This window comes from Mustelus asterias, chromosome 16 (assembly GCF_964213995.1).
Source record: "Mustelus asterias chromosome 16, sMusAst1.hap1.1, whole genome shotgun sequence".
Classification (NCBI taxonomy): domain Eukaryota; kingdom Metazoa; phylum Chordata; class Chondrichthyes; order Carcharhiniformes; family Triakidae; genus Mustelus; species Mustelus asterias.
In genome coordinates, this window is record NC_135816.1 from 37,399,836 (window position 1) to 37,675,070 (window position 275,235).

At 43.6% G+C, this 275,235-nt stretch overlaps 2 protein-coding genes and 2 pseudogenes across 9 annotated transcripts; all 4 read right to left on the bottom strand.

Moving 5' to 3' along the window:
- Nucleotides 1-43,776: 43,776 nt before the first annotated feature.
- Nucleotides 43,777-60,612, bottom strand: LOC144505103 (methylsterol monooxygenase 1-like). Its single transcript, XM_078230928.1, has 5 exons — nucleotides 60,269-60,612; nucleotides 56,738-56,886; nucleotides 55,685-55,811; nucleotides 54,816-54,970; nucleotides 43,777-44,836 (listed from the first exon to the last, which is right to left on the bottom strand). Exons 1-5 carry the CDS (start codon nucleotides 60,515-60,517, stop codon nucleotides 44,635-44,637), a joined length of 882 nt encoding a protein of 293 aa, XP_078087054.1. The 5' UTR covers nucleotides 60,518-60,612; the 3' UTR covers nucleotides 43,777-44,634.
- A 12,709-nt stretch (nucleotides 60,613-73,321) lies between these two features.
- Nucleotides 73,322-194,912, bottom strand: LOC144505104 (kelch-like protein 3). Of its 6 annotated transcripts, none has more exons than XM_078230931.1 (15): nucleotides 194,429-194,912; nucleotides 163,962-164,084; nucleotides 158,341-158,447; nucleotides 151,245-151,366; nucleotides 137,066-137,228; nucleotides 118,376-118,485; nucleotides 107,257-107,373; nucleotides 105,265-105,414; nucleotides 99,381-99,498; nucleotides 87,203-87,400; nucleotides 84,833-84,934; nucleotides 82,552-82,680; nucleotides 77,764-77,904; nucleotides 77,534-77,677; nucleotides 73,322-74,980 (listed from the first exon to the last, which is right to left on the bottom strand). In XM_078230931.1, the coding sequence occupies exons 1-15, from the start codon at nucleotides 194,515-194,517 to the stop codon at nucleotides 74,952-74,954; spliced, it is 1,842 nt and encodes a 613-aa protein (XP_078087057.1). In that variant the 5' UTR covers nucleotides 194,518-194,912; the 3' UTR covers nucleotides 73,322-74,951. The 6 variants fall into 6 exon arrangements, with proteins under 6 accessions (XP_078087057.1, XP_078087055.1, XP_078087058.1 ...); XM_078230929.1 differs by having other exon boundaries at nucleotides 84,833-84,937; XM_078230932.1 differs by lacking the exon at nucleotides 107,257-107,373 and having other exon boundaries at nucleotides 84,833-84,937.
- A 33,420-nt stretch (nucleotides 194,913-228,332) lies between these two features.
- LOC144505105 (heterogeneous nuclear ribonucleoproteins A2/B1 pseudogene) lies at nucleotides 228,333-229,562 on the bottom strand (annotated as a pseudogene). The gene has a single exon (XR_013499769.1). The product of XR_013499769.1 is annotated as a heterogeneous nuclear ribonucleoproteins A2/B1 pseudogene (transcript).
- A 29,432-nt stretch (nucleotides 229,563-258,994) lies between these two features.
- On the bottom strand, nucleotides 258,995-260,124 carry LOC144505106 (heterogeneous nuclear ribonucleoproteins A2/B1 pseudogene; annotated as a pseudogene). The gene has a single exon (XR_013499770.1). The product of XR_013499770.1 is annotated as a heterogeneous nuclear ribonucleoproteins A2/B1 pseudogene (transcript).
- Nucleotides 260,125-275,235: the final 15,111 nt, after the last annotated feature.

A 275,235-nucleotide genomic window follows, 5' to 3' on the forward strand; every position in this document is an offset into this window, starting at 1 on the left:
TGGTTTAAATGCATTTAAATCGTCGGGCCGCCCAGCCCGCGCCCGAATCGGGTGTCGGTAAAGCCGCGATCTGCTCGGAATCGGGTGCAGATCGCGGTATAGGCCCGACGCCCAACTTTACCGCGATTTCGCACCCAAAAACGGGCGTGAAGTTTTGGTAAAATCGGGCCCATCGTGTTCAATTAGGTGTACAAAGAACAAAGAACAAAGAACAATACAGCACAGGAACAGGCCCTTCGGCCCTCCAAGCCCGCGCCGCTCCCCAGTCCAGGATTGAATCCTGAATCCAGGATCCCCGCCCAATTTTCCAGCCTATCTACATACCAATATCCTATGCACCGAGCTGTCCCTCACAGCTACGATGCTTTGTTCATTACAACCTATTAACTCACCCCCACCCCCCCATTCCAGACCATGTGATCTCCAGGGAGAGGCGAAAACCCAGAGTGAAAAACCCCAGGGCCAATATGGGGAAAAAAAATCTGGGAAATTCCTCTCCGACCCCCTGAGGCGATCGAAACGAGTCCAGGAGATCACAATGGCCCCGATCGGAAAATGCTTCCCAACCCTAGTCATTTCCACTTCCACGAACACCATATGACTTCCCTGCCCCCGAGACAGGTTCCCAACTATCCGCAGTCTCGCACTGTACTGGCACCAGCAAGAATGACACCTCAGAGCCAAACGTACTTTGACAGTTTCCTATCAGTGTTTACACTGAGAGATATTTTTTTCACTATTTCAGTCAGATATCTCTTTTCCACCCAAATCATCTTGCTTGACAGATTCTTGTTAGAGAACCAGCTTCACTCTAGAGTGGTTTTTTTTTTGTAGTGTGAACAAAATGCTAAGATACTGCTGTGCTACGGTCTGCTCAAGTAAAACGGCATGGAAAATCCAGGGGCGAAGAATTTAACATGAGGGGAGTTATCTGTTCTTTGCAGTTGCAACAGGAAGATTGGTAGGTTACGGTAAATTGCAATGGCTGCATACCCTGTGCATTTTTTTTTATTACGCGTTAGTCTGAACTGTTGGTTATGTTCTGATTAAATTGAACTGAAGCAGTCTATCTGAAAATACTTGTACTTACATTTGGTGTTCACAAACTGTAAGAGGCCACGTTACTGGTCTGTGGCTGCGCAGATTTTATGTCACAGGGAAACATCGTGTTATTATATTTTTTGTATAAAATTATTATGGCTAATTAACTGTTGTGTGAGCAAAGAATCCAGATGGCAGAATTTTGAGTGTGGTGTGATTTATAGATAATGCAACAGAGTCTGTACAAATACAATTTGAATAAAGGACATCATTGATATACCGTAGAATCATCATTTTAAAATTATTGTTTCTATCCTGATCATTTGTCCTTTTTGCCAGTCCCATTTTCTCAATGCATATTTACATTTCAGCTTGCCAATGGCACTAACGTGACACTGTATTTGAAATGTTGCATTACTTCTTCATTTTTGTTCAGGTGTCTGATTGCTTTTTCTCTGCTTACGTGAATCTCTATGTATATGAGGAGCAAAAGCTAATGTGAGCAAGGGTGAAAGGATTGTGCCATCACTTGTCTAAGGTGGATGTCTGCATTAAAAAAGTCCTACATTTAGACATCGTTCACAAGAAGGAGCACTTTAGTAACACTGTGTCCTGCACAGCAATGACTGTTATTAAGCATCCCTTAGGAGGTAGTTATTGAATTGCCAAAGCATCCAATTTCTGTTCCAATCAAGCTGAGGAGACCTGAGGCGGCATGGTGGCACAGTGGTTAGCACTGCTGCCTCACAGCTCCAGGGACCTGGGTTTGATTCCTAGCTTGGGTCACTGTCTGTGTGGAGTTTGCACGTTCTCCCCGTGTCTGCGTGGGTTTCCTCCGGGTGCTCCGGTTTCCTCCCACAGTCCAAAGATGTGCGGGTTAGGTGCATTGGCCATGTTAAATTGCTCCGTAGTGTCCCGGGATGTGTAGATTAGAGGGATTAGTGGGATGAATTGGGATTGGGTGGGATAGACATCAGTGCAGACTCGATGGGCTGAATGTCCTCCTTCTGCACTGTAGGGATTCTATGATTCTATTCTAAAGGTGTACATAAAAAAGATTCCATTTATTCTCCTTTGCATGAGAAATTCCTTCTGGTACAAGAACGTAAGGAAAGTCTTGCCCCTCTGTGCTTGATGGATTGGCTTCAGTTGGAAAAATAGGAGAAAGATGAAGGGAAAAATATACAACAATAAATGAATTGGAATCAAGTTAATTATATTGAGATTTTTCTCACAACAATGAGATCACCCAGTTCTAAAGCAGTGATATATTATAGTTCCATTTGTGTGTATTTCTTTGGATAATGATAGATAATAACTGCTTTGTTCAACAAATGTAGCTGGTCATTTGGGTTTTGTTTCTGAGCTCCGTAATGAGATTGCTCATTGCATGTTCCTCAATCATAATCAAGGGTGGTAAAAAGAACTGCTTTTACCAGAGACTAACCAATCAATCTATGGGTATGTGTTTGGACTGGGCCGCTGATTGTTGGCTACTGTTTGGTAAGATGAATGGGAGGGAGTTATCTGTTAGGTTATGGAAGTTAGTTACAATGGATTTGTACCAAACCGTGTACATGAGTATTCAGAGGATGCCATCCAGCAAGTATGCAAGCACTCATGCAAATCATATCTGATCAAAAACCCTCAAATCGTAATGAATAACTCATTATTGCTTACTTAACAAGGAGAGGCAGCTACTAATCTCAGAACGAAATGTCAGTCCAAGTAGGATCAGAGATCGGAAGTGCCAGACCTTCCGATGTGAGGATTATTTTTCATTCTCTTATCAGCACTTGGCTGTGTCAAATCGCATTCTAAAGCCATTGGTTGCTAGTGCATAACTATGACAAGCACTGAGCATTTATTAGATCCATACCTTATAGCATTTACAATATGCCAAATGCATCAACACAGCCGATCACTTCTTCCAGAAACTCAGTTCATCGGGATACACTCACACTGCGTAAAGCTTGTGCTATTTTAGAAACATTACATTGACAAACATGGATAGCAAATACATTAAAAGGGCTTTACTAATTCAGAAGTTGGCTGTTATTTTGGTGTGTTTGCTGACCCTTGCAAGCAAACAACAAATTGAATTTTTTTCCTTTTTTCTTTAAATTCTGTCACGTTCACATCATATTAAGGACAAACTTAGATCATTTGCTGTGGGCGCTGGAAAATGTTCTTCCAGTGGCTATTAAATTCTGCACAGTAAGAACCCGGGGTTAATGATTTTTCTTATTGTTGCTTTCATAATTCTGTGGCCCCCAGTGAGGTTGGCACTCCCTGGGCTGAATTTTATGTGCCCCCAGCAGGCATGTTTCACGTGTGGGGCATGTAAATGACATAGACACCCATTCCCCCTCACCCCAAAACACATCCCCAAAGTATGGAGGGTGGGCAGGCATCAAAATAGGCAGCCTGTCCGCCAAATTAAAATAACCATTTAAGGGTCAACTAGACATGTTAGCAAGTCTATTGACCTGAATAATATGCTGCCCACGCCACAATACAGGAGCGAGAAACCCAATTTCTGACCTCAAATGGTTAAAAGGTGGAAGAAAAAGGAGGGTCACTGTCCCAGGGCTGTCCTGTGTTGATCACATGGTGCCACCCCCACCTCCTTAGACAGAACCCGCCCCCCTTCTTGCCCACCCACTCCATCTTTTAAACCCACCCGCTCACTGCTCCTTTCCGTAATGCTCCCGGCCTCATCTGCTCCAGAGATCCTGGGCCTAGGGCCCTCATTTCGGCTGCAGTCCCACAGATGTCACTAATACCGACCTTCCGCTGGCAAGACTGACGGAGCTGCTGCTTAATTGGATTGACTGGTATCTCCAGGGTACAGGATTTCGGCCCCAATCGGCCCTTGTTACCAATCCCCACAGCGCCTTATTGCCACAGGGCTGCTTGGCGTGAAGTCAGTTGGCGTTACGCCAACATGGTTTCCATGAGGGCATGTGCCAACTTCCCACCCCTTGGCTCCACACCTATATTATTCAGTGTGTGAAGGATCCGTATCCTCAGTAGTTATGAACTACAGTGTGTATACACTATATCAATGTCATAATGGTCATGAACAGTCCCTGCTCTAGTTAACTAATACCAAAGTGCTTTCCATAAAGAAGATTATAGAATATCTTTGTCGAAATAATCTAATCATTGCTCTTTGACATTGTTAATAGTTGTGATTTTATTAATTGTTCAACGTTTGGTTTACATTAATGCTCATTAAAGTATTTCATTACAATTTAAACTTACATAGGTTACAAGTGTTTATTTAGATAATAGATCAATTGTTTATCATAGATCATAGAATCCCTACAGTGCACAAGGAGGCCATTTGGCCCATTGGGTCTGCACCAACCACAATCCCACCCAGGCCCTATCCCCATAACCCCATGCACTTACCCTAGCTAGTTCTCCTGACACTAAGGGGCAATTTAGCATGGCCAATCCACCTAACCCGCACATCTTTGGACTGTGGGAGGAAACTGGAGCACCCGGAGGAAATCCACACAGACACGGGGACTGAAGGAGCCTTGGGTGGGTTGCTGCTGCTGGGTAGATGGTACACAGACAGTGACCCAAGCCAGGGATTGAACTCAGGTCCCTGGCGCTGTGAGGCAGCAGCGCTAACCACTGTGCCACCGTGACACCCACAACCTTTATGGAAAGGTTAGAATATATATTCCCACACCAGTCTTTTAGTTCTGTTTATTTCCACTGAAGGATTCAACATTTGTATTTTGCCAGTAGGTTATGTGTGTTTTAATGATAAAATGTATCTGATGGAGTTGTTTATTTCATACGCCTAAGATGGAACATTGCATACAAGCGGTGGAATAGATATTGCATGTGTGGTAATGTGCAATAAAGCAGGAATAAACAAATGTAGGAACCAACCTTTGGAGTTTGGATTAATAAATGCTGAATCTAATGAATTTTGAGAGCCTTGATTCTCCTAAAGGAATATTGTTTTTATCATTAACGTTTTCAGCAGGGAGTTTCACTACATTATTAACAAAATATAAAAATCTATCTCTGGAATGTTTCTGTACATGCAATAGCTCCTGAAACGAAGTGAAACCGTGCTTGTAATGCAAAAGGCACAAACACATTAAATGCATCACAACAGCAATGATTCTTCAAAAATATCTTCTCTGCAAATGAATGTAAATTAACATTCAGAAAGCGGCAATTATTAAGCATCCTTTTGCTTTATTACTGTGTAGAAATAATAAGCTTGTTGATATGTATAGTATTATGTAAAAACAAAATTTATGCAGGTTACTTTTGGAACTATGTGGATTGACTTAAACAAAAGGTCAGAAAAATTTGGAGCTGGAGTGGACAGATTTTCCCTTTGAGCCTTCTCCACCATTCGGCAAGATCACGACTAATCTTCAGCTCAACTCCACCTTCCCGCACCATCCTCATTTTGCTTATTTCCTTTCGTACAGCTCTCTGGGGGTAGACAGTTCCAAAGATTCACAACTACTTGAAGGGAGAAATTTCTCCCCATCTCAGTCCTAAACAGCTGACACCTTATTCCGAGACTGTGACCCAGGGAAACAATACCTCGGTGTCTACCCTAGAGAGAACACCATGGCTCATTTATACCTCCACATATTTTACCCGCTAATCCCTCTAACCTACGCAGCCCAGGACTCTAAGGGGCAATTTTTAACCTGGCCAATCAACCTAACCCGCACATCTTTGGACTGTGGGAGGAAACCGGAGCACCCGGAGGAAACCCACGCAGACACGAGGAGAATGTGCAAACTCCACACAGACAGTGACCCGAGCCGGGAATCGAACCCGGGACCTTGGAGCTGTGAAGCAGCAGTGCTAACCACTGTGCTACCGTGCCGCCCCTTACAATTCCTTTATATCTTTAGCAAGGTATCTGTTGTGGTGAATCACTCTATTTTTCTCCATCGTCTATTACACCCTACATCATTATTCTCCAATCAGAAACTGGTATTCTGTAGTAAGTGACTCACCTAACTCCTCAGAATCGACAAGACACAATTCAGGAGTGTGATAGAATACTCTCCACTTGCCTGGATGAAAGCTGCTCCAATAATACTCAAGGAACTCATCACCATCTGGGGCAAAGCAGTCCACTTGATGGGCGCTGCATTCATCACCTTAAACATGCACTTCCATCACAGACTCCCAGAGGCAGCAATGTGCACCATCTACCCAGCAGCAGCAACCCACCCAAGGCTCCTTCAGTAGCACCTGCGACCTCTACCACATAGAAGCACAAGAGGGACAGACGCATGGAAACAGCACCAATTGCAAGTTTTCTCCAATCCACACACCATCCTGACTGCATCGTCACTGGATCTATATCCTGGAATTCCCTCTCTTAGGGCACTATGGGAATGCCTCCACCACTTGGACTATAGTGATTCAAGAATGTGGCTCATCATCGCCCAACATCTTCTCAAGGGCAATTAGAGATGAACAATAAATTCTGGCCTTGCCAGCGACATCCCAGCCCGTGAATGAAAACAGACCATAATAACTTAGAAAAGCATAGAATAGCATTCCTGCTCCTGGGAAACCTTCAACATGCGTGGACGAGGAGCGACAGAACTCGCTGATGGTCTTAGAAACGCTCCAGGAAGTCATTCTCAGCTTGATCGATTCCCAAGTGTTTGGCAATCTCCAGGCTCATTTCCCCCTGTCTTAGCTGATCTGAGCAACAACTGTGCATCTTATTTCTCATTCCAGCTTATTTGTAAAACCAGGAGATGTGTGACTGCAGCGCCGCTCCAACATATTAACATATATTGTAAGGAGCTCCCTCGGGAATTGTTACGTGGGGAATGGATCACAGGGGTGAGGGGGGGCGGGGGGGAGGCCCACAACATCAATATGGGGCAGAAAACTTGCTCCAGCCTCTGCCTTGTTTTGATAGCACAAAGGCTAACCTGCTTCAACAGTGAAGGTAGCCGAGGATATTGAGGGATCGAGGATACTGACATGATTGTCCATTTTGCTTTTAATTTCACTGTATTTAATGGTGGAGGTAGTGCAGAAAATTAAGATCTTAGGTCAGGCAGGAGCTGAACAGATGCAGAGAGCCAGGGCTGAAACATGGGATAGTCCGCATTAGGGAATAAGCAGGGAAACTAAAACAGAAGAAAGATCATCCTTTGCATGAACTGCAGAAATAGGCAACAGATGCAGACATCTGACTGGGATAATTTCACAGAAATTGCAGAGATAAAGGGAAGGACGATAAAGAGAGCAGAGGAAATGGGGAGGAATAGAAGTGGCCACCCAAGGAACAAAATAGCAGAAACAGGCAATAGCTATGAAGAGAAATTAGAAATCACAAAAAAAATTTCAAGCAGGAGAGAGAATACAGAGAGAGAAGCAGAAATCATTTACTGCTCCTGGATCAGCACATAACCGTGTCTTACAAAGAATGGATTAGATTTATACGTATGAATGTACAAATTAGGAGCAGTAGTAGACCACTCGGCCCCTTGAGTCTGCTCCACTATTCAGTACACTCATGGCTGCTCCAGCTGGGGGGTTTGTATGGGCGGCATGGTGGCACAGTGGTTAGCACTGCTGCTTCACAGTACCAGGGACGCGGGTTCAATTCTCGGCCTTGAGTGACTGTCTGTGTGGAGTTTACACATTCTCCCTGTATCTGCATAAGTTTCCTCCGGGTGCTCTGGTTTCCTCCCACAGTCCAAAGGTATGCGGGTTAGGTTGATTCGCCTTGTGTTAGGAGGACTAGCTAGGGTAAATATATAGGGTTATGGGGATGGGGCTGGGTGGGATTGTAGTCAGTGGAAACTTGATGTGCCAAATGGCCTCCTTCTGCACTGTTGGGTTCTGTGACTGTCACCTCAACTCCACGTTCCTGCCAACCCATGACATTAATTAATGCAGTGTACATTTTTGGGCTAATTTAAATGAAAATGACTCTGCTACTTTTGGACTGGTTTTTAATGACCATTAAGATGCAGACATTCTGAAAATCTGATAACACTGATTCCAGCTGTCACAGGCTGTGGAACAGGGTGATCGGAGACCATGGGCGGGTTTTCCCGCATCTCCTGCGGCGTGTTTTGTGCTGGTGAAGGTGGCCTGCCATTGGCCAGCAGCGGGATCTTCCCAGTCCCGCCACTGTCAACGTTCGCACCCTCCACCGCTGGGGAACCTACAGTGGTGGGAGGGGAGGGGGTGGGGGGGGGGGGCGGGTGGCGGTGGGCAGGAGGGTCTCTGTCTGTGGAACCGGAAGTTCCCACAAGGGGGGAATGGCCAGAAAATCCCACCAAATGACAGGCATTGCTGGAGTGGAGTAATGCAAGTTCGAGGGTGAGAGAGAGTCAAACACTCCAATGGTTTGGACGCGTGAGAACAACAGTGAGCAATGGCAGAAGTGTGGGGGGGGACGAATGGAGATGCGGCGCTGGATTGTTATATTGGTGACAGGAGTCTCAGCTTCTGCCACGGCTGAAAACAGATGCTTCAGAAATCAGTGGGACCCGAGAACAGAAATCAATGAAGTGACTATATTCATTGGAATTCAGGAGAATGAGGGGAGATCTTATAGAAATATATAAGATTATGAAGGGAATAGATAAGATAGAAGCAGGGAAGTTGTTTCCACTGGCGGGTGAAACTGGAACTAGGGGGCAGAGCCTCAAAATAAGGGGAAGCAGATTTAGGACTGAGTTGAGGAGAAACTTCTTCACACAAAGGGTTGTGAATCTGTGGAATTCCCTGCCCAGTGAAGCAGTTGAGGCTACCTCATTGAATGTTTTTAAGGCAAGGATAGATAAATTTTTGAACAGTAAAGGAATTAAGGGTTATGGTGAGCGGTAAGTGGAGCTGAGTCCACAAAAAGATCAGCCATGATCTTATTGAATGGCAGAGCAGGCTCGAGAGGCCAGATGGCCTACTCCTGCTCCTAGTTCTTATGTTCTTATGACTGCTGTCCCTATGAAAGAGCCTATCAGAGGGTCAGCAGTACCATCAGGAGTGGCAGCCATTACTGATGCTACATCAGGAGGAGGGAGGAGGAGAGGAGGGTGCATCCTCAAATAACATACTTCCTGGGTCCTATTTCCAACCTTCCCACCTCCCTAGTCCATCCCCAAAGGCCTGGTAAAATCCAGCCCCCTCTGTTTGGGTTTTGAAATGCAATCCTTACCAAGTGTGCTAAGTGGTTTGCCATTGTCATGTGACCTCCACCATGATGGAATGTGCAGCCATGACTTTGGCAGTTCAACAAAGACTTACATGATGGAACACAAAAGAAGCACAGCAGTCCTCAAACATGAAACACCCTCTTTTTTTTGTGTGTGTTGTGGTGAACCATTGTTGGTTCCCACCAGGTAGTACTGAGCCAGGGTCTGGCCAGTACTATGAGTCTGTATATATGTTACTGTTGGGGTTAGGGTTGGGCTGTTCTACATGTTACTGTTGGGGTTAGGGTTGGGCTGTTCTACCTGTAATATAGTTATTATGGTACATCCCAGTCGGGCTCCGCCTCCTGGGAGAGGTATAAAGGTCACTGCTCTGTCTGGGACCCTTCAGTCTGGGATCGTGTATTATATATGGTAGCTCTATTGTAGTAGTCAATAAAAGCCTTTATTTCCTCGAGCATCTCTAGCCTTGTGAGTTATATCGCGCATCAATTTTATTGACTACTAATTGAACGCTCGTCGTTGAAAAAAAAAGAAAACGACACAGAGAACAAGGAGCAAATGCTTAAACCCGAACGGCTTACGCTGGACCCACGTGCGGCGGGCGCCTCGAACACCTTCGACCACTGGTTGAAATGTTTTCAGGATTACCTCGAAGCCTCCGCAGCGGTCACCACAGACGACAACAGACTCCGGGTCCTCCACGCGAGGGTAAGCGACGCTGTATATTTAGCGATCCGTGCGGCCACCGACTACAAAGGGGCCCTCGAGCTTCTTAAGAAGCACTACATTAAACCGCCAAACCAGATGCATGCTCGATATCTCGTAGCCACTCGACGACGGCAGCCCGGCGAAACGACGGAACAGTATGCGTGCGAGCTCCTACAGCTAGCCAGGGGCTGTAACTGCAAAGCAGTGTCGGCAGACCAGAACATGAACGACCTCGCTCGAGATGCGTTTGTGGCGGGAATCGGATCGTCTTATATCCGACTTCAGCTGTTGGAGCAAGGTAATCTCGATCTCACTAAGTCTATAGAGCTAGCGGATACGCTAGAAACGGCCTCCAAAAGCCTGGCGATGTATCCCGACGACCACGTGGAGACAGCGTGGCAGGGGCAGTCGCAGACCCCACTTCATCCAGCGGGTCCGAAAAGCTGCGTGATGGCGTTCCCACCCTCGGGCCTGACGACGGCAGCAGCTCCAGGCGGCCCGCGGTGTTACTTCTGTGGGGGAGTGAAGCACACTCGGCAGCGATGTCCCGCTAAAGCAGTGTTGTGCTCTGCCTGCGGCAAGAAGGGGCATTATTCGAAGGTATGTCGATCCAAACTTACATCCAGGAACAGCAGTGCGGCGTGTGACTCCCCGGAGCCGGTTTCCTCGTCGTCGGCATCGTCAAGGTTTTCTTCCACGTGCGAGGCCAGGATGTCGCCATTCCAGACGACGGAGTCGCAAGAGACGCACGACCACCAGGGGTCGCTGATTTTGGCACCATCGCCCACGTGCGACCTATGGGAGCAGCCATTTTGGTCGGCACCGACTGCGAATGACCTGCAGAGGTCGCCATCATCCATCTCAGCTGCCTGCAGTGGCGCTCACGAACCAACGGTGGCGTCGATCATCCTGGACCAGGCAAAGCCTCACAGACTCGACAAGTCCATGATGGACGTACAGGTAAACAAACGCATGATTTATTGTCTGTTTGACAGCGGGAGCACGGAGAGCTTTATTCACCCAGACGCCGTGAAGCGGTGTGGCCTCCAGATCCAGCCTGTCAAGCAGACAATTTCGATGGCGTCAAGGTCCCGGTCTGTCACCGTACTAGGGAGTTGCGTGGTAAATCTAACGGTGCAGGGCACGGTTTACGAGAGCTTCAAGCTCCTGGTGTTAACGCACCTTTGCGCGCCAATACTCCTCGGACTAAATTTCATGGTCCACTTGAGGAGTGTAACCCTACAGTATGGTGGGCCACTCCCTCCGCTTTCAGTGGGAGACTCGCAGCCTCCAAATCGCCCAACGTGCTCCACCTGTAGCCTCTCGACGCTTAAGATTACCACACCCTCCTTATTCCAGAATCTCGTGCCAGGCTGCAAGCCCATCGCGACTAAGAGTTGGCGTTACAGCGCTGAGGATCGGATCTTCATTCGATCTGAGGTTCAGCGGCTCCTCAAGGAAGGGATCATACAACCTAGCGCTACTCCTTGGAGAGCGCAGGTCGTGGTGGTCAAGAGTGGGAACAAACCCCGGATGGTCATAGACTATAGTCAGACCATTAACAGATACACGCAGCTGGATGCGTATCCCCTCCCGCGCATTTCTGACATGGTCAACCAGATTGCGCAGTACCGGGTGTTCTCCACCATCGACCTAAAGTCTGCCTACCACCAGCTCCCCATTCGCCCAGAGGACCGACAATACACGGCTTTTGAGGCGGATGGTCGCTTGTACCATTTTCTAAGGGTTCCTTTTGGTGTCACCAATGGGGTCTCGGTCTTCCAGCGTGCTATGGACCGAATGGTGGACCATACCGGACTGCGGGCTACCTTCCCGTACCTGGATAACATCACCATCTGCGGCCATGACCAGCAGGACCACGATACCAACCTCCTTAGATTCCTACGCACTGCATCTCGCCTGAATCTGACCTACAACAGGGAAAAGTGTGTATTTCGCACGCGCCGCCTAGCTATCCTCGGATACGTGGTGGAAAACGGGGTCATTGGCCCTGATCCAGACCGTATGCGTCCCCTCCTCGAACTCCCCCTGCCCACTAGCATCAAAGCACTGAGAAGATGCTTAGGCTTCTTCTCTTACTACGCACAGTGGGTTCCCAATTACGCGGACAAAGCCCGTCCGCTCATCAAGTCTACCTCTTTTCCCCTAGCACCAGAGGCTCGTTTGGCCTTTGAAAAACTAAAAGCTGACATCGCGAAAGCCATGATGCATGCTATCGATGAGTCCATCCCCTTCCAGGTGGAGAGCGATGCATCTGATTTCGCCCTGGCCGCCACACTTAACCAGGCGGGCAGGCCCATCGCCTTTTTCTCTCGCACCCTCCAAGGCCCCGAAATTCAACATTCAGCGGTGGAAAAGGAGGCCCAGGCCATTGTGGAGGCCGTCTGGCATTGGTGCCATTACTTGGCGGGAAAACGGTTCTCCCTGCTCACGGACCAACGGTCCGTGGCGTTCATGTTCAATAACACGGTACGGGGCAAGATCAAGAACGATAAGATCTTGAGGTGGAGAATCGAACTCTCCACCTATAATTATGACATCATGTATCGTCCAGGGAAACTCAACGAGCCCTCGGATGCCCTGTCGCGTGGAACATGCGCCAGTATGCAGGAGAATCGATTGCAGGCTCTCCACAATGACCTCTGCCATCCAGGGGTCACTCGGCTCTACCACGTCATAAAAGCCCGGAATCTACCCTACTCGGTGGAGGATGTCAGGTCCATAACCAGAAGCTGCCGGGTATGCGCGGAATGCAAACCGCACTTTTACCGACCTGACAGGGCACAACTCGTTAAGGCCACTCGTCCCTTCGAAAGACTGAGTGTGGATTTTAAGGGCCCCCTTCCCTCGACAGATCGGAATGTGTACTTCCTCAATGTGGTTGATGAGTACTCACGATTCCCTTTTGTCATTCCCTGCTCTGAAATGACCGCTGCCACGGTTATCAAGGCATTTCGTGATCTTTTCACCCTGTTCGGTTATCCCTGTTACATCCACAGCGATAGGGGCTCGTCGTTCATGAGCGATGACTTGAGGCAATACCTGCTCTCATACGGGATTGCCTCTAGTAGAACCACGAGCTACAACCCTAGGGGTAACGGACAGGTGGAACGTGAGAATGCTACAGTCTGGAAGGCTGTCTTACTGGCGTTGAAGTCAAAAGGCCTTCCAGTCTCCCGTTGGCAAGAGGTGCTCCCTGATGCGCTCCACTCCATACGCTCACTCCTGTGTACGGCAACCAACGCTACTCCCCATGAGAGACTGTTTTCATTCCCTCGGAAGTCTTCCTCTGGGACCTCATTACCGTCTTGGTTGACGTACTCAGGACCTGTCCTCCTGCGGCGACATGTTAGGACCCGCAAGTCCGACCCTTTGATTGAACAGGTCCATCTCCTCCACGCCAACCCTCAGTATGCCTATGTGGCATACCCTGACGGGCGAGAGGACACGGTCTCGATTCGAGACCTGGCGCCAGCAGGGGGCTTGGAAACCCCTGTCGCTCCCATACCTCCTGTTAGAGACCCCCCAACTATTGTTTCCCCTCCTGACACGGCGCGGGCAGCATCGGGACCATCACTTAACCCTTTTACTCCCGTGTACAGCTTGCCTGAGTCCAGGAGATGGTCGCCACTTCAAGGCGTGTCCAAGTTCAGCGGATTGTCACCACCTCGGGGTCAACTGGCCCGTGAGACATTGGAGGAGCCGTTGGACACCGCCTTGGGGAGAACGCCACCGCGAGTGCCTACACCGGTGTCATCGCCGGTGTTGAGGAGGTCACAACGACGGTGCGGTCCCCCTGACCGTCTGAACTTATAAACTGATGACCAATTGTTCTGTGTTTATTTGTACCCCGCCGGCCTTTGTCTTCAAAGGAGGGGTGAATGTGGTGAACCATCGTTGGTTCCCACCAGGTAGTACTGAGCCAGGGTCTGGCCAGTACTATGAGTCTGTATATATGTTACTGTTGGGGTTAGGGTTGGGCTGTTCTACATGTTACTGTTGGGGTTAGGGTTGGGCTGTTCTACCTGTAATATAGTTATTATGGTACATCCCAGTCGGGCTCCGCCTCCTGGGAGAGGTATAAAAGTCACTGCTCTGTCTGGGACCCTTCAGTCTGGGATCGTGTATGATATATGGTAGCTCTATTGTAGTAGTCAATAAAAGCCTTTATTTCCTCGAGCATCTCTAGCCTCGTGAGTTATATCGCGCATCATGTGTATACCTTCTTCCCAATCAAAAGTCCAATTCAAAACAGATCCAAGCTGACAAGATGAATGAGGCATTACACCCCCTCCCGGGCTTGATCTGAGCTTCTCTTAGTCAAAAGACTCAAATGGCTTTTAAAAAATTGCTTCGGGTGACGCCTCAGTGTAACCTCATTCGCCAAGACAATATGCAAGACCAGAGTTACACTTGATATTAGCCAAAAGGCGAGAAGTGATATGAAACACCCTCTTGGGTCAGTAGGAGAGAGAAAACCTTTTAAACTGCAAGAAAAAAGATGGGATGATACAACGTAAACATCCCTGACATTATGGAGTGGTGGGCCCATGAGTAACAGCAGACAGTCCATTACAATAGCTTCGGAAAGGGGTAAGAAAGTAGAGCCTGATTCTGAACGAAATGTTAACTTTCCATTGTTTGCCTGAAAAAGATAGTTTAATCAGTAAAGTTATTGAGTAGGAACACAACTCTCTGAAGGGAGGTCACATAGTAAGGGATTTACAATAAGTTATCATTTTATGTGAATTGTATTTCAATTGAGTACTGTGTTAAAAAGGTCAGGAGGAAAGTGCCTTTAGATGGGTCCATTTTAGATAAATGTGCTTTTTGCTGTAAGTTGAGTGGGTTTGATTGGGATTTATAAAATAGGCTGCAACTAGAGACAGGGCAGGCAGAAGATTACTGGAGATGAACTGGAGAAGGTTTGAAACCAGATGAAAGCTCACTGATCGAGTTGCAGAAAAAACTGCAAAGATAAGACTTTTCTTCAGGGCTGATGGTTTGAAGTGATACACTTGCTGAGCTGTCTTCCTCACACATAATGGTTTCATGCACCTTTTTGGTGATTGAAAGATCCTCCGGAATTGTTGTTTCAGTCAGTGTTTTATCACTGATAACTGCTGCCCTCTATTACTGAAACTCAATCGTTTAAAATGTTTACATGACACACAATCTTCAACTTGTAAATAAGTTGTGCAAAACGGGCATTGTTTAAACTATAATAGGATGTGGACCGGAATGCATAAAGTCAAAATTGTTTCCAACTGAAGGAATAAGCATATTTTTGTGATTTTTAACCACGATATACAGAAATATGGATAAAAAGTTAAAAGAGACTGGAATTGAGATCCATTTAGCCTCTTTTCTGTGGCATCTGATGTCTTTGTATCAGATAGACTTTATACATTACATTGAAAACTGGCAGTGGGGGGTCATGACATTTGTTAATAGTGTAAGACAGGGGTCCCCATTTCTCTTGATTCTTATTTCCCTCAAAGTTAAAAAGATATTTGTTTCCCTTTCAACAAAAATGTGCTTATACTTATCAGGGCTGATCCCATCCGATTCTGCTAAAATTTACTTACAGTCCAGTTGCGTTACCATGGATTTTTTTTTTCAATTCTTCCACTGCATGTGGACATCACTGGTAAGGTCAGCAATCATTGCCCATTCCTAATTGCCCCCGAACTGAGTGGCTTGCTGGGCAGTTAAGAGTCAACATTGCTGTGGATCTGGAGAAACATGTAGGCCAGACCAGGTAAGGATGGCAGATTTCCTTCCCTAAAGGGTATTAGTGAACCGAATGGGTTTTAATGACAATCAATGATAGTTTTTGTGGTAAGTCCTTGGAGGCAGAAGTCCCTTCACCAATTAGAATTAAAACATTGGGCACAGTAAGAAGTCTCACAACACCAGGTTAAAGTTCAGCAGGTTTATTTGGAATCATGAGCTTTTGGAGCGCTGTTCCTTCATCAGGTGAGTAGAGGTAGGTTCACAAACACGGCATATATAGGCAAAGACACAATTGCAAGATATGAACCGAAGTTTCCGGTTGGGGCCATCCTCATACGTGCGGGACTTGACTATCAAGTAAGTCTTGGGTTTATGCCACACTACTTGTAACCCCCACCATATTGCCTGGGTTTGCAAAATCCTACTAACTATCCTAGCTTGAGACAATTCACACCTCTTTAACCTGTGATTATCCCTCTCTCCTGTTGTACACTGTTTGTGCCTGTAAAGACTTGATTACCTGTAAAGACTCACATTCCAACCATTCTTCACATTCCAATCCTTAATTATCTTGCAATTGTGTCTTTGCCTATATATGCCATGTTTGTGAACCTACCTCAACTCACCTGATGAAGGAGCTGTGCTTATAAAGCTCGTGATTCCAAATAAACCTGTTGGACTTTAACCTGGTTTTGTGAGACTTATTACTGTGTCCATCCAACATTGGCATTGCCAGCTCATGGCCACCATTTTGAAGTGCCCTCTCTCTCACTTATCCTCAATGCAGCCTGCTGCCCCTGTTGAGCTGGAGTCTCTGGCTTTGAGAGTCTGCCCGCAATCCTTAATTGGAAAGTGAGTCTGCCCTCTGGCCATTAGATAGACTTTATACATTACATTGAAAACTGACAGTGGGATGTATTCATGTCCCCTGTTTTGAAGAAAATCACAATGAGCGACTGTTTCCATCCAGTGTAGGTTTCTGACCGAAATTTCAGCCTAATGCTACGGTTCCGACATCCACAGGAAAAATCTAACCCATTGTCTCGAGTGATTGTGTATGTTCACAGATAAATATGACTCCGTGCTAATCCTTCTGTGTTTCTTTTTATTCATTTGTGGGACATGGGCTTCGCTGGCTGGCCACCCATCCCTAGTTGAGAAGGTGGTGGTGAGCTGCCTTCTTGAATCGCTGCAGTCCATGTTTTGTGGGTTGACCCGCAATGCCGTTAGGGAGGGAATTCTCGGATTTTGACCCAGCGACTGGGAAGGAAAGGCAATATATTTCCATATCAGGATGGGGAGTGGCTTGAAGGGGAACTTGCAGGTGGTGGTGTTCCCATGTATCTACTGCTTTTGTCCTTCTAGATGGAAGTGGTCGTGGGTTTGGAAGGTGCTGTCTAAGAATTGCTGCAGTGCATCTTGTAGATAGTACATACTGCTGCTACTAAGCGTCGGTGGCAGAGGGAGTGGATGTTTGTAGATGTGATGCCAATCAAGCAGGCTGCTTTGTCCTGGATGGTGTCAAGCTTCTTGAGTGTTGTTGGAACTGCACAACAGGCAAGTGGGGAGTATTCCACCACACTCCTGACTTGTGCCTTGTGAATGGTGGATAGGCTTTGGGGAGTCAGGAGGTGAGTTACTTGCCACAGTATTCCTAGCCTCTGACCTGCTCTTGTAGCCATTGTGTTTATGTGGTGAGTCCAGTTGAGTTTCTGGTCAATGCTAACCCCAAGGATGTTGACAGTGGGGGATTCAGTGATGGTAACACCATTGAATGTCAAGGGGCGGTGGATAGAGTGTCTCTTATTGGTGATGGTCATTGCCTGGCATTTGTGTGGCGCGAATGTTACTTGCCACTTGTCAGCCCAAGCCTGGATATTGTCCAGATCTTGTTGCATTTGAACATGGGTTGCTTCAGAATCTGAGGAGTCGCAAATGGTGCTGGACATTGTGCAATCATCGACAAACATCCCCACTTCTGACCTTATGATGGAGGGAAGACCATTGAAGAAGCAGCTGAAGATTGTTGGGCCTAGGACACTACCCTGAGGGATTCAGATGTGGAGTGTAATGAACGAAGTAGTGTAGAATAAATACTGTGCATATGGATCAAATTAGCATCAGTTTTGTTATTTGCAGATTATATAAAAACAGCCACAAAGAATAGAATGCATATTCTTTAGAAACATAGAATATAGGAGCAGGAGGAGGCCATTTGATCCTTTGAGCCTGCTCTGCCATTCACAGGACCAACTGGTCTCCTCCTGCTCCTATCTTCTATGTTTCTATATTAAATATGTCGAATGATGAATAATTTTACTTAAAACCTGATTAGTTGGAATATAACTGTTAGTTTTATATGAAGTATCATTTTAGCAATGTCACTGTGCATTGACTTTAAAATTTCTAAACACAAGAGCAGCACAGGGAGCGTGGCGTTCTCTCTACCTCTCTACCACTCTGAGGGTTAATATGAAAATCCATGTTTTCTTTCATTTATTTGTATGAATTTCAGATCAGTTTAAACAAATCCAGATTCACAAAGCACTGTGATCATGAATTATTTGACTACCAAACGGAGCAGAGAAATCAATTATTTCAATAAAATTGATTGAATTAAATTTTAGATGGATCTAGTTTGGAAATATCAAACAATGGAGTAATTTTGAAATTGATTTTGATCTAGACTGTTAAAAAAAAACCTCGAAAGGGCCAGTGTAACTTTGACTGTTTGTTCTCTTTGCTGCCTTTGGCTAGCTGTCTTCTCTATTAAATTTAATTATTAACTTGAATCCATCATTTTTCATGTCTGTTCTATAAAGTCCAAAGGCATTTCTCTTTACTTCTATTGATGCTATTAAAATGCTTCATCTCCCTGAAGTCTTTTTGATCCTTTCAGGCTGACAGATGCTCAATAGAATTGCTTCGGCCGGCTACATTATAAAATGACTCTGACACTTGATAGCGATGTCCAAAAAGGTTTCTGAGGTGAACTTTAAGATGTAACAAAACACTCCACTATTAAACTCCAATATAGCTTAAATAACTGTAACATTCATTTGAGGATTTGATGATGGCAAATATGGAAATATTTCAAAGTTTAAATACTGGAATTAAATGCCTGGTAATCAGTAAATGCTGTATAATAAATTACAGTTCTCTGCTGCTAAGGGTCTAATTAACTTCCTGAGCTCCATACATTTATCACAATGTGTAAGCGTGCACTCAAAGCATGTTGTAGTTAAAAAAAAAAAATTTATCTAGAACATTGTCGTTTACAATTACTGTCAAAGCGTGATTGAGAATTTAATGAAATCACTTGTTACACTGTTAGATAAATGACAGATTAACAGGGTAAGAGGTGTAGGGGGCAATTCCCCTGGGTCGCTAGCTCCAACTGGGAATCCCGATTGTCCGTTGAATCGGACGAGAGGGCCAGATTGGAGTTCCCGCTCGGCGTCGATCCCGTTCCCAGTTTCCCAGCTCATTGCACCTGGAAAAATCAGGCTCTCGGTCAGAGCGGGCGATGTCAGCTGTTTGACGTAAATTTGAGCGTAGTTTGCAGAATGGACGCCTGGTTCGATTCCTGGGCACCAAGCAGTGCAGATCCTGATAAGCATGGACTTGGCACCTTAGACTCTGAGGGGGAAGCAGGAAGGTCAGTACTGTACCCGTGCACTCTTCTGCCACTGCCAGGCTGCAAAGAGAGGGTCCCACAAAGGATCTGGGGGTTGGGTGGGCTCAAGGCTGGGAGGTGAAGGGGTTGACCTCTGGACTCACCCCCGGGATGGGAGTCTCATGGCTGGACCTCCCCTTCTTGCCCTGCGAAACAAGTCGGTCACTCTTAGCATGGTGATTTCAGGCAACTTTCTGTTAAAAATCTTTATTATTGTTTGTGTTCTGTAAAACCTTTGCAGTGGCCTAGTCACATTAATATCCATGCCTCCCAAACATCTGGAAGACTTTGAAATCACAGCAGCACGCCATTCTACAGAAATGATTACCTTTGGTTGATTTTGGAAGCCTCAGGTGTGATCAGACCCTTTGAAGTACTCTGATTGACAGGAGTTGTCAGTTTCACTAGGGAGATCCTCCTTTCAAGCTTGAATAAGCTGTAGCTATTGGTTGGCCTCATTGAACTGCTTTGATTGACAGGAGATGTCAGTTTCATTTGTTCCATTAGTGTTTGTTTATATACTCACCTTCCGCTTCATTGAGTTTTACAAGGCTGTTTGAGACAAACCACATCAAAGAGGGGATTATGGGTTTGTTTAGATAAGCTAAAGTGAGTGGGCAAATGTGTGGCAGATGCAATATAATGTAGATAAATGTGAGGTTATCCACTGTTGCAGCAAAAAGAGGAAGACATTGTTATCTGAATGGCTATAAATTAAGAGATGGAAATGTGCAACCAGACTTGGGTGTCCTCGTACACCAGTCGCTGAAGATAAGTATGCAGGTGCAGCCGTCAGTAAAGAAGGCAAATGGTATGTTGTGCCACATCACTGACAGGGAGGGGGACAATCATGTCGCACCTTTACATCAGCGTGAACTGTGATCTGGGACTTCTCAAGATTTTCCACTCCTGCCGCATGGCACTTGCACCCGACAAAAATGGGAGTGGAAAATCCTGGCCATTGTCTTTGCCGAGGTTTCTGCAGCATGTTTGAACTGTTTAGTTGAGTCTTGTATGTCTGGGTTCTCCCACTGCCCTTCTCATGCTAAGTTCCTGCAGGAGACATGCTATAATTGCGAATGAGAATTATCCTTTGCACCATGTTCAGCGAAGCACTTTCCTATAGACATGAATGACATGTTATTTAAATTTTCCTGGCAAAATTATGAAGCGTATAACGAACAGGTATTCATCTATGTGAAGCAGGTTACTTTGAATCATTGCTGCCCTCAGCTGGTTCTGCAAGAGCATAGCACTGACAGCCAATCTATTCAAAGGCAAGGATACTGATTTGATACAAGAACTCATTAATTCAAACCCTGTATATAAGACAAGGAGCTAGGTCATGCAATAAGCTTCACTTTATTAGTCCCAGGGTTCTCAAATGTCCTTCATCCACTGCCTGAAGATACATTTTCAACGTGCGCCAGCAAATGATACATTTAAAGAGTCACAGATGTAATGTGTTCTGCAAATCAGTTTACATGAGACACAAACATGACCTTACTTTCTTTATAATCTGTCTACTTTTAGAATACAACACCCCAAGGAGATGAATCTTCCCACAGATATTAGTCATTACAAGCTTATAAATGAAAACCTCCATTTGAAACCCAATTTTTAAAACGCCATGAAACTTTTTTCACCCCTAACCAAGGCTGTGTACATGTTCGTTAGTGACTGGAAGTAATTGGTCCGATTTTCTCACTTTGTTTCCTTGTTATGACTCATCACCAATTGTAATGAGATCATCAAAATGAATTGGTAATCTTAAAAACGTGCATATTATTTTACTTCTCCAAGTAATATACCATGAATTCCAGTCGCTGCTGATTGTGGTACATTAACTTGATAGGCAGGAGGTAAGCAAGTCGACAGGTGGCTCAAAGATTATAGCCACAGATCCGGAATGAGCGCAAGCTGGAAGATCCTATGGTCTGTGCTGAAGCAAGTGGGTGGCACGGTGGCACCGTGGTTAGCACTGCTGCCTTGCAGCGCCAGGGACTTGGGTTCGATTCCCAGCTTTGGTCACTGTCCGTGCGGAGTCTGCACTTTCTCCCCCTGTCTGCGTGGGTTTCCTCTGGGTGCTCCGGTTTCCTCCCACAGTCCAAAGATGTGCTGATTGGGTGGATTGGCCATGCTAAATTGCCCCTTAGTGTCAGGGAGATTAGCTAAGGAAAATGCATGGGGTTATGGGGATAGTGGGGGGGATTGTGGTCGGTGCAGACTCGATGGGCCAAATGGCCTCCTTCTGCACTGTAGGATTCTATAGTGACTCTATGAAGTGATCAGAATGCAAGCAACAGAGCAGATATTACACGTGAAGATACATTAAACTTGTCATATTGTCTTATTTTACAAGGGTGTGCATCCTCAGCTTATTTATTTCTCTCATTATCATCGTACAAGATAGACCTTATTAACGAATCAAGTCAAGTGCATCAACTGGCTTGAAGAGTAAGTGCCAATAAGGAATTCAAATCTGAGAGACATGGGGCAAGTGTGATGAATAATCGAAAGAGCAGTAGGCTGTTTCTCCGATCCCACCGAGTTTGCAAGATGAAGTCCTGTCTGTTCTCAGCATCACTTCACAAGAGCCTGGCTTTGGCTTGCAGAGGTTCAGCTTGACTGATTCATCAGATTCGGAGCTCAGAGACTGTAACCTCACTGGCTGCATACAAATAGAGTTTGAAATGCGTGCATCAGTGTTCCTCGGGAACGTTTGAGAGTGTAACGAGCAGCCTGTTTGGAGTTGAATGTGGAGAAATCGACTTTCTGCAGCGTCTCAGCGCAGTGTAATCACCTGCGGTTTAAGCCATCGTCAGATGGTTCTCATCCGCCTCCAGAATCCGCAAGAACGGCGCCACACAAAATTGCACTCACTAAACCTTCACTGATAGAATCTCGGTTCTGACAAGAAATGACACGAATCAATGCAAAAAGCCAAAAAAAAAGAATAAACTAATTATATAAAGACAAAAAGATCTAATTCAGGATGAAAAACAAACCACCTTGCAGAGTGTTCTTTACAACAGCAATGCTGTGAGTGACTGAAGGTGCTTTTCTGCAAATGGTCATTGAAAATAGCAGTGCTGCCAAATGTTAAATATTGCTTCAATCCCAAATAAGGGGAGCAGATGCCATTTGCAGTGTTCTGTCCTGTTCCTGACTCAACCAGTTAGCCCTTAAGGCATACTAAAGATTGTGTGCCTGCTTTTCAGACCTCATACACAATTGATACTAAACATTACGAAATTGACACCAATAATCATTGGCAATCAAAGGATACCGGGAGTAGGCAGGAGAGTGGCATTGAGGCCACAATCAGATTAGCCATGATCTTATTGAATGGCACAGCAATTTTGAGGGGCCAGACGTCCTGTTCCTAATTCGTGTTTTCATGCATTCGCAATATTAATACATTTCTGATAATGTCCTGAATTTTACTGTGGGAGTGATGGCAAAGCTGTCAATGTTTGCTGTCATTACTGAATTGAAATGTCTGGAGCCTGCATATGTGCAGAATACAGTAAGAAGTCTCACAACACCAGGTTAAAGTGACTTCTTACTGTGTTTACCCCAGTCCAACGCCGGCATCTCCACATTATATGCAGAATAACATGGAAGTCCAGATGCTGTTAGTGATTCCATGCTTCTCCAGAGGGTGGCGCTACTGAGGAATGGCCATCACCCCATCATCCCACAAGACGGCAATTAATGGAAATCAAGCAAATTGGAGAAACTACGATTCATGTACAAATCTTTGAAAAGGTACGAGCCCTTGTTGAATGAAGCGTAAATGGATTTTCCTGGCGTACAAAATCCATAATTACTGCTTAGCATCCTTACTGGCCCTGTCAGCTAATTTTATATATGTTGAACATCACATTTCTCCATTAGAAAAAGATTTTTTTTTTCAAAAGTTTGTTTATCTTTAATCTAGCTTAAATCTTAACCCAATTATAATCATTTGTTGCATTAACTGAAAATGTATGCAAAAAGAGTGATATTTATGTAAAAGTGAAGAATGGGTGGCATGGTGGCACAGTGGTTAGCACTGCTGCCTCGCCAGGGACCTGAGTTCAATTCCTGGCTCGGGTCACTGTCTGTGCAGAGTCTGCACGTTCTTCCCGTGTCTGCGTGGGTTTCCTCCGCGTGCTCCGGTTTCCTCCCACAGTCCAAAGATGTGTGGATAAGGTTGATTGGGCCATGCTAAATTGATCCTAGTGTCAGGGGGATTAGCAGGTTAAATATGTGGGGTTACGGGGATAGGGCCTGGGTGGGATTGTGGTCGGCGCAGACTCGATGGGCCGAATGGCCTCCTTCTGCACTGTAGGGATTCTATGATTTATAATGTTTCATACTTTTAGCTTCTTAGTTAGCCGTGTGTGAATATTTTAATGTGACTGGCTGCCTAGCTGCTGCTGCACTCTGAGACGTCCCTTTGTGGTTTACATTGGGGTTGGAAAAGGGGGAAACCACCTACCTGGGACTGCTACATCTTTCTCTGGGGTCAACAATGAGTTCTCTTGCTTTGCTCATCCAGGCCAATGCTTTGTCCCATCACAATGTCTTGCAGCATTTCATACATTTAGTTCTTTTTGAAGTGCGTTGACTGGACATATTGCCTGGCTGAACGGACTACTTGGTGTGGGCCCAATCGCAGGAAAATATACTGGATATGTGAAATGGAATTGGCAGCGCTGGTATTTCCTTGGGGGTTTCTGCTGCTTGGACATTGTAACTTTAATGAAGTTTGGCAGAAACCATGGCAAAGTTACGACAATGGAGCAAGAGACGCCCTGAACTGATTGCCAAAAACACTCATTGCATTGCTTCCATTGTGTTCGAGGTCACTTAGTGAAGAGCAGACAAAAGGGTTTGTTTGTTCTGACATGGTTAACTCTGCAGCTTCAGTAAGCTCTTGTTTGAGATTGACAACTCATAGCATCGTACAGTGCAGAAAGAGACCATTCAGCCCATCGAGTCTGCACTGATTCTCTGACAGAGTATTTTATCCAAGCCCTCTCCCCATAACCCCACACATTTACAATGGGCAATCCACCTAACCAACATATCTTTGGACTGTGGAAGGAAACCAGAGTACCCAAACGAAACCCTCACAGACACAGGAAAAATGTGCAAACAGACAGTCACCCAAGCCAGGAATCAAACCTGGGTCCCTGGTGCTGTAAGGCAACAGTGCTAACTAGTGTGCCACCATGAGGCAACTTGATAAACAAGCAGAAAAGAACGGCCTTGTTAAATCATTCCTGTTGCTGACAAGTAAGATATAATTCTGTCACTCTGGTGGAATTAATTTCAGATGCTCAAATAATAGAATAATGTTATTAAAAGAGAGGAAAATAACACAGCCCAAGCCTGATAAGTTGATTAGTTATTATCCTCCCCAAACAGTAATAGTACAAACCATTACAGAATCTACTTACTGCTTTAAATGTATACATGCCTTGAGAATATGCACCTGTACTAGTATGGCAGTGCATCATCATTATCGGGACTTCTGACATTTTATTCATCCAGATTTGACTAATTTATCATGATTATGTATGTAGAATAACATTTGCGTTGAGGTAAGTTGTGAGTTATAGTCAAGGAATTCTCTTACATTAACAGAAATGTTAAAACTTTTATATTGTGACTTGATTTAATTTATTATTGTCACATGTATTAGTATACAGTGAAAAGTCTGCTATGCAGACAAAGCATACTATACGTAGAGAAGGAAAAGAGAGAGTGCAGAATGTAGTGTACAGTCATAGCTAGGGTGTAGAGAAAGACAAACTTAATGCGACGTAGGTCCATTCAAAAGTCTGACAGCAGCAGGGAAGAAGCTGTTCTTGAGTTGGTTGGTACGTGTCCTCAGACGCGTGGGGTCCTTGATTATGCTGGCTGCTTTGCTGAGGCAGTGGGAAGTGTAGACAAAGTCAATGGATGGGAGGTTGGTTTGCGTGATGGACTGGGCTTCATTCATGACTCTTTGTAGGTTTTTTGCGGTCTTGGACAGAGCAGGAGCCATTCCAAGCTGTGACACAACCAGAAAGAATGCTTTCTATGGTGCATCTGTAAAAGCTGGCGTGAGTTATAGTGGACATGTCAAATTTCCTTAGTCTTCTGAGAAAGTAGAGGCGTTGGTGGGCTTTCTTAACTATAGCATTGGCAAGGAGGGACCCGGACAGGTTGTTGGTGATCTGGACACCTAGATCCTTTAAGCTCTCAACCACATCCACTTCGTACCCATTGATATAGACAGGGGCATGTCCTCCTCTATGCTTCCTGAAGTCGATGACAATCTCCTTCATTTTGTTGACATTGAGGGAGAGATTATTGTCATTGCACCAGTTCACCAGATTCACTATCTCTTTCCTGTACTCCATTTCATCTTTGTTTGAGCTCTGACCCACTATGGTGCTGTCACCAGCAAACTTGAAAATCGAGTTGGAGGGGAATTTGGCTATACGATCAAAAGTGTATAAGGAGTATAGTAGGAGGCTGAGGACACAGCCTTGTGGGGCACCGGTGATGAGGATGATCATGGAGGAGATGTTGTTGTCTATCCTTACTGATTGCGGTCTGTGGGTTAGGAAGTCTGGGATCCAGTCGCAGAGGGAGGAACCGAGGCCCAGGCCATGGAGTTTGAAGATGAGTTTCGTCGGAATGATGGTGTTGAAGGCTGAGCTGTAGCCAATAAATAGGAGTCTGACATAGCTGTCTTTGTTATTTAGGTGTTCCAGAGTTGAGTGTAGGGAGAGGGAGATGGCGTCTGCTGTGGACCGGTTGCGGCAATAGGTGAACTGTAGTGGATCCAGGTAGTCTGGGAGGCTGGAATTGATTTGTGCCATAACTAACCTTTTGAAGTATTTCATGATGATGGATGTCAAAGCCACTGGACGATAGTCGTTAATGCACGCTGCCTGGCTTTTCTTTGGTACCAGGATGATGGTCGTCTTCTTGATGCAGATAGAGACCTCAGATTGCTGTAAAGAGAGGTTAAAGATGTCTGCGAATACCCCCGCCAGCTGATCCACGCAGGATCTGAGTGCTCATCTGGGTACCACTTTGTGTGGGTTGACCTTCAAGAAGGCTGCTCTGACATCTGCAATGGTGACCTCAGATACAGGTTCATCCGAGGTTTCCAGGGTGGAGGGCGTGCTCTCGCTGACCTCTTGCTCAAAACAGGCATAGAATGCATTGAGCTCATCAGGGAGGGTTATTTTGGAGCCGGCGATTTTACATACCTTCATCTTGCAGCCTGTTATGTCTTGCAGACCTTGCCATAGTCAGTGGAAGTCTGTGTCGCTAGCCTGGGACTCTAGCTTGGTTCGGTATTGTCTTTTGGCATCTTTGATGGATCTCCTTAGGTCATATCTGGCTTTCTTGTATAGGTCAGTGTCGCCTGACTTGAACGCCTCAGACCTGGACTTCAGCAAGCAGTGGATATCCCTGTTATCCCAGATAACCACTCCATCTGACGAAGGAGCTGTGCTTTATAAAGCACTGGTTAGGCCCCATTTGGAGTACTGTGAGCAATTTTGGGCCCCACACCTCAGGAAGGACATACTGGCACTGGAGCGGGTCCAGCGGAGATTCACACGGATGATCCCAGGAATGGTAGGCCTGACATACGATGAACGTCTGAGGATCGTGGGATTATATTCATTGGAGTTTAGGAGGTTGAGGGGAGATCTGATAGAAACTTACAAGATAATGAACGGCTTAGATAGGATGGACGTAGGGAAGTTGTTTCCATTAACAGGGGAGACTAGGACGCGGGGGCACAGCCTTAGAATAAAAGGGAGTCACTTTAGAACAGAGATGAGGAGAAATTTCTTCAGCCAGAGAGTGGTGGGTCTGTGGAATTCATTGCCACAGAGGGCTGTGGAGGCCGAGACGTTGAGCGTCTTCAAGACAGAAATTGATAAATTCTTGATTTCTCGAGGAATTAAGGGCTATGGGGAGAGAGCGGGTAAATGGAGTTGAAATCAACCATGATTGAATGGTGGAGTGGACTCGATGGGCCGAATGGCCTTACTTCCGCTCCTATGTCTTATGGTCTTATGGTCTTATGGTATTTGCTACCAAATAAACCTGTTGGACTTTAACCTGGTGTTGTGAGACTTCTTACTGTGCTTACCCCAGTCCAACGCCGGCATCTCCACATTATCCCTGTTCATCCATGGTTTCCGGTTGGGAAACACGGGCTTGTTTCCTTAGCACACAGTCTTCTGCACACTTACTAACAAAGTCAGTTACTGTAGTGGCGTACTGGTTCAGGCTGTTCGCAGAGTTTTTAAATACTGATCAGTCCACTGACTCTAAGCAGTCCCGTAGGAGATCATCCGATTCCTCAGACTAACATTGCACGACCTTCCTTAACAGATACTCCCATTTCAGTTTTTGCTTGAACAGCTAGCTCAATCCTGTGCCTGTTCTATTTTTACATTCTGCCACTGGAATATAGGAGCAGAATTACACCATTCAGTTCCTCAAGCCTGTTCCAATATTCCGTTTGATCATAGCTGATCCGTATTTTAATTCTATTTGCCCGTCTCTGCCCCAGCTTCCGTGATACCCAATCTAATAAAAATCTGACAATGTCAGCCTTGAAATTTCAATGAACCCAGTATTCACAGCCTTTGGGAGGGAGAATTCATCCTCTTCACTACCCTCTATGTGGAAAAAGTACTTCCTGAATTTACCCCTGAATGACCTTGCTTTAATTTTCAGATTGTTCTTCATGTTCTGGATCCCCCCCCCAACAGAGGAAGTGACTTTTCTAACTGAATTGACTCTATAAAATCAATCAGTCACCATGCTTCTTCTAAAGTCAAGGGGTGGCACGGTGGCACAGTGGTTAGCACTGCTGCCGCACAGATTGATTCGATTCCCGGCTTGGGTCACTGTCTGTGCGGAGCCTGCACGTACTCCCCATGTCTGCGTGGGTTTCCTCCAGATGCTCCGGTTTCCTCCCACAGTCCAAAGATCTGTGGGTTAGGTGGATTGGCCATGCTAAATTGCCCCTTACTGTCAGAGGGATTAGCTAGGGTAAATTCTTGGGATTATGGGGATAGGGGCTGGGTGGGATTGTGGTCGTTGCAGACTCGATGGACTGAATGGCCTCCTTCTGCACTGTAGGATTCTATAAATGCACCCGAGTTCATGCAACATGGCCTCATAATTAAATGGTACAATGCCAGTAATTCTATGCTATAATCCCTCTCAGGTCAATATATAAACCAGTTATCTAAATATTCTGACTACAAGAGCAGGCCAGAGGCTAGGAATTTTGCAGTGAGTAACTCACGTCCTGATTCCCCAAAGTCTGTCCACCATCTACAAGGCACAAGTCAGGAGTGTGATGGAACACTCCCCACTTGCCTGGATGAGTGTAGCTCCAACACCACTCAAGAGGCTCAACAACATCCAGAACAAAGCAGTTCACTTGATTGGAATCCCTTCCACCATTCGCTCCCTTCACCACCGACACACAGTGGCAGCAGTGTCTGCACCATCGACAAGATGCACTACAGTAACTCACCGAGGCTCTTTCAACAACATCTTCCACCTCCATCTCTACCATCCAGAAGGACAAGGCAGCATATACCTGGGAACACCACCAACTGGAAGTTCCCCTCCAAGTCACTCACCACCCTGACTTGGAAATATATCACCGTTCCTTCACCTTTGCTGGATCAAAATCCTGGAATTCCCTGAACAGCAGCACAGTGGGTGTTCTTGAAAAACACAGACTGCCGTGATTCAAGAAAACAGCTTACCACCATCTTCTGGAGGGCAATTAAGGGTGGGTCGTAAATGTCAGTGTTGCTAATATCCTGCAAATACATTTTTAAAAAATCTGTCCTGAGATTTGGGCCAGAATTCTCCGGTCTCGCACGCCCCGCTACTGCTGCCAGCGAGAATGGAGAATTTGGCCTCAGCCAAATCTCCAATCAGTGCAGCGGAACTGGAGAATCCCAACCTCTGACAAGATCGGAGAATTCTGACCACGTTAATTAGAATAATTGCGATACTCCAGATAAGATCTGACAAAGTGTCCAAACAGACTGAATAATTTCCTCCCCAGTGTATTCCTGAACCTTTGCGATAAAGACCAACATTTCATTAGCCTTTAGGATTTCTTCCTGAAATTTATGCACTAGTTTATAGTGATTTGTGTGCCTGACATCCCAAAACCCTTTGTTCCTCGAAAGGTTTCTAGTTTCTTTTGTCATTTGGGAAATATCCTGGTTTGCCTTACTCCAAAGATGTGCAGGTTAGGTTGATTGGCCATGCTAAATTGCCCCTTGGTGTCAGAGTTTTTAGCAGGGTAAATACACGGGGTTACAGGGATAGGGCCTGGGTGGGATTGTGGTCCGTACAGACTCGATGGGCCGAATGGCTTCCTTCTGTACTGTAGGGATTCTATGATTCTATCTCCTTCTGCATGCCCTGATCCCAATGCCCTGTGCTTGGTGAATCAGTCTCTCCACTTGCCCCATGCTATATTGCCCAGTTCATGTCACTGGATTGCTTCAGGCCACATTTTGAAATTGTGATGACCTGCTTACTACAGGCTCCGAACGGGGCCTAGCATTGCTGCTCGCTGTGTTTACACACAGAGAGTGACAGCAATAAAATCTTTGATCCTGGAGGAAGCACGGCTGGTTACACTGAGGCCAGGGGGCTAACACTCTCTATTTGGAGTTGCCTTGAACAGGACTTTCCATTGTGGGCCCATTTTTACCCAACCTGTCCAGCTCACAGGGTTCTGTGTGACGTTGTGCTTAGTGAGTGCCCAGTGTAATGCTGGCATGCAGAATGCATGTTTCAGGCCTTTTATTTGTCTTATGCACATCGATTAGGCACTCAACAGCTGGGCTATTGTTATTGCATTGCTTTGAGAATCATCATGCGACTCAGTCTACTTTCTTCTCCTCGTAGACAGTTTCCACTCAGAACAAGGGAAATACAACCTCCTTTCCAGAGGTGTATTCCCATTTTCTGTGGAGCCCCCTCGAGTGCAGGTCAAAAATGATACCAAAAAAATTAGATACTCCTCCCGTTTAGTTGTGAATCGGGTTTGAAACCTATGTGTCGAATTTTAATGAGGCCTCTGAGGGTTAAAATAGCCCACGCCTGAAAGGTAGCGCTCAAATCAGGGGTTAACCAAATCTGGGAAGTTGGCTTGGAAGTTACGCAAAGTAACAAATAGCAGAACTGATGGGACTCTCTGCAGATCCTCGAAAAGTTTCTAGTTTCTTTTGTCATTTGGGAAATATCCTGGTTTGCCTTACTCCAAAGATGTGCAGGTTAGGTTGATTGGCCATGCTAAATTGCCCCTTGGTGTCAGAGTTTTTAGCAGGGTAAATACACGGGGTTACAGGGATAGGGCCTGGGTGGGATTGTGGTCCGTACAGACTCGATGGGCCGAATGGCTTCCTTCTGTACTGTAGGGAGGAATTTCAGTGAGGAATCGCAGCTTCTTAAATATGAATCATTAAACTCTGAACAGGAAACAACCTGGCTGCTCAGTGTAACCTCAGAACAGAGACAAAATGAAGGGGATGGGTGAATTATATCAAAGTTATAAATATAACTGTTAATTTATAAATGTAAGTGTGACGTTCGGGTGCGATTGTTCTTTCAGAGGAATGACCAGGACTGGTGAAAAGATGAGAAGAGATCTCAAGGCTCCATTGCAGTGGGTGACATTTCCATTTTGCATACAAACACATATGACCAGAACACTGCCCATAAGATGTAGGAGCAGAAGGAGGCCATTCGGCCCCTCGAGCCTGCTCTGCCATTCAATGAGATCATGACTGATCTGATATGATGGCCGGAATTTTAACACTGCACCAGAATCGGGGCGGACGAGGCTCGCAGAACAGCATTCTCCCTTGGCCCCGGGTGGGATCTTACAAGCCTCAAGGTCATAAAATACTGGCCAATAATCCTCAACTCCACTTTCCCACCTTATCCCACCATAACCCTTGATTCCATTACTGATTAAAAATCTGTCTATCTCAGCCTTGAACGTACTTAATGACCCAACCTCTCTGCAATAAAGAATTCCACAGATTCACTACCCTCTGGGAGGAGAAATTCCTCCTCATCTCTGTCTTAAGTGGATGTCCCCTTATTCTGATATTATGCCCTCTGGTCTGAGACTCATTCGCAAGAGGAAACATCCTCTCAGCATCTACCCTGTCAAGCACACGGAGAATCCTATATTTCTCAATAAGATCACCACTCAATCTTCTAAACTCAAAAGAATACAGGCCCAAACTACTCTCCCCATAAGAAAACCCCTCCATACCTGGGATTAGCCTAGTGAACCTTCTCTGGACTGTCTACAGTGCCAGTATATTTTTCTTTCGATAAGAGGACCAAAACTGTTCACAGTTTTCCAAGAGTAGTCTAACTAGTGCTTTGTATAGTTTTAGCAAGACTTCCCCATTTTTATTCTCCATTCCCTTTGGAATAATGCCAACATTCTATTTGCCCTCCCAATTGCCTGTAAAACTTGTATGCTGGCTTTTTTGTATTTTAGGCACAAGGACCCCCAAATCCATATGTGCTCCAGTTTTTTGCAGTCTTTCTCAATTTAAATAATATTCTGCCCCTTTATTCTTCCCACCAAAGTGCATAACTTCACAATTTCCTCCATTGTGTGCCTGTGAGAAACGTGCTGTGATCTTGCCACACAGTGCAGATACACGGAAAAGACTTTCCCAGGGATACTTAGTGAAGGCAATTAGTAGAATGAACCAAATCATTGGTGCTCTCCTGAACTTCTTGGCGGCCAGAGAAGAGCTCATTGGTGAAGACTTGAGAACAATTCAGTTGCCAGACCTCTCACTCTGAGAATGATGTTTCAGAGTTGGCAAGGTAGTGTACAAGAGATGGTGAACAGACTGTGTGTGGTGGGAGGGTGGGGAACTATAAGACAATGTCAATTAAAATGGATTTACCATGGTTCCACTGAAAGTATAACTCTGTTCAGTTGGTAGGTCCCTGTTACTTTCAATGCAGGAAGAATTGTCTTCTTTAGGTTCCATCATCGTTACGGTTTGTGCCTTTCCAGTATAAAACAAAAAGTGTTTATTTTCTTGATTCTTAAAGTGGCTTCCATGGACCCTGGGGTTTGTACAGGTTTCCCAGGGGACCCATAAGGGCGGCACGGTGGCACAGTGGTTAGCACTGCTGCTTCACAGCTCCAGGGACTTGGGTTTGATTCCCGGCTTGGGTCACTGTCTGTGTGGAGTTTGCACGTTCTCCCTAAGTCAGTGTGTGTTTCCTCCGGGTGCTCCGGTTTCCTCCCACAGTCCAAAGATGTGTGGGTTAGGCTGATTGGCTATACTAAATTGCCCCTAAGTGTCCTGGGATGTGTAGGTTAGAGGGATTAGTGGGGTAAATATGTGGGGTTATGGGGTTAGAGCCTGGATGGGATTGCTTGTCAGTGCAGACTCGATGGGCCAAATGGCCTTCTTCTGCATTGTAGGGATTCTTTGAAATACAGTAAGTGGATGGAAGTGGCTGGGGGTGGGCTTGCTCTGAGCCAGGAGGTGGCTGGGGTTGGGCTTGGGGAGACGATAGCCTAGTGGTATTATTGCTAGATTATTGATGCAGAAACTCAGCTAGTGCTCTGGGGACCCGGGTTCGAACCCCGTCACAGCAAACTGTGGAATTTGAATTCAATAAAAATTATCTGGAATTAAGAATCTGTGCCCCTCATTATTTTATAGACCTCTATAAGATCACCCCTCAGCCTTCTATGACCATGAAACCATTGTCGATAGTTGGAAAAACCCATCTGGTTCACTAATGTCCTTTAGGGAAGGAAATTGAATCAGGAGTTGGGACATCTTGTTGAAGTTGTACAAGACATTGGTAAGGCCACACTTGGAATACTGTGTACAGTTCTGGTCACCCAATTATAGAAAGGATATTATTAAACTAGAAAGAGTGCCGAAGAGATTTACTAGGATGCTACCGGGACTTGATGGTTTGAGTTATAAGGAGAGGCTGGATAGACTGGGACTTTTTTCTCTGGAGCGTAGAAGGCTGAGGGGTGATCTTATAGAGGTCTATAAAATAATGAGGGGCACAGATCAACTGGATAGTCAATATCTTTTCCCAGAGGTAGGGGAGTCTAAAACTAGAGGACATAGGTTTAAGATGAGAGGGGAGAGATAAAAAAGGGTCCAGAGGGGTGATTTTTTCACACAGAGGGTGGTGAGTGTCTGGAACAAGCTGCCAGAAGTAGTAGTAGAGGCGGGTACAATTTTGTCTTTTAAAAAGCACTTAGACAGTTACATGGGTAAGATGGGTATAGAGGGATATGGGCCAAACGCGGGCAATTGGGACTAGCTTAGGGATTTTTAAAAAAAGGGTGGCATGGACAAGTTGGGCCGAAGGGCCTGTTTCCATGCTGTAAACCTCTATGACTCTATAACTCTAAATCTGCCATCCTTACCTGGTCTGGCCGACATGTGACTCCAGAGCCACAGCAATGTGGTTGATTCTCAGCTGCACTCTGAACAAGGGCATCTGGGGATGGGCAATAAATGCTGGCCAGCCAGCGATGCCCATGCCCCATGAATGAATCAAAAAAAAGGTTTGAGTAGTGGGACCATGTGTGCAGTGTCTCGTCTGATGGAGCAGCACGCATGGCGAAACACTGAGAGCCACACAGTGTTCACCAGTTAGATCCACAGATACGAAGGCTGGTGGTGGTTACCAGAATTAATTCAGCCTGGTTTAAGAAAGGGATGTTTGTGAAAAAGGAGGAGGCGGGGTGGGGGGGGGGGGGGGGGGGGGGGGCGGCATCAGCACTGGAACTGTAAGTAAATATCTGTTTTCTCGAAGGGATTATTAAAACATTCAAGATAGAGTGCATTCATAACATGAGCATTATATAGAATTAGAATTTAGACCGAGAACCATGATAATTAATCCATTTGAAAAAGTGATCTTTCAACAAAAAAGTTTTGAGGACAGGCAGAGCTGTGAATAGGAAAGGATTCAAAACTATTTAACTTGAGGTTGGGGCACTCTGTCACCAAGTGGAGAAACCCTGCTACTGCGATCTTGCCAACTTGTGGGATTTGTTTGCATTTCTGCTTAAATCAACTTGCATTTGTAAAAGTAAAAAACATCCCAGAGCATTTCATAGAAGTGTAATAGACAAAGAAAGATGCCAAGTCAAAGGAGGATATAAAGATGTACTGGTTAGGTTGATTGGCTATGATTGGCTATGCTAGTGTCAGTGGGATTAGCAGGATAAATATGTGGGGTAATGGGGATAGGACTTGGGTGGGATTGTTGTCTGTACAGGTTTGATGGGCCAAGTGGCCTCCTTCTGTACCATAGGGATTCTATGATTCTATGGATAAGGGATGCACAAAACCGTGGCCAAAGAGACAAATGTAAGGGAGGTTTCGAGTTGGAGGTGTAGAAAAAAGGATTCAGCAGAACTCCAAGGCATAGTGTCTAGATTGTCAAATGCATTGCCATTGATGGTGGGGAAAAGAAGGCTGTAGGGCTGGGAGAGATGAGGAGTGAAGGCAATGATTTATTTAGCAGGAAGACAAATTTAAATTGGGGACATTGGGAGATGGAAAGGAAGTGCAGGGATTAAGAGTGAATGGAATTTGGTGTGGGATGGAATATGGGCTCCAAAGTTTTGGAGGAGCAAAAGTTGACATAAGTTGTTGATGGACTAGTGGTGGATGGGAGGCTGATCAAATTAGCATAGGATAGTCAAAAAGCACATGAGTGTTCCAGTGGGAAATGGTCTGAGCAGGGAGGGAGGCAGGTGGTGCTATGGGAAGGGGAAGGGAAAGGGGGTGGCATGGTAGCACAGTGTTTAGCACTGCTGCCTCAAGGACCCAGGTTCAATTCCCAGCTTGGGTCATTGTCTGTGCGGAGTCTGCACATTTTCTCCCTGTCTGCGTGGGTTTCCTCCGGGTGCTCCGGTTTCCTCCCACAGTCTGAAAGACGTGCTGGTTAGGTGCGTTGGCCGTGCTAAATTCTCCTTCCGTGTACCCGAACAGGTGCCAGAATGTGACGACTAGGGGATTTTCACAGTAATTTCATTGCAGTGTTAATGTAAGCCAACTTGTGAAACTAATATATAAACTTTAAAAAACTTTAAACTAGAACAGCAGTAAAAGCAAACTACTGCGGATGCTTGAAATCTGAAATTAAAACAGAAAATGATGGAAAAAGGTCGCATATCTGGCAGCATCTGTGGAGAGAGAAACAGAGTTAGCAGGTGGAATTCTCCCAGTTGGGGACTAAGTCCCATGATGGGTGTAAGACGTAGAGTGCTTCCGGCTGCAGAAGCCAGCGGGGAAACACGCTGCATCTTCCAGCCCCAACTGCATTAATTATGCAGCTGGGTGTTTTGTGCCATATTCCGTGACGGAGCAGGCCTGATGGCGTGTAGTCCGCCATCCTATCCAGGTGCCATATTGGTGCCCAACATCATTGACCCACTCTTGAAGAAAGAAAGTGGGCCTCCTGAGGAAGAAGATGGATCTCCAGGAAAATTCTGAGCCTGGAAGATGGACCTCCTCCAGAACACCGAATCTGGAAAATCCAACTGCTGATGTGCCCCCTCCCCCCCCCCCCCCACCCCACCCCACCCCACCCCCACCCCACCCCACCCCACCCCACCCCCTTGCTGTGGTGTTCTAGGGTTCTAGCTTGCTGGCGGCCTCCATCCTGCATTCTGAAGGCAGCTCCAGGTATTTGTTCAGCTGAGTCCAAAATCTGCACGCTACGTTGTTCCAGACGTGTTTTGTTTTATTCACTTGTGGAATGTGGGCATGTCGCTGGCTGGACAGTATTTATTGCCCATCCGTAGTTGCCCTTGGAGGGCAGTTGAGAGTCAACCACATTGCTGTTGGCTCTGGAGTCACATGTGGGCCAGACCAAGTAAGGACAGCAGATTTCCTTCCCTAAAGGACATTAGTGAACCAGATGGGTTTTTCCGACAATCGACAATGGTTTCCTGGTCATCAGTAAATTCTTAATTCCAAATATTTTCATTGAATTCAAATTCCACCTTCTGCCGTGGTGGGATTCGAACCCAGGTCCCCAGAACATTAGCTGAGTTTCTGGATTAATAGTCGAGTGATAATACCACTAGGCCATCGCCTCCCCTTGTACCAGCGTGTTTTCCCGTTGGCATCGTGGAGGACCTGGCCTGGGTGGTTGGACCTTCATCTGCACCCCATTAGGTTTTATTCTTAATTTTCACTTCATCATAGAATCACAGAAACCCTACAGTGCAGAGAGAGGCCATTCGGCCCATCGAGTCTGCACTGACCACAATCCCACCCAGGCCCTACCCCCATATCCCTACATATTTACCCGCTAATCCCTCTAACCTACGCATCTCAGGACACTAAGGGGCAATTTTAGCATGGCCAATCAACCTAACCCGCACATCTTTGGACTGTGGGAGGAAACCGGAGCACCCGGAGGAAACCCACTTGTAACATAAATGGAGGTGATGTTGGCCCTGCAAGCATTGAATTGGAAATGATGAATTGTCAATATATTTGAATATCTAAAACTGACACAAATGTTAGTCAATTGAAGCAACTTATGTAAGTCAAACTGTAATGTAACAAAATGACCCCTTCTGGTCATTGCAAATTGGAAAGGATGGAAATTAAAATTATTTTGAGGGCCTTAATCTTTGTGCGCAATTAGACTGTGCAGAGCTCTTAATAGGATTATCCAATTATAGTCAATTACCTGAAGAACATTTTCTGAAGAACATGTAGCCATTAACTATTATAAAGAAAGAATGGTAATTATAATTCTTGCTGCTAAAATAATTTTATTGAAACCACATAAGGTGGAAATTTTTTAAGAACTCTGCATAATTTGTGGATGCAAATGTAATCACTAGCTTGGATTCCAAACTAATTATAAATCCCTGCATCCATATGAGAGGAGAGGCAGGCTTTCCTGTGATTACGACAGTATATTTACATTGATTCCTGTCGTAATGCAAGGCGCAAAGAAAAGAATTGCTGGTCCAAATGAACAAAGTGAGGCTGGAGTGCAGTTGGAATTGGTAATAGCTCACAGCTGCCAACAGATGTTCAAACATGCTGCTAAATTCAAACATCTTCCTTAATCCAGCACAGGGTGGCATGGTGGTGCAGTGGTTAGCGCTGCTGCCTCTCACTGCTAGGGACCCAGGTTCGATTCCCAGCTTGGGTCACTGTCTGTGCGGAGTCTGCAGGTTCTCCCTGTGTCTGCATGAGTTTCCTCCAGGTACTCCGGTTTCCTCCCACAATCCAAAGACGTGCCGGTTAGATGAATTGGCTATGCTAAATTCTCCCCGAGTGTACCCGAACAGATGCCAGAGTGTGGTGACTAGGGGATTTTCACAGTAACTTCATTGCAATGTTAATGTAAGCCTACTTCTGTCACTAATGTATTAACTTTAATGCAATCATTTTTCAGTTTCTGTACTTGCTTTGACAACAAATTCACCCCTTTTCATTCGTACTTTTTCTCTATCCATCCATTGTTAAGGAGGTCTCCTGTTCACTCAGGTTCCAGGGTGGCCTATTTCCCTATTTGCAGCATTATCAGCTCACACAACCTACAACTCAGTGGACGAAAATACCCGAGTTGAAATGTGCAGGCAGAAGTCGAAATAAAACAGACATTATTCAGCGCAAATTCTAGCCCACTATCTCGCTTGCTTGCTTGTCTACTGCACTTGTGCAGGAATATCAGCAACTTGCTGAGCTCTGGGAAACTTTTTCGATTGTTGATATTGTAGTTGCAAAGGGAATTCACTGGCAGGTGTTTGGTGTTTGCATTTATTTCAGCTCCTGTCCAGGTAGTTTCCAAGTTGTAGACCTTTCTGCTCATTATTTTTCATGATTATAGTCCAACTTACCATTTCCCTCTGACCTGTGTTACCTGATCTGCTCCGAAGGAAACATGTTGTCCAATCATTGGATAAGCAGATATGTGCTATTCCGAAAGGTTTTATTGATCTTATGACATAGTTCTTATTAACTGTTTGATCTCTAGCTAAAGGTGTTAACTAGCTGCTCAATGCCAGCCAAGGACTGCCGTCAAAAGCTGATGGAGTTCTTTCTAATGTATCAACTTTGGATCCTGATTCCCTTCATCCGCACTTGACAGCAGCTTTTGATAGGAGGCTGAGCGGTTCTTGACAGCGAAAGGTGGGCTTATGCAGCGCAGAAGTGAGTCGGGACTGGGAAATCTAGAAAGGTATGTGAAACATCTTAATTTCCTCATAGTGCCATGAAAAGCAGGGCTGTTCCTTTTGGAGTCGCAGAGGACATCTATGTGACACCCGGAAATTAAAATACTTCTGGCTTATTTTTCCAGTTATATATATTTACAGCCGGAGGTCTTTTGGTATTCTCAGAAAAACAGATTACGATACAAATCTGTTGGTACCCCCACTGTTTTCAAGGGCAACTAAGTGACTTGGCAATTTGAACTCCCCATCCTTCTGGTTTCTGCTGGGTAGCTAGGGATAACATTGCAGCCAATGGCTTTACCAGTGTTTTAACCCCAGCTATAAGAATACTGGGCAAACATGGTCCTTAGAAACACAAAATCTCTATAGTGCAGAAGGAGGCCATTCAGCCCATCAAGTCTGCACCGACCACAAACTCACTCAGGCCCTAATCCCGTAACCCCACATATTTACCCTGCTAATCCCCCTGACACTAAGGGGCAATTTAGCATGGCCAATCAATCTAACCAGCATATCTTTGGACTGTAGGAGGAAACTGGAGCACCTGGAGGAAACCCAATCAGACACAGGGAGAATGTGCAAACTCCACAAAGACAGTCATCCGAGGCTGGAATTGAACCCAGGTCTCTGGCACTATGAGGCAGCAGTGCTAACCACTGTGCCACCGTGCCGCCATTAGAATCTGGCTTGTTTAGACTATAATCATTTAAGAATATCATGTGTAGAAGAACCAATGATAAGGAAATAAGCAGCAGGACCTCAAGGCTAAATTAAAATGCTAAAAGAATCCTTACTGTACAAAATTGAATAAAACAAACGCGAGTAGTAATGGCTAAATAAGTACACTGGGGAATTAAGATAATGACTCTAAACTTAATCCAACAGACATAGCCCCGATACACTGAGGGAGAACGTTTTTCCTGTGCTTCTCACTCTGAAAAGTTTTTTTTAAATACTCATACTCTGAGAGGCCATTCCTTTTTCTGTGGGTCTGGCTGCATAGATTCTGGTTCAGGTCTCTCTGACATATATTCCTTCCAATACGAACCTCTGTTCCAAGTGTATGCATTATAGAGAATCATGATACTTGGTGTCTATTTTGTAGCTGGATTTCATGGCTCTTTACAGAGCAACTTGGTCCGACCCAATTTTCCACAACTCCCTCTGTTCTTCTTTAAACACACGGAACGGAGTTCTCCGGTTAAACACAAGACTTGACATCTGAAGCCTCCTAGTCAGCTTCTCCTACACTTACGATTTTCCAAAACAAAACCCCGCCAGTTTTCCTTTTAGAACATAGCTCCAACCTCAGCAGTTTTCTCCGTAGCAACCTCCGAGCTTTCTTGCTTCTAAAAACCTCTCAACAGGGTCTAAAATCCAAGCATTGTTTGTGAGCACACTCAGGCATATTAAACCAAACCAAAAGTAAATAACCCACAAATCAGTTTAAACTGAAATCAAAATTCCATCATTCTTAACCCTTAATATAATCCATAATCCAGATAGTTATAACACAGTAGAACAGCAAATTCCTAATCAAGTCTTGATTTTGAATAGGCTTTAGCTTTCAACTTGCTAATTCTTATGGGAAGACGAGGTCGTGGGTGCGATCTTTCCAGCCGTTCACGCCACGTTCCCGCTGCAGCGAGGTCGGAGAATTTGGTGCCCAACCAAATCTCCGTTCACTGCAGCAGGATGGGAAATTCCCGGCCTATGTCCTGAAGAAGCAGTTCTCTTTGCCAATTAAAATGCACTACAGATTTTCCATGGAGTTCCCCGTTGAAAGTACATAAGTGTGGGCCCTTGACAGAAAACGGCAGAACATTTTCCCTTCCACTAAATTGTGATCTATGGAGTGAAAATGTTCGGAAAATATGAGAATAACAAAAATAACCAAAGTTTTGGAGGTTTTCACTTTATCTATTAAATAGAATAAGAAATCTTACAATCATGAAATTATTACAGAAATTGGGCATCCATCACGGACAGCACTATATCAATCACAGTAACTTTAGCTAAAAGTGCTACATGTGCATGATTCATGATCAGCAAGACTGTTTTATCAGATATGAAGACCAAAACTTGCTTAATTACTCTGGAGTAATTTCACCGAGCACACATTTATTAATAAACCTTAACTCCTATAATTGATTTGATGGTTGACCATTAGTTCATTATGTATGTCATTAGGATTGATAATACATTGATATTTTCAAATCATAAGTTTAAATGAGTATATATATCTATACTTGGACTGTCGCTACCAAACTACCTTACAGTAGATATCAAATTCGCTGGCCTGAATTTTCATGGGCTGCAATCCCAGCACTTGCACAGGAATTACCTGGCTGTTTCCGCATGAATCCCGCAGGAAAATCCAAGATTTTCCAGTGGGCACCATTAAGGTCACAACTCCTACCTGCTGATGGAAATCTGATTTGGAGATGCCTGGCCTGTGGAAGGAATTATGCTAACATGAGCTATTATCTGTTTCTTTGTAATGGATCCAGTTCTCACCCGCTGAAGACTCCAATGGGCCATTTATTTTCCCTCAGAATGCTGGCATCTCTCTTCTCATTCAGAATACAAACCTTGTACTCAATCCTTGCAAGATGAATATGGAAGGTTCCAGCAAAGCTAGTCCCCATTCTTAGCCCCACACCCCGCCTTGTGAAGCTTGCCTTGTATTAGATTGCATGCAAATCCAAATATCTCTGTAAAGATTTAAATATAGCTGAAGTTTCACTCATTCTGAAGCGCCGTAAAGCCATTCTTTTTATTTTGTGACGGTTGGGGGGGGGGGGAATTGCCAACAAATTGCTACCACCTTTAATGTAGAGCATGTTCCAAGGCACATCAAAGAGAAATAATTCAGTTGTTGGAGAAATAATTGACAGCATGGTACAATAGGGGAGGATTTGGATGATATTTTTAAAATCATGAAAAGTAGGAAGGTGGAGATGTAGGAAAAGAATTTCCAGAAAATAATCCCGGAACAACCAAAAGCTTTGCCACCAATGGCATGGTTACACAGGAGAGCAAAAGAGCATCAACCATGGCGTGAGATGGAGGGGTGAAGAAATTTGCACAATAAGGTTTAAGTGAGGCCAGAGAGGGATTAGTAACTGAGGGTGATGATTATGAACTTGATACATTGGGGATGGGTGGCGGGAGGCAGATTGAACATTAGGAGTGATGGGGGTTAGAAGTGGAGTTTTGAACAGATTAGTCTTCGCATATGTGAGACGCAGTAGGCAAACAGGCAAAATATTACACAACCAAAAGAGAAAATGCTGGAAATTCTCAGCAGGTCTGAGAGCATCTGTACGGAGAGAAAAGAGCTGACGTTTCGAGTCCAGATGACCAGGTAAAAGGTATAGAAAGTGGGAGATAGTTAAACTGTAGGGTGAGAGAATGAAAGATGAGTCATAGCCACAAAATGAGGGGAAAGGCTAGGAGGTGCGAATCACAGTCCAGCATCTGCAGTAATTTGCTTTTATAAAATATTAGATAAGTTGAGTCTAAGCAACAGAACTTCAACAATGGTGATGAGCTAAGGGTGAAAGGAGAAATACAGCAGAGGAAGGCAGTTTTATTAATGAAAGAGGTGTGGGAGTTTGAAATTTTAGCTCAAAAATCACGGTGAAAATCCAAAAACAGCTGGGGTGTACTAGTTCCATTGGAATAAGTGGTGACATGTGTGAGGATAGACCACACGAGGAGGTTCAATGGAAAAGCGTGGACTAATTGACGATATGAAATATCAGAAGGTCAAGCAAGGATGGTGCACATTTACACCAACAAAGGATGTTGCTGATGACCGAACAGATTCTCACTGTACTGGCTGGTGAAAGGTAAGATGGAATGGAGGCATTCAAATAGAAAGATTTGGGCACGGTAAATATAAAGCTCGATAGCAGTAATTCATTCTGGACCTAAAGTAATTAGAGATGGAACAACAGTCGGAAAGGAAAATGGGATTGACTTGTTGAGGAGAGGGGATGACAGCAGCAAATTGAATGGGGGTGGGATTTACCCCAAATTCTTTTAAAATAAAGACCCTTCTGCAATATTGTGAGATGCTTTCTCATTTAAAATAACATTCTGTTATTGGGTACTTTTATGAAAATCTATATCCATACCTCATCACCACAAACATTTCAATCAATGCGAAATTTCAGTCAGTCACAAAAATACAAAATACGCCCAACATCCCTTTTACCTCTGCATTCCCAAACTGATTGCGCAGCAATGCTAAGAACTCAAGAGTATAGAGTTTTCCACAGGTCACACCAAGTATTTACAGCACATTATGAGTCATTCATATAGTTTAGTGCCACGAGCACAATTCAGGCACCGATCTTTCACTGAACCAGCAGTCTGGTTATTTTAATATTGGTCCCTATATCAGTTTTCAATCCTAGAACAGATCATTAAATGCCTACTCATTCCTCCAAGTCACTGAATTCTCTGATAACTGGAAAGAAAATGCTCCTCAAATTATATGCTGAAACCCTCTCTAACCTTCATCTATTATGTCATAGATTTCCACTGGACATCTTCAACCTTTAAGTTAATGCTATTAAATATAATCTCCATATTGATTTATCTTAAAACAATCTCAATACATGCAATCTTCTATTAGCAAAAGGGTGAATGTTGCAAACATTTTGCATCTCCTAATCACTGTAATTTCAGATTTAATTATTATAGCTTCCATTTTGAGAGTTTATTCCTCCTCTGGTCATTTTCGTTATGAGTGCCAAGTGCTCATCCAGATACATACAATCAATCAGCGCATCGAGTCCGCACTGACACATTAGAATCACCTCAACTCCCACCTATTCCCATCTGCCTGCACTTGGCCCATAGCCACATTATTGTTAATGAAAGGAACTATGTTCTCCACACTGGAGAAAGTTGACACTGCTCGTTGACGCGATGTATCCTTCATCATCTCACCGCAGTTCAGAAAGCATCAGCTGAAACGAACCGTAAACAAATGCAGTCATCTCAATGAAGTTTGATCCATTTTGCAAAAATAAATAGTATTACCCTGCCGTAATACTGAGTAAATCAGCTCAAATATATGCTAACAAGACATTGTGGTAAGTGTACCAGAGAGGTGTATTAATAGAAGAGAGCTCCAAGGACAATGATAAAGCACATTAGCTAGAGTTCTTAGTGCAGGCAATGTGAATCATATAATGTATCAGATGCCCAAATGGAACTATCACCCTACAAGGTACTAATAAAATCCAGTGTTATTTGACTGTAACCAAATATTAACGTGGACTAGTTGATCCTGTAGGGATTCCTTAGTTAAAAATGTTTGGATGTATTATCCTCTATGACAAAAATACTAGTGAGAACAAACAGGAACGAGTGCTTGGGTAGAAGACGGAATACTTGAGGCCATTGTTCCAGAACCACAACCCTTAAAAGGCAGTTACACTGTAGGGCATAACATAAGTAAGCAAAAACATGCTGTTGCAACTATTGATTCTAGAATATAACATGGAAATATTGTAGAGGAAATTACATCACAAAAATCACAGGGCCAATTCATATTAAATTTTCAATACCACAAATAATCACACAAAAATGTTTCCCCGTAACCCCTATTACAAAGAGAAAGAACTTCAAGATTATCCATTCAAAATTTTGGAATAAATGAGAAAATGAATGTGTGCATTTGGTACATGAAATACAAAAAGTCAGGAGAAACTTTGACGCGAGTCTGTACGAGTGTATATTAACACTGCTACTTTCTCAGTTGAACTCCTGGAGAAAGTTTAGAATATTTTATCTGTTAAAAGATGGTAGCTAAATAATGGTTCCTGCTGTTGAAGTTTAAGAGCATCAGTTTAGGAAAGAGTTCAGCTGTTGATTAGATTCCTCGATTTCCTGGTTATGGTAACTTGGTGTAAAACTTGTTAACTTTTTGTCTTGTTGGTTTTGTGCATTTATTCGTCTTTTTTCACTTCCTTGTCCATCTTCACTTTCTCATTGTATATCTGGAACTGCGAGTCCGTTCCAAACAGCTTGTCCCACCATGTGAAGGTTGAAGAGTAGTTTCCAACAAAGTTCATGTGATGAAAGTCATGGAAACGGGAGCCCCCATAAAACGGCATCAGGTGCAGAGGATTTAGGGGAACATCATAACCACTGAGAAAATATAATGCAAAATAATTAGCGGAGAGTGACGAACCTCAATCGTACACGTGCATTTCATTCCCGTTATGGAATGCAGGGTGGAATAATGCGGGGATGGGGTGGGGACACTGGACAGCACATCCCTCGGAAACCATGTTGGCATGGAGCCGATGGGCTCCCTGCTGATCCACCCTGTCACCCATAAAGCGTTGTAGGTGGGATTATGGGAGAGAGTGGGGTCGGAAGGATGGGGTGGTTCAGCCTAAGGAGAATTGCCCCATGATTGGCCGAGGAGCCCCGAAGAGCAACCCCACCCCACCCATACATTTAATGTTTAAAGCAAGTCTAGCTTCCCACTTCCACCCTGCCAAATGTATCATGGCGCTGGCAGCGTATAACATCCTTAATTGACCGTTACCCGTCTCCCCGCCTCAGTATTATGGGGACATGAGCTTGGGAGTAGGCGGGAAGATGGTGAGATGGGTGCCCACCCCCTTTTACATGCTGCCCCTCCCCCCAAGCAGGAAACACACCTGGTGGGGGTGCACATTTGTTATATTGCTTCTCTGTATTTAGCATTTGATTTTTCTGTATTATATTTCATTGTTCCCAGGAGCAGGCTGAGGGTAAGAGAGTGGGTTTGCTGACTGTAATTAATTATTTATTTTTTCAGTTAATTTTGGGTTTAAAATCGGAGGTTTTTTTCAAAACCGGAAGTCAGGCCAGGAGTGGCCAGGGGAAGTTTTTGGAGGGTTTAAAAAGGGCTTACCTTGGAGGTTCAGCTTCATTGTTCCCAGGAGCAGGCTGAGGGTAAGAGAGTGGGTTTGCTGACTGTAATTAATTATTTATTTTTTCAGTTAATTTTGGGTTTAAAATCGGAGGTTTTTTTCAAAACCGGAAGTCAGGCCAGGGGAAGTTTTTGGAGGGTTTAAAAAGGGCTTACCTTGGAGGTTCAGCTTCATTGTTCCCAGGAGCAGGCTGAGGGTAAGAGAGTGGGTTTGCTGACTGTAATTAATTATTTATTTTTTCAGTTAATTTTGGGTTTAAAATCGGAGGTTTTTTTCAAAACCGGAAGTCAGGCCAGGAGTGGCCAGGGGAAGTTTTTGGAGGGTTTAAAAGTGCACCAAAGTATACAGCGGGCAGCATAGTAGCAGGCAGCAGAGTGAGTGGGAAGTTGAGTGAGCTGTCAGGGCTTTGGCTCACAGGGCTTGGACGAGCAGGGGTGAGTTTTTGTTTCCTTACACTCTTATTAACTTTTCACTGTCTTACTTGACATAAAGTGTCCAGTATGAGTGTGAAACCAATGTGTTGTTCCCAGTGTAGGATGTGGGAGGTCCTGGAGGCATCTGGCCTCCCGGACATCCACATCTGTGAGGGGTGTGTCGAGCTGCGGTTCCTGAGAGACCGTGTTAGGGAGCTGGAACTACAACTCGAGGATCTTAGGCTGATGAGGGAGAATGAGGAGGTGATAGACAAGAGCTATCATCAGGTGGTCACACCAGGGCCACGGGAAGAGGCCAAGTGGGTGACGGCCAGGAAGGGTAAGGCTAGGGTGGTTGAGAGCACCCCAGTGGATTTGCCCCTGCACAACAAGTACTCCTGCTTGAGTACTGCTGGGGGGGACAGCCCGCCTGGGGGAAGCAGCAGTGGCCGTGTCTCCGCAGTGGAGTCCAGCCCTGTAACTCAGAGGGCTAAGGAAAAGAGGAGGAAGGCGGTATTAATCGGGGACTCGATGGTGAAGGGGACAGACAGGCGTTTCTGCGGAGGTAGGCGGGATTCTCGCATGGTGGTCTGCCTCCCTGGGGCCGGGATCCAGGATGTCGCTAGTCGCGTCCCGGAAATCCTGAGGTGGGAGGGAGAGGAGCCTGAGGTAGCGGTACATATTGGTACCGCTGATGTGGGTAGGAAGGGAGAAGGGGTCATGAAAAGGGAGTACAGGGAATTAGGGAGACAGCTGAGAAAGAGGAAAGCAAAGGTAGTAATCTCAGGATTACTGCCTGTGTCACGGGAAGGTGAGGGCAGGAATGGAGTGAGGTGGAGGATGAATGTGTGGCTGAGGGACTGGTGCAGGGGGCAGGGATTCAGGTTCCTGGACCATTGGGACCTCTTTAGGGGCAGGGGTGATCTGTATACAAAAAACGGGTGGAACTTGAATCACACGGGGACCAATATCCTGGCCGGTAGGTTGGCTAAGGCTACTGGGGAGAATTTAAACTAGATAGGTTGGGGGGAGGGGAGCTAGAAGAGTTGACTAGGATCAAGGAACTAATTGATGGGGGGGAGGATGCAGGGGTAAGGGGAATTACAAAATTAATGGTAGAGGAGAGGGTGCAAGTGAATGAAGGCGGTAATTTAGATAAGGGAGTAGAGGGAGACGGTGTTCGCGACTCATCAAAGCGGGTCCAGATAAAAGCTGGAATAAGGACACTTTGCCTGAATGCACGAAGCATTCGGAACAAGGTGAATGAGTTGATGGTGCAAATCAGCACAAGTGGGTACGATCTAGTGGCCATTACAGAAACGTGGCTGAAAGGTGACCAGGACTGGGAGATGAATATCCAGGGGTATCAGGCGTTTAGGAAGAATAGACAGGAAGGAAAAGGTGGTGGGGTCGCGCTATTAATAAGAGATAATATCAGGGTAGTACTGAGGGATGACATAGGCTCTGAGGAACAAAACGTGGAATCATTATGGGTAGAGATGAGGAATAGTAGAGGGAGAAAGACACTAGTAGGTGTGGTATATAGGCCCCCAAATAATAATGTTGAGGTAGGGAGGGCTGTAAACAAGCAGATAAGGGATGCGTGTAAAAACGGAATGGCAATAATCATGGGGGACTTCAACATGCACATTGACTGGCAGACTCAAGTCGGTAAGGGTGGAATGGAGGAAGAGTTCTTAGAATGCTGTCGGGATAGTTTCCTTGAACAGCATGTTACGGAACCGACGAGGGAACGAGCTATTTTGGATCTGGTATTGTGTAACGAGGTAGGTAGAATTAAGGATCTTATTGTGAAGGACCCTCTTGGGTCTAGTGACCACAATATGGTCGAATTTCTGATTCAGATGGAAGAGGAGAAAGTTTGGTCTCAAACCAGTGTCCTCTGTTTGAACAGAGGGAAATATGATAGGATGAGGGATGAATTGGCTAAGGTAGACTGGGAGAGCAGGCTGGCAGGTAGGATAGCTGAGGAACAGTGGAGGATTTTTAAGGAGATCCTTTTCAGTTCTCAGCAAAAATATATTCCAGCAAAAAACAAGGATTGTAAGAAAAGGGAGAACCAGCCGTGGATAACGAAGGAAATAAAGGAGAGTATTAAAATAAAAACAGCTGCGTACAGAGTGGCCAAAAATAGTGGAGAAACAAGTGATTGGGAAAAATTTAAGAAACAACAAAGAGAGACTAAGAAAGCGTTAAAGAAAGGAAGGATAGACTATGAAGCTAGGCTAGCAATTAATATAAAAAATGATAGTAAAAGTTTTTATAAATATATAAAAAGGAATAGAGTGGCTAGAGTGAATGTTGGACCCTTGGAGGACGAGAGGGGGGAATTAATAGTGGGAAATGAGGATATGGCTGAGTCTTTAAATAAGTTTTTTGTGTCGGTCTTCACGGTGGAGGACACAAATAGTTTGCCAAATATTAACGATAGAGGGTTGGCAGCAGGAGAAATACTTAATACGATTAATGTTACCAGAGAGGCAGTGCTGGGTAGACTAATGGGACTGAAGGTGGACAAGTCCCCGGGTCCGGATGGAATGCATCCCAGGGTATTGAAAGAAATGTCAGAGGTAATAGTGGATGCGTTAGTGATTATTTATCAAAACTCGTTGCATTCTGGGGTAGTGCCGGTTGATTGGAAAACGGCTAATGTTACGCCGCTGTTTAAAAAAGGAAGGAGACAAAAGGCGGGTAACTATAGGCCGGTCAGCTTAACGTCTGTAGTAGGGAAAATGCTGGAATCCATTATTAAAGAGGAGATAGCAGGGCATCTGGATAGAAATGGTTCGATCAATCAGACGCAGCATGGATTCATGAGGGGAAAGTCGTGCTTGACGAACATGTTGGATTTTTATGAAGATGTGACGAGGGCGGTTGATGGAGGAGAACCGGTGGATGCGGTGTTTTTGGATTTCCAAAAGGCGTTTGATAAGGTGCCCCATAAAAGGCTGCTGAAGAAGATTAGGGCACACGGAGTTGGGGGTAGTGTGTTAAAGTGGATTGGGGACTGGCTATCCGACAGGAAGCAAAGAGTCGGAATAAATGGGTGTTTTTCCGGTTGGAGGAAGGTAACTAGTGGCGTGCCGCAGGGATCGGTACTCGGGCCGCAACTGTTTACCATTTATATAGATGATCTGGAGGAGGGGACGGAGTGTAGGGTAACGAAGTTTGCAGACGACACAAAGATAAGTGGAAAAGTGAATCGTGTGGAGGACGGAGAAGATCTGCAGAGAGATTTGGACAGGCTGAGTGAGTGGGCGAGGATATGGCAAATGGAGTATAACGTTGATAAATGCGAGGTTATACACTTTGGAGGAAATAATAACAAATGGGATTACTATCTCAATGGAAACAAATTAAAACATGCTACCGTGCAAAGGGACCTGGGGGTCCTTGTGCATGAGACGCAAAAGCCCAGTCTGCAGGTACAACAGGTGATCAAGAAGGCAAATGGGATGTTGGCCTATATTGCGAGGGGGATAGAATATAAAAGCAGGGATGTCTTGATGCACCTGTACAGGGCATTGGTGAGGCCGCAGCTGGAATACTGTGTGCAGTATTGGTCCCCTTATATGAGGAAGGATATATTGGCATTGGAGGGAGTGCAGAGAAGGTTCACCAGGTTGATACCGGAGATGAGGGGTTTGGATTATGAGGAGAGGCTGAGGAGATTGGGTTTGTACTCGTTGGAGTTTAGAAGGATGAGGGGGGATCTTATGGAGACTTATAGGATAATGCGGGGGCTGGATAGGGTGGAGGCGGAGAGAGTCTTTCCACTTAGTAAGGAAGTTAAAACTAGAGGACACAGCCTCAAAATAAAGGGGGGTCGGTTTAGGACAGAGTTGAGGAGGAACTTCTTCTCCCAGAGGGTGGTGAATCTCTGGAATTCTCTGCCCACTGAGGTGGTGGAGGCTACCTCGCTGAATATGTTTAAAGCGCGGATGGATGAATTCCTGAGCGGTAAGGGAATTAAGGGTTATGGGGATCAGGCGGGTAAGTGGTACTGATCCACGTCAGATCAGCCATGATCTTATTGAATGGCGGGGCAGGCTCGAGGGGCTAGATGGCCTACTCCTGCTCCTATTTCTTATGTTCTTATGTTCTTATATTGTCTCATTAATAGAACTGCTGAATTCTGGTTGCAGGAGTGGGTGTTTAGCTCATCGTCTCTGTGCTAGCACCTCCACTGTAGCTGTTGGCGATGACCTGGCAGAGTGGATCGTCTGCCCAATTTTCAAGCTATTGAAGGATACGCAGGCACGTTCTCTAAATAACAGGTGACGTGCCTTGCCAGCTTATCACCCAGGCAGTGAAGTGGAAAGGTAACCCCAGCAACAGTATTCTCATTTCCTTGTTCTTTCCCCATAGCTTTTAATATTTTTCTTCTTCAATTATTAATTCCCCATTAAAACCTCCTGTGATTAACTCTGCTTCAGCAAACACCTGCAGTAAAACAGTTCATATACTTAACTTAAACTTGGTGTACCAGGCAACGGCCGGGTGCCAGTGATCCTGCTTAGCGCTGCTGCCTCACAGCGCCAGCAACCCGGGTTCAATTCCAGCCTGGGGTGACTGTCTGTGTGGAGTTTGCACATTCTCCCCTTGTCTGCGAGAGTTTCTCCTGGGTGCTCCGGTTTCCTCCCACAGTCCAAATATGTGCGGGTTAAGTTAATTGGCCGTGCTAAATTGCCTCTTAGTGTCGGGGGATTAGCAGGGTAAAGATATGGGGTTATGGGGATAGGACAGGACCTGGGTGGGATTGTTGTTGGTGCAGGCTCAATGGGCCAAATGGTCTCCTTCTGTACTGTACATTCTATGATTCTATAGGCTGTACTTATAGGCCCATTCTCGCTCTGATCCCCGTTGTCATCAACTTTCCCCAGGACTTGACACATCACAAAGGCTTCACAGCCAGAAGCCCTCGTGAACAGGCAAGGCGAGCAATCCATCCATGTTCACCTCATAAGTGATCCCACTACTGACTCCTGCAGGTCCACGCTGGATTTCCTGGCAGCTGTCAGGGGTGTTCCAGTTCACCATAATCACTATTTGACCCAGAGAGAGCAACAGGAGCTATGAACATTTCACTGTCCAATGCTTCAGCTAATGGACTACATCCGCTCACCCTAGCCCCAACCACTGTGTTAATACTCTTCAAAATCACCCGCTAACACTCTCTTCAACTTGTAATAAAGAACCTTTGCCCAATTTTCATATACAACACCTGAGCTAGCAGGTACTGAGCTGGCGATTGAACCACACTGCAAACAAAGTTGCAAAGTCAAAAGCATCAACTTGTTTTCAATGTCTAACATCGATTTTCAATAAGCTTGGATCTGAGGGGGCCCGGGTGGCTTTCTGCCACCACAGCAGGCATTGGCAAGGGACCAACGTACTGTCATCCTGAGGGGGTGATAGGCCAATCCGGTTGCATCCAGCCTCCAGTATTCTGTAACTTGATTTTGTGTCTCTGTGCCCTGTTTGAGAGCAGATTTCCACTCCATCTGACGAAGGAGCGGCGCTCCGAAAGCTAGTGGCGTTCGCTACCAAATAAACCTGTTGGACTTTAACCTGGTGTTGGTAGACTCCTTACTGTGTTTACCCCAGTCCAACGCCGGCATTTCCACATCACCATTACTGGGTTCAGAGCAGGAAGCACTTCAGTGTCTTGGCTCAGGCAATGCAAGTCTTTCCAATCTCCATTTCTTGCATTACAACCTGGGTATAGCACTCGGCACTCCAGGTTCCCCAGCACTCAGAATCAGCCTCCAGCAGTCACAAGGCATATTGTAGAAACTCTGTTCATTCCAATCACTTCCTCACTTGTCCTTACTGCAGGTACTCAGATTTCTGCTTTTACCTGCTGGCAACGGCTAAGCATTTTACTCTTTTTCTAACTACAGAGAATCTTACTGACTAGAATCTTACTGACAGAAAAATGAACGGGAGCTGAGATCATTTTGGAGGTCTGAGCCCTGCCTGTGTCAGCAATCTTCCCACTAATGCAATATTATAGGAGGTCACCTCAGTAAAGCGCAATAGGCGGCACACAGTTGAGTGAGGGCCAGCTGGCAGTCCCACTCAGACAGGTGAGCACGGCCCAGCTGCTGGGAGAGCGAAGAGGGCGCCCTCACAACAAAATGCAAATGGCACATGAACAATGAGCTGGGGCTATTGGGGGCATCAGTGTGGAGGGGATCACTTGCAGATGAATACATTCAATTGCAGATGTATTGCATGCAGCCTTTCTGATCTTTTATCTCTGCATATGTCTATGATGGCACTACAGCCTCCCATCATGAAGCCCGCTGCCAAACTGTTGCCTGGCTCTGGAGATGCGCAACATTGGAAAACCTGCCTCCCTTTCTGAAAATCGTCACTAATTGAGACTTTAAGAACCTTAATTGCCTGCCTGCCTCTGGTGAGTGGAATTCCCACTTCCACTGACAGCCCTCCCCTTGGGAAAGACCCCCGGAGGAGAGACCGTAGAATCCCTACAGTGCGGAAGGGGACCATTTGGCCCATCGAGTCTGACCCTTAGAACTCGGCCCATTGAGTTTGACCCTTAGAACTCTGCAGTATCCTAAAGCCAAATTCTGTAGCAAGCTCATCCATATTGTTACATAAAAATGTAGATTCTGTGATTAGATTGGTTAGAAATTAGGGACATCACTGTATCATAATATGGAATAGATACAAACAGGATGAGCCCATCCAGATGAAATGCCCCATCTTACGGCCTGATCAATGTCATTGCCATTTGAAATGGGGTGTCCACACTGCTATGAAGTTCTCAGCTAAATGCGGACATTGGATTTTTAAAAATATGGAAAATTATAATATCCGAGCAATGAACTACCCCTTAGCTTCATGAGCGCACACAGTTACCAGAACTATTTTAGGAAGGAACAAACAGGTAAATATTCTCAAATACAATCTATTGCAAATAACTGGGGCAAGCTTCTTTCAAACTGTGTAAAGATTCATCAGAAAATTGTACCAACTGGTTTATAGCTTCACTGGATTTAATGTTTCAATAATTTAATGTAGCACCTTCATACTATGGAAGAATGTATTATGAATCTGGCGCAACAATATATATTTAGTTAGAATGTTCAACATGCAGGTTAGAAATATCTCCTTTTTATTTCAATCATTAAATGTAAAATTCTTATATTTCTTGGCTACTCACCTTCTACCATACTTCCTTGTGCACTTTACACTATTTACAAATGACATCTAGCTCAATGAAATCTCACAGATATTAAGGTTCTTCAGACTTTTTTTTCACTTTTAAATTGCATAAACATTGACTTTGAGGGGTAACAACTGAACTTTACCTGTTAAGATGTCTATTGTCTCACTGTTTAGTTGTGCAGTTACATTGGTGATGTAATGTGGAGTCAAAATGAATTAGGAAATATATTATGTAGGTCAGAATCAATCATCTTTTCCCTCTGGCTGCTGCCTTTGGGATGCCCAGATTCCCTCATTCAGTTCCCCAAACTCCAAGATGAAATGATGTTACTTTTACATCTAAGCAGTTTTCATTTAAATTTTATAAAACGAGCATCTGACAGTTGGTTGCTTTCTCTTAGCCTGGTCCTAGAGTTATAGACCCTCCTATTCCTGAAGCCTGTATATCTGTTGCCAGAATGCAATTGAATAAGGTCACCTTAAAAGCGACTGAAGCTCACCTCTCAATCCTGTTACTGTAATGTTCTATATGGGCTGTTTCCTAATACAAAGATTCAACTAAACTCCATTGTGATGATACTGTGCCTTTAAGAAATGTATTTTATTAATGTTCCTTTGCAGGATTTTGTTGGCACCGTGTTGTCTGCAGCCAGTGTCCTCTAATTGTTACTGAAGCAATATAATGGACATCACCAGATCTTAATCTGATCTAATGCAGTGTTCTGTGCTTTAATGGTCCTTTGGGGTTTGCTGAGTGGAGCTTGATTGACAGTTTATGTCATGTGGTTAGGGACAGCTATGCTTCAGAGAAAGGTCCAGTTTTAGTTTATTTTCTTAGTTGTTGCTAGAAGCTGGTGGAAGAAGGCAGTGTCTCTATCTCTCTCTCTCCAGAGGCTTGCTGAAAGTTCCAGGATGGGAAGCCTCAAAGATTTGATCCAACATTCAAAGGACCAATTCACAGCAGGTGTTAAAAAGCTGAACATCCAGCATCACGTGAACATACTTGCTTTGTGTGCTAAGTCTGGAGAAGGGTGTGTGTCCATGGGATGCTATTTAACTTGGAACAGCAGAGATAGCTATTAGGAGTTACACTGTGTTGTGTTTAATTCTTGTAATTGGTAAAAGTTATGCTAAATCTTTTTGTTATATTTTAATTGTGTTCCTAAACAAACTTTATTTGATAAAAGCTTCCTAGTGGGTCGCTTGAATCATACCTGGAGTGAAACACCTTATGCTCACCAATGCCAAAATCAAATGTAAAACTTAGGGTCTAGGCTTACGTCATAAAACACATTGGAGCTTCTGGCCTGGGTCTTAACACCATCCATAAAGGAACAAGCACTTGGAATAAGTAGTTGTCTTAAAATATTTCATTCAAATCTGTGGAATCAAGCAGTATTCAATATCCTGATGTTTGGATGGTGATCCAGTCGAAGATCAGTGCAATCTTTTATTGCATGGGGCTTACATTGATCGGTGAAAGAAGAGACCTTTTCCCTGTAATTTCTGTCTAACTCATTCTCAAACACTAAACAAATAGGTCTTATGGTGCTACTTGAACAGTATATTTACCTGTGTACATCTATTGTTTCTAGGAGACGAAAGGTCACCCAAGCCCACAGGAGGATTACGTGATTACAGAAGATCATGATGCCAATGAAGAAACCCATTCCGAGGATGAGTGTCTCTGCTGGGTGGGCATATTCAGCCTGCATGCCAAATGGAGCCTAAATAAATACAGAAATTTGAAGAAAACTAAAACTGAGTGACGCTTGCACAAGGTAACGTTCGCTGAAAGTAAACACTGATAGAACGATGTAAAAAAGATAGCAAGGAGGGCCAGTGAAGGTGCAATGAAAAAGTTCTACTGTACTGTTAATAACAATAATTAATATGAAGCCTTTGAAAGAATTCAGAGGTGTGGAACAAACAGTTGCTGGAGACTGCAACTATTCAATAAGTGAGCTAACTCCAGACTTACTGGTTTTGTGGTCAGATCACAAATATATTTTGTATATTCACTTGGTCTCAATTCCTGCAGCAAAAATGGGTCAAGCAAATGCACACAGTTTACAATTTCATTTTTAAAAATGTGTATTAATGCGAGAACAATTCTAATTTGCATTGTCTAGAAAATCCGACCTAGATTCAGGGTGTGGCCCAAGTGCGGCAAGTGTTTCACATGCCTAAAGGGACCGGTCACAGGGCCACAAGAAGATGCTCAACTTGGGGCACAATGTATTATTGTCAAACTGCAGGACCTAAGGCAAGGTGGTGATGTAGGTCAGTGTGAACAGGGCCAATGGGTGAATGGAGCTTTGAGCAATCTGCAACATCGAAACCAATGGGAAGGTAAATGGGTGATTCACAACTGCCAAGTTTTCTCATCGTGCCCAAAAGGAAAACACCCTCTGTCAGTGCCTGTGAAATAGGTGACTCACCGTAAATTCATGATGAACTTTATGAATATATTTGTATATTCTCTTGTGATGCAGCAGTCGGTGTAGAAAGTAGTGCCAAGTGTCCTCCACAACAGCACAACCCAGGCATTGCATTGCAATGACCTGCCTGTGTCAGAAAGAGCAATAGAGCAGTATTTAGGATCGTTACATCAGTAAAGAAACTCCACCGGACTTCAACTGAAGGAATTCCATGTTTAAACCACAGCAATAAATTTTCTGACTTTGCACCGCTGTCAAGAGCCTTGTCCATCAGCAACACACATCAGAATTCCAGCTGCATTCTGCTCAGGAACTTCCAACCATTTTAACTAATGACCCATGCCTGAATTTCTGCTCTGCAAAGCCAGGAGGTGAACTTGCCCACCAGCAGCACCGTCAGAAAATTACCTCTCACTATTTTGCCCGTTGTTCCATTATTTCATTTTCTGTAACATGATCAAGATTATTTTCTATTAACAAGTAACATTAAAATATGTACTTATTATATACTGGCTACAATACAGCAAGCAGTGTCAAGGCACTGCAGGAGGCGTTGATCAGATAATAAGCCAACATTGGGAGATTAGGGAAGGCAACCGAAGCGCTGGCTAGTTAGGTTTTAATGAAGCTTCTAACAGAGGGGTGAGTGATTTAGAAGAGCATTGGGTGTGGAAAAGTAGATTGAAGATTGAATGGTGGAAGATGCAAGCTAAACACAGGATTGAAAGAGGTTGCAGATTGAGGTTGTAAATGAATACTCCAGAGTAGGAGAACCAGTTGAAGATTGATAAGGGCTGGGATGATAGACGGCACATGATTTAGCAACAGCAATATCCAGATAGAGCACGGTAATCATCTGCTGATATCAGATTCAAATCTGTAATATTCAGGATTTAATGTGGGGTAGGATGCAGGCAATTGAACTCAGTATGATTTGGAGTTTGTATTGGGTGCAGCTTGGGAGGCTGGCTAAGTTTAGAAAATTCAAGCCTCGAGATGAATAACTATGAACAAAGGCTTTATAGGTAGTGAGATGAGGCAAGGATATCTTACCACCGTGGCATGTTGTCCCAGTTGTAGGGAATGTTGAAGAATTCAGTGAAGTAATAAGTACCACAAATCAGTGGCAGCTGGATGCAGAAGTGGTTGAATAGCAGCACTTTGAAGCACTTCCATTGTTTCTCAATACTCTCTGGCTTGTCCTAGATTCAAAAAGGATGATGATAAAAGAACTGTCTCATTATATGAACAACCTACTTTACAAAAGCAAATGCAGGAAACAAATTAATAATTTTTCAACATCTTTTCTCCTCTTTTTTACAACACATTTTGCCCTGAATATCAGACGATCACAATCCTGGCAGTTATAGTGGAATTCGACCCACTGTCCTAAACTTAGACTCTGCTACAATTTGCACAGTGCGAGTGCTCTCCATTTGCACCTACCCCAGGTATTGAAAGCATTGATGCCTCCCACGCCACCTTTCTCATGGAGGTTCTAGGCCACTTTCTCCCAAACTCATGGTTTAGGGAATACTGGCCACTTGATCCATGGCTTTTGTTGTTGTTTGTGGACAGAAATTCCACCCTTTATAAGGCCAATCAATCATTCCTAGAAACCACAAAGACTTGGCATTTGATGATTCTAGTCTTTTCCTGGCTCATTCTGCTTCCCGGGGAAGTTCAAGGTTAGTTTTTGTTTAAACAGCAACTAATGATAACGTCATTAAGGGAGCTAACTTGGACAAGTTACGTTAGACAAACAGTGCTTAGTTTGTGTTCATATAATTGAAATTCTATCTGGTCTAATTTAGATCTCTCATTCTGTCCATTCATTTTTTCTTAAAATTATTCATTCACTGGATGTGGGGAAGGTGCTAATCCATCTTCTTAAATACAACTGAATGGCTTGCTAAGACATTTCAGATGGCAATTAAGAGTCAAGCACATTGCTGTGGGTCTAAAGTCATGAGTAGGCTGGACCCGGTGAGGATGGCAGATTTCTTTTCCTAAAGGGCACTCCTGAACCAGATGTTTGCTATTACTGTTTATTTAATCTAGAATTTATATTCCTGAGTTACTGTGGTGAAATTTAAAATCATGTGTCTGGATCATTTGTTCAGGTTTATAGATCACTGATCCAGTAGCATAACGACTATGCTACTGTGTGCAGTTTTTTAAAAATTCTTCAATTACTGGTATTATTTACATTCTCTAGTTAAACCACAAATAAACACGTTAAAGTTAATTCAAATGTTCAAACCATCACGCAAACCAGCCTCCCATCCATTGACTCTGTCTATACTTCCCACTGCTTGGCAAAGCAGCCAGCATAATTAAGGACCCCCACGCACCCTGGACATTCTCTCTTCTACCTTCTTCCGTCAGGAAAAAGATACAAAAATCCGAGGTCACGTACCAACCAACTCAAGAACAGCTTCTTCTCTGCTGCCATCAGATTTTTGAATGGACCTACCTCACATAGAACATAGAACAGTACAGCACAGAACAGGCCCTTCGGCCCACGATGTTGTGCCGAGCTTTATCTGAAACCAAGATCAAGCTATCCCACTCCCTATCATCCTGGTGTGCTCCATGTGCCTATCCAATAACCGCTTAAATGTTCCTAAAGTGTCTGACTCCACTATCACTGCAGGCAGTCCATTCCACACCCCAACCACTCTCTGCGTAAAGAACCTACCTCTGATATCCTTCCTGTATCTCCCACCACGAACCCTATAGTTATGCCCCCTTGTAATAGCTCCATCCACCCGAGGAAATAGTCTTTGAACGTTCACTCTATCTATCCCCTTCATCATGTTATAAACCTCTATTAAGTCTCCCCTCAGCCTCCTCCGCTCCAGAGAGAACAGCCCTAGCTCCCTCAACCTTTCCTCATAAGACCTACCCTCCAAACCAGGCAGCATCCTGGTAAATCTCCTCTGCACTCTTTCCAGCGCTTCCACATCCTTCTTATAGTGAGGTGACCAGAACTGCACACAATATTCCAAATGTGGTCTCACCAAGGTCCTGTACAGTTGCAGCATAACCCCACGGCTCTTAAACTCCAACCCCCTGTTAATAAAAGCTAACACACTATAGGCCTTCTTCACAGCTCTATCCACTTGAGTGGCAACCTTTAGAGATCTGTGGATACGAACCCCAAGATCTCTCTGTTCCTCCACAGTCTTCAGAACCCTACCTTTGACCCTGTAATCCACATTTAAATTAGTTGCTACCACATTAAGTTGATCTTGCTCTACACCCTAACAATGACTGTAACAATATATTCTGCACTCTCTCCTTTCCTTCTCAATGAACGGTATGCTTTGTCTGTATAGCACACAAGAAACAATACTTGGATACTAGTAAAGGAGTGGGTAATTTCTGCTCCAGAATGTTGGAGCACAACGAGGCGAGTGCTCATTCTCTGTTATATTTGTAATAATTATATTCTAGAAAGTATGTAATACACGTGACAATAATAATAAATTAAATCAAGTCAAAACATACAGCTGTGAAGGGAACTTTGCTCGAAGCACAGCAAGGAAGGCTGAGGTTTTCGCAATAATTGTCGCTACTCCTGTAAAATGCAGTTTTGCACTTTTACATTTAAAAAAACATATATCTCAGAATATTTCTTGCAATTATTTTTCTTTTCAGCTAATATTTATGTTGCAGTGAAATGTTAAGGTCACACTTGTACATTTACTGTGAGCAACTCTACCCAATATTTTCAGTAATAACTAGCATTTCCTGGGGTATATCTGACAAGGGTGGATGATAGAAATACAGCAAATTTAACCAGGACACCACTCTGGCCGTGGTTCTTAAGGTATACGATTACTGCTGCGTTAACATCCATGGGCATTGTAGTCAACCAAGTCCAGATCAAGAGTTTTATAAAACCAGGGACTGTAGGTATAATCCCCAGTGGGAGGGTCAGACTCACCTATATTTTTTTGGCATAAGTTACATTGCTTGCTCCTCCTCACAACTCCTTACTTGGCTTGGACATATATAACGAACGTTTACTGAAATATGCTAACAGGAAACTTGGGTATTAGTAAAGGAGGGGGTAATTTCTGCTCCAGAGTGTTGGACCACAGCTAGGCGAGTGCCCATTCTCTGTTATGTTTGTAATAATTACATTTCACAACGTTGAACATGTATTCAGCGAATACCAAAACAAAAGTTTTCTTTTTGGGATTCCAGATGCCTGTTACAATTTTTCCACTCATTCTACATTTGGCCAATGATGGGTCAAAATGTGTTACAATTTACGTTGTATCAATATGGAAGTAGCAAGAGGCTGAATGGGACATTACAAATACATACAGTACCTGCACTCGAAATTCCGCAAGTTTTTTCTTGCACATTGTTTACTTGTACGCTATCCTAAATATAAACCCGAATCCAGCAGAAAGCATTAACTATTTTCCATTTAAACTCACAGGAATATTGGATGGAATGAGTGGCTATTTGAGATACTTTCTAGAATTCAAAAGGTGCCCCGGTCCCACGGTAAATAATACACACCTTTCGCCCCCCAAAAAATAACTATTGGCTTCAAACAATCCTTACCTTTTGGATCTTATACTTCTGCATGGCTGGAATAAACTGAAAGATGAAACCAGGTAAACAGAACAGGAAATAAACGCCTTCGTGAACCAGGAGAGAGCCCCATGTAGCAATTTGAAACTTGGTGAAATTTTCCAGCATGTAATTCCATGCATTTTTAAAAGGCTCCTGTAAGGGATTCTGAGGGAGTAGAGAATCCATGTAGTCCATGGCTAGAATGGCAGAGGTGATGATGCTGCTGTTTGCATCCATTCTACAGGCTGAGTGTCTGATGTTGTGGGGAAGCAGCCGGGCTGCCAGAGCTGAAAGAACAGCGCCTCATCCCAACACTAACCCGCGATCTCACTGACAGCCCAGGCCACCAATTGAAGCAGGGGATCCCTCTGACTGACAGGCCTACCAGCCAATCGGCGTGCGGCCAGGAGGCGGGTCCCAGATCGCCTCCTCTCGACTCATGCGGATCGGCGGCCGCTGATTGGACGAGCCAGTGGACTGATGTTGCGCTGTGTGGACAATCCAATATGAGCAGGATACGTCACTGCAACCCAGACTGGCAGCAGAGGTAACAACAACACCCCTTACACCCATTCATATCATCCCTTCCACTCATTCATATCACCCCTTCCACTCACCCACTTGTATCACCCCTTCCACTCATTCATATCACCCCTTCCACTCACCCACTTGTAGCACCCCTTCCACTCATTCATATCACCCCTTCCACTCACCCACTTGTAGCACCCCTTCCACTCACCCACTTGTAGCACCCCTTCCACTCACCCACTTCTATCACCCCTTCTACTCACCCACTTGTATCACCCCTTCCACTCATTCATATCACCCCTTCCACTCACCCACTTATATCACCCCTTCCACTCAATCATATAATCCCTTCCACTCACCCACTTGTAGCACCCCTTCCACTCACCCACTTGTAGCACCCCTTCCACTCAATCATATAATCCCTTCCACTCACCCAATTGTATCACCCCTTCCACTCACCCACTTGTATCACCCCCTTCCACTCATTCATATCACCCCTTCCACTCACCCACTTGTATCACCCCCTTCCACTCATTCATATCACCCCTTCCACTCACCCACTTGTAGCACCCCTTCCACTCACCCACTTGTATCACCCCTTCCACTCACCCACTTTCATCACCCCTTCCACTTACCCACTTTCATCACTCCTTCCACTTACCCACTTTCATCATCCCTTCCACTTACCCACTTTCATCATCCCTTCCACTTATCCACTTTCATCATCTCTTCCACTTACCCAGTAACTCACCTCCTGACTCCCCAAAGCTTGTCCATCATCTACAGTAAGAAGTTTAACAACACCAGGTTAAAGTCCCACAGAATTCCCACTCACCTGAAGAAGGGGCTTGGAGCTCCGAAAGCTTGTGTGGCTTTTGCTACCAAATAAACCTGTTGGACTTTAACCTGGTGTTGTTAAACTTCTTACTGTGTTTACCCCAGTCCAACGCCGGCATCTCCACATCATCATCTACAAGGCACAAGTCAGGAGTGTGATGGAATACTCCCCACATCCCTGGACAGTTGCAGCTCCAACCACACTCAAGAAGCTTGACACCATCCAGGACAAAGCATCCCGCTTGATTGGCACCACATCCACAAACATCCATTCCCTCCACCACTGGCGCTGTGTAGCAGCAGTGTGTACTATCTACAAGATACACTGCAGCAATTCACCAAAGATCCTTAGACAGCACCTTCCAAACCCAAGACCACTTCCATCTAGAAAGACAAGGGCAGCACATATATTGGAACACCACCCCCTGCAAGTTTCCCTCCAAACCACTCACCATCCTGACTTGGAAATATATCATCATTCCTTTGCAGTCGCTAGGTCAAAATCCTGAAATTCCCTTCCTAATGGCATTGTGGGTCAACCCACAGCATGTGGACTGCAGCGATTCAAGAAGGTGGCTCACCACCATCTTCTCAAGGGCAACTAGGGATGGGCAATAAATGCTGGCCAGCTAGCGACACCCATGTCTCACGAATGAATAAAAAAAACTTATTCCTGTCTGGCATTAGCAAAGCTCCGAACAGGATTAGACAGGGTAGATACAGAAAGAATGTTCCAGATGGTGGGGGAGTCCAGAACTAGGGGTCATCGCTTGAGGATAAGGGGTAAACCTTTTAGGACTGAAGTGAGGAGAAATTTCTTCACCACGAGAATGGTGAATCTGTGGAATTCAGTAGTTGAGGCCAAAACATTGTGTGATTTCAAGAAGGAATTAGATATAGCTCTTGGGGCGAAAGGGATATGGGGGATGGGGAGGTGGGATCAGGGTATTGAATTTGTTGATCAGCCACGATCAAAATGAATGGTGGAGCAGACTCAAAGGGCCAAATGACCTACTCCTGCTTTTAGTTTCTGTGTTTCAAAATCCGCTGGAGTCATGTTCTGTGCCTGAGCCCTTGTTTTGCTCCTGATTCAACATTTCTAATCATAGATTCACGGACCTTCCCTCTTTTTTAGGGTTCTAGACATTCTAGTGCTGGCCAAGTGAAGACAATAACAGAGCAAGTGCTTCAGAAAGCTGGGGCACTCAAAACCTGTGGAGGGGAGGTCCATGGCATAGTGATATCCTTCAGAGGCAGTATGAGGATTTAAATTAAGATTGAAAAGCAAAGTTCAGGGATGATATTACCCTGTATCACATGCTGTGCAGGTTAGGCAAAGCCAGATTAAATTCAAAAACCTTCAAATCTTGATGCCTTCAAATCTAGATGCTCTCTCAATCCAGAACAAGAGGTCATAGGTATAGGTTGAGACACGGTGGCACAGTAGTTCGCACTGTTGCCTCACAGCGCCAGGGACGGGTTCGATTCCCAGCTTGGATCACTGTCTATGCGGAGTCTGCACATTCTCCCTGTGTCTGCATGGGTTGGTTACCTCTCCCACAGTCTGAAAGACATGCTGATTAGGTGCATTGGCCACGCTAAATTCTCCCTCAGTGTACCCAAACAGGCAGCGGGCGGAGCGTGGTGACTAGGGGATTTTCAGAGTAACTTAATTGCAGTGTTAATTAACGTAAGCCTACTTGTGACACTAATAAATAAACTTTGAAATTTAAAACTGAGATGAGGAGGAACTACTTCTCACAGAGGGTGATAAATTTGTGGAACTCGCTGCCCCATAGCGCGGTGGAGTCTGAATCATTAAATGGTTTAAAGGAAATATATTTCTGATTTTAAAAAAACAGGTTAAAGGGATATGGAGAACAGGTAGGGAGGTGGATTTCAGACCAGGGAGAGATCAGCCATGATCTGATTGAATGGTGGAGCAGGCTCGAAGGGCTGAATTTGCATACCCTGCTCCAAATTCCTATGTACCTATGTTCCCAAGACTGTTGGAAAAGAAAGGAAACAATATTGCTATGCATTCCCAAAGATATAACATTGCAGAGAAGCCATTTTAAAATGTATTTGTCTTTGGTAAGACCAGATCTAGAGGACTGCACGCTTTGTTGGTCTCCTGATTTCAGGAGAATGTTCAGTCATTGGAGGGGCTACAGTGAAAAGGCCATTCCCTCAGGTTCTGGGCCGATGAGAAAAGATTGCCTACCCTGAATCCTTTTTCTCTTGAAAAAAAAGACTGTGGAAACAAAGGCAGAAATTGCTGGAAAATCTCAGCAGGTCTGACAGCATGTGTAGAGAGAGAAAACAGAGGCATGACTCTTTATAATTGAAGTACGTAGAATTCTGATAGGTTTAGGCAATTTGAATCAGGTATTTCTGCTGTACACAGAGTACAAGAGGACAACAAAATAAAAGGCAAAACGAAGAACTTTTTTAAAAAGGCTGCAAGTTTGTGTAAAAAATTGTTTATATGGTTAACAGAACAAAAATGTTTCATGGTTTTAAAGAGGTATATGGATAGGTACCTGTTAACAAATAACATTTTGGATTTTTTAAAGTACACTGAGGGAATACTGTGGATAATGTGGGCAAAAATGAGATTGTCTTTTTAATGCCAGGGGGAAGGTGATGGCCTAGTGGTATTATCGCTAGACTATTAATCCAGAAACTCAGCTAATGTTCTGGGGACCTGGGTTCGAATCCCGCCACGGGGGCAGATGTTGGATTTAGAATTCAATTAAAAAATTTGGAATTAAGAATCTACTGATGACCATGAAACCATTGCTGATTGTCGGAAAAACCCATCTGGTTCACTAATGTCCTTTAGGGAAGGAAATCTGCCATCCTTACCCAGTCTGGCCTACATGTGACTCCAAAGCCACAGCAATGTGGTTGATTCTCAACTGCCCACAGGCAATTTAGGGATGAGCAATAAATGCCGGCCAGCCAGCGACGGCCATGTCCCACAAATTAATTTTTAAAAAGTTAATACAGAATTAGAGCTATACCCACTAGAGGCTAGGTTGAGACTTTCCAATTCAACAACAACTTTTTTGTAGCATCTTAATGTGAGCAGACCAATCAGTCTCAAGGGAATAAGAGCAGAAAAGTAGTTTAAAAAGTTGGGAAAGAAATGGAAACAATTGCCCGGATTTTGTGGTTTTCGGCGAATGAAGAACATTATTTGCTCATTGTGCTGCCCACTGACCTCTCTAAGGGGATGGTGTAGGTACACTCTCAGTGCTGTTAAGAGAGTGAGTTCTAACCATTGGCAATGAAGGAACAATGAGATATTTTGAAGTCAGAAGAGTAACGTGTAACTTGGAGGGGAACTTTCAGGTGGTAGTGTTCCAATGCACCCACAGTCCTTATTCGGCTCGATGATAGAAGTGGTGAATTGGAAGATTCAGCCAAAGAAATGCTGACGAATGGCTGTAATGCATCTTACAAATGGTTCAAACTGCAGCCATTGTATACCAGTGGTAGAGGGAGTGAATGTTTAGTGTGGTGGGTGGGGTGCCAATCAAATGGGCTGTTTTGTCTTGGATGGTGTTGGCCAATGGTAACCACCAAGATGTTGGTGGTGGGTGTTTCAGTCCTGGTAAAGGAAGGTGTTTGGAATCTTCCTGTTGGAGATGGTCATTACCTGACATTTGTGTGGCAGAGATGTTATACGCCACTTGTTAGCTAAGTCTAAATGTTGTCCTTGTTGCCTGCAAGGGAGGGTTGCTTCATTGTCTGAGGAGTTGGAATGGAACTGAAAATGTGTTACTGATGATTCCACATTCTTATGACGAACTAAGGTCATTGATGAGACAGCTGAAAATGGTTGGGCCTTGGACACTGAACTCCTGCAGCAATGTCCTGGGGCTGAAGATGATTAGTCTCAAACAACCACACACATTTTCTTTTGTACCATTTATGACCAGTTTATGGAATGTTTTCCCCCGATCCCTATTAACTTCAATTTTACGGTAACTCCCGGATTCTATATTTTGTCAAATGCTGCCTTGATATCAAGGACACTCTCACACCTCTGGAATTCAGCTCATTTGTCCATATTTGGACCCAGTTTGGAATGAGGTCTGGAGCTGAGTAGTCCACACAATCCAAACTGAACATCAGTGAGCAGGTTGTTGCTAAATAAGTGATGCCACCCACATCTTCTAACACTTTGATGATGATGATTGAGAATAAACCTATGAACTGGTTATCTACTGAATTGGATTTGTCCTGCTTTTTGGGAACAGGACATACATGGGCACGTTTCCAATTTGTTCAGGATAGTGTCGTATGTATTCTGGAACCGCTTGGCTAGTTCTACAGCACAAGTCTTCAACATCACAGCCAGGATGTTGTCAGGACCCATACCTTCTGCTGTATCCAGTGCGCTCTGTTGTTTCTTGATATCACGTGGATTGAATTTATATGACTAAGTTTGGTATCTGTGATGGCACAGTCTTCAGGCAGAGGCTAAAAAGAATCATCCACTCGGCACTTCTGGCTGACAGTGGTTGCAAACACCTCAGCGTTGCTAATTGGATTCATACTTTGAGGTCCACCATTATTAAGGGTGGAGATGTTCATGGAGACTCCTCCTCCCATTAGTATAATTGTCCAACTTTGTTCATGACTGGGTATGGCAAGACTGCAGAGTTTTGATCTGATTCATCGGTTGTGAACCGCTTATCTTTGAGAAGTGATCAGCTTCAACAGACTGGCACTTCATTTCTAGGTACGCCTACCGTTCTTGATACTCTCCATACTGTGCGATCAGGGTTGGTCCCCTAGCTTGATGGCAATGGTAGAGTAAGAGAACTGCTAGTACATGAGGTTAGGTTGTGGTGAAATAAAACTCTATTGCTGAGTCCATCAGCAATAGGCTCCTTACAGATGCCCAGTTTTGAGCTGCTAGATCTTATCTGAATCTGTCATATTTAGCATGGTGGTACTATCACATGACATGATGAGGGCTTCCACAAGGACTGTGCGGTGGTTAGTCATATCAATACTTGGATAGATGCATCTGCAACAGGTAGATTGGTAAGGGATGCAGTCAAGTAGGTTTTTCTGCTATGCAAGTTTCCTCACCTCCACCTACCGCAGGCCTAGTCTGGCAGCTATGTTCTTCAGTTCTCAGCCAGCTCTGTCAGTCAAGGTGCTATTGATCCACTCGTGGTGATGGGCATTGTCTACCACCCAGGGTACATCCATGCCCTTGCTACCCTCAAAGCTCCTTCCAGGTGGTGTTCAACATGGAAGAGTATGGATTCATCAGTTGAGGGCAGTGGGTGGTTATCTGTAGTTTTCCTTGCCCATATTTGGCCTAACACCACAAGACCTCATTAAACGCGGAGACAATGTTAAGGACTCCCAGGGCCACTCCCTCCTGGCAGTATAACTGTTGTCGTATCCATATTTTGGTTCACATGATCTGTCCAGTTTAATTCCCATTAGAACTTTTTTTTTTACAACGATCTGATACAACTATGTGGCTTGCTGGGGTATTGAAGAGTCACCTACATTGCTGGAGTTATAAACAGGTTGGATTGCCTAAGGACAGCAGGTTTCCTTCTCGAAAGGATATTAGTGAATTGGATGGGTTTTTATAACAATCTGGTAGTTTCACGGTTACCTTTACTGATACTAGGTTTTAATTTCAGATTTTTTTAATCAACTGAATTTAAATTTCCCAGCTGCCATGGTCATATTTAAACTTGTGTTTCTAAATCAATAATCCAGGCCTTTCAGGGTTACTCGTCCAGTAACATAACCACTGCAGGTACAAAGTAACTGTTTATAAAAAGCCGTGCACTGACTTACAGGAAAAATATGGCAGAGAAAAGGATATTTGCAGAGAGATATCATGGACAGAATTTAGCGGAGCAGTTCGCCACGGGGACAAATCCTGTCATGGCCGCAAAATATCACGAGGGGCCAACAATGGGATTTGTGTTGATAAGGTTTCGGAACAGGATATCTCTGGACCCGCCCCATTGATGCAATTAGCTCAATTCTAATGGTTAAAGTCAGACTTCACTAGGTGGGATGTCACCCAGATGTGAATTGCTACTGGGTTTTTAAAAACAGGAATCAGGTACCATGGCCTCGGCAAAGTTGGGTGGCTGGGCGTGGTTGTCAGTGGTCTCCAGGATGGGGTTGTGACTGGTGTGTGTCGCCCTGAAGCCTGTCTCATTTACAATTTTATAGCATTGTTAGTCTGCAGCCTGTGTGGTTCAACGAGGCTTACAGCGCCAACCAGTCTGTGATGGAGCGGTCAGGAGGAAGTCCAGGAGCGAGTGGAGGGAGAGGCCTGAGAGGAGCTGGGAGATGGAGGACAGGAGGGGGCAAGGGTTCCCATGGGTAGAAGGACCAGGGCTGCCCTCACCAGTTCCCGCTTCACACTAAAGGAACACCGTGTTGTCCGGCAGCTCAAGAAGCCCTCTTCTGTCAAGAAGATGCTAACCCCTCCGTGACCACGGAAGAAGGGTTGTGTTAAACTTTAGTCACCAGGGTGCTGGGCCTGGGTAGTCCTTGTGCCTGCTGATCAGAGAGAGCAAGAAGATAATGATCGCTCGCAGTGAGACAAGGTCTGTGATGCTCCTCAGCTATTGCTTACTTCTGACTCCTGTCTGTCTGTTAACAGTTGGCTGACTCCCTGATTCATGAGAGAGTTTTGGCCCGAGGTCCCTTTGTCACAGAGCACTGGAGGAGGATTGGGGGGGAGGGTCTGAGTGTCACCGTGTCCTCTCAGGAATTATGTTATTTTGAGTTTGTCTAATGTAGTTACATGTGCATTTATAACATTTGATAAAGACCCCCAACTATCTGTGCCTAACCTCACCCGTGCCCATACTGTGCCACCACAATTCCATATCCTTGTGTACCCTCAACTATGTCTAGATGCGTTCCAGGCTGCTTACCAGAAGTGGAGGCAGCCAGCCGCATTCCCTGCCCTGTTGCCTTTGACAGGCATCCTGCGGAGGGTCGGGGCCTGGAGGGGCCCTGGCCTACTGTCGGGTGGCACTGGTATTGCCACCTCACCCTATTCACCCCTGAGGTGCGCCAGTATCAGGAAGGGGGGAATTCACTCCCAGGCTCTCCTAGGTGGAAGGCCTTTGCAGGTGCTCCACCAGTTCCTCTTCCCTCCGGGTACTCGTGGGCTCTTGGGTTACTCAATGGGGCAAAGGGGTAGCTGGAGTGAGTTCTAGAAGCCTGGACATCATCTGGTACTACCAGCCCTGGAGGTCAGTCATTGTCTGGACCGTGGTGCTCAGGGACTGAGCTACGCAGCCATGGATCTAATGTCTTGACCCAGGCTTTCAACTGCGTTGCCACTCTTGCAGTGTTGGCCCGGGTGCCACACAAAGCCGACAACATATCTGCGACAGAAGGCTGTGGGCCTCCTCCATTTGGCCTTGCAGTCACCCTCCTGGTATTCCCAGCTCTGCCTTTGCATCTCAAGCAGCTGAAGCTCAAACATGTCTAGAGGCAAGGCACCTGGCTGGGGCACATCTGTGTCCTGGGATCCAGCAGACCTCTGACTCTCCGATCCCTGGGATGTTCCTGCTTCCACCTGATGCACGTCAGAAGCAGTGTGGTGCTCACCAGAAAGTGATCCAGAAGCCTGGCTACTCAGTTCACCCACCGAGGTGCCTCTCTCTGCGACGGTGAACGGTGCGGGTGATACCGTGACGCTTCATCCGTGTCCTCTCGGAGATGATCTCTGAGGTGCTTGCAAGGATGGGCAGTGGGGCACTGCTGGTGAACAGGCCAGGCTCTCTGGTTGATGTTCCTGCCAGGCAAAGGCCAGGGTTTTAGCATATGGCATGGTCAAGTGTTTGGACAACAAAATACTTACTTGAGACTGATGAAGGTGCAGTGACTCCTCACTTTTCTCCTCCACTCGGTGCAGGCCTCCTCCTGTTCCTCCCGTGCAAGCCCCATGGGCCCTCTCATTGAATGGAGTCAGGGTCCTCAGCTCGGGCATTCCACTGCCTGTTTTTTCTCTCTCTGCAGTTGCGGGCTATCTTCTCCTGCAGGGACACAAAAGAGGATAATGTGAGCTTGATGATAATTAGCATGTGTGGACACTGCACCCAAGCAGGAGGGTGTTCTGTTGAGGAGTGCCGTGGTGTTGAGGGGGAAGTTAAGGAAGCTAGTGAGAGGTCAGCGGCTGGAAACCTGCGAGGTGGCAGCTTGTGGGTTCCAGGTGACATTTGGGGGCATGACAGAATGGTCAAGTGACAAGGTAACAGTAGGTCATTCGTAATAGATCATTCACCTTCTTCCTACACTGTACTCCCCTCCCTCTTGGCCAGGCTGCTGGCATTGACCCGTGCTGCCAGGACTCCAGCAAACAGGTGAAGGCCCCTGCTGTGAAGAGGAGCTGGTGTCCTTACTCCCATCCTCCTGGCTTGGAATGAGACCAAGTGCTGTGGAACCGCTAAATGCAGTGCCCCCTGCTTGAAGTGCGCAGCTGACCCCCAAGAGCGGGGGATTAGAAACGTTGTGCCTCAGGCGCATAGGGGGAAAAAAAATCAAGATTGTGATCCGGATCTCACCAGAAATTACACTTTGTCATTTTTGGGGGAAAATCCCACCCCACAAATTTAGTGATTAAGATGTGAACACATTCCAACAAAGTGGAAGTGAAACATTGGCAGCTTCTGGAGAATGAGAAGTATGCAGTAAAAGTTAGTATGTTGGCATGGGAGGATGTGGCACAAGCCCTGAGCCAGACTTTTCAGTGGTGAAATTAGTAAACACTTCTACACACACAAAGCAAGTGTTAGAAGTTTGCGACTCTCTTCAGCAATTGATGCTCAATCAACCTTTGTTAAACAGACATGTTAAGAGATGTAGGCCTAGAGATATGGAATGTCGGGTTAGGTCGCAGATCAGCCATGTTCACACTTGTAGATGAATGGGTTAATAGTTATGGTAATGAGTCAGTGACCCACGTCACAGTGTAACAGTAGTCATGTGCTCGACACTGTAGAGCAGATAGAACAGACTGTACTCAGAGATGATGCAATGTCCCCACCTTGTATATGATGTTAATGAAGTAGTTTGAAGTAACCTACCTGAGTCAGACCAGAGTCACTCAAGATAAGATAGGCCACGTAACCAATAAATGAAACATCACTGATGGTGGAACAGGCTTGAGGGGCCAAAGCATCTAGTCCTGTTCCTACAAGTGCTGAGTGCAGCATGCAACAGAGCATGGAACAATGTTGGAAAAACTGAAAAAATGCGATTGGTTCAGTTATTTTGATATTTTAAAATGCTAGTGCTACAATGAATAACAAAGAACTTGTTTATGGGTGGGGTGGTCAGGTTCAATCTAAAGTCAATTGGCATAAAATTCAACTGGAGGTAAGCCTCACTAAGTGCTTGTAAAAATCCTTTATCCTTACTCCACAGACTTGCTGTGAAATTGCAATTAGCGAATTTCCCATTTTATATTCTTGAAATTGTGATGATATTGTTATGATTGTTTGCATTGCAATTTACTTTGATGCTACTATACTTAAGTCTTACTCAGAAATAATTTTAAAATATTTAACTTTTTTTATCAACCATTTTTATTTACAAAGTAGCAATTAGCGGGTTAACTCAATTTTAAGTAAAGTCTACCACCAAATGCCTCAATGTTTAGTAAAGTCTTTCATTGAGTGTGCTGCTTCAATAAAAAAAATCACCAAGCAACTGTTTTAAAAATATTCCTGAAATTCTAATGGTAAATTGCTCATTGACATGTCTGTAATATTTTATAGCATACAATTAAAACAGTTGACACAAGATCTGTATGCGTAAACTAAAGATGGCTTCAAACCTTTTTATCAATTTAATTCAAATGAGATTACACAATTCTGACAAATCTTAAAACAGTAGGAAACATAGGAGTTTAAATTTACTTGCGAATTTACTTGCAATTTAAATATTAATCTGATTATCTTTCAGGTGCAGAACTATCCGCTTTGTACTTACTATTGCTCGCCATTCTGAGTACTTGTCATTTTCTTCTTTCCTCTATAAATTCAATTCCTTTACGGAATGTAAGAAACATTACGCTAATAAAAACCTATATACTTTAAAATTAGAAATATAAAGAGAATTGACTCCAGTTGTCAGTGTTCTAAAGTAGCGAGAAAATGTCAAGTGCTACACATAAAAAGACAAATGTCCTGCATCCATCCAAGCTGAATAAACAATAAAATGTTCAAATTATTTCCGTCATTTTATTGACATTTTGAAAAATAAAATACAGTCAGGAGTGCTTCACAGTCTTGTGTTCCACAGATATGGCAGGAACGTTTAAAATAAATCATTACATAAAACCCAAAAAGATTTTAAACACTGTTTCAAATGACAGCAGAGTGCAATGGTACATTAATCCCTGACACCATACTCTGTCACTATATTATGACCTTTTTGGTCTGATTTGGTAGTCCAATACATAACAATGAAGACAGAGTTACAGAATTACAACTTAATTATGTTTTATGACACTCACTATTGTGGATGGAGAGTTATTTTGTAACACTGCTTAGAATGGAATAGTATATGTACTGAACGTAATAACTTCCATAAATTAAATTAGTAACTTGCGTTTGACATTAGAAGCGCAACCATTATCCAACTCAGTAACATTTAGTTGATAATCAATGGCAGGATCACATTGGCACCAAAATACTTGATTTTCATTGAACTATATTTGCATGTCATTAGGTTGCCAAAAATATTCAAATCAACCTATAATTATATAAATGAACAATCGAACCATAATCAAAAATTCTTGTGAAGGAAACTAAAAAAGCTTCTATAATTGTTGCACCTCCAGTAATTCGAACATACACATTAAATAGACTCATTGGAAAAGCAGGACATAAACATTTTTGCATTAGCTAATCTGACTCCAAGTCCCCTGTCAGGGCGGCACAGTGGCACTGTGGTTAGCACTGCTGCCTCACAGTGTCAGGGACCCAGGTTCAATTCCAGCCTTGGGTGACTGTCTGTGTGGGTTTCCTCCGGTTTCCAAAGATGTGTACGTTAGGTGGATTAGCCATGGTAAATGCGTGGGGATACGGGGATAGGTTGGGGTGGGCCTGGGTAAGATGCTCTTTCGGTGAGTTGGGTGCAGACTCAATGGGCCGAATGGCCTCCTTCTGCACTGTAGGGATCTAAGGTATGGCTCCCCAGAAGCCCCAAAATTGGTTGACACTTCATTCATTCATTCCCTAATGCATTTTATATTTTCCCTCATGCTGCACTAGACAATGCTCTTAAACCATGGGCAACACTTACCAGGTTATTGCAGTAGTGGAGCATTATCATCAATCTAATAAGCTCCAGTAGTAGTGGCTGTGTGGAAACAGCAGAGGTAAAATAGCATCTAAAAGAAAATCCACAGGAAACGACAGACAGGATCGTGAAATTAAGAGATGGAAGGAAAACACCAAAGTGGACGCAAGAAACATTGAGAAGCAAAATGACAAATGTATCCAAACCTCTCATACTGCACAAAACTATCTGCACAGAGACACAAAATAAAACAAATCAAGGTTCATATATTTCAATGCTCAGAGACTGGAGAATCATTAAAAACTGAAAGAAAATGGAAAGCCACAGAGGCAAATACAGTGAAAACAAAAAAAGTATAGGGATGATTTATTAAAGCAGAGAAATAAACAATCAAAATTATAAAGTAAAAGGAAAAACAGAAGAAAAATAGTAAAGGAAATGGAAATTAAAGAAAGTAAAAAAAAATAAAGCAAATAGTATGAAAATCTTGTGTTCTTTATGTTGATGTTTTACAGAGGAATGGATATACTAAAATGAATAAGGCTTTAGTGAATATCTATTAACCACATTTGCAATGTTATTGTACCTCACAAGTAAGAATTCTACTCACATCAGGAATACAAGTGCAATCTCAGAGCCTTGAAATGATACTGCTCCATGTATTATTAGACATAAAAACACACTATCTGTAGCCAGAATGAATTTGAATGCATTTAGTATTAAAACTGTATTTTGTTCTTCTAAAAAAAAACTGATTTTAGCATTTTGCTGGTCAGAATTTTCACTAGATGGCAGTATCCATTAAAAGTAGCCAAACAATTAGCTGCAAACTTTGGAAGGCTGGACAACGGAAACTTGAGGTTAAAGGCATTTTTAAAACAATTCTTCTACAAGATGGTTTAAAGTTCTCTCTTTCACTGAGTTAATTTGCCTAGTGTAAACCACCCAATCCCAAGTCCTCCAGATCAACTGGAGGGGCAGGTATGATGGTCGATCTTGTCTGTCACCATCTGCACATTACTTGTGATTACAGATGCCTGAAGTTTTTTTTTTATTTTAAAAAGATTTGAGTACTGCTAATACAATCTATGTAAGTTAATGAATATCATTACTCTTAACTGTGAGGCTGAAAAGTTCAATAACAATTCTGGTCCATTTTGGCTTGGACTACTAAGTGTGCTGCATGGCATCGGTGCAAAAGAGGTTTCAGTGTCCAAACAATTTCTATCCTGGCAATAGCAAACTCACAGAGAATTTGAAGGCTGCATTAAAGTTTTCTGGCTACCGAAGGAACTACTTTCAACAGGAACTTCATATCCTCTATTAGCTCACCTGTTAAAATAGGGGATCTAATCCTAAATCTGAGGGAGGAGAGAGGGGTGCACATTATTTGAAATAACAGTAGCAGCTCATCTCAACATGATCAAACCATTATGGCAAATATCCCTTCTGCTCCCCCGAGGTTAGAATGTTGGGTTTGTCTCCTTTAAAATGGTTGATATGGTAAATACAGTGCTTCATCTGATCCAAACAATTGTGCTTTAAAAGGCAGCAGCTTGATTTTTCAGCAACGATACTGTGTAGAACTCACATGTAACAGTAGAAAGTTCACATTCTCCAGTTAATAGGGCTCTGTTGAAGGCCGACACTTATCAACTCTGGACATCCCAGATCACTTGGCAAGAGCAAACCGATAGCACGTGCCCGCTAATTTGCACTTTCTTAGTTTCACTTGCAGTGCTAGTAGTGAAAGTGTTTCCATATCTTGCTATATCCTTAGATTCATAGTTGATTTTTCTTTTAAAAATGCATATTGCAGTGCTGGTATCTTTTTGACAGGGTAACTGTACTGAGCTGTTCCTCACACAGTATACCATGCATCCAAGTAGTATAAATAGTTTTTTTAAAAAACACCTAGGTCAGTCTTCAGCAGAATGCGAATCAGTTTTCACTTGAATCCCACTGTTGCTCAAGTGTAGAGTCATAGTGGTTTATCAATAACAGCAACACCTAATAGGAAAAGAAACCATTCAATGTTAAAAGATTCAAAGCCAGTTCTGAATAATGATAATATCAATAAGTGACCCACATGATATTTCTGCCTCATATAAACGTATTTTGGGTACTTTTAGCTTTTAATCAACAGCACGTTTCATACATGACCCAATTATCTTTTTCAGTTAAAATTGCCCCGTTTGTTTCTATTATTCATCTGGACAAATACATGAATAGGATGGGAAGAGAGGGATATGGTGCCCGGAAGGGTAAGGGGTTTTAGTTCACACGGGCAGCATGGTCGGTGCAGGCTTGTAGGGTCGAAGGGCCAGTTCCTGTGCTGTAATTTTCTTTGTTCAAAGTAAGGTTACATCACAACTAAATAATTTAAGTATAATTAATTTCAAGAGTATATATAGTTGACTATCCTTGTTTGTTTGGTAGTTGAGTGCTGGGCTGCCACTCGAGGATAGCGATTAAAAATAATGCCTTAACGAGACCCACTTTACCAATTCTTCACTGGTTTTAGTACGCCACTAGGTGGAGTGGCTCATGTTGATGCAACACTTTACTCTCCATGAGACAAACAGCACTAGCCAATTTAATCCACTCAAACAGACACATCTGCCAGCTGATTCATAGCGTAGTTGAGGATAACTACGTTTCATGCAGCTTAACATAGACACTCCCAAGAAAGAAAAGGCTGGGGAAGAACAACAAACCGCCCTATTTCAAATTAATTACAATTTTTGCCCTGTGTTGCCAGTGCAGAGTTCTGGTTTAAAATGTTTATTGGTTAACAGCCACCGATTTGCTAGTACATAGCAGTGATTAGCTTACACCAGACTACAGATAGCAAAAGGCAGTAAATTAACTCAGTGATATCAGAACTACATTATTTAAGTCACCATACTTTTGGGAAATGCGATTTCCTTGTGTGATTGTTGCCCCCGACGCTCAGCCAACAGGTGAATTCACTTATTGTCCTGCATGCCCAAACCTCCTAATACCCTTTAACGCTGCTCTCTTTATATACTTCGGAAATCTCACCTCTCCATATTCAATATGCAAATCCATCCCAGCAGTTACCCCTCTCAAACTGCTTTTCTTTCCCATTTATAACTTTATTGAAGCCTCTTGCTTTTCTATTTATCCTCGTCACAGCTTCCTGCTTTCTGATTGATGCCAATCATCGACTCCAATTGGTGCTCCAACCAGGCAGCAATGATGCCATGTGTCAAAGAGCGATTCACTTTGAAACATGGGCATCATTGATGCCTATGAATGCTCCGTTTAAACACTAATGTGGCGTGGATCAGAGAGTCTTCCAATGAAGCAAATTAATATCACTATCATTTTGCCTCTACACGAAAGATAAAATATGAAAATGATTGTAAACATTAGTAAGGATCAGTAAAGATAGCAACACCTCCTCCATGATTATCCTCGACACCGTTGCCCCACAAGGCTGTGTCCTCAGCCCCCTGCTATACTCCTTATACACCTATGACTGTGTGGCCAACTCAATTTTTAAGTTTGCTGATGACACCACTGTAATGGGTCAGACCCCGAACAATGAGACAGAGTACAGGAAAGAGACAGAATTTGGTGAACTGGTGTGATGACAATAATCTCTCCCTCAATGTCAGTAAAATGAAGGAGATAGTCATCGACTTCAGGAAGTGTAGCAGAGGACGTGCCCCTGTCTACATCAATGGGGATTAAGTGGGAATGGTCAAGAGCTTCACCTGTCCTGGTCTCTCTTCGCTGACGTTACAATTAAGAAAGCCCATCAACACCTCTGCTTTTTCAGAAGGCTCAGGAAATTGGGCATGTCTGCTATGACTCTCACAAACTTTTACAGATGCACCATAGAAAGCATACTTTCTGGTTGTATCTCAGCTTGGTATATCTCCTGCCCTGTCCAAGACTGAAAGAAACTACAAAGGGTCATGAACGAAGCCTAGTCCATCCCGCAAACCAGCCTCCCATCCATTGACTCTGTCTACACTTCCCTCTGCCTCGGAAAAGCACCCCACGTACCCCCGACATACTATCTTCCATCTTCTTCTGTCAGGAAAAAGATACAAAAGTCTGAGGTCACGTACCAAACGACTCAAGAACAGCTTCTTCCCTGCTGGCATCAGACTTTTGAATGGACCTACCTCATATTAAGTTGATTTTTCGCTACACCCTAGCTATGACTGTAACACTACATTTTGCACTCTCTCCTTTCCTTCTCTATGTACGGTATGCTTTGTCTGTATAGAGCACATGAAACAATACTTTTCACTGTATACTAATTTGTGACAATAAAAAATCAAATAGAATCAAATTAAAAATACAGATTTTAAAACTTAAGTAATTTTCTAGTGCATAATAGAATTAGAATAATGTATATGGATGTTTTATGTCCACCTGTGAACGGAAACCAACTCTAACATTACATAGGTCCAAAATAGTCCGGTGACAAGTGATCAAAAAAAATATAACTGCTTAGCTTGTGCATCATAGCTGTACACAACAACCTGGTTAGAAAATCTTAGCTACAACTTGCAACAGCTTTACCTGCATAGCTTCTTCCAGTGCTCATATTGCTTGGTAATAATGTCCACTTGTCAGTTATAGAGTTATAGAACTCCACAGAAGCTAGATTAGAAGAACCATCGTCCCCTCCAATTACATACAAAAATCCATTTACAGCACAAACTCCTACAAGACAGAAAATATTTGATTAGACTAAAACTTATTTTACCTTCAGAATCAAGATAAAACCCAAAGTTTAAATGGATCCCTACCTGCGTTCCTCCGGCACATATTCATGTCCGCCACTTGTCTCCAAGTGTTTGTGGATGGGTCGTACACCTCAACACTTTTCCTCACCAAAGGTCCATCATGACCTCCTGTTGCATATAATTGACCATTTAGAACCCCTACTCCTGTAACATAAGAATGAATAAAACATTCAGTTCCTCAATGCAAAATACATTTGCTCAAACTTGATTGTGGACCATCAGCCTGTACAAATATATCTCAGGTTAACAAGCAATGTTTCCTTTAACCTGGTGTTGTTAAACTTCTTACTATCCTTTCAGTTTGACAGGGATGAAGTTAGAGTCATAGAGGTCTACAGCACAGAAAAAGGCCTTTTGGCCCATCGCATCCACGCCAGTCAAAGACAAACTACTCAACTATTCTAATCCCATTATCCAGCACTTGGCCCATAGCTTTGTATGTCTTGACATTGCAAGTGCACATCTAAATATTTCTTAAATATTATGAGGGTCTCTGCCTCCACCACCCTTTCAGGCAGTACATTCCAGACACCCACCACCCTCTGGGTGAAAACATTGTTTGCTCATGTCCCCTCTAAACCCCCTGCCCCTTACCTTAAATCTATGCTCCCTGGTCACTGATCCCTCCACCAAAGGGAAAAGATTTCTCCTGTCTGCTCTATCTGTGCCCCTCATAACTTTATACATCTCAATCATGTTCCCACTGAATCTCCTCTGCTCCAAGGAAAACAACCCCAGTCTATCCAATCTCTCTTTCTAATTGAAATTCTCCAGCTCAAGCAACATCCTGGTAAATCTCCTCCGTACCTTTTCCAGTGCTATCACATCCCTCCTATAATGTAGATTCCAGAACTGTGCGCAATACTCTAGATGTGGCCTAACCAATGTTTCAAATAGTTCCAGCATAACCTCCCTGCTCTTAAACTCTATGCCTCAACTAATATAGGCAAGTATATCATATGCCTTATCTATCATATGGGTGGCACAGTGGTTAGCACTGTTGCCTCACAGCGTCAGGGACCTGGGTTTGATTCCCGGCTTGGGTCACTGTCTGTGTGGAGTTTGTATATTCTCCCCATGTCTGCGTGGTGCTCCGGCTTCCTCCCACACTCCAAAGATGTGCGGGTTAGGTTGATTGGCCTTTAAATTGCCCTTTAGTGTCAGAGGGTTAGTAGGGTAAAGAAGTAGGGTTATGGGGATGGAGCCTGGGTGGGATTGCGGTCGGTGCAGACTCAATGGGCCGAATGGCCTCCTTCTGCACTGTTGGGATTCTATGAATTGCTCTTTAGGTTGTGGGGTTCTTTTTCTTATCTCTCCAATTTTTCCCTTATTCCTCTGCTAAAGGTGGTAACTACTGCTGGGGTGCATTTGCATAGGCACCAGTAACCTTCCCATTCCTCATGGGCCAAGTAAACAAATCACAGTAGGTCATTTTTGAGGTGGGGGAATGTTATAGTCAGTTCCAATGTTGTTCTCTCGAACGTTCACATGTGAGACTTGCAGGGGACGGGGGGTTCTGAGGGGGATATCTAGTGAAGGAACTTGGTCAGTTTTTCCTTTTAAAATCCCTGCGTACTGAAGCCAATATTAGTACCCACCATCATCTCAGTTAAGACCAGTTAACTCAGCTTAGGTGAACAATTCAACCAGCAACTCTCCTGTTCTGTATCACAGAATCATAGAATCCCTACAGTGCAGAAGGAGGCCATTCAGCCCATCGAGTCTGCACCGACCACAATCCCACCCAAGCCCTATCCCCATAATCCCATGCATTTACCCTAGCTAGTCCCCCTGACACTAAGGGCAATTTAGCATGGCCAATCCACCTAACCCGCACATCTTTGGACTCAGTATCACGCCACATATTGCATTTACCCACTGAATTGTTAGGAGAGTTCAGGTCATAATCCTTCAAAAAATGAACAGGATTTTAAAAAAAACCTCTCTCTGGATTGCTGGAATGTTATTAAAATAGTAACCATGCATGAAGGTCAACACAGTTAGCAAGCTGAATGAAGGAAATATCGGGAGTTTTAGTTAAAAGCAAAATACTGCAGATGCTGAAATCTGAAACAAAAACAGTAAGTGCTGGAAAATCTCAGCAGGTCTGACGGCATCTGTGGAGAGAGAATAGAACCAATGTTTCGAGTCAGGGCTCCGATGAAGGGTCATCCAGACTCAAAACATTGGCTCGATTCTCTCTCCACAAATGCTTTCAGAACTGCTGAGATTTTCCAGCATTTTCTGTTTTTGTTGTGGAGTTTTAGTGTTTTAATCAATTTCCCAATATCAGTTCTGCTCATGCTGAGATGTCGTGACACCAGTTAGGAAAACTCAAGTCAAAGAATCAGAAAAAAAGCCAGACAACAAAATAAAATATCAAAAGACAAGGAGAAATTATATTCACACTAAAAATGTGTATTGACCCAAAGAAAATTAATGTTCAAGTATAATTCAGATTATTGGGGAGCAGAAATGAATATAGGTACATTATGATCATCGTAATAATGCATCTTTGAGAAGACAGACCAATATTTGATGCTCCTGCACTTCTCTAAGGAGTCAATCACCGAAATCTGTTAACTGTTGAAGCCACAAGACAAAGCAAGGACCGGACTAAGAGTGGCTGTGAATTTTTATGCATCTGGCTCCTTATCTACGAACATGAGTTAGGAGCAGGAGTAGGCCTTTCGTCCCCTTGAACCTGCTGATTGGAGTGTGGCTGATCTGTATGTGGCCTCAACTCCACATTTTGCCTACACCCATTAACCTTTGATCCCTTGTTAGTCAAGAATCTATCTACTTTTGCCTTTAAAAATACGCATTGATTCTGTCTTCACCACTCTCTGGGGAAACGAGTTCCAAAGAATCATGACCCTCTGAGGTCCATCGTAAATGGGACCCTTATTTGTGTCCCCTTGTTCTAGAGTTTCCCACAAGGAGAAACATATTTTCAGCACGCACCCTGTCAAGTCCCCTTGGGATCTTAGCTGTTTCAGTAAGATCGCCCCTCAATCTTTTGAACTCTGATGAATACAGGCTGAGCCTGTCCAACGTTTCCTCATAACATAACCGCCTCATCCCAGGTATCAGTCTAGTAACCTATTCTTAACTGCTAACATCCTTATATCGGGAGGCAATTGTTTTTAGTCTTAGAAGATTGGGATACCAATGTAGAAATAGATATGAGACTTTCAAAAGTGCCAGGTCACATTGTTGGTAGGTGGGGCGAATTGAGCAGTAGCTGAAGCTAGTATGGTGCAGCTGATAGGATGTGGCATGTGAAGATCATTTGCAGAATTTGACCACTCACGTGAGGTCATTAGATGTCTTTTGGCACTGCATTCAGGTCTTTGAGGTGACATTCCTGGTATTGGCCTACATGCCAACTGTTCCCACTGCCTTCTCATGGTGTGTCTGGAGAACATTCTGAGGATACAGCTCACCTCTCCTACCTTCCACCTCCTCCACCAAGATCTTCAAATTCAGCATCCGAAAAACCTGGGGACCCATGCTCTTCCATGGTCAACTATTCTTCTCTTTTTCCCAGGTCAGATTTGGTTGTAGAACCTGCTCCCGCCACAATGATCCTCCCCATTAAGAGGTGCAGGGTATCTTTAGTGCAAATTAGTAACAATATTAAGCACTGGCCAATGACTGGTGCAGTTGGTGCCCAATGTACGCAAAAATTCATAATAATTAGCACACAGCATGAAGTTGGTATGCTGCTCCCATTCCAATCAGTGGGTGTGGGCTAATCTTGCATTGGGATTCCTCCAACATTTTTCAAGGCTAACCAATTTAGCACCTTACTCCCTACCTGTGTCAGACAAGCGTTCAACATGAAGATGCCTCACCAGTGGCAGACTGACTGAACTCAATATGCTGTGTTTTCCTGGTCGCGTGAGGGTCAAGTACATTTCAACAACAACTTGCATTTATGAAGCACCTTTAATGTAGTAAAATGCAGCTCTCAAGCTTCACAGGAGCATTATCAAATTGAATCTGACACCGATCCACAAAAGGTGGTTTGAGGCAGATGATCAAAACCTTGATTAAAGAAGTAGATTTCATCTGATGTCTTAAAGGAGAAAAGCAAGGTAGTGAGACTCAACAGCTAAGACATGGCCACCAATGGTGGGGTGATTCAAATTGGGGATGCACAAGACGTCAGAATTGGAGAAGTGATGACATTTTGGAGGACTGTAAGGCTGGAGGAGGAGGAGAAGCCATTGCAAGTGGTTCCCTGGCTACAACTGAATAGATAACGATGGAACTAGGTACATGCAGTCCCACCCGACCAGACCACAGAGGGAAAGAGCTGGAGGAGGGTCATGTGGCCCACAATGTTAAAGGCTACAGACAGACCAAGAAAGCAGAGGAAGAATCGTTTTCCAAGGTCACAGTCACATAGGATGTTATTTAACGATTTCGCTACTGTGATTCAACAAAACATTCAACGAGTCTCACGGCTCAAGGAAAGAATTGAGAATAAAATAGTCTTTATCATTACACTCATTGAAAGAGAATCAATTGTGAAAACTGTTGTACACAACGTTGTGTAAATTAATCATTTATAATTTTCCATAATTAAATTCTTGAAACTATCCAGTAATTGTTAGAAAAGCAGGTCTTATCAACTCCGATCAAACTTACTACAGTGTCTTTCCATGTTATGCAAGATACATTAGTTCTAAAAATAAAAAAATTCAACCTAAATTTAAAAAGGTAAATTTGAAAAGACTGTAAAATGCTGTACATTATACAAAAAATATATTTTAAAAATCAAACCTGCACCACTACGACGTGTACTCATATCTGAAACATACGTCCATTCGTTGCTGACTGGATTATACGCTTCAACAGTACTAAGACACTGACGTGATGCTCCATCATAGCCACCTACTGCATACAACCTGCCTGAGGAAACAGAGCGTGCATTAACAATCAACACATGTATTTTATGGAAAACTGTTAAACAAAACAGTGTTTCTTGTTCAATACTGGCTGTCCAATAGAAGAGAGAGAGAAATGGGGTGAGGAGGGAGAGAGTGTGAACATCAGAAGCGATGAAAGGCATCAACCTGAAATGTTAACTCTTGTTTGTCTCTCCAAAGATGCTGCCAGACCTGCTGAGTATTTCCAGCAATTTTTGTCTTTAGTTCAGAATTTGCAGTATTTTGTTTTTCTACGAGTTAACATGAGTGTGAATTTTAGCTTAAATTCTTAGCACAAATTCAATTCCTCCCCTGTCCATCCAGGAACTTGTTACTTACTCCCAGGTAGCAAGGAGTGAGAAAGTCTGTGTAAAATAATCATGCAAGGATTAAGACCTAGATTTCACAGCTTCAAACACCAATGACATAGGGCAAAACAGCCGCAGAGAAAAATCCTCACATAATGAGAGTTATTCTCAGGACTCTCACACCAGTTTGTGTTTAGAATATTGATAATCATTCAGTTTAAATGATGTAGGCTGGGCACCTTCTCTCTGAAGATTAGCAGTTTGAGGCATTATTAAACATGAGTAGACAGAGACTATAAATCCTGCTTGAGATTTTGTTTTTGTGAAAAAAATAGCAATTAATGAAATTCTGTAATTGCTGTTTCTAGAAAGGTGACTTTGATATTTATATTTATCATATAAAACTTTGGAGATGATACAAGCTGCAGATAGCTGTAGAACTGTTGTTCTGAACCAACATTATGAACTGTATAATGTTGAGTGGTGAGAACAATATAACAGGTGAATTAAGGAGATCATGCAAGGAATGTTAAAGCACAAAACTTAAAAATTCCAATCTGTTCCCCAGCCAGCTTTAGGGTATTGCTATGAAATTGCCCATTCTACCTAATGAAACTGTCTCATTTTCTACAAAATATGGGCGGCACGGTAGCACAGTGGTTAGCACTGCTGCTTCACAGCTCCAGGGACCTGGTTTCGATTCCCGGCTTGGGTCACTGTCTGTGTGGAGTTTGCACATTCTCCTCGTGTCTGCGTGGGTTTCCTCCGGGTGCTCCGGTTTCCTCCCACAGTCCAAAGATGTGCGGGTTAGGTTGATTGGTCATGCTAAATTGCCCCTTAGTGTCCTGAGATGCGTAGGTCAGAGGGATTAGTGGATAAAATATGTAGTGATATGGGGGTAGGGCCTGGGTGGGATTGTGGTCGGTGCAGACTCGATGGGCCGAATGGCCTCTTTCTGTACTGTAGGGTTTCTATGATTTCTATGAAAACACAATCTTCAACTGAATGAATACTTGCATATGGAAAGTGTGGATACACATGGTAAATGAAAAGTTCCACACGCGCTCTATGTACTGGACATATTTGAAAGTGTTCTAAATATGAAAAAGATTGGCTTCCAGTAGTCTGTTCTCCAGCTAAAAGCTGAGATGTGTTACAGAAGAACAAACTAGAAGTGGCTCTGTTCTGAAACGTGGAAGGTACAAGGTGCTTTCACAAAAGGGAATATATTTTTTTTAAATTACGCAATCTTGAAGGGCCTCCGGATGAATGTGCTGTTTGAAATCACCAACACCGATCTTTGTGCAACTCAGTTTTATATTGTTCTGTCTAACAAAACATGCCGTAGGAGCAAGTGCCCAGTCTGCATTCCTCTCTGCTGTGCAGGTTTGAGTTTTTTGCATCATCATGCTGGTGAAAGAACACCCAGAAACACCTTCATTAAAGATAAATATGCATTTAACATGCAACAGGCTAGTGACTAGATAAAAGCCCACACGGTGACTTACAGTCTTCAGGAGACCTGGCCCTCTTTAAAAGACTGTGAAAAGAATATTCTTTAAATAAACCATTCGCTTTGATAAGCAATAAATTATGTATGATCAGATTTTTCACATAAATAAACTTTTGGGTCAGAGTCAATGCAAAAAATGAATTCATTTTTCTTTTACTCAAACTATAAGACAGCCCTTAAGCTTAGGACTCAAAGGTCAAGTAATTTATTACTTTTGTTTCTTACCTTTATTTCTTTACTGGATAATAGTTAGGAACAACAATTTGTTCGGAAAATATATAGAGCTACAAAACATCCGTCATCTTTTCTCTTACCTTCCACAACTCCAACACCAACGCTACTTCTTCTTGTGTTCATGGGTGCCACGAAAAACCATTCATTGATTTTATAATTATAAGCCTCCACTGATGATAGTCCTACTTAACAAGGGAAAAATTATATAATCACCTCATTTCCAGAACTAAGCGTAATACAAACATAAAAGCGAGGATATCTTTGTTATTGAATGAACCAACAGCTAAGGAATAAAGTGCATCAGGATTAAGAATCTTTCTTAGTGAATTGAAGCCAAGCCTCAGGAGATTAAATGGATTGGGAAGGGTATGTGACAGTGCTAATTGTACAGGGTCAGTTTGAAGAAACACTTTGATTCACACGTTTATTCTTGCTAAATCTAAGGCAGGACGCCTTGAGGTAAATAGACTTTTAGACCTTTGCTAATCACTAATAATAGCTGCCACCAATAATTTTTTATTTGTTACAAATCAGCAATAATAAACTTGGAAGGAATAGGATTAAAACATGATTTACATTTTGTAGGAATGCGTGCATCACTAAAGAAGTCAGCATTTGCCCTAATTACCCTCGAGTGGAATGGCTTGCTTGGACATTGCAGAGGGCAGTTAAAAACATAAACCATGAAGACCAGATGGGTCAGGAGAGAAGATTTCCTTCCCTTTAGGTAAAATCCAATCTGGTTCACTCATGATGAGTTTTTATGATAATTGATGATAGCTTCATGGTTTCAATTCCAGATTTTATTATTCTGCCTGTAAATTCCACCAGCTGCTATGGTGGGATTTGAACCCAGGCCCCACCCTTGGGAGTAGTCTGGGCAACTGGATTACTAATCCAGTGACATTACCACTACACCACCATCTCTACACCACCTCCTTCCCACCCCATATATATGTACATACATGTAATGCATTCCTTCCATATAGGATCATTGTAAATTGGTTACATTTAAAAATTATACCAACTGGAGGGGGGAGAAAATCAAATCAGAGGCACCTGCCACAGAATTGAGAAATGTATGTAAAATATGTGAATATCCAAAATGGTGCCAAAGGAAGTGTAATACAGCTACAGTTAGACTGCCCTTTAAGTACTGTGTCCAGTTATAGGCATCGGGACAAAGGAAACAGACAAGCAATGGAGGCAGTGCAATCAAACCCAATGGGTTGTTTCCGGCATTCGAGGATTGAGTTTTGAGGAAAGGCTATTATAACAAACACAAAATTATTAATGATGGACAGGCAACTGATGATAAAAGTCTTGTAGATTGGTAACTGAGGAGAACTTTTTGGAAGCATACACAATATTAAATGTGAGCACCACTTCAAGGTTCATACGGAATACAGTTAGAGGACATGATGGGGCAATAAGGTTTAGTTTGCAGGTTCCTTGAATAAGCCATGTAACTTCCCTAATCTTTTGATAACACAACATTCACTTTTGATGGAGTTTAATGATGCTCTTTTATACATCTCCACTGAAAGAAAAATGTAATTATGCTATCCTGATGCAGATTCTTGCCACTGCTGTCATATCCTGGCTAAGTGACATATCTCGCAAAAAAAAAGAATTTTAATATTTTTATTTTAACTAACAAGGAGGAACAAGATGGTGGTGAATTAAAATATGGAAATTAGGAGACAGAGGAAATGGAAGGTGGTAGTCGTGGAAAGGTAAGAAGCAAGACTACTTCTCAGTTTCCTGCAGATCATAGAAATGATCCCAGGAATGAAGAGTCTGTCATATGAGGAGCGGTTGAGGAGTCTGGGTCTGTACTTGATGGAGTTTAAAAGGACGAGAGGGGATCTAATTGAAATTTATAATACTGAGAGGCCTATTTAGACTGGACGTGAAGTGGATGTTTCCACTAGTGAAAGAGACTAGAACTCAAGGGCACAACCTCAGAGTGAAGGGATGCCCCTTTAAAACTGAGATGAGGAGGAATTTCTTCAGCCAGAGGGCGGTGAATCTGTGGAACTCAAAGCCACAGAGGGCTGTGGAGGTCAGGTCATTGAGTGTCATTAAGACAGAGATAGATAGGATCTTGAACAATAAGGGGATCAAAGGTTACGGGAAGAAGGCAGGAAAATAGGGATGAGAATCATATCAGCCATGATTGAATGGCGGAGCAGACTCGATGGGCCTAATGGCCTAATTCTGCTCCTATATCTTATGGTCTTACAGTATCAAGTTGCCTTTGAAAACAAGTGATGAGGAGCGATTGTGTGAAATAGGCAGCCCAATTAATTATTCGTGCTGACAAGGAGATGGATTTAAGAAATATCCAAACAAGATATAAAATGCTAATTTTCTCTAAACAATAACTACAAATGAGGGGGGACTTGGATGGGATAAGTGAAAAATATTTCAAGGATAACCCACTGTACCTGTACTCCCATCAAATCCACCAACAGCGTAAAGCAATTCATTTAACACTGCTGCCCCAAGAGTACTTCGTCTCTCCTGCATACTGGCAATGGATGTCCAATGGTCTTTAACTGCATCATACACATCCACAGTCCGGACTCTCAGGGATCCATTGAATCCTCCCACTGCATAAACACGGCCACTCATGTACACAACACCTGTGAGACAGATAATAAAACAGGGCAAGTGTGAGTGCATATTTACTGCAGTTACATTGTGCAATCTCCAGGTAGTGTCATTTATACAGTCCCCTCTGTTTGATCTGGTGTCTAAATTGCTTTCCTGTCACTTAGGGTCATGTACTCAGTGTTCATCTCAGCAGCCTCTTGCCTATGATGCACATGATGCAAAGTGCTTTGTTAAAGGAAGTTGATGAATAAACATACTCTGAATGCAAACAGTGAATTTAAAGCAGCATGCCTTCAAGATCCTTTGGTATACCAAAAGTTTTGGTGTTTAATCAGAACAAAATCATGGATGCATCCAACTCTGTAATTGCACATGACTGTCTATTGCTTTGGATCATATTCATAATAAACAATGTCTTCATATTTAGGAATATGTTTCTGATTAGTTAATGACAATGTACACCAGCAAAAACCTGCATTTCTACCCAGCTACTGCCAAGTATCCTCTTTAAACTGCGTCACAATGCAGCAGGTATCATACATTGTGATCATACATTGTTCTTGTTGAGCTGGCAGTAAAGGACACATTCAAACTTCATTGAATACAAGTAATCAATCAATCTGTGGTTCCCAGTCTGATTTTAAAACAAAACAGCAATATGGCAACCAATGGTAGTACACTTCATTGTCACCAGCATGGATCATGTACCAGACAATAGATGACAAACTACCTTGTTCTGCTAGCCAGATATATGATTTACATCAGGTAACAGCCTGATCTAAATATAGCTACAGTACAGGTACAGTATAAATTAATATACATGGTAAAGGATATCCATGGGATGCAGATACATAGTACAAATTGTAGCAGTTTCAGTACATTAGAGACATATTTAGAGTATATTTTAAGGAATGGGCAGTGTAATGGGCAGATGAACAGGAAGTATGAATACACTGGAAGGTGGACAAAGGGCATATCCCGGTACATCTGTTACAGTGTGATATTTCCCCACTTCATTCACAATGTACCTCTTACAATATGCCTGTACCCACTGTACATTATTTTACAAGCATCAGAGATTTACTTTGGCAAAAATATACTGTAATAGATGCATATTGCAGCAATTGGTGCACACTACCCAAGGAATATAGGGAGAGGGGAAAATGTGGTATTCTTGCTTTTGGTGGCAATGATCAACATCTTCAGGAAAGGGTGATGAATGGAAAACAAATGCACAGATTATTTTCCCAAATTACTCAACAAATGTTTGTAATGAATATAGAGTAATGGTTTCCATGTTGAGTTTTTTTGGGCAATAGGACAACACGAGAGGAAGTGCTGGTGTCAACAAACTAGAACAGGCCACACAGAGGTCACTGTTCCTAACTGAAGTGCATGTATGTACACATACTTGTGTGAATGTGGTGAGAACAGCGTCAACTTCAACACTGACACACTCCGATGTTGAAGGTCTTACAGTTAGCGCATAATTAATAGCAGTTAGACAAGATACGAGTAGTTGGAACTTGTCCAACAATATGCCACCAAGGAAGTCAATATTAGTATTGGTGGAAGCCAAAGGTGCCCAAAGGTACATGTCTGAGGTACTAAATGAATACTTTGCATTGGTGTTTACCAATCATAGAATTAGAACCCAGAATTGTTGTGACGCATAAGGAGGCACTCAATCTCTGAATGGGCAACTCAGCTTGTGCCATTCTCCCACCTTCTCCCCATAACCTTGCACATTCTCTCTTTTCAAATAACAGCGCGATTCCCTTTTGAATGCTTCATTTGAACCTGTCTCTCCACCACACTCTCAGCAGAGCATTCTAAACCCTAACTTCGTGCTGTGTGAAAAACATTTTCCTCATTTGCTTCTTTTACTAATCACTTTAACTCTGCCCTCTTGTTCTCGATCCTTTCATGAGTGGGAACAATTTTTCCCTATCTAGTCTGTCCAGGTCCCTCATGATTTTGAATACCTCTATCAAATCTCCTCTTAGCCTTCTTTTCCATAATGAAAACAATCCTAAATTCTCCAAGCTATCTCCATCTGAAGTTTCTCATCACAGGAATTATTCTTGTGCATCTTTTCTGCACCCTCTCCAATTACTTCATGTCGTTCCTGAAGTGCATGCCCAGAATAGGACGAACAAATGACTTCTATCAATTCAACATAAGCTCTCTGCTCTTGTACTCTATGCTCCTATTAATAAAGCCTTGTTTACTGAATGCTTTATTAACAACTCTCTTACCCTGTCCTGCCACCTTCAATGACTTTTGCACAAATACACCCAGGACCCTCTGCTCCCGCATTCCCGGTTTTATACTGTCTCTCCATGCTATTTCTACCAAAATGAATCACTTCACATTTCTCTGCATTAAACTTCATCTGCCGCCTGTCCGCCCATTCCACCAACTTGTCGTTGTCCTTTCGAAGTTCTACACTATCCTCCTCACAATTCACAATTCCTCCTACTTTTGTATCATTCGCAAACTTTGAAACAGTGCCCTGTACACCAACAGCCAGGTCATTTATATATCGGGAAAAGCAAGGGCTCCAACTCCTGGGGAACTCCACTACAAACTTTCCCCCAGCCCGAAAAATATCCATTAGCTACTCCTGTTTCCTTCCACTCAGCCAAGTCTGTAACCATGTTGCTACTGTTCCTTTTATTCCATGAGCTATAACTTTGCTCACAGGTTTGTTGTGTGGTACTGTATCAAACACCTTTTGGAAGTCCATACACACCACACCAACAGCATTGCCCTCATCAACCCTTTCTGTTACCTCTTCAAAAAACTCCAGCAAGTTAGTTAGACATGGGCTAGAATTCTCCGACCTTGCCCGCATCTGGGATTCTCTGGTCCTGCTGCAGTGAATGGAGATTTGTCTGAGCACCAAATTCTCCATTCTCACTGGCAGCGTTAGCGGGGCGTGAACGGATGGAGAATCCCCGTCATGATATTTTTCTTAAGAAATCCATGTTGGCTTTTGTTAATTAACACTTATCTACGTGACTATTAACTTTGTCCCAAATTATTGTTCCTCGAAGATTCCCCACCAACATCATTAAACTGATTGGCCTATATTTATTGGGCTTACCTTTGCACCCTATTCTGAACAAAGGTATAACATTTGCAATTCTCCAGTCCTCTGGTACCATCATCAGGAAGACTGAAAAATTATGATCAGTTCTTCCACAATTTCCACTCTCACTTCTCGCAGTACCCAGTCCAACTTTCGGCCTTGCCAACTTGAAGTGCAGATAACCTATCCAATATCACCTCCTTTTCAATTTTTAACCCTTCAAGTATCTGAATTACTTCTTCTATTACCATGGCCTGGGTAGCATCTTCTTCGTTCATTAAGGCAGATGCAAAGTATTCATTTAGCACCTCAGCTATGCCCTCTGCTTCCATGTGTAAATTCCCTTTTTGGTCCTAATCCTCAATAACCATCCTTTCACTATTTACATGCCTATAAAAGACTTTGGAATTCCCTTTTATGTGAGCTGCTAGTCTTTTTTCATGCTCCCTCTTTGGTTCTCTTATTTGCTTCTTCACTTTCCCTCTCATCCTTCTATACACAGTCTGGTTCTTAATTGTTTTTGCCCAGCATTACTTTATCTTAATTTCTGTCTCCTTTGTCATTCAGGGTGCTCTGGATTTGTTTGCTCTCCCTTTCCTTTTTCAAGATCTTGCCTGTGCCCAAATCATATTTTCTTTGAAGGTTGTTCACTGATTAGCTACCATTTTACCTGCCAACCTTGGACTCCAAATTATTCAGCCCAGATCTGTTCTTACCCCACTGAAGTTGGCTTTCCTCCAGTTATTTTATCTTACTCTGGGCTGTTTTTTAAGGATCACTGTCCCTTAAATGTTTGACCACTGACACTTGGGAGCGAATTTCCCATTCCGCCTGCCACGGGAATCGGAGCGGGCGAGGGGCGGAGCATGGAAAGGTCTGTTGACCTCGGGTGGGACTTTTCAGTTTCAGGGTAGAACGTGACCAGAAAATCCCGCCCTTGGTCTACTTGGCTCACCTCTTTTCCAAGAACAAAGTCTATCAGTGCTTCCTTCCTCATTGGATGGAAACATGCTGAAGAAAATTTTCCTGAACACACACTGTGAACTCTTGACCCTCTTTGCCCTTTACACAAATATTATCTCAGTCTATATTTGGATAATTAAAGTACCCCATTATAAGTACTCTATAATTTTTGTAACTCTCTTTAATTTCCTTGTATCCAGGAATATTTAATAGCCAATCCTGCTCTTCTTGGAGCCATGTCTCTGTCATCATCACAACATCATGTTTCCACATGGCATACTGCCTCTGTAACTCATCAATCTTATTAACCACTGTACATTCAAATACATGCACGTTAACTTTGATTTGGACTGTATTACTTTCTCTTTTACTCTGACCCCACCTATTAATTTACTATCCCCTACCCCCTACAAGGAAGAGTTTTCCAAATCAGGAAATGAGGAGATTGCTGAGATATAGGACGAGATAAAAATAGATAAAAAGAGCTTCTAGAAAGTCTAACAGTAGTTAAGGAGAATAAGTAATCCCGCCCGAAAAGTGTGATGAGTAAAAAGCAGCCCAGGTTTACAGAGAGTATGAATTTTATTTCTATTTTTTGCTAATAGGCTTCATTATCTAGTCCCATTTCCGTACAAAATTTCTTCAAAGCAATAACATTTCAAGCTGGAATAAATGGGATCTCAAAAGCGGTGCCAGGCTGATCTATGTTACTATTGTGGAAGCATCACACAATAACATCCCTCATCCCTACTCCTTCAATCATTTGGATCATGGCTGATCTGCATCTTAACATCATCCACCCACTTTGCTTTCATAACCCTTAACAACCAATGATATGGCCCAGGTTTCATTCTTTGAAACCAGATACACAAAAGCTATAACTAAATATTTGAAACAATTTGGTGTTTGTTAATGTTTTATTATCCTGCTGCACAGCTCTTTTTTTGTACTCTGCTGCATGCCTCCAGCACTTGATACAATTTGCCTGAAAATATTATACGAATGAACTGGAGAAACAGTTATAGTAATTCCCTAAATGCTAAAGGTATATGGTTGAACATGCTTAGAATGTTTTATGTTCTTCTCAGTTCTGGGAATATGGGTTGCATAGCAGGTTATAATGTTTCTTTTGCTCCTTTCTGAATCCAGGTTTGAATTCAAGCCTGGCTAATCGAATGTGACAGCTTCCTTTTGTGTCAGCTGTAAAGCTAATATGTGAAACAGGTTCATCACTCACCTGGCAGGGAACGCTACTCCAAGACTCACCCAGCTTGGAGTCCCGCTTGGAAACCTTGCTAACGGACTGGCTTGCCCTGCTAGTTGATTTTAATATATTGTGGAACAATAATTGAGTTTCCTGTGAGTATATCATAGAAAATAGTCAACACTACAAATTTTGGATACCTCTTGCCGTGGGTACAAAAGGCGTATCGAGTCACAGTGTTTGCAAAAATCTGAAAACAGATCTGGTCACCAACACTTTAGCTTATTTAATATAATAGGCTCTTCATTCAATGTATTTACTGACTGGCAATTTATCCTGGACGGTAATTGTATACTGGCCATAGAAATTCCAAATAATCAATTGCAAGCTAAGGTGAGATTTTCCTCCCCCTCTGCGGCGTGTTACATGGCGGCGGGAGGTGGCATGCCACCCGCTGCCGGCGGGATCTTATGGTCCTGCCATTGTCAACAGGATTTCCCGTTGAACGCATCCCTTGCCACCTGGAAACATGCAGCAGGGATGTGACGTCCACGGGACCATCAGATCCCGCCGGTGTGAACGGCAGCGTGATTTTGGCATTAAGTTTTCATAAATCTGTAGTAATAAATTCACGGATCAATGTGAACAAAAAACAAGAAGCTTGCTGAAAGCAGATGCTGATGTACATGAATAGGTAGAAATTATATCATCAACATTATGCTGGCATATACCAAAGAGTTACACTCACCTTACAAGAGTTCAGCTCCTTTGCTCACATTTAGACCAAGGTCAGGAGCCAAGTAACCCTTGCAAATCCCAAACTGAGTAGGTTATTGCTTTGTGAGTGCTGCTTGATAGTTGACACCTTCCATCACTTTGCTGATGATTGAGAGTAGGCCGATGGGGCAGTAATTGGCTGAATTTGACTTTTCCCATTTTTCTTTGCGGACGGGACATACCTAGGAAATTTTCCACATTGTCGGGTAGATGTCAGTTTTGTGGCTGTACTTGTACAGTTTGGCTGGGGTGCGGCAAGTTCTGGAGCACAAGTCTTCAGTACCATCGCTAGAATGTTGTCAGGGCCCACAGCCTTTGCAGTATCCAGTGCCTTCAGTCATTTCTTGATATGGTGTGGCATGAATCAATCTGTGATCTCAGGAAGAGGATGAGATGGATCGTCCACTCAGCATTTCTGGCTGAAGATGGTTGCAAATGCTTTATCACTGATGTGCTGGGCTCCTTCCATCATTTAGGCCGGGGATGTTAGTGGAGAGTCCTCACCCTGTTGGTTTTCGATTGTCCACCACCATTCACGACCAGATGTGGCAGGACTGGAAAGCTTTGATCTGATCCTTCGGTTGTGGGATCACTTAGCTCTCTCACATACTGCTTCTACTGTTTGGCATGCATGTAGCCCTGTTTTGCAGCTTTACCAGGTTGGCACCTCATTTTTAGGCATGCCAAGTACTGCTCCTGAACACTCCTCATTGAACCAAGGTTGATTCCCTGGCTTGGTGGTAATAGTAGAATGGGGGATATAAAGTTAATGTTTATTTATTAGTCACAAGAAGGCTTACATTAACACTGCAATGAAGTCACTGTGAAAATCCCCTACTCGCCACACTCTGGCGCCTGTTCAGTTACACTGAGGGAGAACTTAGCATGGCCAATGCACCAAGCCAGCATGTCTTTCGGACTGTGGGAGGAAACCAAAGAACCCGGAGGAAATGCACGCAGACACGGGGAGAACATGCAGACTCCATAGAGTGACCCAAGTTGGGAATCGAAGTCAGGTCCCTGGAGCTGAGAGGCAGCAGAGCTAGCCACCATGCCGCTATTACGGTGGCACCATGAGGTTACAGATGGTGGTTAAATACAATTCTGCTGCTGCCATTAGCCCACAGCGCCTCATGGGTGCCCATTTTTCAGCAGCTAGATCTGTTCTGAGTCTATCCTATTTAGAGTCTTCCGTAAATAAGGAAGGATGTGCAGGCCTTGGAAAGGGTCCAGAAGAGGTTCACAAGAATGATCTCTGAAATGAAGAGCTTGTCGTATGAGGAACTGTTGCGGATTCTGGGTCTGTACTCGTTGGAGTTTAGGAGGATGAGGGAGGATCTTATTGAAACCTACAGAGTACTGCGAGGCCTGGATAGAGTGGATGTGCAAAGAATGTTTCCACTCGTAGGAAAAACTAGAACCAGAGGGCACAGCCTCAGGCTAAAGGGATGATCCTTTAAAAGAGAGATGAGGAGGAATTTCTTCAGCCAGAGAGTGGTGAATCTGTGGAACTCTTTGCCGCAGAAAGCTGTGGAGGCCAGGTCATTGAGTGTCTTTAAGACAGAGATAGATAGGTTCTTGATTAATAAGGGGATCAGGGATTATGGGGAAAAGGCAGGAGAATGGGGATGAGAAAAATACCAGCCATGATTGAATGGCGGAGCAGACTCGATGGGCCGAGTGGCCTAATTCTGCTCCTATGTCTTATGATCGTAGCATGGTGGTAGTGCCGCACAGCATAAAGGAAGATATTTATGTCTCAGTTTATTCTATATTAACATTGTTTTTGTTTGCTCTGTCCTTTTACTTGCTTTGTATCTGATTATCTTCGGAGCAATAGATGTTTTTAAAAAAATCAAGAGATCCTTTCCTTTGCAGGTTTGTCTTGAAAAGAGCAGCTTAGTATGATATTTTCGGTAGATTAATATTCCGATATCAATCAATATCAATGTTTTAGACTCCTGAGGACACTGAAAAGAAATACAAAACTCCAGATAGGCCAAATAAATGAACACAGGCTGTTTCATACCCTGTCTCGTGAATGTAACCTCGTCCTAAGGAATTTTTGGAAACTGTCTCTCAAATTTTGTAATGTCCCAACTACATTAGGGGTTGTGGGTTTTAAACAAAAACAAAAAGACATGGTTTGCACACATAAATTCAAAGTAACACACAACAGATTTACTGAAAGAGATGTTCTCTGCACAGAAAATAAACGGAAATTAAAAGCAGCCTGTGAAACATTAATGACATCATCAAATCATGTGATCAGCTCTTAAAGCAATCATGCAACCAATTAAATATATAACAAATTTCGACAAAGAAAAGCCTAACACAAGAGTCTTTAACCAAACAGAAACAAAGCTGCTCCACTGTGAATAACCAGAGGCTTTATATACGTGGCACAGGGCTAGGGCATCAAATCTCCTCTCTGGAACATCATTACGGAACTTTTATGTACCCGTTCAGCAGAGTTTCCCCAAATTTTATCAAGAATGCCTGATAAGACATGTAAAATGAAGAGACCTAATGTTGGCAGTTCAGCCAGCTATTTCAATAACTAATTAATAGCATTATACAAGTGGTACACTGGCACAACATTAGCATAGAAAGAAAATAATTTGCACTTATATAATGCTTCATATTTCAGTGCTATCTCAGTGTCACATGCTACAAATTACTTTGAAATAGATCATTTATACACTGCAAGATAAAATGAACTGCAATGAAATGGATAATCAGGTAATATTGATTGAGGGAAAAATGTTGGAAGAGCAGCGGGAAAACTCTGTGCTCTTTTTTGAATAATGGCAGGAATTTCCAATCTCTACCTGAACCAGAACAGATGGAGATTTAACATCTCATCTGAGGGACAGCACTTCCTAGCGTTACTGTGGAGTGTCAGCCTTGATTATATGAAAGAACTTGCATTTATTTGATGCTTTTGATGTCCATAGGATGCACTAAAATGCTTCAAACCTAACCGGTTCTTTTTGAATTATATAGCCTAACACAGCACAGGAGCAAGCCCAACTAGCCAAAATGGCTATGAACCACTTGAGCCTCCTCCCATCTTTCCTCATCTAAATCCATTATCATAACTCTCTATTCGCATCTCCTTCATATGCTTATCTAGCCTCCCTTTAAATATTTGCCTCAACTACTCCCTGTGGTAGTCAGTTCCACATTCTCACCACTCCATGGGTAAAGAAGTTTCTTCTGAATTTCCTATCTGATTTCTTGGTGATCACCTTATATTGATAGCCTCTAGTTTTGCGCCTCTCAAGCGGAAACACTCTGACCGGAATTTCACCACCTCGCCTGCCCCGGAATTGGGGTGGGCGAGGCTTGGAGAACAGAATTCTCCGTTGGCCTCGGACGGGAGTTAATAAAATCCCACCATCTGTATCTACTCCACCTTTTATAATTTTAAAGACCTCAATTATATCACCTCTCGGCCTGCCTTCTTTCACGAGAAGGAAACCTAGCCTGTTCAGCAGTTTCTTATAAGTGTAACTTCACATTTTTGCTATCATCCTTGTAAATATTTTTGCGCCTTCTCCAGTTCTTCCATATTCCATTAACAACATGGCAACCAGAACTGTGTACAGTAATCCAAGTGCAATCTAACCAAGGGCGGTTGTAAACATTTAGCATAGTTTCACGTTTTTAATTCTATCCCTCTAGAAATAAACTCTTGGGGTTAGCTTGCTTTATGGTCTTACTAATCTATGTCGCTACTTTAAGTAATTTGTGCGTTGCACTCCCGGATCCACTACCTGCTCCACTACTCCATTCAGATTTTTAAATTTCCAATATGCAACTTCCTTATACTTCTTAACATAATGTAACGACTCACCCTTATTGATTTGAAATTTATTTGTCACTTATATATGATTTGATTTCATTTGATTTGATTTCATGCCAACTCTTTTAAACTCTCTAACAATGCTTTATATATGTCCATTCTACAAGTTTATTAACGTCTTCTTGCAATTTGTTGGGTTCTCCTCAGTGCTGACTGGCCTCCCACATCCATACTGGTGCCATCCACAAATTTAAAAATTGCGTTTTGATTCCAAAATCTAAATGATTAATATATATTGTCAACACCAATTCTTCCAACACTAATCCTTGTGGGGACCCCACTTCCACCTTCTGTCACTATTGTTGTCCTACCCCTGCTCTCTGTCTTGCAGCCAAGCCAGCCATAAGCCATTCATTCAATAATATAACCCCTGATTCTCCATTTGTCTATTGTATGGAGCCATGCTGGAAATCTAAATAAGTTCCATCAAATTCAGTCTAGATTCCTGGATTGAAGCTTCAACTCACAACTCATTGAATAAGTTGTGAAGAGACATTTCAAACACAAGTTGCATATGATCTAAGAGAATAGAAAACCATCTCCATAGATTTTTACATTTCCTAACATTAGCTCACTTATCAAATTATTTCAACCTCATAAGTGAATTCTTTGTTGGATTTTTTAAAAATTCATTCATGAGGTGTAAGCATCACTGGCATGACCAGCACTTGTTGCTCATCCTAGTTGCTCTAAGAAGTTAATAGTTAGCCAGCTTCTTGAACCGCCGCAGTTCATCTAGTGCAGGTACCCCCAGAGTGCTGTGAGGAAGGGAGTTCTGGGATTTTGACCCAGCAGTGAAGGAATGGTGAACTAGTTCCAAGTCAGGATGGTGTGCAGCTTGGAGGGAACTTGCAGGTGATGATGTTTCCACGCATCTGCTGCTCTTGTCTTTCTAGGTGGTAGAGATCACAGGTTTGGAAGGAACTGCCAAAGGAGGCTTGTCAAGTTGCTGCAGTGTATAATGCTGCCACGTGATACTGGTGGTGGAAGAGCATATTTAAGGTAATGGATGGGGTGCCTATGAAGTGGGCTGCTTTGTCCTGGATGGTGTTAAGTTTCTTAAGCGTTATTGGAGCTGCATTCATCCAGGAAAATAGACTGCGGTCCGCCATACTGCTGACTTGTGCCTTGTAGATAGTGAACAGATTTTAGGGAGTCAGGTGGCGAGTTACTCACTGTAGAACTCCCAACCTCGGGCCGGTTCTTGTCGTCACTGCATTTACATGTTGGTCCAGTTTAGTTTCTGGTCAATTATAACTTTATGGAAAATGGAAATCAATTTTTCTTGCATGCAGAAGTATCACATTTATAACTGCACTGATAGGCTTCAAATTAAGTTAACCTTTGTAATAATCACATCAAGTGACAAGGTATCATATAAATGAAGTACATTAAAATATAATTGACCATCTAAACTATGGCACCTCCGACAATACAACACTTCCTCAGTACTACAGGTAATTGTCAATAACAGCTAAAAATTCTGAACAACATTCTGGCCTTGAAGTAAGGCTGCTGCCAAGCTGACAATGTTTTGGGCACAGAAACAGGCCACTTCCCCCAAACAGTCCTTGTGGTTATTTTCTATAACATACTTAAATACGTATAATACATTTATATGAGGATAAGTAAATATACAACACTGAATAAAATTACTGGTTTATAGTCATAACATTGCACTCACTGTTCTCAATGGAACAGCACTGTTATGGGGAGGCGATAGTGGTATTATCACTAGACTACTAATCCAGAAACTCAGCTAATGTTCTGGGGACCTGAGTTCGAATCCCGCCACGGCAGATGGTGGAATTTGAATTCAATTTTTAAAAATCTGAAATTAAGAATTTACCGATGACCATTGTCGATTGTGGGGAAAACCCCATCTGGTTCACTGATGTCCTTTAGGGAGGGAAATCTGCCGTCCTTACCTGGTCTGGCCTACATGTGACTCCACAGCCACAACAATGTGGTTGGCTCTCCACTGCCCTCTGAAATAGCCCCGCAAGCCATTCAGTTCAAGGGCAACTAGGGAAGGGCAATAAATGCTGGCCAGCCAACGACGCCCGTGTCCCACAAATGAATAAAAGAATAAACTGTATTTACCGGCTCTGCACCTTCTGGATGGAAGCTCTGCTACTTGATTCCACCGATCTTCTTTAAAGTCGTAGCACTCCACACTTCGTATAGCTTTAGGTGCCTGACCACCAACCACAATCATAACCTGCAACCAAAAGCAGATCTGTGTAACAAATCAAATAGTAACAACACAGACTCTTGGATGTGGAAACAGTTCAATTTTTTCAATGTTGGTGTCTAAAGATGTCTCCAAAATATAGGTCTTAAAAGAAAACCTGATGCAATATCTGCTGCAATTCTGACCTCTTGATTTGTGGATTATGTGACCACACAAGCAGGACAAGCTCTCGCCCACCCCCACACCGCCCCCCCCCCAAAAGATTGTATCTAACTTCCTCCTTAAGTCAACAGGGATCTAACAGGTATGTTTTCCACTAAAGTTTAGTTATAATATGCCAAATCTGCAAAATTCAGATAAGCTGATCAACAGCTTCATAAAAGCTGACAAACTCAAAAAGTAACATTCTACTGAAAAATAGCCCTGACCAAACCAAAGAACAATGACCTCTACTTCAAGGCAAATGGTCAAGCTAAATTCCTCTCTTTCATCAGGTTGCAATACTTTTAACCGCATGTCCATCGTCCAATTGTTTAATATATAACAGTAGTTACATTGGAACATGAAACTATTATGCTGTAAAACTGCAGCTATGCCTAATATTCCATTAGTTGCATTAAGAAAAGAAAGAAACTCAAGTACGTAAATATACAATTTTTGAAGGAGCTCTGGCAGTATAAAGTTTCCATCTGGGGACAGAGTTTTCATAGAATCCCTACAGTACAGAAGGAGGCCATTCGGGCCATCGAGTCTGCACCGACCACAATCCCACCTGGGCCCTATCCCCATAACCCCATGCACTTACCCTAGCTAGTCACCCTGACACTAGGGTCAATTTAGCATGGCCAATCAATCACCTAACCCGCACATTTTTGGACTGTGGGAGGAAACCGGAGCACCCGGAGGAAACCCACGCAGACACGGGGAGAATGTGCAAACTCCACACAGACAGTGACCCAAGCCAGGTCCTTGGCGCTGTGAGGCAGCAGTGCTAACCACTGCGCCACCATGCCGCCCATTTTGCGGCTTGGATTTTATTTCTGACATTATGGTGCATTTTCCACCATTTTCAAATGCTTTGTGATATACATAAAGGAGAGTGAAGCGAGCAATGCTTGTCCATGGTGTCTAAATTGTATATTCTCTTTTTCCCAGAGTTTGCACTGTCTGGGCTGTATCACGCTTAGATAGATCTGTGTTCAATGACAGCAAATTCATATCCATTCATTCCAGACAAGTGGAAAATAATTGCACGTTTTGCGAAGAGAATACACTTCACAAAAGAGGCATTTCACTCAGGATTTGGGTGAAAATCGACTTCCCACCTGAGCTGACTCAGCGAGCAACTACAACCCACCCCACCTGAGCTCACTCGGAGGCAACTACAACCCATCCCACCTGAGCTCACTCGGGGGCAACTACAACCCACCCCACCTGAGCTCACTCGGAGGCAACTACAACCCATCCCACCTGAGCTCACTCGGGAGCAACTTCAACCCACCCCACCTGAGCTCACTCGGGGGCAACTACAACCCATCCCACCTGAGCTCACTCGGGAGCAACTACAACCCACCCCACCTGAGCTCACTCGGGGGCAACTACAACCTACCCCACCTGAGCTCACTCGGAGGCAACTACAACCCATCCCACCTGAGCTCACTCGGGGGCAACTTCAACCCACCCCACCTGAGCTCACTCGGGGGCAACTACAACCCATCCCACCTGAGCTCACTCGGGGGCAACTACAACCCACCCCACCTGAGCTCACTCGGGGGCAACTACAACCCATCCCACCTGAGCTGGCTCAGCGGGCCACTACACAGAGTCCTACAGTGCAGAAGGAGGCCATTCAGCCCATCCAGTCTGCACCGACCACAATCCCACCCAGACCCTATTCCTGTAACCCCACACATTTACCCTGCTAGTCCCGCTGACACTCGGGTCAATTTAGCATGGCCAATCCCCCTAACACACACCTCTTTGGAGTGTGGGAGGAAACCAGAGCATCTGGAGAAAACCTATGCAGACACGGGGAGAACGTACGAACTCCACACAGACAGTGACCCAAGCCGGAAATTGAACCCGGGTCCCTGGCGCTGTGAAGCAACAGTGCTAACCCTTGTGCCACCGTGCTGCCCCTCTACAACCCTAGTGACCCACTACTACAACCCATCAGAAGTAGGCAGCTGCTTATAAATCAATTTAAATCAAATCCTATGACATCATTAGCACTCAAAATGATTTTAATATGGCAGATCATGTGGCAAACCTGCCGAGTAAAACATAGCAGAGTTGCTTTCACAAGTCGCCTGAATAATCAATAGATCTAAATAAAAGCAAATTATTGCGGAAGCTGGAATCTGAAACATGAACAGAAAATGCTGGAAAATCTCAGCAAGTCTGACAGCATCTGTGGAGAGAGAACAGAGCTAATGTTTCAAACCGGGATGACCCTTCATCAAACCTCATTAGATCTGTTCACCATTATGAGCAATGCATTCCCAAGGCAATTCCATGATTACAGTTTGCTCTTTGATTCTAATCCCCCTAATTTGGCCTCACACTTAGCACTTTATTATGGCTACTGTTTAGAACATAGAACATAGAACATAGAACATTACAGCGCAGAACAGGCCCTTCGGCCCACGATGTTGCACCGACCAGTTAAAAAAAAAAACTGTGACCCTCCAACCTAAACCAATTTCTTTTCGTCCATGAACCTATCTACGGATCTCTTAAACGCCCCCAAACTAGGCGCATTTACTACTGATGCTGGCAGGGCATTCCAATCCCTCACCACCCTCTGGGTAAAGAACCTACCCCTGACATCGGTTCTATAACTACCCCCCCTCAATTTAAAGCCATGCCCCCTCGTGCTGGATTTCTCCATCAGAGGAAAAAGGCTATCACTATCCACCCTATCTAAACCTCTAATCATCTTATATGTTTCAATAAGATCCCCTCTTAGCCGCCGCCTTTCCAGCGAAAACAATCCCAAATCCCTCAGCCTCTCCTCATAGGATCTCCCCTCCATACCAGGCAACATCCTGGTAAACCTCCTCTGCACCCTCTCCAAAGCCTCCACATCCTTCCTGTAATGTGGGGACCAGAACTGCACACAGTACTCCAAGTGCGGCCGCACCAGAGTTGTGTACAGTTGCAACATAACGCTACGACTCCTAAATTCAATCCCCCTACCAATAAACGCCAAGACACCATATGCCTTCTTAACAACCTTATCTACTTGATTCCCAACTTTCAGGGATCTATGCACACATTATTTATACTTCTTTATTTTGAATAGGCAAAAAGAACAAGTAGTAGACAAATCTGTTTCTTGGATATCTGTGAAGTGCAGTGAATAAAGGGCTTTTACTTCACCTTGCCAGATCAAAGCAGCACGTTACATTTCCAATGGGAATAAACAGAAATGAGTGTTCTGGGATTTACAGCCATGACCTAGTTTCAGCACTGTAATACATTGACAATGCCACACAATGTACCACGATCTGATCTTCCAGCTTTTAAGACAGCATATTACTAAATCAAACAATGATAATAAAGGACTGAATAGCATAATCATTTGGAATGAGGGGCTCCCCAGCCTTGAGCATACTTTGAACAGATAGGACAAAGATGTGACGTCCAAGTGACATGCTATTTCCTAGAGATAAGGAATCACAGTTCTAAAGTTAACACTTAAATGAACCAGTAAAATTTAAGGTGGAGCTATTTTCACTGTGGATCTTCTGTTGATAAAAGATGTTTTCAGCATTCAGTTGGATTTTTTTTGGCAAACATATTGAAATTAAAGTGCTTCTTAAACAGTTCTTCCACCCATCCCCAAAAAGGTTCTGTAAAACAAATGACCAAGAAGCCAAAATTAAATTTCCAAATTGTTTTTATTATTCTGCTGGCCAAGCTTGTCCAACAGGTTGCCATGGAGAAGACCAAAGGATTGTTTTCACATGTCTACCAACACTGTTTAGAGGTGAAAACAACCAGTCTTTCCAGATTTCTCAGGTAAACCTGTACATTCTGAAATTTGCTCCGAAGTAAATTTGGCATTAAGTAAATCCGTGCGCAAATATCAAATACATAAATAATTCCCTGAAAGTGAGTGTAGATAAATAAAGTCACAACAAAGGCCATTAGAATGATTGCTTCATAAATGAGAGCATAGTGTAAGAAAGAATTTGTGTTGCGCCATTCCCAAACTCAGGACATCCCAAAGCGCTTCAAGTAATCAAATACTTTTCACGCATAATCACTATTATAGTCGTGAGACATAGTCGCCAATTTGCAGGCAGGAACAAAATATCCTACCAGATATTCCATTTTAATTATATTGTTTGTGGGACAAATTTTGATTCTCCTTATCAAATAGTGCCATGAGATCTTTTATTCCCACCTGGAAGGGCAGGTGGAGCTCTGGTTTAGCATTTCATCCACTAGATGGTACTTCTGATAAAGGCAGCACTCCCTTAGTGCTGCACTGAAGTGTCAGCCTAGATCTACAAGGTCATCAGGCATATAGGGAATTAAGATCACAGCACTGGCATTCTTGCCCTGTGCTCTGTGGCTGGAATTCAAAAGCTTCTAAGCATTGCAGTGAGGTCAATATGACCGATCACAAGACTGGCTCTTTGAGAGAATCTGGCATTAATAATATTGCTGACCTAGGAATGTGGTACTAGCTGGGCAAACCAAACTCTTTGTCTTGAAGGGACACAAATGAACAATTTCAATGTAAACAACCTCCAGACCTATCAATTAACATATCAATCCAAAGAGAAGTTGAATTTGAATCAGTCAGTGATATTATGGTCAATTGATTCCGTGTGAAGTATTGCTTTAAAGATGAGAAAAGTTAATTCCCTGGAAGGCTGCCTGTTGACCACCCCCTCCCCCTCTGGTGCTGCCTGCTGATCTCGCGGCACCCCAAGAGACCTGAGACACAGCAGCATGCCTACCAATCATCAGAATCGGGAAGCTGTTGCACAAGGTAGTGTCTAATCTGATCTATACTGTCACCAGAGCAGTGATTTGCGTGTCCATTGAGATGGAGTCAGTGACTTGCTTCTTGGGTACGAGGCTCTCATGAATGTGGCAGGAAAAAAAAATCAGCTGCTAGTTCCTTTCCACTGACTTGTGTATATACCGACATTTCTTTATTGCAACTCATCATGGTTTTCAAAATACCTTATCTGACACCACTGAGGAAGCTCCATTGAATTAGTGGTTCAAAAAGGTCCACTACAATCTTCTCAGAGCAACAAGGTGAGGGCTATAAATTAGACATTGTCAGCATCAACCACAGCCTGAGAGCAAATGAAAACAATTCCTCAGTATCACTGTTGCTGTCAGTGCTATACTATAAATGGTACAATGCCTCCAGTATCACTAATTCACAAGATTTTTATCCCTCCCAGTGTACGGTAATGGCCTGTTTTATTTCTGTCTATATTGGAAGGGTATTTTTCCAATTGCACATTCCATCATGAAGTGCCTGTTAGGTGCGCATAAACCTGAAACTATATACATGAAACCAAGGGGTTCTTGATAAACGCTGCCGGTCAGTGTGGCTCCGTGCCAAGAATGTGCCAGCAGAAAAGTTTCCGTAGTTACTTCTGACCAATCTTAGTTCAGCATTGGATGGCAGTTTTAGACTATGGTAGCAGCCTGACCAGTCTGCTCTCATACCTGTAGGAGACACATTAGCAAAGCTACTGGTCAGGAAAAGAAAACACACAGCTGCTTTCATTTCAAACTGTAAAACATTTTCTTTCCTACCTTGGGCAGGCTGATTGGGGTCCTCGGTCTCGTGCGCGCAGTCTTTATTGCAGCTCGTTGATCAAGAGGAAGTAAATGGTATTTCATTGCTTCAATTAGGAAATCTTTGCATGTATTATTATTCTTTATCAAAGCCTCTTCTTCTACAGTCTGCATGTAGCGGGGACACAGGCACATCAGCAAGAGTCATCAACAAATATGGCTTGACATACAATCACAAAAACTGCCTCATTAAGAAAGGTTGCACTGTGCCAGATCCAGGAAAGGAAAATCCTGTAACATGGCACACCACTAACCCCAAATGCTTTTCCAAATCTGAAAGAAAAAACAATCCTTGTGCAAACACGGCATAACATTATGTCCTGCGTGCACTTGGGATCAAATCAAATTTCATAATGCGAAAAGAGGTGTTTTATATTTGGAAGTGGACTTCAATTTTTAAAAAAAATTCATTTAAAGTTTATTTATTTGTCACAAGTAATCTCACATTAACACTGCAATGAAGTTACTGTGAAAATCCCCTAGTTGTCACACTCCTGCTCCTGTTCGGGTACACTGAGGGAGAACTTAGCATGGCCAATTCACCTAACCAGCACGTCTTTCAGACTGTGGGAGGAAACCGGAGCACCCGGAGGAAGCCCACGCAGACACGGGGAGAATGTGCAGACTCCCCACAGACAGTGACCCAAGCCGGGAATCGAACCCAGGTCCCTGGCGCTGTGAGGCAGCAGTGATAACCACTGTGCCACCCCAGTTACAAGATGTGGGCATCGCTAGCTAGGCCAGCAATTATTGCCCATCCCTAATTGCCCTTGAACAATTAGGGATTGGCCTTCTTGAACTGCTGCAGACCTTGAGGTGCAGGTGCACTCATAGTGCTGTTAGGGAGGGAGTTCCAGGATTTGGACCCAGTGATAAAGACAATGCAATGCCGATTCCAGACTGATTAGGTCTTTTTTAGTCGGCACAGATACAATGGGCTGAATTGTTACCTTCTGTGCTGTACATTTCCTATGGCTAGAATTTTAATTGGTGTAGCAGGAGTCCTGACAAATGGCTCAAAGCTGAGACCAGCCCCACCTCAGCCATTTCTGGGATCTCCGGCCACAACTTTTCATTGTCCAGCAATTAATTATTTGCCAATGGGGTTCCTTCCCTTTAAAGGATGGGCTCCTGCCCCCAAAAGCCACTGGGCAATCAGAGTACCAGCAGTCTGCAGCCGCCTGGTGCAGAGGACACCTGCTGGGGCTGCTCCTTGAAGACAAGGATGCCATTGAAGCTAGCTGCCCCCCCAACCATTATGCGTGGTCTGAGGACACAAGGGCCGATCGGGGAGGCCATGGCATGGGTGTGGTAATTGGAGTATTGTTGCCAGGGGCCCTCCAAATGTAACAGTGCCCGAATAGGAGGACACCACCTCTCCCACAGTCGCAGGGAGGCTGTTAGGTTTCATCAGGCAGTCTCTCGATGCAGCAGAAGGGCCCATCTATTGCTGGTAAATTGCCAGCAGCAGCAGAAAGGGATCCTTAATTGACCTCTGGTTCGGAGGACTATTCAGCAGCTTCCACACTGCTGGTAAAATGCACAACAGCAGTGAGGTGACAGGCACTGCACCACCATCTTCCCTCACCATTATACAAAGACTCCTCTGTGCCCCAATCCAGCCCCATGTTTCTTTCATATGTTATTTTAAATTACAAAAGATATTCCTGTTGGCTGCAAATTTGTTTTGCAAGATTTTTTAAAATAGCTTTTCTGGAAAATGATTTTATGCACATTGTAAAAGAGAGTCACCAATTATTTCATGTTTGGATGAAATTTTGTTCCTTTTCAACTTAAATGTAATATTTTTTGGTTACACTATTTCTGCTTAATCGCGTCAATATGCTTTTTATAAAGCCTGGCAATAAACCATGTTCCTGACCATAAAAAAGTACTCATGATGGGCTCTACCTAACATTAGATCCCTGCTCCATTTGCACTGCTGCTAACCTGTACAAGATAGTCCCGTGGAAGCAGAGGAAGACGAACATTTTCCATTAGTTTTGCCATGTGGTCCAGGCGGGCTTCTTTGTCATACTTTATCCAAGAGATAACGGCTTCAAATACCTGCCGATGAGAAAGAAGCACGTGGAAGTCTGAATGAACTAAAGTGAGCATTTATTTTTGTAATCTAATTCCAAAGTTACGCTCCAATCTCTATTCTTGCTCAAATCTTGTACTTGTGGCCCCTAGCCTAAATCAAAGTTAAACAGCCTTTTCCTTTCACTTGCATTTTGCCCAGAGATGTCCGAGCTGTTACACTAGCACTGAGCCCACCAGTGAACTCTGGCTGGCTCAAAGGAGATCAGAAGGGAGCAGGAGCAGTAAGCATTTGGGAGATGGAGGAACATCAGTATATGAACCTCACCCACACAAATCCTTACTCCAAATAGGCCAAAAACACTGGTTAAGGAGTGTTGATATGGAGGACGGATGCCCCTCAAAAGGTAAAAATGCTGCCATCAAATGCCCTTTAAAAATGAAAAATATATAATGAGACCATCATTTTCAGGAATCCAAGCGTTGATCGTAATGTTGCCCCCAAGAGTGAGCTCCGTTTCGGCTGTTGATGGTAAGGTATGATGGCAAGACCAGGTATACCTCCCTCAATGTCAAACCAGGTCCCAACTGAAGTGCTGCCAGTAGCTTTCCATCGCATGAGATGCTAGTTTGCGCTTTGGTGGTGCTTTGTTAAACATTGCCTTGTGTGGCTCACCAGAGGCACTCTGGCCTGGCAGTCTCTGCCACAATTACTGCAGATAAAGGCAGTTGGCTGAGAAGGCGCAGGATTCACTGGACTCTGTTTTCTCTCGGCCCCCTTCTTCGCCAACTAAGCTTTTCATTTCTGCTCACCTCTTCCAACACTCCTTCTGAACAGTCAGACTAAAGAAGTCCTGGTCATTGGCAACTGCCTCCCAGTTGTCTGTATCAACGCCTGCTATCTTCATATCTTGCTTGCAGATGTCCTTGTGGCGGAGGTACAATGTCCAGCAGGCCATGACCAAGTAGCCAATGAACATACAGAAGGTCTTCAGGTGTACAGCTGTCATGTCACCCATTCAGTGAACAAGCTGAGCCATCGAAGATATCATTGGATGTCAACTGGGCTGTTTTCTTTACTGATGGACCTGGTGTCCCAGTGTTTCCCCTAAGGACATGTCCACTTTCTGTAGATGGTAAAGTATGACTGGCATACCGTCAATGTCAAACTGGCTCCTGGTGGAGAGTAGCGAGTGTAACCTCCCAACTTCTGGAGACTCACCCGGTCCCTTCCCATCCACAAAATGAGAGACTCCAATTAAGAAACAGTATGATTAGATGTATGAACATCTCTCCCTAACCCAGACCCCCAAGTCATAAAATCATCCAACTCAACTTCCCTATCCAATGCATCAATATTTCTTTTTGGTAGGGAGACTAAAACTAATATCATATGTACCAAGGATCTGTTGCATGCTGGTAAAAAATTGTTCTTCAGCCCAATGCCTTCTAGATTCACCTTTGACTTATTAATATTTGCCTTTCACATTGACCAAATGCTTTAAAATTTGTGTTAAGGTCATAAGGTAGCGGAGCAGAATTAGGCCATTCAGCCCATTGATTCTTCTCCGTGTTTGTGAGATATCTCTTTAAATCCAAAGTGAAGGGAGAGGGAATTCTGGAAAAGGGTATAAATCATAATTCTTGGGTATAGCACCATTTCTGAGACCTTAAAAACTCTGACTGAGGCGGCTTTGGAGATGGGAGTTAGCTGACCAAAAAAGAGAAGCAGAAGCTAACTGGATATCAAGTTAAAGCTTGTGCTGTAGCACATACAGATACAGAATGCCTATTGGGGTTAGATACAAATGGAACTCCTGGGACAGAATTATACAAGCTGCCAAATTCCCCACCACTCCCCCAGCTAAAGATTTGTGGCAGGGGAAGTATATGGAGGGAAACACTGGCTGTTCCACAGCCATTTATGTGGCGGAGGTGGGATTTCTGCCCTTCTGGATCAGGAAGTCCTACCTCAGAGAGTTGCTGGCCAATCAGAGGTCAGCAACTCCTTCCATCACTTTAAGACAGAGGCATGTGGCACTGGATCAAGATTTGGTTAAGTGTTTGGGCATCTCATTGGATGCGAAGCTATCAGGCCCCAGAGAGAGAGGGGGGTGGTGGGGTTTCAGAAGCCATATGGGGAAGGAAACGAGGGGAGAGACTCCTCCCATCCACCATCAGCCCATACAGGGAAATGTGCCAGGGCGGCCACTTGGTCTCTCCCACTGCTGGTTAAATTGTGGTGGTGGTAGGGGCAAGTTGGATTTAATGGCTTCCCTTCCATCAAACCCACCAATGGGAGTATGTAAAATCCAACCCTAGTATGAGGAGAAGCATGGAAAGGTTAGTTTTCTGTTTGCCATTAAGAATAAAAATTGAACGTGGGGGTGTTCATGGATGCACGCCTTTTGGTGTTAACCATATCCAAGAACCTGGGATAGACTACGTCTGCAGGTGAAAGTGATCTAAGGGCCAAATCCATTGAGTGGGAAAAGTGAGGGATTCTATGTACTGAAGTCTGAGTTAAATAACTTTAAACACGTGTAGGAAGTGGTGCCAGTGCTTGTAATTTCATGAGAGATATCTTTGTGATGCTAACTATCTAAAGTGAAATTCATCTCTTTGAGTGAACCACCCATTTGTCTGTTAGCGCTTGCTTAATTTTATGTTGATTTTGGGTTTAAATAAAAGTACTCAGTATGCTGCAGGGCAGGTAGATAATGAACATTTTAAGATGTTAAATTTACGCTGTTCTAGTATAAAAATGCTCCATCAGCTATTTTCAAAACTGTCAACCCATTAAGTAATACACTATTTAGATATAATTGCACTTATGGTGGTGAAAGAGTAGAATTACCATCTGTAGATACCAACTTTTAGTATAGAGGCAGAATGCCTCAAATCAGGCAATCCGAGAACCAGCGTCGCCCATAAACAAGACATATTTTCCCTCATGCTCCAGTGAACCTTGGACCCACCCGACCCGGCTTGGAAAATTTGGAGAGTTGCTGAGGACTGATCAGCTTTGCGTGCTTGACGTTTTCCATGCTCCAGCAGATCTCACCCGGCGAAGCGCAGATGTGGCAGTGACAGTCAAACTCCCCCAGGAAGAACAAAAAAAAAACTCTTGCAGATAGAATATTTAGCAATGCACTGTACTTGGGATCAGGACATCAGCCTATTCTTGCTACAGTACAGGGTACCTGTATCGTGTTCCCAAAAGCCTTTAAGTTCCATGGTTGCCTTCTTGCAGCTGGCCCAAGCCAGTTCAAAGAGAGTTATTGAAGAGTATTATACAATCTTGCATGAATAATAAAACCTGGTCTGTTACAATTGCAGAGATTAATATCATTTCAGTTTGATCTTTTTCTCATTTTGAACTGGATGTGCCGATGTAGGGAAGTGGGGAAAGGCGTGAAAGAGTTAAGTTGAAGGCATGAGAAGTAAATTAAAATCAGCCAGTAACCTAAATTGCTGAAAACAGGCATTCCAATTTGAATTGAAGTGTTCTGATTGATGACTCTATCCTGAGGTGGCCAGATTTGAGGTACTGTACTTGTGTTATTCAAGGTCCATTCTGAGGCAAATCAGAACAGCATTGACAGAAGCCATCTACATATACTGTCTCTATTTCCTTTCATTACCATATCAACAAAGTATTATTTTAAGACTGCAATTGGGACAGTTAAGTGCTAGTAGATTAAAGATAAAGGCAGTCTGGTTTTAAAGCTTGTACTAAGGAGACATCTGCACTGTGGCACGTGGATTCATTTCCCTCGCCCTTGAACTTGACACGATATATATGCAAGACACAACAGCCCCCAAAGCTACATTTAACTACTCAAGCTAAGTGAAGTTATGCACCAAAAGCCAAAATAAATCACACTGCTCACTTTTTCTTAGTTAATCATAAAACTTTACTGCTGGTAATAGATGCTAAAACACTGGCTATGACCTTCCTGTGGATTTATTTATTGAGCTAAGCAAAGATTGAGGAGGTTTCTGTGCAGGGCTAAACACAAATAATATTCACCAAAGCAAAGCTACAATACCTTTTCTATCTCATTACAATGACTACCTCATATTGTGAAAACATTAGCTTTGTTAAGATCACTGTTATCAAATTTTAAAGAAAAATGGGGCTTGAATTTGCATGGGGTTCTTAAAATGACTATTTCAATGTAAAATAGAAGTGAGTGCTAATTTTAAAAGAACTACCGTTTTGTAGGATTTCTGGTATGACATGAAATAAATTTTATCTAATGATCAACCAAGGCAGCTGTCAGACTTCCAGCAGCCAAGTTGTAGGGCAGCACTGACAGAAGCCCGTGAGTTAATTGCTGGCTAGGTCTGCGAATCAGGGACAACTGCATCCGAGATAAAATGGTGGAAGAAAATGGGTGGTGATGGTGATAAAAATATATCACAGCAAGTTAGGTTATACCCATTATCAGTATGTGTTATTTGGAAGATAGTAGTCAGACATTAATAATTAAATATTATAACATAGTGTTGCTGGAGAAAGAATTTGATAATTCTTTGAGATGCTGGTCAGCTAATCTCAGGCAATGATTTCCAAACACCTCTATCATTATGACATTGTTTATAACAGATAGTCAGTCTGTTATAAACAATGCCATGAAACGTAAGAGTTGGAAGAATATTTCACTTTTGAGTTAACTGAAATAACAGGATTGAAGGGAGTAAAAAACTTGCAAAAGAAAATTCACCCATATAAATCTTGGCCAAGTCAGACACCTTATAATGCCATTAAAATAGTAATAGGCAACACTGTAAAGTCTTTGGCTACATAAGGCTATCTCGAATCCTGAAATGTTAAGGAGAGCAAATCAGCTGGCTATGAAAGAATACTCCCAGTAGGGTATGCAGTTTTGTGAACTTAGTACTATGAAAATTTATAACATTGTCATTAATGACTATCACGAACCAAAAAATGCTTCCTTTCTTAATATAACATTTATATCCTTGATGGCCATTGTATATATCTAAAGTCTGAACGTTTTTAATGACCCAGATATTGTGGTCAGTAGCAAAGCAATGCCATTCGGTACTGATCTCAAAGAAAGCTGTGCACAAATATTCAGCAATCTCACCTTTCTCAGCAACAATTTAAATTTGACACCAATTCAAAGGAACCTCTAAGCAGCAGTGATGTCAGCAGGCAGAGTAAGCAGCCAATCACACTGAAGTATTCTCACAGACAGCAAACTGAGAAGTTAAGAGCCCTATGGCCGGAATTTTACCGGCACACCCACCCGAGGCTCGTAAGATCGCGGCCGAGGCCAACGGAGAATGCCGTTCTGCGAGCCTCGCCCACCCTGATTTCGGGGCGGGTGTCCCGGTAAAATCAGAACCCATATTTCTTTATTTTTAATTGAAAATGTCTGATGGTGAGCTAAATGACCATGATTGCATTAAAATAGAAGCTAAAGTGAAAAATAGCTCATTTTTTAAAAAATGTGGATATTTTTACACGCAATGGAGAAATTTGACATTCTGTTAATATAAAACTAATTTCTCAGGGCCAATGAGGCAATAATTATAAAGTTAGTATGCCGTTAAAAACACAAAGTGTAACTTTTTCAAGAGGCTTTAAACAGCAAGAATGGAAGTTCATAGTCATTAGTTGATGGGTTTCCCAATTGATTGTAGTCTGGGGATGTCTCAACGGCATGCCCTCTGGAAAATCAGACAGCAACTTGTGGATTTTTGCATTACTCTGCGCATGGCAGACTCCCAAACTTGCTGTAAGTTTCAGTTGAGCAATGATGGTGAATTCTGACAGCTGTGCCGCCATTGTCACTGCAAAATCTTGACCAACCATGTACTTTTTTCACAATTTATATCTTCTATTGCATATCCAGAAATCTATAACATTCAGCAATTTCACAGCTAAAGTTACTGACTAAATATATTTAAAAATGATTTGATCATATACCTTAAAATTACATGGGGCATGGTTGGTTTAATCACAAAATTCATTTTTAGCTATTCTGGCTAAGTTAATCTTATAGGCTTTGAATTATTATTAATGAGCACACTTGTTCTGAATGAAAACACACTATTTCCATAGCATACATATTGTGTTCTCTGTCCACTATGCTGAATGTTTTATGCACCAATGTAATTGAGCTCATCCCAATTCTGGTAATCAGTTGACACTTAGCCCTTTTTAATCATTCTTTGGTAACTAGGGAATGGCATTAGTGGCAGCAACCCAGGGTACAACACGATAGAAAAGAATTAGGATCAAATTTCACAGGTTTGGTGATTGGCAGCCAGCGGAACTGTGATGTTTATTGTACAGACTGGAGAGAAGAGATTCCATTAGTAAAACTTCTGTTTGCCGAAGGAATCTAAGTGCTTTCCTTAACACCACAGAGATTGAGTCAAGTGGAGAATACGGACAAAACCAGCTAAACCCAGTTTAGACAAACCCATTATTATAAAGGCGACAGATCCAAGAGACTTAAGGTGTTGAGGAAAAGCCTCAAAAGATGTTTCATGCTAGGCCCAAGAAGAATTTTGAAATATGTATCAGAAATTTAAAAGAGGACATATTAATTTTCATAACTATATATTAATTGCAATTCTTTAACCTCTTAAACACTTGATCTTTTTCAAGTTAGAGAATCTATTTCCAATTTTCCTTGATTTCTTTTGTGGACTTCCATGTTATTCACGATGGTCATGTTATGGTGGAGAAGTAGAACACTTTCACCTGTTTCAGCATCAACTGTAATCACTGCCCAGGAATGTTATTTAGTATGCGAAAAGTAAAGTTCTATAAATCCTGTCTACCAATTTGCTCTTAACTCAACTCTCAGAATAGTAAGGGATAAAAATTGTCCATCTCTCTCCTACTCTTCTGTTATAGTGCCATGGGATCTTAAACATCTACCTGAGGGACACACAGAGCCCTGGATGTATCACCTGAAAGGCAGCATCTTCAATAATAGTGTACTCCCTTGGTACTGCAGTGAAGTGTCAGCCAAATTATGTATTCAGTCTCTGGAATGGGGCTTGAATCACAATCTTTTGATTCCGAAGTGAGATTACAACCACTGAGCCAAAGCAGGAAGCACCTCTGCACTGCATCAGAATAACATTTTCTATCTCCCAGTAAAAATGCTAATTATGGCCAAATTAATGACACCTTTGTGCCATAGCCACACTAAACTAATTTCATGCAGATCACACAGAGCCAATGAGGTTTTATCTGGGCTAGATTTAAAATTCCTCAAGATGCCATTGTTTTACTATCAGTCATTCCCAGCACTGGGTTTGTAAACGGTGATGGCTCCGTAATTAATATATATTAAAAATAGTGTGGATACAAGATGATTTGACGCTTCTGAATGATTGTGAAAAAGCAGTATTTATACAGCTACAGATGTTTACTGCATGGAAACAGGCCCTTTGGCCCAACTTGTCCATGCTGCCCAGTTTTTACCACGAAGGCTAGTCCCAATTGCCCACATTTGGCCCATATCCCTCTATACCCATCTTACCCATGTAACTGTCTAAATGCTTTTTAAAAGACAAAATTGTACCCGCCTCTACTACTACCTCTGGCAGCTTGTTCCAGACACTCACCACCCTCTGCATGAAAAAATTGCTCCTCTTGATCCTTTTGTATCTCTCCCCTCTCACCTTAAATGTATGTACTCTGGTTTTAGGCTCCCCTACCGTTGAGAAAAGATGTTGACTATCTACCTATCTATGCCTCTCATTATCTTATAGACCTCTATAAGATCACCCCTAAGTCTCCTACGCTCCAGGGAAAAAAGTCCCAGTCTATCCAGCCTCTCCTTATAATTCAAACCATTAAGTCCCGGGAGCATCCTAGCAAATCTTTTCTGCACTCTTTCCAGTTTAATATCCTTTCGATAATAGGGTGACCAGAACTGTACACAGCATTCCAAGTATAGCCTTACCAATATCTTGTACAACTTCAACCAAGACATCCCAACTCCTGTATTCAACGGTCTGACCAATGAAACCAAGCATGCCGAATGCCTTCATCACCATCCTGTCCATCTGTGACTCCACTTTCAAGGAGCTATGAACCTGTACCTCTCGGTCTCTTTGTTCTATAACTCTCCTCAACACCCTACCATTAACTGAGTAAGTCCTGCCCTGGTTCAATCTACCAAAATGCATCACTTTGCATTTATCTAAATTAAACTCCATCTGTCATTTATCAGCCACTGGCCCATTGATCAAGATCCCGTTGCAATCCTAGATAACCTTCTCCACTTTGCCACCAATCTTGGTGTTATCTACAAACTTATTAACCATGCCTCCTAAATTCCCATCCAAATCATTAATATAAATGACAAATAACAGTGGAACCAGCAACAATCCCTGACGCACACCGCTGGTCACAGGCCTCCAGTTTGAAAAACAACCCTCTACAACCACCCTCTGTCTTCTGTCGTCAAGCCAATTGGCTACCTCACCTTGGACCCCTGAGATTTAACTTTATGCAACAACCAACCATGCGGCATCCTGCCAAAGGCCTTGCTAAAGCCCATGTGGACAACATCAACTGCACTGCCCTCATCTACCTTCTTGGTTACCCCTTCAAAAAACTCAATCAAATTCCTGAGACATGGTTCGCAAAGCCAACAGTAAATACTGATGAGAAATATTCATGTAGGATCTCACCAATCTCTTGTGGATCCGCATAGGTGACCTTGTTGATCCTTAAGAAGTCCTATTCTTTCCCTAGTTGCTCTTTTGCCCTTTATATATTTGTAGAAGCTCTTTGGATTCTACTTTGCCTTATCTGCCATAGCAATCTCATGCCCACTTTTCGCCCTCCTGACTTCTCTCTTAATTCTACTCCAACACCCTCTATATTTTTCAAGGAATCCACTTGATCCCAGCTGTCTATGCATGTGATATGGCGCCTCCTTCTTTTTGACCAGTGCCTCAATATCCCTATTTTTACCAGCCTTGCTTTTAATAGTTTTAATAACCAATGTACTATCCCACATTGTCACCCAATCCTTTTGAAATACGCATATTAAGTAACCGGTGTGATACAGCAATTCGCAAATTAGTTATTTAACAATTTTAAAGGGTTTGTCTGCTTTATAGAGTACATTAAACTAAACATATCTTTATGCAAATCATTCTCAGTGCACTGTCAAATAAAAGCCACATATTTTATTTTAGTGTATATATTATCGTTATCACAGACTGGTTATTAAAACTAAATAAACTGTTTTTTCACCATCATTCAGAAACGTCAAATCATCTTGTATCCACATTATTTTTAATATGCATTAATTTCAGAGCCATCACCTTTTACAAACTCTATGCTGTGAGTGACTAATATTGAAACGATAGCAACCAACTCCAGGCAATGACTGGCTGCTAAAGGTGTGTGTGTGTGCGCGCGCGCGTGCACTTTTTCTGGCCCTTCCTAAGGACCTATCACATGAATCTTCCCAAGTAGCTTCATGTCACACTGAGATTGATGTACCAGTAGCTTTAAACATGTGAAAAGCAATAATGCTGGCTACAAATGAAATGAGACAAATAAACATCTCGGAGCATTCACAAGGCGAAAAGGAAGTAACGTGCCGTCACATCTACAATTCCAAAAGTAGAAGCAAAGACGTTCTTCGTTTGAAAAGAGCAATCACACGCGATCCACATTATCACCGTCTTTGTCACTATTCCAGTTTCTCAGGATTGCATACCTGCGAGAGAGACTGCACCAATTCTAGCACAAGTCCAAATTGGATTGTTGGAACCAGAAAATTACAAAGACCAAATATATGCAAACAATCTTGGCATACCTCCTGACAATCAGTTTTGAATGTGATGTGAAGAAAATTAAATGGCGGTATCTGCATTTGCTAAAGGTAAGATTTTCAGATAGTATACTTGGTAAAATCAATTTGAAAGGAATTTAAATCTATGGATTCCTGCTGTTTTTATAAACAAATACCTGTGAAAGCAGGAACCATGCTAGAACTCTGTAGATCTTGAAATATGTGGGTCAACGTCAAACTTATCTCACTTTAAACATGGGCATAATGATGTACAATTTGTGAAGTCTGGAAGATTTCCATGGATACAAAATCAAATTCACCATTCCTCAGCCAAAATACTCCCTGTACCAGGAACGCATGGTAATCATGGTGATAATTAGTGGCATGCAATGTCACTAATGTGAGAATTTATAAGGTCGTTATGTTTTCAACTATTTTCCTTAATTTAAGGTAAACCAGAATATCCTAGAATGGGTGTGGTGATCAGACTGAACTTTGCCTGTAGATTGGCTCATGAAATTTTGTTGTCATGGGGGCAGAGGCCCAGGCTGAAAGCTTTGAAAATCAAGTGTCAAATTTCACACCTTGACACAAAAGTCTTTCTGTACACAGACTGTCAGACAGACAGAGAGACCTGGAGAGAGACTGAAAACAGCTGCTGCTGTGCTAGGCAAAGAGAAAGGTTGTTTTTGTGTTGATCACCAAGCAGAATTCTGGTGTGAATGGACAGGGAAGGGCAAGGACTTGTGGAGATTTAAAGACCAAAGAGTTTCCAGAATGCTTTGTCAGTTCGATGAAACTCAGTAGATATAGTGGAGGAACTTTCAAAAGGATACTTGAAGACTTGTGTTGTTGTGACGAGAGAAGAGATAGTGTTGAATAGTCAGGGTGAGATTAGTAATTTATCTACAAGGCTACATATCTGCTGAGAGTGTGGGGTATTGTACAAATGTGGCATAAACTATTTTTCACTTGTGTTAATAGTTAATGGGGAAATACCTTTTCTTGAGGTAGGATATTAGTTGCCTAATGTCTAGATTATGTTGATTTTAGTTTGTTTGATACAGTAAAAGTCTTAAAATGTAAAATCTTTTCATGCAAGTTTTTCCAGTCAGTCACCAGGAACCTTGTAACTCTTTGTTAAAGTTATTGGTCGTTACAAGGATTGTAATAACTACATTTACACTTGAACCATTATCTACTAAATGAAAGACATGTACCTTTTCTTCTGAGGCGACTGTGAGCTTATCACTTGATATTAAACTGCATACTTGATCCAAATTTAAACTCAGAAATTCTTCACCTAGCATTACATCAGGAAAATGTTGCTCTGTAAAAGAACACATAAGAGGAAACAATAAAATAAAAGTCAGCTCGTACAAACAACAAACTTTACTGATTCTCTTTGGAACCTCAAAATTCTCCACTCCAGTTAACCAAGTACCATTTTGGATGGCATGGCTTCCCTTCCTGCCATCTGAAGCTCCTCAGCCAGTTCACATTCGAATGAGTCGCTTCCCCCCACTCCCCGCTCCCCCCTCCCACCCCCCAAATCAGCAGCTCTCTAGAACCTGCAGTGTCAAGAGCTGCAGTGGACAGAAGAGGAAGTGCATGAAGGTGCCAGAACCCAAGTCTTGGGACTGGAAAGAAAGGTATGTTTTTGGGGTCTCAGGTTGCAGAGGGTAGGAAAGGCCTGGGGAAGTGGAAAGTGGGCAATTTGAATGTTAGGGGGAGGGGTTCAGTGGCCACCGAACCTTAAAGAAAGTGGGGGGGGGGGGGGGTTTGCAGGCTGAAGTTAGCAGGGGGCTTCCAACGGAAGTATCAACCCCCTCTTCCGGCCCAAGGCGAAGTCCAATCATTTTCTGGACCCCCCTCCCCGCCCAGACCTGAGGATGAGTGGGAAATGGCCTTTAAGTGGCCAATAATTGCCCTCATTTGAGGCAATGGCGGGCAGCCTGAGGCCTTGACCAACCCAATGTAAAATTGCTGCGAGGGTGGGGCAAGTGTGATCCCAGGGAAAGCAGGTTCCTTCTATTGTATGCTTCCCCACCCGCCCCCCCCCCAACAAAAAACTACTGGCGGGAGAGCGTGAAATCAGCTCCTGTAGTTGACAACATATTGACCCAGAAATACTTCAAAGGCTGCTCGCAATTATTAATAATGCTACTGCTAAGGCACTTTGAACAAAATGCTTCTTTTGACCTTAATGCTGCTTATAATAAATGTATGTATTTTGTTGCTGTGATGTACTGCAACATTGAAGGTAAAAAGTCAAACCTTTTACAATGCTCATAATGTACATTTGGAGAAATGAAGAATAGCACTAGAAAGAGGATTACTAAAATGTGAGATTGTAGCATTTCATTTGATTGCTACCCCTTCCACAAACATGCAATCCCTCCACCACAGACAAATAGTGACAGCAGAATGTGTCATCTACAAGATGCACTGCAGGAACTCACCAAGGTTTCTTAGGCAGCACCTTCCAACCTCACAAACATTACCATCTAGAAGGACAATGGCAGCAGATACCTGGGAACACCACCACCTGAAGGTTACCCTCCAAGCGATTCACCATCCTGACTTGGAAATATATTGCTGTTCCCTCATCGTCGCTGGGTCAAAATACAGGAATGCCATCCCTAACAATACTGTGGTGCATCTACACCTCTGGGAATGCAGTGGTTCAAGGCGGCAGCTCACCACCACCTGGACAACTAGGGATAGGCAATAAACACTGGCCTAGCAAGCAGTGTCCACTTGCCGTAAATGAATTTTTAAATCATTAGTTGCCATGGTGAGATTTGAACCTATACCCTCTGGACCACTAATCCAGTGACATTACCACTTTGCCACTGTCTCTCCTCATTCTCAATGATGGCAGAGCCCAGTACATCGAGTGCAAATCACTTCAGTCTTGTTTTTCCTCACTATCTTCACTCTGAAGAAGTGCTGATCCATTGCTGAGGTTCCCAACGTACAGATGACAATCTTTAGTCAGTTAAATTTATTTCATATATCATGAAATGGCTGAATGAACTGGCTGGGAGTCCTGACAACATCTTGACTGTAATTAAGGAATCTCTCAGTGCAAAAGAAGCCCTTTGGTCCATCGAGTCTGCACCAACATGTGAGAAACACCTAACCTACCTACTTAATCCCATTTACCAGCACTCAGCCCATTGTCTTGAATGTTATGATGTGCCAAGTGCTTATCCAGGTACTTTTTAAAGGATGTGAGACAACCTGCCACCATCACCCTCCCAGACGGCGCATTCCAGACCATCACCACCCTCTGGGTAAAAAGGTTTTTCATCACATCCCCCCTAAACCTCCTGCCCACCCCCCACGTTGAACTTGTTTCCCCTCATGACTGACCCGTCAACTAAGGGGAACAGCTGCTCCCTATCCACCATGTCCATGTCCCTCAATCTTGTACACCTCAATCAGGTCACCTCTCAGTCTTCTCTGCTCTGACGAAAACAACCCAAGCCTATCCAACCCCTCTTCATAACTTAAATATTCGATTCCAAACAACATCCTGGTGAATCTCCGTTGCACCTCCTCCAGTGCAATCACATTCTTCCTATAATGTGGCGACCAGAAGTGCACATCATACTCCAGCTGTGGCCTCACCAAAACTTCTATATAACTCAGTAACATATGTAATGTAACCACTTCTATCCCAGAACTAGATGCACCTCTGACCAAGCTGTTCCAATACAACTACAACACTGGCATCTACTTATCAATGCCCTATCCACAAAAAGCAAAGCAAATCCAATCCTGCCAATATCAGTCTACTCTCAATTGTCAGCAAGGTGCTGTCAACAGCGCTATCATGCAACAATTAGTCACCAATAACTTGCTCATCAATACTCAGTTTTGTTCTGTAGGACTACTCAGATTACCTCCACCTCATGAATTCTTCAGGGCAGTTTTCTAGCCTCAACCATCTTCAGTTGCTACATCAATGACCTTCCATCATAAATGTCAAAAGTGGGACTTTCTGATGACGATTGTACAGCGTTTAGTTCATTTGCAAGTCCATGCTCACAAGCAGCAAGACATGAACAATATTCAGGTCTGGGTTACTAAGTGACAAATAATATTTGTGCCACACAGGAGCTGAGCAATGACCACCTCCAAAGACGGAGATTCTAAACCTCACCCCTTGATATTCAACAGCACTGCCCATCATGCAATTGCCCACCTGGGGTCATCACTGGCCAGAAATCTAACTGGGCATTCTGCACAAATACTGTGGCTTCAGTTAGTGACTCACCTCCTAACTCCTCAAAGCCTTTCCAGCAATTGCAAGGCACTAGTCAGCAGTTTACTTGAACCCTCTCCACTTGTTTTGATAACTTAAAAAACATTCAAGAAGCTCAACACCATCCAGGGTAAAGCAGCCTGCTTGATTGGCACCCCATCCAACATCTCCAACATTCATTCTTTCCCATCAGTTGGTGCACTGTGGCTATAGTGTGTACTGTCTACAACATGCACTGCAGCAACTGCCACAGCTTTTTCAATAGAACCTCCCAAACTGACAACCTTTGCCATCAGGAAGAACAAGGATATCAAGTGTATAGGGGCACCGCCACCTGCCAAATTCCCCTTCAAATCACACATCATCCTGACTTGGAAACATACCATTCCTTTACTGTCACTGTGCCATAATCCTGGAATTCCCTCCCTAATAGCAGACGGGAGAATCTATGTCACATGGCAATTCAAGAAGGCATCTCACCTCAGAAGGGTGATAAATGGGGCCTTGCCAGTGGATGCTGACATGCTACAAGTGATCTTGTAAAAAAATGCAGCCAATTAATTTCAGTTTTCAGTATATAAATATTATATATGTATTAAACATTATTAAAAGTTTCTTTTGAGTATGTTCAGCACAAAATGTTGCTCATTTTATTTTTTAAAAATAGGGACATCACATGATGTAAGCCCGGGAATGGTTGCATTTTTAACAAGCTCTGGCACTACTCATCTTTTAATCCTGTTTTTTAATCCTTATGCACAACCTGTAATCATGTGATCCTGATGAGTACAATTGTGCTATGATACTGGAAGATCCTGATTCAATTTTGGTGACATGGAGCTGAGTTACGTGATAGAAATCCCGGTCTGATCAAGGTGGTCGGAGAGGCCCAGTTCGTAATGGCGGTTTCTCTGGTGAGCAGGCCCACGCTTTGGCGGTGCCATTGGCACTTAGACGATGGCCGCCTTGTGAGCTGAGTAAAGTTGTGGATGAATGATCGCCATCCCTGCACAGATTATTAGTGCTCACTGAGATGAACTATGAAATAGCCCAAAGAGAATGGATAAAGCAGAGCAGAGAACCCTGTCAAGTGGGCAGCTTCCTCGGTGGGGGCTTGCCTTCAGTTCTTGGAAATCCTGCTATATGGTATGTCAAATAATGATTCACAGAGATGGAGGTGGAGAAGGAATGTGTGTGTGCCTGGTCTTCTGAAAAAAGCAGGGGATGATTTCCCGGCTGAATTTGAATACTGGCCTCCATGTTTTCACAATTTTTATCTTAAAGTTGGACGTTTCAAGGTGGATGAAGTACATTATGTCCAGTTTGAGGCCTGGGGTCAGTCAAAGACTCAGACCATTGGCTTTCTGTTGTTTTGCCCTCAGTGTTTGTCGAGAGGGGCTGGAGGCAGTCGGATGCGAAGGGCCTTTGCTATTTGGTCGGGGCCTACGTTTCTATTTGCCAACGCTTTGGAATGGTGACCCGGCGGAGGAGCAAAGGTTTTGATGAAAGTCTTGGATGTTCCTCAATGATCCTGTCATGGCTTTGGCCTTTTCCAGCTCCATGGATGGCATGTAATCCTGCAGTTTATTATTAATCCTGAACGTTGTTCCCTTGGCTTGACAAGGTTAATGACGAAAAGTAAACTTTTGTAATTTCCAAATAGTAAAAGGAAATCAGAAATATCTGAGTCGTTTTCAGAAAAAAGCACAAATCAATTACTAGAGGGCTTATGACAATTCAATTTATAGTGAGTATGTGAAGAAATATTACTAAACAAAAAAATGTAATTTCAGTTTGTGCATGTGTGTGCGTGCGTGCATGTGTATGAAGTTATTTTAAAATAGATTTTTTTCTTTGCCAACAGCGACAGCACCAAGTCTTGTGCAGCAGGATACAAAGAAAAACTGTTGTTATTCTCCACCAACTCTGAGAAGAGAACCCACACTGTACTAATATGATATTTCATTTCTCACATCACCAATCAGAATGAGGTCGCCAATTTAAGAACAATAATGCAGTTTTATACTGAAAGTTCATGCCATTCAAAATGAGGTTAGGGTGCCTGAAGCTCATTTCAATTTATTACCAGTACAAAGAGTCTTTAGCCTATCAGTCTGGGCTGGATTCAACCCTACATTCACATAAAAATATAAATCACACTCATATTTCCACAGGTACAACATAATTACAAGATGCTACTGCAACATGTAGCTTTGGGTCTCACCCATCACTAATGCCTCATCTTGTCAGTTACAAAGACAGCCACCCTAATGATCATACTTACACAATTCAAGTCATATCCAGGATGTACTCAGATTTGGAATGTACAGACTGGGAAATAGCAATCAGATTTTTATGCTCATGACATAAACCGATAGATTATCTTCCCCTCTCCATTTCACTGTGGCAAAAAACTTTAATTTAACACCCAAGAAAAAGTGTTAAACATGTCGTTAGGCTTTTCCACCGGTGAAGTTTGATAGTTCATGTATGAAACTTCCACACTTGTGTATTAGCCAAATTTCTTTAGTTGAAATTAAGTCTTAGGCTTGCCTGACGACATAGTCAGTGAGCACAAAATCTTGAGTCTCCTGAGGCTTTGTTTATATTTGTAAGGGAGAGGAAGTTGAGACAGCCACAATCTACCAAGCATCCTTCCATTTCTCTCTTTTGGAAGAAAATCTGGGGTAGTACTGGAGCTTTAGAGATGGAGCTCATTTTAGTTTACAAGGAATCTAAGAAATGCAGCAAACGGTGAAACCCAAAGGTACAACAATGAGCTAAATTTATGTGAAGGAAAGCTCGTCTTGAAGGGCACTTTGGAAATTAAGAAAAAAAAATACAGTTCTAATGAGCTAAAATGACAAACACCATACAATCTTTGCAGCAAATTTTAACGTTTCAGTAACACAGTGCATTAAGAATTCATTACACAAGAAAATACTCCTTTCGATTTATGCAAAAACTGGCCTAGATTTTCCTCCATAGCAGATTTGGGTGAATCTTCTGCCTGCCAAAACGTTGCATCCCTAAGCCAATTGCAATCAATATTCTGGCTTTTGGGACACATGCATAAATTTGGCAGGAGTTTCGACCTCTACTGCCAAGCTTGCCTGCACTGAGAGTAGAGAAAGGTTACAGTATGCCATGTACTGTGGCCAGTAACTACAACCCTAATGGTAAATTACACCTGCATGATCATGCTAATGCACAGCAGAGAACAGGTATCCCTTGCTTCAAGCGTTGCTATTGTGCAAATGATAGGAAATGTGTCAGGAAACATGTTACCATCACTTGTATATTATTACAATATGCCTCTCCATATATGGGCAAATGTAATGAATGCTGTCAGCAGGAAACCCAATGAAGGGGAAAATGGCCAGCAACCCAACAGAGCAGAATACTGTCCATTTATCGATTTCATTTCCACCCGGAAACCAAGGTAAGATCATGGCCTATTCTCCAAGATCTGTGCCAAAGCTGCTGGTCCACGAGCAGTCTGATTAGGTTGGAATGAATTGGTACAGTATCTGACCAAAATACTGACACAGATTTGGCAGCACCATGCCATTTTACAGTGACATCAACGCCAATTGTCAAGGCATTGAAATTCCTGATTCAGTCAAACTCATTACAGATTATCTCTTTTCCAGTCAATTCCAACACACTGCAGAAACTGGCTATCATGGTGGAAAATGATTTGATTTGATTTATTATTGTCACATGTATTAACATACATTGAAAAGTATTGTTTCTTGCGCGCTATACAGACAAAGCATACCGTTCATAGAGAAGGAAAGGAGAGAGTGCAGAATGTAGTGTTACAGTCATAGCTAGGGTGTAGAGAAAGATCAACTTAATGCGAGGTAAGTCCATTCAAAAGTCTGACAGCAGCAGGGAAGAAGCTGTTCTTGAGTCGGTTGGTACGTGACCTCAGACTTTTGTGTCTTTATCCCGACGGAAGAAGGTAGAAAAGAGAATGTCCAGGGTGCCTGGGGCCCTTAATTATGCTGGCTGCTTTGCCGAGACAGCGGAAGTGTAGACAGAGCCAATGGATGGGGGGCTGGTTTGCGTGATGGATTGGACTACATTCACGACCTTTTGTAGTTCCTTGTGGTCTTGGGCAGAGCAGGACCATACCAAGCTGTAATGCAACCAGAAAGAATGGTGCATCTGTAAAAGTTGGTGAGAGTTGTAGCTGACATGCCAACTTTCCTTAGTCTTCTGAGAAAGTAGAGGCGTTGGTGGACTTTCCTAACTATAGTGTCGGCATGGGGAAACCAGGACAGATTGGTGGTGATCTGGACAACTAAACTCTTGACGCTCTCGACTCTTTCTACTTCGTCCCCATTGATGTAGACAGGGGCATGTTCTCCTTTACGCTTCCTGAAGTCAATGACAATCTCCTCTGTTTTGTTGACATTAAGGGAAAGATTATTGTTGCCGCACCAGTTCACCAGATTCTCTGTCTCATTCCTGTACTCTGTCTCATCATTGTTTGAGATCTGGCCCACTATGGTGGTGTCAGCAAACTTGAAAATCAAATTGGAGGGGAATTTGGCCACACAGTCATAGGTGTATAAGGAGTATAGTAGGGGGCTGAGAACACAGCCTTGTGGGGCACCGGTGTTGAGGATGATCGTGGAGGAGATGTTGTTGCCTCTCCTTGCTGATTGTGGTCTGTGAATTAGGAAGTTCAGGATCCAGTCGCAGAGGGAGATGTCGAGGCCCAGGCTGCGGTGTTTGGAGCTGCGTTTCGTGGGAATAATGAAAAATGAAAGCTGAGGTTCAACTTTTCAGTCACCCACCTGATGAATGCCAGGCAAGCAGGCTGCTCTTGAAAAACAACTCAGACTGGCAATTGCCTGAATCATAGAATCCCTACAGTACAGAAGGAGGCCACTCGACCCATCCAGTCTGCACCAACCACAATCCCACCAAGTCCCTATCCCCATAACCCCACATATCCCCCGATACTCGGGTCAATTTAGCACGGCCAATCAACCTAACCCACACATCTTTGGACAGTGGGAGGAGTACTTAGAAGAAACCCACACAGACACGGGGAGAACGTGCAAACTCCACACAGACAGTGACCCGAGGCCGGAATTGAACCCGGGTCCCTGGTGCTATGAGGCAGCAGTTCTAATCACTGTGCCACCGTGCCACCCCGAATTCACTTTTATTTCTGGTTCAGGTTATATGCCTCCCCGAAACATGCCTAGCCTCTGACAAAATATTGCACTTCAAAGGAGAATGAACTGCTGAGGGGGCTGCAATGACCTTGCTGCTGCCTAAAAACAATTAGCAGAAGTCCTTCAGGGATGATCACAGTAACATTGGCTCTGTGGTCTTTTCTATCTGAATTTCTGCAATCATCCAACCAAAGCAATCATGCTTAGCTCCTGCAGCACATTTCCGACCCTCGCTGCTAATCCCATTTCATTGGGGCACCTGTCAAAATAGTACGCCACTGGCACTATGGAAAGAGAACACCGTCTGCCACTTCAGCCTGTTCCTAGTAGGTGCAGCTTCCCTCTACCCACAGGGAAGCACGGGCAGCCTGGAGTAACAACACAGATAGCTGGTGTGTAAGCTTCTAAGCCAGTCACCAAGCATAAAATTCAACACCAGACTGATCTGCTGGTGACTACATGCTAAAGAAAATCCTTTCCGAGGATCGTCACCTTGCCGTGGTGGAGAGGCTTGCATGTCCCAATGAACCCGAGAGCAATGCCATCCGGAGCTCATACTCCGGGTAGGGCCTTCCATGGCGGCAAGGGGGGCTTCCAGACAAAGAACAATCTGAGATGTCCTCAATGGTAGAGCAGGTGGAGGAAGGTGGCGGCCCCCCCAACGGCTGCAAAGACAGCTGCAATGGGGAAGTGGCCCAAGTCACCATGGTGTGCCATGCCACTGAATCCAGCCACCAAGGCCATGTGGAACTCGGCTCCACACCGGAGCCCCCACACTAAAGAATGTCACACACGGGCCTCCGTCAGGTAAAAGTAAAAGTCCAGTGGCAACGGAGGATTGGCGAGATGGGCAAAGCTGTGATACCTGGAGGTCCCCAGCCAAGATTCTGCACACAGGCTGTGGATGCGTGGTGGTCACCAGGTCAGGGGTGCCTTTTGGCAGCTGCATCTGCGACTGAGCTGCCCTGATCACCAAGCCTGACCAACATCATCCTCGATTTCAAGGGACTGCCAACAACGACATGGCAATGAAAATGTAGGGGAATAATGTAGCCTTCATGAGAAGTGGGGTATTACTTGGACCAGGGCACAGAGACATAATTCAGTTGTCATTTTAAAACCATACATTCTATCTTTATTTTTATAGCTCTGAAATAAATTCCTCTCCAGTATTAATATTTAACTGCCTAATAGATTTTCCACACCATTATTACAGCTTCCCACCAATAGTGGTGATGCATTCCTTGGAATGGTAGGGAAGCATACTTATAGCAACAAGTTTATATGGGACATTTCCAGTAAAAGTATGGATACAGCAACTTATAATGGAAATCGCTGACAGCAAAAGCACGCAGGTGAAAGATATTTGATATTCTACTAATGGATCTTCACATCGACATTAAGGCCATGAGATTCATCAGGTTAATGAGGTGGGGATAACTGAACCAGGAGACAATAGAATATATGTGATCAGTTTCCTTGTGTATGCTGATGTTAATTCTATTTTTCCACCAACTCTCTTCATCCCTCCACTGATTCAGAGATCGTAGATTCTACAGTGCAGAGGAATGCCATCTGGCTCATCGAGCCTGCACCGACAACAATCCCACCCAGGTCCCATTCCCACAACCCCACATATTTACCCTCCTAGTCCCCCTGACACTAAGGGGCATTTCTTAATAGCCAATCAACCTAACCCGCACATCTTTGGAGTGTGGGAGGAAATCGGAGCACCCGGAGGAAACCCACGTGCAGACTTCACACAGACGGCGATCCAAGCCGGGAATTGAACCTGGGTCCTTGGTGCTTGAGGCAGCGGTGCTAACCACTTTGCCACCGTGCCGCCCTACCAATAGTTGCATTGTTCTCTGTTGCATTCTATTTGTCACCAGTCTTGGATGAACCTCAATCCCCTCCTATTAATTATTGGAAGGACTGAAGCAATTATGTCCAAGACCCTGCCACACACATGGTTTCCTTGCTACCAATTCCATCTCCCTCCTCCTCCACTTACTCTGGCTAAACTGAAAATAGGTGTACTCAAGGTTGGCTTAAACAGAGTGCCACATAGTTTAAGCAATACTTAAGATGCTAAGTATTACACTTACTTCATGGATTGGTGCACTACAGTGATTTAATATATCAGGTACTAAATCTACTAATAGCTAGATTTCTTTCACCTTAAACTTTGAATCCAAACCTGGCCTCAACTGATAGCGGTTCCCTTCCAGCAAGGGCAAAACACATGGTTCTTCAGAATTTCAGCACAATCATTGTACATTGGTTCAAAAAGAAGGGCTTTAAAAATTGATTTCAGTAAAAGCCCAGGAGTACAGTCGCATACAAGAGTTTAAACAAAACGCAAAGAATGTTAATTGCATCATGCAGTGCGTGTAAAATCATGTATTACAGAGGACTCATTACCATTAACATCGACCTACAGAACTTGCAGCAGACCAGTTGGATTCAATAAATTACTTCCTAATTACTAAACAAATAGAAATTCACCTCGGAGCAGCAAGTCACACAACTTGAATAATTTATTCACAATTAAATCACCTTTCCAGTAAAGCTTGTTCAAACCTATTCAATGTACTTTATTATACCAAAGGAAGGTGGGATGTTTATGGACAAATAATCCAAAGAATATATAATAGAAACTTGTGAATGAAACAGTGCATAAGCTGGGAGAATACAAACTGTTACATTAGAAGCCAACATGCACTAACATTGTAGAAACTTGAAGCAAAAAGATTATTATATGTGGAGGTATTTTGGAGGTCAAGCCTTGCGGTTTGAATTCAAACAGGAGTGGGAACGGTTTGATTTTCCTTTCTCTAACCAGAGTGCTGAAGTCAATTTTCATTTCTCCCTTTCCATAGAACTGTCCAAGTTATAATATATCGGTTCAAATAAAAAAATTTCCAACCCATGTTCGTTACAAAGCAACCAAATGGTCAGCACTGCTGCCTCATAGTGCCAAAGGCAGGGGTTCAATTCTGGCCTCGGGTGACTGTGTGGAGTTTGCATGTTCTCCCCATGTCTGCGTGGGTTTCCTCTGAGTGCTTTGGTTTCCTCCTACAGTCCAAAGATGTGCAGGTTAGGTGGATTGGCCGCGCTAAATTGCCCCTTAATGTCTCAACATGTACAGGTTAGGGGAATTAGCGGGGTAAGTATGTGGGGTTACGGGGATAGGGCCTGGTTAAGGAGCTCTGTCAGAGAGTCGGTGCAGACTGGATGGGCCGAATGGCTGTACTGTCGGGATTCTATGATCTATATACTTTTTAGGAACTGAATTTAAGTGCTTCTTTGCAAACCTCTTGAACAATCACAGCTAATCGTCTATTACTTGAATTCCTATATTGCATTTAACACAAAAATACCCCAGGGTGCTTCACAGGAGAGTTACCAAATAAATTTTGCAAAATTACAAACTGTGAATTCATTTTTTCTAATGTTTTTATGTCATTAGGCCGGGATAACTAAAACAGAATATTGCGTTTTACCTCAGAATGTTTTGAAAAATATAACTGCTCTGGAAGATAAAGGGGGCTAAACTGACACTCCCAAAACTGAAGGCAGGGATTGCGATGCATGATCCCTGCCTCCAGTGCCCACTAACCGAAACAAAGGCAGCAGGACAAGTCTGTGTTGTCTCCTGTTACAAATTACTTCAGCATGTTGATTGGCTGGATGCAAGAGCAAGGATCTAATGTTGTGATTGGCCAGCAACATTAACAGTAGCGTGCATCTCGTAAAGGGAAGGTGCATTGTGGTTGCAGAAGGTGGTGCAGTGAGTAGCGTCCCTGCTTTGGTGTGGAAGCTCCGGGTTCAAGTGCCATTCCAGGGCTTGAAGGCCACAGATGGTGCATTCATGATATGACCAAACAGGTTGATTATCCAACCCACTAATCCTCTCAGTATGTCTATGGCAATAAAAATGAACAGGAGAGTCTCCTGCTGATTCACAGAAATAATCAAAAAATAGAGTCAAATGTATTTGGGTGGGTAACCTAAAGCTTCATCAAAGAGAGAAATTTTAGAAAAAAGAGGGAGATGGAGAAGTGGAAATTTTAGCTAAGGAATTCCAGAACTTGAAGCTTATTTGGCATAGCAACAAAAACTAGTATTAGGACAAAGGGAGGGTGATCTTCCCAAGAGGACCAGAGAGTTATGAGAGGTGGGATATAGAACTGGAAAGGTTTCAGCTATAAGGAAGGGCTTGCCATGAAAGGATTTATGTACAAGTTTAAGAACTAGGAGCCAATGTAAGGCAGTGAGGGAGGACGTGAGTAAGAGCAGGCAGCAGTTGGAAGGAGGAGCAGAGCAGCACAGTGAGTATAAAAAAACTAACTTACCTCAGGGATCCGCGGCTTAGTCTACAGGGAGCAGTCGGAGCAGAACAGCACTGAGTATAAAACTAACTTACCTTGGGGATCAGCGGCCTAGTCTGCAGGGAGAAGTCAGAGGCCGGAGCTGAGCAGCACAGTGAGTATAAAAAAACTAACTAACCTCAGGGGTCTGCGGCTTAGACTGCAGAGAGCAGTCGGAGCAGAGCAGCTCTGAGAGTATAAAACTAACTTACCTCGGGGATTCGCGGCCTAGTCTGCAGGGAGCAGTCGGAGCAGAGCAGCACAGAGTGTACAGTGTAACTGGAAAAAAAACCTGAAAACTGACGTCACATGAAAGTTGTGACCTGATTGTCTGGTAGGAAATCTGTACTAAATTTGAAAAAGAACACTACAAGATAATTAATAGATTAATTAACTAAGCAGAGATGGCTGGGCAGGTGATGTGCTGTAGCTGTATGATGTGGGAGCTGGCAGATCCCATTGTGAGCTGCAGTGACCATATCTGCAGCAAGTGTTGGATGCTCGAAAAACTTTGGCTCAGAATTGATGACCTGGAATCTGAGCTTCGTGGGGCGGCACATCCAGGAGGGGGAGTTACCTAGACACATTGTTTCAGGAGGCGATCACACCCGGTAGATTAAGTACCTCTAATTCGGTCAGTGGTCAGGGACTACAGGGTGAAACTGCAAGTGAGGCAGATAGAGGGATACTGAATTCAGGAACGGAGGATCTCGTGACATTGTCCCACAGGTATGAGGTACTTGCTCCCAGTGTGCATGAGGAAAAGGGCTGTAGGGAGGCTAAGCTACCACTGCACCGTGATACAGGTGGCCATTCAAGAAAGGGAAGCGAAAAGACAAGTGGTAGTTGTAGGGGATTCTATAATTAGGGGGATTGATAGCATCCTTTGTAAGCTGGATCATGAGTCCTGCACGATATGTTGCCTGCCCGGTGCCAGGGTGAGGGACATCTCTGACCGGCTTGAAAGGATATTGGAGTTGGAGTGGGAGGGGAGGATCCAGTTGTTATGTTACGTTGGGACAAACAACATAGGCAGTCTAGGAAAGAGGACATATTTGGGGATTATCAGGCACTGGGATCTAAATTAAAGTAAGAAATCTCACAACACCAGGTTCAAGTCTAAATTAAAGAACAGGTCCTCAAGGGTTATAATCTCTGGATTACTACCCTAGCCATGTACGAATTGGCGTAGGGATGAGAAAATTTGGGAAGTAAACACATGGCTACAGAAGTGGTGTGGGAAAGCGGGGTTCCATTTCATGGGCCATTGGCATCAGTATTGGAACAGGTGGGATCTGTACCATTGGGACGGTCTCCACCTGAACCAATCTGGGGCCAGTGTTCCAGAGGAAAGGATAAATAGGATGGTCACAAGGACTTTAAACTAGCAAGTGGGGGGAGAAGGAAAGGGTAAAACTACGGGAAGTAGAATGGTTAATGGAAAGCAAAGCAGCAGGTTAGCATGTGGGGAGGTTTCAACTGCATGGAAAATTATGAAAAAAGTTAGAAGGAAGGAGAACTCAGGAGATGTTATTAATGGAGGTGTTAGGATTCAAAAAGGTATAAAAACTAGCATAAGGGCACTTTACCTAAATGCTTGTAGAATTCGAAACAAGGTAAATCAGTTGATGGCACAAATTATCATGAATGAGTCACGACTGAAAGTTCAATATCCAGGGGTATCAGACTATTCAGAAGGTCAGACAAGAAGCTAAGGGAGGTGGTGTAGCTCTGATATTTAAGAATTGACATCAGGGTGATAGAGAGAGGTTCTATGGAGAAAAAAGTTGAATCCATTTGGATGGAAATTAGAAATAGTAAGGAGAAAAAGTCACTGATAGGCGTAGTCTATAGGCCACCAAATAATGACATCATGGTGGGGCTAGCAATAAACGAAGAAATAACTGATGCATGTAAAAATGGTACAGCAATTATCATGGGAGATTTTAATTTACATGTCGATTGGTCAAACCAGGTCAGTCAAGGCAGCCTTGAGGAGGAGTTCATAGAATGTATCCGCGATAGCTTCCTCAAACAGTATGTAATGGAACCTACAAGAGAGTAAGCTATCCTAGATCCGATCCTGTGTAATGAGACAGGAATAATTAATGATCTCACAGTTAGGGATCTTCTCGGAAGGAGCGATCACAGTATGGTTGAATTTAAAATACAGATGGAGCGTGAGAAGGTAAAATCCAATACCAGTGTCTTGTGCTTAAACAAAAGAGACTACACTGGGATGAGGGAGGAGTTGGCTAAGGGAGACAGGGAGCAAAAACTTTATGGTGGAACAATTATGGAACAGTGGAGGACTTTCAAAGCGATTTTTCACAGTGCTCAGCAAAAGTATATACCAGTGATAAGAAAGAACTGTAGAAAAAGGGATAACCAGCCATGGATATCTAAAGAAATAAAGGAAGGTATCAAATTGAAAGAAAATGCATACAAAGTGGCAAAGATTTGAAGGAAACTAGAGGATTGGGAAATCTTTAAAGGTCAACAGAAAGCCATGAAAAAAGCTTTAAAGAAAAATAAGATAGATTAAACTAGCTCAGAATATAAAAACAGACAGTAAAGGTTTCTACAAATACATAAAACGAAAAAGAATGGCTATGGTAAATATTGATCCTTTAGAGAGTGAGAAGGGGGATTTAATAATGGGAAATGAGATCGAGGCATCGAACAGGTATTTTGTGTCAGTCTTCACAGTGGAAGACACAAATAACATGCCAAAGATTGATGACAAGAAGCAGGTGAGGACCTAGAAATGATCTCTAAAGTAGTAGGGTTGGGAAAGCTAATGGGCTAAAGGTAAATAAGTCTCCTGGCCCTGATGGAATGCATCCCAGGGTACTAAAAGAGATGGCGGGGGAAATGGTAAATGCACTCGTGGCAATTTACTAAAATTCGCTGGACTCTGGGGCAGTTCCAGCAGATTGGAAAACAGCAAATGTGATGCTATTGTTTAAAAAAGGAGGTAGACAAAAGCGGGTAACAACAGGCCGGTCAGCTTAACCTCTGTAGGGGGGAAAATGCTTGAATCTATCATCAAGGAAGAAATAGCGAGACATCTGGATAGAAATTGTCCCATTGGGAAGTCGCAGCATGGGTTCATGAAGGGAAGGTCATGTTTGACTAATTTACTGGAATTTTTTGAGGACATTACGAGCACAATGGACAACGAGGAACCTGTGGATGTGATGTATCTGGATTTTCAGAAGGCATTCGACAAGGTGCCACACACTGCTGCATAAGATAAGATAAAGGTGCACAGTGTTACGGGTAATGTATTAGCATGGATAGAGGATTGGTTAACTAACAGAAAGCAAAGAGTGCGGGTAAATGGGTGTTTTTCTGGTTGGCGATCAGTGACTAGTGGTGTGCCTCAGGGATCAGTGTTGGGACCACAATTGTTTACGATTTACATAGATGATTTGGAGCTGGGGACCAAGTGTAGTGTGTCAAAATTCACAGATGACACTAAGATGAGTGGCAGAGCAAAGTGTGCAGAGGATGCTGAAAGTCTGCAAAGGGATATAGATAGTTTAAGTGAGTGGCAAGGGCCTGGCAAATGGAGTACAATGTTGGTAAATGTGAGGTCATCCATTTTGGTAGGAACAACAGTAAAATGGACTATTATTTAAATGGTAAAAAATTGCAGCATGCTGCTGTGCAGAGGGGCCTGGGTGTCCTTGTACATGAATCACAAAAAGTTGGTTTGCAAGTTCAGCAGGTAATTAAGAAGGCAAATGGAATTTTGTCCTTCATTGCTAGAGGGATGGAGTTTAAAAACAGGGAGGTTATGTTGCAGCTGTATTAGGTGTGGCCTCACCAGCACCTTGAGTACTGTGCACAGTTTTGGTCTCCTTACTTGAGAAAGGATATGCTGGCATTGGAGGGGGTGCAGAGGAGATTCACTAGGTTGATTCCAGTGTTGAGAGGGTTGGTTTATGAGGCGGGACTGAGTAGCCTGGGACTATACTTATTGGAACTTAGACGAATGAGGGGGGATCTTATAGAAACATATAAAATTATGAAGGTAATAGATAATAGATTGTTTTCACTGGCAGGTGAAACCAGAACGAGGGGGTATAGCCTCAAAATAAGGGGGACCAGACTTAGGACTGATTTGAGGGGGAACTTCTTCACCCAAACGGTTGTGAATCTGTGGAATTCCCTGCCCAGTGAAGCAGTTGAGACTACCTCGTTGAATGTTTTTAAGGCAAAGATAGATAGATTTTTGAACAGTAAAGGAATTAAGGGTTATGGTGAGTGGGCAGGAAAGTGGAGCTGAGTCCATGAAAACCCCTATGACTGTGTGGCCAAATTCCCCTCCAACTCGATTTTCAAGTTTGCTGATGATACCACTGCAGTGGGTCGGATCTCAAACAATGACAAGACTGAGTACAGGAATGAGATAGAGAATCTTGTGAACTGGTGCAACGACAATAATCTCTCCTTCAATGTCAACAAAAGGAAGGAGATTGTCATCGACTTCAGGAAGGGTAGTGGAGAACATACCCCTGTCTACATCAATGGGGACGAAGTAGGAATGGTTGAAAGATTCAAGTTTTTAGATGTCCAGATCACCATCAACCTGTCCTGGTCCCCCCATGCTGACTAAAGAAAGAAAACCAACGCCTCTACTTTCTCAGAATACTAAGGAAATTTGGCATGTCAGCTACAACTTTCACCAACTTTACAGATGCACCATAGAAAACATTCTTTCTGGTTGTATCACAGCTTGGTATGGCTCCTGCTGTGCCCAAGACATAATTAAGGACCCCACGCACCCGGACATACTCTCTTCCACCTTCTTCCGTTGGGAAAAAGATACAAAAGTCTGAGGTCACATACCAACCGTCTCAAGAACAGCTTCTTCCTTGCTGCCATCAGACTTTTGGATGGACCTATCTCGCATTAAGTTGATCTTTCTCTACACCCTAGCTATGACTGTAACACTACATCCTGCACTCTCTCGTTTCCTTCTCTATGAACAGTATGCTTTGTCTGTAATAGCGTGCAAGAAACAATACCTTAGACTGTATACTAATACAGGTGACAATAATAAATCAAATCAAAGATCAACCATAATCTTATTGAATGGTGGAGCAGGCTCAATCAGATAGATGGTCTACGCCTGCTCCTAGTTCTTATGTAGCAGAGTTTCTCATGAGTTTAAATTCATGGTAGACGCATAACCAGAGCAATGGAATAGTCATTTCTAGAGTTGACAGAGATATGGACGAGGATTTCACTGGCAGATAGGCTGAAATGAGAGTGGGTTTGGGCAATGTTGTAAGCAGTCTTTGTGACAGAGATGTGGAGTTTGAAACTCAGCACAATCTAAGACACTGGCTAAAGAGATCTGTCAAACCACTGAAAAAGTAGTGAGTTTGCGCCAGGGGCTGAAATCAATGCCTTCAATTTTCCAAACATGAACTGGAAGAAATTAGATTAATTTATATCGAAGGCTAGATGCTGGATAGTCTGGCGACACAGATCCATGTGACATTGAGAGAGCTATTGGGAGGTATGGTTAGTGTTGTTAATTCTACACGGAAGTTGACTCTTTGTGTTTGGACGAAGTTGTCAAAGGACAGTAAGCAGATGAGGAAGAGGAGAGAACCTAATAGAGAGGCAGTCCAATGGAGCTTGAAGTGGAAATTAGACTAACAATTTGGAGAACAAACTTTCTTTACTGCTAGTATAATTGACCTTGCTGTGGGATCCAGTCAGTTTTCTGCTCCATTTTCTTTCTTGTTCTTTCCCACCATCACTTGCTCAAATTCCATTTCTAACTTTTCCCTGGCTTGATGAAAAGTCATCGACCTGAAACATTAACTTTTGTTTCTCTCTCCATTGATGCTGCCTGACCTGCTGAGTATTTCCAGCATTTTCGGTTTATATTTCAGATTTCCAACATCCGCACTATTTTGCTTTTGAACAAAACTGTATCATTGGGTCAAAACTGGGTTTCAATTTCAAAATGGAGGTTTAAGAATGCTTTCACATTGTCCTGTGCTTTGTTCTGTGATTTTAACAAAACCAAAAGTGAACAGTGCCCACCTGCATATGCATTGGCTTCATTCAGCAGCTCTGTACATGTGTGAACATCTGCAAATGCTCGAATTCCGAGACAGTTGGTTGGATGTAACTGGGATTGTAGAAAATCACAACAAGCAGTTCGTACATCCATTAGCTGTAACAGACTGGCTGCGGGCAAAAGCACCTAAAAGGCAAAGATGAAAAGCAAATGAGATTCAAACTCCAGCTATTGGATATCGTGTAGCCCCCTGTCTGGAAAACGGTCTCAATTCCAACGGATTAACATGACGTCAACTACACAAATAAACCTATCCTATCACATTTAACTGAGGAGGCCACAAGAGACAAGCTGTGCTTTAATCCCATCGTAGTGGAAACACAAACCACCACAAACAGCTAAATCTCATTTTATAATACTCAGCAATAAAAGATGTTTAAAACAGGCAAATCTCCCATGAGAAAGAAAAGAAAACCACAATTCTGAAAATGTTTCATTTATTCAGATTAATTTACACTCTACGTTCACAATTTATATATCAAGAATGTTACAAATTTGAGCAAATTTCATTAAAAACTCAACATTCCAAACATGTGCCACCGGTGGCACGGTAGCACAGTGGTTAGCACAGCTGCCTCACAGCTCCAGGGACCTGGGTTCGATTCCCAACTTGGGTCACCGTCTGTGTGGATTTTGCACATTCTCCCCGTGTCTGCGTGGGTTTCCTCCAGGTGCTCCGGTTTCCTCCCACAGTCCAAAGATGTGCGGGTTAGGTTGGTTGGCCATGCTAAATTGCCCTTAAGTGTCCTGGGATGCGTAGGTTGGAGGGATTAGCGGGGTAAATACGTGGGGTTACAGGGATAGGGCCTGGGAGGGGTTGTTGTCGGTGCAGACTCGATGGGCCGAAACGCCTCCTTCTGCACAGTAGGGATTCTATGAACATCATTCTGACCTTTCTACAACACAATCTCATCAATATAATTAAACATCTTGCTTTACAGAGATAACATGCAAGCACTGAGGCCAATTTAACTCGTATAATTTCCTTTGCACATTTCTATCAAAACACCTCCGATGGATGGCAGAAGGGAAAGAAAACAGTGAATTAAAGTTCCTGCTTTGTCAATGGGATTTAATCTTTGACTCTGGAAAAATAAAATGGAAAATTTGGGATTTTTTAAAAAAACATCAACTATACATTTCATAGGATCTTTCAGATTCCAACTGCTGAACCTATAAACATGGTTTTTCAAAGTAATGCCGCAAGCTCGACCCTCAATAATCAGAAATAGTTGAGCTTTCTTTCTGGTATAAAAATATTAAACAAGTTAAACCAATTCTCTAAGCACATGAGATCACCACAGCAGTCATCCATGTAATCAGCCCCAAAAATGCAAGATGCCTGAAGCGCTATACTACCCCACATGCAACATTAGTAATCTGCCATACAAAACTGGAATTTACAGCCAGTTGCTAGTAAAACCTGCTTACACTAGACATTTTTCTAATCATTTCCATTATTGTTATTCACTTAGTTTTCATTTTACAACATAATATTCACCCAGGGAAACACTGGTGTGTTGCAAGGTGATAAATGCAAGGTGATAAATGCAGGGCTTCACTAGCGAGGCTGTGTCACTGATTCCCAGTTAAAAGGTACAGATGGCAATAAATCAAGATCTGTACTGTCTTGGTTCATGAGAACTTCAATGTTTAAAAATATTTCAACAAGATAAAGCAAATTTAGGATAACTTCTAGCTGAGGGAAGCTTGCTCTGCTTGTGCATAGTTGATGTTCCAAATAAAATCCAAAATTTTCCATTTTATTTTTCCAGAGTCAAAGGTCAAATCCCATTGACAAAGCAGGAACTTTAATTCACTGTTTCCTTTCCTTTCTGCCATCCATCGGAGGCGTTTTAATAGAAATGTGCAAAGGAAATTATCTGAAATGTGTTTGTAGATATGGCAACTTTAAAAGGGAATGTCCGACCTCAGTCTTTGCAGGTGAGATATTACAAACAATTTTTCTCATTCTTTTGTGGGGCGTGAACGTCACTGGCAAAGCTGACATTTATTGCTGATTCCGAACAGCCCTCAAGAAGGTGTTGGCGAGCTGCCTTTTGGAACTGCTCAGTCCATCCGGTGTCGTTACGGTGGTGTTAGGAAGAGAGTTCCAGGATTTTGATCCAGTGACGGTGAAGAAGCAGTGATGTAGTTCCAGGTCAGGTGGCTGGGAGGGGAACGTGCAGGTGGTGTTGCTCTCGTGCACCTGTTGCCCTGTCCTTCTAGGTGTAAAAGTCATGGGGTTGAAAAGTGCTGTCGAAGGAGCCTTGGCTAGATAGTATGCATTATTGCCACTGTGCATCCGTGATGGAGGGAGCAAATATTTAAGATGGTGAATGGGGTGCTTTGTCCTGGATTGTGTTGGGCTTCTCAAATATTGTTGGAATTGCACTTATCCAGGCAAGTGGAATGTATTCCATCACATCCCTAACTTGTGCCTCGTCGGTGGTGGACAGGCTTTGGGGAGTCAGGAGGGGAGTTAATTGCCATAGAATTCCCAACCTCTGATTTGCTCTTGTAGCCACAGAATGTGTATGACTGGTCAATGGTAAACTGTTCAGAGTGTTGATGGTGGGAGTTTCAGCCAAAACAATGTCATTGGATGTCAAGGGGAGGCGGTTGCATTCACTCTTGTTGGAGATGGTCATTGCCTGGCACTTGTGGGGTACAAATGTTACTAGCTACTTGTCAGCCCAAGTCTGAATGTTGCCCAAGTCTCGCTGCAATTGGACACAAACAGCTTCAGCATTTGAGCTGCAAATGGTACTGAACATTGAGCAATCGGCAGTGAACATCCTCACTTCTGATCTTATGATGGAGGGAAGATCACTGACAAGCAGCTTAGTAGTGGTGAAACTCCAGAGTGATGTCCTGGGTCTGTGGTGATTGGCCTCCAATATCCACAAACAACTTTCTTTGTGCTCGGTGCAACTCTAATCAGTGGAGAGTTTTCTCTCCCATTTCCGTTGATTTTAATTTTGCTAGAGCACCTTAATGCCGTGTTCAGTCAAATACTGCCTTGATGCCAAAGGCAATCACTTTCACACCTTTGGAATTCAGATCTTTGGCCATGTTTGTACTAAGGCTGTAATGAAGTGAGGAACAAAAAGGCCCTGGCAGACTCAAACTGAGCACCAGTGAGCAGGTTGTTGCTGCTTAAGTGCTGCTTGATAGAACTGTCGCTGATACCCAAGGTATCAAGAGTAGACTGATGGGGCGGTAATTGGCCAGGTTGGATTTGTTTTGCTTTTTGTGGACAAGACACACCTGTGCAGTTTTCCACATCGTCAGGTAGATAAGTGTTGTGGCTGTATGGCAACAGCTTAACTAGAGCTTGGCAAGTTCTGAAGCACAAGTCTTCAATACCATTGCTAGGATGTTGTTACGGCCCATAACCACTGCTGTATCCAGTACCGTTAGCCTTTAACTAGTTAAAGATTGGCATCTGTGATATTCGGGACCTCAGGAGGAAGCAGAGATGAATCACCCAACCAGTACTTCTGACTGAAAATAGTTGCAATGTTCAGCCTTGTTTTTATCACTCGTAAGGGCTTCCCCATCACGGAGGATAGGGATAATTGTGAAGCCTCCTCCTCCTCATTGTTCAAATGTCCATCAACATTCACAACTGGATGTGACAGGACAGCAGAGTTTAGATCTGATCCATTAGTTGAGGGATCATTTAGTGTCTGCTGCTTGCGGCTTCCACTGTTTGGCATGCAAGCCCATGTTTTAGCTTCACCAGGTTGACACATTTTTAGATATGCCTGGTGCTGCTCCTGGCATGCCCTCTTCATTGAGCCAAGGTTGATCCCCTGACTGATGGTAATGGTAGAGTGAGAGATTTGTCAGGTCGTGAGGTTACAAATTGTGATTGAATATAATTCTGCACTGGCCCACACCTGATAGATGCATAGTTTTGAGTTGTTAGATAGTTTCTGAATCTATCCCGTTTAATATGATGGTTGTACAGAGTACATTCTGTGATCTTGCTATTCTGTGTTTCTTCCAAGTGATATCCAATGTGGAGGAGTACTAATCCATTAGCTGAGGGAGGGCAGTAGGTGACAATCAACAGGAGATTCTCTTGTCCACATTTGACCTGGTATCATTAGACTTTATAGGGTCTTCAATTAATGTTGAAAATTCCCAAGAAAACTCTTTTCCAACTCTATTCCACCGCACTGCTGACTCTACCGGGTCTGCCAGTGGTGATAAATGAATGGGGGGATCAGTGAGAGTGACTGCCTTTGACATCAAGACAGCGTTGGACCAAGTGTGGCATCAAGATACCCTAGCAAAATTCAAATCAGCTGGAATCAGCGGAAACCTCCCCAGTGGTTGGAGTCACATGTAACACAAAGGAAAATGGCCGTGACTAGTGAAGTCCAATCATCTCAGTCCCAGGATATTGCTGCAGAAGCTCCACATGGTAGTGTCCTCGGCCTAACCAACTTCAGCTGCTTTATCCATAACGTCAGAAGTGAGGATGATTGCACAATGTTCAGTACCATTTGCAACTCTCAGACACTGAAGCAGTCCATGCAGCAAATGCAGCAACTAAATGCATCAAAACCTGGACAACATTCAGTCTGGGCTCAGTGGCTGGACACATTCATGCCACACAACTACCAGGCAATGACCATTTCCAACAAGAGAGAATCTAACCATCACCCCATGGCATTCAATGACATTTCCCTCTCTGAATCCCCCATTATCCACATCCTGCAGGTTACCATTGACCAGAAACTGAACTGGACCATCCACATAAATACTGTGGCTACACAAACAAGTCAAAGACTAGGAATTGTGTGGCGAGTAACTCACCTTACTCCACAAGGCCTGTCCACCATTGACAAAGCACAAGTCAAAAGTGTAATGGAATACCATCCATTTCCCTGAATTGGACTGACACTCGAAGCTCAACACCATCCAAGTCAGAGCAAGCAGCTTGATTGGCTCCCCATTCACCACTTTAAACATTCCCTCCACTACCAGTGCACTGTGTATGATCTACAAAACACACAACTGCTACTCACTAAGGCATTCTCGACAGTATCTCCCAAACCTGCAACCTCTATCAGCTAGAAGGACAAGGGTAGGAGATAAATGGAAACACCAGTGCTGGTAAGCTCTCCTCCAATTCACGCATCAACGCCTCTATGTCCAAGCTGTGACTGTAACACTATATTCTGCACCTTCTCCTTTCCTTCTCCCCTATGTATTCTATGAACGGTATGCTTTGTCTGTGTAGCGCACAAGAAACAATACTTTTCACAGTATCCCAATACATGCGACAATAATAAATCAAATCAAAATCACCACTCTAGCTTGGGAAATATATCGCCAATCCTGAGTCGAACTCCCTCGCGAACAGCACTGTGGATGTACTGATTCTCCTGCCAGCGGAAAAGGTTTCTTTTATTTTAATCTATCAAATCCCTTCACAATTTTGAACATCTCCACTTAATTTGTCTCTAACCTTCTCTGCCCTGAAGAACAGTCCCTGCTTCTCTAATCTCTTCATGTAACTCAAGATGGCCCATTACAACCTTTTCAAAGACAATTAGGAATAAGCTAATAAATGCTGCCCTTGCCAGCAATACTCACATTCTATGAATAAATTTTGAAAAACTGTTGCTTGATAGTACAGAGATTGAATATTGCTGAAACAAAGGACATGTTGCCGAAGATTTTCATCTTGCATTCATCAGGACAAACACAAAAATGCTAAATTTCAAGCGATCACGACAATTTATACTTCAGGAGAAAAGGGAGTTGATTGGTTGGCAATTTGACTCTGATCAGAGCACGTGTTTCAGGACTAAACTAGACAGACGTTTCCTTCTCATAGACCGGAAATGTGGTCGGCTTGTTCAAGAATTTCTCTTTTTTTTTAGAGCCTGTTTTCCACACAGCAGATTTAAAGACCCCATTCAACACAATGGAAACCGTGGATTTTGTGCACACGCGCAGAATCAAACCAGTCCAAGTGCATCTGTGTATTATAAAAGGAGGCAATATTGGCCTCACATAGTCAACAGCACTGTGTCAATGAAAAGGTTAATGTGATCAAATCAACTGATAAAATTAAAGGATATTTAAATTAACTACTACGGTGATTTTTTAAAAAAACAGTCTTTAGGTAAAACTGCATCACTTGCACATGTACCACCACTGTGAAAATAAAGCACCCAGCTAATCGTCCAGTGAGTAATTTCCGATAACCTATTACAAAAATACTTCTTGGTCTATTTTTTGACTAAATGAATCATTCCCAGCACCAGTAATGGTGTTCGGCTCATTTCTTCAAGGCGTGTTATAGTAGCCCCAGTACTGCAGTAATTGGAGGGTTTCTCTTCAGTGTGGCATGCTCTTTTGTAATCTTCTATTATAGTACAAAGCAGGCCTGGGACATGTACCTGACAAGTTTGTTCTTAATTATTTTTAAGTTCATGAAATTAATTCTGTTTCAGGCACCTAGGATCAACATCAACTAGGTATAATGTGGATTCAGGAAAAGTAAAGTTCACTCTTGTTCTGTTCTGTCCAAGTAGTGTGGCCTCTCAGAGTGAAATGTCAAATTAAAAGAACTGTACTTCTTTGTGCCAATATTCTACCTCTCACATCTCCAAAAAGTAGGGCCTTTATCCTGCAGTTAGGTTTCCATAAAAGCAAATTACTGCAGATGCTGGAATCTGAAACCAAAAGAGAAAATGCTGGAAAATCTCAGCAGGTCTGGCAGCATCCGTAAGGAGAGAAAAGAGCTGACGTAAAAAGTCCAAACATCAGCTCTTTTCTCTCCTTACAGACGCTGCCAGACCTGCTGAGATTTTCCAGCATTTTCTCTTTTGGAGTTAGGTTTCCATGGTGTCCTCTGGCACCTCATCCAGATAATCATTATGTATGTACGTGCTTAGATGCAAGTTTCAGCAGGCTTTTTAAACGCAAAGGCAATTACAGTGAAGTTTAGTCTTGTCCTTACCCAATAAGAACATACATGCTGCTAGCAGAGCCCAACGAATAGCTTTCACAAGCAGATAATTCACTCCACCATCCAGCTCAGAAGCGTTGAAGTTGATTCTGACACCCTAACCACCACACTGGTTGTAAGGTCGGCGAACTCAGCACATAACAGAGATTCAACCATACAACTTTCTAGATCTATATGGTTTAGGAAGTCCCTGGATGAACTCACCACACCGTCAGAGAAACTAGTATAATCTTTTTTCCACAAATTCTATTATTTCCCCTGAAAGATTCATCACTCCAGTTGGAAAAATGTTATAATTAATTCACAATACATGTCACTAATAGCAGCACAATCATTATTTTTTTCTGACTGATAACATTAACAAAGCCGTGAAGGACACTGGTCGTTCCTGGGAAACAAAACAGGAAAAGTAAAGTTCACTCTTGTTCTGTCCATGCAGTGCACCCCCAGGATGTGGATAGTGGGGGATTCAGAGAGGGAAATGTTATTGAATGCCATGGGGCGATGGTTAGATTCTCTCTTTGTTGGAAATGGTCATTGCCTGGTAGTTGTGTGGCATGAATGTTTCCTGCCACTGAGCCCAAGACTGAATGTTGTCCAGGTCTTGATGCATTCAGTTGCTGCATTTGCTGTATGGACTGCTTTAGTATCTGAGGGTTGCAAATGGTGAGAGTAAAATCTTAACATGAGTTTGAGTTATATAAATGAAGGTATCCCTGGGGGTTGCGTTTAATGACATAGTGGCACAGGATATCCCCCAGCAGGCTACTCATTTCCTTTAAAGATATTAGAGGAAGTGCCTTGCCCAAAAGTCCAGCTGTACAGGGAAAAACAAACTTGGGATTTGTTCACAGCCTGACGCTTTGAATCACACTTTCAGACTCCGACAGTCTCTGTGCTGTGTGGAGTATGAGCAAATCTCAAACCAGCTAGTATTTACCCTCGCACTTGTCATTCACCTATAGCCTGTCATGTTTGCTCATTTCCTGCAAAACAACCCAACAGGAAGTTTACTGTGCTGCTCATGACGGAGAATATATTTCTGTAAGCAATTATTTTTGCAAAGTCAGAATCATTGATATTAGGTACTATAATTAATCATTCTACAAGGAAAATGGCACAAATGGTGCATGTCATTTTCAATGCGATTATTTCATGTATGAATTATCCAATTACATTTTTATGACAGTAATATAGTTCAAAATAAATTAAACAACGTCTGTGCCAAAAACACCACGGCCTAAAAATTGTTAACAATTTTTGGCAAGAATCACGTGTAATCTGGTCCGAGAGCGGAATTTGGGGCAAAGCTAGTTTCCGCATGGGTTACCGCCCTATCCTGGACAAATTTGTTAATTCTGATAGGAATCTAAGTATTTCTTTCAAAGAACAAAGAAAAGTACAGCACAGGAACAGGCCCTTCAGCCCTCCAAACCTGTGCCGATCATGATGCCCTAACTAAGCTAAAGAAAAAGCCTTCTGCCCTGGCTCGATCCGTATCCCTCTATTCCCTCCCTATTCATGTACCCATCCAGACAACTCTTAAACTTTCCCTCTCTGAATCCCCCACTATCCACATCCTGGGGGTGCACTGCATGGACAGAACAAGAGTGAACTTTACTTTTCCTGTTTTGTTTCCCAGGAACGACCAGTGTCCTTCACGGCTTTGTTAATGTCATCAGTCAGAAAAAAATAATTGTGCTGCTATTACTGACATGTATTGTGAATTAATTATAACACTTTTCCAACTGGAGTGATAAATTTTTCAGGGGAAATAATAGAATTTGGGAAAAAAAGATTATAATAGTTTCTCTGACAGTGCGGTGAGTTCATCCAGGGACTTGCTAAACCATATAGATCTAGAAAGTTGTATGGTTGAATCTCTGCTATGTGCTGAGTTAGCTAATGTGCCTGCTTCCACCACCTCCTCTGGCAGCACATTCCAGGCACCCACCACTCTCTGATGGAAAAACTTCCCCCACACATAGAACATAGAAAGCCACAGCACAAACAGGCCCTTCGGCCCACAAGTTGCGCCGATCACATCCCCACCTCTAGGCCTATCTATAGCCCTCAATCCCATTAAATCCCATGTACTCATCCAGAAGTCTCTTAAAAGACCCCAACGAGTTTGCCTCCACCACCACCGACGTCAGCCGATTCCACTCACCCACCACCCTCTGAGTGAAAAACTTACCCCTGACATCTCCTCTGTACCTACCCCCCAGCACCTTAAACCTGTGTCCTCTCGTAGCAACCATTTCAGCCCTTGGAAATAGCCTCTGAGAGTCTACCCTATCCAGACCTCTCAACATCTTGTAAACCTCTATCAGGTCACCTCTCATCCTTCGTCTCTCCAGGGAGAAGAGACCAAGCTCCCTCAACCTATCCTCATAAGGCATGCCCCCCAATCCAGGCAACATCCTTGTAAATCTCCTCTGCACCCTTTCAATGGCTTCAACATCTTTCCTGTAATGAGGTGACCAGAACTGCGCGCAGTACTCCAAGTGGGGTCTAATCAGGGTCCTATAAAGCTGCAGCATTATCTCCCGACTCCTAAAAGACGACTCCCGACATCTCCCTTAAACTTTCCCCCTCTCACCTTGAAACTGTGCCCCTTGTAACTGGCACTTCCCCCCTTGGACTATGCACCCTGTCTATTTCTCTCATAATTTTGTAGACCTCCATCTTTACAGTGAAACCAATCCTAGTTTATTCAACCTCTCCTCATAGCCAATACCCGAGAAAAGGCAACATCCTGGTGAATCGTCTTTGCACTCTCTCCAAAGCTTCCGCATCCTTCCAGTAGTGTGCTGACCATAAATGCGCGCAATACTCCAAATGCGCCCTAACCAAGCTTTTATATAGCTGCAACATGATTTCCCAACTCTTGTACTCAATGCCCCGGCTGATGAAGGGTCATCTAAACTCGAAACATTGGCTCTATTGGGGCGGCATGGTGGCACATTGGTTAGCACTGCTGCCTCACAGCTCCAGGGACCTGGGTTCGATTCCCGGCTTGGGTCACTGCCTGTGTGGAGTTTGCATGTTCTCCCCATGTCTGCGTGGGTTTCCTCCGGGTGCTCCGGTTTCCTCCCACACTCTAAAGATGTGCGGGTTAGATTGATTGGCTATGCTAAATTGCCCCTTAGTGTCCCGGGATGTGTAGGTTAGAGGGATTAGCAGAGCAAATATGTGGGGTGACGGGGATAGGGCCTGGGTGGGATTGTTGCCGGTGCAGACTCGATGGGCCGAACGGCCTTCTTTTACATTGTAGGGTTTCTATGACTTCTATTCTCTCCCCACAGATGCTGTCAGACCTGCTGAGATTTTCCAGCATTTTCTGATTGCTATGTTGTTGGCCCCAGCAAAAGTCTGGCCAGTGCCGATGATCAGGAGTATCTGTTATTTAATACAAGTGCAATATTAAGTAAATTAGTTTAGTGTAGGAGCAGTTTTTTAATTAGATCTGATTGCTAATTTATCAAAACAATTTGGCGACATCATGCTAAGATATTTTTTAAACATTTTCACTCTTAGCAGTTGATGCTCAAATTCTACCATGAAATTCTTCATAAAATGTGACCAGTGTTGGATAATTGTGCACATGGTGCTGCATTGCTAACTCTACAAAACTGCATGGTTGTGGCCCAAATACAATACCAGATTTAGTAAAATGTGAAGAGATAACCAGCAGTCTGCAGATGTTACTCTGCTGTACGCCACATAATCCCCGACTGGCCTCTGTCCAGTTTCAACAACTGTTACTCAATGATTTACTGCTGAACTCTGCAATCTGGCCCAATGTCACTGCTTTGAGAGAAATAAAATGCCATACATAACACTTTTTTTCTTTAAGTACAGGTGCTCATGGACTGGCACCCATATGAGCTCACTCAGCCTCAAAAGGAACAACTTCGTTGACTGTGAGGCAACAATCAGTGAACAGCAGAGTGCTACCTTTCAAAATGTTTTGAGTTTGTGAATTTTCCATTCAATGATGTGCTACTGAATGGGACGTTTCCTTCTAGGTTTTCAATATCACCATCAATCAGTCCCCATTAGCGCTCTACCTGACTGAATACACGAATAATGTGCTCCAATTCCAAACTCAGAAGAATATCCCCACTACACTGATTTTATTTTTCTCTATCTTGGTCTGGGTGCCCGCGATCAACAGAAACTGGCTCAAAATTACCTTTATTCTATATTTAATCCTGATAGCCAACAAACACAAGAGGACTTTCACTTGATTTGCACGTGCCTAATATCTTTCGTAGGTGGGTTCCTCTCACATTAAAGTAGCGAGCTTCCAAATTGACAGCCAGCGCAATTCTGAGGTAAATCAGGGACTGAAGATCATGACTGAAAAAATTTCACAACTGATAACTCATCCCCCTTTGCCTTTATATTTTGCCCAAAATATGATGAAATAACATTGATTTTCACCCCGATTGAATCCTCCATTCCCATTGTTGCAACAAGCAAATATGAAGCTAAAGTGCATCGGAAAGCCTCACACAATGCCTTTATTACTACCAGATAGGATTATTCCAATATGCTCCTGACTGGCCTCTCACCTTTCAGCCTCCATTATTCTGACTCACACCAAGTCCAGTTCACCATCACCCTTGGTGCTCACTGACCTACGTTGCTCCCAGTCTGACAACACCTTCGATTTAAAATTCTCAAGAGGTCAAACCCCTCTCTGTCTTCTTCCATTCCCAATCTCTGTACCCCAGGGATCTCAGTACTTCTCCAATTCTCACTTCCTTTGCATCCCTCAATTCCATCTTTCCACCAATGATAGTGATGTCTTCAGCAGGCCAGGCATTACATTCTGGAATTCCACTCCTAAACCTCTCCTCTTTGCTTTCTTTAAGATGTTCCTTAAAATCTATCTCACTTCTCCTAATATATCATTATGTGACTTGGTATCAAACTTTGTCCGGTAATAGATCTGTGAACTGCCTCTGATCGTTATACAATGTTAACGGCATCAAGAGGGTTTTGAAGTTTATTAGTGTCACAAGTAGGCTTACATTAACACCGCACTGAAGTTACTGTGAAAATCCCCTAGTCTCCACACTCCAGCACCTGTTCGGGTACACTGAGAGAGAATTTAGCATGGCCAATGCACTTAACCAGCATGTCTTTCAGACTGGGGAGGAAACTGCAGCACCTGGAGGAAACACACACAGACACAGGGAGAGCTTGCAAACTCTACACAGACAGTGATCCAGGCCGGGAATCGAACCCAGGTCCCTGGCGCTGTGAGACAGCAGTGCTAACCACCGTGCCACCCCATCAGGAGATTAAAACATATTTCGAATAAAAAAAGGGAGAGAGGGATATGGGGAACATGTGGGGAGATGGATTTGAGACCAGGGAGCAATCAGCCATGATCTGATTGAGTGGCGGAGCAGGCTCGATGGGCTGAATTTGCCGACTTCAGCTCCTAATTCCTATGTTCCTATATAAATGCAAGTTGTTGTTGTTGTCATACACACAGACACCACTAAGGGACCCAAACCACCTGTACTCAGTCTCCCAACCGTTGGTGTAACCTGTCTGAACTAATCTGGTGTAACCTGTCAGATATTAATGGGGATAAAAAATTATAAAATCAATAAATGTTTGAAGCTAGAGAGAGTCTTTGTCACATGTAGTCTTCAAGGATTTAGAGTATGAAATTGTAATTCAGCACCAAATGAAGATTTTTTTCCTGTAATTTCAATGCCTGAGGCACTATCTTATAGAATTATGCCCTCTTGCTCTAATGATACATTCCTTTAGTAAGCTTTGCACTCAATTTTGAATGAAGTATCACATCCGCTTTATTCCATACTTATGCACTGCACAATACTATAAACACTAAAAATCTGCAAGCCTGTGATCCTGTTAATTATGTTGAAATCATAACTGTTCAGAACCTCTGTCACCCAGCTGATTCTCTGTGTTTATGAGGAAGGTCCCTCTTTCACAGGCTGATGATGGGTGTTCACATTGGGGTACATTCTGCATGTCCACCTGTCCTAATGTGCCAAATAATTCAGCAACTGCCACGATGTCTATGGAGAGCATCTTCTATAAAGTACACAAGTAGGGGTCCCATCTTTGAGAAATGGACATATTTTAAATCTTTCTTTTTAAGAGGCCCATTCTAGGATCGTATCTTGTATGTAAGTTGGGCAAAGCACCTGCAGATGATCCTGATTCCAAGCAGCCCATCTCACTCCCATATTCCCATTATTGCTCTCCTGATAAGTCCATCTGCGCAGTACACTGCATCCCTACACAACATAGAACCAGGCTCTTCATTGCCCAATAAGGATGATTCTTCACTCTCTTCTGACCCAGAAACGAATGCACAAAAAGGGTTCAAAAAAACTGGGGAAGATTAAGGAGGCAAAAAAATATGCAACTTTTTTTTTAAATCCCTATAATTTTCCTTCTGGGTTTGCTTTCAGCAGTACCCTGAGATTATTCTTTTCATTCCTGGAGACTCCAGGATAACCTGGAGGGTTGGCAATCCTGTACGCACCCTTTAGGTGAAGTCTACAAGTGTGCTATGGCTGGCAAATATCCCTTTTCTCAATAGGCTTACCAGCCCCCATCAACAGAAAGGCTGGGATAGAAGGAACTCTCACATTAGCATTTCTTGCCCCTGTCCTGGTTGTTTCTGAAGCCAATTGCTTTGGAAAGAGTAAATGGATGCTTCATCATCTTCTCAATGCAAGACAATCCAGTCTAATTTGACACACTCATACTGGATTGCAATAGGAACATGCTGGAATGGCTGAAAGGTTTTGCCCCAAAATTCTTTTGCTCGGCAGACAGTGCATGTCATTTTTATTTCAGCAATTATTCACACAATGCATTAAACTGATTTTCAAACTCTGTTTTCATCCATTACCTCTGAAATAATGGAGTTAATAATGGAATTATGTAAAATGATTAGAAAAGAGTCCACAAATCAAGAGCTCCACAAGATTAATAGTCAGTGGCTCCAAAATACATACCTCCGGCAGCCATACACCTCACTCAATTCCCATGTTAGTTCAGTGCTCAAGATCAATGTTTTAAGTTTATATGTTTAACGGCTGCTTTGAACTGTTTCTGAGTAATGCTTAGGTGTACTTTACCTGCACATTCTCTTCGGTGACTTCTACTTCAGCAGTGTATATATAATCTATTAGTTTACTTAGTGTATGTCCATCAATGTCCTTTATCTCAACTTTCTTTGCTTTGCTTTCAGCCATGTCTCCTGCAAAACAAAGAGAAAATAAAATATTAATTGAAGAGGCAATATAGTTTGTTGCAAACAAAACACATGAACAACTCATGTTCAAAAGATCAGATGAGTACAGTGTAATTTATGCTGAATTGTGAGTAAGACAACTAAATCCATCAAGACTTCCACAGATACATATGCAAGTCCATCTTCAAGTCAACTGTGTCTTCATTTTATCTATAATGGCATTGGATATATAGCACAGAAACAGACCATTTGGTTCAACCTACACATTCCAATGTTTCTGCTCCACCTGACATGCTTCCTCGTCCGACTCAATAAGCATAACGCTCTTTTCATAGAATCCCTACAGTGCAGAAGGTGGCTATTCAGCCCATCGAGCCTGCATCGACCACAATCCCACAGGCCCTATCCCCATAACCCCACATAATTACATTTAGTCACCCTGACATTAAGGGCAATTTAGCTGGCCAATTAACCTAATCCGCACATCTTTGGGCTGTGGGAGAAAACCTGAGCACCCGGAGGAAACTCACACAGACACGGGGTGAATGTGCGAACTCCACAAAGACAGTCACCCGAGGCCGGAATTGAACCCGGGTCCCTGGTGCTGAGAGGCAGCAGTGCTAACCACTGTGCTGCCTCTTCTTACTTGTACGTTCACCTAGCCACCCCTTAAATGGATCTATACTATTTGCCTCAATCACTCCCTGTGGCTACAACTGCTTACCTTCTCATCACTTGGAGTAAAAAAAACTTATCTTCTTAACTCCATGTGTAATTTCTTGTTGATAATCTCATACTTATGGCCTCTAGTTCTTGACAAGTGGAAAACACAATGTTTACTCCACCAAAATGTTTCATAAGTTTAGACCTCTGATAGAGAGAAGAATGATCCAGCCCATCATTCCTGATTAATAACCTCTCATTTCTGGCATCATCCTGTAAGTCTCTGATACATCCTCACCAGTACCGCCATGTCATTGTAATAACATGGCAATCAGAATTGCACACAGTACTCCACGTGTGATCTAATCAAGGTTTGATACAAATTTAACATCTCTGCTTTTCAATTCTATCCCTCCAGAAATAAACCCTAGTCACTGCCCTAGTGTTTGCCTTTTCGGTTTGCATCACCCATGCCCTGAAGCGTATCACCTTGAAGAAAGTCAGATGCGGTGGATTTCCAAGAGTCCAGTGAAGTAACAGGTGAAAGAGAAATGGGGTCAGATCTTCCAATCAGCAGTGGTGCTCCACGGATTGCTACTGACTGTGGAGATTACTGCCTGTTTACATTTTTGTGTACTTCCAGCTCGGACTTCCGATCCTGGCCAGAAGGAAACCGTGATACATTGATTGAAGAGGAGAGGAGAGGAGCAACACAAAGGTCATGCTGGTGGGTGGCTGACTGAGAGTGACTGAGGGGATGACTGGGTGAGTGTGGTGGGATTGACGAAGGGGATTCAGGAGATAGGCAGTCAGATTGGGAGGTCGGTTAGTTGGGTCGGGATGTGGGGGTGAGGGATTGGGTTGAATTGTTAATCACCGAGTCACACCAGAGATTAAAGACTCTTACAATTCTAGCCTAAGTATCCAGGCAAGTAACACTAGCCCAAGTCTCTGACACTGAGATCAGTGCAAGAATCATTCGCAGAGTGTCCTGGACAGCACAAATCAGCCCATCAAAAGTTTAAACTTCCCAGGCAATTACAGTGTGCGTGTGCATGTCAGGATTTCCTCAGAATCCTGACTCACTGAAAGTGGCAACGCAGGTAGATAAGGTAGTCAAGAAGGCATACAGCATGTTTGCCTTCATCGGTCGGGGCATTGAGTATAAAAATTGGCAGGTCATGCTGCAGCTGTACAGAACCTTAGTTAGGCCTCATTTAGAGTATTGTGTACAATTCTGGTCGCCACACTACCAAAGGATGTGGATGCTTTGGAGAGGGTGCAGAAGAGGTTTACCAGGATGTTGCCTGGTCTGGAGGGTATTAGCTACAAGGAGAGGTTAGATAAACTCGGTTTGTTCTCAATGGAACGACGGAGGTTGAAGGGTGACCTGATAGAGGTTTACAAGATTATGAGTGGCAGGAACAGAGTGGATAGTCAGATGCTCTTTCCTAGGGTAGAAGAGTCAAGTACTGGGGGGCATAGGTTTAAGGTGCATGGGGAAAAGTTTAGAGGAGATGTGCGAGGCAAGTTTTTTTACACAAAGGATGGTGAATGTCTGGAACATGTTGCCCAGGGAGGTGGTGGGAGCAGGTACGATAGTGGCATTTAAGGGGCAACTAGATGAATACATGAATAGGATGGGAATGGAAGGATATGGATTCCGTAAGTGCACACGGTTTTAGTTTAGGCAGACATCGTGATTGGCACATGCTTGGAGGGCTGAAGGGCCTGTTCCTGTGCTGTACTTTTCCTTGCTCTTTGTTCTTTGCACCAACAGCTCAGGTTCAGTGCATCATTGCTCCCAATACTAGAGGATCTGACCCATAATGTTTTAGCGAAGTGGCAGGATAAGCTACTGACAGAGGCATGGCCTCTGCTGTCAGTCAGGCAAAATAAAAGGCTCAATTTCAAGCCACATGAGGATACACCACAGGCACACAGCTAATCTATCCAAACCTTCTGTCCACTACAGATAAATTTATCTATTGCTACCCGGTTAGAACATTCTCAAGTCAGAAATTACAATAGCTTCAACATATAAAATAATCCACATTAAAAATGCCTTGAAATAGTTTAATCCTCCTCGTGTCCTCATGCATATTTGTGTGTAAGCCTGGACAACAAAGGTCAACAGGCATTAAATCTAAGCCCAATGTCATCCATTGACACATTAGCCAGCAGGAGCCAAGGAATTATCAGGCAACATTGGGAACCCTGGCTGTTTTTAACACCTTCCGAGTCCAGAAATACATAACCGTTAATACCTCTCTGTCACTCTGGACTCTGGGATCAACTAAAGCACTGCATCACAATCTTCATAACACCCTGGTCTACAGTATGTGACTTGCATCAGAAAGGAAAAGCCAGAACAGGCGACCCAGTTAAAGGCCTTAGGCCACAGTTGCTCTCAGGCCAATCTCAATGAGCACCCATGTGGCGCGGTAAACCAGGCTCAGCTGAGACTGAAGACTGTGTGTGGGAAAATTACAGGGGTAGTCTTATCTCCTAGACTCTGTCAGGATATTGACTTGATGCGGCACTGCAGTGACTTGGTGAACCCCCTAAAACTTCAAGCGGCTAATCGAATGACTATTACAATCCATACCCAAAGACTGGAAAACCTTGAATTGAGACTGTAAAAGTGTGTAGTGCATTACTACTAAAATTGCATTAACTAATCCGTGTACAACTTACTAGCTTGAAACACGAAAACGAAATGTGCTGTATAAAACACCACATATACATGCACATTTTGTATGAACAGTTAGGTCAGTAGCAAATCTTACCAATTGTTCTGAGATTCAAAGCCACCTTCTAACTCCAGCGCTAGAAATCAGTCCTGGCATTAGCAATGACCTAACATTCTATTGGCAGCAGTACTGATACGATTCTTGACAGAATCCTAATCGGATCATAATAAACGTGTATCAATTTAGAGACTCTGCAGGGTAAAAAGTTGTAGTCTGGTTGGAAGTGGAAAGGTCATGTTGTTTTCACTCGCTCTGCAGCAAGTTCGAGGAGAAAGGCAGTGTGTTGGTAGACAAAGAAAAATTATTTTATTTATTAGCGTCAAGGATAACAAGGAGAACAAAAAAGCAGCATCCTGAATATAAATCCATTACAATTAAGTTTTTTCTGCACTATCACCATCTAGATTTTAATTACAGGATGCTCACAGGTTTCTGCATCAATGCTATTATTGAAGTCTAAAATTTATTTTCAGTTCATGAGAAAAGCATTTGCTGTTCAATTTTCACATTTATTTTTGTTCAGTTATCGCTGCCACATGTCATCACCCCAGCTTATTTTCAGCAACAGAATGCAACTCAATTATTATAAACACAGAACGGGTTTAGCAAGAAATGGAATAGTAGAATCAAGATATTTGGAAGTTTCAGCTTTAACTATGATCATTTAATTATTCATTCATTCAGAAACACGACACAGTTAAATCTGCCAGATTTCTGAATTTACTGCTCTCAATGTGGAAATTAGTATTTAGTACCTTGGGTATATTTTCATTTAAAATAACTCGAGGGAAAAGCAATCCTTTGTTAGATCAGAATTCTATCTAATGACAGTGAGTTGATAGTAGCTAGATTCATTGGAGTAAAAATAAGTGGTTGGCATATTGGAATTCAGATCAGTCGGAAGCAATTGGCAGATCTGTCCTTTCAACTATAGAGTATAATCTTGCACTCTGTGTCGTCCCCAAACTGGTTGCACATTTTTCATGGTCATTTGGACTTCAGCCATGAGTACATCAGTGGAAAAGGTTCAATGCAGGGCCACGAGAATAATCCCTAGTTTAAAACAACAGGCTGAGAGCTAGATCTTTTGATAAAAGAAAAACATAAGGCTCTAGATAACTTAAGCAATTCAAATCTCTGAAAGGACTAGACTGGCCGTGTGGACAGACTGTTTGAACTAGATAGGTTAGCAAAAATCAGGAATCATCAGGGCTCGGGAAAGGGGATGCAGGCAGTGCTAAACACCAGGGGCTCGCGGGGCTTGTTGTGGGGGGAGGTGGGTTCATCGAAGCTGCTGCCAGAGCTGCAAACCTGGTAGATGCATTTTTTAAGGCCAGTCTGTCAGGTTACAATTTTTGAAACATCCAGTCAGGTCTATTTCACTGTATTTGCTGCACTGCTGGTTCCAATCTTCGGACAGATTGGTGGGTCCCATTTTTTCAAATTTGAAAAGCCTGCCAGAAATCCACAAAGCTGCCCGAAAGTCAGCAGCTGCTAGGAGTGTTTCTTCAGAAGGAACTCTTCAAAATGCAGCTAATGAAAATACAACAGAACTTACTCCAACTTAGAAATCAAAGAAAGGGTTTAATAAAGAAATATCATTACTCCAAACTTGGGGCCTCGCTCTGGGCCACACCAAGCTCCCCACAATTCTACATAGTTCCTTATTTATAGTGAATCAGCTGGTCAGCTGACTATTACATCACTCTGTAATTGGTTTACTGGGTCAGTTGACCCTTACATCTTGTTCCTATTGGTCACATTACATCCAATGCAAAGTTGTCACTGGTTACATTCAAACAAGGAGAGTGATTTTTTTTTTAAAGTCAAATTCCTGTAATTTTAGGACTAATGGGAGGCAGCCTATGTGTGTGTGTGTGTTTTATCTGTAGTAAAAAGCTCTATATAAATGCAAGTCTTTATTTACTGAACATTAGGGGCCATGATATTTAGTTGCTTTGTGCCTTGGACAGACTCGAATGAAGCAGGTAATGTGTTTCTGTCTAGCTTTGTGTATTTTGGCATGTATAAGAATAAAGCAATTCTGATACACAATTCAGAAATAAAAACAGAAAGCGCTTAAAACTCCCATCCCAAGTCAGGTAGCAACTGTGGAGAGACAAAGGTTGGGTTAGCATGTCCGGGCAATGACCTTTCATCAAAGTCCAAGAAAAAAAGACAGCACTCTGACAATGCAGCACTCCCACAGAACTGCACAGGAGTGTCAACCTAGATTATAGATCATATTCCATTTTAGATTCATTTCAACTAAGTACCACTTAGTGTGACAATCAATGCTGCATGCAAATCTTCAAATAAATATTGTAAAGAGCAAACCAAAGGAAAAAGAGTACATTCATTCTGCTTATTTTGACAAATGAATCTTCACCATTGAATCCTATGCGCAGAAATTGAGAAATCTCCCATGCTATTGCCATTCCAAGCTGACACAGAGAAGAATGACACTCGGGCAAGGTAAAGAAGGTCATCAGTGCTTTTGAAACAATATCCCAGTGGAATTCTTTCTACCTTTTCTACAGGAAGAAAAAAATAAATAAATATGGGGCCGCTGCTTCTCAGTTCAGCCAGCAGATTCAGAGATGGATCAACACATATTTACTTTCCCTTCCTGTAAAGAAGTTCCAAACCTTCAATCAGCACCTCCCTTAGAAGCTTGGCTAGATCAGACATTCACCAGTGGAGAACAACTTGTGTGACTTTGTGCTTCTTCCATTTTCATTACTTACACTCTAAGTCATTGACTCCTTGCTGTTTATGGTTTCACCGATGCCAATGCCCTCCAGAACATTTCCATTAGTGTGCAATATTCATATAAAGTTTATTTATTAGTCACAAATAGGCTTATATTCACATGCCAATGAAGTTACTGTGAAAACCCCTAGTTGCCATACTCTGCGTCTGTTCGAGTACATTGAGGGAGAATTTAGCATGGCCAATTTCACCTAACCTGGAAACCAGAGCACCCAGAAGAATTCCACACAGACAAAGGGAGAATGTGCAAACTCTACAGAGACGATGACCCAAGCTGGGAATCAAACCTGGGTCCCTGGCACTGTGAGGCAGCAGTGCTAACCACTGTGCCACCATGCCGCCCTGTTTCTGTCCAATGTTCGCTGTCATATCCGTCGAGTGTTTGATGGGAGGCAGCATTGCAGGTGGACACATCTTGTCTTCATCTATCCATGTAACTGGACATTGATCAGAAGCAGGAACCCCATTGATCCTCCCCTCCTGAAACACATATGCTATGTGCAATTGCAGCCCCTCACCCAGTGTAATGCAGGGTATGCTGCATTTGGTTCATCACAGAATTCCAGCATCAGTTCTAGAGTATTATTTCACTTTCATTAATTAACAAGCAAGCGCAATCAGCTCCACTCCAAGGTTGTGATAAACCAATACCCCCAGAGAGAAAGTGTAATGACTACGAGGAGCTAAGCACCTGCCTGTCTTTGTGGCCAAAACAGGTCCTAGAATATTTTAGTAAAACCTCGACAAAAATGACAAGGCATTTAACAATTTCATTAAAAGACAAATAAGTACCTGTAAACATGGCACAGAAATAAGGGCTGCAGGCTGCCAGGACAATACGATGTGCTTCAATTTCCACATCCTCAGCAACAATGGTCACATCACACAGAGTGCTTTTACTGCAAGTTGACCAAATAATCCGTTAGAATTCATGTTTTTAGAACAGATTACAATGGAAACAGAGCATTTGGGATTAAGATTAAAAGTTTAGCGTCCAAGATATAATCAGGGTTAGAAACAAGCAGAGAAACAGTCAAGCAGCAGAGGGGGGGGGAGGGACAGAAGAAACTTCTTCAGGGAAGGAAAGAAAAGCAGCAAAAATTCTTCTATTCCTAATTTTTAAGAGGAAGATTCCCAGCACTCTATTTATTTTGCATTGTTAAAGACAGAAGAAACCAAGACACAAGTTGGGGAGGGTGTAAGGTTCAACACTGCAAGCAGATTGCAACTCCACCTTTATTTTAGGTTTACTGCATGATGTGATAATTCAATAAATAACAAGATATCCTTCTCCATCAATGAATCAGAAGAACTCCTCACAAGCTTTTACCTGTATTACTATATGCAGACCAAGCTCTTATTATTTCTGAACTACCATATATAATCTCCTTTTCCCCTCCAACGGTTCTTGAACAGGCTTTCGCCACCCAGTCCCATGCTCACCCTTTGCAAAATCCCAGTTCAAATCCCTTCAATCTGGCTTCTGTATCTCTGTAACACAGGCCTCCTTATCAGACCTACCGTGGAATAATTTTGCGTCTGCAACCATAGCATGTTATTCTTGATTTTCCTCCTTTATCAAATATTCCATCCTGCTGTACTATGGTTCACATGCAGAGCCATCCTTAGTTGGTTACACATCTACTCATCCAAAAAGAGTTAGTTTCTCCTCAAACCCCAAATGGTTTTCTTGAGAACTCAAGGCCTTAATCTTGACCCTCAAAACTTATCTTTTCAATCACGTTTTTGATCGGCTACCCGAAATAGTTTACATTGCAGCATTATTTCATCTGTCTTGTGACAGTAACTATGTTAAAAGATGCTGATCAATGTTTGTGTTGGTAATGGTGACAGCAAACTATTGGCACAGGGATGACAGCAATCCTATATATTTGTGCATCTTTTTGCATAAGACTAGACAAATCTGTTTTATTATTGTTTAAAGGGCAAGCAGCCTAACTGCAGAAGGGAACATTTCCCAATTCCACTACTGTTAAAATAGAGTATTTACAAAAGAAATGCCATTTTGAGTAAAGCATTTGTACATCAAGTCACAGGTTGTTGTATTTCTACAACTGACCTTCCTCCCTGCACCGTATCTCACACTTGCCCATCATCAATCATGCGTCTTCATGTACAGAATTTATTCTATGCATTCTTCCATTTGGTGCTGTTCCTAATATAGTTGAGCAATATATATTGCCTTATATCTGGGGCAATAAACAGTGAGCATTGCTTCTTTTTGTGTAATTCTAATGTATATAAAAATGTGAAATAGCTGTTTTGTATTGACACATCCGTGGACCACACAGTACAGCGGTTCACAAGAAATGAAGAATGGCAGAGATTGAATGAGAATCAGGTTTGTTGATGGATTCCATTTCTTAAGTGGTTGATGTCTGGTGAAAAATTCAGCTGGGCTTTAATTGATCAACTGTGCGTACCACTAATGCCACCATTGTGTATTTGCAAATCTATAATAGACAACTGATCATTTTCCTTACTAAGATCAGTTCAGTACTCTGCCACTGTCAGGACTGACTAGTTTGAAGATGGGGATCACCATGTTAGCAATCTCAACAACTGGCATTTGAATATAGAAAAATGTTGCACATCGCAGAAGTATAATCAAAACAAAATCACCAAGGCAAAGGAGGTATTAGGAGTGATGACCAAAAGCTTGGTGGGTTTCTCAGGTTCAGACCTGCATCATTGCACCCATTTTGGCACTCAATGGGTTGCAGTGGATGGAAGGGAAACAAACAAGATGAAAGGGCAAAAGTTGCATTCAGAATTCTGACCCAAGCCCCCACTATGCTGTTGTCCATGTTTCTGCAAGTTAGTAGTGACTTCGCCATGCACATCTGACTGGGAGTAAGAGGCAGTATAACAAAGGAAGACATCGAGGCCCTGAAGGCCTTAGTTAACAAGAGAGCTGCATAAATCCAAATTGAAATATGACAACAACTTTCATTTATTAGTACTTTCAATGTAGTTAAATGTCACAGAGAATTATCAAACAAAATTTAACATATAGCCAGTCAAGAAAATATTTGGACAGGTAATCAAGAATATATTAGGACAAGTAACCAAATATTATCAGAAGAGGTGGTTTTAAAGACCATTTTAAAAGGAGGAGCAAGGGAATTACAAAGCTTAGGAAGTGAGTAGTTAAATTTGAAAAATTAAAACATTTCTGATGAATGAAATCACACAGATGAGTACTAATACAGATTGAATGGAACACTATGTCAACCATGATTGCATTTGAGGCTGTTCAGTTTAAACATGATGAGAAGGGGGAAGGAAACAAAAAATGTAATTTGCTAACCACAGTTCATAGGAACACAGGAGTACAGCATTTGGCACTTTTAACCTTTTTAAAATTCATTTTCAGGATCTGGACATCACTGATTAGACCAGCATTTACTGCCCATCCCTAATTGCCCTTGAGGAGGGTCATGTTGAGCTGCCTTCGACACAATGGCAAGCACTGCCGCCTCACAGCGCCAGGGACTCGGGTTCAATTCCAGCCTTGGGTGACTGTGTGGAGATTGCACATTCTGCCTGTGTCGGTTTCCTCCAGGTCCTCCCACAGTCCAAAGATGTGCAGGTTAAGTGGATTGGCCATGCTAAATTGCCCCTTTTGTCCCAAGATATCTAGGTTAGATGGATTAGCCATGGTAGATATGTGGAGTTACAGGGGTAGAGAGGGGGAGGGGACTTGGGTAAGATACTTTGTCAGAGAGTCAGGGCAAACTCAACGGTTTGAATGGCCTCCTTCTGCACTGTACGGATTCTACGATTCCTGAACCGCTGCAATCCCTGTGAAGTCGGTACAACCACACTGCTGCTAGGGTGGGAATTCCAGGATTTGGACCCAGCAACAGTGAAGGAATGGTGAGATATTTCCAAGTGAGGATGAGCAACTTGGAGGGAACTTCCAGGTGGTGGTGTTCCTATGTGTCTGCTGCCCTCGTCTTTCTGAACGGTAGTGGTCATGGTTTTGGAAGGTACTGGCCGAGCTCACTCCATAATTCAATAAGATCATGGTTGATTTGGTTCTGGTCTCAGCTTTACTTTCCTGTCCACACACACACTTAACAAAAATCTGTCTAATTCTATCTTGAATAAATTCAAAAAATCCAGTCTTGACTACTTTCCAGGAAAGAGAATTCCACACATTAATAACCCTTTGGGTGAATAGGTTTCTCCTCATCTCTATCTTAAAGCCATGTTCCCTAGTTGGAGTCTCCCTCACAAGAGCAGCAAACTGCACTAACACTGAAGGAAATAAAATTGGCCGACTTGTAAAATCATTCTATTACTTGGTTGGGTTTTAATTTTAAGATTTACCTCAGATAATAGCATTTACATATAGTAACTTTTGTTATCTCAGTCATACCTCAAACATAAACATTCATGGAATTGTTGTGATCCTCTTTTTGCAATAAAATTGTTTTGATTAGCAGAACCTCATCCTGAATCTCTGAATGGCGCGTGGTTTAGATGTATGAGAGTCATATGGACTCGAAACATTAACTCTTGTTTCTTTTGCCACAGATGATGCCAGATCTGTTGAATTTATCCAGCATTTTCTGCTTTTATTTCAAGTATTTCTGTTTAGTTTTGGCTTGATAGTTGTTCTTTTAAATCCTATCACAATGCTCTAAATCCAGCCCAAACACACAAATTTAAAAGCCAAGTCCAGTTAAAATCTTGAACCCTGCCTAAAATATTGCAAGGTTTCGTCAGATTGGCTCCAAGATTACAAACTACAGGGAGGAATCAAGCCACACAATTTATGCATAAATAATGCTGCGTGAATGGTTTGCTTGTTCTGTGACTCGCAGCTCCTTTATAGAGCTGTCAGTGATTTAGATCCACAAAGTGCCTTCAAATGTTTTAAAGTACTTCGGGGTCAATCAGAGAAATCAATTTTATTTTTCAGAGCCAAGTCAAGCCAGTGTAGCTCCCAAGGTAGTGAGAATTAGAAGAACCGTGCAGGGTGGCATGGTGGCACCTCACACCATCAGGGACCCGGGTTCGATTCCCGGCTTGGGTCGCTGTGGAGTTTGCACATTGTCCCCGTGTCTGCGTGGGTTTCCTCCGGGTGCTCCGGTTTCCTCCCACGGTCCAAGATGTGTGGGTTAGGTGGGTTGGAAATGCTAAATTGCCCCTTAGTGTCAGGGGGAACAGCTAGGGTAAATGCATGGGGTTATGGGGATAGGGCCTGGGTGGGATTGTGGTTGGTGCAGACTTGATGGGCTGAATGGCCTCCTTCTGCACTGTAGGCATTCTATGAACTACTAAATGTGTTATATACAAATATATACATACACACAAACATACTAATTCAAAGTATTGATTTAATAAAAATACTGCAAGTTATTTTTCTGAGGAGAAATCATACAATTTTTATTGCAAATACGCATGTTTCACTGCTATTTATTCACCATGCACTTAAATGCTTAATTATCACGTGAAATAGTTAATAGTTTTAAGTCTGAAACAAAGTCTGATATAATGCTCCTTTGCTTTTCAAAGAAAAATGCTGCGAAGGCTTGGGCTAATTTGAGTAGCTAAAGTAATTAATGTAAAGGTTTTGTTGATTGTTAACCTGGGAATACCTAGATATTAAGGCTGGTAAAGATAAAGTCGCCATAGTCCCAGATGACCATAAGCTTTTCTCCCCTTTGAGCGGGGGGAGCTGACTGGTGGTGATTTTAACCTGAAGATCAAGAAACCTCAGGTGAGGGGCAAGGTTGAGAAGATTCATGAATAACCGAAGGCTAGTGAAGATACTCTGAAGGTCAGAGGGGATTACAAATCATCCTGGCAAATCATGTAAAACAAAGAAGAAAATTGTAAAGGATGAAGGACAGAAATATCCCAAAATGACAACATCCTGCTGGTAGCCACATTGACCCAGACTGTGAAAACACTAACAGTTTACATTGGAAGATGAAGCAGACTGTTACTGACTTCATTGTGCCCATTCAATATAAATGGGAAAATAAGCTTTTTCTGCAGAGGAGCGCTATTACAAGTAGGTGTTTATCTATAGATTGCATCCATATCATTAGTTTTGAAAATAATTGCTGTGTAAAATATCCCTATTAACTGCATCACTTCAGATTTTTAAATCATCCATTTCATTCAAAATGGACCATTCAAATGGGGAAAAAAAATGGACTCTCTAGGGTACTTCAAGGTTATAAAAAAAAAGAAAAGAAAATATAGCGTGAATTACTCCAAGATAACCAGCAATGTTGGCAGAACTCTTGGAATCAGTTAGCCTTCTGCAGCTGAGAATGGCACATGGAGATCTGAAATGGGGAAAGAGAGAAGAGAGAAGGGAGTGATGGAAGGATTCAAACTCAGGAAGAAAAAGTATTTTTTTAAAACGTTACCTTCGCAGCTCATTCATGACTTTGAAGGCTTTCATCATATGAAAAGGATTCATAGGAACCGGGGCCTGTTCCTTATCATCTTCATTCAGCTCCACAGTTCGAGGTGGTGAGGACTTGGCATTGCTGTTTACGTAAATGTGAAAATACATGTTTAGAGAGAAGTGAAAAATAAAACAAGAATATACAAAGAACATAATTAAAAGGGTAGCGTTTTTATCACAGAGAAATGCCAAATGTCAATTTTATCAGAATGATACTTTTATGACAAGTTAATTATGTGGCAAAACATGAGTGACTGTAACAGCAAATTGCGTTTGTACATTTACATGTAAAAAGTCCCACAGTGTTCATAATATTTTCAGCTTTTTTTGGAAATGGTAACCATACCTTTTAATCCCTCCACCATTCTCCAAATTAACTAACAACCAGTTAGCAATGGTTGCACATACTGATGAACAGAGCCAAGAAAAGATTCAAAGCTTAAATGAATCAACGGTAAGAAACTCACGACGTTTGCGAAACCAGACAAAATAAAAAAGGCTGGTCTATTCTCACCCGGTAAGGAAACGTGATGTTGAGCAAAATGATTAACAGGGCTTAATATGTTCATAAAGTCATAAGGTAATTTATGATAGATATTCAGCCCATGCTGGCTCTCAGTGGAGCAATTGAGTCAGTCCAATTCCCTTGCTCTATCTCCATGGCTCTGCAAGTCTATTTCTCCTAAATGCCGATCCAATTTACTTCCGAAATAGAACATAGAACATAGAACATTACAGCACAGAACAGGCCCTTCGGCCCACGATGTTGTGCCGACCTTCATCTGAAACCAAGATCAAGCTATCCCACTCCCTACCATCCTGGTGTGCTCCATGTGCCTATCCAATAACCGCTTAAATGTTCCTAAAGTGTCTGACTCCACTATCACTGCAGGCAGTCCATTCCACACCCCAACCACTCTCTGCGTGAAGAACCTACCTCTGATATCCTTCCTATATCTCCCACCATGAACCCTATAGTTATGCCCCCTTGTAATAGCTCCATCCACCCGAGGAAATAGTCTTTGAACGTTCACTCGATCTATCCCCTTCATCATTTTATAAACCTCTATTAAGTCTCCCCTCAATCTCCTCCGCTCCAGAGAGAACAGCCCCAGCTCCCTCAACCTTTCCTCATAAGACCGACACTCCAAACCAGGCAGCATCCTGGTAAATCTCCTCTGCACTCTTTCCAGCGCTTCCACATCCTTCTTATAGTGAGGTGACCAGAACTGCACGCAATATTCCAAATGCGGTCTCACCAAGGTCCTGTACAGTTGCAGCATAACCCCACGGCTCTTAAACTCCAACCCCCTGTTAATAAAAGCTAACACACTATATGCCTTCTTCACAGCTCTATCCACTTGAGTGGCAACCTTTAGAGATCTGTGGATATGGACCCCAAGATCTCTCTGTTCCTCCACAGTCTTCAGAACCCTACCTTTGACCCTGTAATCCACATTTAAATTAGTCCTACCAAAATGAATCACCTCACATTTATCAGGGTTAAACTCCATTTGCCATTTTTCAGCCCAGCTTTGCATCCTATCTATGTCTCTTTGCAGCCTACAACAGCCCTCCACCTCATCCACTACTCCACCAATCTTGGTGTCATCAGCAAATTTACTGATCCACCCTTCAGCCCCCTCCTCTAAGTCATTAATAAAAATCACAAAGAGCAGAGGACCAAGCACCGATCCCTGCGGCACTCCGCTAGCAACCTGCCTCCAGTCCGAAAATTTTCCATCCACCACCACCCTCTGTCTTCGATCAGATAGCCAGTTACCTATCCAATCGGCCAACTTTCCCTCTATCCCACACCTCCTCACTTTCATCATAAGCCGACCATGGGGGACCTTATCAAACGCCTTACTAAAATCCATGTATATGACATCAACCGCCCTACCTTCATCAACACACCTAGTTACCTCCTCAAAAAATTCTATCAAATTTGTGAGGCACGATTTGCCCTTCACAAATCCGTGCTGACTATCCCGGATTAATCCGCATCTTTCTAAATGGTCGTAAATCCCATCCCTAAGGACCTTTTCCATCAATTTACCAACCACCGAAGTCAGACTAACCGGTCTATAATTACCAGGGTCATTTCTATTCCCTTTCTTAAACAGAGGAACAACATTTGCCACTCTCCAGTCCTCTGGCACCATCCCCGTGGACAGCGAGGACCCAAAGATCAAAGCCAAAGGCTCTGCAATCTCATCCCTCGCCTCCCAAAGAATCCTAGGATACATTTCATCAGGCCCAGGGGACTTATCGACCTTCAGTTTATTCAAAACTGCCAATACATCCTCCCTCCGAACATCTATTTCCTCCAGCCTATTAGCCTGTAACACCTTCTCTTCCTGAAAAACATGGCCCCTCTCCTTGGTGAACACTGAAGAAAAGTATTCATTCATCAGAAATCATTGATCATTTCTGCTTCCACCTCCCTCGTCGGCAGCAAGTTCCAGCTTGATGCGGAAAAATGTTCCTTCTCGCATTTCCCCCTGCATTTAAATCTGTGTTCCATAGTCCTGTACCATCAGCCAACAAGAACAGTTTTTCCTGTCTAACTTATCAAACCAGTCAAATTGTTGCACACCTCTATTAAATCTCCCCTCAATTGCATTTGCTCCAAGAAGTCCAAAGATGTGCGGATTGGGCGGATTGGCCATGCTAAATTGCCCCTTAGTGTCAGGGGGACTAGCTAGGGTAAATGTCTGCGGTTATGGAGATAGAGTCTGGGTGGGATTGTGATTGGTGCAGACTCACTGGGCCAAATGGCCTCCTTCTGCACTGTAGGATTCTATGAAGACTCCAGCTTATGCAATCTAACCTTGCAGTTAAAATACCCCATCTCTGAAAAACATTCTGATAATTCTCCTCTGCACCCTCTCAAAGAACCTGACATCTGACCCAGAGTGTGATGACTAGAACTGGATGGAACGCTCTAGTTATGGACTAATCAGCACGCTATACAGAATTAACATAACTTCCCTGCTTTGTACTCAATAGCTCTATCTATGTATGCCATATGGATTGCTAAATATTCTCTCAATATGTCCTATCACCTTCAAAGATCTATGGTTCCTATGCCCCTGCACATTATTTACAGCTGTGCCATTTAGTCTATCTTGCTCTCCCTACCGCTTCTGCCAAAATGCGTCATCTCACACTTCACGGTTTTAAATTTTATTTGACAACTGTCTGCTAATTCTGCTTGCCTATTTATGTCCTTTTGCAACTGATTAGCATCATCCTCAGTGTCTCCTATTAGCATCATCCTCAGTGTCTGCCACTCCCCTAGGTTTGCTATCACAGGCAAATTTTGAGATTTTATTCTGCATTCCAATATCCAAGTCGTTTATATATTGCAAAAAAAAAGTGGTCTGAACACTGACCCTTGGGGAACACCGCTGTCTACCATCCTCCATTCTTACAAAGCATTCACCATGATCCGCTGTCCTTCAGCCAATTTTTATATTTAAATTGACAATGACCCTTCTGTGAAGCTCAATTTTGTTAACCAGCCCCTTAAGCGGTACTTCTATCAAATGATTCCTTAAAACTCCATACAACCAACACCACTGAATTCCCTTCATCAACCTTCTCTGTTACTTCATCAAAAAAAATCAATTTGATTAGTGAAGCGCAATCTGCTTTTTATAAATCCATGCTGTTATTCTTAATTAACTCAAACCTCGCAAGTGCCTGCTAATTATTTTCCCTGATTGTTCCTAAAACTTTAACCACCACACACATTAAACTAACTGGCCGGTAGTTGCTAGGACTATCCTTACATCAGTCCTTACATAAAGGACTCACAGTTGCCACCTGCCATGCCCCCAGCACCTCCCCTATATCTAGGGAAGGTTGGAAAATTATGGCAAACATTATCTCCACCCCCATGGATACAAGCCCTTTGGATCAGGTAACATATCTTGATATGCACAGCCAGTCTTTCCAGTATCTCCTACCTCTCGATTTTCACCCCATCCATTACCTTTACTATCTCCACTTCTACCAATATTTTGTCAGATTCTTCTACCTTAGTATGCACCAATACAAAATACTCTATATTCTGGGGCTGCCCGGTCCCTCAAAGGAAATATCATCCTCTTTGTCCCTAACAGGACTCACTCCGTCTCTTACTACCCCGCTTACTATTTACACATAGGCAAAGATTTTTGGGTTCCCTTTTATGTTGACTGTCATTGTATTCTCGTCTTCTCTCTTGGCCAGTTTTATTTTCCTCTTCACCTCCCCTCTCACGCAATTGTATTTGACCTGGTCTGCACTTGAAGGATTTATCTGATGTGCATCATAGACCCTCTTTTTTTTCCCTCCTATTCTTTATCTCTTGCATCATCCAAAGAGCTCTGATTTTGGTTCCCCTATCTTTCACTTTTATTGAAATGCAATTGAAGCATCTCCTTACAGATCGCCCACTGTTCAGTTCCAGCTTTCCCTCTCAATCTTTAGTTCTATTTTAACTTGACTATTTTCCTTCTCATCCCATTGAAATTAGCTCTCTTCCAATTTAGACCATCTATTTCAGATTGTACCTTGCTCATCTGCAATACTAATCAAAACTTTGTGATATGATGATCAGTTTACCCAAGTGTTCCCCCAGACTCACTTGGTCCACCTCATTCCCCAGTACTAGATCCAGTAATGCTGCCTTTCAAGTTGGGCTAAGAACATACTGGCCCAGACAGTTCTCAGAAATTTCTTCCCCTCCTTAACCTTTAATCTATATATTTTTTATTCACTGATGAGTTGTGGGTGTCACTGGTTAGATCAACATTTATTGCTCATCCCTAGTTGCCCTCAAGAAGGTGGTAATGAGCTGCATTCTTGAACCACTGCAGTCCTGAAGTATAGTTTAAGTTTATTTGTGTCACAAGTAGGCTTACATTTACACTGCAATGAAGTTACTATGAAAATCCTCTGTTGGTGTAGGTACACCCACTGTGCAGTTAGGGAAAGAATTCCAGGATTTTGACCCAGCAACAGTGAATGAAAGGCGATATATTTTCCAAGTCAGGATGGTGGGTGACTTGGAGGGATCCCTCCAGCTAGTGGTGTTCCCAGGTATTTGCTGCTCTTGTGCTTCTAGATGGCAGTGGTCGTGGGTTTGGAAAGTGCTGCCTAAGGAACCTTGATAAATTCCTGCAGTGCATCTTGTAAATCGTATACAAGGCTGCCACTGTTCGTCACTGGTGGAGGGATTGAATGTTTGTGGAAGAGGTAGCAATCAAGTGGGCTGCTTTGTCCTGGATGGTGTCAAGATTCTTCAGTGTTGTGCAGAATATTCCATGACACTCCTGACTGGTACATTGTGGATGGTGGACAGGCTTTAGGGAGTCAGATGAGTTACTCGCCTCAGGATTCCTTGCCTTTGACCTGTTCTGGTAGCCATAGTATTTATATGGCTCCAGTTCAGTTTCTGGTCAATGATAACCCCCAGGATGTTGATAGTGGGGGAATGTCAAGGGGCGATGGTTAGATCCTTTCTTGTTGGAGATGGCCATTGCCTGGCGCTTGTGTGGTGCGAATGTTACTTTAATCACTCAAATGTCAATTGGGATCATGTTAAAGTCCCCTAATATCACCACTTCATAGTTCTTGCATATCTCCCTGATTCCCTGCAGGTTTGCTCACCTACTTCTGCCATTATTTGGAGGCCAATAAATACCCCCAGTAACATACCCAAACTCTTTTTGCTTCTCAATTCTTTTATCCAAATTGATTCTCTCCTTAGCCCTTCAAGAACATCCTATAATTTCAACTCTACAATGTCTTCCCTAATCAATATTGCCACCCCACCATCCTCATCATTTTTAAGTCAAGCTTCAGTCATTGCTACTACATTATATTCCCATGATATTTGTGCTTGTAGCTCACCAACCTTATTCACCATATTTTGTGCGCTTAATATATGCGTTGTAACAACATCCTTTCATTCCCCATAGTCCTTCCTCATTCACTCCCATCCAATATGGGGCTACTCCTTTCTTTAGTACTGCCCAACACACTTATTTTATGCACCTTATTCCTCTTTCACACTTTTGTGTACTGGTCACCAGCCCCTTGCCAGTTTAGTTTAAACCCACCCAACCACACTAGTGAACCTCCGTAAGAGGACAATGGTCCCAATCCTATTGAAATGCGAGCTGTCCCTTTTGAGTAAATGCCCTCAGCCTCAGAACTGATCCCAATGCCCCACATAAGTGAAGCCCTCCCTGCTGCACCACGCCTCAAGACACACAATGATCCTCCCCATCTTCCAAAGCTTACTACCTTTGACGCCTTATTTATTAAACTTCTTCCCTTCTACATCCTGAACATCTGACCGTATTTTCCCTCTTTACATCATTAGCATCAACATGTTCCAAAACGTATGGCTTACTCCCATCCCCCTACAAAATATTCTGCACCATTTCCATGATATCCCTTACTCTGGCACCAGAAAGAAAACGCACCAAGTAGGACTCACAATGACAGTTACAGAAATGCCTACCTGTCCCCCAACTATGGAATCTCCTGTTCCTACATTTCTACACTTTGCTGTTCCCTACTCTGCAGTTCCTTGTCCACTAGTTTCATGGTCTGGACTGCACACATTCAAATTATTGCCATGACTAACCGGTCCAAAGTGGAGTTCTGTTTGGGAGTGGCACACACCTTGAAGATTCCTGTACTTTCTGCCTCTTCCTACCTTTCCTGATGGCAATCCATCTACTATCCGGAATACTTGCTGTCTGTGGCAGTTAATTTCTCAGCCCTTCATTATTTGTATCAGATAATTGATCCAAAATGTTCAGAACAGATAAAGACGTACAATACTTAAGTTTCATGATCAACTTACAAATATTCTAAAGAACACTACATAACTTTTCAAAACCAGATAAATATAAAAACCAAGGTAAAAACAATCGAAACGTTAGCACTAATCAAATAACCTTTTCCAAATAATGTATAGCTTTTGACAACATAGAAGAAAAGACACTTTAAGTTGTAATTATTTTCCTTCCTATTTAGTATTCACAAAAGCAGAACAAATTCCCAGAATGTTGAAACAATTAACTAGAAAGTGTCAAGTTCGTAGAAATTGCCATAAAGTATTTCCAAGTTATTAAGATTACATTAACCTTTGTGGAACCACTTTTTTGCATAGACTAACACAATCCTTTCGGAAAGGAAACCAGAATCTGCCTTCTTGAAGTTTTTGTTGGCAGAGGGACAAATACCAGTAGAAGGACATTTGTTGTGTCTTTACAAAGAATTTCTGATTCTGCTGAAATAAAAATCATCTACTATGTTAAGATTGTTAGAAATCAATTCAATCGTTTATTGGTGAGTATTAATTCCTAACCACATATATTCCACGTCACATTTGCTCCAACATTAAATTGGTGGGCAGCTGCTGAAAGGTGGTTCAAGAGAAATTCACAATTTAGCACACGTGTAAGATGATGCCAAATTGCTTTTTGTCCTTTTCTCACCATTTTCACATCCCCAGCATCCCCCCCACCTCCCCCAACCAAACCTGTCCTCAAATAACTGACTTTGGGACTGCTTCATGAGGCAGGCCTACCTTCAATATCTTACCCAAGTGGGTATCATTCATGTATGAACCTACACAATGAATGTTGGCAGGGGGGGAATAATAATCAAGTCAGATCCTTTCCTCACGTAACTCCAAGCTACAGCTCAAACAAGGGTTGTCGGCTAAGAATCAAGAGTGAAAATTCAATAAGATATTCCATTTCCTAATCAAGGGAACTTGAAGTGAATAGTAATAAGTCTATCTCACATCGACCCCAAGGCCTTCCTGGTACAGAAAGCCAGTGCTGAAAGATGGACAGACAACAGCATCATTACATCAGTACCATATTGAAGAGAAAGGAGTCTAAAAATGAAACCGCCTGTGCCAGACAAGCCATATTTTTAAGTTCCTTCAAATAATGTGAACATCATTGCACTGGCATTTCTGGAAATTTATTGTCCATCCTTAATTGCTTGAGAAAATGGTAGTGAGCTATCTTCTTGGACGCCTGTAGTCCATGTGGTGAAGATGCTCCTATAATGGATTTTATCTCAGCAACAATACAGGGCCAGAGATATGTGCCCAAGTTAGGGTGGCATGTCACTATGAAGTGAGGTGTTCCCATGTAACATCTGCCCCTGTCCTGGGTGGAGATGGTCATGGTTTGGGAACTGCTGTAGAAGAACCCTTTGGAATAAACAGTGCACATTGCAGTCAGAGTACACCAGTGAGTCAGAGAGTGGATGAAGTGCCAATAAAAAGACTGCATTGCCCCAGGTATGTCAAACTCCTTGAACAATCCTGCAACTGCATCCATCCAATTAAGAACTCCATCACTCAGCTGATCTGTGTCACACCTCACAATATAAAAGATAAATGATTTCAAATGAGTGGAATTTTCAGGCTCTATAATTCAGGGTAACAGCTGTGACAATTATTTAAATTCTACACAGTAAGAGGCAATCAAAAACTATAATATGCACAAGACAGCTTGAGACACACTAGAAGAAACAACATATTTATATAATGCCTTTAACATTTTTTTAAATTTGTATGACTGGGGAAGCAGTTATCGTTTGCTGTCGATGTTAACAAACCATTCAATGGCTTCAGCTGACAGTGTGAATCATTGTGATGTCAACAGGAATGGATCTCTCAAGGCATATGTGGGAGTTCAGGTGCTTCTCAGGTGTCGGTGTGGACTCGATGGGCCTCTTTGCACTGTATGATTCTATGATATGGCAGATTGTCTGATTTGGATGGCCACAATCACAATTTGAGCTGTTCCTCACATTCTACTTGTACGCCAGCAGTTGAGGGTTGTCCAGATTTTCCGTGAAAGGTTGAAACCCAGGACCTCATCACTTGGGTTAGTTACCAGGTTGCAGTTGGCAATGTTTACAGTAAACCAGCAAGTATGCCATCATGAGATGGGGCTGTCAGATTGTAGGATGTAGGCTTGTTCCATTAGGGACTATGGGATGACTGATGGGTGGTCTGACTTCGGTCAGCAGTATTAAGTTTGCCCTGTCTTCAAATGGCAGGGTCTTGAAGGGGAGTCAAATCATTTTGATGCCAACCTCCAGCACCTCTTTGAAATACATACCTGAATCTCCATCTTGTGAGGAGAACTTTTTTCTCTCAGACGGTTGTTAGTCCATGAAATTCTCTTCCCTCGAGAGCAGTGGAGGCAGGGTCATTGAATATTCTAAGGCTGAATTAGATAGATTCTTGATCGACAAGGGAGTCAAAGGTTATGGGAGTAGACAGGAAAGTAGAGTTGAGACCACAATCAGAGCAGCTATGAGCTTAAGTGCCAGAGCAGGCTTGAGGGTCCGAATGGACTATTCCTGCTCTTAATTTTAATGTTCTTCCACATCCATCTGCATTACCACTGCCTCCCCGCTTCTCTCCTGTAGCACTTCCCTGGATAATTACTCAGACACCGCTCAGTCTGAATTCACCAACGCATTTAGCTCAGAAAATACCGAGGAATCATTAGCCATCATTGTACCCATCTCCGAAGCAGAAGATGCAAACATTGCTTAGTCCTATGGCTTACAAAACTTGCAAGAGCAGAGTCAGTTTCAGCAGCTAGTTGTTGCTAAATCACACTTAACAAATCTACTGGAATATTTTGAGGATGTAACTGATAGAACAGAAAAGGGAGAACACGTGAATGTGGTGCATTTGGATTTTCAGAAGACTTTTGATAAAGTCCCCTTAAGAGGTTAATGGTCAAAATTAAAACATATGGGATAGGTGGTGATAATATTGGCATGGATCAAGAATTGGTTGACAGACAGGAAACAGAGAAGGGGAATAAACGCGTCTTTTTCTGAGTGGCAGGCAGCGACTAGTGGGGTCAGTGCTTGGGCCCCAGCTGTTCACTAAAATGACCTGGATGAGGGAACCAAATGTAACATTTACAAATTTGTTGACGATAAAAAACTGAACAGAATTGTGAGGAGGATGCAAGGTGATTTAGGCAAGTTGAGTAAAGTGGACAAACATATGGCAGATGTAGTACAACGTGGTTAAATATGAAGTTATACACTTCAGTATGAAAAACAGAAGAGTGCTATTTAAATGGAGATATATTGGGAAGTGTTAATATACAAAGGAATCTGTGTATCCTTGTACACCAGTCAATGAAAGTGGAGAGGCAGGTGCAGCAACTAATTAGAGAGACAAATGGTATGTTGGTCTTCATTGAAAGATTATTTGATTTCAGAAGTAGGGATGTCTTACTGCAGTTACATAGGGTCTTGCTGAGTTCACACCCCGATTGCATGCAGTTTTGGTCTCCCTACCTAAGAAAGGATATATTTGTCAAAGAGGGAGTGCAGCAGAGGTTCACTAGGCTGATAGCAAGGTTGACAGGACTGCATTATGGTTTGATTGGTCTGTATTCACTTGAGTTTAGAAGGATGAGAGGAGATCAGATTGAAATGTCTAAAATTCTAACAGACTCGATGCAAAGAGGAGGTTTTCCCTGGTTGGGGAGTCGAGAATCGGGGGGGGGAAAACAGACTCTGGATACAGGGTAGGCCATTTAGGACTGAGTCGAGGAAATATTTCTTCATTCAAGGGTAGTGAACCTGTGGAATTCTCAACGACAGAAGGTTGTGAAGGCCAACTCAATTAATGTATTCAAGAGACAGATAATATTTTAGATTTTAATGGCATCAAGGTGTAAGGGGAGAAAGCGGGAATATGGCATTGAGATAAACGATCAGCAATGATCATATTGAATGGTGGAAGAGGCTTGAAGAGCCAAATTGTCTACTTCTACTTTCTATGTTGGACAATAGCTGCTGTCTACAATACTACAATACAAATCAGACAATTCCACAGCATGCGGTTCAAACCAGCCAAGGTGTTATTGTGCAACTGTCCAGCAATAGGCATTGCAGTATGTTCAGTTATCACCATTGCAGAATACAACTCAGGTGATATTCAGGGCACTGTGTTTGACACCATCTGGCAAACCATATAAGTGTACAGCATTGAGAACCTTTCGAAAGTATAGATCCAGAATGCTCAGCAACAGACTATGACTCCAGTGGTTTTAAATAACTCGAGTGAAACGGCTATTGCAAAGTTACCACCATTGCTGTTACTGACAGTAGCATTAATGTAAGTACTGTCCAAATTGCATCACCTGCTCTACAATATTTGGATAAATTAAACATTTTTTTTACTGCTTTATAATGTTTTATCACTGTTTTAGGTTAAGGGTAAATATTTATACCAATGGTGTTTTCCCATTCGCATACTTGGTGTTAGAATGTCTAACCTATTTTCTTATACAGAAATTCCAATATCCAGAAATGTCTTGGTCCCAAGCATTTCAGACTGGAGAGGTTAGTGTATAAGTTTGCGTTTGTGTGACCCATCCTCTCTTTTGTCTAATTTGCTGCAGTATTGCAGTCGGCAGCATTTTCTGTTTTTACATCAAGGCCTTCTATATCTCCTCAAAAAATTTCAATATAATTTGCCGATCGATTCATTTCAGGAACAATTACAGTCTGATCCTTTGGATTTTCTCACAATTTATCTATTCTCCTAAACAGGTTCTCTCTTTACTGAGGTACAGATTGACTGGCACCGACTGAATATGCATCCTATCTCACATTTTCCATGCCCATTAATATCCAGCATTAGATAACATTAATAACTGGTATTTTATTGGGTGGCTATTATTCAGCTGTTAAGCGTCATTCGTGTAGGCTGTTTGTCCATTATGTGTACCATTAATAGATTAAAACCATTCTCATCATGGTCCACACATGTAATTTTCATCATGAACTGTCAGAAGTGAAAATTCTGGCTGATTTTCCCTCAGTCCAGGGACTCTGGGACCAGTTTATTACTCTGACTAAGATTTACTAACTCAATCTCTAGAGTTTTGATACTATTGATAACATTTCTTTTAAATGAATTGGATGTTCAAGAGCCTGGTATGGAAATAGTGCTAGCCTTTTCCATAGTAACTGCTCCACCTTAGTGGTGTACATTTCCAAATGCATATAATATACATTACCTAGCTGGCTTAGAGAGAGCGAAGGGATAAATCAAAAAAGTGAGCATATAATCCTTAGTTCTTCTAAAGTCAAGCTATTCTTGAATATGTCACAGGTATGAACAAGAAATAAGGTGATTGTTCTCCCTTTAGTTTTAATATGTACTTGAGTGCTGATTTTGTTTTAATGAGTAAATCTGGCTAAAAAAACTGATTCAGGCAGCTTTCTGGTGCACTTTTTGCAATAATTAAGGATTCAGATTCAAACAGAATCATGATCCCGGTATTAACTTTCTTAGTACATTATTTATATGTTGATTAGGATTCATTGTGGCAGTCATGAGAAATTTGAAATTTTAGATTAAGACTATTCAGTAAATTACAAATCTGAGCAAATGAAATTCCTCTTCCAAAGCTTTAAACATTTACAATCATAATTAATCTCAATTGTTTAATCTTTCAGATGTTCTCGCGCTCTCTCTCTTTTAAATCTATCATCACTTCCTTCCCAAAAAAAAAGCCTCAACTTCACCATCCTTGCAAACTATCATCCCATCCCCATCCTCACTTTCCTCTCCAAAGACCTGGAACCTGTTGTCTCATCCCAAATCTGTTCCCACCTTTCCCAGAACTCCAATTAAATCTTCAATGCTCTGTATTGGGCGGCACAGTGGTTAGCGCTGCTGCCTCACAGCGCCAGGGGCCCGGGTTCAATTCCCGGCTAGGGTCACTGTCAGTGCAGAGTCAGCACGTTCTCCCCATGTCTGTGCGAGTTTCCTCCAGGTGCTCCAGTTTTCTCCCACAGTGCGAAAGATGTGCTGGTTAGGTGCATTGGACATGTTAAATTCTCCCTCAGTGCACCCGAACAGGCGCTGGAGTGTGGCGACTAGTGGATTTTCACAGTAACCTCATTGCAGTGTTAATGTAAGCCTACTTGTGACACGGATAAATAAAACAAATAGTATAGTTCAGCAAGACTTCATTAGCTTTATATTCCACACCTTACAATAAATCCACCTTTTGCAATAAAGGCTAACATGCCATTTGCCTTCCTAATTACTTACTGTACTTGAATGCTTACGTTTTACAATTCATATACGGTACCGAGATCACTCTGTTCGGCAGCATTTTTTCATTTAAAACATTATGCTTTTCTCTTCTTCCTACCAAAATGGACAAGCTCATACTTTCTAACATTATATGCCATCTGCCAATTTTTTTGCCCACTCGCTTGATCAATGTATATGCCTTTGCAGACTCCTTGCATTATCACAACTTGTTTCCCATCAGCAAATTTGACTACAATACTCAGTCCCTTCATCCAAGTCATTAACACAGATTGTAAATAGTTGAGGCCACATGATCCCTGTGGCATTCCACTAGATACAGTTTGCACACCTGAAAATAACCCACATGTTTTCTGTTAGTTATCCAATCCTGTATCCATGACAGTCATGCTTGTGGGAGAGTCCATGTGGAAGACAGAAGGGTTAGTAAACCAACTGTGGAATGATGAGAATGAACCCGTGGTGGTTGAATTTATAGAGGATGAAAGGTCTTTCAGTGCAGAGACTGGGAATGGATAGGTGAGAATTTACTGATGACTGTGTCTGGTCCCTGAGAGCAGAGGGGAAGCGGCAGATGAGGAGGCTCTTGAAGGAGAGGTGCAAAGTGTGGTGCAGATGAAATGTTCACACGTGGAGAATGAGCTAGGAGTTCAAGTAGAGCCAAGGTGCAATTTGCAGTTGAATGCTCGGCTGCCACTACCACGCGGCTGGACCAAGATACGCAATGGAACACTGCATGTGGCATCGGTGAGGGGGAAGGAGTTACCATCTAAAAGCCAGTTTATGTTAGGTTTAGAATGCTAAGGCATTCCTCCAAGGTAAGATTGTGAACAAGAAAGACCATATTTAATACAGCAGAGACATTTTGAAATGCAGTGCAAAGGGAGAGGCTGGCTGGAGGCTCATTGGATGCGATGCTCAAGAGACCTGGGGCCTGAGGGAGGGGTAGGGCGGGGGTGAGAAGGTGCACAAAATTTGTAATTCTCCGACTGGGCCCAACATCTGACAACTGGAACTTTAGAAAAATAACTTGTATTTAAATTGCATCTTATCACATTTGCAGTCACTGTTACGTGGGTGAACACAGCTGTCATTTTGGGCCCACAAACAGCAATGAGATAAACAACCAGTTAACATGTTTGGTGGTGTTCATTAAGTGAGTAAGATTGAACAAGATATGATATTTGCTACCAAATAAACCTGTTGGACTTTAACCTGGTGTTGTGAGACTTCTTACTGTGCTTACCCCAGTCCAACGCCGGCATCTCCACATCATGAAGGTCTCATCTTAACACCCCACTTAGAGGATGGTAACTCATTAAACCTGTATTATTGTTCAAAATTGATTTCAAGTATTTGACAGATTAAGGATTGGTCCTGAAATCAATGCTTCATTTTTCAAACTGGTCAGGACAAGTTTAATTTATCAAATTATCAATGATACCTAACAGACGCAACATGTGATTTGACATTTTTTTTATATAGAAAACTGAATTTGGCTCCAGTTCTTTAATTAGCTTTGCTTTATGATAGCCACAGGGGTGATTCTCAAGTATCAAAAACATCAAGAGATAATCCTAAGGGGTATTTTGTAAAGAAATTATTACATTGATTTCTTTTGAAAGGATGTCATGTAAATTTCTGGATGTCTTTAGAGGAAGTGTGAAGTCCACTTTGAATTTCAAAGAAACTCTCTCATGGATTATTTTTAACATAAAAGACTTGGAGTGAGAGGCGTCCTTTTTATAACTAGGAATATTAACTGTCAGAGGCAGAGAAGGCAGTCTTTCGGAATCAATTAATTATGCATGTCAGGTGGGTGGCAAATAAGTAATTACTCTGCAATATTTGTCTCCGTTCAGTTTACTTCTTTAGTTTAGAAAAAAACAGGCCAATAGAAAAACTAAACGGATGCTTCATTCCTGTGGAAGCAAACAGTGGAACTGTCAATAAGAAATAATTTTCCCCAACAATCACATCATGCAGAAATAAACGAAAACACATTTTACCAGAGTCAAAATCTAACTCAGTAAGTTTAAAGTAAGGGAATACTCCAATATTTACTGCATGCATATATTTACATCATAGTATTGTTAGACCAAATTTTCCACTTACACGTCACAACCTCACTGTTAGTACAAAATTAAACAGAGTTATGCCAATACTATTACAGCACAAGCAACCTTGACATTAATCATTTTTCAGGGGCAGAGTTTAAAATTATATTTGCACATAAACCATTTTTTAATGGTCTTTAATATTGCTACAAGTCACCTGTGACAGGATTGCAAGTTTGTGAAGCTCCCTTAGGTTTTGAGAAGGTGCTGGAGGGATCTCTGCTCAATTGATCCAGACTCACACTCTGATTTAATACTGATTTTTGCCTTTAATCAGTGGTGGCGCTGGTTAGGGAGGGTGGGCATGGGTTATGTTGCACCACCTTGTGTGTTCAGGCTAGACCCAGACTCAACGGAAAGAAGAAAAATAAAATCAGATGATTTGCAGCACCTCAACCACTGACCTTGTCAGTTTCAACTATGTTTGAATTGTGCAGAGCTAAGATTAAACCTGGGATCAGACGGAACATGTGACCTTTTGGTCTGGTGGTGTTTTTATTCTATATCTGGTGTCAAAATATGCTACCAATACATAGCTGTTGCTTAATCCTAATTTAATTCCACTTGAAAGAATGTCAAATTATCCAGTATAGGTAGTCGAAAATTAAGTACAGGAGGCTTTGTTTGCACAATCTCAAATTAACTTAACAGATAGTTGAAATAAACAAAACAGCATATTTCATCACTTACTGGTCTTGAAGTCGCATTACCATAAAGATTAATTAAAATGTCTTCCAGAATGCTAAACAACATTAAACGAATGAAAGACATCCAATGTGATGAGTGCTTGTAAATACACTGTATAAAAAAAGTAGACTGCATTGGGATACCTTTGAACTTGTATAATGTTTGAAATGATACTTGAAACTTGTCAGGATGCCATTGGGTCATGTCATAACACCAATTACAACAGAAAAAGTTAAAACCGAGCATAAAAAGAATTCAAGAATCCCAATTTTTTGTTGCATCACCCCTCCCCCCCCCCCCCCAACATTTGTGCCGACGTTTTAGTGTATAAAATGCATGTTGCACTGACAATATGCAATGAAAATAATATTGGAAATATACATATTGATAAAAATGCATCGGCAGCCAGATTTGGATCTAATAATCTCTACAGGAATAAAGGACCCAACAGAGTCCACGGAACTCCATATTTGGAACAGGTACACATTTTGCAGGAGTCAGTTGTACAGTATTTTGCTCATTATTAATCTAGTTTTTCATTTATTTCATTGCCTTATTCAAGTATTAACTTCTTTATAAAGTCAGATAAATATAATTCCACTTCATAAAATCAGAAAAGTACAACACAGGAGGAGAGAGGTCCTTTGATCCATTGAGTTGGTGCCTGCTCTTTTGAAGAGCAGTCCCATTTACCTTGCTTCCTTGCTTTTTCTCCATAGCCCTGCATTTGGTCCTCCTTCAAGTATTTACCCAATCCTCTTTTGAAAGCTACTACTGAATCTAGTTCCAGCAGGCAGTCATTCCAAAGTTACATCCACTTTATCCTCTAAATACTAAACCAATAGCCTTGCTTTATCACTGAGGTGACATTACAACATTAACATTACTTAAGACTTTGGAGAAGGTATAGAAGAGAAGATGATCTAGAATGTTCCCAGGGATAAGGTAAATTACTTAGAGTTAAATGAAGGGCTGAGATAGGGTAAATTGAAAGAATCATCATGCAAACAAGCCTCCCATCCATTGACTCTGTCTACACTTCCCACTGCCTCGGGAAAAGCAGCCAGTATAATTAAGGGCCCCACGCAACCCAAATATAGCCTCTTCCATCTTCTTCCGTCAGGAAAAAGATACAACGGTCTGAGGATTTTTCCTACAGCTTCTTCCCTGCTGTCATCAGACTTTTGAATGGGCCTAGCTGACATTAAGCTGATCTTTCTCTACACCCTAGCTATGGCTGTAACACTACATCCTGCACCCTCGCCTTTCCTTCTCTATGAACGGTATGCTTTGTCTGTATAGCATGAAAGAAACAATACTTTTCACTGTATACTAATACATGTGACAATAATAAATCAAATCAAATCCAGTGACCACAAGGGTTGACAACAAGAGGACAGTTTTAAGGAGACTGACAAAAAAAGCTTAATGTGAGGAAATTTTTGTTTTCAGAAGTTGCTTGGATTTGGAATGGATTCTTCAAAAAAGAACTGGATAAAAAATTGAACAAGAGAAAATTGCAAGGACAGGAAGAGCAAGGGAATGTGACTGACTGGATGGATGCTGCAGGTCCCGGGGTTCAAATGTTTTAGTCGAAGTAGGGAAGGAGGTAGAAGAGGGGGAGGGGTAGCATTATTGGTCAGAGATTGTATCACAGTGTCAGAGAGGAGGTTTGATGAGGACTTATCTGTTGAGGTAGTATGGGCGGAGATTAGAAATAGGAGAGGAGAGGTCACCCTGTTGGGAGTCTTTTATAGACCTCCTAAAAGTTCTAGAGAGGTTGAGGAAAGGATTGCGGAGTCAATCCTGCTTAGGAGTGAAAGTAATAGGGCAATTGTTATGGGGGATTTTAACTTGACTAATATTGACTGGAATTGTTATAGCTCTAGCTCGTTAGAGGGGTCAGTTTTTGTTCAAAGCGTGCAGGAAGGTTTTTTGACTCAGTATGTAGACAGGCCAACTAGAGGTGAGGCTATATTGGATCTGGTGCTGGGAAATGAGCCAGACCAGGTGCTAGACTTGGAAGTTGGTGTGCATTTTGGTGATAGTGACCACAATTCGGTTACGTTCACCTTAGTGATGGAAAGGGATAGGCATGAACCTCGGGCCAGTGGTTTTAGCTGGGGGAAGGGTAATTATGAGGCTATTAGGAGAGAATTAGGAAACATAGGTTGGACTAGGAGATTACAGGGACTGGGAACGTCCGACATGTGGAGTTTTTTCAAGGAGCAGCTACTGCGAGTCTGTGATAGGTATGTCCCTGTCAGGCAAGGAGGAATTGGTAGGGCTAGGGAACCGTGGTGCACCAAAAAAGTTTCTTTGTTGGTTAAAAAGAAAAAGGAGGCTTATGTTCGGATGAGACGTGAGCACTCGGGTAGTGCACTAGAAAGCTTTAGATTGGCTAAGAGGGAGTTGAAGAGCGAGCTTAGAAGGGCTAAAAGGGGACATGAGAAGACTTTGGCGGATAGGGTTAAAGAGAATCCTAAGGCGTTCTATAGGTATGTCAAGAACAGAAGGTTGGTTAGGGCAAGTTTAGGGCCAGTTATAGATGGCAGAGGGAAGTTATGTGTGGAACCGGAGGAGATTGGTGAAGCATTGAACCAATATTTCTCTTCGGTGTTCACGCAAGGGGACATGAATATAGCTGAGGAGGACACTGGGTTGCAAGGGAGTAGAATAGACAGTATTACAGTTGATAAGGAGGATGTGCAGGATATTCTGGAGGGTCTGAAAATAGATAAATCCCCTGGTCCGGATGGGATTTATCCAAGGATTCTCTGGGAGGCAAGAGAAGTGATTGCAGCGCCTCTGGCTCTGATCTTCAGGTCGTCGTTGGCCTCTGGTATAGTACCAGAAGATTGGAGGTTAGCGAATGTTGTCCCATTGTTTAAGAAGGGGAACAGAGACTTCCCCGGGAATTATAGACCGGTGAGTCTCACTTCTGTTGTCGGCAAGATGTTGGTAAAAATTATAAGGGATAGGATTTATAGTTATTTGGAGAGTAATGAATTGATAGGTGATAGTCAGCATGGTTTTGTGGCAGGTAGGTCGTGCCTTACTAACCTTATTGAGTTTTTTGAGAAAGTGACCAAGGAGGTGGATGGGGGCAAGGCAGTGGACGTGGTATATATGGATTTTAGTAAGGCGTTTGATAAGGTTCACCATGGTAGGCTTCTGCAGAAAATGCAGATGTATGGGATTGGGGGTGATCTAGGAAATTGGATCAGGAATTGGCTAGCGGATAGGAAACAGAGGGTGGTGGTTGATAGTAAATATTCATCATGGAGTGCGGTTACAAGTGGTGTACCTCAGGGATCTGTTTTGGGGCCACTGCTGTTTGTAATATTTATTAATGATCTGGATGAGGGTATAGTTGGGTGGATTAGCAAATTTGCTGATGACACCAAAGTCGGTGGTGTGGTAGACAGTGAGGAAGGGTGTCGTAGTCTGCAGGAAGACTTAGACAGGTTGCAAAGTTGGGCCGAGAGGTGGCGGATGGAGTTTAATGCGGAGAAGTGTGAGGTAATTCACTTTGGTAGGAATAACAGATGTGTTGAGTATAGGGCTAACGGGAGGACTTTGAATAGTGTGGAGGAGCAGAGGGATCTAGGTGTATGTGTGCATAGATCCCTGAAAGTTGGGAATCAAGTAGATAAGGTTGTTAAGAAGGCATATGGTGTCTTGGCGTTTATTGGTAGGGGGATTGAATTTAGGAGTCGTAGCGTTATGTTGCAACTGTACACAACTCTGGTGCGGCCGCACTTGGAGTACTGTGTGCAGTTCTGGTCCCCACATTACAGGAAGGATGTGGAGGCTTTGGAGAGGGTGCAGAGGAGGTTTACCAGGATGTTGCCTGGTATGGAGGGGAGATCCTATGAGGAGAGGCTGAGGGATTTGGGATTGTTTTCGCTGGAAAGGCGGCGGCTAAGAGGGGATCTTATTGAAACATATAAGATGATTAGAGGTTTAGATAGGGTGGATAGTGATAGCCTTTTTCCTCTGATGGAGAAATCCAGCACGAGGGGGCATGGCTTTAAATTGAGGGGGGGTAGTTATAGAACCGATGTCAGGGGTAGGTTCTTTACCCAGAGGGTGGTGAGGGATTGGAATGCCCTGCCAGCATCAGTAGTAAATGCGCCTAGTTTGGGGGCGTTTAAGAGATCCGTAGATAGGTTCATGGACGAAAAGAAATTGGTTTAGGTTGGAGGGTCACAGTTTTTTTTTAACTGGTCGGTGCAACATCGTGGGCCGAAGGGCCTGTTCTGCGCTGTAATGTTCTATGTTCTATGTTCTATGTTCTCTGCAGTAATATCCGCATATTACAACAGCTCTGGATTAACTGCAGTTGTGACAAGAAACACAATAGTCTTGAATTTCTTTAACGAAACTCTTGAATTGTCTGAAGTGAACTGATATTCCACGTTCAGATGTGAATAATATTATCAATGTGGTAATCACCTATACAATTATATACATGGCAGATACTAGATCAATGATCATTAATATTACATTGAATTTAGTCTCTAGACCCATTCTTCCCTCTTTCCCAGTGGATGTAAAATTCAATATTATGGTTGCTGCTACCTCAGATTACCCGAGGTCATTAATTGATCTTGTCACATTGTACAATACCAAGTCTAATATAACCAGTTCTCTGGTTGGTTCAAAATTATCTTGGAAGCAGTCTATGAACTCCTTATCCAGGCTACTGCAGCCAATCTGATTTTTCCAGTTCACATGTGGATTAAAATCACCCATGATTTGGCTCACAGTGCAAGATACCTATACAATCTACTTTGATCATATATGTTATGTATTTTGAAATGTGATGCATCTGACCACAGTTCGCCAGTTGGTTCACATGTATTCCATACATACCCTGATTATTAGAGTACAAGATAGACATGGTAGATTGTTTTATCTTTCCAAATTTGTACACATCTGTAAAGTTATAACTGGGGTGAAGGATTGGGAATATTTGAATCATTCTTGTGTTCATTTTTGGATATTTCCAACCTTTATTGACCTGGTGTAGTACAATTCATTTTCTTGTTTAATAAAATGTTTTATTCTTTTTGTTAAACGTTTATCAGAAAACTTATCAATTTGTTCTGTAACTTACCTCCATGGTTTCTAAAAAGAAATAAAAACTAGGATCTATCCAGCCTGGTTGCATTCTAGGATCTGACTTGTCCAGTAATATCATCAGTTTTGTAACAGTATTCAGAACAGTTTCTTAGGGCAACACATTCTAGGTTCCAGAACCAATCAGAACAAAGGACAAAGAAAATGACAGCACAGGAGGAGGCCCTTCGGCCCTCCAAGCCTGCACCGACTATGCTGCCCTACTCTTCCGGAGACTAAGGGTCCAAAGAGACTCAGGGACTGCAATTGGGTATGAAGCTGAGTGACCCTGGCAGAACCCAAACTGAGCATCAATGTGCAGGTCTTTGTTGATAGAACTCCTGCAATATCTTTGTCAATGATTGAGAATAGACTAATGGGCCAGATTGGATTTGTCCTGCTCTTTATGGAAGGGCATACCTCGGCAATTTCCTATATTGTCAGGCAGATGGAACAGTTTGGCTAAGGATGCATTTAAAGTCATTAAAGTTAACTATATTTTAAAATAAATAGTTAGAGTACATACTAACTTTCAAACACTTGCTCTGTCATAATTGCATCTTTGCGAAAAGTGCAAGCTAATTATCTGCAATTTCAGACAGCAGAGGTATTGAGGAAAAAATATTCCCTCCTCAGTAAATCTCATTTCAGACAATGACAATATTTTTTCATGTTATTTGGATATTAAAACTCTCTGGCATTGGTTGTGATTGTTCAGCGGAGACAGACTGCAAAAATGTAACACCAGGTTTAAAAAACAATTGTGGCCTGCACTGACTCTCAAGATATCAGCTGAGTTAAGAGTTGGTGCATTGCCTTGGATCCTTGGACTAGGAATGGGATAGGAATAAAACAGAGCCTGGGGTTCCCATTCCAATAACTGTGCGAAAAGCATACGTGTTTATAGATACTGGTTGCTGACAAGATGGGGTTATAGGCCTGAGAACAGTCTCTTAAGACTTAATTCTTAGACTTACATATGACAAATTACTAGTTGGAAAAGTTATTTAAAAGGTTCTGACATTCTAGGAACCATAACCAGCAATTAAAGCCCGGAATCCTTTTCACCATCAGGACAGGAAGAAAATTGAAAACAATGAAATCTATGTTTATGCCATCGTCAACAACAATAAGAGAGTAGAAGCCACATAGGAAGAAACTGCTCTTGCCGAGAGCTGTAACAGATTCAACAAGCTAAAAAGGGCACCCCGTCTGTGGTGTAAACATTCGATGAAAGTGAATGAACATTTTTATTTTAGATGAACCATGATGTGTTAGAACTTAAATATAGCTCAACCACAACTTCCTCATATATAGCATCTTTAAACATTAAAACTTTCCATGGTATTTCACATGAGTGTAATAAATATGACATCATTTCATATCTCTTCCCAAAATTATTGAAACATAGAAAATAAGAGTAGACCATTCAACCCCTCAAGCCTACTCCACTATTCAATACAATCACGGTTGATCCTCTAATCTCAACACCATTTTCCCAATCTTTCTTCATAACCCTGGACACCTTTGGAGTCTAGAAATCTACATATTTATTCTTAAATATATTCAGTGACTTGACCTCCACAGCCTTCTGTGATGGAAAATTTCACTGGCTCACCACCCTGTGAGTAAAGAAATTTCTCTTAATTTCAGTTCCAAGAGCCTACCCAGTATCCAGAGACTGTGACCCATTGTTCTAGAGCCACACCTCATCCCCACCCAGGGGAACATCCTCCCTGCATTTATTCTGTCCAGCCCTGTCAGAACTGCATACATTACAAAGAGATCCCTTCTCATTCCTCTAAACTCTAGTGTATACAAACCTAATCAACCCAATCTTTCCTCATACGATAATGCTGCCATCCCAGGGAGAGTCTGGTGAATCTTGGCTGCACAATCATTGGCTGAAAGGCTCACGTTTAAGTGGAAGAGGACACAAAAATACAGCTAAGTAAGTTAAACTTTGGCTGCAGCCAATAAACACCATTGTTACCAGGCTAGGTAAATTAACGGTGTGAAGTTTTCAACTGATATTACCCAATCTATAACAGAAATATTGAAATACAGAATACCATTAGTACTGATGCTGTTTTATGTTGGATTTGTGGTGTACTGGGATTGTCTGAACCTCAGATTTGGTGTTTTATACATTCATGATCTAGATTTATAAAGCAGCTCCCTGACGGCTTTCAGTACCTCTCAAATTCCTCACAAACGTTACTTGAAAAGCCTACAAAGTACACTGCCGTGTCAAGTTCAGAAGACATTTGTTAAAAATTTCCTCCAGAAATCAACGCAGTTGGAAATACCATCGTGACCAGAAAACCTTTCAACAAATCTTCAGAAATGGGAAAGGGGATGGGGCACAGAGGTGCAATGTCAGCTCAAACGTGCAACTGGTATACTAGAAACTACAAAGAGTGGAGAATGCAACCCAGTCCATCTCGCAAACCAGCTTCCCACCTATTGACTCCGTCTACACTTCCCACTGTCTCGGAAAAGCAGCCAGCATAATCCAGCACCCCATGCACCCCGGACGCACACTCTTCCACCTTCTTGAGCAAGGAAAAAAGATACAAAAGTCTGAGAACACGTACCAACCGACTCAGTCGAATTGAAACCTCTGCTTCAGTCATTTTTTACTGAGCTGGACAGTTCCCCAAAATATTTAATGAATTTCTTTTTGGATGATTCAGTAATTTCGTCTCCCTCAGACTTTTGAATGGACCTATCATATAGTAAACCTTAGCTGTAATTGCAAAACTATATTCTGCACCCTCTCCTTTCCCCCGATATATCCCAGTGTATGAACAGTATGCTTTGTCTGTATAGCACACAAGAAACAATACTTTTCACCGTATCACAGAATCATAGAAACATTACAGTGCAGAAAGAGGCCATTTGGCCCTTCGAGCCTGCACCGACCACAATCCCACCCAGGCCCTACCCCCATATCCCTACATATTTTACCCACTAATCCCTCTAACCTGCGCATCTCAGGACACTAAGAGGCAATTTTAGCATGGCCAATCAACCAAACCCGCACATCTTTGGACTGTGGGAGGAAACCGGAGCACCCAGAAAAAACCCACGCAGACATGAGGAAAATGTGCAAATTCCACACAGACAGTGACCCAAGCCGGGAATCGAACCCAGGTCCCTGGAGCTGTGAAGCAGCAGTGCAAACCACTGTGCTACCGTGCTGCCCAATACACGTGACAATAATAGATCAAATGTTTCCTGACAATGTGAACAAGGACCTAGTGGGGCATAGAGTGGAGGATAGAGATTGGGGGGGGGGGGAGGGGGGGGCGGGGGGGGGGGGTGTAGAGCCGGGGGGCGTGGAGGGGGGGATAGAGCGGGAGGGGGGGGGGTGGGGGATAGAGCGGGGGGAGGGAGATAGAGCCGGGAGGGGGGGGGGGGTGGGGGAGATAGAGCCGGGAGGGGGGAAAGAGCCGGGGGGAGGGGGGGATAGAGCTGGGTGGGGAAGGGGGGAATAGAGCTGGGTGGGGAAGGGGGATAGAGCTGGGTGGGGGGGGGGGGGATAGAGCCGGGTGGGGGGGGGGGGGGGGATAGAGCCGGGTTGGGGGGGGAGGAGGGATAGAGCCGGGTTTGGGGGTGGGATAGAGCCGGGTTGGGTGGGGGGGGGGATAGAGCCGGGTTGGGTGGGGGGTGGATAGAGCCGGGTTGGGTGGGGGGGGGATAGAGCCGGGTTGGGTGGGGGGGGATAGAGCCGGGTTGGGTGGAGGGGGATAGAGCCGGGTGGGTGGGGGGGGGGGGATAGAGCCGGGTTGGGTGGGCGGGGGATAGAGCCGGGTTGGGGGGGGGGGGGGGGGGGGGGTGGAGCTGGAAGGGGGGGGGGGGTAGAGCCGGAGGGGGGGTGGGGGGAGATAGCGCCGGAGGGGGTGGGGGGATAGAGCCGGAGGGGGGTGGGGGGATAGAGCCGGAGGGGGGTGGGGGATAGAGCCGGAGGGGGTGGGGGGATAGAGCCGGAGGGGGTGGGGGGATAGAGCCGAGGAGGGGGGGTGGGGATAGAGCCGTAGGGGGTGGGGGGTGGGGGAAGAGCCGGAGGGGGGGGGGGGGGGGGGGAGGGGGTAGAGCCGGAGGGGGGGGGGGGGGAGGGGGGCAGAGCCGGTGGGGGGTAGAACCAGGAGGGGGGGAGGGGGTGGAGGGGGGTATAGAGCCGGGGGAGGAGCGGGGTATAGAGCCGGGGGAGGAGGGGGGTATAGAGCCGGGGAGGAGGGGGAGGGGGGTATAGAGCCGGGGGGGGAGGGGGGTATAGAGCCGGGGGGAGGGGGTATAGAGCCGGGGGGAGGGGGGTGGGAGGGGGGTATAGAGCCGGGGGGGAGGGTGGTATAGTGCCGGGGGGGGGGAGGGGGTATAGTGCCGGGGTTGGGGGGGGGGGGGGGGTATAGTGCCGGTGGGTTTGGGGGGGGTATAGTGCCAGGGGGGAGGGGTGTATAGTGCCGGGGGGGGGGGGGGTATAGTGCCGGGGGGGTAGAGCCAGAGGAGGGGGGGGGGTAGAGCCGGAGGGGGGAGGGGGTTAGAGCCGGAGGAGGGGGGGTGTAGAGCCGGAGGGGGTGGGGAGGCGGGTAGTGCCGGGGGGGAGGGGGTATAGAGCCGGGGGGGGGGGGTATAGTGCCGCGGGGGGGGGGGGTATAGTGCCCGGGGGGGGTATAGTGCCGGGGGGTGGGGGGTATAGTGCCAGGGGGGAGGGGGGTATAGTGCCAGGGGGGAGGGGGGTATAGTGCCGGGGGGGAGGGGGGTATAGTGCCAGGGGGGGAGGGGGGGTATAGTGCCAGGGGGGGAGGGGGGTATAGTGCCAGGGGGGGAGGGGGGATATAGTGCCGGGGGGGGGAGGGGGGATATAGTGCCGGGGGGGGGGGTATAGAGCCGGGAGGGAGGGGGGTTCTCGGGGAGGGGGATATAGAGCCGAGGGGGGGCCAGAGCCGCGAAGGGGGGGGCTAAAGCCGGTAAGGGGGGGTGGAGCCGGTTGGGGGGTAGAGCCGGGGGGGGGGGGGGGGGGTTAATAGAGCGGGGGGGGAGGGATAGAGCCGGAGGGGGGGGGATAGAGCCGGAGGGGAGGGGATTGAGCCGGAGGGGGAGGGGGCGGGGATTGAGCCGGGGGGGAAGGGTAGAGCCGGAGGGGGGGGGGGGGAAAGAGCCGGAGGGGGGGGGGGAGAGAGCCGGAGGGGGGGGGGGGAGAGAGCCGGAGGGGGGGCGGGGGAGAGAGCCGGAGGGGGGGGCGGGGGAGAGAGGCCGGAGGGGGGGGGGGGGGGGGGGGAGAGAGCCGGAGGGGGGGGGGGGAGAGAGCCGGAGGGGGGGGGGGGGGTAGAGCCGGTGGGGGTAGGGGGGGTAGAGCCGGAGGGGGGTGGGGGGGGTAGAGCCGGAGGGGGGTGGGGGGGGGGTAGAGCCGAAGGGGGGGGGGGGGGCGGGTAGAGCGGAGGGGGGGGGGCGGGTAGAGCCGGAGGGGGGGGGGGCAGGTAGAGCCGGAGGGGGGAGGGGGTTAGAGCCGGAGGAGGGGGGGGGGGGTAGAGCCAGAGGAGGGGGGGGGTTAGAGCCGGAGGAGGGGGGGGGTGTAGAGCCGGAGGGGTGGGGAGGCGGGTAGAGCCGGTGGGGAGGTGGGTTGAGCCGGAGGGGGGTAGTACCAGAGGGGGGAGGGGGTGTGGGGGAGGGGGGGTATAGAGCCGGTGGAGGAGGGAGGCCGGGAGGGAGAGGGGGAGGGGTATAGAGCCGGGGGGGAGGGGAGCGTATAGTGCCGGGGGGGAGGGTGGGTATAGTGCCGGGGGGGAGGGGGGCATAGTGCCGGGGGGGAGGGGGGCATAGTGCCGGGGGGGAGGGGGGGCATAGTGCCGGGGGGGAGGGGGGGGCATAGTGCCGGGGGGAGGGGGGGCATAGTGCCGGGGGGGGGAGGGAGGCATAGTGCCGGGGGGGGGGGGGGGGGTTAATAGAGCCGGGGGAGGGGGGGTTAATAGAGCGGGGGGGGGGGGAGGGATAGAGCCGGAGGGGGGGGGGATTGAGCCGGAGGGGGTGGGGGGTAGAGCCGGAGGGGGGAGGGTAGAGCCGGGGGGGGGGGGGGGGGGGGGTAGAGCCGGAGGGGGGGGGGGGTAGAGCCGGAGGGGGGGGGTAGAGCCGGAGGGGGGGGGGTAGAGCCCGGAGGGGGGGGGGGGTAGAGCCGGGAGGGGGGGGGGGTAGAGCCGGAGGGGGGGAGGGGTAGAGCCGGAGGGGGAGGGGGTAGAGCCGGAGGGGAGGGGGGTAGAGCCGGAGGGGGGTAGGGGGATAGAGCCGGAGGGGGGGGGTAGAGCCGGAGGGGGGGGGAGGGGGGTAGAGCTGGAGGGGTGGTGGGGAGGTGGGTTGAGCCGGAGGGGGTAGAACCAGAGGGGGGTATAGAGCCGGGGGGGGGAGGGGGTATAGAGCCGGGGGGGGAGGGGGTTATAGAGCCGGGGGGGGAGGGGGGTATAGAGCCGGGGGGGGAGGGGGGTATAGAGCCGGGGGGGGGTATAGAGCCGGGGGGGGGGGTATAGAGCCGGGGGAGGAGGGGGGTATAGAGCCGGGGGGGGGGGGGGGGGGGAAGGTATAGAGCCGGGGGGGAGGGGGGTATAGAGCCGGGGGGAGGGGGGTATAGAGCCGGGGTGGGAGGGGGGTATAGAGCCAGGGGGGGGAGGGGGGTATAGAGCCAGGGGGGGGAGGGGGGTATAGAGCCAGGGGGGGAGGGGGTATAGAGCCGGGGGGGGAGGGGGGTATAGAGCCCGGGGGGGGGAGGGTGTATAGAGCCCGGGGGGGGGAGGGGGGTATAGAGCCCGGGGGGGGGAGGGGGGTATAGAGCCCGGGGGGGAGGGGGGTATAGAGCCCGGGGGGGGGGGAGGGGGGTATAGAGCCCGGGGGGGGGGGGAGGGGGGTATAGAGCCCGGGGGGGGAGGAGGGTATAGAGCCCGGGGGGGGGGAGGGGGGTATAGAGCCCGGGGGGGGAGGGGGGTATAGAGCCCGGGGGGGGGAGGGGGTATAGAGCCCGGGGGGGGGGGGAGGGGGTACAGAGCCCGGGGGGGGGGGGGAGGGGGGTATAGAGCCCCGGGGGGGGGGGGGGGGGAGAGGGGGGTATAGAGCCCGGGGGGAGGTGGGTATAGAGCCCGGGGGGGGGGGGGGGGGGTATAGAGCCGGGGGGGGAGGGGGGGTATAGAGCCGGGGGGGGGAGGGGGGTATAGAGCCAGGGGGGGAGGGGGGTATAGAGCCAGGGGGGGAGGGGGGTATAGAGCCAGGGGGAGTATAGAGCCAGGGTGGGGGGGGGGTTATAGAGCCGGGGGGGGGGGGGGGAGTATAGAGCCGGGGGGGGGGGGGGGGGGGAGATAGAGCCGGGGGGGGGGGGGGAGTATAGAGCCGGGGGGGGGGGGGTATAGAGCCAGGGGGGGGTTATAGAGCCAGGGGGGGGTATAGAGCCAGGGGGGGGGTATAGAGCCAGGGGGGGGGGGTATAGAGCCAGGGAGTATAGAGCCGGGGGGGGGGGGGGAGTATAGAGCCGGGGGGGGGGGGGAGTATAGAGCCGGGGGGGGGGGGGGGTATAGAGCCGGGGGGGGGGCGGTATAGAGCCGGGGGGGGGGGGGGTTATAGAGCCGGGGGGGGGGTTATAGAGCCGGGGGGGGTATAGAGCCGGGGGGGGGGGGTATAGAGCCGGGGGGGGGGGGAGGGGGGTATAGAGCCGGGGGGGGGGGGGAGGGGGTATAGAGCCGGGGGTGGGGGGGTATAGAGCCGGGGGGGGGGGGGGGGGAGGGGGTATAGAGCCGGGGGGGTGGGGGTATAGAGTCAGGGGGGGAGGGGGGTATAGAGCGGGGGAGGGGTATAGAGCCGGGGGGGAGGGGGGTATAGAGCCAGGGGGGGGGGGAGGGGGTATAGAGCCGGGGGGGGGGGGGGTATAGAGCCGGGGGGGGGTGAGGGGGTATAGAGCCAGGAAGGGGGGGGTGGGGGAGGGGGGTATAGTGCCGGTGGGTTTGGTGGGGGTATAGTGCCGGGGGGGAGGGGGGGTATAGTGCCGGGGGTGAGCGGTGATATCGTGCGGGGTGGGGGGGATATAGTGCCGGGGGGGGGGGGGGGGGGGTATAGAGCCGGGGGGGGGGGGGGGGTGATTGAGCCGGGGGGGGGGGGGGGGGGGGTGATTGAGCCGGGGGGGGGGGGGGGGGTGATTGAGCCGGGGGGGGGGGGGGGGTGATTGAGCTGGGGGGGAGGGTGATTGAGTGGGGGTGGGTGGGGGGGGGGGGTGATTGAGCGGGGTGGGGGGGGGTGATTGAGCGGGGGGGGGGGGGGGTGATTGAGCGGGGGTGGGGGGGGGTGATTGAGCGGGGGTGGGGGGGGTGATTGAGCGGGGGTGGGGGGGGGTGATTGAGCGGGGGTGGGGGGGGTGATTGAGCGGGGTGGGGGGGGGGGGTGATTGAGCGGGGGGGGGGGGGTGATTGAGCGGGGGGGGGGTGATGACGGGGGGGGGGGTGATGAGGGGGGGGTGATTGAGCGGGGGGGGGGGGGGGTGATTGAGCGGGGGGGGGTTGATTGAGGCGGGGGGGGGTGGTGATTGAGCGGGGGGGGGGGGGGGGGTGATTGAGCCGGGGGGGGGGGTGAATGAGCCGGGGGGGGGGGGGGGGTGATTGAGCGGGGGGGGGGGGGCTGATTGAGCCGGGGGGGGGGGGGGGTGATTGAGCCGGGGGGGGGGGTGATTGAGCGGGGGGGGGGGGGGGTGATTGAGCGGGGGGGGAATTGAGCCGGGGGGGGGGGGGGGATTGAGCGGGGGGGGGGATTGAGCCGGGGGGGGGGGGGGGTGGGATAGAACCGGAGGGGGTGGGGGGATAGAGCCGGAGGGGGGAGGGGGGCATAGAGTGGAGGATAGAGATGCGGGGGGGGGGGGGAATAGAGTTGTGGGAAGGGGTTAGAGCTGGTGGGAGGGGGGTAGACCCAGGGGATGTGGTAGAGCTGCGATGGAGAGGGGTAGATCCGGGGGGGTTGGGGGGAAGGATGGCACAGCCGCGGGGGAGGGGGCGGATGTTGAGCCGTGCCGGTAACTACCCTTCATCCTCCATGATGGAGCGTGTGGGATGGAGCACGTGAAGGTGTCAGCGTCCCGCTGCCCGCATCCCGGCCCCGCAGAGGGAGGAGGGGGTGGCGGTTGTGTGTGTGTTGGGGGGGGGTGAGAGTTGCTGTGTGGCCGCTCAGGGAGCGGGAGCTCTCTCTCTCTCTCAGTCAGCCCGGACGCGGGGCCTCGGCGCGGCGCCATGGCAGCGGCAGCTCGCGCTCTCAGGACCCCTGCCTTTAGCTCCCCTCCGCGGCGCCTGACTCCCCGGTTGCCCCTGGCAGCGGCAGCGGGCAAGAGACTCTCACCTGGCTCCTGGGCACCGTCCGCCACCACCGCCGCCGCCGGCGCCACTGCGAGACTCCGCAGCATTTCTCGCCGTGTTGCAGGGATTCATGCAGCTCTCTCGGTGTGAAGGAGGAGGAGGCGGAGGCGGCGGCGGCGGCGGCGGGGGTGGGGGGGAGAAGAGGCCGTTTCCTCCTGTCGCCGCCCGCCAGCACCCCCCCAGCAAAACCACAACGAAGAAAGTTTCTCACACATAAAATAAATCCCTGACGGCCGCTGCTTTGTTCACCCCAAGCTCGCACTTGGTCAGCAACAGGGGGGGGGGAAAGGTGCCCGCTTCGAGCAGACCGAGGTCAACAAACCAATCATTGAAGTGCAACGTTCAAGTAACAAGTAAATATTTGCTGATGTAAATTCAAGTTGCTCTTGGCTAGAGAAGCGGGTACAGGGTGGTGTGTGTTTTCAATCAGATGGAACTGCGCCTCTGGGAACAACATTACCAGAGTTGACCTTTCCCGGGAATTCCTACATTTACCAGCAACCCCCCCTCCCTTCAGCCTGTGATGTTTGCAAGTGCACAGAATGAGCCTAGGCTTTCAGCGAGCATTTCTATGGGGTGTTTTTAAACTTGAGAAACGTGTTCTAAAGTGGTTGGCCCAACTCAATTTTTTCTCTCCCTGCCCAGATTTAAATTGATGTGGTTAAAATGTGATCTGTTTGTGAGCAGATTTCCACTCCATCTGACGAAGGAGCGGCGCTCCGAAAGCTAATGGCATTTGCTACCAAATAAACCTGTTGGACTTTAACCTGGTGTTGTTAAAACTCTACCTGTGAATTTTAATCTGGTAAAAGGCTGCTTATGCTGGAATCGCAAACAAAAACAGAAAACTCAGCAGGTCTGATAGCATCTGTGGAGAGAGAATACGACCCAACGTTTCGACTCTGGGTGAGAAAGTTGTTTCTGTTCTCTGCTGTCAAACCTGCTGAGTTTTAAAGTGTCACAAGTAGGTTTACTTTTAACACTGTGAAAATCCCCTCGTCGCTCTACTCCAGCGCCTGTTCGGGTACACGGAGGGAGAATTTAGCTTGGCCAACGCACCTAACCAGCACATTTTTTCGGACTGCGGGAGGAAACCAGAGAATACAGAGGAAACCCACGCAGACAAAGGGAGAACGTGCAGACTCCACATTGACAGTGACCCAAGCCAGGAACGTTTTCTGTCTTTGTGTAAATTTACAGGTGTTTGCACATTATTTCTGGAGAAAGGGAATGCAATCGAGGGAAGGTGTTGTGCAGATAACAAGGGAGCAAACTGCAAACATAAGAACAATGAGTAAAAGGCCACAAATAATGATGAAAATGCAAGGAATCAATTTGACTGCACACTGCAGAAGGACTGGTAACAGCATATAAAACAGCTCAAAACATTGATAAATTGCATTGATGGGTCAATAGATAATGCATGCTGCTATGTGATATTTTGTCAATCTGGTACAGTCCCAGGTAGATTTGATTTCAAATCAATGTTTAACTATTTGAGCAAGATGGTAACACCACAATAGACCTTGTGGCCCTAGATTAAGGATTACAAAGGTCACCAATATAAGGATAGATGAGGAAAGTGCTTCAGCCTGTTTAATTCATCTTTTCGTCAAGACTTCTATCACAACATCCAAACATTTCTTGAATGAGTCCAGAGTTTTTGGCCCTGCTGCCCCGAACTGGGAAATTATTCAAGATATTAATTATTTTTTTGTGAGGATTACTTCCTGAGATCAGCCTTCTATTTCATTATGCTTCTGTTCCCTTGCTCACCTAACCTAAACCTAATTTGATGCTCTAAAGTTAACTTTTTCTGTTCCATTAATTAGATTCCTCCATATGGTCCCATTTCATTCTCAGCTTTTCAAATGAGAGATTTCCTAACTTTCTCCAATAATTCAGTCTTCTGGGTCTTCACCATTGATTCAATGTTTTTCCTTATGCCTCAGGCAGTATGAACTGTGCAGTACTGAAGCAGCCTGACCAGAAATAATAGTTTCAGGTTGGTAGCCTCAGGCTTCCCTGGCTGATTTATACCTAATGATTGGAATGAGAGTCTTTACAGCTAATCAAGTCTTAAAGTTACAGACAATGTGAGTGGAGACAGGACAGCCAGTGAGACTTTGCAAGTCCAGGCAAGTTGTGGGAGTTACAGATAGTATGACATGAACCCAAGATCCCGGTTGAGGCCGTCCTCATGTGTGCAGAATCTGGCTATGTCTCTGCTCAGCGACTCTGCGCTGTCGTGTGTTGTGAAGGCCGCCTTGGAGAATGCTTACCCGAAGATCAGAGGCCGAATGCCCGTGACCGCTGAAGTGCTCCCCAACAGGAAGAGAACAGTCTTGCCTGGTGATTGTCGAGCAGTGTTCATTCATTTATACCTCAGCAGGTTTGATTACTGGTAATATATGCCAGTCGTTGGGACATATGGCCTATAGACCTGGCATCGCACCGGCATGAAATTTATATACCACTTTACTCATTTGTGTGATAGGCAGAACATTTTTTGGCTCCATGGCAGCATTCTGCTGGTGAAGAATACTATTTGTGTTGCTACTGCATTGCTCCAATGCTTTATTCAATCCTCTTTTCAATGCTGCTATTGAATCTGCTTGCACCACCCTACGGGCAGTGCATTCCAAATCACAAAACACTATCTCATGTTTTCTCGGGTTGTTTTTGTCATTCTTCTTAAATCCATGTCCTCTCGTTACTAACCTTTCTACCACTGGAAACAGTTTCTCCTTATTTAACCATGCACAGTTTTGAACACCTCTATCAAATCCCCTCTTAACCTTCTCTGCTTGAAGGGAGCAGCCTGTAAACGAATTGTGTCGGAGAGGGAAAATCAGCTTTTGATCATTGTTCAAAAGTATGTGTGGGCAGAAGGGTTGGGGGAAAATAGGATCACAATTAACTGTAACATCCAACATTAATTGACTAGCCTCATACTAAATCAGAGCAGCTTTGGCAATAAAACAGTCAGTCAGTAGCCATGGAACCATAAGCCAACGTGAGAGTTATTGATCCTGGAAATACAGCAGGGCAGGATTTTAACCGACCAATCTCCTCCAGGCCGAGGATCAGCATTGTTTGCATAAAAGAGAAAGATGCACACGTAATTTCATGTTCCCTCGGTCCTGAGCCTTGAAGAATTTCTTGCTGGTACTTTGCTGTTCTGTGGCAGGAAGTGGAAGTTTTACGCACCAAAGAATGACAAAAAAATGAAAAAAAAGAGTTGCACTAGCAAAGGGTATTTTCAACATTGTGTTCTACTTCCACCAGAGTTTTAATCCCATCACGCAAGAATGTCTGAATTGTGGAGGTGGAACTGACAGATAAAGCTGCACATGAATTGTCAAAAAGGCTTGATAATTTTTTTTTAAAATTTTCATTGGATGCAGGTGCTGCTGGCAAGCCGAACATTTATTGTCCATCATTAATTGCCCAAAGTGATGGTGAGCTACCTTCTTTCTTGAATTGCTGCAGTCCATATGGTAGAGGTTCACTTGCAGTGGCATTTATATAGATCAAGCATTTTGACCCAACAATAAAGAAGTTAAAGCATATAAGATTAAGTGGCATAGCACAACTTCAATAGGACATTGGATAAAGTACTGAAAAATGGGAATTGTTTTGGATTGGAAGAATAGGTCTTAATGACATAAATTACATGGATTGGGTATCAGGCATAATATCAAAATATCAGGAAAAGGAAGCATTGTTAACTCTGAAGTGGACTATAAGTGGCTTCAGGGTGTACATAGACAGGTTAATGATTGATAAAGGACAGAAACCTTATTGCAGAGAATGTGAGGTAGCACAAGAGGAATAAGAGAACATACTAAATTGCAAGGGAACACAGACAGGTTCAAATATACACATTTTTAAAAGCACGTAGGATGCTAGCTTAGTAAATAGTGATATAGACTATAAAACAAAGATACAATGCTGAACCTACTAAAATCATTAGTAAGGCCAGAAAAATCACCAGTTACAGTTACAGTTTCCAGCACTTGCCTTATCAAATTACTATGGCTAGAGTTTTGATCCTCAAAATTGTTTTTGTCCACTATTCCTGCAGCACTTTACTTTGTTTGAATACCTCAAACATTTCATTACACAAGCCTCTGATTTAAAATCATTGTCTATTATTCCACCATGAAGAGGGAGCAACCACAGTGCTGCTGATTATTGCTCATTACAAGTGACAGTCACTCATTTTCGGTTTAAAAAAAGTCCCATATTACTGCACATTATACAAATGCTGTTTTTATTTTAACCATAAAGAGGTGTTAAAAGTTATCATTCTTGCAGCCTACTGTAAGATGCATTATTTCTGATCAAATTGGGAGGAAAAGAGCATTAAGATTCACACTGAAGTTGACAGAGATTGAGTTTGATTAAAAGGCTCCAATGATAAATATAACGTTATGAAAAATAAGTTGCAATAAATTTGATGCAGTGGATGATAGCATAAACTTGAATATCTTAATATGAAAACACAATAAGGTCCTTAATTGGATAAATAGAAAGTAAGAGTACTTTTCAATCAGATTGACTCTAAATGGGCAGCACAGCAACAGAATTCTGAACAACGCGTTCCAAGATGTCTCTATTGATCTTGATAAAGGATATTACAAGTAAAATGTTTAAATTTATAGATAGTATCACAAGATATTCCAAGGAAAGATCTATAGATATAATGGAGCAGAAGAATGTCAAAATTATCCAATGTAAAAAGTGCAAAGTATTAAGTATGGTCATAGAGCATGATAGGATTTACTAACGCAAACAGAATAGCTGCCTTAACTTTGAAAATATAAGCACACTAGATAGCTGCAATCTCAATGCAAATCCATGTTATGCTTGTACCCAATGGAATAAAATTTCCTCAAACGTGTGAAAAAGCACTGATGAGATCATAGTTGGTCCACTGTACACAATTTAATTACAGAAAGGGACAGAAAACCATAAGAGTAGCAAGGTGATAGTAACATTAAATCAGTGGCGCAAAGTTCAACATCGTTCATATTGGAGGGAAAAAAAATACTAAAAAGGACGAGGGAAAAATACATACTCCTCCTCCCCACCCCCCCCCAAAATTTTTAAAACCATAAAAGGAATCAATATCAGGAACACAGAAATCCATTATCGAACTAGAAAACTTTACCTGTATCAACTATCACATTGTTAGTTTATGGAAGGGACTGCCATCTAGTGCAGAGACTGTGCATTCACTTGTACAATAAGAAAATAAATTGACTGCTGATTCTACAGAAAAAAAGATAGCACTGAAACACAAGACACAATTAGTCTGTGCACACTTTATTTAGTCCCATATTTGTAGTAAGTTGGATTGGTCAAATAGCTTATATTCAACCATCCTTACGTAGTGCGTATTGCAGATTGTCAGAGTTTATTTTGTAGGAGAAATCAACATCTAGCAATATTAAAAATGTATGGTTGTTTCTCCTGTGAAATAGAATCTTACTATTCCAATGTTGACTAGAAAGCAAAGGGTAATGCTCAATGCATGTTTTGTGACTGGGGTCCATTGGGGTCTGGCAGGTCTCAGTATAAAGGTCCCATGCTTTTCTTGGTATACACCAAAGATTGAGACTTAATTGTAGGCAGCATAATTAAGAAGTTTGGAGATTGAAATCATTGTTAGTGAAAAATGAGGATGTAGACATCAGGAAGATATTAAAAGATTAGTTAAGTGGACAGAAAAGTGGTATGAAGACACTGTACCTTTAAGAAATATATCTATATCATGTTTCTTGTAAGGGGTATGTTTAAAATGCAGCTCTGCTTTGCAGGATGACGGTATGTCTAGGAAAACTTTTAAATTAGTAGCTGGGAGAACAAGGTAAGTACTCATTTTAGACATGGAATGCTTGTTTAAGCAGAGATAATAATGCATTTGTGTTTACTCAAGTTCCCCCGGGATTTCAGAGTAGAGTTTTCATTACATTGATTGACAGGGACAGAGTCATATGATTAATGGGAGGACGCAAGCATGCAGAGAAGACCAGTTTCGTTTTCATTTCAAGATACTAACAGTTGCTGCCTGTAGCTGGTTGAAGCAAGAAGTCTCTCCCATCTCAGAGGCTTTCTGCAAGCTCCAGGACTATTAAACTAAGTCACAAGCAAGTATGCCTGTGTTTTGCTAACTAAGTTAAAGAGGGATTCAGTTTAAAAGAGAAATTATGTTTGATTAGAACTCTGATAGGTTAGCAGTTAAGAATTGTATCTTCTCATTTTTAAGTATTATTCAATTGTTAAAAGTTAAATTATAAAAATGAATTAGCTTAACTGTATTGTTAAATAACTTTTTTTGACAAAAGCTCCCTAGTGTGTCAGTAGAATTGTGCCTGGAGTGATCATATCCTCACATTAGTACCAAAATAAAAAAAATAGTTGGGGTCTAATTTGGCTTCATAATATACCTTGTTTCTGATGTGGTACCCGAACAAAAATTGAGGGCTCCTTTCTGTGGGTGTTGAGGACCTGGTGTTTTTCTTCAGGTGTTGTATTCAGTTAATTTAAATAGGGAGTGCCTTTTGGAAAAATGGCTAAAGGTTTCCTGGATGTGAAAGAGGTCACTTGGAGTGGTTTATGAAGGGTGGTTGAAACCAAAATTTTGGATTTGGCAAGCAAGCTGAAGTTGATTGTACCCGAAAGGGTGAAGAAGGCAGAGATAGTTTCAGTAATAGAAATCATCATAGAAATCATAGAAACCCTACAGTACAGAAAGAGGCCATTCGGCCCATCGAGTCTGCACCAACCACAATCCCACCAAGACCCTACTCCCATATCCCTACATATTTTACCCACTAATCCCTCTAACCTACGCATCTCAGGACACTAAAGGGGCAATTTTTAACATGGCCAATCAACCCAACCCACACATCTTTGGACTGTGGGAGGAAACCGGAGCACCCGGAGGAAACCCACACAGACACGAGGAGAATGTGCAAACTCCACACAGACAGTGACCCAAGCCGGGAATCGAACCCAGGTCCCTGGAGCTGTGAAGCAGCAGTGCTAACCACTGTGCTACCGTGCCACCCATTAGCATTTAAATCTGCCAGAAACACAGTCATCAGAACTGGCTAGAACTTAGTTACAAATGAAACAGCTTTAACAGGAAAAAGAAATGAGAGCTTGAATTCGAAGCAAAAGAAAAGTAGAGTTTTTGAACTTCAGAAACTGAAACTGCAAAGAGAATATCAACTTAAACTGGTAGAGGCAAAGACAGAAAGAGGAAGAGTTAACCCTTCTTAGTCAAAAGCCTAGTGGGGATATGTTTAAATATATTCAAGCCAAAGTTTGACGAGAAGGATGTAGAAGCCTTTTTCATTTCATTTGAGTAACTAAACAATTAAAATGGCTATTTGGTTCAAACAAAGTTGGTAGGTAGAGCTAATGAGGTGTTTGCATCACTATCAGAGAAGGTATCTAGGGATTATTATGATGTGAGAAACCATCTTAAGTGTATATGAACCAGAGCCAGAAGCCAACAGACAAAAGTTTAGAAATCTAAGGAAGGAACCAAGTCAGATGTATATAGAATTTTAAAGAATCAAACAAAGCAACTTAGACAGGTGGATAAGGGCATTGAAAATAGACCAGATATATGACGCTTCTAGGGAAATGGTTATTTTGGAAGAATTTTAAAATTCACTTCCCGAAGTAGTGAGGATTCACGTGGAAGGGGATTAAAACTACAAGATGGTAGCAGAAATGGATGATGATTGAGTTAGTTCATGAATCAAGGTTTAGTTTTTGACATCAATTTCAAACTGTGAGGGATAGAAGCTGGGGAAAAGAGAAATCCTCAGATGGTCAAGGAAAAGAAGGTCTCATTGGAGATAGTAAGGAGACATACGAGTGTGAAAGAAAAAGGAGACGTATGAGGTGAAAGAGAAATAAGAAACCTTAGATGTTTTCAGTGTAACAAAGTTAGACACAAAGTTGCAGTGTTGGTGGCTTAAGAAAAAGCACTGGGAAGGAAGATGTGGTAAAACAGGATAAGCCAGTGGGGTTTGTTAAAGTGGCAAAGGAAACAATATTTGAACCTAAAGAGATGCAAAACAACGTACCGCTTGTTCAGGGGTTCACAGCATCATAGAATCCCTACAACGTAGAAGGAGACCTTTCAGCCCATTGAGTCTGCACCAACTCTCTAGACAGAGCATCTTACTCAGGCCCACCTCCTGTCCCATCCCCATAACACCACACATTTATCTCGCTAATCCCCCTCACCTGCACATCTTTGGACACTAAGGGTCAATTTTAGCATGGCAAATCCACCTAACCTGCATGTTTTTGGACTGTGGGAGGAAACTGGAGTACCAAGTGGAAACCCACTCAGACACTGGGAGAATGTATAAACTCCATACAGTCACCTGCGAAATTGAACCTAGGTCCTTGGCACTGAGGCAGCAGTGCTAACCACTGTGCCACCTGTTGGTTTATAAGCGAGTGCCAGAGTTTATTTACGTGGGTAAGGTTTACTGAAATGTACCAGAAGTAAAGAAATTACGATCTTAAGGGATACAGGATCAAGTCAATCTTTAGGTGATGAGAGATGAGATATGTAGTTTGAAAGGAGTATTGACAGAAAAGGTAATATGTGGAATTCGGGGCGAGAAGAGTAGTGTTCCATTATATAAAGTGAGGATGGAGAGTCCAGTCAAGAGTGAAGTGGTAGGAGGAGTAATAGAGAAATTATCTTGTCCAGGAATACAGTTTATCTTGGGTAACAATATAGCTTGATCACAGCCTGTGGTTGAAAAGCCAGTGGAGAATCAAACAACTGAGTTGTTGAAGAACACATATCCTGGGACTTTTCCTGATTGTGTAATAACAAGGTCACAAAGTCACAGATTAAGACAAGAGGAGAAATCAGTGAAGATGAGAAAGTTGAAGTTCAGTTATCAGAAACAATTTTTGATTAGATGGTTGGAAAAGAACAAGAACAGACGGAGGATGAGGTGGATATTTTTAGTTCAGGAAAGTTGGAGTTACAACAGAAAGATATCGAAATAAAATAGTTGTATCAGAAAGCATAGACAGGAGAATCTGAGTGTATACTGAAGTGTTATTACATTAAAAATTATGTCATGATGAGGCAGTGGAGACCTTTACATATTCAGGCAGATGAAAAATGGGCAGAAATTCATCAAGTGGGTTATCGAAAGGAGGAATTGTGGGTAGGAGGTAATTTAGGAGCAAGGAAAACTCAAGCAAAAATACAAAAAACATTTTGTTTGGCCTGGAGTGCATAAAGATGTAGTTGCATTTTGCCGTACATGTCACCATCAGGTAATAGGAAAACCTCAAGCAGTAGTCAAACTAGCACACTTGGTACCCATTCTGACATTTGAGGAACCTATTACTATGGTCCTAATTGGTTGTATGCAACCTAAAACAAAAGTGGGAATCAGTATTTGTTGACCATAATGGATAGAGATGTACAGCATGGAAACAGGCCTTTCGGCCCAACTCATCTATGCCAACCAGGTTTCCTAAACTGAACTAGTCCCATTTACCTGTGGTTGGTCCATATCCATCTTAACCTTCCCCCTCAGGTCCCTTTTAAATCTGTCCCATCTCAGCTTAAACCTACACTCTAGTTTTGGACTCCCCTACCCTAGGGAAAAGACCTTGGCTATTCACCTTATCTATGCCCCTCATGATTTCAATGTGTCCACTAAATTTCTGGAACCCATTCCATTATGTAATATTACAGCTAAAAGGATTGTAAAGGAATTACTTAATTTTTTAAAAAACCAGATTCAGACTGGCCACAAAAATCCAATCAGATGAAGGATCCAATTTTACTTTGAAGTTATTCAGGAAAGTTATGGATGGCTGAGGAGTGAAGCAATTTAAAATTTAAAAGGGAGGCAATGGCTTAGTGGTATTATTGCTAGACTATTAATCCAGAAACTCAGCTAATGTTTTGGGGATGGTTCGAATCCCGCCATGGCAGATGGTGGAATTTGAATTCAATAAAAAATATCTGGAATTAAGAATCTTCTGATGACCATGAAACCATTGTTGGTTGGTTCACTAATTACCTTTATAGGAAAGGAAAGCTGGCATCCTTACCTGGTCTGGCTTGCACGTGATTCCAGAGCCACAGCAACTAGGGATGGGCAATAAATGCTGGCCAGCTAGCAATGCCCATGTTCCACGAATGGATAAAATAATCAACCGTGTATCATCCAGAATTTCAGGGAGCTTTAGACAGTGGCATTAAACTCTAAAGACCATATTGAAGGCCTATAAGTTGGGATTATCCAGAAGATTGGGATAAAGGAATTCCATTTGTACTTTTTGCAATTAGGGAAACACCTAATGGATCAACTAAATTTTTGGTCATGAGATAAGAGGACCACTTAAATTGATCAAGGAGAAATTGGTGAGTCAGAGTTCTGAGACTACATTGTTGGACTATGTATTAAACCGGAGGGAAAGATTAATTAGGGCTGGTGAGTAGGCTAGACACCATTTAAAGATGGCACAGTATGTGATAAAAAAAAGTGGATAAGGGATCAAAATTTGTAGTTTTGTTGGTGGGGATGAAGTATTAACATTACCACCAGTGGTAGGTGAACCATTAAAAGCAAGGTTTAATGAGCCTATCAAATCAAAAGAAAATTGAGTGAGGTGAAATATTCAATAAGAACGGCAGATAGAAGAAAACCGAGTGTGCCATATGTTCAAATAGTATTTTGACAGGAAAGGAAAGCAGAAGCAGGACGTGTTAACTGTTACAACTTGAAGAAACAAATCCAGATGATTCTGAATTTGACATTCCTCAAGTTAGATTGGACAATGAGAAAGTAAGTAATCAGATATTGGGATAAATTACTGAGTTGTACCTTCCAGAGGGAAATCAAAATGACCCGAGTTATTACAATCACATGGACCTATTTGTGGCAACAAGGTGAGAAGTACTAAAGTAATTGTGCATGATATAAAAAATATTAATTAAACAACATCCGTAAAGACTTTGGCTTGGGATCTGAAGGACTGGTTGACGTTTGTTCAGTCTGAAATGCAGCAGCCGAAAGTCTCAAACACTACAAAGGGCTGATGGACAGTTACAAATCTCAGTTAATGAAGACATCAATGGAGACAGATGAGTGCAACGTGAAACTAGTGAAGGCAGAGATGGAGAACAAGTACTGGAAGATGAATAAAGAAATTGAGCAGATGCAGAGACAGATGCAGGAAAAGTTAACTGATTTAGTGCCTGTTCCTGAGTTATTGAAATTAACTGAGCATAAACTGCATGACTGTTGACAGCAAATCATCTATGAGAGGAAAAATGTAGATTAGTCAGCAGTCATGTGTTATCTCGAGATGGAGATCGAGAAGCAGAAGCATTTTACTACTGCAGACAAAAGAAAAGGACCACTATGTAAAGGAAGACTGTTTGATGAAACTGTACTATTATTCCAAATTAACTGCCGGGATAATAAATCTGTACAGCTTGCACAATTGTTGCCCTGAGAAACTGTACTGTTCATAGCTGAGGTTCAATTAAATTACAATGTTTTTTGCAGTGACATAAGTGCCACAATGATCGCTAAAACCATAATTATAACAAATTCAGACACTGCTATACATCTTTGCTAAAGAATATGCAGAAAATGATGAAAATCCTAACTTAAAGGCAAGAATCAGAAACTCTGAAAAATATTTTGAGTGCACCATTTCTCAACAGAAGGTGGAGTTGGACTCCCTGACAGAGGAACTAAGGCCAGTTAACAAGTGGACAGGGATAAAAGCAACCATTCTTGATGGCCTGAACACGTAAAGTTGAGAAAGCATCTCTTTGTTCACAGGTTCTCTGTGACAGTCTGTGAGCAGCTCTGGCAAAAGATTACTTTGGTTTGACGTTTCGGTACTCTGAAAATCAAAATAACCAGTTGTCGACTCAGCGAGGGAAGTTTAAAAGCAAATGCGAAGTGGTTTGAGAGAGTTTGTTTTCAATGTAAAGTTTTACCCTCCGGATTCTGCCCAGATCTTTGAGGACATCAGGATTAATTTACAAGCATTGTAATCGGGCTCGGAATCAAAGCAGGATCGAAAACAGAAGGAGCTTCATTTGTTACAGTTAAACTGTTAACTAAAATTTGTTGTGATAAAAGCTCCAGAGTTTGTCAGTAGAATCATGCCTGGAGTAAAACATCACATCCTCACATTAATGCTGAAATAGAATTGTTGTGGTCAGTGGCAAATGAAATTCAATCCAGCCAAAAGTTAGGTAATGTATTGAGACTAAATGGTAGGTGCAGAGGAACCTTGGTGTGCATGTTCACAGATCAGGTAGGTAAGGCAGTCAAAGCGGCTTATGTGATAAACTTTATTACCCGAATAGGGAAGTTATGCTAGAACTGCAAAAAAAAAACACTATTTAATCTGCAGCGAGGGTACTGCATTCAGTCATCTTACATGATGTGATCATACTCGAGAAGGTACAGAGGGGATTTACAAGAACGTTGCCATGACTAAAGGAAAGATAGGAGAGGCTTGAATTGTTTTCCTTGGAGCAGAGATACAATGGGGCACTTAAATCGAGATGTATAAAACTATGACAATTTCTCAGGTTAACCAAATTCAAAGCCTATGCGGTTGACTGAGTCAAAGGCTTTTGAGATCAAAAAAGGCCATGTACAGTAGTTGATGCTATACCTTGCATTTTTCTTGAATTTGCCACACAGTAAAGACATGTCTCCAATGTCTCTTGATGGACAAAAACTGCAGAGACTCTGGAAGGGATTCTTTGGTCACGGGGAGGATTTAGTTGAAGAGGACCCTTGCAATGACCTTCCTTGCAGGAGACTCCTTTGTAGTTACTGCCATAAGACTGGTCTCCCTTCTTGAAAATAGTCACAATCACAGCATCCCCAAGATCCTGCAGCATATGCTATTCTTCCCAGATGAGGGATGATGTGGGATGCAATTGTGTTAGGAGTGTATCTCTTCCAGGATTCCATCTGCATTTCAGCTATCAAAGGCTTTTGCAACCTCATACCTGGCCAAGCTAGCGCTGAGACAGAGCTGGACACTGAGTCTTGGATGAGGAGTTCTTCCAAATGTTCTCTCCAGCGAGCACTGACTGCTTCCCCATCCTTGTTGAGTTCCTCTTAGTGCTTGGGTCTCAGCTGGGTGCACCTTTGAGTGTATGGGCCATAGATCATTTTGACCACCCTGAAAAAACCATGCATGAAATTGGTGCCTTTGATTTGTTGGACCTCCTTTACCGTTCTTTATGTTGCGGGTTTTATACTGTACCACTACCTTCAGTCACCTGTCGGACTGCTGTTAAGTCATGGTGAAGTTTCCAGTCAATTAAAGCTTTGCACTTACTTGTAGTTTGGTTGAACCAGTCATGGTGTTTCCTGATCATGAGACCAAGGACTTCTCCTCAGGTGCTCATTATGGTGGACTTTAGGCACACCATAATGCCTGGTAGATGGAGTGTGAAACAATGAGGTGCTGACTGAAAAGGGTCTCCTTGGTGGAATCGCTGAAGTCTTCGATGTTAATTTCCTTGCGCCATTGTTTTGTTGTCTTTGCTCTTTAGGCAACAGGCTGATGGGGATGGTAGATGAGATGAGGCAGTGATCTGTCCAGCAGTCATCAGTACCTGTCATGGTGCAGTGATCTGGACATCTCTGCAGCCCCTTACTCAAATGATGATGTACTCATCCTCCCACAGCACGATACCTCCTCCAGTCGAATAAGATCAATGATGAGATCCTGGAAAATGTGGACCATTTTCCACATCTTGGGAACTTCCTTTTAAAGCAAATGTAAATAACAAAATTCCTCATCAGCTCCAATGTGCCAGGTGAGTCTTTGGCTGATTAAAGAAAAGAGTACAGAAAGAAATCTCAAACTCAAGACTAAAGTCAGGGTTTACTGGGCAGCAATGACCCATGCTTCAGAATCTTGGACAACCTCAAAGCACTGGAGAAGTATCACCAGCGATGCCTTTGCAAGATCCTCACAATCCAGTGGCTTGAAAGGTGGTCCAACCGCAGTGTCCTCTCCAAAGCCAAGTTATCCAGCATAGAGACAAATTACTGAAAACCAGTTCTGCTGGGCATGACAGTTCATATGCCTGACACCAGACTCCTGAAGCAACTGTTCTAATCAAAGGGAAGAGCAGCCTGTGGTCATCTGGGTCTACAGCGACTTTACCTTGTTTTAGATTTAAAGTAATTGGTTGAAGGATTGTGGCGATGGCAGGTTGGGAAGGGTTGTTGAGAAATCTTTTCACCAGTTAGTGGAAGAGGTCTGGAACCCATTGCCTGAAACGCTCATCACATTTAAAAAATACTTGGATGTGCACTTGTAGTGGTGCCATAACTGACAAGGCCTCAGAACAAAATATGGAAAGCAGGATTAAGCTGAATAGACACAATGCAAGTTACAGACATGGGCTGAATGGCCACCTTTTGTTCTGTACATTTCCAAACAACTAGTAAATGGCATTAGGAGTAATCCTGAGATAACTACCCTTGGCGTCCCGTTGTTTAATGTCTCTTAATCATGTTATGCTTAACACCCACTCAGGAAAGGCAAAACTGTACCCAATATAATTTCAGTTCTCAGCCGTGTCTACAAATGCATCTGTCCCTTCATGGAAGAATCCATTATTACTACTGTTTTTCCACACCTCCCTCACTCCAAAGGGCTGGGGGTTAGGTTAGTTATGCTAAATTGCCCCTTAGTGTCAAGGAGATTAGCAGGGTAAATACATGGAGTTATGGGGATAGGGCCTGGGTGGGATTGATGAGCCAAATGGCCTCCTTCTGCACTGTAGGGATTCTATAATTCTTACTTTTAGCAACTACTGGTGCATGATCACCATCCCTGGGAGTTGTCACAGGTGTTCAGTATTGAATATTTGTTTATCATTTCAACAGTCCCAGGTGATTCCTATAACTCTGGCCACTCTGATAATGGTCACCCACTTCCCTTTGTCATTAACTTGTTGTACGTGACAAATGCTTCTCAAGTTGAGTTGCCCTCCTCCAGCTATATAATTCATCACATTTCTATGCCTCCTCAGTCCTGCAGAAGTCATAGCGACTCAAAACATTAACTCTGTTTCTCTCTCTCTCCACGGATGTTGCCAGACCTGCTGAGTTTATCCAGCATTTTCTGTTTTTATTTCACGAATTGTGGGGTTATGCCCAAGCGGTCATCTCAAAATGAATCCAGGATTTTCCACACTTCAAAACATCACAAGTCTCCGTTATTCCCCCAGATGTTAAAGTCAAATCCTCGTTCCTCAAAGTTTAATGAAAGCAAACAGAACCTCTTGGGTTATTTAACCTTTCAAATATAGCTTCACAGAAAAAGTATAATAGCTAAAAATTAAATCTTACTAAAGCTGTTCTTACACAGTGGCACTGAAGCCATTCCCACAATGAATGTTAAAATTTAAGTTAAAACCAATGGAGGCAGAGAAGTTAGTCCCTTCTGCTTGGTGATCTGTATTTCAAGTATCAAAACTTGGTACATTCTGTACCTTAAATGCTACAATATCTAGTTGGCTAACTGTCACTCCCACAGGTGCTAAATTACAATGGCTCAATATCCTCACTTGCACTCCATAAAATAGGGACCTGCAAATTCAACAGAAATTTGTCATTTCACTGTATTACCCTTCAACTAAACCCTCCCAGTGACCAAAGAATTCCTTCCAAGTTTTGATACTTGAAATACAGATCACCAAGCAGAAGGGACTAACTTCTCTGCCTCCATTGGTTTTAACTTAAATTTTAACATTCATTGTGGGAATGGCTTCAGTGCCACTGTGTAAGAACAGCTTTAGTAAGATTTAATTTTTAGCTATTATACTTTTTCTGTGAAGCTATATTTGAAAGGTTAAATAACCCAAGAGGTTCTGTTTGCTTTTACCAAGAGGTGCAGCTTTTGTTGTAAAATTGGAAAATGTGAGTCAATTTACACATAGCAAGACTCCACAAACCGTAATGTGATAAATAACCAGTTAAATGGTGTTGGCCGAGGTATAAATGTTGACCAGGGCATCTTGAGAGCTTCCTTGCTCTTCCTCTAATAATGCCATGGGATCTTGGATGAGACTCCAGTTTGACATTCCATCTGAAAGCCAGGATCTCCGATAGTCTTGCATTCCCTCGGCACTGTGCTGGAGCGTCAGCCAAAGTTTTATGCTCAAGTCTCTGGAATGGGGCTTTGGCACAAGAGACAAAAGGGAAAGGTTCTGATACTGCGACAGATTGAGACACTTCCTTCAATAGAGATCAGAACAAATGTCAATATTATTCATTGTGTGCTACATGTTAACAACAACCCCATTGGCAAGCATTGGAGCTACAAAGAAGAAACTGAGGAGAAATACAATCAGGAAGTTGAGGCTGCAGAGGAAGGGCAAGGGCCAAGAGTGCTGCCAGAACTGTTAGGCAGCAATCAACTTCGCTGTTTTTCCTAGTGCACTAACTACCCCTCCCATCCACCTAACGCAGTCCTCAAACTGACCGCCTCAGATAGTCTGGTGTTGATCTTACATGACTTAGAATCTCAAGGATAAAATCAATCCAAAAAAAAGGCATTTACTCCCATCAAAATTCATCACTTTTCATTTGTCAATGAAAACCAAATATTGTATATCATCTGAGGACAAATCTCATGCATGAGAACAGAAGGGTAGTAGTGAGACACTTTCAAAACTCTTATCAATACTTTGAAAGCCAAGTCATGCTAGGCATACAAAAAATGACAGCAGTATGGGCTTTTATTGAAGTTATCAAAAAAAGGATAAAGGGATATGGGAACAGGTGGAAAGGTGGATTTGACACCAGGGAGAGATCAGCCATGATCTGATTTCATGACGGAGCAGGCTCGAAGGGCTGAATTTGCCTACTTCTGCTCCTAATTCCTATGTTCCTATCAGAGGCTCCGAGATTGAGTTTCATAGCAATGCTTGATGCAACTAGTGGTTTATACAGTTCTAGCACAATCTCCATGGTTGACTTCATGGTCTGGTAACGTGCAGGAAAATAGTGCACAAGATTGTGCAGTTGCACTTCTTCATTGCTAGCTTTCATTTCATGGAAGTTCACTGGAGGTTGCCCGGCGTACTTAAGGTTCATGCTTCTTAGCCAGCTGTTCTCTTCTGTAGACTGGGTCCTCGAGGTCTGAATCTCTGCTCTGTAGCAAGGCCTCTGATGCAAGGTCACCATCTGTCAACATAATTCTTGGGCCTTTTTTCTTCACACATTTGGTGAATTTCTCAGTGCGGCCTTCTCTATTCTACATTCTAAATTACATGAGATGCCAGTCTCAGAGCTGCTGCTCGCTTGACTAAATGTACTCCACTTCTGCTGAGCCCTCTAAGGTTCAGGTTGTGAAAGGAAATGGAGGGATAAGGGTTAGCAGAAACATACGAGTGACTGGCCCTTTCACAGAATCATGGAAATTTGCAGATCAGGAGGCCGCCATTTGTCACTGGTACATACTGTCTGTACCAGTGAAAAATAGCCATCCAGCCTAATCCCACTTTTGGTTCACAGGCTTCTAGATTATGGCACTTCAAGTGCATTTCCAAGTACTTTTGAAATGTGCTAAGGATTTCTACCTCTATAATCCTTTCATGCAGTGAGTTCCAGGCCCTCAACATTTCTGATCAACTCCTTTTACTTTCAGTCTATACTCCCAGGTTATTGATCTCTTAAGGAAAACAGGTTTTTCCTATATCATAGGCCCTTTACTTTTATACACCTCAATTAAACTTCCTCAGTCTCTATTAGAACATAGAACAGTACAGCACAGAACAGGCCCTTCGGCCCACGATGTTATGCCGAGCTTTATCTGAAACCAAGATCAAGCTATCCCACTCCCTATCATCCTGGTGTGCTCCATGTGCCTATCCAATAACCGCTTAAATGTTCCTAAAGTGTCTGACTCCACTATCACTGCAGGCAGTCCATTCCCCACACCCCAACCACTCTCTGCATAAAGAACCTACCTCTGATATCCTTCCTGTATCTCCCACCATGAACCCTATAGTTATGCCCCCTTGTAATAGCTCCATCCACCCGAGGAAATAGTCTTTGAACGTTCACTCTATCTATCCCCTTCATCATTCTATAAACCTCTATTAAGTCTCCCCTCAGCCTCCTCCGCTCCAGAGAGAACAGCCCGAGCTCCCTCAACCTTTCCTCATAAGACCTACCCTCCAAACCAGGCAGCATCCTGGTAAATCTCCTCTGCACTCTTTCCAGCGCTTCCACATCCTTCTTATAGTGAGGTGACCAGAACTGCACACAATATTCCAAATGTGGTCTCACCAAGGTCCTGTACAGTTGCAGCATAACCCCACAGCTCTTAAACTCCAACCCCCTGTTAATAAAAGCTAACACACTATAGGCCTTCTTCACAGCTCTATCCACTTGAGTGGCAACCTTTAGAGATCTGTGGATATGAACCCCAAGATCTCTCTGTTCCTCCACTGTCTTCAGAACCCTACCTTTGACCCTGTAATCCACATTTAAATTTGTCCTACCAAAATGAATCACCTCACATTTATCAGGGTTAAACTCCATTTGCCATTTTTCAGCCCAGCTTTGCATCCTATCTATGTCTCTTTGCAGCCTACAACAGCCCTCCACCTCATCCACTACTCCACCAATCTTGGTGTCATCAGCAAATTTACTGATCCACCCTTCAGCCCCCTCCTCTAAGTCATTAATAAAAATCACAAAGAGCAGAGGACCAAGCACTGATCCCTGCGGCACTCCGCTAGCAACGTGCCTCCAATCCGAAAATTTTCCATCGACCACCACCCTCCGTCTTTGATCAGACAGCCAGTTACCTATCCAATCGGCCAACTTTCCCTCTATCCCACACCTCCTCACTTTCATCATAAGCCGACCATGGGGGACCTTATCAAACGCCTTACTAAAATCCATGTATATGACATCAACTGCACTACCTTCATCAACACACCTAGTTACCTCCTCAAAAAATTCTATCAAATTTGTGAGGCACGACTTGCCCTTCACGAATCCGTGCTGACTATCCCGGATTAATCCGCATCTTTCCAAATGGTCGTAAATCCCATCTCTATGGACCTTTTCCATCAATTTACCAACCACCGAAGTAAGACTAACCGGTCTATAATTACCAGGGTCATTTCTATTCCCTTTCTTAAACAGAGGAACAACATTCGCCATTCTCCAGTCTTCTGGCACCATCCCCGTGGACAGCGAGGACCCAAAGATCAAAGCCAAAGGCTCTGCAATCTCATCCCTTGCCTCCCAAAGAATCCTAGGATACATTTCATCAGGCCCAGGGGACTTATCGACCTTCAGTTTATTCAAAACTGCCAGGACATCCTGCCTCCGAACATCTATTTCCTCCCAGCCTATTAGCCTGTAACACCTTCTCTTCCTCAAAAACATGGCCCCTCTCCTTGGTGAACACAAGAAAAGTATTCATTCATCACCTCGCCCATCTCTACTGACTCCATACACAAGTTCCCACTACTGTCCTTGACCGGCCCTAACCTCACCCTGGTCATTCTTTTATTCCTCACAAGAGTAAAAAGCCTTGGGGTTTTCCTTGATCCGACCTGCCAAGGACTTCTCGTGTCCCCTCCTAGCTCTCCTAAGCCCCTTTTTCAGCTCATTCCTTGCTAACTTGTAACCCTCAATCGAGCCATCTGAACCTTATTACTAAGAAAGTAACCCCAGACTATCAAGTCTTCTCTTGTAGCTACAGTTTTCCATTCCTGGCAGCATCCTCAAATCTCTATTGTGTCCTCTCTAGCGCAATCACATCCTTTGTGTAATTCGGCAACCAGAACTGCAGGCAATACAAGAGCTTGATGTAACAGGTGGTTTATACGGTTCTACTGTAATCTTGTTCTCTTACCTCTGCCAATAAAAGGTTTCCTCTATTCCTACTTAATGTACCTGTCCTATTACCGGTGATCTGTTTACATGTACTCCAAGGTTCCTCTGCACTGCAGTATCCTACCATTCACCATGTACAGTCCACTCCCGTCGTTTGTAAACCTCTATTGTAAATTTGTTTCCCGCACATAATCACGGTTCGCAATCCCAAAACCTCACTCATCCGTGTTTCCTGCACACAGGTATTTGTATGTGTAATCGCAGTTCACAATCCTAAAACTTCACTCATCCGCAATTTAAAATGTTGAGATCTCACCTTTCCCACATTGTTCTCACAGAGCAAGTATGCATTGTGCATGTGATGACTCTGCTGTTCGCAATTTCACACTTTGCAGGAATGTGCGGGAATGAAACTCCTGTAAACGTCAGGAGTGGATTGTATTCCTTTGCCCCGTTTTACCTACCCAAATATATTATCTCTCACTACTCCAGCTTGAATTCTATTTGCTTTTTTCTGCCCAACTGATCAATCCATTGATAGCTATACTGCAGTACAGCTTACTCACCATCAATGAAATAGCCAATTTTTCTATCTCCAAACTTCTTAATTATACTTTGTATATTTGAGTCTAAATACTTAATATATTCCACACACCAACATCAAGAGACTCAATACACTGGGTCCCTGCAGAACCACACTGGAAACTGCTTTCCAGTCACAAACACCATCACCACCTGCTTCATTCATCTTCATAAATAATTTTTTGTAGTCACACTCCTTTGCCAAACAATTTTGAAACTGGTAGATTCAACAACAGCACTTCAACCTTTATATGCCAAATTTAAACATTTCCTGGCTGTAATCTTGATCTCTGGTCAAACACAAAAATTCCATTTTTAGACGACTGTTGCAACACAGCTGCAATGGAGAAACTTAACAACCAGCGTGCTGTGCTGGATTTGAATTTCAAAATGCTGGCATATCATCAAGGCAAATTAATTTGTTTTACTGGTCCATCCTATTACTTATGCTCCATGTGCGTCCCCTCTCTTTGTACAAGTTTAATGTTATTTCTCCGTTTTACAATTCTATTCCAAATGAACCAGAATTCGGTCATTTTTTTGAAAAAGGCCTTTTAATGTGTATTGCCATTTTTATTGACATGTATCTGTACCCACATATCCCTCTGCTCCTCAACTCCGACAGTAATATTGAAGACTTGTGCTCCAGAATAAACCATATTCATAGCCAAGCTGTTCCAGGACTGCTACAAGTAGGCAATGGCCTAGTGGTATTCTCATTAGATTATTAATCCAGAAACTCAGCTAATATTCTGGGGACCCAGGTTAGAATCCTGCCACGGCAGATGGTGGAATTTGAATTCCATAAAAAATATCTTGAATTAAGAACCGACTTATGACCATGAAATCATTATCGATTGTCAGAAAAACCCACCTGGTTCATTAATGTCCTTTAGGGAAGGGAATCTGCCGTCCTATCCTGGTCTGGCCTACATCCAACTCCAGATCCACAGCAATGTGGTTGACCCAACCGCCCTTCAAGGGCAACTAGGGATGGGCAAATGCTGGCCAGCCAGTGATGCCCATGTCCCATGAATAAAAAAAAACAACACTGACATCTTCCTGACAATGTGAAAAATTGCCCAGGTATGTCCAGTCCACAAATACAGGACAAATCCAATCGAGCCAACTAGTGTCCCATCAATCTCCCTACCATCATCAGCAAACTGGAAGGTGTCACTGACAGTGCTATTAAGCAGCACAACTAATGCTCATTTTGGGTTACACTGGGGCCACTCAGGCTGTAAAGAGGTCAGAAACTTTGTCCAAACATGCACAAAAGAACTGAACTCAAGGTGAGGCAAGAGTAACTGCACGACACCAAGCAGCATTTCACCAAGTGTGGTGTCAAGGAGTCCTAGCAAAATGGAGGTTAATGGGAATCTGGGAGAAAACTCTCCACCAAAGGGAGTTATACCTAGCACAAAGGAACATGATTGTGGTTGTTGGAGGTCAATCATCTCAGTCACTGCAGGAGTTCCTCAGGGTGGTGTCCTAGGCCCAGCCATCCTCAAACCACTTCATCAATGATGTTCCCTCCATCATGACAAATGGAGATTTTTGCTGTGTATAATTGAAGCATATCATAACTATTATGTTCAATTCATCCCATAATAAAGGATAGAAGTGGCAGTAATGATTATAGATGGTATTACAATACTGGAGGGAGAGGATGTTCCAGAGGGGTCAAGAACAGAATCTCTGCCTAGAGGTAACGAATGAAAAAGGTGCAATAACATTGATCGTAGTATACAGACCATCTATTAGTGGAAGGGATGTAGAGAAAGCAAGGCTATGGAAAAGGGCAAGGAACAATCCAGAACGAGGATAATTAGGGGAAGCGAACTAAGATGAGAGTGCATCCAAGTAGAGTTGTGTTGGAATCAAATCTTGGCAGAAAAGATAGTGGCTGAATAATGGGCCACCTTCAAAGAAAAAGTATTGCAGGCACAAATACTGTAAAGAGGTCAGAAGCCGAGTGGCCCCAGTGTAACCCAAAATGAGCATTACTTGTGCTGCTTGATAGCACTGTCAATGATAACTTCCATCAGTTTGCTGATGGCGGGTAGATTGATGGGACACTAACTGGTCAGATTGGATTTGTCCTGCTTTTTGTGGACAAGACAAATGTATTCCCTTAAAGAAAAAAGGTAGGACAAATATTAGGGTGACAGTGGCTAGCACTGCTGCCTCACAGCACCAGGGACCTGGGTTCAAATTTGGCCTCGGGTGACAGTGTGGAACTTGCACATTCTCTTCATGTCTATGTGGGTTTCCTCCAGGTGCTCCAGTTTCCAAAGTTGTGCAGGTTAGGTGGATTGGCCATGCTAAATTGCCCCTCGTGTGTATGTTAGGTGCATTAGCTATGATGGATGTGCTGGGTTGTGGGTTGCACTTTGGGCCGAATGGCCTCCTTCTGAACTGTGGGACTCTGAAATAAATCCAGGACATCTATGTGATGAGAGATAGAGGGGAAAATGGAAAGGAAGACATGCACGTACAACAGATTTCAGGTAGAAAATATAATGGAGCATCTGAGGGGAAGTTAGAAAATTAATAAGGAAAGCAAGCGGAGTGCAAGAAAAGAGACGGGCAGCAAATAAAAGGGAGGTAAAAGAAAGTAGGGCCAATTAGAGATAAAAGGGGGGATTAGCATGCGGAGGCAGGGGAAATTGCACATTTATTAAACAAGTACTTTGAATTGGTCTTTAACAATAGATGATGCTACCCAGGCTGAGGTGAGAGAGGAAGTAACTGGTACACTGAAAAAAGTTACAATTGAGAAGGAGGAGGTATTAGAAAGACTATCTTTACTTAAAATTGATAAAGTACAAGGACCGGATGATATGCAGCTAGTGTAATGAGCGAAGTGAGAATGGAAGTTGCCGAGGCACTGGGGATAATCTTCCAATCTTCCTTAGATACGGGTAGTGCCAGGGGACTGGGGAATTGAGTGTTACACCCTTGTTCAAAAGGGGTGCAAGGATAAAGCTGGCAACTACAGACCCAGTTTGACTTCAGTGGTAGGGAAAATTCTGGAAACTATAGTTCAGGACAAAATCAATAGCCACTTAGACAGGTGCAGGATAATTAAGCTAGCATGCATTTATGAAGGGAAAATCACGTTTAAAGTAACTTGCTGGAATCTTTTTGAGGACGTAACAGAGAAGTTTGACAAGGACAATGTTGTTGATGTGGTGTAAATGGATTTTCAAAAAGCTATTTAATATAGTGGCACACAGACTTGAACAAAATTCTAGCTCATGGAGTAAAAGTAGTAGTAGCCAGTTGAATAAGAAACTAAGTGACAAGAAACAGTAGAAATAGTTTTTTTTCCCCAGATTGGAGGACATTTTGTCATGGAGTTCCTCAGGGGTCAGTGTTGGGCCCTTGCTCTTCCTGATATATATTATGACCAAGATTGTGGTGTTCAGGGCATGATTTGAAAATTATACCAAAATTGGAAATGTCGTCAACTGTGATGGGGTAACCTGGAATTTCAAAAGGACAGAGACATGTTGGTGGATTGGGCAGATAAGTGGTATATGAGTTGAATGTAGAGAAGTGAAGAGGTGATTCATTTTGGCAGGAAAAATATGGAGAGAAAGTATAAAGGGAGAAATACTAAGGGAGGTGCAGGAACAGAGATCTTGGTTAAAATATGTACATCAGTCAATGAAGATGGCAAGACGTGTTGAGAGCAGTTAAACTTCATTAATAGGGATATAAAGTACAAAAATAGAGGTCATTTTGAACTTATATAAGACACTCGTTAGGCCTCATCTGGAGCACTGCATCCAGTTCTGGATATGCTTGAGGAAGGATGCGAGAGAGTACAGGAGATTCACAAGAACGATTCCAATGACAAAAGGACTGTAGCTACGAGGATAGATCATAGAGGCTGGGACTGTTTTCCTTGGAGAAAAAGGCCGAGAAGAGATTTGATAACAGTATTCAAGACCCGAGGGGTATGAAGAGTGAGCAACTGTTCCCACTCTCAAAAGCATCAAGAACTAGAGGGCACAGATTTAAAATAATTGGCCAAAAGGAATAAAAGTGATGAGGAAAATTTTTCACCCAGCTTGGAATCTGGAACGAACTTCAAGAGAGGATGGCGGAAGCAGCTTTGTTCAAAGGTATTCAAAAGGGAACTGGATGGCTACCTGAAAAGAAAGAATGGGCAAGATTTTGGGGAGAAGGAAGGGGCGTGGAACTAGGTAGAATTGCTCTTTCAATGAGTCACAGACTCAAATGGGCCGAATGGCCTCCTTCTGCACCGTAAAGATTCTGTGCAGTCACAAATGTGATGGAATACTCTCCAGTTGCCTGAATAACTGTGGCTCAAGAAACTCAACACTACCAGGACAAAACAGCTTACTTGATTGGCACCCATCACCTTAAACATTCATTCCCTCCACCATTGATGTACAATAGCAGTAGTGTGTACCATCTACATGATGCACTACAGCAGTTCATCAAGCCTCCTTCAACAGCTCCTTCCAATCCCACAACCTTTACTACCTAGAAGGACAAGGACAACAGATTCATGGAAACACCATCTTGAGCTTCCCTCCAAGCCACTCCACCCTGACTTGGAACTATATCACTATTCCTTCGTTAGAGTTCCAGGATTTGGATCCAGTGCCAAAGTCCAAAATGTGGGGTTAGGTTGATTGGCTATGCTAAATTGACCCTAGTGTCAGGGGGATTATGGTCAGTGCAGACGAGGCAGCCATTCGGCCCATTCTGCACTAGGGATTCTATGAACTCACTTCCCAGCAGTACCGTGGGTGTACACACAAGATGGACTGCAACAGTTTGATAAGGTGCTCACCTTCTCAAGGTAATTAGATATTGCCAAATGTTAGCAACACCCACATCTTGCGAAAGAAAAATCAATAAATGTGGTTTCAAGGTGTAATAAAGATAAAGTACGTGCAACAGAACAGAAACCCGCCCTATCCAATGCAACAGAACTTCCTATAAAATCTTTTGCTTGTGTAAATGGTTTGGAGTAATGTTCTGGCCCAGACGGGGCCATGTTATTGGTGGTTACAGCTGGATCAGATGTCCCCCCTCTTACGATTTCCAACCCTGATCATGCCAGAGTCTGTGGGGTCAATGAGAGGACACCAGATTAGTAGTGGCCCCAATCCTATAAAAATGTATTTAGCTAAAAAAGAAAATGCTCCAGGTAGGATTTTGTTTTCTTTAACCTATAGATCGAATTGGGTTTCAATAGGACATTTGGTGGGATTTAGTACCATCAAAATCAAATTTCAGGTAGCATTGCGTCCCATAATAACGGATTTCTTCTTTGAAATTCAACAGGCTTGTAACAGTACATCAAGTCTAAAACATGGTTTTAATTTCCACAAGATCTGGCATTTTCAATTGATGTTGTCTAAGGAGAAGCTCTCCTGGTTAACTCTATATACTTTAACTGTCAGAAAGGTCACCGGTTGCCACTTAATTGGGAATTCATACATTGTTAATTTTTTAAAAACTTGCTCTCATGGGATGTGGGCATTACTGACCACCCCCAATTACCCTTGAACTCAGTGGTTGAGTAGGCCATTCCAGAGGGCTCTGAAGAGTCAATCATATTACTATAGATCTGGAGTCAAATGTAAATCAGACTAAGGATAGCAGATTTCCTTCCCTAAGACGAAGTGAACCAGATGGGCTTTTAATGGCAAAAAAAAATGATAGTTTCATTGTCAGGATTACTGAGGCTAGCTTTCAATTCCAGATTTTATTAGTTGAACTAAAATTCCACTAGCAGCTGTGGTAGAATTTGAACCAGTATCCCCAGAGCATTAGCCTGGGCCTCTGGAATACTACTCGAGTAACAAAAAATGTCCAAAGATGTGTGGGTTAGGTTGATTGGCCATGCTAAAATTGCCCCTTAGTGTCCTGGGATGCGTAGATTAGAGGAATTAGCGGGTGAAATATGTAGGAATATGGGGGTAGGGCCTGGGTGGGATTGTGGTCGGTGCAGACTCGATGGGCCGAATGGCCTCTTTCTGTACTGTAGGGTTTCTATGATTTCTATGAACATTACCACTACTCCACCATTTCCCCCAGTTGTATTTCTGATTAGTAAATAAAAAGTTATGCAATAGATACCATTATTAAGCATGTGATCTTCAGCACAGTGTAAACAACCTGTAACACTGAAAGGGAAGCTGTCATTGTAGTCAGCTCGATGGATTGTAATAACTCCTGTCAACCAGCTAAGAAAAGCAAGTCCAACGATAACAGCCAGAATGTATGACCATGGACATGCAATAAGTTAGTCGATATTCTCAGTAATTGCACCAACCATTGTCAAAGTAGTTGTACTGCCGGAAACTGCTGGGCAAGAAGTTGCATCATGAGGTGCCGTTTCTGACAATTCATGCTAGAATTCCAAGCTTCAGTGAAAAAAGGAATTCTGCAAAGTTCACACTGCTTAGTAGTGGATGTTTGTTAGGTAAATATAAAATGTTAAATACAAAACAATGCCCCTGAAGACAGGCCAATTGCTGATCAGCCATTTCTATGGGACAACATTGCTTTAAAGCATAAGATAAAAGCAAATTAGTGCAGACGCTGGAATATGAAACAAAAACAGAAGATGCTGGAAAGTCTGACAGCACCTGTGGAGAGAGAACAAGAGTTGACATTTTAAATCTGTATGACAAGAGGAGATTTGTATTTCGTAATCTTTGTTTCCTTTGGGATCACTATTGCTCCAACTTGTTACAAACTCACCCATTTGCTTTCATTTTTGTGGTGTATAACTTTTGGCACATTTACCAGTGATTTCACCACCTTTATTCATGATGAGCAATGAAAGCAAGCTTTTCAATTACATGTAGCACAAGGGTGGTGAGTTATCACCTTAATTACACAACCTGGTTGCAAATCAGCATAGGATTCTAATCTCTCCACTGTCAGAGTCATTGAGGTTTACAGCATGGAAACAGGCCCTTTGGCCCAACTTGTCCACGCCACCCTTTTTTTTTTTAAAAACCCCTAAGCCAATCCCAATTGTCTGCATTTGGTCCATATCCCTCCATACCCATGTAACTATCTAAATGCTTTTCAAAAGATAAAATTGTACCCGCCTCTACTACTACCTCTGGCAGCTTGTTCCAGACACTCACCACCCTCTGAAAAAATCGCCCCTCTGGACACTTTTGTATCTCTCCCCTTAAACCTATGCTCTCTGGTTTTAGACTCCCCTATCTTTGGGAAAAGATATTGACTATCTACCTTGTCAATGCCCCTCATTATTTTATAGACCTCTATAAGGTCACCCCTCAGCCTCCTACGCTCCAGAGAAAAAGTCCCAGTCTATTCAGCCTCTCCTTATAACTCAATCCATCAAGTCCCGGTAGCATCTTAGTAAATCTTTTCTGCACTCTTTCTAGTTTAATAATATCCTTTCTATAATAGGGTGACCAGAATTGCACACAGTATTCCAAGTGTGGCCTTACCAATGTCCTGTACAACTTCAATAAGACGACCCAACTCCTGTATTCAATGTTCTGACCGATGAAACCAAGCATGCCAAATGCCTTCTTCACCACTCTGTCCACCTGTGACTCCACTTTCAAGGAACTATGAACATATACCCCTAGATCTCCTTGTTCTGTAACTCACCCCAATACCCTGCCATTAACTAAGTCCTGCCCAGCTGTTGTTTGCAGCTGGTTGCCATTGGTTGGACTTGCTTTCTTTGGCTGGCTTAAGCTGTTATTTCAATTGGTGCCTTCAGCTACCAAGGCTCCAAGCTCCCCACTTCACCTCTATACCTCACTTTCCTCCAATAAAACCTCCCTTCTGCCCTATTCATAGAATCACAATCTCTACAACGCAGGAGGCAGCCATTTGGCCCATCGAGTCTGCACCGACAACAATCCCACCCAGGCTCTATCCCTGTAACCCTACATATTTACTCTGCTAATCCCCCTGACACCAAGGGTCAATTTAGCACGGCCAACCAACCTAACCTATTCTTCCTAATGTGTCATATTTTGCTTTAAAATGTGCATCAGAAACACATCTTGGGATATTTTACCACATTACAGGTGCTATATAAATACAAGCTGCTGTTAAATAGACAATGAGTCAGTGAAAACATCACCAGAGCACAACAGCCAAGGAGGAATTTGGAGATCCATCTATTAAAATTTAGCTATTTTATCCATCAGAATCTGAGAATTCAGAAGTCTAACTGCAACACAGTTACATTCACTATTTACCCATTACTGTTAAGATCTCCGATCTGAGAAGTTGTTGGCCTCCACTAGTGATACAAACATTTACTTCCAAAACCAATTTACTTCCTGTCTTTGTTGCGGATAATGTTTCCAATCAGTCCTATTTATCATGATTCACTGCAAGAGCTCAAAAGGGTCTGGATTTTTTTTCTTCAGTTGCACTTTTTTGGAGCACAATTCTGCAGAAATCAGTCAAACCAGTGTAAAAGATCGCAAATTTAAGAGCAAATTACATTCACTCAGTGTGGCTCTTAAGTTTCTGCAACCTGTAGTGCTAGTTTGAAAACATCCCTCTCAAAACTGGTTACTCACTCGGGTCAAATTAATCATTGAAAGTTTCCCCTAACTGCATTTGTTTGCAAACCTTCAAGGAACCACTAAAAATTAAGCTTATTTTTGGAGCAAAGACACATTTTTAAACCTTTTGAATACATCTTAGTTTTCCTGAGAAAGTGACTGTGTAACTCATTTTAGTATGCAAACTCATGACGCCATAAATTTGCATGTGTATTAATACATCACATCATTCAAATACCCAGCTTTTCTCACCAATAAACTCCCTAATCTTAAGGCAATGCCATGAAGCCAATGCCAGTTTTCTTTCATCACCTTGCCCAAGGGACCATATGTTAAGTATTGATAAGTATCAGAAACCTGGCAGCTGGGCCGATTCTGTACTTGCCCGACATCTATTCACATTTTCTTCCTAAGGAATTGCTCATCAATGATCAGGAGAAATCCTGGTCACTTTTCACCTCCGACTCAAAAGTGCTGAAGCTAAATATAGTGTGCCTCCAGCCAAGATCAGTTAAATCAGCTCAAAATGGGATCAGACTTGAGGCTTTTTTGGAGCTGGGGAGGGTCCATGTGGCACAACTAATTAGTACATTAAGTTGAAACTATTTTGTCATAGATTTTAAAATGTTCAAATAAAACAAGGAATATTTTAAGATTTGCTTACCTGTGCAATGCTCATGAATCATGTCTGAGTATTGAGCTATGGAAATGTAAAATAGTAGAATAATAATAGGATCAATCAGGCCTTTGTAGTGTCTCTCGGTGTTTTTGTATTCACATTTATGCAGCCCAAATTAAATTTTAGGTATACTAGGAAAGTCAGAATTCAGAAAAGATTTTTAAGTCCATCAAGAGCGCACGAACGTTTGCACAATTGTTGCTTACAATTGTATGACCAGTTTTCCCTCAATCTTCACACGGCAACTTTTAATTAAGCTCTTCCCAATATCAATTTAATATTTTCCCCAATCTCCGTTTATTTAAAATTTAACCCCACATATCAAAAAACACAAATCAGTTTCCATTACAGCTGGTTGACCAGTTCAATAAACTTCTTGAATACTACAAATCAATGAAATGTTGAATGTGATTAAGTACAAGATTATTTGATGAATTTATCCAGTTATTATTTGATGGTGGTCTTTTTCTCACCTCAGATCTTTTGCCCTTCTTGTTTTGAATCCTCAAACTCAGAACAGTTGCGGGTTCCTTTCCTTCCAAGAAGACCGCTTATCTCCAAATGCCAATTCATTTCACTTGCCAGGCCAAATCTTCTGTGGTTCAAATGCCAGTTCTCCTCTCAAAAGCATACCAAGTAGAATCTCAAATATCAGACACTGGGTTTGTTGTCGGGCATGTGTAGTGTTCTCAAAAACAATAAGTACATAAACCTTGGGCAATATTTGGATATCCCCACACCCAAGTGCACATTCTCAAGGCTCGCAATCATTACTTGGTCTTAATGTTTTTCTCTTATTGCATATAGCAGGCAAATTTTGTTAGCACCAATGCATTTACTATAAGCAGCAGAGACTGCATATTTTACAATAGTATGTGGAATTTACTAGCTCAATATTTTCCCAAATACTGGTGATTAAATATTTAGATAACATTTCAGAATGCATTGACAGTAGGGAGAGAGAAGGTGGTGTGGTGGTAATGTCAATGGTTAGTGATCCAGAGCGAATGATCTGGAATCATTGATTCAAATCCCATCATAGCAATAATTAAATTAGGAATACAAAGCTGACCCCAGTAAACGAGAGAGAATCTAGTTTACTCATTCCCTTTTAGGGAAAGAAATCACCTGGCCCACATGTTGACTCTTAAATGGCCTATCTTGCTAGTGACATGCATACCCCACAAAAGAATAAAGGACTATTAAGAGAATTTGGAATTTTGTGATCAGGATGAGTGCATGACCAAAACCTTCAGCTAATGAAGATGACTGCAAGAGTGGGGGACATCATAAACATACATTTGGAAACTGACTCTGTGGTTGAAGAAAATACCAAAAGGTAGCATGTAGCTATGAAAAAAAGGGACCAAAGGTGGACCCAGAGGTACACTGGAGACAACACATGGACAAAAGTCATGTAATGCCTGCAATTAATCATATGAACAAAAGAGAGCGCTCTCACCTGGATGTCAGGAGGTTACCATTTTAAATCCCACCCTCGAGACTTGGAACACAAAATTGAGATTGACACCAGCTCAGTACTGCTGGAGGTGTAGCCTTTTGGATTAGATGGTATACCGAGACTCTCTTCCACCCAATTTTTTAAAGAATGTATTCACAGGAAGCAGAGCACTGGGAAGGTGAGCATTTATTGCCCATTTTCAATTCTACTCTTCAAAAAAAAGTGATGAGTTATCACCTTAATACAATAGAGTACCTTGCAAGGCCATTTCAGAAGGCAGTTAGAGTCAACCACATTGCTTTGTTTGTACTCACATATAGGACTGGGCAAGAGTGGCAGATTTTCTTCCCTAAAAAAGGGAATTAACAAACCAGATGGGTTTTTATGACAACCTAGCAGCTTTGTGTTACAATTTCAGATTTTAGCTTTTTAAATTGGAAGAATGAATCAAATAAGTTGCATCAATTCAGTCCTTTGTCACAATGGAAGTTGTTTTTTTTAAATAAAGCTAGAAGATTTAAGTTAATTGAATTTATATTATCTGGTCACTTGTGTAATTGTACTTTGCCACAATTGGCTGTTGCCTTTCCTTCATTTCAAGTGAATACTCATGTTCAATTGGATGTAATGTTAAGGCGCTATAAAAATGCATTTTTTTTTTAAATTAAAGGTGAAATGGGAGAAGTAAACCATCTTACAAAATGAAGAGCAAAAGCCACTATAGGATTTTCACACATACGCTATGATCTGTGAGGTGCAAGAATCAGTAGTGAACTAAGGTGCAAATCAGAGTTAGACGTCATAAGAAATTTTCTAGGATTAATTAGGATGGCAAACTCGGATTGAGCTTGCAGCAAGTGCTACTGTGGTGAGTGCCCAATTTGAGGTAAAAAGAACTGAGTCAGTCCAGGAGGAATAAGGGCAGGGAAGAGATGGGACAATGTTAGCAAGAGCTGGGCTGATGTAGGAAGCAAAGAACATAACTGGGTGAAAGGCAAGGACTGAGATGACAGATATGCAAGGAAATAATCAGTGAAGTATAAGCACTAGATCCAGCAACTAGTGTGCAATGGAACAACATTTACAAGAGCTAACTGTACACATCTTGTCCTGATATTTCCCATTTGTAAAACACCTCCATCTTTGCTGAGCTATGCTGTTTGCCATATCAGAACTGGGGGAGTTCACTATCTGCAAGATGTTTTTGATAGCTTGAGAACTTTCCCCCCCCCCCTTGGGGCTGTTTACATAAAAGGAAAAACACATGCAACACATGCACAGGACATACAAAGCCCTTGAATTAGTTGCAAGCCTCACTAGACAGCTACACCAAGTGACCGTCTCATTACAGTCGTAAGTTGACTCAGTAGGGTACTGCCTCTAGATTGATTAACCAGAGCTCATGACCCTATTCTTGTCTCTATCAGATAGGTTAGGTTCAGGGCCCCACAGTTCCATCAAACAGAGACTATTTCTTAAAGTACCAGCTCTTGTACTGCATTGATAATCTAAGCATTAATGCTCATGAGTTGCACTATTTTAGCTTTAGTTGCAGACCATTTAGGACTTGGAGGCTCCAGACTCTCCAAGGTCAACGAGATTCATTCCTCAGATGAGTGTATGCTCTTATGGATTAGAGGCACAGTAAATTGGACTTGTATTCTCTGGGGCTCAGAAGAACAAGATGTGATCTTTTGAACACAGGATATTGAAGGGCCATATAGATAGATTATTTTGCTGGGTAAAAATCTCAGGAGAAGGCATCAATCAGTAAGGAGAGAAATTCCTTCAAAGGTTGTGAATCTTCGGAATTTTCTTTGCAGAGGCATGTAGATGCCATCATTATTTAGGGCTGAAATCAATAGCTCTTTGGTGCTACTAAGGAATCAGATTATAGGAAACGGGTGGAAAAGTGGAGTTTAGGAAGATCAACTACTGAATGCAGAACAAGCTCAGAGCTTTGAGAGTCTATTCCCGCTCCTAATTCATACAATGTTAGGAGAAAGTACTCAAATTAAAATTGTGACAAAGGCAATGGGAAATCTAACTCAGCGAGTATTCCCAAATAAGTAACAAAAAAACTCAGGAGTTCAGACTTGCTCTATAGTAGAACAAAAGCACACAAAAACTCAAATTTCCTTGTGCTTGATGTCATCCATGTGAATTACTTCCAGAATGCTCAGTGACAGGAAGTAACATCCAGAATGTGACAAGTTCTCAAATACACTTTTTTTTAAAATCTGTGTTGAAGACTGGATATGCATGGTCATAAATAAGTTGACCCTCAAATTACATGTACTTGGGATCTCCCCCAATGAAAATGTTACTCTGCATGTGTTTTTGTAACTTTTCAAAAAATGCTTAAATGTGAATAGAAACAATTCCTGCTTCTCTTCTGCTATGTCTTTGACTGAATCTTCATAGCTGGAGTTTTGAAGTTAAAACTATATCAATACAAAAATAAATGGGCTCGAATTAGAGCTTAGACTTGGGATCTGAAATTGAAACTGTTCAGCATTAAAATTTATCAAGAGTATTAAAAAGTGGTTGTGTAAAGCCTTTTCACAAGACTTAAAATGGATGTAGTCACTTGTTAATTTCCCAGGTGGTTAAAATGTTCATGCTCCTAATAAGTAATTTCAGACTTACAAGTTAACTGGACAGACTGTAAACTGAATTTTTTTTATTGTGAAAAAAGTATACAATTATCCTTGATTAGATGAATACATTATGTAGCTTTACAGCTACTTGTGTACATATCAAATACGTCCCCCTTACACAGTTTACACACAATTCACTTTTAGCTTGAGCCATGTGTACAAATCAAATACTTCCCCCTTACACATTAAATTCATGCGCATGTTAAAAGGCATATCCTCCATAATCTCTGCTTCGGCTTCTATTACTAACACCATAATCTCCCCTGTAGGGTCCAGCATACTTCTCCATACCACCCCCTCCTCTCATGGGGCCATAGTTGGACGGCTCAGGGGAATAGCTCCCGAAATTGTCATACATGTCATCGAAATTCTCATTATTGTATCCTCTTTCGCCACCACCATAGCTCGCGAACCCATAATCCCGAATTCGATCGTAACTTCCGCCTGAAAAGGAACGATCGCGCCGAGGATACCCCCCATCACCATAACCGCCATAGACATCTCCTCGGCTTCCTCTATCATTGTAGTAGCCGCCTCCACCGCCTTGGGCCCCATACCCAGCTGCATTTCCAAAATTGCCATTACTCCGGCCGTTTCTCTGGCTAAAGCTGCCAGCTCGGCCGCGAGGTCTAGTTCCGCTCTGCATCTCCTCCTTCGACAAACCTTTCTTGACTTCACACCGGTAGCCATTAATCATGTGGTACTTCTGTATAACCGCCTTATCAACAGAATCATGGTCATCGAAGTACACAAAGGCAAAGCCTCTTTTCTTGCCAGTCTCTCGGTCACAGATCACATCTACTTTCTCAATCATACCATAGTCTGAGAAGTAGCTCTGTAAATCATCCTCGCCAAGGTTCTCTTTTATACCGCCAACAAAGATCTTCTTTACCTTCATGTTGAAGCCGGGCTTGTTGGAGTCTTCCCGGGGCACAGCTCGCTTCAGATCCACCGTGCGGCCATCTAAGACATGAGGCCTAGCGGCCATTGCAGCATCCGCCTCGCTCGGCGAAGAGTATGTGACAAAGCCGAAGCCGCGGGGGCGCCGGGTGATGGTGTCCTGGACGACCACGCAGTCAGTCAGCTTCCCCCACTGCTCGAAATGGTTCCGCAGGTTGCCCTCCACCGTCTCGAAGCTGAGCCCGCCAACAAATAACTTACAGAGCTGTTCCCGCGCCATGTTGCAACGACTGCTTTCACTACACACTGCAGGAGACTGACGGCCTGCCTAATGAGCGCCTTATATAGCAGGGAGGGAGGGGGCGGGGCCTAGCCTCAGCCCCACCGCGCTGATTGGCCAGGGGCTGGCTGCTAGGTAACGCCAGCCCCATTCTGTACTGCAGTTCAGGAGCCTTGTCGCTTCCATTGTCCTCCAGAGAGATGGAGGGAGCAGCCCAGAGTGCAGCCCCCATGGAGGGAGGGAGCAGCCCAGAGTGCAGCCCCCATGGAGGGAGGGAGCAGCCCAGAGTGCAGCCCCCATGGAGGGAGCAGCCCCCATGGAGGGAGGGAGCAGCCCAGAGTGCAGCCCCCATGGAGGGAGCAGCCCAGAGTGCAGCCCCCATGGAGGGAGCAGCCCCCATGGAGGGAGGGAGCAGCCCAGAGTGCAGCCCCCATGGAGGGAGGGAGCAGCCCAGAGTGCAGCCCCCATGGAGGGAGCAGCCCAGAGTGCAGCCCCCATGGAGGGAGCAGCCCCCATGGAGGGAGGGAGCAGCCCAGAGTGCAGCCCCCATGGAGGGAGGGAGCAGCCCAGAGTGCAGCCCCCATGGAGGGAGGGAGCAGCCCAGAGTGCAGCCCCCATGGAGGGAGGGAGCAGCCCCCATGGAGGGAGGGAGCAGCCCAGAGTGCAGCCCCCATGGAGGGAGGGAGCAGCCCAGAGTGCAGCCCCCATGGAGGGAGGGAGCAGCCCAGAGTGCAGCCCCCATGGAGGGAGGGAGCAGCCCAGAGTGCAGCCCCCATGGAGGGAGGGAGCAGCCCAGAGTGCAGCCCCCATGGAGGGAGGGAGCAGCCCAGAGTGCAGCCCCCATGGAGGGAGGGAGCAGCCCAGAGTGCAGCCCCCATGGAGGGAGGGAGCAGCCCAGAGTGCAGCCCCCATGGAGGGAGGGAGCAGCCCAGAGTGCAGCCCCCATGGAGGGAGGGAGCAGCCCAGAGTGCAGCCCCCATGGAGGGAGGGAGCAGCCCAGAGTGCAGCCCCCATGGAGGGAGGGAGCAGCCCAGAGTGCAGCCCCAAGGGGGGGGGGGGGGGGGGAGATGTGAGCAGACCAGCCCCGAGTGCAGCCCCATGAGGGGAATGAGCAGCCCTATGGAGGCCAGCCAGAGTGTAGCTCTGCCAACCACCCACTCCAGCATATACTACTGCTTCAATACAGCAGCAGAAACTGTCTGGGCTACTTGTGCAAGTTTCTTGTTTTTTGCAATTTGTCAATTAGCACCTCTGACTGCAAGCATCTTTCTTGGATCAACGTGAAGGACAATATTCCAAAACAGCCATGTTATGCAACAGAATCGTCCCTACAGCGCAGAAGACCATTCAGCCCATTGAGGCTGCAGTGACTTTTCAACAGAGCATCCTTCCACACCCTCCCCACCCTGTAATCCTATGCATTGACTCCACTAATTCCCCCCCTAACTGCCACATCTTAGAACATAGAGCATAGAACAGTACAGCACAGTACAGGCCCTTCGGCCCATGATGCTGTGCCAAACCCACTCCCTATCATCCTGGTGTGCTCCATGTGCCTGTCCAATAACCGCTTGAAAGTTCCTAAAGTGTCCGACTCCACTATCACAGCAGGCAGTCCATTCCACACCCCAACCACTCTCTGCGTAAAGAACCTAACTCTGATATCCTTCCTATATCTCCCACCACGAACCTTATAGTTATGCCCCCTAGTAACAGCTACATCCACCCGAGGAAATAGTCTCTGAACGTCCACTCTATCTATCCCCCTCATCATCTTATAAACCTCTATTAAGTCGCCTCTCAACCTCCTCCGCTCTAAAGAGAAAAGCCCTAGCTCCCACAACCTTTGCTCATAAGACCTACCCTCCAAACCAGGCAGCATCCTGGTAAATCTCCTTTGCACTCTTTCCAGTGCTTCCAAATTCTTCTTATAGTGAGGTGACCAGAACTGCACACAATATTCCAAATGTGGTCTCACCAAGGTCCTGTACAGTTGCAGCATAACCCCAAGGCTCTTAAACTCAATCCCCGTTAATAAACGTTAACACACCATAGGCCTTCTTCATGGCTCTATCCACTCGAGTGGCAACCTTCAGAGCTGTGGATATGAACCCCAAGATCTCTGTTCCTCCACATTCCTCAGAACCCTACCTTTGACCCTGTAATCCGCATTCAAATTTGTCCTACCAAAATGAATCACCTTGCACTTATCAGGGTTAAACTCCATCTGCCATTTTTTGGCCCAGCTCTACATCCTATCAATGTCTCTTTGCAGCCTACAACAGCCCTCGACCTCATCCACTACTCCACCAATCTTGGTGTCATCTGCAAATTTACTGATCCACCCTTCAGCCCCTTCCTCCAAGCCATTTATAAAAATCACAAATAGCAGAGGACCCAGCACTGATCCTTGTGGTACACTGCTGGTAACTGGTCTCCAGTCTGAAAATTTTCCTTCCACCACCACCCTCTGTCTTCTATGAGATAGCCAGTTACTTATCCAATCAGCCAAATTTCCCTCTATCCCACACCTCCTTACTTTCTTCATGAGCCAACCATGGGGGACCTTATCAAACACCTTAGTAAAATCCATGTATATGACATCAACTGCTCTACCTTCATCGACACACCTAGTTACCTCCTCAAAAAATTCAATCAAATTTGTGAGGCAAGACTTACCCTTCACAAATCCGTGTTGACTATCCCGGATTAAGCTGCATCTTTCTAAATGGTCGTAAATCCTATCCCTCAGGACCTTTTCCATTAACTTGCCGACCACTGGAGTAAGACTAACCAGCCTATAATTACCAGGGTCATTCCTATTTCCTTTCTTGAACAGAGGAACAACATTCGCCACTCTCCAGTCCTCTGGCACTATCCCCGTGGACTGTGAGGACCCAAAGATCAAAGCCAAAGGCTCTGCAATCTCATCCCTTGCCTCCCAAAGAAACCGAGGATATATCTCATCTGGCCCAGGGGACTTATCAACCTTCAAGTTTTTCAAAATTGCTAATACATCTTCCCCCAGAACATCCGCCTCCTCCAGCCTATCAGCCTGTATCACACTCATCCTCAAAAACATGGCCCCTCTCCTTGGTGAACACTGAAAAGTATTCATTCATTGCCTCTCCTATCTCTTCTGACTCCATGCACAAGTTCCCACTACTGTCCTTGACCGGCCTTAACCTCACCCTGGTCATTCTTTTATTCCTCACATAAGAGTAAAAGGCCTTGGGGTTTTCCTTGATCCGACCCGCCAAGGACTTCTCATGCCCCCTCCTGGCTCTCCTAAGCCCCTTTTTTCAGCTCATTCCTTGCTAACTTGTAACCCTCAATGGACCCAACTGAATCTTGTTTTTTCATCCTTACATACACTTCCTTCTTCCTCTTGACAAGACATTCAACCTCCTTAGTGAACCATGGTTCCCTCACTTGGCCATTTCCTCCCTGCCTGACAGGGACATTTCTATCAAGGACACGCAGTATTTGTTCCTTGAACAAGCTCCACTTTTCATTTGTGCCTTTCCCTGACAGTTTCTGTTCCCATCTTAAGCTCCCTAATTCTTGCCTAATCGCATCATAATTACCCCTCCCCTAATTATAAACCTTGCCCTGCCGTACAGCCCTATCCCTCGCCATTGCAATAACGAAAGACACCGAATTGTGGTCGCTATCTCCAAAGTGCTCTCCCACAACCAAATCTAACACTTGGCCCGGTTCATTTCCCAGTACCAAATCCAATGTGGCCCCACCTCTTGTCGGCCTATCCACATATTGTGTCAGGAAACCCTCCTGCACACACTGTACAAAAACTGCCCCATCCGAACTATTCGACCTATAAAGGTTCCAATCAATATTTGGAAAGTTAAAGTCACCCATGACAACTACCCTGTGACCTCCACACCTATCCATAATCTGCTTTGCAATTTCTTCCTCCACATCTCTATTACTATTTGGGGGCCTACAGACAACTCCTAACAACATGACCGCTCCTTTGCTATTTCAGCCCATATTATCTCAGTAGGCAGAGCCCCCTCGAACTGCCTTTCTGCAGCCGTTAAACTATCCTTGATTAACAATGATACTCCACCACCTCTTTTACCACCTTCCCTACTCTTACTGAAGCATCTATACCCTGGAACTTCCAACAACCATTCCTGCCCCTGTTCTAACCATGTCTCTGTAATGGCCACAACATCATAGTCCCAAGTACCAATCCATGCTCCAAGTTCACCTACCTTATTTCGGATGCTCCTTGCATTGAAGTAGACAAACTTCAACCCACCTTCCTGTCTGCCGGTACACTCCTGCGACCTTGATCTTCCTCAGTACCTCACTACACCCAACACTGACTTCTGGACTACAGCTTCTGTTCCCATCCCCCTGACAAATTAGTTTAAACCCCCCTGAAGAGCCGTAGCAAATTTCCCTCCCAGGATATTGGTGCCCCTCTGATTCAGGGGCAACCCATCCTGTTTGTACAAGTCCCACCTTCCCCAGAATGCGTTCCAATTATTCATGTAGCTGAAACCCCCTCTCCTGCACCATCCCTGCAGCCACGTGTTTATCTGCACTCTCTCCCTGTTCCTCAACTCGCTATCATGTGGCACCGGCAACAAAGCAGAGATGACAACATGGTTTGTCCTGGCTCACAGCTTCCACCCTAGCTCCTTAAATTCCTGTTTTAATTCCCCGTCTTTTCTCCTACCTATGTCATTGGTACCGATGTGTACCACGATTTGTGACTGTTCCCCCTCCCCCTTAAGAATCCTGAAAACACGGTCTGAGACATCACAGACCCTGGCATCCGGGAGGCAACATACCGTCCGTGAGTCTCTTTTGCTGCCACAGAACCTCCTATCTGTCCCTCCAACTAACGAGTCCCCAATAACTATTGCTCTCCCCCTTTCCCTTCTGAGCCACAGGGACGGACTCAGTGCTGGAGATCCGGTCACCGTGGCTTACCACTGGTAGGTCCCCCCCCCCCCCCAACAGTATCCAAAGCGGAATACTTGTTGCCAAGGGGAACGACCACAGGGGATCCCTGTACTGATTGCTTCCTCCCAGCCCCTCTAACCGTCACCCATCTATCTTCATTCCTCAGAGTACCTATATCCCTGAAGCTTCTATCTATGGCCACCTCTGCCTCCCAAATGATCCGAAGTTCATCCAGCTCCAGTTCCCTAATGCAGTTTTTGAGGAGCTGGAGATGGGTGCACTTCCCACAGGTGAAATCAGCAGGGACACTGACGGCATCCCTCACTTCAAACATTCTGCAAGAGAAACATTGCACTGCCTTCACTGCCATCCCCTCTAGATAACCACCCAACTTATATACAGGTAAAAACAAAACACTTAACCAGCAACCACTGCGACCCGCACCATAAAAGCAAACTACAAACCTTCCCAGAATTCCCCACGGCCGACTTCCGGTTTCCGGCTGCTCTGAAAAAAAAAGTTAGTTAGTTTTATGCTCACAGTAACACTCAGCACCACCCTCCGACCGCTCACTGCAGACTAGCTTGGGACATTATGGGGCAATTTAGCATGGCCAATTCACCTAACCTACACATCTTTGGGCTGTTGGAGGATGCTTGCAACACCCAAAGGAAACCCATGCAGATAGAGAACATGCAAACTCCAGTCACCCAAGGCTGGAATCAAACTGAGGTCCCTGATGCTGTGATGCAGCTGTTCTAATCACTGTGCTACCCTGGAGGTTCAAGTAAAACTAGCCTGTTCCAATATAATACATGTGGATCCCAACTTAAATTCCACCCTTTTTTCAGAACGTGGAAATTTGGGTGGATATCTCCTAGAGCTTCAGTATTCCTTGAAGCGTTGGTCTCAGCAAATCCTGAGATCCACACTCCACACCATGCATCACTTTGCACACAACCCTTCTGACAGGCACTGACTCCATCTCAAAATAATCCTGGTCCAGAGTTTGATTTGGATCCATCCCATGGCATTTTAAACAAAATAGTTTTCATCCTTTCACATGCGAAGGATTGCAAGCTCCAAAAAAAAAAAACCCTCTGGATCCTTCGTTCCCTTGAATCCATCCCTTCAAATGTCACTTCTTGCATTGTAGTCAATAGCCTCCAATTTTCCCCTTGATCCGAGCAATCAGATCTTTGCTTCAACACCCTTATAAATTAAATTCAAGCTGGGCATGACACCAAGCTCATTTCTTTGGTCAGGGGCCCTCCCCCCACCTTTAGCAGATCCTTTTACCCATCTCCAGTTTGCCCCCTCTGGCCTCTGTCAGCACAATACCTGCCATCTTAATTTCTACACCCCCCCCCACCTCCAAACTTTCCCCCAACAGTCATCAAACCTGCTGACTTGTTGCCTGGCACACTGACTTCCAAATGCCAAAGCTCTGAAACTTTTTCCTGCTCCACCCAATCATTCCCAAGACTGTCAACTGACCTCTCCCGAGAAAAGAATCCTCCAGCTTCCAAACTGTACCTCAATCCTGCTTCTACCTTTTTCCCAACATCCACAAACGATCCTGTGCCCCTACAGAACAGATTTCATATGACTATTTTTGTGCCATTGTTTAGTCCCTTCGCATCTACCTCCATAGCTCTTCATTGCCCTCCCACATAAGTTTCCACTTTGACCCGAATCACCACCTGTTCATTCTATGGACATCCAATCATTTTACACCAAACCCTCACCAGTGGTCAGAGCTCTTTACTTCTTTTTGAAGAGGTGACAAAGATAATTGATGAGGGAAGGGCTGTGGATAATAGTTTATATGGACTTTAGTAAGGTGTTTGACAATGTCCCACATGGCAGACTGGTACAAAAATTAAAATCACATGGGATTTGGGGTGGACTGGCTAGATGGATAATAGAACTGGCTTGGTTATAGAATGGAGATGCTGGCGTTGGACTGGGGTAAACACAGTAAGAAGTCTCACAACACCAGGTTAAAGTCCAACAGGTTTATTTGGTAGCACAAGCCACTAGCTTCCAGAGCACTGCTCCTTCATCAGGGAGTTCTGTTCTGTGATGTATGCCCTGTTTGTGAACAGAACTCCCACTTACCTGATGGAGCAGCACTCCGAAAGCTAGTGGCTTGTGCTACCAAATAAACTTGTTGGACTTTAACCTGCTGTTGTGAGACTTCTTACTTGGTTATAGAAGACAGTAGGGTTGGAAGTGTGTTTTTCAGAATGAAGATCTGTAGCTAGTGGTGTTTCTCAGGGATCAGTGCTCGGTCCTCTGTTGTTTGTAATATAAATGATCTGGAGGAAAATGTGGGTGGTCTGATTAGTAAATCTGCAGATGACAGATTGGTGGAGTTGCTGATAGTGATGAGGATCGTCAGAGGATACAGAAAGATTGGAGACTTAAAATGGCAGGTGGAGTTTAATCCAGACAAATGCGAAGTCTTGCATTTTGGAGGATCAAATTTAGCTTTGAATTATGCTCTAAATGGCAGAACCCTTAGGACGATTAACAGAGGGATCTGGGTGTGCAGGTCCATAGTTCCCTAAAAGTGGCAACACAGGTGGCCAAGGTAATTAAGGCAGCATATGGCATGCTTGCCTTCATCAGCTGGGGCATGGAGTACAAGAGCTGGGAAATCATGTTGTAGCTCTATAAAACCTTGGCTTCGGCCACATTAGTAGTGTGCGCAGTTCTGGTCACCACACTACCAGAAGGATCATAGAATCATAGAATGTATGGCATGGAGACAGACCTTTCAGCCCAAACTGGTCCATGCTAACCAAAATGCCCATCTAAGTTAATCCCATTTGTCTGCATTTGGCCCATTTCCCCCAAAGCCTCTCTTATGTATCTGTCCAAATGCCTTTTAAATGTTGTCAGTGTCCCTGCCTCAACCACTTCCTCCAGCAGCTCATTCCACATATAACAAAGAACAAAGAACAATACAGCACAGGAACAGGCCCTTCGGCCCTCCAAGCCCGCGCCGCTCCCTGGTCCAAACTAGACCATTCTTTTGTATCCCTCCATTCCCACTCCGTTCATATGGCTGTCTAGATAAGTCTTAAACGTTCCCAGTGTGTCCGCCTCCACCACCTTGCCTGGCAGCGCATTCCAGGCCCCCACCACCCTCTGTGTAAAATATGTCCGTCTGATATCTGTGTTAAACCTCCCCCCCTTCACCTTGAACCTATGACCCCTCGTGAACGTCACCACCGACCTGGGGAAAAGCTTCCCACCATTCACCCTATCCATGCCTTTCATAATTTTATACACCTCTATTAAGTCTCCCCTCATCCTCCGTCTTTCCAGGGAGAACAACCCCAGTTTACCCAATCTCTCCTCATAACCAAGCCCCTCCATACCAGGTAACATCCTGGTAAACCTCCTCTGTACTCTCTCCAAAGCCTCCACGTCCTTCTGGTAGTGTGGCGACCAGAACTGGACACAGTATTCCAGATGCGGCCGAACCAACGTTCTATACATCTGCAACATCAGACCCCAACTTTTATACTCTATGCCCCGTCCTATAAAGGCAAGCATGCCATATGCCTTCTTCACCACCTTATGTACCACCCTCTTAAAAAAAAAAGGTTTCTCCTCAGGTTCCCATTAATTCTTTCCTCTCTTGAACCTATGTCCTCTAGTTCTCGATTCCCCAACCCTAGGAAAAAGACTCAGTGCATTCACCCAATCCACCTCTATAAGATCACCCCTCAATCTCCTACGCTCCAAAGAAAGAAGTCCAAGCCTGCCAATCTCTCCCTACAACTTAGTCCCTGGAGTCCAGGCAACATCCTTGTAAATCTCTTCTGCACTCTCTCCTATAGCAAAGCGACCAAAACTGAAGACAATATTCCAGATGCAGCCTCACAAATGCCGGAAAAGTACAAAACAACTTCTCTACTCAATGTCCTGACTGATGAAGGCCAGCATACCAAAAGCCTTCTTCACTGCCCTGTGACTCCACCTTTAGAGAATGGTGCACCTGAACTCCAAGGTCCCTCTGTTCCACGATACTCCCCAAGGTCCTACCATTCACTATGAAAGTCCTACCTTGATTTAACTTTCCAAAATGCAACACCTCACTTATCTGTATTGAACTCCATTTGCCATTTCTCTGCCCACTTCCCCAAAATCCTGCTGCACTTTTTGATAACCTTCATGGTCTACAATACCACCTATTTTAGTGTCATCTGCAAACTTACTGATCATGCCTTGTACATTCTCAACAGCAATGGGCCCAGCACTGACCCCTAGTTACACTAGTCACAGGCCTCCAATCCGACAAACATCCTTCCACCATTACCCTCTGCTTCCTACCATCAAGCCAATTGTATATCCAATCTGCCAGCTCCCCCTCGATTCCATGTGATCTAACCTTCCAGAGCAGCCTACCATGTGGAACTTTATCAAAGGCCTTATTGAAGTCCATATAGACTATGTCTACCGCCCTGCTCTCATCAACCTTCCTGGTCACTTCAAAGAACTCCAACAAATTTGTACGGCATGATCTCCCATGCACAAAGCCATGCTGACGACTCCTAATCAAACCGTCTTTCCCAATGCCTGTACCTCTTATCCCTCAGAATCCTCTCTAGTAACCACAGATGTTAGGCTTACCGGTCTATAATTCCCAGGTTTTTCTTTGCAGCCCTTTTTAAATAAGGGCACAATATTTGCTACCCCCAGTCTTATGGTACCTCACCTGTGGCTAACTATTATACAAATATCTCAGCCAGGGCTCCTGGAATTTCTTCTCTAGCCTCATGGTGTTCTTGGATATACTTGGTCAGGGCCAGGAGATTTATCCACCTTCATACTTTTTAATACGTCCATCACCTCCTCTAATGAGAATTGTCACCAATATATCGCCACCAACTTTCCCAGGTTCCCAAGTCTTCATGTCTTTCTCCCAGTAAACAGGGGAAATATTCATGAAGAATCTCACCCATCTCTTGTGGCTCCACACGTGTCCATTTTGGTCCTTGAGGGATCCTATTCTCTCGTTATTCTTTTTCCTTTAATATACTTAAAAGAATCCCTTTGGATTCACCTTAATCGTCTCAGCCAAAGCTACCTCATGCCCCATTTTTGCCCTCACGTGTACTCCTGTAACCCCTGTATACCTCCAGGGAATCCTTTGATTCCAGTTGCTTGCACCTGAGCCATGCCGCCTTTCTCCTGTCCAAAACCTCAATGTTTTGTCATCCAGGGTTCCCTAATCCTGCCAGCCATGCGCTTCACCCCAACAGGAACATATAGACACTGAACTCTAGCTATTTCACTTTTGAAGGCCTCCCACTTGCCCAACAAGCTACTCCAGTCAACTCTTACAAGCTTCTGCCTAATTCCATCAAAATTCGTCTTGCCCCAGTGGACCAGTTTTGTTCCTTTCCATAACTATTTAAAAATTAATACAACTATGGTCACTGGTCCCAAAGTGGTCCCCCACCATCACCTCAGTCACTTGCCCTGCCCTACCCTATTTCCCAAGAGGAGGTCAAGTTTTGCCCGTTCCCCAAGTAGGACACTCTACATACTGCCTGAGGAAACTTTCCTGAACACACTTAAATTCCACCCCATCTAAGCCCTTAACACTATGGCAGTCCCAGTCTGTTAGGAAAGTTAAAATCACCAACTTTGACAAACTTATTACTCCTGCAAGTCTCCCCAATCTCCCTGCATATTTGTTCTTTAATTCCCATTGACTATTTAGGGGCATATAGTACAACCCCAATAAGGTCATCACCACTTTCTTATTTCTTAGTTCCATCCCCAAAGCCTCGTTGGATGATCCCTCAGTTATTTCATCTGTGACTACTGCCGTGATGGTCCCTTTAATCAAGAATGCAACTCCCCTTCCTCTACCCCGCCTAAAGCACCTGTACGCTGGGACATTAAGCTACCAGTCCTGTCCCTCCCTGAGCCATGTTTCAGTTATGGCTATAATATCCCAGTCCCACATACCTATCCATGCTCTGAGTTCATCAGCCTTACCTGTCAGCCCTCTTGCATTGAAATAGATGCAATTTAATCCAACAGGTTTTCCGCACTCCCTTCTGCCCATCATGTTTATTCTATGTCTAAGAATGTGGAAGCTTTGGAGAAAGTGCAAAGAAGATTATTCACCAAGATGTTACTTGGTCTCGAGGGTGTTGACAATGAAAAGAGGTTGAATAAACTAGGATTTTTTTTTCATGGAAAGACGGAGGCTGAGGGGAGGTCTACAGAATTGTGAGGGGCACAGACAGGTTGGATAGTCAGAGGATTTTTCCTAGGGTGGATGTGTCAATTACAAGGGCTTGGAATTACAAGATGTCAGGTGAATTACAAGGTGGACACATTAGCAACACTGGAGGCATCTGGATGGGTACATAAATAGGGAGGGAAGGAGGGGGATATGGACCAATGGCAGAAGTGTTTTTTTAGTTTAGTTAGGGCATCAAGATTGGCATAGGCTTGGACAGCCAAAGGGCCTGTTCCTGTGCTGTACTTTTCTTTGTTCTTCCAAGGGGTTAGCACTGCTGCTTCACAGCTCCAGGGACCTGGGTTCAATTCCCGGCTTGGGTCACTGTCTGTGTGGAGTTTGCACATTCTCCTCGTGTCTGCGTGGGTTTCCTCCGGGTGCTCCGGTTTCCTCCCAGTCCAAAGATGTGCGGGTTAGGTTGATTGGCCATGCTAAAATTGCCCCTTAGTGTCCTGGGATGCATAGATTAGAGGGATTAGCGGGTAAACTATGTAGGGATATGGGGGTAGGGCCTGGGTGGGTGCAGACTCAATGGGCCGAATGGCCTCTCTGTACTGTAGGGTTTCTATGATTTCTAAGAACACCATCCACCAGCTCCCACCTCTAACTGGCTGAACTGGTTCTCACATTTCACTTCCTCCAAATAAAATCATTGTTATGGTTACCTGCATGGGCCTTAGCCTCGACTGCCATTCTGTGGGATATGCAGAACATTGTTTCAGTACTACTCATACAAAGAAAAAATTGTGGGAGGAGCATCTTGATCACCACAGATAGGTGTGTGAAGTGGAAAATGTCACCAACTTGGCTTCCAATTTCCACCTTCTCATACCTTCAAAGGCATCATCTTCAACTCCTCCCTTCCTTTACTTGACTACTTCATTTCTGGAGAACAGGTAATGTTCATTTCATGCCCATCAACTCAGCTACCTGACTATACCTCCTCACATTCTGCATCCCGCAAGGACTATCCCATTCTCCTAGTTTCCATGGTTACATGAATGGGCAACATAACCTTAGATACTAGCTTTTTAGATAGGCCTTCCTTTTTCCTCTAACAAGCACACTGTGCACTGTAGTTGACAGTATTGTATCCATTCCACAAAACACTGCTCTCAGCCCCACCTTCCCTCCCAAAACTATGATTGGGTTCCCCTTGTCATCACCTTCCATCTCACCAGCCTCCACGTTCAATGGATCCACTGCCATTTGCAGCCTGAGGCCAAACACCTTTCCTTCCACTGTTCCTAAAATTCAAGAGACCATTATCTCCATAACACCATGGTCCAATTACCCTTTAAATTCCCTCCCTCTTTCCTCCTGTACCTTGCCATACAAGCAGATGTAGCACCTGCCCTTTTACCCATCCACCTTCTCATTAACCATGGCTCAAAATACTCCTTCCAGGCAAAACAGAAATTTACTTGTACCTTTCAATTTAGTATCATGTATTTGCTGCTCATAGTTTTTCTTCCTCTCCATTGGGAGATTTTGGTGACCACTTGGCAGAACTCCTCCATTCAATCCACAAGTGTGATTCCTGAGCTTCCAGTCATATCATTTTAATTCTCTACCTTATTTCAATACTGACCTCAAGCCTGCTGTGTTCCAACAAAGCTCAACATAGGCTTGAGAAACAACCTTCTCTCGACAGGGCAATTCAGTCTTTTGGACTCCCGTTCTACAATTTTAAATCATAAGACATAGAACACTACAGTGCAGTACAGGCCCTTCGGCCCTTGATGTTGCACCGACCAGTGAAACCAATCTAAAGCCCATCTAACCTACACTATTCCAATATCATCCATAACCTTTGTTAGTTAGGTTTCCCCTTTTCCTTTACTGTTAGTGTTGACAGCAGCTATTACAGGTCCTGCCATTCATTTCACATCCTCGGCATCTTTTGTCATACTTGTCCCATTACTACACCCTTTGGCCTTGCATCATAAAACCTGGTGCCATTTAATCTCTTCTGCCCTCCCTAATCAAAGGCTCCTTGACTCCTCCTCAGCCTTACACTTCCTATCTCCATCAAACTTTTCAGTTTTGATGAAAGGTCACCAGTTTGAAACTGTTCCTCGCCACAGATGCTGCCAGAGTATTCTAGCATTGTTTATATTTTAGATTTTCAGTATTTTGTGCGTGTTGATTTTTGTTTGTTTGGTGTGTACTTTGACAGCACAAGTTTTATATCATTGAATGTCAAATTAAACGGCTCAAATTTGCTTGCATGCCATTATTGGAGAGAAGAAACAAACTTCCCTCCATACAAAAATATATTTGTCACAAATATATACAGGCAATAGTAACATTACAATGGAAATACAAATCTTGTTGCGAGAAACATTTCACACTTGTGCATATTCAAAGAAATAATTTCCTGACATATCTTATCCTCAATTCCACTCATTATGAAGTGCTTCGAAAGGTCAGTCATGGCATGCATCAACTCCAGTCTTCCAGATTGCCTGGATCCACTACATTTCATTTATCACCACAGCAGATACCATCTCCCTGGCCTGACTCAACCTTGGAACGCCTGGATAACAAGGTCAGACTCTTATTTACTGACTACAGCTCAGCCTCAACACCATTATCTCAACAAAACTCATCTCCAAATTCTGTAGCCTGGGGCTCAGCTCCTCCCTCTGCGCCTGGATTGTGGACTTCATAATCCACAGACTGCAATCAATAAGGATAAGCAAAGACACCTCCTCCACTCAACACTGGTGCCCCTCAAGGCTGTCTCTTCAGCCTCTTACTATACTTATGACTGTGGCTAAATTCTGATCCAACTCCATTTTCAAGTTTGCTGATGACACCACCACAGTGGGTCAGATCTCAAACAATAACAAGACGGAGTGCAGTAAAACAAAGGAGATAGTTATCAACCTCAGGAAACATAGTGGAGAACATGCCCCTTGTCTACATCCAAGTAATGAAGTGAAAATGTTGGCAGTTTCAAGTTTCTACATGTCCAGATCACCAACTTGTCCTGGTCCCTCCATGCTGACGCTATTAAGAAAGCCCACCAACACCTCTGCTTTCTCAGGTGGCCAAGGAAGCATGTCCGCAACTTTTACAGCTGCACGATAGAAAACATCCTTTCCAGCTTGATGTGGCACCTGCTCTGACCAAGACCACAAGAAACTAAGTTGTGAATGAAGCCCAGTCCATCACACAAACCAGCCTCCCATCCATTGACTTTGTCTACACTTTACACTGCCCGAGAAAAGCAGCCAGCATAATTAAAGGACCCTACGTCCCAGACATTTTTCCACCTTCTTCCATCAGGAAAAAGATGGAAAAGTCTGGGATCATGACCAACCAACTCAAGAAACGCTTCTTCCCTGCTGCCATCAGACTTTTGAATAAACCTACCATATATTAAGCTGATATTTCTCTACACCCTAGCTATGACTAACACTTATTCTGCACCTTCTCTTCCCCTATATACTGTTTTGTCTGTATAGTACACAAGAAACAATACTTTTTACTGTATCTCAATACAAGTGAATAATAAATCAGATCAAATACAATAACATTCATTCCTATTCCCCTTTTCCTCAACTGAAGAGTCCAACATGGTTGACAGGGACCATAATTTCATTTTCTACACTTGTGTTCACCCTTTCTCTTCCAAGATCCACAAAAGGATTCTTTTGAACTCAATTCATCCACTGGGTCACAATGTTGAATGGATTATACTCCACCCCAGTCAACATGGTGCAACTACCAAATAGCCTCCCCTCACTTCCAATTATCCCAACAATCCTCCACTTTCCATACCGGATGGAAATCAAGCACTTGCCTTTTACTTCCACCCTTGCAACTGTCTGGTCCCTTCTACCTAATGTATTCATTGCTCATGATGTGGTCTTTCAAATAGATACTTCACACTCAACATCTATGATTTCATTGAATACTGAACCTCTGACCACATTTTTGGGGGAATGGTAGCTGTTGATTCTGCTTCTTGAAGAAAAACTCCAGTTTAATTTTGTTTCTTCACTTGTTCAATTACCATCGCCTTTTGCCTTGTACCATCATCCCTTTCACCATAATGACTGTCTTCTATCCTATTGCAGATTCTTTTGCTCTCCTGACCCCTTCTGCACTTGCTTAACATCTAACTTTTTCTGACAAAGTCACCTGCCTTGAAATGTCAACGGTTTCTTTCCAACGATGCTGTCCGAGTATTTCCAGTAGCCATTTGATTTCAAGTAGCCATAGTTTTGCTCATGTATCACTATACTTAGAATTTAACGGTTTTGAAAACAGCTCTATTGCATGGAATAGATAAAGCTTACCTCGAATACTTTCTCACTCAAAATCTTGTGCCATTATTGGGTCAGTTGCAGGCTTTATCCACAGGTGCAGGGCAAACATGTTAAATAAAGCAGTTGCGCTGAACATAGGCTGCAGGGATACTAGATTAAGTTTTTGTTTAACCTTTAAAACAAAATCTAAAGTCAAGGACAGTTCAGAAATCTACATTTGCCATTAGTAATTGGGTTAATTGGAACTTGTGGATTCTTCTAGAAACCAAATTCATTTTCTTAGCAATAGCAAATCTTATTTTTCCCCATTGGGGCAGATCACCAAACTGAACATGTGCAGTTAATATAATCAGATTAATGATTGGTCACTGAGTAAAGATAACTCAAGATCAGAACAATTAAATAACAATTTTTCAAAGCTTCATCAGGCTACACATTACATTTTTAAAAGCTGCCTTTCTCCTCAACGATGAACCCTCTTCAGACTTCATTATCTCTTTGAATACACTAGAATAGAGCAGATAAGATCACATCCATAATTCACTTTACATAAAAAAACTATTTTTAAACTATGGGAACAGGTTAGTAATGGATTTATTTCACTGTTTCTCAATTATGTAATCTGCTCTACAATACATTCTGCAACCATACACCAAGGACAATTTGCAAGAGGAGTATTCCACTTTTAAAAAAAAGATCCTCTCTCTTCATAAACCTTTATGCAAAAACACCTTTAAACTAGAAAATTTTTTACTTTCTCAAAGCAAATCAAACACTGGGGACCATTTCTAGGAAGATGCAACTTTTCGGAATTTCAATTGTTAAAGATCAAATCTTGGTTAGATCACACCTGTGGAACTGTGCACAGTTCTGATCTTTCACAAAAAGGATATAACAGCACTGGAGAATGTACAAAGAATAGATCAAAAAAAGCTGGGAACTTTTAGGAAAAAAAGGGAAGGCTGAAAGATGACTTAAGAGGTTGCATGAAATGGATTGCAAGCTCAATGTTGGACAGATATTTTCTCATTGAGGGATATGGGAAAGTAGAGATGAAAACTAAGGACCATAAATAAGACTAACAACAATTTCAACAGGAAATTCAAGATAAATGTCTTTCCCAAAATGGCAAGAATGCAGAACTCAACCAAAAACCATACGCACAGCACAATTGTTCTGGGGTTGTGTAACATATCGAATAGATTACGTCGTTTCAGTGAAAATTACACCAATTTCATAGAATCTCTACAATGCAGGAGGCCATTCAGCCCATCGGGTCGGCACCGACCACCCAGGCCCTATCCTCATACATTTACCCTAGCTAGTCCCGACACTAATGGGCAATTTAGCATGGCCAATCCACCTAACCCACACATCTTTGGACTATGGGAGGAAACTGGAGCACCCGGAGGAAACCCACACAGACATGGAGAATGTGCAAACTCCATACAGACAGTGACCCAAGCAGGGAATCAAACTCAGGTCCCTGGCGCTGTGAGGCAGCAGTGCTAACCACTGTGCTGCCCCATTTATTGAGGCCTGGGATAGAGTGGATATGGGGATGATGTTTCCATTGGTAGGAGACTAGGATCCAAGAGCACAGCCACACAGTAAAAGGGACGATCCTTAGAACTATGAGGAATTTCTTCAGCTAGAGGATGGTTAATCTATGGAATTCATTGCCACAGAAGGCTGTGGAGACCAGGTCATTGAGTGTATTTAAAACAAATATTCAGGGTCTCGATTGGGAAGGGGATCAAAGGTTACAGTAAAAAGGCAGGAGAATGGGTCATGGTTAAATGGTACAGCAGACCGAATGGGCCAAATGGCCTAATTCTGCTCCTATATCTTATGGTCTAAGCACAAAGAAATAGAAGGGTATGTTGATAGGGTTAAAAGATCAACAATAGGTAGGAGGCTCATGTAGCAAAAGCACTGATATAGACTTGTTGGGCAAATGGCCAGTTTGTGCTTTAGGCTCTATGATAAGATAGTTTACTTGTTACAATCATTTTAATACCATTAGGAAGCATTATTTCGAGCTTAATCTCAGACTGATTGCCAGAGATTATTCTCAAGGGGAGAAATGAAACACTGGTTAGTATAGGAAACTAGGGAATTTTGAAAAAGCCGAATTACAAATTTAGTGAGGTATATTCCACTGTCAATTCATGAAAAAGATTGGCTAAAGTGAAACCCAAAGCAGTTTCAACACTAAGGAGTTCTCAGTTTTGAAAATTAGACAATTCAAAAACAAAATAATCCTTAGTGCTCTTGGTCAAAAAAGATAATTCCCTAATGTGTGCATGTATGAAATTTTCTCAACTTTTTAAAACCACACAAGTACTTGCATTATTCATTCAGCTTCTAGCAGACACTATGTAGCCCAGAAAGAATATTTCATGGAAACACCTGGCTTTATCTTCAAGGCTGATCAGGAACTTCCCAAATATACTGAACAGTTCAGTTCCACAAGAAGTTTTCATAAATAATTTGGTCAGCCAACCAATCATGCTTATTAGATCCCCAAAACTCACTTGGTGGCAAGAGTTAACATGTCTTCATTTATTCTATGCTCGACCCACTGCTATCAATGACAAAACATGTGGAGATGCCAGCATTGGACTGGGGTGGGCACAGTAAGAAGTCTCAACACTAGGTTAAAGTCCAACAGGTTTATTTGGAATCATGAGCTTTCAGAGCACTGCTCCTTCATCAGGCGAGTCTCACCTAACGAAGAAGCAGTGCTCTGAAGCTCATGATTCCAAATAAACCTGGTGTTGTGAAATGAAACATAACATTTCACAGCCCCTGGTGGTATGCAACATTGAAACCATGAAAACCATAAACACAGGGGAAGATGAAAATGAAAGCAGCACTTGAAGTTCACACTTCCCTATTAGCAGGTGTACTGGAGGAGGATTTAGAGATCAAGCAACAATGTGATGGGTTCAGAGTTTAGTTCCTGGAGTAACAAAGATGTTCTGATCAGAAGTCATTGGCTTGAAAGGTTAACTTCTTCCTCACCACAAATTCAGACAGACCTGCAGAGTATTTCCACCATTTTGTGTTTTTTAAAAATCCAACAGTGGCCATTTTGTGAATCCTTCATTTTTGTTCTAGAAAGGACAATTACATGGAATCACAGCACAGGAACAGGCTGTTCAGCCCAACTGGTTTACGCACTATTTTCCTGTATTCCTTTTCCCTCATGCATGCAAACTGTCCCTTAAAAAATGTGACACCATTTGTTTGAACCACTATGGCAGCTGATTGGACATTCTTACCGTTGCAAAATACATTTCTCCCAAAATTGTTTATTTGATCTGTTGGTGGCTATCTTGTTGTAATCCACCCCACTGAATCCCTTCAATTTTAAAACCAGGGTCTCCGGTCTTCCTGTGAAAAAAACAATCTTTTTTCTGATTTAATAAAAGATTTGCTAGAATATTAGCAGAGTTGAGAGGATGCAACTTTTCCCAGGACAATGTGCTTTTGTCTCAATGCAGTCTGTCAATTTAACCATTGCATTCCTGTACGACCCACTTTGTAAGCCCCAACTGGTTTTGCTGTACTTAGACATCAGTACACTCAGATCTTACCTTTCGCCCTTAATAGGCTACTTATACCTCCTTAAAAAGAGACTATCGCACTATTAACATTTGTCATTTACTCTGCAGGTCTATTTAGGTCTTCCTGTATTTCTGTGCAATTCCACATTAGTTATGTTGGTCAACTTGGCATCATTTGCAAATTTCAATACCATAGCCCCAATTTACACATTTGGAATTATATATTTGGCTCGGGTCACTGTCTGTGTGGAGTTTGCACATTCTCCTCGTGTTTGCGTGGGTTTCCTCCGGGTGCTCCGGTTTCCTCCCACAGTCCAAAGATGTGCGGGTTAGGTTGATTGGCCACCAGGTTAAAATTGCCCCTGAGATGCGTAGGTTAGAGGGATTAGTGGGTAAATATGTGGGGGTAGGGCCTGGGTGGGATTGTGGTCGGTGCAGACTCGATGGGCCGAATGGCCTCCTTCTGCACTGTAGGGTTTCTATGATTTCTATGATACAAGGAACAAAACAGTTATCCCAGCAGATTACCTTCACACTTTTAGCTAAGAATCCATAGAATCTCTAAAGTACAGGAAGAGGCCATTCAGCCCACCAGGTCTGCACTAGCTCTCCCAAAGAACATTTGACCCAAAGCCCATTACACCACCCCCCCCCCGAAAACCTCAAGCATTTGCCCTGGCTAATCCACCTAACCTAGGGACAATTTAGCACAGCCAATCCACCTAATCTGCACATCTTTGGATTGTGGGTGGAAACCCAAAGATAGAAAACATGCAAATTCCACAGCCAAACCTGGGTCCCTGGCACTGAAGCAGCAGTGCTAACTAGTCACCATGCTGCCCCCCCGATCTGTGAAACATCCTACAACTCTTGGCCTCTTGTCCTTTAGAACAAAGAAAATTACAGCACAGGAACAGGTCCTTCAGCTTTCCAAGCCTGCACCGACTAAACCAAAACCCCCTACCCTTCCGGGGACCATATCCCTCTATTCCCATCCTATTCATGTATTTGTCCAGATGCTCCTTAAAACTCACAATTGAATCTGCTTCCACTACCTCCCCCGGCACCCACCACCCTCCGTAAAAGACTTGCCTCATATCTCCTTTAAACCTATGCCCCCCCCCAAAACTAATAATTGACTCTTCCACCCTGGGAAAAAGCTTCCGACTATCCACTGTTCATGCCCTTCAATCAGGTCGTTTCTCAACCTCCATCATTCCAATGAGAACAAACCAAGTTTCTACAACCTCTCCTCACAGCTAATGCCCTCCATACCAGGCAACATCCTGGTAAATCTTTTCTGTACCCTCTCCAAAGCCTCCACATCTTTCTGGTAGTGCGGCGACCAGAATCGAACACTATATTCCAAGTGCATTCATCAATGCAACCGCACAGGCCCCAACCTTGGTCATGATTCTCTCTGGCACTTAAATTCCTTTTGAAATGCATGTTCATCACATCCAGTATTGCCCTTTATGTCTTCATGGAATTCAACAAGATACCAGTTTTCTGTTTGGAAGATTGGTTAAACAACATCCCCAGGAATTGGTCCAACTCCTTTTTGAAAACTGGAATTACATTTCCTGTTCACTAGTCCTCCTAATAACATTTTCTCAACTGAATATTAATATAGGATAACTTCTGCTAGCTACTTTTTAAAATGGCTAGTTTATCATGCACCATCTTTACCATAAAGTTTAATATGCCTCAACTATTTTAGGTGTTCCCATTTCCAGATTTCCTGTGGAAACAGAAAAGAATCAAGTCAATTTATCTGCCAGGGATATCTATATAAATCCAGTGGCTCCGATCCAATTTTGTTGAAGAATTTAGAATTTCATGGTTGTGCTTTTTATTACTAATTTCCTCAGCCTCCCAATTTAACCTTAAATATTTAACTCCCAATCCTGTTCTGTCTGAAGCATTGTTTTAGTTATCCCTAACAGAATTATGCACAAGGCAATTGGCCCATTTTGTCAGCATCAAATCTTGCAAAGAGCTATCCAATTAGTCCCACTCACTTGAAAATATTTATCCATTTCTTTTTGAAAGTTTCTACTTCTGCTTCCTTCACCCTTTCTGGTAGTGCATTCCAAATTGTAATCTGGCTCTTTTGTCAATTACCTTGCATTTTTGTCCCCTGGTCACCAACCCATCTGCCACTGGAAACAGATATATTTTTAAGCAACTCTAGTAAACCTCCCCACAACCTTCACTACATGGAGAGACTATAGTAACCAAGTTTCTTCATCCATGGTACCATTCTCTTATCTCCTTTGCACTCTTTAAGGCCTTAATGTCCTTCAAATTCCTTATTTTTGTTAAGGCTCTGTACAGGCAATGTTCTTATTTTTCATTGCTAGATTTTATTTCAGGCTTTAGGGCTTCCTAGTGCTGTTTTGAGTAAATGTGATATTGATCTTTTGTACATTGGAATTGCCGCACAAAGTAAAATTCTTAGTTGGTTTTGTATTTCAAGAATGAAAACATTGACTACTCACTTGGAATATAAAGTGATAAAGTGACAGCATCATTACATAGAGGCTTCAGATTCAGGCCACAATCCACAAATCTGGTCAGAAGTGCTGTATTTTAAAACCAGAACTTAAGGGCGCTGCGAGAAAGGCCAGACAGATGGAGCTCTATGGAATCCTTGGTGAGGCAAGAAAGGCAATCAGAAAAATTAACTTGGTTTCTGTCCACAGATGTTACTTGGCCTGCTGAGTAATGTATATTAATGTGCTAATGCAGGCTGCTGCTGGTTTCTCAATGACATCTCACCAAGTACTGGATAATTTTGCATGTCATCTTACCATTGCCAACCAAGCCTGTTCAACCTCAAACCTAGTTAAGACTCCTTTTCCCTTGCAAAAAAGTTACTGTGCATCATTTACAGCATGTAAGACAGTTAAAGAATTAAAACCAGCTGCAAACCTGATTTTAAAAAGAAAGAATCCATACTTATTTGCTGAAATGATGGTGCAAGAAAAATTATTAGAATGATCCATTCAGCAGAGGAAATGTTTAATTAGGAACTGGTTTATTTAGGATGTACTGAAGACATTCAACTGGATAACATTCGAGTAGTTTGCATTTCTGCTTCATCTAGAAGTGTTGAGCACCTCATGCCATCAGGAGACAAATAATAAAATGCCAAAAGACAAATTATTGCACTGGACCAATTACTTCACCCCAGATCTGTTTAAATACTCAAAATACTGATCAATTATTTGAAAGTACAGACAATATTTATACAAAGCCAACACTCCCAAGTTCTATACAAAACTGTAAATCAAATGCAAAAAAAACTCATTTTTCACACCCTTAAGAATCCACAAATCATTTTACAACCAATAAAGTACTAAGTGCTGTCACCATTGTAATACAGGAATATAGCAAAACAAAATCTTAAACAATGAGTCAATGACAAAATAATCAAAGTCTTCCCTCTCCTCCCCCGCCCACACCAAGAATGATGTCAAGGGACATGTCAGGGCATCAGGGAGAGAATTGTGTAATGGGATCTTTGACATCCATCCAGCAGGAAGGGTCCAAATTACTACACCAGTGTAGCACTCCTTCAGTAACACACTGAAGTGTCAGCCTATATATTGTGCTCAAAAGTCACTTGAGCTACAAGTAAACAAACATCTGATGGCATGCAAAACATCATTTCCACATGGTCATAAGATTCATAAAGCATACTTGCAGAAGTGGTGCAGACAGTGCATCTAGTCCAAGTAATCCAGAATATCTAAATGTTCCACCTGCAAAATCTCTAAATGGGAGTGGATATGAAATCTCAAATACATTTAACTATGGGTTAGATAGACCGAAGTGATCTCCTGATCCTTGCATCACACATTCCCAGGAAGCTCAGATTATCCATCACTTATTGCAGGAAAGATTCAGAAATTAAGATAAGACATTTAGTCTTTAAAATTAGTTGGTTTAAGATTCACCAGGATTTCCTATTGGTTGACCAGCATGGAGGCTATGCGTGCTGTTCCTTTGCCTCATTCCAATTGTGCTTCTGCCATCCCTCTCCCTTCCCCTCAAGCCATGATCACATCTCCCTACAAAGCATGTCAACATTTTGACTAAAAAGCAATTAGAAAACAAGACCAAACAGCAAAATGAGATTAGTCCCTCCTCCCAAATGTAAACTCTGGTGCATCTGGTAGAATTGCAACACACTGAGCTCAGGCATGTAGTTGGTGTGTTATATTCATGCTCATGGTTTCCCCACTAGATGCTCAAGTTCACAGCCTTGCATCTTTTGGGCTGCAAGAAAACGTGTGTGTGTGTGTGTGTGTGTTTGGGGGGGGGGGGTTTAGAATTGCTTTCAAGCTCATAAGATTGGAACTTAATCAGGAATTATGTTGCCTCTTTCAGATTAGTGAATAAATGGACAGTGACAAGTCCCAAAAACAAACAAGACCAAGTATTTTTAAATGATTTGGACTACTAGGTTAATGACTAAACACAGGATGTTTAGGTGACCCAGATCATCATCTTTTCACAATCAGGTAGGTATTCAGCAACTTAGTCAAGGGGTGTGGAATCCAACTGTTGACTAATACACCATAGTTGATAGAATCAGTACAACACAGCAAAAGCAGCCATTTTGCCATCTTTGAAAGAGCTATCCGAGTGAGATAATGCCTCAACATCCTTCCTCCAATGTGAATGTGACCCAACTTGATTGAAAAAAAAATAGCATGACTTTGTTCTTGGCCTCTCAGCCATGTGCACACACTCCGATATCTCTGCCTCTTTACTCCATTTAGTTTATATCACCTCTCTACATTCTGCCTACCAAAATTTACCCAATCACATCTACCACATTTCTGCCCATTTCACCAGCCTACACTAATCATAGAAATCATAGAAACCCTACAGTGCAGAAGGAGGCCATTCGGCCCATCGAGTCTGCACCGACCACAATCCCACCCAGGCCCTACCCGCTAATCCCTTTTTTTACCCGCTAATCCCTCTAACCTACGCATCCCAGGACTCTAAGGGGCAATTTTTAACCTGGCCAATCAACCTAACCCGCACATCTTTGGACTGTGGGATGAAACCGGAGCACCCGGAGGAAACCCACGCAGACACGAGGAGAATGCACAAACTCCACACAGACAGTGACCCGAGCCGGGAATCGAACCCGGGACCCTGGAGCTGTGAAGCAGCAGTGCTAACCACTGTGCTACCGTGCCGCCTGATCCTGATGTACTTTCCTGTATACCCAATTGCCGATGTTACCAATCTGAATATTACATGTTCACAGTTCAGTGCACTGCAAATGTACAGAGATGGGTTCTGTATCTGGTTCCTTAATTGGCAATAAAATTTCTTGTGCTTCAACCCCAAAACATTTTTTCATTGCTCGAAACTCACAGCATGGAAGAAATGCCTGTATTAGTCCTGGCCTGTTTAAGAGTCTTATTCAGTGCTGACTCACTATGCAACAGGCTGGAAAGCTATTTAGCATTAGGCAAATAGATAGTGAGCTAAGAACTGAACCTGGGTGGAGGAAAGGCGATCTGTGTTTGGACAAAACAGTCATGTTCATGATCAGCAGATATACTGTGTTAGGCAATTTAGCATCAATTGAACTTGCTCAGTTTTGAGCACATTGTCAAAAAATACTTTTTCCATGTTAATTATGAACATTATTCAATGGTTTGGAAGGTGTTCTGATAGTGGTAGCAACAAGTTGTTTCTTCCTCGCTTAATCCTGCTTCAGATGAATTCAAGCAGTCAATGCTTTGGAGGCTATGCTGGAATTATAACTCTTAAGCAGCCCCCCACCACCATCCCCAAGGCTGCTCAACGTGCCAATGACACCAGCAATTACTGGTTTAAGAACCTTTGTACAACATTTGACCACACTTCAGAAGTAGCCCAGTTGAAGATTTCAGCTGTTACAATAGGTGCTGCCATCTTCTCTTGCCTGGCCTTGGAATCCATTAATTATTTAGACTAAAATATTTACACAGTTCAGTCTTCTCTTGAAGCGGACTGGCTCAGATTGAAAACAGCATGCCAATTAAACTCATTTTCTTTACTTCAATTTGCAGTTGGGTAGAAAAGTTCAGTGTGGCAAGGATTGGCAGAAGGAATTCTCCACATCCTCAAAAGCACATGCTGATTGTAGCTGACAGAACAATGGCCAAGTCAAACATAGTAAGAGTTTTAACAACACCAGATTAAAGTCCAACAGGTTTATTTGGTAGCAAATACCATTAGCTTTCGGAGCACTGCTCCTTCGTCAGATGGAGTGGAAATGTGAGTCAAGCATGCCAGAGAAGTTGAAGCTGCTGATGATACCATAACCAAGGTTATTGATTACATTTAGCAGCTCTTTGCAGGTAGTATTAATACAGTCCCACAGGGCATTTGTACAGAATCCTTCCAGGGCTAGCATGTTGCTGCAAATTAGTGTTCTTCAGGGGGAAACTCCAATGGAGAGTAGAGAAGCACTTAGTGAGTCATATAAGATTCCCATATGCCAATCCAATGGCAGTGCCTACTTTGTATTGCATCAGGAAACTGCTCCACATCATTTTCCTGAACTATGTTGGATCAGCTTTCAATGGATTGAGGAAACTGTTCTAGCTGCCTCATGTTCAGAAGCAACATTGTTATTTAATTGTCACTGGCATGACTTCAGTTTCATTTGTTGCAGATATTAGTAATCTACAATCAAATCACTAGCAACACAAGGCATTGCTTGATTCATGTCATAATTACTGACATCATAGTGCATGGTAGAACCCTCAAGCTGAGTGAGAAAGTCCCAGCTTAGATTAGCAGAGAGTGGTTTAAGATTTCATTGATGCTGCTTGTTAATGTACTTCTCCAAGATCAGGTTCTTTCACACACCCACCTTTTGCACAAGTCTATTTTCATACTTCTTACAAACTAGTATTTGTCTTATGGGTGTCTGAGAACCTTGAAACAAGCAGTTTTGTGTACTTGCAGGTTGCAGTCCACCATTACTGGCAAAGATAGCATAATACTTTAACCGAGAGCGCTTGGGATGCTGTGTAACCCACTCCATAATCAGACTTACTGCTCTGTGGCTAAATTGTTAACATCTTAAAACATTAAAAATACCAGATGGAAATATGCACCTCCTCCACTTTGCAGTGGACAAAGCAAAAAACTAGTGTTTGTGATCAATTTAAGTCACCTCAGGTTACTCAATATAATATAGCGAACACTTTCAGTTGAAAGTCAGCCTTCATGTCTTCCAAATGATCAATGCCAGACTCAATTAATGCCAGTATTTTGGCAACAGGAACATAGCTGCCCACCAAATAATTCAGCTAAAAGTTTTAAACTAGCACTTGGTCCTTCAACATACAAGAATATCAAGACCATCTCAAGTTGGTGACATCTTTACAAGATACCTCCTTGGTTATATAGTTATCGGTATAAATTGGCAAATCAAACCCCTCAATAATGACAATGTTTTTCTTGTGGCTTTGTTGGGAGTAATTTTTAAACTCATGCTTAGTATTTCCATGACTTACTTCTATTACTGCTCTTTCAACACCCATAATCTTTTTCCTCCTCTCCTTTCTGGGACTCTTAGCTGAACTTTTGTCTTTGCCTGACTTTCTTTTCCACTGTCAGTCAAACCAATTGGATTAGTTGGTTATCTTCTGTCAATACAATTGTGGAGTCTGGCCAAATGACATCTGAAAAATTTCCAGAATTGCAGATTTAGTTTCAGTATTGTATGCAATTTTAGGCAATGTTTCTCTTCCAATTTCCCACGGGTGGAGCAGGAAGAAAGGATGCACTAAAGATTTAATTGTTAGCAGAATTGTGGCACTCAATGGAGTAAGCAGCAGCCTCAGAAGTTCAACTTCCATCAGCCTGGCAGACAGCAGCGACGATAGCAGGTGTTGAGAAGCTGTGACCCAAAGTTGTCCGCTCTTGCTCGAGGGCTGCATGAGAGAAGAGTATGCAGTTAGTGACCTAGAAGGGAAAGCACGAAGATTCATTAACCATTGAAAATTATTAATTTGACACTTAGCTTTGTTATTTATGAAGTTAAGACATTTAAAAATAAAATCTTAATCTACACAACTATGTACTGATCTCATGGGACAATATTTTTAAAATCTACTTTACGGAATGCCAAGGATCACAGTTCAGCATACCACTCAAATGAAATAGTAGAGAACTGGTCCAGACCAACTGGGTGATTGATCCATAATCTACAAACTAGGGAAAGCCCATGATCCAAGGTTAGAGTACAAAAATAAAACATCTCAGTAAGATAGTCAAGCATAATTTACTTTAAATTTAAAGCCAACTCAATAACTAGTTAGAAAACCATAATCCTAAATGAATATCCAAGTTGACCAAACCTGTCCTTTGGATGTTAGGCGCATCTTCCTAATCCACTGGTGTAGTTCACACTATTTGGTCAGACAGGGAGACTCCTCTCTTGCATCCCGCTCTTCACACTACTATTGGCAGGGGTAACCTTCAGGAATCTAGGCCCCACATTCTGGAATGCGCTCCTTAGAAACCATCTCTGACCAAGACTCTTCCTAATACTCTGTATCCATGTTCTTCCTTTATGGCCTTGATAGTTAAGTTAAAAGTGCTATATAAATGCAAGCAGTTGTTATCTTGGCCAACATTCCTCAATCAAAAAGCACAAATCATAATCATTTATGCAGACTTAAACCAAAATGGCTGCTGCACTGTACTTGAACTTAAATGAAGTAGGAACATGAGCATTTAGATGATAATACATTTCAAAGTTAATGAAATTTCCTCACATTTTCCCACAACTTAAAAGTTCATTCATGATTCCTTCATCTCTACAACTACATTTCTGCTTCAAAAATGTAAAACCTGCCTTGAACTTACATAAGACGGGACTTTGAACATATGGAACCAAGAAATTTATGTTCGGAGATTGCGACAAAAAAAAAGGTCTGCAATCTTCAAGGGACCAACTATGCATTTCCTAGACTGCCTTGCCCCTTTCCATTCCAGGGGCCAACTAATCTGTGGTTTATTCAAACACCATTACACTAATTCCATTCAGCTTTTTGAGGCTGGATATTCAAAATAATTTTGCTAAAACCACCATCAATTCATGCAGTGGAAAGTACAAGGGTCCAGGTTGCAGCAAGGCCCCTTGTTAATTCCAAACATGCATATTCTGTGGAAACAGTATTTCCATAATGGAATATTCTTCTTTGCACAATATTCTCAATTCTCAACTTCCACCCAGATCTTCATTTGCCTCCCAAGTTATGGACAAATGAACTGATGCAGATAGCTAAAGGGAGGGCGAGTTGAACAGAGTTTTGCAATGCGAACTAACATGGGGATGAGTTTTCCATGATTGGTTTGAGTGCTTTTGGCAAGGGGAAAAAGACAAACCCTTGTCTTCAACAGGTACATATGCAGAAAGTTGTGGATAAAAAGAGTCTCATTTGTTGCTTCTACTGATCTTTAAAGAATTACCCAACTTTATTTTCCAGCATAAAGTAACCTCTTAGTTGTCAGTAATCCCTTAATTTTTAGTAGGACAAAAATCAGATTTGCACTGATGGGGACCTAGACTGGAAAGGCAAACTTGATAGAAGGATAGGGCTACCATGTCAACAGAACATCTTTCTAGTTATTTGTGTCACATTTGAATGCTGTTTCAAGAAGTGCAAAATACTTCATGGACACAATGTCTCAGCACCACAAATTCAAAAAGATGGCAAAGTTGTACATCATGGCTGGAAGGGATTTGGGGGGGGGGGGGGGGGGGGGGTGGAGACAATTTGTCAGCCAGCATTCATGTGTATTGGAAGACAAGTATTTTCAGTTGCAGGAAAGGCAATTCAGCCAGGAGTAAATAGTGACCACAATTCAGAAATGACTAAGTAGCCCAACACAGGCATCAGATCTGGTATATTCCAAAGCTTGAATAGTGTCAGACCTTACAAGAGTATCTAGGACAAGACCTTGCTTAAAAATAAATCTCATCTACCTCTTTTTACTGAAAAAATATAGAGGGTCAGCAACTGGTAGTTGCTACAAATGAGAAAAAAGTCTCCATTATAAATCGCATGAAGTACATGAAACTGCAAATTGAGTGGCAGAACCAATTCACGTAGAAAATTTCCAAAAACTGGATTTAATTACTTTAGGTGGATAAGGAAGAGGGAATTTAAGATGATTGATGGATTAGTTTCCAAAAACCCCAAACACAAATCTTCATTAAAAAAAGGGAACGTGAAAACTGCAGTTGCTGAATGCACCTGGGAGCAGTTAGTTTTCACAATTTAGAGAAGGAAACAAAACTGCTACAGGCATCAATGGGTTAAAACTCTGCGTCTTCAGACAAGCTTCGCCCAGAAAGAGACACTATAGACAAAAGGAGATAAATTCAATGTAGTTTATTATGAAAAAAGTTAAAACAAAAAAAGTATGCAGTTTGCGTGGTACGCATTACTCGAGTACATTTTGTAGCTATGCAGACCCCCCTCTTTTTAAACCATCACCCCACCCCCAAAAGAACTAAAAGGCATAATCTCTGTTTCGGCTTCTATTACTAACACCATAATCTCCCCTGTAGGGTCCAAATTTATCCATACCACCCCCTCCTCTCATGGGGCCATAGTTGGACGGCTCAGGGGAATAGCTCCCAAAGTTATCATAGGCATCCTGGAAATTTCCACGATCGTATCCACCGCCTCCTCCTCCTCTATAGCTCCCAATTTGATCACCATAACTTCCGCCTGAGAAGGAACGATCGCGCCGAGGATACCCCCCATCACCATAACCACCATAGACATCTCCTCGGCTTCCTCTATCATTGTAGTAGCCGCCTCCACCGCCTTGGGCCCCATACCCAGCTGCATTTCCAAAATTGCCATTACTCCGGCCGTTTCTCTGGCTAAAGCTGCCAGCTCGGCCGCGAGGTCTAGTTCCGCTCTGCATCTCCTCCTTCGACAAACCTTTCTTGACTTCACACCGGTAGCCATTAATCATGTGGTACTTCTGTATAACCGCCTTATCAACAGAATCATGGTCATCGAAGTACACAAAGGCAAAGCCTCTTTTCTTGCCAGTCTCTCGGTCACAGATCACATCTACTTTCTCAATCATACCATAGTCTGAGAAGTAGCTCTGTAAATCATCCTCGCCAAGGTTCTCTTTTATACCGCCAACAAAGATCTTCTTTACCTTCATGTTGAAGCCGGGCTTGTTGGAGTCTTCCCGGGGCACAGCTCGTTTCAGATCCACCGTGCGGCCATCTAAGACATGAGGCCTAGCGGCCATTGCAGCATCCGCCTCGCTCGGCGAAGAGTATGTGACAAAGCCGAAGCCGCGGGGGCGCCGGGTGATGGTGTCCTGGACGACCACGCAGTCAGTCAGCTTCCCCCACTGCTCGAAATGGTTCCGCAGGTTGCCCTCCACCGTCTCGAAGCTGAGCCCGCCAACAAATAACTTACAGAGCTGTTCCCGCGCCATGTTGCAACGACTGCTTTCACTACACACTGCAGGAGACTGACGGCCTGCCTAATGAGCGCCTTATATAGCAGGGAGGGAGGGGGCGGGGCCTAGCCTCAGCCCCACCGCGCTGATTGGCCAGGGGCTGGCTGCTAGGTAACGCCAGCCCCATTCTGTACTGCAGTTCAGGAGCCTTGTCGCTTCCATTGTCCTCCAGAGAGATGGAGGGAGCAGTCCAGAGTGCAGCCCCCATGGAGGGAGCAGTCCAGAGTGCAGCCCCCATGGAGGGTGCAGTCCAGAGTGCAGCCCCCCAGGAGAGAGCAGCCCAGAGTGCAGCCCCCATGGAGGGAGCAGCCCAGAGTGTAGCCCGCATGCAGGGAGCAGCCCAGAGTGCAGCCTCCATGGAGGGAGCAGCCCCATGGAGGGAGCAGTCCAGAGTGCAGCCCCCCAGGAGAGAGCAGCCCAGAGTGCAGCCCCCATGGAGGGAGGGAGCAGCCCAGAGTGCAGCCCCCATGGAGGGAGGGAGCAGCCCCCATGGAGGGAGCAGCCCAGAGTGTAGCCCACATGCAGGGAGCAGCCCAGAGTGTAGCCCACATGCAGGGAGCAGCCCAGAGTGCAGCCTCCATGGAGGGAGCAGCCCAGAGTACAGCCCCCATGGAGGGAGCAGCCCAGAGTGCAGCCCCCATGGAGGGAGCAGCCCCATGGAGGGAGCAGTCCAGAGTGCAGCCCCCCAGGAGAGAGCAGCCCAGAGTGCAGCCCCCATGGAGGGAGGGAGCAGCCCAGAGTGCAGCCCCCCTGGAGGGAGGGAGCAGCCCAGAGTGCAGCCCCCCTGGAGGGAGGGAGCAGCCCAGAGTGCAGCCCCCATGGAGGGAGCAGCCCAGAGTGCAGCCCCCATGGAGGGAGCAGCCCCATGGGGCGGAGCAGCCCAGAGTGCAGAGAGATGGAGTGAGTGACCATCCCGGAGTGCAGAGAGATGGAGTGAGTGACCATCCCGGAGTGCAGAGAGATGGAGTGAGTGACCATCCCGGAGTGCAGAGAGATGGAGTGAGTGACCATCCCGGAGTGCAGAGAGATGGAGTGAGTGACCATCCCGGAGTGCAGAGAGATGGAGTGAGTGACCATCCCGGAGTGCAGAGAGATGGAGTGAGTGACCATCCCGGAGTGCAGAGAGATGGAGTGACCATCCCAGAGTGCAGAGAGATGGAGTGAGTGACCAGCCCGGAGTGCAGAGATGGAGTGAGTGACCATCCCGGAGTGCAGAGAGATTGAGTGAGTGACCATCCCGGAGTGCAGAGATGGAGTGAGTGACCATCCCGGAGTGCAGAGATGGAGTGAGTGACCATCCCGGAGTGCAGAGAGATTGAGTGAGTGACCATCCCGGAGTGCAGAGAGATTGAGTGAGTGACCATCCCGGAGTGCAGAGAGATTGAGTGAGTGACCATCCCGGAGTGCAGAGATGGAGTGAGTGACCATCCCGGAGTGCAGAGATGGAGTGAGTGACCATCCCGGAGTGCAGAGAGATTGAGTGAGTGACCATCCCGGAGTGCAGAGAGATTGAGTGAGTGACCAGCCCGGAGTGCAGAGATGGAGTGAGTGACCATCCCGGAGTGCAGAGAGATTGAGTGAGTGACCAGCCCGGAGTGCAGCCGCACATTCCACTCACTCCAACACACCGCTGTGTAACTATATCGGGCTGCGGTGTTTAAATTATTCTCTCAGGTCTGCACTGCCGTTGACCCTGTTTAATTTGAATTGTGTGCGTATGTTCTCTCTCTCGCTCTCCTCCATCTTTATTTGGGCGGCAAAAGGAAACCATCTTGTCTCCCTCCGGAAGCACCTCCCCTTCCCCAAACGGCCGGCAGGACGGACGTCGAGCGAGCGCCGGCTTGCCCCCGAATTTGGATCGCCCGCCGCCGGCCTAAAATGGTCGCTCGCCCGGCCCGCCGCTCCGACACGGTGGGCCCGGCATGCGCGCCGCCTCCCAACAGCGGCTGGCGCTGCTTCCTCAGGAGCAAGAAGGAAATGGCGGTGGAAAGGCCTGAGGCAAGCTGTCGCACAGGCAGTCATAGACATAGAAATTAGCTCATAGAAGGAGGCCATTCAGCCCTTTAAGTATGCACCGACTCCCTGCATTTTACCTAGCAACCCCGCCCTCAACCCATTCCCCCCCCCCCTCTCGGCAATCCCACATTTACCATGGCCAATCCCCCTACCCTCCACATCTTTGGACACTAAGGAGCAATTTAGCATGGCCAATCCACCTAACCTGCACATCTTTGGCCTGGGGGGTTGGGGGGGACAGGAGCACCTGGAGGAAACCCACACTGTGATGTGGAGTTGCCAGCGTTGGACTGGGGTAAGCACAGTAAGAAGTCTCACAACACCAGGTTAAAGTCCAACAGGTTTATGTGGTAGCACAAGCTTTCGGAGTCTCGTTATTCGGGTGAAGGAGCGAGACTCCGAAAGCTTATGCCACCAAATAAACCTGTTGGACTTTAACCTGGTGTTGTGTGACTTCTTACGAAACCCACACAGCAGATACACCCTAACAAGGAGTCAGCAACATACACCACTTGTTTTCATATTTTTGCTCTCCCCAGGTTTGAATCCCGCCTCAGCAGATGGTGAATTCAATATTTTAAAAATCTGGAATTTAGAATTTACTGATGACCATGAAACTATTGTCGGAAAAACCCATCTGGTTCGCTAATGCTCTTTACGGAAGGAAATCTGCCATTCTTACTTGGTCCGCCCTGTATGTGACTCCAGAGTCACAGCAATGTGCTTGACTTTCAACTGCTATCGGACAACTAGGGATGGGCAACAAATGCTGGCCAGCCAGCAACGCCCATGTCCCACGAATTAATAAAAAAAAGTCAAGATCAAATGTAATCTGCAAGTGAAACAGGATCAAATTACAGTCTGGGGGAATTTAGACTAGAACGCAACACAAATGTGATTCAGTTGTTACCTTGAAGTTCTTGATATTCTGTTCTTAGCTTCCATTGTTGCATTGAAACTTACAAAACTAAAAATGATCAATATAAAGCTGTGTGTATTTATAGCTGCCAACGATGATGGAGGAGGAATGTGTACTGACAAGTTCATAGAGTATGTGTTTGTATGAACCAGTGCATTTCACAAAGGAAGTCCATACTGTGACTTCAATGTGGATAAAAAATTTTCAGCGACGATTCACCAAGTTGATTCCTGGAGGAAAGGTTGAGCAGGCCAGGCCTATATAAATTGGAGTTTAGATGAATGAGGTGATCCTGTTGAAACATAACATACTGAGGGAGTTTGACAGGATATTTGCTGAGAAGATGATTCCCATGTGGGAGAATCTAGAACGAAGGGAACACAGTTTAAAAATAAAGGGTGTCCCATTTAAGATGGAGATAAGTATTTTTTTCTCCCAGAGAGGTCTTTGTAATTCCTTTCCATGGACAACAATGGACACTGGTCCATTAAATATATTCAAGCCTGAGTTAGGCAGATTTTTGATCAACCAAGGAGTTGAGGGTTATGGGGGACTGGCAGAAATGTGGAGTTAAGGCCACAGTCTTACTGAATGGCAAAGTATGCTCAATGGGCCAAATGGTCTACTTGAGCTCCTACTTCTTAACATTTCTTTCTCTTTCCAGAAGATCTAGTGTGCCAAAACCAGCAATCACAACAGAATTACAAGGACTGATTGCATTTTGCACCCACCAAATTGGACAAGCTATCTATGACCCCACCATAATTTCTAGGCGTAGCCTTGCTAAAATATCATGGATGAGATCTGATCAATAACTCACCCATTTTGGGGAGGGGGAATAGTGTGCTGCTGCAGGATTTAAAGGCTCATAAGAAATGAAATAAATATGCATAATCTAAGCGTCATTTTGGTACAGGAAAAGAGGTTTGAGATTGCAGAATTGCTGCTGATTGCACAATTAGGGCAGAAAACCACATTCTCTGAAGGGCCAGTGGAAGTACTATTACAAAAAAGTTGTGCTTAGATATTCTCTGATTCCAAGGGTGATAGGAGGGCAATAGTTGGTGCATTTAACACAATCATAGAATGATTACGTCACAAAAGGAGACTATTAGGCCCATCATGACTCTGTTGGCCCTCTGAAGAAGCATTTCACCTAGTGCCACTCCTCAGAGCCCTGCAGAATTTTCCTTTTCAGATATTGATCCAATTCCCTTTTGAAAGACTCATTTGACCTATTCTTGTGGCAGGATTCGATAAAGAAAGTCGTACAATTTTGGTCTGAGGAAATGGATGATCTCCTTCAGGACTGCTTCGAGTCAGTAGACTGGTCAATATTCAAGAACTCAGTGACCAACCTAAATGAGCATGCCACTACAGTAATAGGCTTCATTTGTAAGTGCATAGAAGACTGCCAAAGAAGCTAATCCAAGTGTTTACCAACCAAAAACCATGGAGGAACAGGAATATCCACTGCCTACTAAAGCCCAGGGCTGAGGCGTTCAAGTCGGGTGACCTTGACCTTTCCAAGAAATCCAGATATGACCTATAGTGAACCATCAAAGATGCCAAAAGACTGTATTGGACCAAGCTAGAGTCCCAGGCTATCCACACGCACACTGATTTAGGCAGGGTCTACACAACATTACAGGCTACAAGATGAAGGCAAGTAGAATCGATTGGCACAATGCACCCCTCCCCGATGAGCCTCAATGCACTCTGTTCGTTTTGAGCAAGAGGTCAGCAACGTCATCCACCCCGACAGCCTCAGTCGAACAGTATCTGAGGTCACCATTGCAGACATCAGATCGGCCTTCTTGAAAGTTAACTCACGTAAAGTGAATGGCCCAGATGGGGTACCTGGACAAGCACTCCGATCCTCTTCAACCTCTCCTTACTCCTATCTGAAGTCCCTACCTGTTTCAAGAAGATGACCATCATCCTTGTACCAAAGTAAAGCCAGGCAGCATGCCTTAATGACTACTGCCAGGTGGCTCTGACACCCATCATGAAGTGCTTCAAAAGGTTAGTCATGACACACATCAACTCTGGTCTCCCAGATTGCTTGGACCTATGACTGCAACAGGTACAGACATCATTTCCCTGACCATGCACTCAACCCTGGAACACCTGTACAACAAGGACAGTTATGTCAGACTCCTTTTTATTGACTGCTGCTCGGCTTTCAACCCCATTATCCCAACAAAACGCATCTCCAAACTCTGGGGCTCAGCTCCTCCCTCTGCGACTGTATCCTAGACTTCCGAACCCACAGACCGCAATCAGTAAGTGTAGGTAATGACAGTTCCTCCACGATTATCCTCAACCTATGACTGTGTGGCCAAATTCCCCTCCAACTGCATTTTCAAGTTTGCTGATGACACCACTGTAGTGGGTTGGATCTCAAACAATGACGCAACAGAGTTCCGGAAGGAGATACAGAATCTAGTGAAATTGTGCGATGAAAATAATCTGTCCCTCAATGTCAGTAAAACGAAGGAGATTGTCATTGACTTCAGGAAAAGTAGTGGAGGACGTGCCCCACCTACATCAAAGGTGATTAAGTGGAGATGGTTGAGAGCTTCAAGTTTCTAGGTGTTCAAATCACCAACAATCTGTCCTGGTCCCTTCACGCCAACGCTATAGTTAAGAAAGCCCACCAATGCCTCTACTTTCTCAGAAGGCTAAGGCAATTCGGCATGTCCACTACAAATCTCACCTATTTTTACAGATCACCATAGAAAGCATCCTTTCTGGATGCATCACAGCTTGGTATGGCTTTTGCTATGAATAAGACCGTAAGAAATTACAAAGAATTGTGAACATTGCCCCGTCCATCACGCAAACCAGCCTCCCATCCATTGAGTCCATCTACGCGTGGCGACTAGGGGATTTTCACAGTAACTTCATTGCAGTGTTAATGTAAGCCTACTTGTGACAATAAATAAACTTTAAACTTTGACTTCCTGCTGCCTTGGGAAAGCAGCCAGCATAATCAAGGACCCCATGCACTCTGGACATATCCTCTTCCATCTTCTTCCGTCGGGAAAAAGGTACAAAAGTCTGAAAATATATACCAACCGACTGAAGAACAACTTCTTCCCTGCTGCCATCAGACTTTTGAATGGTCCTATCACATATTAAGCTGATCTTTCTCCTCGCCCTATCGGTAACTGCAACTCTATATTCTGCACCCTATCCTTTCCTTCTCCTCTATATACTCTATGAATGGTATGTTTTGTCTGTATAGCTCGCAAGAAACAATACTTCTCACTGTATCCCAATCAATGTGACAATAATAAATCAATTCAATTCACTCTTAGGCAGTGCACTCCAGCTCCTAACTTGAGACCATTGCTTCCTTTGCCAGTTACCTTAAATCTGCCATCTAGTTCTTGATACTTCCACCAATGGGAGCAATCGTTCCCTCTGTATTCTGTCCAGACACTTCATGAATCTTAACTCTCAATCAAATCACCCCTCCACCTCCTCTCAACTTTCTCTTCTCCAAAGAGAACAGTTCCAACTTCTCCAATCAATCCATCCTAAAGTGTGCTGCCCAGAACTGGACACAGTACTCTAGCAAAGACCAAACTAGTTTTTTTATAGATTGGTTTAACTTAACTTCCTTACTTTTGTACTCTCTGCTCCTTTTGATAAAGTTGATAGCACCATATTGATTTAGGCACATATACACCCAAGTCCCTCTGACCTTGCGCCCCCTTTAGAATTGTACCCTTTATTTAATATTGGGCCGTAACTTCTGAGCTCCAGGGCAGTATAATTGGGAGGTACCCCAAAGATGTGATGGGGACCTGCTCCCCCACCCCCTGCCCCAGGAAGTTTGCAGGTAATGTTTGCCAGGTAATTGCCTGCGATGTAATCACGAACTTTAAGGATTTTGACTGCATTACATAAGTAGTTACTCGGAAAAAGTTAGAAGAAATAAAACCACTTCAAACTTCTGGGTGACTGCTGTACATAGACACACCTACCCCATATGGGGACTGCCCACTCCCATGGGATTCCCACACCAGAACTCTTCCCCCCCCCCCCCCCCCCCACTCCTGACTACCTCCAGCTCCCCTTGAACCAGGATTCTTGTCCTACTCCTCACCAATGGTGGCTCCCTCCCCCACAAGACCCACCTACCCCTTCCCCAACTCCCACACCCATCCCTGGCAAGGCCCGAATGCTAAATCTCAATCTCCCTCGTCTGCAAGGCCTAACTTCAACTCTCACCAGCCCCGCATGGCCACAACTCTTATTCCCTGCCCCAAGGCTTGACTCAGACTCTCACCCCAATGTTCCCCTCGGCTCGACTCCAGACTTTCACCATCCCCCCCCCCCCCCTTCCACAATTGGGCCTGACTCTCACCACTCCACTGCAAGGTCCGACTCCTGACTCTCACCCCAACCCTTACTTCGCCAAGATCAACTGGGCCCAACCACAACCTTACAAGACCAAACCTGATCTGACGCCCCTCCACCAAGGCCCAATCTGAACCCTCACTCTGCCAAGGCCCATCTCAATCCCACCCACCTCTCTCCATGTCCCAACCCGATGCTTTCACCCTGCTTCCCAACAATGCCCAACATGACCACCCACTCCCTGCTGCCGAAATCTTACCCACTTATCTATACACTTACCTTCTCACTGGCTTGACAAAGACCTTTAAATTTGGTTGGACCTTTAAGGTCTAAGTCAGAAGGTCGGGCGAGATAGAATCAAACAAGTTTAAAGTTAAGAAAATAAGAATGTAGTGGCAATCTGACTAATTGCCACTCTGAGGATATTCAGGCCCATTTTTTTCCTTGAGCTCTTGTTACCAAAATGTATCACTTCAGTCTTCTCTCCATTAAATTTCATGTGCCACTTGCCCACCCATTATACCAACCTGCCAATGTCCTTTTGAAGTTTAACAGTATCTTACTCATGATTCGAATACAAACTTTGTAACATCTGCAAGTTTTAAATTGTGCCCTGTACATCAAGGCCTAGGTTGTTAATATTTATCAGGAAGAGCTTGGGTCCTAATACTGATCCCTCGGGCTGTCCACTATAAACCTTCCTTGAATCTGAAAAATAATCATTCAGTATTACTCATTGTTACCAGTCACTCAGCCAATTTTGTATCCATGTTGCTACTGTCCCTTTTTCTCCAAAAGCTCTAACTTTGCTCATAAGTTGTATGGTGCCTTATCGAATGCTCTTTTGAAGTCCATGTATGAATTTCCCCCCCCCCATCAACCCTCTCTGTTCCCTCATCACGACAACTTAACAGCTTAAGAGAACAATCCACAAAAATGAATATATCTTTTGAAGCAAAACAGTGCAAAATACTCAGAAGATCAGGTATTGTGGAGCAAGAAACAGTTAATATTTCAGGTCAATGTCCTTTTTACAGAGTTCATCAAAGGCTATTGACCTGAAACGTTAACTCTGTTTCTGTCCATACAGCTGCTCTCTGACTTGCTGAATATTTCCAGCATTTTCTATTTTAATTTCAGATTTCCAATATCAACAGAATTCCTTAATGTGGATCCTAGTTGCCCTGAAATGCAAAGTTCTCAGTCATAGTGAAAAATGATTACTGTCCAATATGACATTGAACAAAACAAATATTTGTTACTGATCACTGTGCCCATCCAATGGTATTGGAATTGGTCATAGTAATTAATACCTCTTCAATTAGCATTTCCCCTTCCCACCCTGCCTGTCAAGTTCAGGGTTTTGAGAAACAAAACTCTTCAAATTAAAAAACTTTATGGTCTGAATTTTTAATTTCTAACACTAGGGTCTTCAGTTGTGCTTGACCTACCAGGTACGGATAACTAGTATTTATGAATCAAGTAGGATTTATTATGCAAAATTTTACATATACTTAACAAGAAGCAGTGAAGACAACAGAAGTTTCTCATCCCTCAAAATCCCAGGAAATCTTTATGTGTTGTCAACACAGCCGACGTCTCTCTCTCTCTCTCTCCTTTGTTTTTGAAGTGATGTTGAACTGTCATATGATTCATGAAGAGTCGTGCCACACTGTGCCAACGAAGACACTAGTTTATCCTGGGTAATGATATAGCTGGATCAGAGGTGGGACTGATGCCTACTGTAGTTGAAAAGCCAGTGGTAAGTCAAACAATTGAGGTGTTGCAGGAAACATATCCTGGGATGTTTCCTGACTCTGTGGTACAAGATCGCAAAGCCACAGATTGAGACAGGAGGAGGAGAAATCAAAGAGCAAAGTTAGGGAGACCGAGGTTCAGTTATCAGAAACAATCTTTGACTCGATGGTTGATAAAGAACGAAAACAGGTGGAGGATGAAACGGATATCTTTAGTTCAGAAAAGTTAGTAGAATTAAAATAAAGATGCAGAGATAAAGCAGCTGTATCCAAAAGCATATACAGAAGGAGAATCTGAGTGTATACCAGAGTGTTATTACATTAGAAATAATGTCTTAATGATTAAGTGGAGACCTTTACATATTCAGGCGGATGTAAAATGAGCAGTGTAATGACTTTAATGAGGCCTACCATGTGGACTTCTTAGAATACGAGCTCCCAGATTAAGGCAGTAATGGCTTAACCAATCAGGAAGCCATGAATGTGTCAGGGTTACTGGCACTCCAGGTTTATACACTGAAGAAGTACCTGTCTGTGTTGCTTACTATGTAAATAAATCTAAATTTGATGAACGGACACCAGCCTTGAAGGAGCTATTTCAGTGACAACAAGGATGAGATCTAGAGTTGTCATTCCGAGCCTGGGCCACTGACCCATCCTGGCTGAACTCCATCATGGCCACCCAGGCGCGACCAAAATGAAGATGATCACAGGGAGCTTTGTCTGATGGCCAGGCATGGATATGGGCATAGCCACGCTCGTGGGTCAGTGTCAGCAATGCCATCAAGGGCAGAAGTTACCACCATCAGCCCCTCTACACCTTTGGGAATGGCCAGGTAAGCCGTGGACTCGGCTACAAGTTGATTATGCTGGTTCGTTCATAGGCTTGATATTCCGCATAATTGTAGATGCCCACTCCAAATGGATGGACGTACACGGTGCATTCGTTGACTCTGAGACGATGGTAGAGAAACTTCATGCCTCCTTCGCAACACACGGGATCCCTGAGGTTCAGGTTTCCAATAATGGACGGTCCTTTACCAGCCGGGAATTCACCTATTTTATGAACTTAAATGGAATTCAACACATTAGGACCATAAGACCATAAGACATAGGAGCGGAAGTAAGGCCATTCGGCCCATCGAGTCCACTCCACCATTCAATCATGGTTGATTTCAACTCCATTTACCCGCTCTCTCCCCATAGCCCTTAATTCCTCGAGAAATCAAGAATTTATCAATTTCTGTCTTGAAGACGCTCAACGTCTCGGCCTCCACAGCCCTCTGTGGCAATGAATTCCACAGACCCACCACTCTCTGGCTGAAGAAATTTCTCCTCATCTCTGTTCTAAAGTGACTCCCTTTTATTCTAAGGCTGTGCCCCCGCGTCCTAGTCTCCCCTGTTAATGGAAACAACTTCCCTACGTCCATCCTATCTAAGCCGTTCATTATCTTGTAAGTTTCTATCAGATCTCCCCTCAACCTCCTAAACTCCAATGAATATAATCCCACGATCCTCAGACGTTCATCGTATGTCAGGCCTACCATTCCTGGGATCATCCGTGTGAATCTCCGCTGGACCCGCTCCAGTGCCAGTATGTCCTTCCTGAGGTGTGGGGCCCAAAATTGCTCACAGTACTCCAAATGGGGCCTAACCAGTGCTTTATAAAGCCTCAGAAGTACATCCCTGCTTTTGTATTCCAAGCCTCTTGAGATAAATGACAACATTACATTTGCTTTCTTAATTACGGACTCAACCTGCAAGTTTACCTTTAGAGAATCCTGGACTAGGACTCCCAAGTCCCTTTGCACTTTAGCATTATGAATTTTGTCACCGTTTAGAAAATAGTCCATGCCTCTATTCTTTTTTCCAAAGTGTACGACCTCGCACTTGCCCACGTTGAATTTCATCAGCCACTTCTTGGACCACTCTCCTAAACTGTCTAAATCTTTCTGCAGCCTCCCCACCTCCTCAATACTACCTGCCCCTCCACCTATCTTTGTATCATCGGCAAACTTGGCCAGAATGCTCCCAGTCCCGTCATCTAGATCGTTAATATATAAAGAGAACAGCTGTGGCCCCAACACTGAACCCTGCGGGACACCACTTGTCACCGGTTGCCATTCTGAGAAAGAACCTTTTATCCCAACTCTCTGCCTTCTGTCTGACAGCCAATCGTCAATCCATGTTAGTACCTTGCCTCGAATACCATGGGCCCTTATTTTACTCAGCAGTCTCCCGTGAGGCACCTTGTCAAAGGCCTTTTGGAAGTCAAGATAGATAACATCCATTGGCTCTCCTTGGTCTAACCTATTTGTTATCTCTTCAAAGAACTCTAACAGGTTTGTCAGGCACGACCTGTGCCATATCATCCATTGTCTAACAGCCTTGCGGAAAGAGCATTCCAGACCTTGAAAGCAGGCTTAAAGAAACAGCCTGCAGCCTCTTTTGTCACCAAACTTTCCAGATCACTGTTTGACTACAGAACAACTCCCCATGCAACTACTGGAATAGCGCCAATCCAGTTCCTCATGGGCAGATGACTCGGCACCAAGTTGAGCTTGACCTTCCCGAGCCTGGGGGGGAGGGGGGGGTGGAAAGGCATCAAGAAGCCCAGTACTCTCATCATAACACCAGCTGTGAGAGACGGTTAAAAGCGGGTGATCAGTATTATTAAAAATCATGAGAATGGCCCCATGTGGTTACAAGGTACTGTTGATTCGAGGACAGGACCGGTTTCATATAAAGTCCATGTAGGGGATGCCACCTGAGAAAACACCCGGACCATTTGAAAGCCTTAAATTCTCAGGCCGTTCAGGAACAAACAATACACGTCAAGAACCTCGGAAAGACCTCTGGGAACCACCGGCTCCCGCCCTCCATCTCTAGTCGTTGGACTCTCTGAGTCCGAAATGGACATGTGCACATAGCCCGAGTCTACTACCTTGCAACCAAAAGAAGGAAGTGAACCCGTGCCTTGGCACTCTGGATGAAAAAGATGAGCACCAGTTCGTTAGACCCTGCCTACATTGGACACAGAATTTGAGGAACCACACCCAGCACTTAAACACCTCAAGAGACTCATGAGGCAGACGAATTGGTGAGGGTCCTTGGACCTAGATGGGGAGGGATATAATGAATTCAATCAGTCCCACGATGCAGACTTCTTAGAATATGAGTTCCCAGATTAAGGCAGTAATGGCCTGTCCAATCAGAGAGCCCTGCATGTGTACATAATGTGGAGTGTCAGTGTTACTGGCACTCTGGGTTTATACTCTATAAGTGGAAGTATCTGCCTGAGTTTTGCTTGCTATGTAAATATATCTAAGTTTTGTGAAGGGAACAGCTGCCTTGGAGGAGTTATTTCAGGCAGAAGTTCATCAAGTTGTATTACTGGTGGGTTATAGAAAGGAGATTTTATGGGCAGCGCATGAGGTTCCAGTAGGAGGACATTTAGGGGTAAGGAAAATCAAGCTAAAATACAAGAACACTTTTATTGGCTTGGACTGCAAAAGGATGTGGTTGAATTTTGAATCATGGCACACATGTCAGATAATAGGAAAACCTCAAGCGGTAATTAAACCAGCACTCTTAACACCCATTCTGGCGTTTGACGCAGCTTTCACCAGGGTCCTAATTGATTGCGTGGGACCCCTGCCTAAAGCAAAAAGTGGGAATCAGTGTTTGTTGACCAGATTTCCAGAGACCATTAGATATTGTTATATTACAACTAAGAGGATTGTAGAGGAGTTACTTAAATTTTTTTTACCAGATACGGACTGCCCACAGAAATCCAATCAGATCAAGGATCATTTTTAAGTCTAAGTTATTCACGGACGTTATGGATAGCTTAGGAGTAAAGCAATTTAAATTAACTGTGTATCTTCCAGAATTGAAAGGAGCATTAGAATGGTGGGACCAAACTTTAAGGACTGTTGAGGGCCTATTGTCAGGATTATCCAGAGGATTGGGATAAATATCCAACATAAACATCCATTTGTATATTTTGCTATTAGGGATGCACCTAATGAATGAATTATATTCAGTTTATCTGAATTGATTTTTAGTCTTGAAGTAAGAGAGCCACTTAAATTGATCATGGAGAAATTGGTGAGTCAGAGTTCTGAGACTACATTGTTAGACTATATTTCAAACCTTAGGGAGAGATTAACTAGAGCTGGTGAGTTGGCTAGACAGCATTTAAAAGTGGCACAGCATGTGACGAAAAAAGCGGATGAGAGATCAAAAATTTGTCGTTTTGTTAGTGGGCAGACAGTGAAGAAACAAATCCAGATGATTTTGAATTTGACATTCCTCAAATTAGATTGGACAACATGGAAATAATCAGAAATTGGGATAAATTACTGAGTTACCTTCTGGAAGAAAATCAAAATGATCTGAAAGAGTTATTACAACCACATAGGTCTATTTGCAGGAACAAACTAAGAAGCACAAAAATAATTGTGCATGATGTAGCTGTAGGAAATGTTCCAATTAAGCAACATCCGTATAGATGCAATCCACTCAAGTTGGCACAGGTTTAAAAGGGGTTTGAAAGTATGCTTAAGAATGATGTTATTGAAGTGATTTGCATCAATTGGAGCTTACCTATAATGATGGTATCAAAACTAGATGGTATAAAATGATTATGTGTGGGCTATAGAAAAGTCAATGCGGTTACAAAGTCAGATTCATATCCTACTCCTCAATTGGAAGACTAGCAGAGGAAAACAGCTTTTAGTTCTGGCTGAGACAGAAATCAGCAAATTGCTCTCTCCACAGAATCTCTGAACGCTTTAAGGCTGTTTACACTCATTATAGCAAGTATATTTATAGTTACTATTTAAAGTGGGTGAGAGTCTAAGACTGTTGCTTATTTGAAACTGAAACAGTGATAAGTTAGAAATTAGAGTTGTTTCTTTTCATGTTTAAATATCGTTCAATGGGTAATAGTTAAGCTGCTTCATTTGTTAGAATTATCGTTAATCTATGTTATTAAATAAAGTTTGTTTTGCTGTAATTACTCCTGGAGTGATATAATTTCTCTGCTTCCTCCCTCCCTTCTTAAACAGCAGCGTTACATTTGCTACTTTCCAGTCCTCTGGTACCCTCTCTGCCTCCAGTGATTCCTGAAAGATCACCACCAATGCCTCCACAATTTCTTCAGCGATCTCTTTTAGAACCCTGGGGTGTAGTCCATCCAGTCCAGATGATTTATCCACCTTCAGGCCTTTCAGTTTCCCCAGAACCTTCTCCTTAGTGATGGCCACTGCTCTCATCTGTGCCCCCTGATTCTCCTGGAGCTCTGGCATCCCACTGGTGTCTTCCACCATGAAGACTGATGCAAAGTAACTATTCAGTTCTTCTGCCATTGCTTTGTTTCCTATTATTACTTCTCCAGCCTCATTTTCCAGTGGTCCAATGGCTATTTTTGCCTCTCTTTTACCGTTTACATATTGAAAAAAACTATTTTTATCTTCTTTTATATTACTAGCTAGCTTACACACATGTTTCATCTTCTCCCCCCTTATTGCTTTTTTAGTTGTCCTCTGCTCGCTTTTAAAGGATTCCCAATTCTCTGGCTTCCCACTAATCCTTGCCACTTTGCATGCTTTTTTTAATGCTGTCCTTGACTTCCTTCGTCAGCCATAGATGCCTCGTTCTCCCCTCAGCATGTTTCCTCCTCCTTGGGATGAATTTCTGTTGTGCCTCCTGAATAACTCTCAAAAACTCCTATCATTGCTGTTCCACTGTCTTCCCTGCTAGGCTCCCTTTCCAATCAACTCTGGCCAGCTCCTCCCTCATGTCTTTGTAGTTACCTTTATTTAATTGTAATACCATTACATCTGATTCCAGCTTCTCCCTCTCAAACTGCAGGGTAAATTCTATCATATTGTGGTCACTGCTCCCTAAGGGTTCCTTCACCTTAAGTTTCCTAATCAAGTCTGCCTCATTACACATCACCAAATTCAGAATTGCCTGTTCCCTCGTAGGCTCTGTCACAAGCTGCTCCAAAAACCATCTCTTAGACATTCCACAAATTCCTTTTCTTGGGATCCAC

What these genes read in the sequence shown, in the direction of transcription:
- LOC144505103 (XM_078230928.1), bottom strand. Translation starts at nt 60,517, where the DNA reads ATGGATGCAAACAGCAGCATCATCACCTCTGCCATTCTAGCCATGGAC. An exon ending in AAGTTCATCATGAATTTACG is followed by an intron (nt 54,971 to 55,684) that starts GTGAGTCACCTA and finishes GTATTTATTTAG; the next exon opens with GCTCCATTTGGCATGCAGGC. An exon ending in GAAACAATAGATGTACACAG is followed by an intron (nt 44,837 to 54,815) that starts GTAAATATACTG and finishes ATATTTTCTCAG; the next exon opens with TGGTTATGATGTTCCCCTAA.
- LOC144505104 (XM_078230929.1), bottom strand. Translation starts at nt 194,517, where the DNA reads ATGAATCCCTGCAACACGGCGAGAAATGCTGCGGAGTCTCGCAGTGGC. An exon ending in GGACGGTGCCCAGGAGCCAG is followed by an intron (nt 164,085 to 194,428) that starts GTGAGAGTCTCT and finishes TTACGTAAACAG; the next exon opens with CAATGCCAAGTCCTCACCAC. An exon ending in TGGATTTGATGGGAGTACAG is followed by an intron (nt 84,938 to 87,202) that starts GTACAGTGGGTT and finishes TCCCTTGTTAAG; the next exon opens with TAGGACTATCATCAGTGGAG.